The sequence below is a fragment of the Pempheris klunzingeri genome, chromosome 1, assembly GCF_042242105.1.
Source record: "Pempheris klunzingeri isolate RE-2024b chromosome 1, fPemKlu1.hap1, whole genome shotgun sequence".
Classification (NCBI taxonomy): Eukaryota; Metazoa; Chordata; class Actinopteri; order Acropomatiformes; family Pempheridae; genus Pempheris; species Pempheris klunzingeri.
In genome coordinates this window covers 33,706,540-33,984,899 of record NC_092012.1, presented here as the reverse complement: position 1 = coordinate 33,984,899, position 278,360 = coordinate 33,706,540, and the positions used below count along the sequence as shown (strand labels likewise).

At 44.1% G+C, this 278,360-nt stretch overlaps 9 protein-coding genes across 15 annotated transcripts; 4 read left to right on the top strand and 5 right to left on the bottom strand.

Annotated features, from left to right (window-relative positions):
* Positions 1–3,090: 3,090 nt before the first annotated feature.
* On the bottom strand, positions 3,091–8,287 carry lrrc28 (leucine rich repeat containing 28). 2 transcript variants are annotated; one of them, XM_070828947.1, is made up of 10 exons: positions 8,226–8,287; positions 7,479–7,727; positions 7,345–7,385; positions 7,161–7,198; positions 6,572–6,709; positions 4,889–5,095; positions 4,699–4,801; positions 4,369–4,553; positions 4,117–4,276; positions 3,091–3,952 (listed from the first exon to the last, which is right to left on the bottom strand). In XM_070828947.1, the coding sequence occupies exons 2-10, from the start codon at positions 7,644–7,646 to the stop codon at positions 3,883–3,885; spliced, it is 1,110 nt and encodes a 369-aa protein (XP_070685048.1). In that variant the 5' UTR covers positions 7,647–7,727; positions 8,226–8,287; the 3' UTR covers positions 3,091–3,882. The 2 variants fall into 2 exon arrangements, with proteins under 2 accessions (XP_070685048.1, XP_070685040.1); XM_070828939.1 differs by lacking the exon at positions 8,226–8,287 and adding an exon at positions 8,041–8,173.
* Positions 8,288–12,163: 3,876 nt separating this feature from the next.
* On the bottom strand, positions 12,164–56,051 carry LOC139216830 (insulin-like growth factor 1 receptor). Of its 2 annotated transcripts, none has more exons than XM_070849196.1 (22): positions 56,012–56,051; positions 55,238–55,355; positions 47,393–47,959; positions 26,536–26,839; positions 26,037–26,173; positions 25,336–25,480; positions 23,993–24,201; positions 23,685–23,811; positions 23,003–23,238; positions 22,405–22,572; positions 22,106–22,313; positions 20,916–21,220; positions 20,560–20,693; positions 19,492–19,651; positions 19,265–19,364; positions 18,530–18,600; positions 18,209–18,438; positions 18,008–18,115; positions 17,340–17,502; positions 16,229–16,358; positions 15,999–16,133; positions 12,164–14,770 (listed from the first exon to the last, which is right to left on the bottom strand). In XM_070849196.1, exons 2-22 carry the CDS (start codon positions 55,326–55,328, stop codon positions 14,242–14,244), a joined length of 4,257 nt encoding a protein of 1,418 aa, XP_070705297.1. In that variant the 5' UTR covers positions 55,329–55,355; positions 56,012–56,051; the 3' UTR covers positions 12,164–14,241. The 2 variants fall into 2 exon arrangements, with proteins under 2 accessions (XP_070705297.1, XP_070704538.1); XM_070848437.1 differs by lacking the exon at positions 56,012–56,051 and adding an exon at positions 55,515–55,956.
* A 5,400-nt stretch (positions 56,052–61,451) lies between these two features.
* On the top strand, positions 61,452–69,769 carry ap3s2 (adaptor related protein complex 3 subunit sigma 2). The gene is made up of 6 exons (XM_070834306.1): positions 61,452–61,606; positions 62,459–62,550; positions 63,134–63,245; positions 64,639–64,710; positions 67,616–67,723; positions 68,659–69,769. Exons 1-6 carry the CDS (start codon positions 61,538–61,540, stop codon positions 68,782–68,784), a joined length of 579 nt encoding a protein of 192 aa, XP_070690407.1. The 5' UTR covers positions 61,452–61,537; the 3' UTR covers positions 68,785–69,769.
* Positions 69,770–74,962: 5,193 nt separating this feature from the next.
* Positions 74,963–85,859, top strand: LOC139204284 (aminopeptidase N-like). Its single transcript, XM_070834286.1, has 20 exons — positions 74,963–75,694; positions 76,281–76,423; positions 76,719–76,858; positions 77,011–77,137; positions 78,094–78,248; positions 78,591–78,704; positions 78,846–78,989; positions 79,415–79,480; positions 79,766–79,831; positions 79,914–80,089; positions 80,677–80,753; positions 80,870–81,003; positions 81,593–81,648; positions 81,735–81,882; positions 82,572–82,663; positions 82,776–82,886; positions 83,025–83,192; positions 84,313–84,453; positions 84,869–84,950; positions 85,090–85,859. Exons 1-20 carry the CDS (start codon positions 75,090–75,092, stop codon positions 85,240–85,242), a joined length of 2,898 nt encoding a protein of 965 aa, XP_070690387.1. The 5' UTR covers positions 74,963–75,089; the 3' UTR covers positions 85,243–85,859.
* A 2,255-nt stretch (positions 85,860–88,114) lies between these two features.
* Positions 88,115–96,190, top strand: LOC139209636 (aminopeptidase N-like). Its single transcript, XM_070839467.1, has 20 exons — positions 88,115–88,808; positions 89,149–89,291; positions 89,448–89,587; positions 90,164–90,290; positions 90,692–90,846; positions 90,949–91,062; positions 91,757–91,900; positions 92,083–92,148; positions 92,253–92,318; positions 92,614–92,786; positions 92,915–92,991; positions 93,085–93,218; positions 93,305–93,360; positions 93,443–93,590; positions 93,719–93,810; positions 94,494–94,604; positions 94,726–94,893; positions 95,006–95,146; positions 95,717–95,798; positions 95,886–96,190. The coding sequence occupies exons 1-20, from the start codon at positions 88,198–88,200 to the stop codon at positions 96,048–96,050; spliced, it is 2,913 nt and encodes a 970-aa protein (XP_070695568.1). The 5' UTR covers positions 88,115–88,197; the 3' UTR covers positions 96,051–96,190.
* Positions 96,191–97,112: 922 nt separating this feature from the next.
* Positions 97,113–97,997, bottom strand: mespaa (mesoderm posterior aa). Its single transcript, XM_070831699.1, has 2 exons — positions 97,308–97,997; positions 97,113–97,199 (listed from the first exon to the last, which is right to left on the bottom strand). Exons 1-2 carry the CDS (start codon positions 97,995–97,997, stop codon positions 97,113–97,115), a joined length of 777 nt encoding a protein of 258 aa, XP_070687800.1.
* A 3,629-nt stretch (positions 97,998–101,626) lies between these two features.
* Positions 101,627–102,502, bottom strand: LOC139202169 (mesoderm posterior protein 1-like). Its single transcript, XM_070831574.1, has 2 exons — positions 101,792–102,502; positions 101,627–101,680 (listed from the first exon to the last, which is right to left on the bottom strand). The coding sequence occupies exons 1-2, from the start codon at positions 102,500–102,502 to the stop codon at positions 101,627–101,629; spliced, it is 765 nt and encodes a 254-aa protein (XP_070687675.1).
* A 6,963-nt stretch (positions 102,503–109,465) lies between these two features.
* On the bottom strand, positions 109,466–120,406 carry sv2ba (synaptic vesicle glycoprotein 2Ba). The gene is made up of 12 exons (XM_070829903.1): positions 119,929–120,406; positions 115,073–115,253; positions 113,326–113,477; positions 112,880–113,013; positions 112,297–112,386; positions 111,624–111,737; positions 111,425–111,513; positions 111,047–111,211; positions 110,808–110,941; positions 110,499–110,699; positions 110,250–110,409; positions 109,466–109,649 (listed from the first exon to the last, which is right to left on the bottom strand). Exons 1-12 carry the CDS (start codon positions 120,404–120,406, stop codon positions 109,466–109,468), a joined length of 2,082 nt encoding a protein of 693 aa, XP_070686004.1.
* A 13,604-nt stretch (positions 120,407–134,010) lies between these two features.
* On the top strand, positions 134,011–226,413 carry LOC139198562 (A-kinase anchor protein 13). Of its 5 annotated transcripts, none has more exons than XM_070845515.1 (39): positions 134,011–134,111; positions 150,579–150,622; positions 156,698–156,851; positions 159,281–159,435; positions 160,892–161,063; positions 166,336–166,519; positions 167,945–168,137; positions 168,397–170,488; positions 171,789–171,874; positions 184,386–184,440; positions 191,248–191,393; positions 193,977–194,359; positions 195,817–195,864; positions 198,342–198,519; positions 198,940–199,042; positions 201,399–201,441; positions 201,669–201,780; positions 204,792–204,951; positions 206,791–206,858; positions 206,961–207,027; positions 208,446–208,596; positions 208,752–208,864; positions 209,075–209,221; positions 209,746–210,002; positions 210,621–210,746; positions 211,269–211,386; positions 213,575–213,823; positions 213,932–214,008; positions 215,197–215,378; positions 216,375–216,457; positions 216,580–216,768; positions 218,887–219,033; positions 220,542–220,615; positions 221,518–221,562; positions 222,578–222,628; positions 222,752–223,024; positions 223,696–223,875; positions 224,250–224,553; positions 226,190–226,413. In XM_070845515.1, exons 2-39 carry the CDS (start codon positions 150,590–150,592, stop codon positions 226,240–226,242), a joined length of 7,251 nt encoding a protein of 2,416 aa, XP_070701616.1. In that variant the 5' UTR covers positions 134,011–134,111; positions 150,579–150,589; the 3' UTR covers positions 226,243–226,413. The 5 variants fall into 5 exon arrangements, with proteins under 5 accessions (XP_070701616.1, XP_070708917.1, XP_070687257.1 ...); XM_070852816.1 differs by lacking the exon at positions 134,011–134,111 and adding an exon at positions 140,907–141,036 and having other exon boundaries at positions 222,581–222,628; XM_070831156.1 differs by lacking the exon at positions 134,011–134,111 and adding an exon at positions 140,907–141,036.
* Positions 226,414–278,360: the final 51,947 nt, after the last annotated feature.

Below are 278,360 nucleotides of genomic sequence, written 5' to 3'. Positions count from 1 at the left end.
CTGCCCTCTTCTCCTTTACTTCATGCTGCACAAACACTGAACCACAAACACCTCAAAACTGAGAAATAAGAAAGTCTAAAGAACGATGTGCACAGAGGAGTGTGCACTAACTGAAAGGCTCTTTGAGATTCTCCTCTGTGTATGAAGCTGTGTGCCTCTGGAGTTTTTGACTTTACATAATCAAATACATGGTTCATATATACGTGTGTGTGTGTGTGTGTGTGTGTGTATTTCTTTGCGTGGCCACAAGGCCTGAGATGTGAATACTGACTACCACCAAAAACACCCAGTGAAAGGAAGCAGACTAAAACAGGACGACAGGCAGCTCATCACAGCCGACGTCAGTGTGGTGAAGTGAGTGAACCCGTCTGTCATTCTGCTCCTTCACTTTTCATCACGACGTTTTAGAGCCACAGGTGTCTCAGCTGGAATCAGAGTCAGACCTGTGGGGGCTTCACTACGTCCACAGCCTTTTCTTTGGCCAGTTGGCTGGAAACATCAATATTTTAGAGTCTTTCTCGTCTTTTTTTATATTTTCTGTTACGAAACGTTGGCAAGGGCGTTAATTATCTCCGTCCTGGATGATCTTTAGGGTTTCTGGCCTCTAGGTGATTCCTAACATGCAGCCAAATGTGCACATGACAAAAGTTTTTTCTCTTTCTGTGTTTTCTTTTTTCCTGCACTGATGTTGATGTAAAGCACTTAGTGACCTGAGTTATAAATAAAGTTTTACAGTCACAGTAAAAGAAAAGAGATAACTGGATGAAACGGACTGCACTCAGGAGGTCAAAGGTCAGAGAAAACACTGCGCTTCAACAATTATTCCTGTGAATCTGGAAAGATCGTGTCAGCGAGGTCCTTTGAGACGGACACAGGCATGCTGGGTAAAGAAATAAAGGTACCTGCTCCCTCCTCTGCTGTCTGTCCAGCGCTCCTTAAAAACCCCCAGATTTTACAGCAGAACATCCAGTAACGCGCTCAGCTCTGATCAGCAGTGGATCCGACCGTTCCCATGTGTCCGTCAGCCTGATCACACGACTCTCGCTGCACCGCTTCTGGTTGCAGCAGCGATTTCTCTGCTCGGGTGTCGAGTCTAAATTTATGCACAACACAGCACAACAAAAACTCATGAATCTGAGAGCAGCTTCTTTCATGAGTTACACACAGGGAGGCTGCTCCTGTGGCCGAGGTCAGTGATGGAGGAGCTGTGCAAAGGTTCAACAAGACTCCTCTGAATACATTTCAGACCTGGATTTAGCAGCACTGTTGGTGACGACCACACTGCATGTATTATCACACATTAACATGGGAGCAGCAGACACCAGAGGCACCAGAGCGTGGCAGAGTCAGAATACAGACTCTCCCCCTGATGTGTGTGTTCATGGTGGGACATTTCACAGTCCGGCTGATCCACAGCAGGCTGAACAGCACTCAGGTCAGCTGTTACTTTGTCTAGTAATCCCCCCCCCATCCTTCCTCCACACCCTGCCTGACTCACCACAGGATCTTACTGTGGTGTTGCATCACGTATCCAAAAGCCACCGGGCGTCTGGTAACATGGGCTCGTCTCACAGCTCCATACTGCAGGTATTTTAGAAAACAGGACAATCTGGAGAGAAGCTGTTTCAACGACTATTAAACACTTGTAATGGATTAAAAAGCCTAGTGTGTGTATAGTTTGTTATATAAAACAAAAGAACCTGTGGCTCCTTTGTGTTTCCTGCAGGATGGAGTGGCACAACTACTCTGGAAAGAAAAAATAGAAATAGAATTGATTAAAATAGACGTACTGTATATTCTCACAGTAAGCCTGCTGACTGAATGCATTAGAAGTAATTAGCAAGTGAGCAAAGAGATGTCTTAAAGTTAATTAAATGTCAGCCAAACATCATCATTCCCACTAGCATATATTTAAGCGTTACGTACAGTTGTGGAAGAAGAATTCAGATCCTGTACTTAGATAAAAATACTCCATTACAAGTAGAAGTGTTGTATTAATATTCCTAAACGTACAGAAGCGTTATCAGCAAAATGTAACTACAGTATTGGAAGTAAAAGCTCTCGTTCTTTGTGCTTTGTTTGGTTGAACTGCTGAACTCATCTGGGATAATGAGGGGCCACAACAAACAGAGGAAAACAGCCAGGCTGAGCTGTTTCTGATGTAAACTCTTCATGTGAACACCTACTAGTTACCACAGATCTCAGTACGAAGACGCTGAACTGAAAATGTAAAAACTCTTCACCCTCTCTGATGACTCCACGTGTGCAGGAGACTTAACGTGGATCACATCAGCTGTTGGTGTGTGTGTGTGTGTGTGTGTGCTTCTGTAATCTGTCCTGGCAGATTTCACGTGTCTGTGTGCATCATGTGTGTTTTTATATGAACATACATGTGCAGTCAGCAGAGATGTGATAGTCCCGGGGGGAGGGAGGGCGGAGCTGAAGCACCAGCCAGAGGATGGCGGCCTCACGCTCATCTGAGCACGCCATCGATCCTGGTAATGGAGCCGCTGTGCTTCCTGCTCTGGCCCCCCCCCCCACCTCTCCACAACCCTCTATTATCACTTCCAAAGGCACATAAATGTATTGAACAAGAAATCCCAGCTACGGCCGGACATGAGGAGCCTGTGTGCGCCAAGAATCTGACTTTTAATCCAAGTAAAACCTTTTGCTGGTAGTTTAAGTGACATTTAGTTTGACAGCTGCTTTGAAACTTTCAATTAGACTTACAGGAGAACAACAGATGCACCATTCTTCTGTCTTTGGACGACTCATCCTGTGTCTCAGCGCCCGGCTGAAGGTGGACGCAGGTTTCTGGTGGTGGAGTGGACGGACTCAGGAGCTCCGCTGGCGAGCTTGGCTCAGCGCCTTTTGGCACAACACCGTCCTGTTGTCAGGATGTCTGTTATGTCTCTGTCCAGACACGTGCTGCGAGGCCGAAGAGCTTAACTGTCCTGACCTACTGACTCCAAGATCTCCGTGGCACTGAGTGTCTGAATCGCAGACAGTGAACGACGTTAGCTGTAATAAACACATTAGACTGAGAGCATGTTTGGGACAGACAGCGTGACAAAAAAAAAAAGGTACAAATTCACTTGAAAGTCAACATTTACTGCCAAATGCAACACAATTAAAACAAATGATAAATTAGAATTGTACAACATAGTGATGAGCATTAACACTCGAGCGTCACACAGGTTACATCGCCGAGCTCCTACAGAAGAACAGAAACCTCTGAGTGAGTCTGCAGACGTTGGGTGCCTTTAAGTTTATGTGATAATAATAAAAAAAAACAAACATTAGTTTTAATCATGACAGACTCACATTAGACTCAAGCGTCTTGTTCAAAGACACGAGTCTACTGCTGCGGAGTTAAAGTGCCGGGTCTGAACACAACACACATCAAACACATTCTTTTAAATTATAACCCTTCACATTGTAATAAAACAGTACAATGTTACTGTTAATACCTCAAATTTGACTCACAATCAGTCGGATTCTGTGTGAAAAATCACAAAAACAGTGCCTGTTCTGAAAAAGTGCCCACGTTTAGAGTCGTTCCTTCAGCTGTAATACTGTTGGTTTCTACACAGAGCTAGCTGAATGAGCACAAAGGAGTTATTACTTTGACCCTCACACTCACACGCTCTCACACACACACACACACACACACTCTCACACACACGCTCTGGACCATTGTGTGGGTTTGAGTCCTTGACTGAACGAGTCGTGTCTGCTGCTCTGTGGTTCTCAGGACTGTCAGTCGAACACAGAGCTCCTGTGCTGAAGCACGCGGTCCTTCCAGATCCTCACAAATCACAAGATGTCATCCGTCGCCTTCTGGAAACAGCTGCTGAGCGAAGAGGATGACGTCCCGTCCCGTCATCCCTGGAGGTCAAAGGTCCGAAGGCAGTGATTGGAGCAGCAATAGGCCACAAAACTCACAGTCGTCCTTCAGAGGAAACAAGTGAGGAGAAACATCAGCGTACAGGTCAAACAGACGACGACTCATTCATAATCGTTAGAGTAGAGTTAGCAGTTAGTTTCTAACAGTGCAGCACAGAGGAGGGAGGTGTCCGTCACTATACTGTAGCAGCTCGGTGCGTTTGTTCTGACCTGCGGTGCACTCCTGCCAGTGCGGTGTCACGGAGGGGGAAGAGTTTGGGGTAGATGATGGTGAACATGGCCTGGCTGCAGCGGTGGCAGTGTCCCAGGGGGATCCGCAGCAGGTCCAGCAGGCTCTTCGGGAGGGTGATGGGGGGCAGCAGGCTGAGGTCTAAAAACACAGCAGATTATAAAAATGATGCAGCTACCCTCCTAAACAGCTGTCTCACCTTGACTGCCAGCGGGGCGCATGTAGGTCCTCACCTGTCGGCCGGAGGTGGTAGATCCGGTGCAGCGTTCTCATGGCGAGCTCCTCCAGGGGAACCACGTTATCCGTCACTGAGCCCACCACCTTCACTTCAGCCGGAAGCCCGACCAGAGCCTCACTCAGAGCCTCACCCAGCGCCTCCCCCAGGTCGCCCTCCAACACCTGGGCTGACACACCGCACCTGTGTGAGCACAACACACACACACACACACAGTCACTCAATCTGTTCGTTTTTAATGTAACTGCATTTCCTCTGTGGAGTTTACATCATATTTTACTGTCTTTATCCTAAACTGTCTCAGAGTAAAGTGCTTGGTGATCTGTACCCGCTGCAGCCGATGACCTTGTTGTACAGGTAGGAGGGAAGACCTTTCAGGTCCACGTTGTTGTCCACAAACACAAACTGCAGCTCCCGTGATCTGCCCAGATCTGAAACACACACACACACACATTACCCTTTGCTCACTACATCTCCATGGCTGTAGCAACACACAGATAAGGGGACATTATACCGACCGAGCGGTAGAAAGGTCAGCCGGTTGGCGGCCATGGAGAGCTGGTTGAGGCGGTGGAGCCAGCAGAGGTGGCGGGGAACGTGGCTCAGCAGGTTGTGGTCGGCTGTCAGATTCTGCAGAGAAACGCAGCGGTGCAGCCGGTCGGGTAGAGACGTCAGCTGGTTCATGGACACGTCCAGGGTCTCCAGTTCCTGCAGGTCGCCGATCTCTGAGGGTTTCACACAGACAAGACACAGAGAGCCTGAAACTCTTAACTCTTCATTTTCTTGATCGATTGATTAGTTGTTTGGCCCATGACACGTCAGAAAATCGTGAAAAATGTTGATCCGTTTTTCCTAAATCCCAAGATTTTGTCCACAACCCAAACATATTCAGTTTGCTGTCACAGAGCATGAAAGAAACCAGGAGGAGCTGAAAAAAGAGAATTTGAAAAATGACTCAAAACAATTAATCGATTATCAAAATAGTTGGCAATTAATCTATCAGTTGAAAACGAATCAGTTCACTGGCCAGTCGCTGCAGCTGGTGTGGCCTTTTGTTAAACTAAATTGGACTTTAAACAATAAATGAAACAAACAAAGAGAGAATGCTAAAGATCTTCAGTCCCACTGTTTAGATTCAGACATGCAACACAGCTTCAAGTACAGAAGTGACAACATGTGCCTTCGTTTGCGGTTAGACAAACCTCTAAAATATCACCGGTGTTTTCAGATTATTTAATAAGATTCTAGGAGGTTAAAAATCCTAAAATAAGATGAAAATGTTAAACTGAGCTACAGTTCTGTTTATTAATCCTCCAGAACAACACAACAGCTTTGTTTGCTGTATAATAGCAGGTGTCCTACTCTGACAACATAGAGGAAATAATCTCCAGCACAGACGAGCTGTTTTCTGCCTCCTTCATCGGTTCAGAGGAGGAACTCTGTCGCCCTCTGCTGGCAAATACAATCAACTTCACTCATGTTGAGAGGAAAGACGTCACACCTCACTGGGGGAAACATGATCTAATTTAATTCTAATTGTTAATATACTATCTATATGTTTAAATGAATATATACATCTTTGTGCCTTTATCCTCTATTACAGTGGTACTCTATTGGGCCAGTGTCCCCCCCGGTCCATTATTCAGGTCTCTTATCGCCCCCCATCAACAATATTGTAGGCTAATCTTCCCTGAAAGAACATTATCTTTTACCATTAGGGGGGTACATTTCCTATCTGGATTTGACAACCCTAAAATATATGATGGAAATACTTTTATTTATTTATTTTTTTTAAATGGAGGAACTGAAAGTGACTGTTTTTCACAAAGTGAAATCTGGAGTCGTTTTCAGTCAAACATTTCAGCGCTCAGTGTCCACAGAGACCGGAGGACAGCAGCTAAACACATGGAGGTTGGTTGCACAAACCTTTTGTTTCTCGCTCCTGACAAACTGTGAAATAATAAAGATCAACACAACATGCTGCCAACACATTAATGTCTTTCTGTCTGCCTCTTTATTGCAATCAGGCTTAATAAGCCCAAATACTTCAGATGTTTTTGTCTCTATGCTTCTACACAGTGGTCCTAAAGCACCAACAGTTTAGTTCAACTGCTCAGCTGTTTCTTATTAGTTGGAGTGACTAAATAAACTCAAAGAGCACAGTGAGAATAACAACAAGTCAGACGGCGGGTGTGTCTCACCTGGAGGAAGGCATTTCAGCTGGTTGTTTGACAGTCTCAGGTGCCGTAGAGACCTCAGCCGGCCAATCTGCGGACAGAGGAGCTGCAGGGCGTTATTGCTCAGGTCCAGTGACTGCAGCCTGGCCAGGTTTCCAATAGCTGGGGATCAAACCACCGTCCAGTTGCTTCATTATGGTCGCAAGGCAATATTAATTAAACTGTCTAACCAGCAGAGAAAAACGGCCTTCAGGCTGACTCTCCAAAGTTCTGTGTCTGCTACAGATTGATCTCCAGATACGTCACGTCAGCATCAATAAATCAGTGTGTTGTTATGATTTCTACAGTGTGAGCATCTCGACTGTATTTATCATCGTGACTGTTGGTTTATTTGTTTGGCTTCATTAAACCTTGAGTTGTTCTCTCTGTTTCTTGTTCCGTCTCACTTGAATCAACCATTAGCTTAATATTAATTCAATATTCACTTTGAATCTGTGTCTGACCGTTAAGATTCTGTTAAAGGTGGATGACAACGGAAGCAAAAGCTGTTAATAAAAGCTGAGTAACAGAAAAACAAACAAAACAAAATATTATGACAGAAGAGAGGACTCACCTTCAGGAATAATGACGATGTTGTTTGAGTGCAAATACCTTGAATGGAAAAAAAAACAGTGAGTGAAGCCTTTTCTTTTCATATCAGTGAAGTTTTAGAGTCGACTGCTGGACATTAATCCAAGTGTAAAAGTCTGTTACAACCATTTGTACAAAACAAACACACAGCTTGGCTGAATACTCACAGTTCAATGAGATTTGGGAGCTTCTGAGCAAGATTGTCAGGCTGATGGAGAGAAGGCAGAAAAAATCAGCACATCTCACAGGAAATCACCTCCCTGGACATTTATGTTCACACAGGACCACAGTGTCACAGTACCAGAGTAGTCAGCGAGTTCCTCTTCATGTACAGTCTCTCCAGAAACTGCAGGCCTTCATCCTTCAGCAGCTCGACGGGGAAATTATTCAGGTTTCTGTAGTTCAGGAACAGGTTTTTGTGGCGCTCCTGCTTGGCCATGAAGATGGTCTCATGGAGTTCAGTGGCCATCTCTGAGGGAACCTCTCCTCCTCCCCGGTGGAGGAGACTTGGCAGTGCCTCCTTCTTCTTCTTCTATGACATTCCTGTTTCCTGACAGAGAAGCAAATGGACATTAAGAGACAACAGCGTTTTATTTCTGTCGCAGCTGAGATAAACTGTCATGCTATCGGTTTTGCATCGCATAGTATATAAAACATTGAATTATCCGGAGGTTTGAACAGATTAAAAATGCCAAAGAACGACAGTGCAGCCTGTAGCTGGTGTTATATCAGACAGACTGACTTCAGCTAGCTGACATCAAGTTCTCGCTGTCATTATTAGCAACATTAGCATACTAGCTAACTGGCTGCTATTTGCACATTACTAACAAAAATAATACGCCGCAGAGAAAGCAGATATTTACCTCAACTGTTCAGGAACATTTTATTCTGCTTCATTCTCTACATAACGTTACGTTTATGGCGCCAGAAATGCTGAATGTGGGTTTGTGAAAGCTACCTAATGCTAATGCTAAGTAAGGAGTTGTTACCAGCAACGTAAACAACGTAAGACGTCACTGTGCTGTCTCAGGTCAAAGGTCACGCTCACCTTCTTCTTCTCCTCCTGAATTAGCCGCAGACAGACGGGACACCGCTGCTGTGGTGCTGCTGCTGCCACCTGCTGTCACACCGTCAAACTGCATCAAACATAACACCATGCAGGTCTGGAATGTAGTACTTTTACTGCAAGAGGTGTGTTGGTACTACTACTACTAATATTACCACTACTACTACTACTAATATTACCACTACTACTTCTACTACTACTAATATTACTACTGCTACTAATATTACCACTACTACTACTACTAATATTACTACTACTAATATTACCACTACTACTACTACTAATAATAATATTACCACTACTACTACTACTACTAATATTCCTACTACTACTACTTCTACTAATATTACTACTACTATTTCACTTTTCCACATCAAATGTATTTGACAGCTATAGTTGCTGGTCACTTTAAATACATTTATATCTAATGTTTACACACAGGTGTTCATCCTACTGAGCAATGGCAGAAAAGAGCTTTTAATAATTAATGTTTTATTTCTTTTTAACATAATTTCAGTGACTGGGATGCAAGAAATACAATACAAATTTGTTATTTTTTAATAATGTATCCCTAGTTTTGTTGTCTAAGCCTAACCACTGATCTTCACACATCACCAGGCGTTGTGTAAATGTTTGACTTGATATTTATCAAGTATTTTTTTCATTTTGTAGGTTTTATTCTGTAAATGAGTATCTTGTAGCTGCAGTCATAGTGGAGTGTGTGTATAGTGGAGTGTGTGTGTCCAGGACCGGTCCACCATCATTACTGCGTTCTGTTGTGGATCCAGTTCAGATATTTATATTTTGGATGTAGCCGTATGAATCCTGTACTGTGCTGGTAATGTGACAAGACAGATAAAAGATAATTCAGCCCTTTTCAGATGAGAAACACTGCACGGCAGATGAGACCCCCCCCCCCCCCCTCCCCAACAAAGACCAGCAGTGAAACAGTTTGCATACATTTTTATTCATCTTAAATCTCGTGTAGAAAAAAAGAATCAGAGAAACAGACATTCTCTTTTCCTTCAGCCGATAAATTTTCCCAGTACTCAGAATATATTGATAACAGGAAAAATTCTTACAACAGCATGTACAAAAGAAAACAAAAATGAAACCTCAGTCTAACAGATTATTTCATCAATAGAAACGCAAGAGTTGGAAGGCTATGAATAATTTACACACATCAAAATCTTGGTAACAAATTGGCCATCGATGTAACAAATAGGGGGGTGAAAAATAATTTGAAATTTGTTCGTTTAGTGTTTGCTCTGTGAGGTGAACCAGAGGTGAACGTGAGGCCAAAATCAGACCACAAACACTGAAACACCGTCCTGATCTCGTCATGTCGCCACCAGACCGCCACACTGGGCCGAAGCACTCGTGGCCACGTCACTGGCACTCCCAGCCTCAAACTGCACACAAGAGGAGGAAGGATGCTCCTTACTGGGGCTGTGATCACCATGGCAACAGGTCTAGACACACACACACACACACACACACACACACACACACACACACACACACACACAGACAGAGGGAACAGTGCCAAAGTCCCGAAATGGCGGTAAAGTGCCTGAAGAGTACCCCATCAACCAAGAACAAGTAACGTACAAAACATCATTAACCGGCTCCTCAGTTACCACAGGCGTTACCGTAGCAACCGGTACAGATCATTAGCCAGCTCTCTGGTCACACACGCGCCTTTGAACGAGCAGATGTTGTCTACCTGTGGCAGACTTCCCTCTACCTGGCGCTCCGCACGGTTTCACTCATTAATGGCGAGAAACAAACGGCTTCCAGGGTGATTGAATCCACAATTTAACGATTCGTATACAGATTTTTTTTTTAAAAGGCCACATTTTTTCCACCCTTACAGACGCCGCCTGGTAGCCCCAGTTTGTGTCCCCGTCATCAGCTAAACATCTGATCACCTGGATGAAAAAGCATTCTGTCTGCAGCACAAGAAGCAGATGAAAAATAACAATGTTGAGCCATTTCTCAAGCTGCAACTCTTCCTTCCTATTAGAAACAAAGATGGCAGCCAGACTTCTGCCACAGATCTATACTCAGTTTGTACCATGTTTCTGTTTGTCCAAAAAACAGATGCATTGGGATGTGACCAAGGGAAGGAGGTTTAAACACACCACAGCCGCTCACAGCCGAGCATCAGAGAAATAAACCAGACTTTAAAGGGACAGTGCAGATTATCTGCAGTCACCTGAGCTCCTTCTCCACCATCAGTGTATCACCTACAGTAGATGGAGGCCGACGTGTCTCCAGCACACTGTATTTAGAATATTTTCACCTCTTTACATTATCGGCAGTCAGCCTGAAGTGGTTCTTTCTCTTCGCTCACTTCAAAGCCACCAGACCACATTCACAAAAACAGTAATTTTACCTCACAGAACAAGAGAGTTCGCTGCGCTGCTGCGGTCATTATCAACTAACGAACACATTAGTTCAGATTCCAAACTAACCCTGTAAAACAACAAAGTCACACGATAACACAAGCAAACCAACCAGCTGAGACCAAAAGACCAGCTACACCCGAATCCTGTGGGGTAAAAATACTGTTTTTGTGAATGGAATCTGGTTACTTTGGGGCGACGGCTTCAGTTCCCAGTTGGGAAAAGGTGTCTGATGGTGACGTAAAGCAGAGGAAATATTCTAAATACAGCACACAGTTAAAGTGATGTAGATTTTTTCTGGGTGCGCCTTCTCAGGAACCTCAGATAATACGGACTGTCCCTTTAAACAAAAGAAAGTCACTGAGACCCAGCGGTTTGTCCCAGATGTCTCCTGATTGGCCATCATGCCCCCCACCTCCCCCACAGGACAGTTTGGTTTGTGGTTTGAATTTGACCCCAGCGTCTCCCTCAGTAAGATCGTCGGAGATGAGATGCTTTTCTGTACATGTAAATAGATTGAGAAAAAAAAAAGTGAGGTAGATGGACGGTTGAAGGGATAACAAAACCTCGCCCCCAAAAAAGAACATTAAAATATCAGAAGGGAAAAAAAAACATTGTGGGGAATTTGTACAGTGATTTACACTTCACAAAGTAGTAACATAAATAACGATGGAACATCTGGGCTGGGAATCCAAACCTTTTGAGGTGAATGAGCCTTTAACGTCTATCCCATGTGGTCCTCTCTGATCGTACATATTTTAGCGTGATGCGTTTCTTCCGTAAACTTTGACAAAGCAGTGAGTTTAATGCTCAGATGTTGGATAGCGTCTTTAGTGATTTTAATAACAGAACACGTTCAGGGGAAGAACAGAGCAGCACTCGATCCTCTCAGGAGAACATTTAGTGTCTGTGAAAACCCCAAAGCATTCAAAACAATCTCAGTGCTGTAAGATAATTCCACCTGTTTGTCAACCCAAGTTCACTTCAGCAATCGTCTACGAACACGTGAAAAAACAGAAAGTAATGTGGATCACTTCAGCAGCATACAGAAAAAACCAGCCTCCATTCAGGAGAGAAGTTGATTAGCAGAGAGCAGGTTTCCTCACGTGAAGGCTCGCTGCTACATAAAGTCGCCTCTATTTTACTTTGTACCTTAAACCCACTGTTATCACGCAGCGCAAACCGACTGAACGTAAAGAAAAGTCATCAGCAAAAGTCCAAAACAGAACCGAGTGCATCAATAAATGTTACTGTTCGCTGAAGGATTTGAACAGAAAACTATCATTCTGAGTTTTTTTTTCTCAAAAATGGATGAATTTAATGACTTTGTGACTTTTCTCTCGTAAATGAACGACTTTAATCTCATATTTTCATGGACTTTTCTCAGAATATTACCCACGTCTCCCTGCTCCTAACTTATCTTTATGTTTCCATAATAAACTGGACTACAAAGCTTTATGTTAGCATTAGCTAGCTTAGCTTTGTTAGCATTGTCTTGTCGGCTAAAGAGTAGATGACTGAAGTCTTTTATACCAACTGACTGAAGGTAAAAAGTATAAAGATGGAGACTTCCTTTAATGCACCATCTCAATGAACCAACAATATAATTTATTGATGCATTCAGTTATATTTTGACTCGTCTGATCACCTTTTATTACATTTTCAAAATAAGAAAAACCCTCTGGTTGTAGGAAACACGGCTCTCGTGTAATTATCAAAGAAAACGTGATAACAGAGTCAGAGGGACACACACACACACACACACACACACACACACACACACACACACACACACACACACACACACACACACACACACACACACACACACACACACACACGGCTGGATGTCTCAACGTATGACAGCACACACACAACAAAAGAAAGGAAAGGAAGGTAGAAAAGGATTTCACTTTTCTCTTTGACCTGAGATTTAGTTGGGACTCAGCAGTGATGCCCGACCTCTGACCTCTGACCTCTGACCTCGTGCACAGAGGTCGAAGCGTCCCGAGAGAACGCGAGAGCATCGATGGTTATCGGTACCACCTCTGTCCTCCAGTTAGATGGGATGGGGAAGATACCGGTGTTTCAAAACACAAGGCAAATCGTCGTACCTTTACGCGAACACAGAAACGAAACCAGCTCAGATACACTTTACACAATTACAAGCATTAAAAAAATGGACTGTAGTGGAAACGCTCGTAGATCCAACCTGAAGGAGTTTTTTTCTCTTTTTATATATAGATATTAACTATATTACAACCACAAGAGAAATGAGGAATAGCAGCTTCTTTCTGTACATGATGAATGTCTCCAACTGTATAAAAGTTAGAAAAGTGACACAAACAACTGGTGCGTACATAAATGCTCTGTCCACATAGAGATGTTGGAAATGTTGGAGACTAACGGCTAGTCTAAAAAAATACCTGTCTGTATACAACAACAGGGACGCCTCTGAACCCGAGGCAAACCCCCGATTGAGCGACTTTATAGATATAATGTTCATATTATTTTCCTCTGAATGCTCTTCCCTCCGCAGTCCTCCACTTTGTTTTTTTTTTTCTTCTTTGTTGTTTTTTGCTTGTGTGTTGACTGGATTTGGCGTTTAAACCTTAACGGAACAGCACTTTGTGAGAGGATGTGGCTCAATTTCACACCAACTGACGTAGCCGAGGTCCACGGCGTCGAATTGATAGAGAACAGTAGCTTCAGATATCAAACAGCAATAGAGGAGGAGGAGGAGGAGGAGGAGGAGGAGGAGGAGGAGTGGGGCTGTAGGCGGGTGCTAACATCCCTTTGATCACACATTTTAAGGGTGGAGCGGCGGCAGATCAAAGTGCGTCTTTTGTTGCTTCCATTTTCAATCCGGTGTGTTGGAGAATTTCAGGGCGAGACTGCAAACAAGAGAATTTGACTAAAAGTACAATTTTGGCAACAAATTTGGCAGATTTGACCTTTCTCCCTCCGGTGGTTTGTTTCAGCGGATGGGCTGTTGACCCGGCATTACGCTGACACCCAGCCTGCAGAGCAACAAGACTACTGAATGGCCGACGGAGACCCTGACCTCTCTGAAGTGCTTTTTCTTTTTCATTAGATATGCTTAACAGTTTCACCATAATGCCCGCCCAAAAGCGACCAAAACGCCGGTCATTTATAAAGGCCTACACATTTTGTTTTCCCATTTGGAAATACATGTAAAAAAGTAACAAACAACTATTTATAAAATAAGTTCAGCCATAAAGAGGGAGAGAAATCTCCCCCACTTGATTTTTTCTCTCTCTCTCTCTCTTTCTTTTGGTCTTCCCACTCAGCAGCGAGGGCAGTGTCACGTCTGACAGCCAGCTGGTAGGAACCCAAACTAGAATAATGTGAAGAAGGTGTGTGGAGGTACAGCAGAACATGGACTCAGTGACGGGGTTCTCCACCTTCCTGCGAGTCTTTGAGCTGGTGGACATGGTTTTGCTGTATGAGATGTAAAAAGCAAAACAAAAAAAACCACAAAAAACAAAGAGGGATCCCACCCACTGAGACATCGGGCTCTGCAGAGCGGCAGGTGGCAGGTTTGCAGTCCGGTGGGAGTGTCTGTCCAATCAGCAGGCGGAGGACTGCGGGAGAGGCATGGCGCGCTCGTTTTTGCGTCCTCCGTTCATGTGCGCGTACGGCGGCAGCTCGTCCAGAGACGGCCGCCCCGTCACGCCTGAGCCCGTCCCGAGACCGGACCCTGCCGCCGCCAGGCCGGCCCCCGACAGCCCGTTGGCCGCCTGCTGGCCGGAGGGCTGCTTGTCCGCGGCGGTGGTCGACGTGCAGGGGGAGGACGGGGAGCTCGGGGCTAGCGAAGGGCCGGGTGGAGCCTCTGAGCTCGGGGAGGGCGGGGTCTGTTGGGGGACTGGGGTTTGCTGTGGCTGTGCGGATGAAGGGGGGTCCAGAGGAGCGTCGTCCATGCTGTCCATCTTGTCCAGGTGGAGCTGAGAAGCGTCGGGCGGCTTGTTGTCGGCGCTGTAAAAGAAACTAGACTCTCTGAAAGACGGATCCAGCTCGTCCTTTATGCTGCTGATGATCTCCACGAAGGATGGACGCATCTTAGGATTGTACTGCCAACACATTCGCATCAGCTCAAACCTACACACACACACAGAAACAGGTTAGCACAGTCTGCATCAACAGCATGTCCGTCTGTAGGAACGAGTCCATCCAGTAGAACTGCGCCTTCCTACCGACAAGCCAGTGTTTACTTTTGCCAGATGTTTGCTTTCTGTTGCTAAAATGGCTGCACGTCACCCCCCTGCTTCTTGTTTATGAGGCACAGAGCTGACGCTGCTCTCTCCAGCAGCTGGCACAAAGAGCTCTGCAGCAAACCTGGATCGGATGAGGCCGACACACGAGATGGGAAGTGAAAGGGACTCCAACACTTTTAGCCAAGCTTTAGCTAAATGATTCTCAGTTGTGATAAAAGATTACTGTCAAAATGTAGGTTTTAATTGTGGGAGTACAGCAGTACAGTGTTTGTGCTAAGCTAAGCTAACAGGCTGCCTTCATGGCATCAACCTTCTCATCCGACTCTTGGGATCAAAGCAAATGAGTGCATTTCCAAAAATGCCGAACTACCCCTTTAAGGCTGACAGAGTATAAAAGGACTGTGTGTGTGTGTGTGTGTGTGTGTGTGTGTGTGTGTGTGTGTGTGTGTGCCATTAGGCCGGGGACACACAGCTTAACTCACGTCTGCGCGGTGAACTGCTGTCTGCCAGCCGGCCTGTCTCTGCACACTGAGTCTGCCTTTGTCATAAATAATCGAATATTTCCCTTCATTTCATTATAAATGTCACGTAAACAGATAATAATAACAATAAATGAAGGGAGGCTACATGGCTTTTACTTTGAAAGGGAAACACGAATTGTTTAATTTGAATAAATACATTTATCTTTTCCATGTATGTGACTTATTCTACCACGAAACTGTTAAAAAGTTGTAATCTTTTCGAACCACAAGACAATAAAACCAAAAGTGAAAGTGTTTGTATGTAAGTTAGAGACAGCCTTTTAAAATGGCTGCTGTCAGAGAACCCTGCTCCTTCCCATTTGTTCTCCTCATGACTTAAATGACGGTCGGTGGCCAAATTGGTCCGCCAGGCTCACAGCCCCTTTTGATGTGGATTTATGTTCAAACTCGGGGTGTTTCGTATTAAGAACAAAGACATGGTGGAGAACAGCGACGAACAGACGGCCAGTACGGGAATCTGAGCAGGCTGCTTCACTGTTAGTGTGAACAAACAGAAGTCAGTCATGATTTAACTAACAAAGTGGAGGCAGACAGGAGGGCTGTGTGTGTGTGTGTGTGTGTGTGTCTTACAGCATGTCGGGGCAGTTCTGTGGTTTCTCCAGCAGCCCCCCCTCCATGACAAAGCGCAGCACCTGCTCGTTGGACAGACCCTGGTAGGGCTGTTCTGCCAGAGTGGCAATCTCCCACAATACGACCCCGAACGACCTAAACAGCGGGAGAGAGGGAGGCGGTCCTTCATTATCAATAACACACTTTTTGGAAGCAGTTAACAAAAGAAAAGAAAACCGCTGTCTGCTCACCAGACATCAGAGTTGGTGGTGAAGACGCCGTCCTTCAGAGACTCGGGTGACATCCAGCGGACGGGCAGCAAGCCCTTACCACCTTTGCGGTAGTAGTCTGTCTCATAGATGTCTCTGGTCATGCCAAAATCTACCCACACACACACACACACACAAGGGAAGGAGGTGAAGCATTGACAGCGTCTATAAATAACTTTTTAAAGAATGTTTAACAAAGCTGAAGTGTCTTCAGACTTGTTGGCAGATTTCTGGAAAACGCGGGTCAGAAAAACAGTTGGGACAAATTTGAATGAAACGCCGCCAAGGCGAGGACGGCTTACAGGGAGCACGGCTCCACGTCCACACGGCTCCATCCATTTTGGCAGAACGCACTGAACCGTTGCACGCTGGTTTTGACCGGTTCTCTTCTCTGAATATGTGCCGTCTCTCATCTGAGAATGGTATCAGGGCGCATTGCTTGTGTCTAAGTAACCCGAAGAGTCCGACCACACCGAGGCGGGCGGCCATGTTGTCAGAGCAGAAAGCCTTTCAGTGCTGGAAATTCAACAATATTTTCCGTCTGAAACCAGAACAGGACTCTAACGTTACTGTACAGTGTGAAGCGGTGAAAATGCTGTCGACATCGACATCTGACCTGAATGTGGACTTGGTTTGAGGTCAGGGTTACATTTTTCCTTTACTGCAGTCAGCGTCTGTTGTTTCCCTGCTTGTGATGATTTGTTTTGGTGGTTTAAGTCAAGACATTCCAATCTTAATTCAAGTTATATTGAAAAACCTTTTACAAAAGTCTGACAGTGATCAGTGTTGAGCTCTGCTGTGAGGTTTACGCTGCCTGGTTTTTAACTGTTTAGCTTTATCGCCTAGTTAAAAACAATTAAATCTCACAAGTTACTTTCATGAAGCCGTTGGAACAGTTACCGAGAAGATTTCAGAAGAAACCCTCCCAACACTGCTGACAGCACAAACATCTGGAAATAAGAGGCTCCCTGAGGGTCCCCTTTACAGGAAGTGAGGTTACTCTGATGATTTGGTCGCCCAGTGACTCGTTACTTAGACATTTCCTCTTAATGAGCGCCTCCCAGAGACCTCTGAGCCTCTCACAGCTCTTTACCTCCGATCTTAACGGTGAAGTCCTCGGCCACCATGCAGTTCCTGGCAGCCAGATCTCTGTGGACAAACTTGTTGGCGTTGAGGTAGGCCATGCCGTCGGCGATCTGCCCGGCCATCTGAAGCATCTTCTTCAGGGGAGGGAGAGACAGGCTCGACCACTGTTGCTGGAGACAGACAGACGGGAGTCAGCTGAGTCCAGCCGCAGGTAATCAGCTTCCTTTGAGTATATACCACATTTAAAAATTCATTTTCTTGATCACATAATAGATGTTGCTGATCATATGATAGCCGTAAAATAAGAAGCCTCCCAGCATGCACTGGGGCAAGAGATTAATGGAGATTAGGACTGTCACGATAACCAGAATATTGCTATTGACAAGCCAACCACAGGGGATGGCAGCCACTACAACAAGGGCCTGGTGCAGTGAGAGCTTGAGAGCTTGAGGCAGCACGTGGAGGAGAGCCGTGGTCAGGCTGGTGTGTCCATTTAAAACTGTCATCTTTGTCACATGAAAAGCAACGAGACCCCAATAATGGCCTGAAAACTACACTCATTTATGCAATGAAATCAGAATCCACTAAGTCATTTGCAAAAACAAACAAAAAGAAAAGCGATAATACTGCATATATCCATAAATACAGAGATACAGGTAATATGTGCGAACGTACGTCTTTGGGTCGGAGGGAGCGAAGGTAACTCTTCAGGTCTCCTCGCGTCATCAGCTCCATGATGACCAGGGTGGGCTGGCCCTGAGAAACCACTCCCAGGAGACGAACCTGCACCGAACACAGCAGACAACATCACCCCCATGACACCAGGCTGGGCCACTGGCCGTTAATGTGTGAGAGTGTGTGTGCCTGTGTGCGCACCACGTGGTGACAGTTGAACTCCTTCATGACCGAGGCTTCGTTGAGGAACTCTATTCTCTCCCTCATGCTGGCCGACTCGTTGACAGTCTTGATGGCGACGCGGGTCTCTGGCTCATCTTTGACCACGCCCTTTGCCAGGCCCTCGTACACCATGCCGAAGGACCCCTGGCCGAGCTCACGGCTCAGGGAGATCTTCTCCCGCGCCACCTCCCACTCATCTGGTACATACACTGCAGGGAGAAAAACAGATGGTAATAAAGATGTGAAAGATGCATTAATGTTTTCAGTTACTCCGACGACAGCGTTAAAGCCGTCACTCACTCTCTGCAGCGCTGAAGTACTCCGGGTTGACCGAGGCGTACAGGACTCCGTTTCCAAGCCGGTCACTGTTCCTGACCAAAACAAAGACAGATGAGTTTACAGGCACACACACACACACACACACACACCATACAGCATGTACACCTTTGGGATCGTACATATCACAGTTTCAGGCTCCAAAGAATAATGTCAAAATGCAACAGTGAAACATTTAGCCTACTGGGAGCAATTCAAAACATTTAGATTTATGATTAAAAAAATGAGCACTGAACTCATTTTGTTCCTTCAAGAACCATTTCAGCCTGGCAGATCATTTCCTACATAAATCTCTTCTTTCTCATAGATATATGTGTCGATTTAAGTTAAGCTGTTGTGATTATGGTTGTGTTTCCATCAAGGCAAATATTTTGACACAAACTACCTAAATACCACAAGATACATACTCAAATTACAGGGAAAGCCAGTCTCATAACAGAACTACCTTTATTTGCCACTTCGTTTTATCTACTGCAACAATATTTTGTTTTGGTTTGTGTTGGTTTGAGTGGTTTGTGACTGAGAACGACGAAGAAAATGTTGTTCCGTCCTCACCAGGTGTCTTCTATGTGTTTTATTAATATGGTGCCTTTGTTTTCTCCGTCTGTGTTAATGAAAATTTGTACTTGAATAGGGCAAAAGTGCAGAGTTTGAGAACAGCTGCTCCTCACATTCTACCCAGAGTGAACAGAAACACACCTTTTCCTGTTGAGGACCACCAGCATCGCGACCAACAGGCAGATGAAGAGGATGATGGCGATAGGAACAAAGATCATAGCGTAGAGGACGTTCTCATACCCTGTTGGTCAAACACTTTGGTTACTTTGATCAAAACATACCTTCTGCGCTGTTAGAAAACAGGTATAGAGATACAGCTTGTCTGTATGGTGATGCAGTTTGATGGTGCGTGACGGTGTGTGTCTCACGTTCAGCCACGTAGAGATCCAGACCGTGAGTCCAGGAGCCGTTTCCAGCCAGTGACGTGGCTCTCACTCTGACTGAGTAGTTTCCTGGGCTGAGGTTGGACAGCCGAACGCCGTGCTGGCCCTGATACATCTGACCAGACACACATTCGTGCTTCTCGGTCTGGACACACACAAATAAAAAGATCATTACAGGCTGAATATACAGATCCAGGATCCAACCTGCGGTTTTTCTTCTTTATTGCACAATAAATGTTAAGGATTTAGAGCGCAGGACTCACATGATTAATAAATAAATGACTAAGGGTTCATCGGGTCAATTGATTGATCGATATGTACAGTACTGTAACTGTTGCCACTTAACAAAGTGCGGCTCCTTTGTTTTTATGTGTGTGTTTCCGATACTTCACTCCTGTTTTTCATGACCAAAAATGCTGCTTTAAAATGAGCACGTACAATTTCTACATTATATTTAGTGTGGCTTTAGTGAGTGCTCATCAGCACAACAGGCGCAAAGGAAGATGATCGCTGAGCAAGAACACATGCAAAGATGCAAATGAATGGGACTTTGTACCAGGCGAGGTGAAGGATGCCGTTGCGTATTTGTGAGAGTTGAAATGTTTCTAATTTGACCAACATAAGATCTCTCAGTGCCCAATGACGTGTGTCCTCCATTTTCTGACTCCAGTAGGTCTCCGCCCTGCCTTAGTAACTTCTGTTTTCTATTCTCCTAACGTGATGCAGTTACTAGGAGCGCTTTTAATGTTATTACCAACACTGTACTAATGCTGTGCTGACACAAAAAACAAAGCAAACTTTTGATGTTTGACGTTTGGTGAAGGACAGAAATGGCAGAAGAAACGTCTCCTCCTTTGCAGAAGTAAAGGGTGAATATTGCCGGTTTGTGTTGCGCTACTCATGAAAAAATTCTCTTTGCTTTTGGTGTGAACACAGCTTTAAAAGACTTCTGAATAAACATGACTTCCCACTTCATTTTCTGGCTTCCTCGTTCTTGTCAGAAACAGCAGGTCCTCGGTGAGGAGGCGGGGAGATGCACAGATGTTGTCTTACCTCAGCAGCCAGTTTAAACTTGATCTCATACATGAGGATGAGTCCGTTGGGGTGAGGTGGTTCTGGCCAGCGCAGAAACACCCAGTCCTCGTGGCCCTCCCAGGTCACCTGACCCGGTATGTCGTCAGCCTTTTCTGGAGAGCCACAGGGGGAACACGTTACCATGGTGAACACAGAGGTCTGGATGCACAGCAGCTCCGTGTGTCCAGTGAATTTAACAACATCTTTCAACATTGGCCTTTAGCGTTTTGGAGGAAATACGTACACTAGAGGACGACTGTAATTACACTATAGTTTTACTCAAATATGTTCATTAGCAGGTATCTTATTTGTAAATGGATCAGTCCTCCTCTAACCTGCAGGCTTGGTTCTGGAGAAGACGAACTCTGCGGCGCTGCAGCGTTGAACCTGTTGATTGCAGGCGTGTATGTCGATGCGGTAAACTGTGAACGGCTGCAGGCCGGAGATCTGCAGCTCGCGCTCCGTGACCGACTGCTCCATGAACTCGAACTCTCTGTCGGCTGGCTCCAAGTCCGCACTGCTGCTGTTACCAGCGGCTTGGAGAGGAGGGACAGCGCTGCTGTTGGCGTGAAGCCGGTTGCGGCGGGACTGAGTGGAGTTGGCAATACCAAATAGATCTCTGCGGCGACGATCTGGTGGCCTGGGGAGGAGAGAGGACGGTTTCAAGATGAGTATGGGGATGTTAAAATGTACAGAACATTAAAAATACTAAGAGTTACTACAGACTCAACCGAATATTAAAGAGAACAGCATGGGGGTATTGTCTCAGCCTTTTGGGTTCCATATTGATCCCAGAGCTGTTGGAAATCCTTCCTCCTTCAACCCTCAGTCTAAGAGTGATTTGGATCTCGTGCCATTTGGCCTTAATTCAAGCAACTGGGATGAAACTTGGTGGGCAAATCCTACATAGAATAACTGAACAGCTCAGCGGATTTTGTAGCTATTGAACTTTCACAAGTAGTTACATGTGACAAACCACATCTGACCACAGTGAAACCGGAGCTTACTGAGTTCATCCTTGAGCATGTGTATTCAATTTAATGACACTTGGCTGAATGCGAGAGGAGTTACAGTTTTTGACCTCAGTAAAAAAGAATAAACAAATAGAAATACGTGTTTGCCATGTGTACAAGGTTTTGTTCATCTGGAGCCAAACGTGAATGTGTACAAGTCAGACCTTTCATGGGCTTTCCCTTTTATCTTATTTCTCTATATGTGTGAGTGTGTGGAGACAATGGAGAAAATGTGGTGAAGATGTCTGAAGTGAGAGGCAACAGAAACATGATTTAGAAAAGAGGCAACAAAAGCTCTTCGTGTGTACAAACAGAGGAACTACAAGGAGGGAGAAAAACAAAACGATCGTCATCAATCATTGCTCCCTCCATCCCAGGTCACAGCTACGAAATACAACTAAAGACTGTTACTGACTTTAGCTGTAAAATGACCTTCAGATATCGCAGAGAAATTAACAGCAGCAGGAGTATTTTCTGTTGAGATCATCACCATCATCATCACAGTCGCTTACCTTGGTGTAAAAATTGAGTTGTGCAGGAAGTTTTCAAAGACTTTTCTGTAGGAGGCGTCAGCGGCTTCGGCCTCCAGGTCCTCCACTGATTTGGGGCAGGGGCAACAGGGGCCTTTGTCTGCCCCGTCGGGGTCCGGCTTAGTGGGCTTGGTATCCTCTTCCTGGTCTCCCACGCCGATGGCAGCGATCCTGACGGGGATCTTCAGCTCTGGAGGAGGAAGCAGAGGAGGTGTAACATGACATGTACGCAAACTCAACAACTAGCGATCAAGTGGAGGGTATCAGTTGTGCGCGTGCACCTTTAGAGCAGTAGTTGTGCTGGTACAGCTCTCGGTCTTCGGCTTGCTGCTGCCATCTGACCAGGTAGTAAGTCTGGTTTCCATTTGGTGAGACGGGAGGCGACCAGCGCACCACCAGCTGGGTAGATGAGTTGGAGTACGCTCGCACATCCTGCGGCATGGAGGGCGCTGAAAGACAGACAAAAACCAAATTATTCTGATCTCAGAGTCGCTCTGTGGCTGCTTCATTCTTTAGACCTGATTTCTATGAACTAGTAGGAAACGCTTTCCTCCTTCAGGCCGGGATGCACAGGCTGCCAGTGCAGATGTGATTTCCTGACATCACGGTGCTGCTATGACTTTACAGTGCAGCTGGATTTATTTAAAGCGGCCTTCTATTCCATCTAATTATATTATCGTCTTTGCAACTCTCGTCTTTCTCTCCTTTGCTTTGAATTGCAGCTGTGTTTACTAAAACAGTCTTCCTCTCCATCTCCTTACACCATGTTTGGAGGACTTCCAGAAATTCTATCACACTGCCATCATGAAACAATCGCCCATCCATCTGAAAAACAAGCAGCAGCGTGAACAGAACATTTAGACGGACGCAGACAGTTACCTGAAGGACTGGTGCGGATGTAGACCACCTTGCTCTTGGCACTCGCCATATGTTTGTCCACCACCATGAGTGTGATCGCCTTAACGAATACGGCGTACTGGGTCCAGGGCTTCAGGCCGGACAGCAGAACTCCGGGGTCTGAGTCCTTTTCTGGCCTCAGCTCCACATCCACCATATTCCAGCTGTTGGAGCCGCAGCCGTCCTGGCCCTCGAACTCTGTGATGTTCTGGTACGGCCTGGAAAGAAGGCGGTTAACGCCACAGGTTGATAAATCATCAGTAAGTAAGTGAGTAAAGTTTGTTTGGTATAGCACTTTTCACAAAGTGATTTACAGGAGTACAAGCAATTAGAAAGAGTAAATGTAATAAAATCAGGAATAAGATCAGTAACTTCTGGCTAATCACAGTTAAATTCACACATATTATTGAACAGATTAACTACATGATCAAAAGTTTATATACAGAATTGATGTGCACACCAATGTAAAGTGTGCCGTGCTGAATTTGGACGTGAAGTTGGCTGTTAATGAAATAGATTTATTTGATGTTTGGTGCAGCTGTAGTCCTATTAATCAATGTTCATGTTGTTAGTGAGGTTCCGGTAGATAAGCTGAGTGATAAGCTGAGCATTAATGCTACAATCTCGAGTGCTCTGGGGACAGAAGCGGTTGTGAAAAACCTACGCCTCCTTGTAGTAGACGATAAAGCTGATGAGGTCTCTGTAGTCGGGGGGACGGTAGCGCTGCCACGTCAGTTTGATCCTCGTGCTGCTGGTGCTGTTGGACTTGAACTGCAGGATGGTGCTTTCACCTACGGAGATAAAACGTGGCACATTTAGTGTTGCTGCTGTAGTAAATAGTGACTGTTGGTGCAGAGCAACATCGGGCTCTTTTAGTAAACTGTTACTAAACTGGACTAACTCTTGTACATGCACTGAACATGGCAATTTAAATGTTTGTGGTTTTCAGACTGAAGCTCATGTGACTCTCACAGCTGGCTCTGTCGCCGTTGTTTCGGAAATCGCTCTCATCAAAGCGGCCCCGGATGCCCGTCTTCTCCCACATCTTGCGGATCTCGGACATGCAGAGCTTCGGGTTAGCTCTTAAGAACAGCTTTCCTGTCTTGATGGTGAGGTTGTGCTGCTTCCAGTCCCACAGATACTGCAGCTGCTGGTTGTCACATGCTGAGAAGGCATACATGCTGGAGGGCAGAAAGAAGAGAGGGCGCATGAATGATCGTCAACAATGTGCTTCTTAATTCCACACTCATCGTATAATGTTTCTGTGTAGCTTTGTTGTGTGCATTGTGATTCATACCAAGCTCAAGGCCAACTTTCCCATCAAGGACAATAGATTTTTTTGGTGCACAATGGAAATCTGCACACTGACAAGTCAGCGAAAGAGGGAACATAGGAGTGAAAACTCCTATGTACCTGCTAGTCCTGTTCTATGAGGGGAAGCTATGCTGATCGTACACAAGGTAGCAGCAGATTACTTTATTCTTCTCAGCAGAGCTCCACTTTCAGCAAGTGGTTTACTGACCCACTTAGACAGTAGGGGACGGGTTCACACAGAGGGATAAAAATGACCTGGGAAATTAGATTAACCAGGGGCTGTTTTTCATGTTGAGGAGGAGAGGAGAGGAGGTGCAGTTTTTATGAGTAACACCCAGACATCCGGGAAGGACTCTAATGTGGGCCTTGGGACAGTAAGATTCCTGTGAACTCAGAGAGGAACAGACGGAGGAGGGAGTGAAGGCCCCTCAGTGACCCTGAGAGAACCTCTCCTTGGACTGTCAACGTCATGCTGCATTCAAGGTCTTACAAAAAAGGGGACATCTGTATATTTACTTTTTCAGTTATAAAGAGGTGTTGAGGTGTTTTTGTTGGACTTTATCTTATTACAGTTACCAACCCAAAACAAGTTGTCTGTCCTACATAAACTACTTTGCAGTCTGCACCCTCACAGTCAAAACATCCTCTCCTTTTCTCTCCGTTCACCAACATTTCTGCGATGACCTCCAACACTCAGGTTGCACAGTCATCCTGCTTGATTAGTACGACAACTCTCAGAGCAACAGCCAAGTCGCTAGTAAATCATAATAAAAAAAAAAAAAGGGACAAGTGTTTTCTACGAGTAAATACACAGTGAATTATGACTCAGGAGAATCCTTTACAGTAAAGCAGTTTTCAGATATTTCATATGTAAAACGGCACAGAGCTGAGCTCAGACAATGAAGAAATTGTACATGAACATCATGGGGCTAAAATTAGGACTTTAAGAGTGTATGTGCTTGTAGTTAAGTTGGTGTGTGTGTGTGTGTGTGTGCTCGTACTCGTCCAGGAGGACTTCTCCATCGATGTATCTGAGGCTGTGGAGGAAGGCCAGGGAGCTCAGCGTGTGGGAATGGCTGATCCGCACGAAGCCGGTCACCCTCTGGATCAAACCTGTGAAGCTCTCCAGCTCTGCCACCATGTTGTCTAAACACACAGGAGGACACACACACACACACACACGCTGCTGTTATGGCTCGTTTTTCACCTCTCTTATTCATCTATTTGATCTTAAACCTACAGAGAGAGAGTATGAAACATAACCATAACAGGGACAAAAATGTAGTTAGACATCTTTGTTTTTGTCTGTTTTACTGAAGGCCACTTCATTAAATCAGAAATAAACAGCTATTAACCCAAACTGTCTTTTCTCCTTCTCATTTCTTTCCCTTCTACTCACCAACTTCCTTCTGGGCTCCCTTCCTCATCCTACTAGGAGTTTTCATGATTTTTCTTCCCAGACTTGACAGAACTTTTTCTAAACAGTCTAAACTTATCTTCTTTGGTCTGAAGCTGTGAAGAAGCAGTTGACTTTTCCAGACTGGGAAATCTGGGACAAGTGCCTTATGGGGCTGCTGGTGTCATCAGTCCCGGTGTAACAGTATGTAACTAACAGACCTCTGTTTCTGTAGAATGGTGTTAGCAGAGGGAGCGTTGAGTCGTTAGCACTCGTAGTGCTGCTGTGAAGCGCTGCAGTACTTACGGCCTCTGCGGATGTTGATATGCAGGTTGCCTTTGATAACGGTACAGCCTTTGAGAGACTGAGCGGCATCCATGGAGTCGATGGCCTTCCCCTCGCATACTTTATCGCACAGACCATCGCAGGCTGTACAGAACATACTGGAGAGACACAGAGACAGGAGACGGTAAATGTACGGTGTCATTTTACTGGTGTTCATTCATTCTGTAAAGTCTTGTAACTCTCCCCTGATGTTTAATCCATTATTTCTGTAATGAAAGCAGCAGCTGAACGATGTCTCATAGAGATCTTACGGGTTTATAATGTGGCGAAGGATGAATAGATGCCTCTAGACTAACTGCCCTTTATTGTAGCTGTTGTATGATATTCAGGTTATGCCCTGATGAAATTTTAGAGTGGAAGCTAATATCAGGGTGTGGAACTGGTGCCACTGTCAGGACAACAATAAGAGCGAGGCCTCCAGCCAGTGGCTCCATTTCAGCCAACATCAGAGAGGACTCACCTGTTGGTTGCGCCGCGCGTGTACCCAGATGGGCATTCTTGCATGCACTCTCCGCCGTGGATGATGAAGCTGTCGAAGTCGGGGAGGTGGACTTTGGAGCAAAGCTCGGCACTGATGCAGCGCCAGCCTTCGAACTTGTAGGTGCCGGGAGGGCAGTCGGCCACGCAGCGTCCTTGGTGGTAGTAATGCACACATGCGGCACATGCTGTGTCACTACCAGGGACTGTGCAGCTGCCCAGACACTGAGGGTGGCAGCACTCGCCATCCGCTGTGCACGCTCGCCGTGCACACTTCTCTGGGCACTCTGGTGGAGAGAGAGAGAGAAGGGGGGGGGGGGTTATACCAATGCAGATAAACAAAAACAAAAACATTGTTTTTTCCAGGATGTTATGATCGTACTTATCATAATTGACATAAAGGCACATCGGGACACCCATCCACTACTATAATATAATAATACAGTTCTAGTGATATGACGGAGTGCAATGAGCCGATTTAAATAGCCGGTGTACTACAGTGGGTTACATCTAAAGATTTTTGGAACTGGCACAGGCATTGATCAGCTCACAGTGTCACTAACATTACCTTCATGAACGACCCTGTTCTTGTCACTCCGGATCCACATCTAGCAAATATTAAACACACCCGCCCCCTACCACAGTAAAGGGGTGTTTCCCCACAAACGTCCAAACACAACCAGTCAGAATTAGACTCTGGCGTGACGCTATTGGCTACAGTCCTGAACAAATGATTTGTATTTAGTGCAAAATGACTGACAACACACATGCAGGCGCACACATTATCTCTCTGAACCCAGATTACAGCTCGCAAGAGACCAAAAAGCAGGCACCCATGAGGGAAGCAGGACTCCTCAAATCCAACCAACAGGGTTGCACGTGTGTTTCTTTTGTCTGAACATATGTAAAAGCAGCTATTAAAACCATATCCAATAAACAACCCGTCAGAGCTTTTGTCTGGTGCAGTTGTTTTCACGGTGAGCTGGTGTCGAGCCCAGTGGGGCTGCGTGGAGTTCATCCCTGATCCACAGTGACAAAAGCCTCTCCACTCCAGGTTTTCCACTGAGCGGTGCTACAAATAACTCCTCCAGTTGCTGTGGTGTCCCTCTAAATAAGAGGATATTGTAACTGATGACAGGGAAAACTGATTGAGGAGCTCCAGAAGAAAAACACAGGACTGACCTGTGAACAGTGCAGAAACGGAGCCACACCTCATGGTGGCGTTTGACCCTACAGCAGGATGAACTTAAATAAAAGGATGGAAGAAGAGAGGCACCAAACACTAAAGCAGCTCATTTCGCCGGCTGACACACACCTTCACCACCACCATTAAAGGGATAGTTCCAATTATTCAAAGTGTGGCTGGCTATGGAGAAGTACCTCATATAACCCCGTTTAAACACAGCTGCAGGCGATCCTGAGACCAAACAAAGTGAAGTTATGGGAAATTGCGAGTTGTTTACAGGATGCTGAGTGATGAAACACTGAAATGTGTTTCAGCATGTTGCCTCTGTCACAGGCCAGAAGAGATGACTATTGATACTCCTCTTGTTTATACTTGATTTATCCACCATGACTCCAGAACCACTGATTTGGTCAGGATATCTGCAGCCTGTACTTCTTTTATTACTGTGTTAAAAAGAGTGAACGGATGCTGAGTGAGCTGGATGCTGACTTTGAGGCTCTTTGAAGAAATGCCTCCAAAAGCACAGATGTCAAATTGGAATGGGAAGTCATTCCCGAGGCCTGAAACACAACAGAAAGGTTCCAGCCATCTGTTTGATCCTTTACCTCTCCAAATTGGTGCTCGAAGCTTAAGGAAGTGCGTTACTGCTGCAAAAAGCAGAGCTGGTTTGCAACCAAGGGGTTAACGCCTTATTTGTACAGTTTACGAGCCACTCCTGCACACTGAAGAGTGAGATAGGAGATGATGAGGTCTTGGAAGAGCTGCCAATATGCAAATTAGAGAAGAGGGGACCAGTGCAGTTTGACATTTATGCTTAAAATGACCTAGAAAAAGTGATTAATTGTCAAAATAATTGACAGCTAATTAATTTATTAACGAAACTACACAGCTTTTGTGTTCATGAGGATGGTTGTTTGACATTAATATTAATTTATATATGTTTTTTGCTGGTCGCCCTGACAGAAAGACCGAGAGGTTTCTGGTTTAATTTGGTTTGTCTTGCTGAACTACTGAGTTTGTTCATGCTGATAAACTGATAATAATACAATCATACAAAATGCCTCGATCAACCACCTGAAATCCCTACCTGCTGTGACATCTGAATATCCAAAACAAGTCACACTTTTGATGTGCTGGCAGGCGTTTTATGCACCATATGACAAACAAATCATCATCATCATCATCGTCATCAGGCGGTGCCCATGAGATGACCTTCCTGCCCACCTCCTGACGGACACGGGGGCCAATCAGGACCTTCAGACTGTGAGGTCCCACCAACCAACCATTCAGCAGGCTGTTCGTGCTCAGCAGGAGGGAACCAGTGCTGCATTTCTCTGGCACAGAATGTTCTTTCTCTGCTCCGAGCCCCCGCCACCCCCCGACTCCATGTCGCCCTCTGACCTCTGTGATGGGGCGATGGGAGCTGGAAAGGTGTAATTTTGCAGTGAGATAATATACGGCCTGGAGCCTGTAGAGACAGTAAGCTGAGGGAGAGGAAGGAGATAATCTGCACCTGAAGTTTGGCTCAGACTGGAGCCGTTTGCCTCCTAAACACAACTCGGTGACTAACCAGCACAGGGTGGACGGTGGACGGGTACAGTGTACATCAGCATTCCCCAGGACATCTGCAACATAACGGATCCCAGCTTTCAGCCTCCTTATCGTACTTTCAGAGAGCAGCACAAGGGGAGGAGGTGGAGAAGTATGAGGGAGAAGGAGGACGTGTGAAGGATGAATGGGGAAGGGAATGAACTTCAGAAGGGGGAGGTGTGGAAGAAGAGGAGGGCAAGATGGCAGGGAGGAGGAAGGTGGAGACAGGAGGGCTTTTAAGGTGGAGATAAGAGGGTGGTAGAGGAACAGGAAACTAAAAGCGCCATTTAACATATCATGTCTTTTTGTAAGCCACACAAACACACACACACACACACAGTCGGCAGGGCTGCCACCTGGGGGAGCCAGACAACATAAACAAACACAAACAGAACTGAGCTGTGGTGAACAGAAAAGTGTGCCATTTAAAAATGCAAACACACACACACACAATCCCAGTGGACGTCGAGTCAGTCGCAGGCCTTTGCTTTTGTTGTTATGGCGCTGAAGGCAGAGTCAGACAGGTACATGGGGGTAAGTGGGAGAATAACCCTTAGACGTAACACGCCTGGGTGCAGCAAGACGTCCTTTCACTATCCAAAACATTCCAGATCTGTTCTCCTGGAAATACTTCTTTGACCCCGAAAGGGCTTGAAGGTCAGCAAGCTCACCTTCACAGCCAAGGTATTCCACATCGTTGAGGCTGGAAATGTGGAGGTCTATTACCCATGATTCCTTTGATAGGTACTCGCTAACATTGGTAAATTAATTTCCGGATCAGATCAACTTCATGTGCCGGGCAAACTCAGCACGAAAACACTCACACACACACACACAGCGCCAAACTGTTTCATCAGCACTGGAAATTGTTGGAGTTCCCCTTTTGATATTTTCCCAACTCTGTGCTCCAGTTTGTGCACAAAAGCATCAGGAGCGTCTTCGCACTGCTTGACGTTTGATTCTGGGCCCTGAAATCGGCTCGTTTGTCTCATTTGTAAAGAGTTAGTGTGTCTGCTGGGTAAGTCTAATCAGTCCGCTGTTTGCCAAGTTGTGATTGTGATCCTGCAAGAATTCCTTAATTTCTTTGTGCAGTTCAATAAAATGCATAATAAACACGATAAGCACATGATAACCAGCATAACTCTGCGTCTAACAGCCCCGTTTGATGCACCTCATCCTCACACAGCTGAGCAAACAGGCTCTTGTTAGTTGGCAGAGCCTTAATGAAGTTTACAACTTTAAAAACAGTTGCCAGGATGTTACTAAGTTTTTACTGGCCAGTGCCTGGCGCTGTAGCGTGCAGTGGAAAACTGTGCACCCAGGGGCTTTTTACTTCAGTCGGCTGGTAAATCCCCTGTGCCTGCAGCCCGGCGGTGCAGCGTGCAACGAGCTCCTCGAAGAGTGGATTGTTCACAGCCATAAAAAGTGTTGGCCTGTTGTTGTTGTTGTTGTGGCTAGACCGGTAGACATATGACCGTCATGCTTCACATCATCAGTGTGATTATATTCCACGTAAACGATGGGTGCGGACTCGTCTGTTGTCGTTTCACCCAGCTGAATGGCGAAGGGAACATTTCTCGGCTTCTCGTGCGGCGGCTTTTGACGATCTCCAGCAATGATATCACTTCAGCCTTTGACAGTGTTTATCCACCACCTGTGGGCCGCTCAGCCTCTCTACAGTTATCAGGCAGGTAGGTTTGATTAGCTGCTCTCCGATGCTGTGCGGCTTTCTGGTCTTGGCAATTAGTAGGGAACACTCAAATGACACCTCTGTGGCTCTGAGTCAATGACTGCCTGCTGTTTCAGAAGCTTCTCTGATGTCTGTGGATCTGTTTGATAGTGCCAACTGCTTTTTCCTCTAAACACCCTTACCTTTACCAAAAGTCTCCAGGTGTTACGTTTCCCTGGAGCCCTTTCAGTTTGCTTGGCTTCATGCAGTCATTAGCTATCTTTTCGCCACAATTGAGCCATTCTGGCCGAGACCTGTCCTTCCCTTCAATAAAACCGAGGCTTTATTTATGTTTCTGTTTCTCAGACAACAAACAGTGACGCTCTGATTGAGTGCGCAGGTCACAGAGGTGTACGGCTGCAACTGACAAATACTTCTATTATTGATTAGTCTGCCGCTTTGTTTGGCCAACAGTCCAAACCAGATATATAAAATAGAGAAAGGCAGCAAATTCTCACATTTAAGGAGCTGGAATTTGGAATCTCACCTTGAAAAGTAAATCAAATAATCATTCAATCTTCAAAATAGTTGGCAGTTAAAAATCTCTCTTATTAAATAGTTTTATATGAAGAATTTTATATAAATTCTAAAGTGTGATGTTGTGATTTTAGTCAACATGTGCAAATCTACTTTTGACAACCCCCCCTGAGGGAGGCACGGACCTCAGGTTGGGAGCCAACATTAACTCATCACACACTCTACACATGGTGCACATCTAAAAACCCCTAGATAATCTTTCTGGCTGGTTTTGGGGTAAGTCTGATCGGTCCTGTGTCCCTGCTTCAGTCTGAAAGGGGTATTAGAGGATTAAGGGGTGCTTTGTAGAAAGTTACTATGAGGCGTTATGCAGTTGCTGGTGTGCGTGCTGTGAAACAGTTCACCTTTTCCATTCTGTCATCACGCAGCACTGTGGCTGTGGGATAAAGATCTCAGCTGTGGGTCAAAAAGCCGATACAGGGCTCCCAGGGAAACAGAAATACCAGCCCAGCAGGAAGGTAGGTTGGGAAACTCACACCAAACGGCGGGAAAAAATGCCTGGATTGTTGATTCTAAACTAATACGGAACAGCAGTTATGTAGAATCAAACAGGACTTCATGGTTATACAGGATCTAAATATCTTGTTGTCTGTTTAACAATGAGAGCAGCAGGTGGACTGCTGTTTTGTTCCTTTCTCTCCAGCTGATCAACTGAGAATTAAAAGCCTTTCTAATTGTTAATCCTTGTTTTCAGCCCCCATCCTCGGGGTGATAGGAACAGGGTGTCCCACACAGACACACAGTTGCTGTGATGGCGCTCCAGGCTTTAGCAGTGTGTACTACTCAGCAGCACAGCACAACAATAACAGGCAAAGGCAGACGTCTAGACTGGTGACAGCACAGTTGATTCAAAAACACAGATAGAGATCTGCATTGGCTTCGGTTCAAACGGCACTAACCACAAATCCTTTGGTCAGTATTTCAGGAGCGTAGGTGGAGCAGAAGAGTTATGGTGTACAGACAAATGAGTAACTTAACAGTAACCTTTGGTATCTTTTCTTTGTAATCTGATTAGTAACTTCAGTTAAACCCACTACCACAAGTGACCTGCATTTTTGTCCAAATGAAACCCCATCTAAGGTCTCTCTGCGAGCAGTATTTTTTAAACACTTAATTATTTTACATGGTCGATGATTTTAACAGGAAAAAGATTTTTCCTCTCTTGTTTAAGGATCAAAAATCTTCAAGTTCCGACTTGTGGTTTTTGGCTTCATAAAAAAAACTTGCTGAGGACGTTCAATGGAAATCGTCAATAATCGGGATTGTGTTTCTTTTTTCAATCAATTGCGTTGTCCTGGTAAGAAAGACTGCCAGGAACAGGCCTCTCGGGCTCCCTCAACTTCCTGGATGATTTGGTTTTGTAATTACCGCTCCCTGTACAGGCAGGCTGTTCCAATATGTCTAAAATGACAAATACGTTTTTTAATAGTATTATAATTATTTAATTTTTTTTTTTTCCATTATTTAAAAAGAATAAACTCACCAACCACCAAAACAACATGCCTGTCCCTGTTGCTACTGACCAGCAGACATATTGATCTGCACCATTTCATTCCTCCACATTCAGCCTCATACACAGTGTGAAACTCAAATGAGTCTAAAAACTGTTGGCTTTGGCTTTAATTTCTCTTTAATTCCTTTAGGCTTAATCAGGTGGGACTTAAGTTTGAAACATAAGGTAGTTTATTCAACGGGGCACGAACTCGAGTTTGTCCCTTGTACAAAGTTCAGCTTGATATTAACTCAGAGGGTTCACAGACAAAACGGTCTTTTGCTCATATTCCCCACATATGCAATATGCTAATGTTATTAGCTTAAGCCTATGGCATTTTACATTGCATAAATTAGCCTGATGGCTAACATACTTTTCTTCTACTCAAAGCTTAACGCATTACGTGTATTATTCATACTTTTTCTCCCTCACCGCTGGTTTAAGTCGCTGCATCTCTCGACAGAACAGCACGGTTGAATTTCAGCCTGCATGTTTGCTTTATCAGCCAAACAGTGTTGACACTGAGCAACTGATGCTGTTGGACAACCTCACATCTGCTGATTGGTTACTCTGCTCTACCACATGTCACCTACACCTTTCATTTACATTGTTCTGAGTAAAATGGTTACAAACACCTTCTGGCTATGTATAAGGGAAAACTTAAATAGCTAAAGGCAAGTTCTTAGAGACCAAGGGTTTCCTCTTACTACGTCTTAAGGAAATCCTTAGAAAGAATGAGCTCAGAACATTTCCAAAGTGGTTTTTATGTGACTGATGTTAAGATAGTCCTTAAGCTAGGCGGGTATGGCTAATGAATGGACGCACACACACTCCACGCCCTCCCACAGCGCTCCAGTGCATTCTCCTCAGACTGGACAAGAAGTTGATGATGGACAGAAAACACAACAATATTGCTGTGTTTCCAGTCTCACACAAAGCGTGTTCTGTTGCAGCCAGACAGTCTGTCAGTGTGTAGCTTCAGTCAGTGAATCAGTCATTCAGAGAACCAGTCAGTCAGTGGTGTGTGTGTGTTGTCGACAGGCTGGTTTCCGTCAGTAGAACAAGGATCTCCATTGATCCATTGAGTCCATTCACAGCTCTACATGGCTGACCAGTACTGTCCCGTTCACCTCTTGAGCCTCCCAGCAGATACCGAACATCACAACCAGCCGCTCAGTTCAGCTGGTCAAATGCATTTGACAGCCAGAGAGATGAAAACCTGCCGGTCAGTCCAGCCTGACAAACAGGCCGCTCACAAAGTGCTTTGAGCAAAAGAGACAACAACAAAGAGTGAGTGCACCATCAACCCTCAACAGCTATGTTTGTGCTTTCGCTGCCAACATCCACGAACAATCAAAATCTCTATATTCAAACATAATAACAAAGTGAACCAGAGCTACAGGAACTCTTTTAGTTGTGTAATCCTCTCCAGTCCTCCTGAGGATATTCTCACAGAGCTCATTGATTAAAATACACAGCGTTTCACATTGTATTGGGTTGAATTTCTGGACGTTTGCTTAAAACCTGCGCACCATTAGGAGGGAAATAATTACTGGAAACAGGACAGAGGAGGTATAGCTTTCATTGGCTGGTGCAAAGTAATTTCTTTGGATCCCAATTAGATGACGCATAGAGACCGCTTCAGTGGGTCCTGTCCCGATTAAATTAATAAATTAAACATCTACAGAAGGGTTTTCCCATTCCAAAAGGCTTTACTACACTTAAAATAAACTGGATATCTGATTCTGCTTTTAACACCAAGACAGACACCTGAACAAGTACAGGCACTATTCCTGTGAAGCACCAGCTGTCCAGGACAGGTAAAGAGCTGTAGTTTGCAGGGTTGCTGACAGGAATATCAAAAGTAATGCTGGATTTCCTCCTCCTCCTCCTCCTCCTCCTCCTCCTCCTCCTCCTCCCAGTGTGAGGAGATGTCCCACAGGAGATGTGTGGTCTGAAAGTTCCTGTTGATAATTACAGTCTGTTCAAAGGGAAAAACACTAACAGAGGTAAAGCACATCATTCCTGTCGGTGATGAAAAGCTGGACGAGCGTCTCTGTGTGGCTCGCTCTCAGTGACAGGATTCACACAGAGCTGTGGAGTAACTCCTGCCCGCCGCCTCACAACATCAAACCAGGGCGGACTGTAGCGCTGAGACTGTGGATCTCACTGCTGAGGCTACATCCACACTAATCCATTTTCCTTTATCCCCGTACACACAACCGTTGTAGCGCCGTTTCAGGATAATATGCAATTGTGCAGTTTTCAAACACACACGGGTTCAATACGCACCTTTAACATAAGTTTGTGTTTTGGGGGTTCAAAAACGTGGGACTAATGTGGATGCTAGGTGTAAACGTAGCAAAAGTTATGTGTTTTCATACAAAAATGTATTAGCGTGGATGTAGCCTGGGTCATGTGACAGTTGAAACTGTGAGCTAAAAGCAATGTATGAACTGAAATAAATGGCAGCGTCAACAAAAGGGCTCTTGACTTCATCTGACCAGACAAATAACCACCAACGACCAACTAGTACAAATCACTAGTGCAGGAAAGAAAAAGAAAAAGGACCCAATCCCTCACCGGCTTCCCACCGGGAAACACAACCTATTCCTCCCTCTAGTCATTTGTAGTTCTTCCAAGAGAGACTCGCCCACACCTCTGACATTCAGAGCTGTGTCTCACACAGAAGCAGCTGATTAAGCCTGATTGATGAATATGCACCAAAATATTACATAAAGTGAAAAACATTACACTAGCTATGTGACCACACAAGGTTTTCAATTCAAATGAGCTCTTTGACAACAACCGGCAACCTTTCTACATACATCTGTAACAGCCACTTTTCTCCATCTGGTCCATTGAGTGTCTCATCAAAGCTTATCAGCCATTTAACAGCACAGATTACTGTCAGAACTGCTATGCAAATCATATACCTTGTAATTACCTAATAGTCAAAGCACATGAAGCAACATTTGAAGAATAGTGTGTTTCAGGCAGTCTAAGCAGAGCCAACAGTTAACCTTGTGGAACTTGTTGGGACCAAACATCAGCTTCTATCCTGTAGTGTCAGATCAGCTGACACTACAGGATAACTCCAGACAAAAGGAATTCCTGGCATCCCCCTGCTGACTGACCTGGAAAAGACAAGACAAATCAAATGATCCCCTGAGCCACACAATAACAGGGTTTACAGGGAGCTATCACACTGGACGCTTCCAGATTCCTACAGCACCACGATAACTCAACATGAGGACAGACATCTCATTTGGCTACAGCTGCAGAAGGACGAACAGTGGTAGAAATAACAACGGCCACGATGAGAGTATGTCACTTATGAAGGATACGTCTAGGACAAATAACGAGACTGCTGAAATCTTATCAAGGACAAAAGTTTGACCTTATAATTAATAAGTGAGTGTGCTGCCCTGGGCACTGTATGTACTAATGGGGCAAAGCATTATCTGCCCCCCACAAACAAGCACAAGAAAATTAAAATAAAGCTTTAAAACAAAATGAACAAGCTTTTAAAAAGCTCATATGGCTTTCTAAGAATAACATTTACGTGCTTTCAAGGTACCTAAACCAAAAGTTTCCAGACTCTCTCTTTGAATTCAGACAAATTCCTAACCTTAAGACATGAAATTAAGCATTTTCTAAACTTCAAACTCCACCAGACATCATTATCTTGTTTTAAGACTTCAGCTATAAAATGCAGGATTTGCTACAGATGAATAATTTCCCAAACCTACAATCACTGAGTCAATCACCAGAATCAGGGTCAAACACCTACAAGCATACATAAAACTGTTTGCAGAGATTCAAAATCTGTGAAATAAGAATCTGGATGATCCCTGATGTTGTCGACTCTCTCACACACACTCACACACACACACACAGGCTGCATCAGAAGGAGTTGTCTACATTCCTGAGTCTGTGTGTCTACTTGGTGCAGGAGGACAGAAATATCCCTGGAATTTGATGGAATGATGAAGGAGGCAGAACATGAGATAGTTGTTCACCTCGGGGCAGCCTGACCTGGTTGTTGTTGTCTGTACTAATGACCTACAGGACCTCTCTGGCAACCTGTTGTTAATTCTGGTTGTGGTTAGATGTCCATTAAGCTACCTTACTTTGATAAGCAGAGATTTTCAAAGCTATTGTGTCCTGATGCATTGCCATGTTTGAAGGAGGAGACACGTCTGAACCTAACCGCACCCAGCTGTGATCCAGGGTGCGATCAGAGGTGCAACAGACAGCGAAACAATGCTTTTTAAGTTGGTATTGTGATTGCTAATCTGCTGGACTGAATGGAGCCCAGTCACCACCTACTTAATGCCTGTGTTGTCTACGACCAAAACTGGCTGGAGACCGGCAGCAGTGGATGCTCCAGTTGCAAACTGGGAAACGGTTTCCCATCACACTGCTTGAGATGCCAATTTTGGGCATGGTGTGGAACGGTAAGAGCAAAACGTTACTATACGGATTATTCCATGTAGGGTTCTCTGCCATATAACCAGAACAAAACTTGCTAGCCAGTCTGTGCGTGTGTGTGTTCAGTACAGCCTCCCAGCTTATCCTACTTTCCCCCCCCATTCTGCACTGCTCTATGTTGGGTGAGACATGGGAAACAGAGGAGAATCATAAAAATGTAAAAAATGTTTCAACAACTTTGCTCTTTTAGATACTATTTGGAGCTTGTTACATCCCACAGAGACAGACAAGTGGTTAGCCAGTTACACATAAACATAACCCAAAACTCTACTTAGAAACTAGAGGACACAAAACCTCCAACGGGACCAAAGCATTTTGCCTTTTTTTCCTCTCTTTCATTGTACGTCTACTGTGATCACAGCAGAGTGAAATGATGGAAAATGAGCCTTTAGAACAAAACTTGAACTATTCCAACCAGCCTCGAATCCACAGACACGAGACACATCTCAGTCCCTGGTCACAGCTCATCCCAATGTGACGGTGTTAACAGAGGACAATTAAAGGCCACATAATTAGAGTAGGCACTTTGACACAGCCAAACCAGTAATGTTCTCTTCCAGGAATACCAGAGATGGGTGTGACTGTTCACTAAAAGTAGTCATGGATGTGCCTGGTTACACAGCAGCCCCTATAATTACTGGCTCCGACAGCCTCCCGGTTCTGGGTCAGGGTAAGGGGGTGCATGACTAGTTGTGTATCATCCTATGTCCTAGCTCCGACCATCGATACCTGCTCTTAGAATGTCTGCGGTGCGTGAAAACAATAAAGATCACCATATACATAAGTCTATTTACAGTGGCTAATTAATTATGTAATTATGACATTTTAGTGTTTGAATACAAGTGGACTGGGTCTGAACTTAAGACAAACGTCTTCTCCTACTCGGGGGTTGGGTCATTTTCCTTAGTGGTTCAGGAACCTGCAACCCCTCAACGGGCTCCGTCGTAGGACATCTAGGGCATTTTTGGACTATTAAATTCAGAATAATGGTTCGTCAGAACAACGATCAGTTCCCATCACAGGATATTATTACATAAATGACTTAAGTAAGTCACTAAAAGAAAAAAAGGACCATGTATCTCCTTTCGCTTGGTGCTCCATTCAGATGGCATCACTTTGAAACCAACGCCGAAATTTTGAAAAACCTCAAGTAGAACCAGACACAGTCAAGAAACCCATGGGCAAGGCAAGTTTATTTCAATAAAGATAGAACAAAGTTTTGTTCGTACTAGACAGACAATTTCAATTTATTAAAATGGAAAGAAAAAATACTGGAGGCTTAAAAGATCAAAGTTTTAATAAAATCACAATCATTGTTTTGCTCCTTCTACTTAAAACGAGTCAGCAGACAAAAAAAGAGACAATAAATCAAATGATAACTATTTTGGCTGATTACTTGTTTGTTAAACCAACACATCTGGTGAAACCGCCAACACTGTAAAGATATCAGCTGTTTTTATCATAACCCATTCACCTGACCGTACAGACAACATTAACACATTACAGCCTACACCTGTTGCATCTGTAGCCCCGCTGTGGTCTGTCGTTTTAGCAGCTGCAAAACTGGGTGAGAGGCTGTAGTTCAAGATGTGACCATTCAAAAGTCAGTCTCTGACACACCGGCTCACACTTTTAAACACGTATGAGAACTTCATATGAGAAAAAGTAGTTCTGCTCTGTAGCATTATATATGCTCCTGTCTGTTAAATGTATGCACCTTTACCCTTGGCTGCTATGGAAGAGATAATGTGGGTGTTAGGCAGGTATTTGTTCAGTAAATATATGGCACTATAAGACGATCTGCTAAAAGCACAAGCTGATTTAAACATGGGTCCTTAGTGACATCTTTTCAGGGAAGGGAGTGAACTTCTCAACCCCTCACAGAGCAGGGATTCAGACAGGCAACATGTGGTCCCGTGCACGGCTTCATCAATCTGTAGTCTAGTGTGTGCATGAGAGTGGGTGTCTATGCTCAGTACATGATGGTATGGAGCTAATCATAGCAGAGATTAGACAGATATAGGCAGGAACTACCAGCCACTGGGCTTCCTTAAGCCTTAAGCGCTGGGTCACACAAGTCAGACTGTCTGGATGACATGACCTCTGGGGCTGGGCTCCTCTGACTTTGATTTACTCTGGCCATAAGCACCTCCACCCTCTCCCCTGCCGCCTCCCATAATGTGTACACTCCATACAGTCAGTGGTGGAACCTGTGGTCGTTCTGCATGTCTGTCAGTGTGTAGCTAGCGCACTGCTCTGCTGTACGTCACAGGTCCTGTGGTCATCTAGTATTAGGAGCCGGAGCCATGCATTAGTCTTATAGACCAAGTCCTGCACTGCATAAGCCACTTCACTTTAAAAGTGCATTACTTAGCGTCTGTGCCAGGACTCCCGTCTGCTTCTCCAAACTGGGGGGCGTGCAGACCACCATCTACTGTAGGTGATACACTGACTGTGGAGAAGGACCTCAGACAACCACACTGCCTGTTTAAGGACACATACAGAGAAACACACACTGCAAGGTGTTCTCTCACAATTCTCTGTGGTTATGGATGGAAGACAGGATGTCAAACAATATCAAACAATTAAGATATATTTCTTTCTACAGTTGGTTTGCTTTCATATTCAGATTTCAGTGTCATGACATGACAACATTTGCAGCTTATTAGATCATTCTATGAGTCTCTAAACTAACATCCAAAGATTAGCCGCCTCGTCTCATCAGATTAGCTCATGACATTCTCCAGCGTCCCCTGATCGGCTGCTTTGGGCACCTCAGATGTCCAGAGCACTTCTCTCTCCAGCAGTGCAATCAGTTTCATCTGTGGCATCGATGCAACTCAAAGCCTGTTATAGTACGTCTCAAATAAAAATATTCATCATAGTGAATTTAGGCTTATCCTTGTCAATATGGCTGCCTCCTACCCACAATGCAACACTCTCAAAGTGCCAGGCACAGTCTGTATGCTGATGAGCAAAGATGCAGTTCTCTCTGGTGTGGAAGCAGCATATTCATATCTGACCCCCCCCACTAGGTACGTGAGCTAATAAGATGTTAATGATACCAATGCCATCGTCAATTCTGCTTACTGGTGCAATTTTTATTGATTTCCTCATCATTTCCTGATCTTATTTCTGTGTGGAATAAAGTGGACCAACACAGGTTTTTAGCACCAAGGCAACAGAACACAGTGTGCCTGTCATCATCTAAAATAAATTAAATTAGAGAATATTTGTGCAGCATTCATTTTCATTTGGGTTATCTTCATCAAACAAATCAGCCCAGCCTGCCTGCCCGAGTGGCTCTAATGTTATTAGAACATAAGATATTTTACCTCCATAATGGACGTGCTGCCTAGCTGGGACACATACAGCAGCTTTACATTGTTCTTTCTTCCCCTTAACAAACATTGGCTGTTAATCTTTCCCACTGCTCTGCTTGTACTCCCTGTCCCTTTCTCTACTGACTTTTGAAAAGAAGAACTGTACTTGTAGCGGAGTATTTCCCCACTGTGGTAGCCTCACTTGCCATGGACACCTTACACACTTTTATCCACGTCTTTGCTCTAAATCGGCATTTTACAGACGCTCTAACTAGTGCTGTTGTCATCCATGTCCATGAAATGAAGCCATGTTTTGGACCATTTTCTTCCTCTCCGCCATGACTCCTTCTCTCCCAGCAGCGTTGACGCATGACTTTGAAGTCATTGTTTTGCGATGAAACTGCCGGCATCGATAAAAGGAATTGATAAGCTCGGAGGCATATGATTCCGATGGATGAGGCAATTTGGAGCCGGTTCTCTACTGGAACCGGTTCTCTATTCCAATCCCGCCCCCCCGCTATGGCTGAGTCACTCTGACAGAGGAGGACAGAAAAATGATGAGTAAGAATATGCAGCGGCTGACTTCTGGTTGTGATTAAAAAGTGCAGGGAGAGAACACAGTTGAAAGGAGGATCCACGACATGTCTGGTTCTGGAAACGTTACAACCAGTTCATCAATGAGACGATATCTCACTTTATAGCCCAAAGTCAACACCTCAACACCATCCACGTCCATCTCAGCCATTTCCTCTCAAACACGCACAGAGCGAGCAGAGAGCAGAAACTTTCAGGGTCAAGTACGGCAGAAAACCCCCAAATCATCAGTGAGGTAGAAACTGAAAAAAACACTAGTTCATATTAAGAAAATATCTGTTAAAAATGGCCTCAGATTTAGCACCAGAGAAGCACTGGGTAAATAAACACTGAATCTACCACATCCAGAACCAACCAGAAAACAGGAGAGGGAGGGGGCCTGGGGCTGACTCCACAACTCACCCTCTCTCACCCTCTCTCCCCCCCTCTCTCTCTCTCTCTGTTGAACTCTCCTTAGCTCCCTTTCACACACACTGAAGTGTGTTTTCCTGCTAGACAGCTGACAGTGTGTCGCCTGCATGTCAGCTTACACGCACAGTTTCACTGATGCCACAGCAATGTATTCAGCATTTTACTTCAGTTTCTGTAGAGACACAGAGTGCAAATAGACAATGTGACATGCTGACATTTGTTGGAAGACTTTTGTTCCAGATTTACCAAATTAACACACACACACACACACACACACACCAGTTAGTTTCCACTCAATTGTTAGAAAAAGTCTGACAGCACTGATACTGGTAACAAGCACACTGTAACAAACCTGAAGGATGTTGATGATTTTTCAGGAATTGTTTGATATCTGACCACGCAGAGAGAGCGGAGGAAGAGACATATGACTAAACTACTGAAGTCCTCTTTCTGCACTCTGAGTGCATTTTCTATTCTTCTGTTGACAAAGACAACTGATGAGAATGGGCTCACACAAAAGTATTAGTAATCTACATGGGCTAGCAAACTGAAAGATGAGAAATATTAACAACTAATAACACATACAAACTACCCAATCAAGGCAGCGACCAGCAACTCCTGTGTGTTCTGCGAGTCTGGTGTGTGTGCAGAGAGCGATATAACGGCTGTTTGTGGTTAAACCAAAAGGATCCTCCAGGTCTCTCTCTCTGTAGGGATCCTTTCCATATTGCTGTCAGACACTTAGAATAACAACCTGAGCCTGTCAGTGGCTAAAACAAGCTCTTTAAGTGGCCGTGCTTTGATGGGCATGGTTGCCCCACATGATTATGTTGGAGCCATCGAGGCTGAGGATCCACTGGACCAATTCCAAAACTTTTCATACCCCTCCAGTCATTTCCTTGGTTTAAAAATACCAAAGTTATCCTTTAAGCTTGTACACCGGACTGGCAAAACCAGAAACCGACCCAACCCTAATGACTACAAATCTAAATGGACAAACACTGACATGTCAAGTATAGGAAATGAAACTAGTGGCAGGTTGAGGCCAATCCTTCCAGTTTAATGTGTAATCCCTTCAGCCAGGGGTTAACAAAAGACAAAAATTCCTTCCAGTAAATCCCTGAAGACCTACTTTGTACTTTAATGATGTGCTTTCATCTCCTCAGACCATACAAAGCACCGGAAAACATCCCCCATGCTGTTCAATGTGAGAGCGTGTGTGTGGGTTTGTGTGTGTGAGTGAGACAGTGTGTTTGCTTCCCAGCATGCACGGACATGGTTCTTCTTTAGCAGAAGCCTATGAGTTATGAACGAGACAAAACAACCAAACCAGATTCCAAAAAACAAATGAGGGAAGTAAACATGGGAGAATGCAGCCCCCACCACCATCCATAAAAAACACTCCACTTTCCCAGAGAAACAAACAGGCTCTGAGCCCTCTTTTCTCCCCTGTAACAGTTTTATGAATGAGTTCAGGCTGAAAGCATGTCCTTTATATTAACTCCATGAAAACAGAGCTAGCCCTCATCCCTTCCGTCATTTATTGATCTGATGAATGACCGGGTCCAGAAATAAAATGCCCCTGAATACAAAGTTGGCATTCATGCCAGCCCAGCAGAAGGCCTGTGAGCAAGGCACATGCTCAAACAACAGATCCCAGATAAGGTTACTGATACGGGACGCTATCAGAGGAGACAGATGAAAACCATCATAATATGGTCCTCTGTAGTCACAGTGTTTGCTGATACTGGTACAAATAAAGTAATCAGATGTGATTCTAAGTATAGCAGCATCAGGCTGTACTGTTTTTACTGCTACTAGCACACAGGATTGTGCAGCATGTGTACATGTAAACAGCTTCTGATCTGCAAGTACTGGAGTCGCCACAGCTTGGTCAGCCAGCTCAACTACTCCGGCTATCAGGCTTCCTCTCTTTAATGAAGCCTGGCTTTACTGCCACCAGACTTCTCCAATAAACTGCCTAATAAATAGCACAACAATGCAGTCTCTGCTGTGAGAGCACTAGTGCTCATGTTGTTTGAGATCAATTCTGTTTAAAGGCAGCAGCAGCAGCAGCAGCAAATGATGGCCTGTTTGCCCTGGCTGACACACTCCCTCTGGAGCCCGGTGGACTGCTTATGCATCTTCACGGGGTCATTCTCCACTTTCCTCTACATTTAGTCTACTTAAACAGACCCAACAAAACATGCCGAGCTCTCTGGCTTCAAGATACCTTCGAGTGTCCAGTCAGCTTTTGGAGGTATGGCCGAGTGAAAAACTGCAACCGTGGGGCAACATTATCTGGAGCCCCCCCCTGTCTAGTCATTCTCCTGGGAGTCTGGAGTTTTCCCTCCTGCTTCTTGTTGTGTTAATAACAAATACTACGACAGCATATAAGAGTCATTGTAGGCAAAATAAATTAGATAAATAATCACGGAGCTGGCAGAGGGGGGTAATATTCATGGAAACGTTTTTTTTTTTGGAATTTTTAAAGTAGTAAAATCATGAGACAAACAATTTTGAAAATGAACTAAAAGTCATTATGGCACAGTGGTGACTGAGCCTATGGCCCACAGATGACAGCCCTAACATTTACAGTATTCTTTGGTGTTGTCAACTGGATTTGACATTCTCAGGAATGGTCATTCTCAGCGTACTGTTTTTCCTGGTCTCTGCTGGCGTTGCAAGTAAACAGTTACAATAGCTGACCAAACAGAGAAAAGATGGATGACTATAGAGTGTAGAGGAGCAGAGGTCTGAGTGTGTACTTGTGAGTGTTGGACTCTGAAATCATAAAGCTGCAAACAAGAGGAATGTGGCCCCGGCATTAGAACCTGCAGTAGAGTGGTTTTAGTAGCTGGTAGACCAAGTAGCATTAGTAGTAACGGTTGTGGTATTCATGGGAGAAGTAGTACTAGTAGTAGTAGTAGTAGTAGTAGTACTGCGGCGCCTGGTAGTACGTCCGTCAGGAGCAGTAGATTGATGCGGGGCGCTGATATGGAGCCAGGTCTGTGTAAAGATGTGGGCACAAACAGTCTCTGATTTTTTTGTTGTTTTGGTAACATGAGTCCATGTCATCCATCCCACAATGGGACATTAGTTAGAAGCAGCCTTAAGGACAAGCCGTGTTAGCTTAGCTCTGAACCCGGCTCTTTCTCCTCTCGTCCCTCCCGCTGCTGCACTTGGTCATGGTGGACAGAAGATGTTGTGGGCAGCGACGACTCGATGTCTGTTTTAATCCAGACTAATTCAAACATGTTATTCTGCTACAAGTTTTGAGTGTTTCAGGAATAAAAGTGGCCCATAGTTAAAACAACGATGTAGCCAACTTTGAATAAGCTGCGCTGCTCCATCTAGCAGTGGCATGTGGGGGTGTGGGGGTGTGTGTGCATGCAGTAGAGGGTGGGGTGGACTATTTGAATAATCTTTGAATAGTTTGAATAGTTCGCTGTGACTACTGAATAGTGTTTTTGCTTGAAATGCTCATCCCTAGTTGAGGCAGTAGTGACAGCAGCTGTCGTCCCAGCACTGGTAACAGAAGCACTGCTAGCCACAGCATTTTGAATTAGCTGCTGGCTGTTTTAAAAATAATGCCCAAATCCATTTCCCGTCCTTCACAGCCTACACCTTCTGGAGAGCATGTTGTAGTCTCGTCTCAACAAAGTGGAGACAGAGAGACGGCCTTTTATCAGGAGAAACAGTTCTGTTCCTGTTGAGCGCTTCAGTTACACCTGACCTCCTAACCAGCTGGTACATATACTGTAGACAAGATGCCTTAATGCCAACATTTTATAATGATGGCATTGATGACAATGATGAAATGTTGGACTTGAGGCCACAACAGAATAGAAGTGTACAGTTATAGTAAAGTAATGTGACAGTACACTTCTATTCTGTTGTGGTCTCAAGTCCAGGAAATAACAAACCTCAAGCTGCAGTATCAAGATGGCATAATATGAATATTATAATTATCCTCCCAGTGCTACTTCCTTGTACAGTTCACTGTGTAGGAAATGCATCTTATCGGACTGATACAAATAAGACACACATGAACACCCAAACATAATGTCCTACTAAATTGTGGAGTTCTGTGTCAAAGCAGCTGCCGGTTGTTGTTGAGTTGATGGTGCAGCAGGAGGGACGACGGGTGGCCTTCTCGCATGTGAAGACACAACTGCAGATAGGGCTTATGGTGGACTCATTAGGTCACCATTCATGTGATGACTGGTTAAATCATCTGGAGTGAGTCTAATGCCCACTGGCACAAACCGAGGCCAAAGAGGAGAGCTGCAGTCTAGCTTTTTTGTTGTTGTGAATTCTCCATGGTGTTTTCGAGCGGACGAGAGAAATGATAAACAGCACAGAGCTCTGTTCCTCCACCTGAGACCCCCTTCCTTCCATCCATCCATCCATCCATCCACCCACCATGTCTTCCTTCAACATATTCCACCTCCTGGTTTCTTTTCCAGCGTGCACACACTCTGTCATTCCAGCAACACACACATCAGGCAGGACGTATGTGTGTACGTTTGACATATCTGCATCTCTGTAAAAAGTCTGTTTACATTTGTGCGAGCCAGCATCTCTGTCTGCGCTTTAGGTGTGTTTGACGATGGTGACAGAGTGTGCTGTCTCATGTGTGTACGCACATGCATGCACTCCAGGCCAGTTCTGCGACAGTTCCATGTCACAAGACTGAAAACATCAACATGCTGAGTCTGCAGCAAGGCGCCAGTCACCAGGGAAACAATTCAGCCAGACACACACACACTCAGTCAGCCAAAACACATCATCTGAAACGCACCAACAAAACAAGTCATCTAAAACGCTGCAGTCGTAAACACAAAATTAAAGGGAGAGTTCACACTCATCGTGCTTGGAGTAGCTTAATTAAACTCTGGGGCATTTACACCCTTAATTTGGTTCCTTTAGGCAGACGTGAACATTTGAATTGAATTTTCGTGGCAACAAATGAGACACCTGAACATGTGAGCCGCCGCCTCTTTTGAGAGAGATGCAGTAGACTGCATTACTACAGGGCACCACCCTAAAATAAAAAAGGCTTTTTGTGCACAGGTTGACGTTTGACAGCCACGTATTTGCTCACATTCACAGCACCTAGCTCAACTACGACATGGGTTGAGGCAAAATTGCAGTCTTAACGGATACCTCGGTTTAGCTCTTTATTCTGGTTCCCTTAACTTGGATAAATGCCTGAGATATATTACTGCAAAGATCTGCCGACAAGTCAATCATGCATAACAACACCCCCCCCTCCCCCCCTGCCTTCCTCCTTCCTGGCAGCCAACACACAACAGCTAAAGCAGTTAAAGTGACAGGTAGCAGGCCACAGCTGTGGGCACAGAGCTGTTCATCACACTCCCAAAGTCACATCTGCACCAATCAGGCCAAGGCTAGACTGTCTGCATGAACTATCTGCAATTCAAATCCCTGATGAGCTATCATGTGTGACAGTCGGCTTACCTTTCTGGCAGTGATTGGAATTCCAGCAGCGGTAGTTGTAGTTGTTGTTGAACATTGTCTTTCTGCACTGGGGGTTGTTCTCCATGATGCCTGGGCAAACGTCGCTGCACTCCTTGGACTGCTTGTTGCCAGCGATGTAGTTGTAGAACTCAGCGTCCATGATGAGGGACCAGTCCACCGAGTCCAGGTAGCAGAGCTCGGGGTTCTTCTCAATGCGGATGGCGCCGCGGGTAATGTTCCTCAGGTTGTACAGGCCAATGTCCTTCAGGCTGGTCATCTCAAAGATCACCAGGGCGTAGTTGTAGAAGAGGTTTCGTCCGCGTATGACGGTGAGATTAGGAAAGAGCGTGCTCAGGCTGTCCAGGCCGGATACCCTGAATAGCAGCAAGTAGTCCGTGATCATGGTCAGCTTGGGGAAGCTGAGGGAGCGGAAGACCTCCTGATTGATGTTGTTGTTGTTTTTGTCACCAATGAGGAGGATTTGCAAGTAGCCCTCCACCACTGTGCAGTTCTCTAGACGCCTGAATTCACTGATGTCGTTCCCTATGTCGATGCTGGGACCACAGACTGCGGGAGGGGAAACAAAAAGGAGAGGGTGAGGGGTCGTGATTCAATAAATTCAACAGTAACATTTATACTGACCAACACCTCATTTGCTCTTGTGTCTGTCTTTGATGTGACTAGTTTTTGATGCCCTCCATGGGGATCATAACAGTTCCATCATCACATTTAACAATCTCAGCTAAATCAAACAGCCCTGGCAGTTCTTTTAAAGCTAAGCAGGAAAACTATTACACAAGAACACATTCTTAATGATCCGGAAAATTCATGACTTATTGACACATACTTTGCAATGAATAGCTGTTAAATGTAACAATACACAAAACAATGTTCTCTCTATTCCTGAAATAGTGATAACAATAAAGAGACGTCAATCCAATGAATATTTTAAATATTGACATTACACATGAGCCGTGCAGTTGTTGACAGAACATGTTTGCTTTGCAGTTCTCATTGTCAATGCCAACTTAACATGGTGTGACAAAGTAAATACTTGAGCCAGGTCCTGTTCAGGCTTAGGTTAACAGTGCAATAAAGTTTATATTGCTCTGGCCTCAGGCTATTGTTGCTCGCATCCACCTCATATGACTCTGTTTGACTGTCTGCTTTTATCGAGCTTTTTATAACACAATGGCATCAAAGGAACAGAAACTATTTACTATAAAAAGACATCATCCATAAAACCCCCACACACTGTCATTTCACCAAATACTGTATATGTGATAAAACAACTTGTTAAACAAAAGGACAAGATGAATCATGGAGTTTTACTGGTGCTCTGTGGGGCACAGCGGTGCTTTGTGCTAAATGCTAATGTCACCATGCTAAAGTGGTCACAATGACCATGCTAACATCCTGATGTTTAGCCAGTATTATGTTTAACGTGTTTAGTGTCTGACTCTTATCATGCAAACATGTGCTACTTACTACAGAACTAAACCCAAAGAACAGCTGAGATTTTGATCTGATGACAGAGCTCAATGAAACTTTAACAAATGACCAGTTGTTATAATTCATCCATCCTGTGAAGATATTTCACTCCACAAATATCAGCCTCACGGTGGCGCTAGAGGGAAGGTCCCAGGATCAGTCAGTCAGTATGGTACATCATCTGGGAACCATGAATGTCTTTGTAAAAAAAGTCTTGGGAATGTATCCCAGAGCAGCTTAGCTGTGTCAGTCTAAGCCGAAGAGGTGGATCAACCACCAGACGGAGCGACGTTGCCAATCCTACAGCCATGTGGCTAACATGGGTAAAAGCAGCAGTTGTAACTGCAGCACGGCGCCCCCTGTGGGAGAAGCCTCAACCTGTAGCCGTGTGTGCGTACACTATGATCTAGAGAACTGAAGAATCATCTTCGGCAGAAGTGAAAATGTCTGGGTCTTTGATCAAAGGCCAGACAACAAAGGGCAGCTGCTGTCTGCTCTTCCATGAGAACAGATTGTAAAAACGTGAATTTAAGCAGTTCTATGTTCAGTGCAAAACAGATTTGTTTAGATTTGCTTTATTTTTAACCTCTTGAGTAGTACTTCTCTTATTTACCGAGGCAAAAAGTAGACTAATTCTATTTAAACAAAGAGACGCACTGAACCAAAGCGACTACAAAGAAAAGTATAAACAAAGGGAGTTGCTTTGAATCCTCAGAATTATCCAAACCCACGTCAGGAAAAGTTTGGTACGGCACAATGGTTTTGATCGGTGATGAGTGTTTGACTGTCCAACTTTTACTCCCACCTGTGTGCCACGCTTTAAACAATACTTAGCCTGAAGCCCCGGCAGCACCCACAGAAACGTGGAGGCCATTATCGCACATCAATGTGAGGAGGATTTAGACTTCAAAAGCTGGAGGGCAGTGAGTCATGGAAAACTCACACCAACCAGCTAACACATTGTCACACTGCTACTTTAATGCTGGTCTATAAAGTTTTACTGTATTATGAATGTGGCACACAGAGGTTTGAAAAAGAACACACATACCCAGCAAATGGGCTAATTCATCGCTTTCCCAATTACAACTTGGTAAAATTAAACATTTGGGATAGTGTTGCAGGTTTACAGTGATAGTTCAGATTGTTTGGAGTGTGACAGTATGAGGTATTTATCCATAGTCAGAGTACTGCCTACAGTAGGTGGCGGTCTACTGTGGGTCTACACGCCCCCAGATTGGAGAGACAGACAGGATTACCAGCACAGACGCTCAGTAATGTACTAATGTGGACAGGGGCAGCAGGAAAATGGATTTTAGCCTGCTAAAAAAGGCCCATCTAAAATAACCATCAGGTATTTCGAATATTTTCACCACTTTACATTGCCTCTCTCTTCAAAGCCACCAGACTCCACTGACAAACGCAGTAATGTTGATCAATGAACTGGCACATTAATGTGAATCCAAACCGACCATTTGAAACTCCAAAATCACACAATACCACAAGCAAATGAACCAACCGAGGCAGCAGCGGACTAGTAGATTCCATGTTCTGTGCGGTAATATTACTGTTTTTGTCAATGGACTTTGGTGACTTTGAAGCAAGCAAAGAGAAAGGCAGTGAAAATATTCTAAATATACCATACACGTAAACTGATATTGATTTAAGGGGGCTAAAATATGTTTTCTTAGTGTCTGTGCCAGAACTCCTGCCTGCTTCTCCAAACTCGGGGCGTGCCGACCGCCATCTACTGTAGGTAATACACTGACTGTGGATAAGTACAATGGATAACCCAACTTGTAATAATCTGAACTATCCTGTAGGTGTGAATGAATAACTTTCTTTAATAAAGGGAGTGCCTTAAAAGAAAAAAATGTAAGCTCGCACACAATAAGCTCTGCATATTCCCAGTACTGTAGATGTCATGTCGCACTCAGGAAATAAACTATCTTGTAATATGTTTTGTTTTTAATCTGCCTGCCATTCTATAAATTGCACTAAGGCGATTAAATGTGCGTCATGTATACTGATGTTAAATGCGAATATGTGAGACCAGAAAATGTCTCAATGCAGAATATTACGCGATGAGTTACAGGCCGTATCAAAATCTGTGGTTCTCCAAAACATTTGCGGCGAAACCACACTGCTGCCGAGGTGGAACAAAGTTTAACTTCCAAAAGAACACCCTGAACCTCTCTGCTGCCAGCGGAAACTCAAACCTCTCAATGCAGTTTGATGGCGTAGCACAACAAAGCACATCACAATATTGAAAGTGTCTATAACTTACCAGACACACACACACACACACACACACCAATCACAGATTTATTTCCTAAAAAAAAAAAAAAACACAGCATTTTGATTTTAGCTTTAATGATCAGTAGTGATTTACTGGTGGATCGGAGCATTAAAAATTCACTGGAATGTCTTTTTTTTTGTTTACAAATGTCTTACAAAGACTTTTCATCCTCAAATAAACAAGATTGTTAACTGTGACTGACGTTTGTGACCATGAATCATTCACTCATGCAGCTGAATGGTTTACTGATCCACTGGAGTCAGTCACACTCAGAGAGAGTGGCTGCCATGATTGTGTGATACGATCCTACTGAAAGTAAGTGGTAAAACAAAACACATGAGAGCGTGAGAGTAGTTTCCCCTCAATAGTGATCAGTAACTTGTTGATTAGGGATGTAATAATCCTGCAACTAATGGTTTTTCATTTATTGATTAATCCGCTGATAATTTTCTCGATTTTTTTCCATCAACAGTCCAAAACCCAAAGATATTCAATTTCTGATGATAAAAAGCAGAGAAAAGCAGCAGATCCTCACATTTAAGGAGCTGGAACCACAAGCTTTCCAATGTATAAATTAATCTTATTTAACAACAAGGTTTTAAAAAAAAAAAAGGAGCAACAAGTGAATGATCCAGTTCAAAGCCACCTCACATTTCTACGCTTTTGCTGCAACTGGTTCCCTCCGTGGTGCTTTTCAAGAACAGAGAAAGTGGCAACAGACACCAACAAAATGCAATTAAACTTGCGTCTCTCTCCACTGACAAACCCAAATGGAAGCCGAGGCCATTGGTGCAAATTAAGTTAGTAAACAAGCTAAAAACAAGTTTAAGCTTGTCCTATAATTGTTCCCCCCCCCAGAAAAGCATGTTTCACCACAGCAAACGCTACACAACAACAAATATACCCAATGCAAAGACTTTTCCCACGGTTGAACTCTTTCAGCCCCACTTGTGACGCAAGTCCACTGGAGCTGTGGCTCTCAGTGCACCAGTGTCGTGCTAAAATGTGGTGAAGTTGCATCGTCTTTCTGGGCCTCTGGCATTTTAATTGGGGATCATATGTGCGTGTCACATACAGAGGGTTAGGAGCTGTAGGCTTTTCAACCAAAACTGCTGAGAGTTGAAGTCTTCTCTAGAGAGGACGTGGGAGCCTTTAGTGTGCCATTAGAAAATGCCTTTGGTGTGATTTAAGGCAGGCAGCGTGCTACTATGGCGGTTATGTCTTTCTCTGTAATCTACTTGTCAGTGCACACTGTCAGCAGCCCTCAGCGAGCTGCATACCTGTTAATACAATCCCGACACCCGGGCCTGCGAAAAGACACGCTGCCTAGTGACGTTACATCAGCACAGCCTTGACGCTTCACCCCCCGTGGCCTCACTGCAATGCCAGCATGGCCGTGTTTCATGGGAACTGCCCCTGACCACGCTCGTGAAAATACTAAACAAAAGTGTGTGCGTGAAAATACCGATAGCAGGTGTAGCAGCTTAATAACTCCCCCTCCCTCGCCTCTCACACTGACACATTTTAAACAGCTGAGTACACAAGCCTATCTCTGCAGCTTTGATGAGCCTCCAGATCACATATTTACTTTTGATAACCTTTTCCCAGCTGGCTGCAGCACCCAGACGCTCCGCAGACAATCAGAGGAGATCCACTGGAAGCTCCATAGGACAAGAAATAGGAAGCAATACGCCCTCTGAGCTGGTGCTACACACTGTTTACTCCTCATTTCCATCCTGTTAGTGACAGAGTGCCCGGGGGGGGGAACGTATTCATAAATACTTTTCCACATGAGTGGCAAGGTGAGAAGCAACGCGTTGGGAAGCTTCAGCAAAAGATCATTTCTGATTTCAGATAAGACTTGTTTGGTTCACCTGAGAGGCCGTGTCTGCAGCAACGGAGCTGAACCTGGTTAACCCGAGCCCACCAGATGCCCTTTAGTCCCAACTGATAGAGGTAAACCAGCAGGAATGCCCAGAGTTTAGCCACACAAGGCACCTTTAGACAGCTCCGCACCGGAGTGAGAATAAATGTAGGATTTCGATGGGAGAACCTCTCTGCTGCTCCCAGGTTTGTCCTCCGACCACTGGGGCTAACAGTAAACCCCATGACACACAGTTCACAAGCTCCTCACTCTTTCCAATCAACAGAACTTAGTCTGTTTTGCTTGCGAATGTACTTTGGCTTGTTCTATTTTAAAACCCAGACCCTGGTTCAAGCCCCCAGCCTAGCCCTCCCCAACATGTCATGATGAATGGGATGAATCAGGAAGCCTAGTTTACAGTATAGCTGGAGACATGGAAAAATTTCAGATGGCAACACATTAGAAGAAATTCTGAATAAATATAGTGGCTTTAAATTCATTAAATTTGAAGGTTTACAAGCCGACAGAAGCGGTGCGCTTCAGTATGCTGCCATGCAGTAGTTAGTCTCTACAAAGTCCCATCACTTGCACAAAGCCAGCTGTGCAGCTTCTCAAAAGAAGTAAAGTTTAGTTCAATGCCTCATGATTGGACCACAGTGTATGGTGTCAGACCCAGTGTGATGGCCATCATTTGCCTGATCGATGTCGCTGCAGCAGTCTGGTGCTCATGAAAACATTTGCAAGGTCAAGGTTCCCCCATGTTTGTTTAGTTAAGGAGAATTAATGACTGTGTGCTGCAATAGAAAAGCACAGTGAGACCTTTAGACAAACACAGTTCAGCATTGTGGCTCTTAGGTGTTATTAGTTAATGCAGTCGTTTGTAAGGAACACGTGCAAAGAAAATGAAAGAATGCCTGAACAGTCGAGGCGGTGTTATGTCCACTCAGGTTAGGTCTACGTAAAGTTAATCAAACATGACGGAACAGGGCTTTGCTACACAATAGTATTTATACAGTATGTCTTTATGCAGAATCTCTGATGTGCAGCTCCTCTGTTCTGTGAGGTAAAATTACTGTTTTTGTCAATGGAGTCTGGTGCGTTTGTCCCTGAGAGAACAGCGGTTTGTGGTCTAATCTATTATATACTGAGCTGAAAGTACTTTTCCTCACTTCATAATCAAAATAATGTGCCACACTGATGGATGCAGAGTCAGAGAAGTCCAGCTAAACTCAATAACCTTCCCTGTTATGTCCCAAATCCTCTCTCTGTTTGCATTTTCCCTTTTGTTGAGATCACAGATACCTTCCACTTGTTGTTGCTGCTGCTAATTCCCCACACTGTGAGTCACAGTTGACAATGTGGTGTGTGTGTGTGTGTGTGTGTATATATATAGTTTGACGGGCTTTCTCCACTGGCTGACTCATGGCGACATATTTACCAACACACTTAAACTGACTCATGTTTGTTTTTTGTGTGATGTCTTTTAAAACCAAATTACAGTATTACAACTGGAGACTCTATATCACAGCATTCACCAAGGTACTACTGACACGACAACATCACACACAGCCCGTTACATGCTAGGATAACCTGGTATCAAACTGTTTCAACACATCGCATCACTACATTGTGATATTTCTTCTTCTTTGCACAACAATATGCTCATATTTCTGGCAGCAGGAGAGCAGAAATGTAAGGTGTTAAACATGTTGTCTCTGTTGACACAGACCTAAAAACACACAGGTGTTCACACTGCACTAACCTCATGTCCCATATCTGATGTTTTCAATAGTGAAAACTTATCAGTTCAGCATTTCCTTTAACTGTCACTCTCCTTCTCTTTTATTCACATATTTTGCACGTTTGATTGCTCTTGTACTTCCCTTTATTTCACTTTTATCTTCATCACACTCCCTTGTGTTATGCATGCCTGTTTCCTGCCTCTGATTCATCTGATTGCACTTGTTCTAATCTGCCTGTTTGTTTGTTTGTTTGTTTTTAGTGTTTCTCCTGTTTCCTCACTCACTGTGAAGCACTGTGGGCTACAGCACCTGCACGAAAGGTGCTACGCCATGAAGTCCATCACCATCGCCATCATTATTATTATTATAATATGGTAATTATGGTGACATTTGCCCGGTGCAGGAGCCTGGACAGACGCCGTGTGTGTCGGTGTGTCGGCGGCGGTACTTACTCTCTGCAGTGGCGGGCCGGAGGCAGGACGTCAGACCCAGCATCAGACCCCAAAACAAGGTCAAGCGGCTCCTTTCCATTCGAGACCTCATTCCTGGATGAGTAAATCCTGCCAAATCCTGTGTATAAATATGTTGAGGGGAGGAAACGTGGGCAAAACCTGGTCAGAATTATTAAAAAAGGCTTTTAATCTCCAGCCAGCACCTCTTAGCAGTTAGCCGGCTAATGGAGCTAATAGCTAGGCTACTACATTCATGCTAGCAGGGTAGCTTCCTCACGTTTCCTAACGGGAGTCCGACCGTGCTCCCAAAATCACCGATTTGCCCCTCTGGCCAGAAAACAAGTGCTCATAGTTGTCTTTACTCCTGCCAGAAACTACGCCGCGTTGGTGTGTGTGGGGAAAGCGGTGCGGCTAAACTAGCGGAGGGGATTCCTCGGTAATCCGCATCTTCACGCTCCATATCTGGAGGAAAAAACGGTCAACGTCCCGCTGCTGGAGGACCCTCAGGAGGCGGAAAAACGGGCCAACCGCCCCGAAAATTGGCGTGGAAAGAGCCGGTCTAGGGCTCAGAATAACACGGTAAATCGATACACAGCCCCCCTTGTGTGAACGACACGACGTTGGTTTCGAAATATCCAGGATAAAATCTGGTTTCAGACCGCAGCCTCCTTCTCCTCCTCCTCCTCCTCCTCCTCCTCAGCCGCTCATCATGCACACACACACTCACACACTCTCTCTCACACACACCGCGTTGTTGTGGTAGCTGTAATTCACCTTCACGGCGGCGGAAAACGGGGTGTTTTAATTGCTCCGGGTCAGGTCAAGTCCTTGGGTGAGCTAAAGCCCTGCGCCGATGCACAGCGTCGTCAGACAGATTAATGTACAGGTACCTACAGGCTGCAGTCTGCCCCCTGCACTATAAACACGGCGCCGTGCGCACAGATCGTCTCCGCAGAGGACGAGCGCTCACTCCGGCTGCCGCCCCGCCTTCCAGCCTGTGGAGGTGGGCGTCGCTCCCACTGCAGTTTCACCACCACGGGAGCCCGGTTACACGAGGTGGCTGGTCCGGTGCTCGTCACGAGAGGCTCGGTTTTTTTTTTTTTACCTGTGCGAGCCTGCAGCAGCGTCTGCAGAGCAAACCGTGCACGATGTTTATATTTACCCCGCGGAGGGTCGCCTCACTACGCCTGACACCTGTCCCTCTGCAGGTCAGACGGCTACAAGCTGGGCCGCCGCTCATCCAGCAGCGGCCCACAAACAAAAGCACACTTTTACAACACAATGTAATAGCAGGATTTACTTCTGCGGGTCCACAGCCTCCCCAGAGACCGTGTTGTTAGAGCATCTGTGGCTGAGACAGAGTGAGACCTCCGCGCTTCCTCCTCCTCTCTGCAGCGACTCCGTTTACAACGCGGTGTGAAGGAAAACCGGGACGCCGCTCCGGGATCAGGGTTGTTTTGCTTCTCACAAACACGCAGCGGAGGGCTGTCTGTCTGCCTGTCTGCATGCCTGTCTGTGTGTCTGTCTGCGCCACCTGTAATTACACTCTTAATCAATGTGCGCACCCACATGCATGTGCAAAATGTCGCTCGGGCATTTATTTGTCATTGCCAACATTAAGTGTCTGTCTAGTCACTTTATGTCACTAAGACATAACATAATATGTCACCTAGACATAAAATAATATGTGGCCACAGTTGTTTTTAATCACTGAAACACACTGAATAAAAGCCAGTTTACAGATATGGAGCCTACGGATGATTTTTACAGAATAAACATCGAACATTTTGGAGAATCAGCCCCTCAAACACACCTCATCATGTATTCATGTCTTGAGGAGCCTGGTAGCAACTCGTGCAACAACACTGGGTGTCTGTGGAGGACACCGACATGCTGCCACCTAGAGGAGAGCAGCACCAACCGCAGGCTGCTCACATACAGTGGGATACAGTAAAGAAGGGGTGGGGTAACTCTTCAACTATTAATGCCTGCCTTCTAAAGACACGGCTGTCTTTGCACATGTTGTTATCATGGCCGGGTGCAGTGAACGCAGACACAGGAACAATGTTAAGGCTTTATCCGACCTGTGGAGCTGGGGCTCGACTTGCATGAGCTCCAGAAGTGCCCCCAGACTAAGAGGGGAAAATGAGGTCACACTGTTGCCCCATGTGCCGAATATACGGGGAGAATATACAACAGTTCAAGGTTCCTCTGTAACGTGGGGGGATTTTAAAACCCCTCACCTCATCCCACTGGCTTTTACTTTGTTTGAAACACAGACAGGTACAGTTGCGATGATCTCTGGAGGTCTGAGGCCCGGGCTGAGGAAGAGGAGGCCCAGCAGCGTGTGATGCTGTGAGAGAAGCAGACAGTAAACAAAACCGTCCATAGAGGAGCCCCTGACAGTTTTGATTATCCCTGTAATTACAGGCCGCTTTCATCGGAGCACAGAGGCATTATTTGAACGCCACACATTACCTCAGCTCTGGCAAACAGCACTCGGCATCCGTCGCAATCCAACAATTAGCACTGAGAGAAAGAAAATGCACATTAAAAATGAAGTGAATATCAGTGGCCACCCAGGAGTCCCGATACAGTGAGTCACCCTCTAACAAGTGCTCACTGTACCAACATGACCTCCCTGTGCCAGAGAATGTTGTGCCTGTCCACTTGCATTTGTTAAGTTCCCATTAAAGTCCCCATGAAGGCAGCCGGCGGGCCCACCTACCTCGACCGTCCTGGTGGAATCCATTCTCACACTGCACTCATGTGGAAATAAGCCTGTTTACCACCAACGGGTCACACATGCTAATGAGCGTCTGTTTGTTTTCCACTGTGCTCATGCAGGAGGAAGGGAATTTAGAGGGGAAATAATAGATGATATGCAGACAACAGCGCGGGTGGCTTCGCAAGCACTAATGATGAAAAACGTACAACAGAGAATTAATGGATTTGAAATCAGAACAGGAAATGTGCCCTGACATTTTGATGTTGCTCGGTCTCATCACACACAAATGTCGGCTGGCCTGGTTTGGAGGTGGAGGTGAAAAGCTGGAGAACCCCCATCAGGCCAGGTGAGGTGTGATAGTGTGTGAGACACTCATGTGCACAGCCAGACCACCTCGCATCTTCTCCTCTTATTCACATGTACATAAAGAAAATAAATCATCAACATGCAGTTAATGGTTAAATTCTCTTTTAGGAACAACAGCTGAGGCTTATTTGGCAAAGTTCCTCATTACTAGGGTTGGATCTAATGGTTACTTTTGTTACCGATGCTCGGTTTGTCAATAAAATATTCATAAAAAATGTTAATCATAATATCCTAGAGCCAAAACCCCAAACTTTACTAGAATGCCAAACCAAGAAAAGCAGAAAATGTTCAGTTTTGAGAATCTGGACCAAACAAAGTTTTGGATTTTTCTGCTTGACAAAGGACTTAAACAATTAGTGGATCATCAAACTAATGCCAATTAGTTTTCTGTCAATCAGCTAATTAATTAATTAATCGACTATTCAGTGCTCCAAGGTGACCAACCTTCACCTGCTGTGGAGCTGCCCACTGGTCAGAAGATAAGACTCTCTGTACTTTCCCCTGATAAAGAAAGGTAAAAAAAAAAAAAAACAAGTTGCCATATACCAAAGTAGAAGAGCTGTTACTATTGCTCGGTTCAAAGCCACCAGACTGCATTGACAAAAACAGTAATTTTATCTCCCTGGACACAGGAGTTGCTGGTATACACTGCTTCAAACAGTTTGTTGGTGTTATTGTGTGACTTTGGTGTTTTAAATGTTCGCTTGGATCAGAATTAACGTAATGGTTTAATGACTGAGGCAGCTGTGCTCTGCCAGGTAAAATGACTGTTTTTGTCAATGGAGTCTGGTGGCTTTGAAGAGAGTGAAGAGAAAGGCAACGGCTTAAGTTCCTCATTGAAAGGGTTGTCTGACAGCAATGAGAAGTGGGGTTTGGTGTTTTAAAGACTTCGTTTGGATCTAAAGTAACATGTTAAAGGTAAAGCAGGTGACTGGGTGCAGCAGCTCCTGTGTCCTGTGAGCTAAAATCCCTGTTTTAGTGAATGTAGTCTGGTGTGTGTGCTGTTTGTGGTTAAACCAAAAGGATCTTCCAGGTCTCTCTCTGTAGGGATCCTTTCCATGATGCTGTCACACACTTAGAATAACACTCTGAGCCTGTCAGTGGATCAAACAAGCTCTTTTAGTGGACCTACTGTGATCAGTTGTCCCAAAGGATCACGCTGCAGCCGTTGCAGCCCGTTTGGTGGCTGCTGGCTGAGGTGATCTACTGGACCAGTTCCAACACTTTTACTGCCTACCAGTCATTTCGAACTTAATGTATGTTAAAAATGGGGCCCGGGTTTAAAAATACTGAAGTTACCCTGTCAGATCTGCAGCTAAGATCATCATCAGATCATTTAGACCTGTTGTGCCATTTTAAAATGTGACCACTGAAAAAGGCCTATTTCCTTAATTTGCTTGACAACATTTGACTTTGGGTCACACCAGGGTCCAGGAGTTACATGCTGACTGGGTTTTATCCCACACAGACGAGGTGGACTGGAGAATGGAAGAACAGATATGAAGCATTGCGGTTTGCCCGTCCATGTTGGCTCCCTGCCAGCTCCATCATGAACCCCAATGACCCCGATTAAGTATGGAGGGTTCATATGTTCCTATTTTATTCATTGCTGTACCATCAAATGTAATCAATTTTCACAGAATACAGTCAATTTAAACCTGACAGTATGATCTTTTGTGGAAATTCTGCCACAAGAGTGTTGGTCTGGTTACAGCCGTGATTCCTTTTGCCTAATACGAGGTCTTTATGTTTGACTCAGGTTTATTAAGACCTTTTTGTGCTGATCAGATTTTCCAGCTCCCGTAGATCCCGACTAAGAAAGGTACAGCAGGAGCGACGTCACCTCTTTGAGATTTTAAGGCAGCGCGAAGCAGCCGACAAATTTACAAAGGGTCCAGTGACTGTGTGGCGCCTCAGCTGCTGGTGCCTTGGTCACAAAGACTGCACCATTATGTAATGTGGGGGGAAAGTCTCAGAGCTCCTCATGACACGTGGGAAACGGTGTAAACCCTCGTCCACGCTGAAACGGATAAAGACTTTATAGTTATTATGAGCATCACTAAACTGCAGGCAGAGCTGTTTTTCCCTGTTTTTTTTTTTTTTTCAAGGGCATTTTCTCTAATAAATAGTGAATGTTTTCATATTGTGATTAATTATAAAATGACTGGGTGCCTTGAGGCTGAAGCCAGAGGGGTGGTGGTGGCAGCGTAAGCTGTCACTTAGGGCTCCAAAATGTTCAGAGTGATTAACACTGTGGCCTCACAGTAACAAGGTCTGGGTCAAACACACCCCGACTTTTGCTGCTGTCTGCAGTTTCTCGTTGTGTGTGTGTGGGTTTTCTCAGTGAGCTCTGGTGTCACCTCAACCACAGACTGTGGTTTCAACAGTGAAAATGTTTAAAAGTGTCATAACTTCATCAGTCCAGTGCCAGCTCTAATACTCATCCATCTAAAATACAGTATTATAGCTTAAAGTGTCAAACGTCTGATACAATTAAACAAGTTTCCTTTGAACAGTTTACAGTTTCATAATACACGACTGGATTATGACAAATGAAATGTGTCAAATTAATTTTAAGAGTTAACTTCTTTCTTGTAGGACCAAGATTCTGGCACTGGATTACAAGTGTCTTTCACTAGATATATAATTTGAATAAAACAGTTAAAATGACCATGATGCTGCTGTTGGAGATTCTACTGTTCTGTTTTGGTGATAATCACACATTTTCAGATGGTGGATTTGGGAGCAAAATGGAGCCCAAACCTGAGGCCCTCTTTTTACAGCACAGCCCAGCACCTGGAAATGCTGAAAAGGACAAAATATTACACTACAGGTGTTGCTGGAGTTTTTTTTTTTTTTACCTCTTCAGGTCACAAAACAGAAAACAGCTGTAATTAGGAGAATACTCACAGATAATGTTCCAGCAAGAGCATGAACATGATGCTCACATGTCCAACACATAAGCGCTGCACTCCAAAAGCCGAGATCATAATCAGGGTGCTAGTGCGCATGTAAACGCACTCAATGACCTGCCCGGAACTAAAGTTTAGAGCTGTTTGTTACCGGTCGACTGCTCAACATGGAGACACAACCGGAAGTAACAAACTAAGTCATCCAGCAGCTGAGAGGCCGCGAAGCACTCAAGCTAACGTCAGCTAAACAGTCAAAATATTTTAATTATAACTTCTCATTTCCAAAAACTAGACATGATTAAAGCTATCTTGATATTTAACAACCACGGGAAACCGCGGCTGATCAGATTCTATCAGTATTTTGTGAGTATTTATGGAGTGGCTGTTCAAAACATTAGCATTTTGCTATCGCTGTCTCTCGTTTGGCTAAACTAAAGAGTTGGATTAAGCTTCTGCCAGTTTGTGCATAATAATCTTTGTCACCGAGATGTTTACTGGTGTGTGCGGCCTGACATTAAGTTAGCTCTGGTAGCTGGTGCTAGCTCACAGCGGTGTACGGGAGCAAACCACACAGTTAAAAGAGCTAATCTAGCTTCTCTTCAGGGTCATAGTCCTCCTGAAACATCTCTGTTTACAGCAGTGTTACACTTCACACCTGCTGAAGCAGCATTAAACCGATCTAATATGATTTCGTAAAGATAAAACTCATTTAACTTGTATGCTTGCTGCAAATATATTGTAGCTAATGTAAATGACTTTGCTATTATTGTCCAGTTTAGCTTATAATCACAGGTGAAGGTGGTAATGATGATAACTTAGTTGGGTAGTGGTACATCAGATTTGTGATTGTTGTTCAGGTAAATCTTTCAATTAAAGTGTAACATGATGGGCACAAAGCTGGCTCAACAGTGCAGTTGGATTTTTTTTTAATTTTAATTTATTTTAATGCTCTAAATTAAAGGAACAGTCTGAAATGTATTTATAAAACACAAAACTCCAACCTGATCCACCAGTAACCAGGTGTGGTGGTTATCAGGGCTCCTGAATAATATATTTTACCTGTTATGTGGGAGTGAGGGGTTCTGACTGCAGAAAACACTAAAATCAAATGAACAGTGTAAAAAAAAAAACTTTACCCAGGACACAGACTACATTTGGCCGGCACTTAGGAGACTGTTGTGTCACGTGTGTGATGTGTTAAATGTTTTCTTGCAGGCAGAGGACATGCAGCAGCAGATCATTCGGGAGACTTTTCATTTGGTGTCTAAGAGAGACGACAACGTCTGCAACTTCTTGGAGGGTGGGAGGCAAGTGTTGCTGTTTGCTTTGTTTCACACTTTGCCAAGTGACTAACGAAGCATGTGTTTATATGATGTCTAATAAGACTTCCAGGTGTGTTGTGGTGAACGATGCACTACTATCAGGAAAGATGCTACAACTGAACTTGATTAGCTAAAGTTGTGTTTTTTTAAGGATAAGACTGGCTCAGAGTGACAGTTAAACATGAGAGTACATTCATCTGGAGACTTTTAAGTTTGTGTTTTTTATAGATCAGTGTTACAGATCTTTAAAGACTAGCTACTGGAAACCCTGGGCCACTTTTGTGGAGTTTCTCAGTTGCGTCACTGCTCAGCAGAGAAGAGCAGCTGATCAGCAGCTGAGTGCAGATGCAGTAGCATGAATTTAACCATTAGATGGAGGCAAAGCCCCAAAGAAGACCTGGTCCCAGCCACTTTCTTTATTTCTCCCAGCAACTCATTTACATACCCAAACCCAAACTGACCACGCATCTCTTTGTTTGACCAAGTTTAATTCCTTCAGTCGCAGTTACACTCAGTGCAAATCAACACCTGAATTGTCTTGTGAAATAACATTTTCATGCCCTTGCAGTCTTATCGGAGGCTCCGACTACAAGCTGATTTATCGGCACTACGCGACCCTCTACTTTGTCTTCTGTGTGGACTCGTCAGAGAGTGAGCTCGGCATTCTGGACCTGATCCAGGTTAGCTTCTGCTTAATTTAATTGCTATGTAGACATATTTAATGTGCGGTTTCTGAAGTAAAATCACATCTCCCTTTTCCCGCATCGTCCTCTGTTTGCTCACACAATGGTTCAAGCTTTAAACAGTCTGCTGATCCCTTGAGCTACTTTCCGTTTCACTGAGCTGCATTTGATTCAGTTTGGGAAACATGAATCATTTATAACCCTTTGCCTCCTCACTGGTTGCTTTTAATGCTGGTGATGAAATGAAACTTAGTCCTCTGTTGATTTCAGTGGAAATCTTTTTGCATAAGACAGTCATGTGTTAATAAAGGAAACACTGACGTCACAGACACAGGCTGCACAGGCTGTACAGTCAAGCTGGGTCATCATGTCGAGCGCTGATACGCTGCTCAAATCTGGACTCATATCGCTGTTGGTCCTGTGGGGAAACTGTGACTGTATGTAAGAGATGTAACTCATCCACACATCAAACATTTAGCGCTCCTATAAAGTTAAGCAGCCTCGCTCACTCTAATGACTGGAAGTCCACCGGAGGATGTAATAAAAACCAAGTTAGTCATTGACAGACTTTCTGAGCTCGCTCAAACCCTAAACTAGCAATGAGAGGTAACGGACATCATGACGATGAGCTGTCTTACTCATCAGCTGATTCCTTCAGGCTCTGTGATTGTTTCTATAGAAGTGAGTGTTTGACGCATCATTTGACTCTTTGTCTGCACAAAATGGGCCGATTGTGTGCTGCTGATGTCAGTCAAGACCAACGAGTGCCATAATGGAGAGCTGCGAAGCACACGAGAGAGGAATGGTGGCAGGAAAAGTTCATATGTTTATTTTACCACATCCAGAGCTCTGAAACGTTAACTGTGATACAGCAGATGTATACATTCTAGTCAGGAAGTGCTTTCAGGTCTGACTCTGTCCCAGAATGACGGTTACATAGAAATCATTTTGGGAAATAAATGTTACTGATTGAATATTATCTGTGATAAATACCAATAGACTGATCAGTGTTTTAATAACTAGTGAGCTGCTGTCCCAGCGCTGTAAAACAGACCTGGCACGGCACACATAAAAGTTACCAAAGTGATCTGACCAGGTTAAAACTCTGGCTATAGGCTCAACATCCCTCTCTGACCCCAGATCAGTCCTCCCACTGATCACTGACTTCTGATCGTTGTCAACACAATCCCTCATCATTAATAAAGGAGAACTATGGTGCACGGAACAGCATCTTCTGCACATGCATAAGAACTGTATCAGTCAACACAAGGGAGGAGGTCCAGCTTTGTTATGGCTTCAGATAGAATCATCTCAGACAACATTTGAAGGTTCTTCTTCTTGTTTCTTTGAGAAATAACATGTTTAACTGTCTAAATCCTCTTCATTCCAGGTGTTTGTGGAAACGCTGGATAAATGCTTTGAAAACGTCTGTGAACTGGACCTCATATTCCACATGGATAAGGTGAGTGAGGAGTGGGGGAGGGAGGGGTGTCTGCCCTGTCCTGTAGCTTTGGCCTAAGATCAGCAGACAGCGCAGTACGAAATGCTGACTTCTGTCCATTTCCAGTGTCAGAAGAACCCACACAGTCGTGGGATTACAGCTCTTCAGCAGCTCTTACATGTGATGTTAATTTGCTGTTGCTGTTGACTTAGCAAGACTGAGTCACTGGAGGTGACTGAGGCTGTCTGAGGCCAGTAGCTGGTCAATTTCAACATTTTAACATTTTTTCTTGCCACTGTTTCTTTGGAAGAATGTTACCCAAATAATTTGGTTTGGCCAGAATCCATCAACAGCACATTGTTTCACTCTCCTCCACACATGTTGTTCTTTTTTTTAGTGAATGTAAGTGACAAAGATATCAACAACAAACTACAACAAGGTAAAAAAGAAAAAGAGTCGTGACAGCACCTAAATCAAGAATCACAGCGATGAAACAACATTAATAACACACACTACAAGATATATAAGACACTATCAGGCTACCAGCTTTCAGAGAACAAGGAAAAGAAAGAAGATAAATTCATAAAAAAGAGAGGAAAGGAATTTTAATTCAATTCAGTCTGATTTTTATGAGAAGGGACTTGCTCTGAAAGTTAATCCAACCCTCTGTTTTAAGTCTGAAATCTCTTATTGCTAAAACTGTTTGTCGTTGCCCTTTTAAAGTAGCAGTCCTCCTCATACGCTCATATAATTGACACCCAAACACACACACAATGAGTGTGTTCCCAGCATCTGGAACCTGTGCGCTCTGCGTCTGTTATTTTCATCAGGAAGTGACAGAAACAGCTCCCCAGTGTTTACTGCACACGTACCTAGCCTGACATCGCAGTTTGTCTTAAATGTTTATTTTTTCATATTCAATAAAAGGCTCAGATGAGGGGATTTTTGTATTTATGAATGAGCTGCAGACAGACATGACCCCTAGCTCATTTGCAGTGTAGTCGTCTGCTTTTCTCGTTTCCATAACAGCTCGCTGCTTTTCAGGAACAGCTGCGTCGCCTCCGTTTGGTCCAGTTCTTCTGCGTGTGTGGATCCAGCGTTTTACAGTAAATCACGTATGAGTAATTCTGCTGCCCTGAAATTCTTCCTCCTCTTGACATTTTCACCTCAGGAGTGAGAGAGCTGTCAGTGCCTGAGGGCTGCATTTTGTTTCAAAAGGGCTTTTTTGTGTCACGACTGATGAATAAAAACATCAGTCTTCAAGAGTCTCACAGATGATGGATTTTAAAAAGTGGTATTTAGACTCTGTAGTTGAAGCTCTGTGTCGTTGAGGCCACAACAAGGCCTCCTTTTCTCTCCCTGGGGCTGAGCTAGAAGTGTTGCTGGGAACTAATCAGACACATCTACAGCCATCTTGATTGAATTTTCCCAGCAGGAAATTGATGTCATGTGGTGTAGTGGGGTTTGGCCTGAGGAATGTTCCAAGATGAAACTTGGAAATATTTCTACTGGGGAGACAGCCGTTTGCTCTCAGGAGGCTCTCCCAGCGGTAGAACACCGACCTGGCCTGAATGTTACTGTAAAGCGTTTGCACACACTGACAGACATAAATTCACTAGTCAGTCATGAACACGTGCAGATTAATTAACTGCAGATTTAGGCAGATTCACTAGTTTTATTTTCTCTTCATCGTGTCACTTCATGCAGCTATTACAAGTCCAATTATTTAGCAAGGAAATCATACATATGGATACAGGAGACCTCAGTTATTGCAGCAGCACAAGAACACAAATAGTACGGATGAGTATCCTCCTGTGTCTTCATGTAATCCCAGACAGACGTGATGATGTCTGCTGTAAGATGTTAGCCTGGCAGAGACCTTGCTGATGCCGTAGAACCACCTTGTGTCCTGTTTCTGTGCTCAGTCTGAACACGATGACCTGTCTCCACCAAGCTCACCCTGGTGGCAGAGTTTGGCTGCTCCTCCCCCAGTTTTAATCCTCCTGCAGCTGTTCCTGTTTCAGTGTTTCAGCCTTCATATAAAAGTGATGATCATTAGCACCTGTTTGGTGTAACTGGTTAATCACACACCTGACTGTGATCCTACAGAATCCCTGACTGTGTGTGCAAGTGTACCTGGAATAACTGATGCTGTTTTGAAGGCAAATATTGATTTGATTTCGATTTTTCTTCTGTTTCTATTTTGTAAATTGATAAAAAAGAAACAATTAGATTTTATATTTTTGAAAGCATATATGTTTATATAGTACGGTGTGAAGAAATGCTGTAAAGTAAGTGAGAGAGGAATGGTGGCAGGAAAAGTTAAAACAAAGTGCTTTGCAAAACAAAGTAAAACCAGATAAGGCAGATAAAATAAAAGACTAAAACCAAAGGACACAAGCACAGAGGAAGTAAAAACAATAAAAACAATCAAATGAATTGACGTAGGAACAGAAACAGTATAAATCAAAGCATATATCAAACATTACCAAAAGCTCTCACAAAGAGAAAACAGGACAGACAGTCTCATCGTCCCATAAAACATTGTCCGCCCACAGGAACCCTCAGATCTGAACGTGAAGGCAAAATTGAAACGGTCTCCCAGTGAGCGGCGAATGAGAGGACTGAGCTCTCCGACATTAGTCCGTGTTCCTCTCTCCTCTCTTCTGCATCTTTGGGTATAAATAAACACAGATGAGCTGCTAAACAAGATGGGATTGTAAAGTTCCAGCTTCACGCTGCATTAAACAGACACATCTGCAGCAGCCAGTGTGTGATGATGAGTAATCCAGTCAGTATTAATGAATCTCTGTCTGACCGCAGTCTAAAGAGACCCGCCGTATTGCCTTATTTGACATGCACGGTGTGCAGTGTGTGAGCAGGTCCAGGCGCTGTGTGTTAACTGCTGTGTCGTTTCTGTGTGCAGGTCCATTATATCTTACAGGAGGTGGTGATGGGAGGCATGGTGCTGGAGACCAACATGAATGAGATCGTAGCCCAGGTCGAAGTGCAGAACCGCATGGAGAAGTCAGAGGTCAGTCTATTGGCAGAGCTGGAATACAATATCTTTTTCAGTAGTGTGTAATCACCTGAAACTGAGAATGAGCCCCCTCATATCGACACAGGGAGCAGGCCCTCTTCCACAGGGTCCGCCGTGTTTCTACAGTAGCCCAGAATGGACAAACAAGAATGAAGAGGAAGACCATTTTGTGTCGTAACAAATGGAGAATCGGACGTATTATTTGGCAAAAGAAAAATCAAGGGAGCGTTACTCCTCGTCAGCCACCGTAGCTTCTCCTACACACCTGGAAAGAGGGATGTGTGTCGAGGGATAGTCATGGTTGCAATCAGCAGTCTCACTGCTAGATGCCACTAAATCCTACAGACTGCACCTTTAAGTTAACCACTTGGTTAGGGCCTAACAAATTAACCCCCCCCCCCCCTCTTGAATTAAAGGACTAGTACATAGTTTTGGAAAATAGGCTAAAATTCTTTTTTTCCTGACGGTAAGATGAGAGGATTAAAGGGATAGTTCAGTTCCCTTTTTAAGAGTCAGTGTATTACTTACAACAGATGTCGTTCAGCACGGTCTGGAGGACACTAAGCGACGTACTGGTCTGCACGGCGGCAGCAGAAAAAATGATTTTAGCTTCCTGAAAAAAGGTCCACCTGAAAACATTAAAGTGTACACTGTATTTAGAGTATTTTTTAACCACTTTACATCTCCGTCAGACAACCGAAGCCATTCTGTCTTTCTCTTTGCTCGCTCCAAAGACACCAGACTCCATTGACAAAAACAGTAATTTTACCTTGCGGAACACAGGAGATACCGGTATGGTTCCTAAATGCCCACGTTCATAAACTAACCAGGAGTTTCATAGACGTAAATTTTAAAGATGCCTTAATCACGTAAGAATCCCACACACGGCGGCTTTAAACCACTTTTCCATGTCGTCTTGTCTTGTGCAGGGAGGTCTGTCGGCGGCCCCCGCTCGCGCCGTCTCCGCCGTGAAAAACATGAACCTGCCCGAGATTCCCCGCAACATCAACATCGGAGACATCAATATCAAAGTGCCGAGCCTCTCCCCGTTCTGAACAGCCATCCAGCTGGGCTCCGCGGGGCTCGGGGATGTACTAGTGATGCGGCTCCCCTCCGCCCAGCTCTGTTGTTAACACAGAGCAAACTGTTTTCTGTATGTATGTGTATTATGGAACCACGGCAGCTTATCCTCCCACTCCTTCCTTTCACCTAAACGGGAGATAAGTTGCAAGTTACTTTTGAGTCCTGCTGTCTCCAAGTTACAGGTTGCTCCAGTTGAAGGATTTGCACAATAATGTAAAGTTTGATTCTATAAAGCAGTGATATTAATATCTATGTACTTTCTTTTGGTCTTTCTTATTTTTGTTTTTATCTCTAGGTGATTTCCCAATCATTCCAAAACAAAAACAAATGTTTGCTCGTGCATAATTTACTGCAACAATTCTTCTGCATCCCTGACATTAGTATTTGAAAGCCCTCCCTGTTTAGAGCGAGCTCTTGGACTCGGCACAGTCCGCTGTAATCAGATCCTTTGGCTCCTGTATTGGGCTGTAATTACTCCAACACATATTTATGTCCCGTTCCAAGTGTGTGTTCATGCACGCTGGGATTAGACTGCTCTTGCTGGCTCTTGTCACAGTTTATTTTTCCTTTTCTGTAATATATTGTGTGTCTGACATCCGTGTGATTTGTGAATAATGTTATTGTTCTCCTCGGTGCAGATTTTGCCCAGTGAGGCAAATGTAAATGCAGTTTAGTTCTGGCCAAGTTTTATGTGCTGTGTTAGTACCCTGCCAACATCTGTTCAGAGAGACTATCGTAGACCTTTTTTGGATCTTCAAGTGTTTGTGTGAAGTGTGTTTGTGTCTTATTGGCTGTGTTTAGTGGTCACATGGATTCAGACTGTCATTGAAGCCATACTCTGCTGGAGTTTTACCGTGAAGTCCCATCTCGAGCCTCCTCAAGGGAGGCGAATGTGTCCGTGTCACTGAGACACTCCCTGCCAAGGTAAATTAAATAAATGAAAATATGAATCCCTCATTCACAACGACTCAGGTTTTTTTCTCGTGTGTCAGCAGGGAAGCGGAGACACCCGGCTGTGGTCAACCGGCATCAGAGTGGTCAGAACAGTCTGTACCTCTGAGGATCATACGTGCTCAGTTCTTTCTGCTAAACCTCAATGACTTTGCAGTGTTGTTGATACAGCCGCATTCTTTCAGCCCCCCTTCCCTAATTTAGGGATTTTTTTTTTCTTTGAAAATTGAGGGCGTTGTTCTGTCCCTAGGAAAAAGTGGTTGTAGCGCTCAACACCGCCCACCTCCACCCTCACAGATGCAGACTGAGTGTTTCACATCATTCCAGCTCGACTTCTGCGTCTCATGCAGACGTAAATCAGGGCTTGCAGTGGAAATCCAGCTTACACAGAGTTTGGTATGTACTGATTTCACCAAGTTTGACATGTTCATTAGTCCTACTGCCTGCATGCCAAAGTCACTCCTTTTGCACGCTGTGTTTTCCTTCACTGCAAAGGTATTAGCTTTATGGAGTTTGGCACCTGGTGCAATTTTGTGCTGCTTCTTTTACACCAAAGAGTTTCTCAGAATTGGTTTGCAGCGAGAGGGTTCATCCCTGACTGTTAAGGAGCGGTGCATGAATGCAGTATAGACAGAAAATGCCCACTGTGAAATGCTGCTTGTGAAAAGTTACCTCGTAGCAGCCAGCTCAGCCTGTGCTGCTTCTGTTTTTCCCCTCTGTTTTTGGTTTCACTGCTTTTCACATCTACATTTAAGGAGGCCAACAGTGAATAAAGCTTGTGAAATGCTCGCTGCTTTAAGTAGGGAGGGGATTCATCCCGTGCTTAAAGTCTCAGTTTGTGAGGCTGTGCAGCATGTAAACTCTGCAGCTGGATGGAGCTTATCTGTACAGTGTGGAGCTGAGACCACACAGAGCTGACGGAGTGGGTCACGGGTTCACGTGCAGGTAGAATGAGAAGACAAAAGTGGCCGTGCGGTTACTTAAAGGTATTTTATCTTCACGTGCTTGAGATAAGATGAGCTTTATTGATTCCCAGCAGGAAAACGTGTTGTGTGGGACAAGAGGTAAAGGATGCAAACAACATGAGTGTGTATCTATGGAGGATGTTTTTGGTCAGAATTAGAATTAACAGTCCAAATAGAACATTAAAAGATTTACAGTAAGAGGGCAGCAATTGTATTCCCTCCCAGGTGTCGCCACTCATTCAGTCCTATGCAAAAAGCAGAATACTTGTGCTGTTACTAAGCACGACTGTTTTGTTATAGACGTGTGTGTGTGTGTGTGTGTGTGTGTGCACAGGGGGAATACTGCACAGATCATTCAATGATGAGCACTAATCTCATGATAACACACAGATGCTTGCACAGGTTGGATACTCAGTACTTGCAGGAATACCAGGAAACAGAGGCGGTCACGTGGCTCTTTTGTTGTCATGCTTTACTCCCTGAAAGTATGTGATTCTGTGTATCCGATAATAAACATTCCCCCTCTCCAGATTATCCCTCTCTGTGCTGGCGCGGGGAAAGTGCTTGTGATTTGTTTGGATTAAGTTGCTCATTAGTTTGGCCTTAACGTAAATTTAGGACGTTAGATACATTTATCTACTATCAGACTGCTGATTTATTTCCACTACTTTCCTGTTAACCTCTGCTTGTGATTTACCCTGAAAAACATGATAAAGTTTGGACTTTCAGCACAGACGGCACCTGTTTCTGGTCTGTTGTATTAACATTTACATTATAATAAATATGGGTACACATGTCATGATGACCCACACCGTACCTGAAATTAGCTCATGTTTATTTTCTTATTAAAATGTAGTAATATTGATTAAAACACATTTTCTAACAGACAAGATGAACCTACAAAGGGAAACTGAGCTAAAACTGACTTTCTGACGGCTTTATGAGCTATTGACTGTAAATAATCAACTGTTTTGACTGTTGTAAAAAATCTGACAGCACATATTTTGTTAGTCGTGCAGTTTGTGAGGATTAATTGAAGAGTGTCTACATGTTTACTGGTACTGTGTGTGTGGTAGAGTGATTTTTTGGGTATAATATTCATTTTTCAGGCATCAAATGAAGGCATAACAGCCTTTTTATTGGTCTGCCTGAAAATTTAAAAGCCTTTTTCTCTCTACTTCATCGCTTCAGTTCAACAGAACAGAATAATTTAGGATTAGATTTATTTTTTTAAAAGTCACTGGTAAGTGTTTGTTTTTATCTTTCAGGCCCTGCTTTGCAGAGGCACAGCGGGCTCAGAGCGTGTTTCGTATTACACAGAGACGTTGAGAGAGGAGAGCGTTTGTGTGGTCTTGGTCTGCAGAGGGTCTCATCAGATCCAGATCCATCATTTCCAGATGTTCTCTACCTGTTGGGCGTCCAGTTCACACAGCAGTCACTGTGGAGGATAGTTTTTTCCCCCCTGTGTGACTTCTGAAGGACTCATTGAACTTTTCAGCCTTTCATAATGATATGTAGATATATGCAGATTACCCTGATAAAATGTGCCTTATCACTGCTTCACCTTACTCGGGCTATTAACAAGTTGCCAGATTTTGTTATTTGGTCCCATTTATTGCTGCCTCATCTACATAAAATAATAGGCTGAGATACAAGACGGGCTTGAATTAATAGCTTGGAATTCAAATTTCCATAATCAAAATCGTACTTTTTCATAAAAAGCTTTGTGTCTTTATCACAAATTACGTCTGGTACCAGCATAATAACTCAGTGGAGGATTATCAGTCTGTAAATATTGTCTAAGAATAGGCGTCCACATACAAGTCAGTCATCAGGGGTGACTGTGGGCTCCTGTAACAACAGAAATCTTATCCTTTATCTCAATCTGTAGCCTCTCACGGACAGAAACGTGTGACAGCAACTTATTAATATTTACTACTGACTACTGGTTTCACGCATCAAGTTTGCAATTGCAAATGTGACTAGATCACCTTGAAAAGAACGTGAGTTTGCAGGCTATTATCCCTAAATCGTCGGTCATCGTCAAAATAAAAGTTGCTCAGTTGTCATGGTGACGGCTAGGTTGTCGTGGAGATGGATGACCTTTTATAGATACACTGAAAGGATATCCAGATCAAACAAATTTTTTTAAATCTAAAAGTTGTGACAAATAAAATACTTGTGAGGAGGAAATGTGTTTTGCAGGCCGAGCCAACGCACCTGCTGACAGAGCCGCTGACGTCGCCGTGGTTACTGTCAGTTGTGGATGTTTCTCATCAACTCCCTCGTGGGCGGCTTTATGGTTAGCTGCCGACATGGTAGAGGAAACAGCTGTACATGCTATCAGATAGGAAGGAAAGGAGGGAGGGAAACAAATTGCACAATCAGGATTTTGTCCTTGAAATGGCAGGAGTGACAAGGAATGCTCTCTGAGTTTGTGTTATCTTCTACCGTGGATGTCAGTGTGCTCCACACCGGCAGATATTACCACAGTTGATCCCCGAGCAGCTACTGATAACGTACCGTCAGTTTGATGTGCGGCGGGGCAGGAGGAGGCTGCTGATCCCACATCAGCACTACAAGTTTACGTCACTGGTTAACTTTGGTGCAACTATCTGAGGCTCTTTTAACTTGTCATTCTTACATCAGGGTGGAGTTTGTTTCATTGGGAATAAACTCCAGGTGTCCTTGACACAAGCTGCAGGTGCTACAGATGATCTATTATAAGATTAATTTTAATGACTTTCCCCACATTACAAGTGTGAGATAGGACCACATGGTACTGTGAGGCTGGTGGGAAGTGGTGTCCAAGCAAGTTACCGTTATCAGTTGTAAATGCTGTTTATTGCTAATACAATTAACTAGAGTCTGTTTTATAATGTCACAATGTGTTCTAGTCAAGTTGTTCTTGCCTGTGCAGAAGTGATGAATGATGACTGAACAGGTAGATGAATAATCTTTATTGTCTTTATTCTCGGGTACAATAAAAGTCCCATAAATAAAACACCAGCAGTTATAACAGCTAAGTACAACTAAAAGTAATACTACTACTAATCATCATCATTATAATATAATGACACCTACTTAGTTTATACAGCACCTTTAAAAACAGAGCACAAAGAGCAAAGTCAGGAGACAAAACAACTGAAATCCAAACAGAAGCAAAATGAAATGAAGGAAAAGTTAAAGCAAGTTCAAATCTGCAGAGGTTGAATGTTGTAAATATTGATAAATAATATTGGGTTTGTTAATTCTGTGGGAATTGGCCCTGTGTCATCTTCCTGAGGACGAAGAGTCTTTGTTGGGCCTTTTTAACCAAGTGTGAGGTGTTGGAGGTCCAGTCAGCTGTTCGGACACAATGACTCCAAGGAACTTTAGGTTTTCTAGTCTCATAGTTATAACACGAGACACTCTTAGCTGTAAAATGATCCAGATGTTGTCTCGATCCCGCTGGGAGATTCTGCCACCAGGAAATATACTTTAAAACATGTTCTAAGACAGACCACAGGAATAAACAGAAAGAAGTGAATAGGTAGGCTCCAGTTTCAAAACAGCTGAGGAGGCGCATGCAGCAAAATAAGATGCCACATTGTCATAATGGCTTACAAATGTTAGTATTAACATAAACAGATGCTAAGTGTGAGCAGTCTTTCCCTAAAACAGACGTTTATTCCTGCAGTTTCAGTGTAAACCATCCAGACTTTCATAAACCCAGGACTCAGACCAGGGAGCCAGAGCGAACAGCCACTAATGCACTCTAAGCTAACAGGCAGGTTTCCATCTTGAGGTAACGAGCGTCCTTCTCACGAAGCCGGGAGCCCCGTCTATAGTACCAGTGATAATAACCCCGAGCATGAGAAAAGAAAAAAGCAATTACAGAAGAGATTTGAGCTTTTGAATTCAGACTCTAGATCCATGTTGGACCCCCAATAAACTGCAGGTACTAAACAACGTCTATCCTGTTTCGTACGAAGACAGAAAGCACGACCACATTTCCAACGCTGAGAGAGTTCTTCTACTTCTACCTAACGTGATGTGTTCATTATTAATACTGATCAAAGCAGCAGATTGAACTGGTTAAAGCGATAGACGAATAAATTGATACCACACCTGAACAGCTCCAGGTTAGCTGAACTATTCCAGCTTTAACTCACATTGTGCACCGTTGCTGATAGTCATTACAGAGCTGCTGAGCTGCAGACTAAGGTCTCCCCATCTTTCCATTCCTCCTCAGGTGTTATGAAAATGTCTTTTTGCCATGTTAATAGCTCAACCATTAACTGAGGAGGGAAGAGACCTGCTGTGCTGGACGAAAACAGACTGAGACCCCTCAGAGTCCCTTCTGACCTCCTGAACAGGACATGGGGAAAGTCTACTATGTCAGTAAGAACGTGGGCCTGGCGGTGCTCGTGCTGGCGGCCTGTGCTCTAGCTACGATTATAGCTCTGTCCGTCGCCTACCACAAGGAAAGGGCCAAGAATCAAGGCAAGCCTGGAGATGGAGGAACAGACAGCACCAGCGTGCTGACACCTCCCACCACCCCCTCCACCCCGAAGGAGCCCTGGGACCGCTACAGACTCCCAGACTCCCTGGTTCCCGTCTCCTACAATGTGACCCTGTGGCCCCGGCTGAAGCCCAACAAAGAGGGCCTGTACATCTTCTCTGGACTCTCGTCGGTGGTCTTCAGATGTGTGAAGGAAACAGACCTCATCATCATCCACGCCAACAAGCTGAACCTCACCACCTTCAACGGGCACCTTTCCAGGCTAAGAGGCCTGGGTGAAGCCTCAACGCCTGCGATACTGAAGTCTTGGCTTGTTGTGAGGACGGAGTATCTGGTTCTTCAGCTCCGCAGCAGACTGGCTGCTGGGGCGTCGTATGTACTTCACTCTGAGTTTCAGGGGGAGCTGGCAGACGACCTGGAGGGCTTCTACAGGAGTGAATACATTGACGATGGTGTGAAAAAGTAAGCAAATGCATAGTCAGGGTTGGTTTAAGAAGGATTATGTAGTAAATCATACATTTGCACTCAGATTATAGTTACATTGTCAAGGATTATAATTATTATCATGATAACCCAAGTTTATGTTCATGATAGCCAGTGCTATTAACTCATGAAGAGTGTGTCAGGGAGGAAAACTCATGTAGCTGAAAGCACAACAGCTGTCGTAGTAAGGGTCATTTGATGTGACCAGCTGGAAAATCATAAAATGCACAATGCATTTATTTTTTGCACTGTAAATGTTTGGAGATATTTTAAGAGAAAAAGGATATTTGTGGAACCCACATTGTCCATTTGTTACAACAAAGTGCCATATTTTTAATCCAGAAGTATTCATATTAGACTACACTGTTTTTGTAATCCAATAGATTATTTTACCAATTACATTTGATTTGTATTCACTAACTAACTACATTTCAAAGTTGTCTGAGCCAGCCGTGGTCATAGAGGGTGTAATGGGCACAATCATGGTTCCAATGTCCTCTTGGTGGGACATTTTCCATTTGTTGATGTCTATTCTGTGTTAATGTTTAATTGGACCATTTTGCAGAGTTATCGCTACCTCACAGATGCAAGCAACGTACGCCAGGAAAGCCTTCCCTTGCTTCGACGAGCCGGCCATGAAAGCTGTCTTTCACGTCACCATCATCCACGACCGAGGCACTGTGGCCCTGGCTAATGGACGAGAGATCGGTTTGTTGTAGAAATACAAAGTTCGACCCTTTCAAAATGTTCTTGCATCTTAATTCTCAGTGGAAACTCGATCAGATCAGAAGCAAACAGCAAAATCCAGATAGGAAAACACACATTATATAAGTATTCACAATACAGAGAACACAAATGGAGAATACAAACAACGTGTGTCTCATGTGTGAGACTGTTTCGTTGTAAATAATTGAAAACTTTGACATGTTAAAAGAAAATCAGCAACCAGATGCCATTAATGTTAACGAAGTGCCGGAGTCTAACTCTTCCCCTCTCTGAACAGAGACTTCAGACTCGGTCGTTGATGGCGTGCCTGTCAGAGTGACGACATTTGAGCCCACAGAGCGAATGTCAACATATGTGCTGGCATTTATTGTCAGTGACTTTGCGAACATTCAGTCGACCCAGAAGGACAATTTGTTGGTAAGACATGTTTGTTCCCCGTGTCTGTTCACATCACCACATGCATTTGGATCCAAAAGTACAGTAAAAGTGTCCAGTGTTAATGATGACAAAGCTCAATAACAATATCAGAAAAAAAAGAAGGAACTTTTGACCTGTTTTGTTCTTTGCAGGTTCGAATCTGGGCTCGAAAAAAAGCCATAGATGACAGGCAGGGCGAATATGCTCTCAACGTCACAGGGCCGATCCTCCAGTTCTTTGAGCGCTACTACAATGCAACATATCCGCTCTCCAAGTCAGGTAACGATAGGTCAGCTGTGCACCAGCATGCTTAGGGCAAACACTTTCCCGTGAAGACAGAAATATCGATCTCATTTCCTACATCTGGTGGACATTTTTGCCTCTGCTCAGAAGGTCATCCAGTAGGCAGGATAACAAGAGTGTGCAGCCACGTCAGCGGCCTTATGCACTGTGGTGCTTTGAGCTAAATGCTGACATCAACACTGCAACAACAATGTTAACATGCTGAAGTTTAGCGGGCATTAAAGCTTCATGTTCACCGTCTCACTTTAGCATCTGCTAATTAGCACCAAGCACAAAATACAGCAGAGGCTGATGGGAATAGAGCGGCTGCAGGAATGAGTCCTAAAATCTGGAAATGTTTTAGCAATTTTGCACTTCCTGTTCCCTCATCGAGAAGTCTGTGTTTTTTTTTTTTTTTTTAATGAGTTTTGGTGAGATGCCTGAGATAAAGTACAAGCACAAGCTTAAGAGATTTTCACATAATGTAAATGCTACCCTGACCATGTTCGGTTGTGCCAAACTCGATTTAAAATCTTTGGCAACCAGCCAGCATACACCTCGTAGACAGTGACTCAGTGCCTCAACAGGTCAATGTGACCCACTGGTGGTTACTCAATTCATCAGTCACCTCATAATCCAACACACGTCGTGTTTTCAGGAGTAGTTCAACCGCACTTCTCCTCTTTTCCTACTTCTTCTGCTGAAAACACCTCGTGGATGACTGACAACAAACGACAACCACTACAAACTAAAATATTTTACTGAAACAAACACTGATCGGTGGATCAGATATATCCGAAATTCATCAGCGTATTATGTGCAGAATCTCTGGATGATGTCTGATAAGCAGGGAGGCATTAAACTGCTGAGAGGTTGTTATTGCCTGGTGTGACATTCTCTCCATGCAAGAGGAAGTGGTTATGCTCCATTCCCCATGTCCTCGTCCTCCCCAGATCAGGTTGCTCTGCCTGACTTCAACGCCGGTGCCATGGAGAACTGGGGTCTGATCACATACAGGGAGACGGCCCTGCTCTTTGACCCCATCTTGTCCTCCGCTGGAAACAAAGAGAGAGTTACAACTGTGATCTCCCATGAACTGGCACACATGGTAGGCCATAGTTTTTCTATCGCATCGGTTCCACCTTTAGTGGACGGGACAAACCTCAGCCAGGCCTTCCTCCTCTCTTGTGAATAACACAGTAAAGGTGTAAACACACATTTAGCCTGAGCACGCAGCTCGTATACGACACCGTCAGTGATTCTGCTTCTTCAGCTCAGTATTTCTTGGAGTTGACCTTTAGTGGTAATGCTGGTCAAAATCTTAAGTCACTGTCAACATTGTTCATGGAAACATGATTCCCCAAGAATGTATTGAGGTGTTTAATTAACTGAGGTGTTACTGGTGACTTTGGCAGAATCTCTCTCCTCTTTATGTGATGTGTTTTTTCAGTGGTTTGGCAACCTGGTGACACTGCGCTGGTGGAATGACCTTTGGTTGAACGAGGGCTTTGCGTCATACGTGGAGTACCTCGGAGCGGACCACGCTGAGCCCACCTGGAACATTGTAAGAGCCTCTGCACCTTCAAAGACAGCGAGCTTCGACAAGTAGAAAGTCACATCAGACGGACCAGTGGCCTCTCACAGACATACTGTAGCTGGGTGAGTAGGAAGCCTGTCTTACCCTCATCTCTCTGCTTGGCCGCAGAAAGACGACTTCATACTGTCTGAAGTGCACAAGGTGTTCGCTGTGGACGCCCTGGCCTCCTCCCACCCACTGTCCCGCCGAGAGGAGGAGATCAATGACCCGGCTCAGATCAGCGAGATGTTCAACACCATCTCCTACAACAAGGTCCGCTCCTTTCACACAGAAGTTATACAGCATCTGATGCAGGATCTCACACACACACACACACACACGTACAAGAGTAATATAGACGATGTAGCTGCATTTGTTCATTATGTTTTTGTGAGAAGAAGCCTCTTACGCTTGAAAAGACTCAAAAATAAGCCATTGCCACACATAATCTTCTCTTTTTACTTCCATAGAAAAATGCATTCAGCACAAACACCCCATAAAACAGAGACTATTCAGCATGACTCAGTTTTGAGTCTTTTCCTTTCACCCAGCCCTGAATGTTGTCATTCCAGTTTCAGGGGCCACACTGCACCACAAACATCATGCTTTCATATTTCTTTTGGATTGAAAGTGAAATCCTTTGTTGCTCTGAGAAGTTCAAGCCAACCAAACTGTGGTGGTTTCTGTGTTGTTTGCAGGGAGCGGCGGTGCTCAGGATGCTGTCAGAGTTCCTCACTGAGCCTGTTTTTGCCAAAGGGCTCAGTGTGAGTATCGACTCTGTGTGTGTGTGTGTGTGTGTGTGTGTGTGTGTGTGTGTGTTTGTGCCAGCTGTGACAGAGTCTGTGTGTGACTAATCGAACGAGATTCATCTTATTGTCAGTCTAATTTGTTTGTGTGAAGAAACAGCAAGATTGTGAAAGATTGGACGCTTTAGATGTATGAGTCATCGCTTCCCGTGTGATTACAGTATAAACAACGTGTTGACAGCTTCTGGTACTTAATAATTACTGACACTTGGCCCGCTGTTCATAACCATTTTCTCTTCTCAGTCTTACCTGAACACATTCGCCTTTGGTAACACAGTGTACACAGACTTGTGGGACCATCTCCAACAGGTTGGTACAGATACACTGTTTGGCATCATTTCATCTGGCCGTTTGTCCTTTTGACTTCCTGTTCCCCTCTGATTGCTGTCAGGCGGTTGAAAACACACCAGGTATGCATATTCCTCGCACCGTCCACGACATTATGAACCGCTGGACCCTTCAGATGGGCTTCCCGGTGGTCACTATTGACACCCGGACAGGAAGTATCACCCAGAAACACTTCCTGCTGGATCCGGAGTCTGTAGTGGACAGGCCCTCTCAGTTCAAGTAGGAATCAGTTTTACCTTGTCCTGTAAGTTCCATGGGGACGATAAATGATTCCTCAAAGTGAAACTTTATGTTAATGTCAATCAGCGTTGAGTCCATTGAAGCAATAATACTTTAATGTGTGCTATATTGACTGTAAATCCTCTGAGCCGTCATTTGACGTCGGAAGAAGTACGGCCTATATCAGCTTGGGTTTGTAGTCTCTGTATCTGGGTAGCCTGGGGGCATCGGTTTCTTGGCTGACTTGGACATTCATCATTTGTTTGAGCCAGAATATACAGAAAAAGGATTGGACATCCACATAAAAGAGCGTAAAATGTCCCTTTAATGTAACATCCACCATTTGGATAAATGTAGTAAGACCAGCACGACACAGTGCTGCCACTGTTGAAACAATAAATGTGAACCTCTTGGTGGCGCTGGAGGAAAAGTCAGAGGATTGCCAGGTTGAGTAGCATTCGTCCTCTGGGGACCATGAATATCTACCAGTCCATTTAATAGACCGACCTGATGTTGCATCCATACAGCCAGGCCTCTAGCATGGCTAAAAACTAACACTGCTCGTTTTTATCTCTGTTTCTGTCCAGTTACTTGTGGTTTGTCCCCATTAAGTGGATGAAGACAGGTGTGGAGCAGGAACAGTACTGGCTCCTTCAAAAGACGGGTATGGTCACAGAAGCTCCCTCTGATCCTGATCTGATCCGATCAGCATACAACAGAGGAGAATACTGAATGGACTCAGCCACTGGTCACTGGTCTTCCTTTAATGTTTTTCACCAGACGCCCACCGCCCGATGAGAGCATCCGGGGAGGACTGGGTGCTGGTCAACACCAATGTTTCTGGGTACTTTAGGGTGAACTATGACCTGGACAACTGGGATCGTCTGCTCTCCCTGCTCAACACCAACCATCAGGTGAGTCCCACTCACCCGTTCACCTCTCCCCCTTCATGTCCACTTCTAGAAGAATACAGAAAAGGTGTAAGGCGTACATGAAGCATTTTAATGAGACTCACCCTCTCAAGTTCAAGTTTGTTTGTCTCTCCACCTAAAAGCTTGGTTTGGATATGATACCTGAAGGGGTTCACATCCAAACAAGCAGAAATACATTTTGATGCATGATGCTACAGAGGAGAATGACAAATCTGGATGAAAATAAAATTGCTTCATGAAACACATTTGGCTTTAATTCACTTGGAGAATTGTTTTGGCCTCCTTGTTGCTGCGCTCACATTTAGAGTTTGAGAGTTTTTATTAGTTGTGTTTAATCAGAAAATGTGCTGCTTTTGGGAAATGTTCCTCCTCATATTGCATTTTCAGTTGGTTAACTTTAATCCCAAGTTTCCAGAACTAAAAGTGGTTTGTGAAACACCAAGACTGTGTGAGGAAAGAACGAGACACAGCTGTCATGGCTTTTTTGCAGCGGCTGCTCTGTTTACTTGCATGTGAATTTGAACATGTATGTGTGTTGTGTGTGTGTGTGTGTGTGTGTGATTTCTTTCAGGCTTTATCAAATATCAACAGAGCACAGATCATAGATGATGCGTTCAACCTGGCAAGGTAAAGAAGAATGTGTTTTAAAAAGCATTGAATCCTTCACACTTTATGTTTGCAAAGAATACGGAGGATTTGTTCCCTTTGTGTAGAGCCAAAATAATCACTACAACACTGGCCCTGAGAACTACCAAGTACCTGTCCGAGGAAAGAGACTACATCCCCTGGGAGTCGGCTCTGAGAAACCTCCAGTACTACATCCTCATGTTCGACCGCACTGAGGTCTACGGGGCTTTACAGGTTAACGCTGCTCTGCTACTGATACTCATCCTTATAACCTTTATTTAGACTGGGAGCACCAGCGAGCTCTCTACATCGGCCTGATTACACGACACATAAAACCATAAAAGCACACGCTAAAAGTTACTGTGCAACAATTATCTACAATAAAAATATCTGCAACTTTACAACCTTTTGCGAATTGTTCCACCTGTGTGGAGCTTAATATTTAAAGGACATCTTTCCGGTCTCAGTCCTGACGTGATGGTTTTCCAGGACCCAGCAGTTTGATCTATAGTTGAAAAGACACGTGAAATAGCCAGGAAGTGCTTTGTAAATGAATAGTGGTAGAACTGGGGTAAGGATGAAGTAGGATCGTGTGATAATAACTGGATTCCCTTTACTTTCAGGGAACCTTTTATTCATCATTTCAGCAATTTCCAAACAAAACAGAGGATTGATCCTGTTTTTGACTCTGAGTTTCATAATAGTATTGATCAGGAACTGCCATGGTAAATCCGATATCACTGTAATTCAAATAAAAAGAAAATGCTTGATCAGAAAAGTCTTTAAAAGTCCCATTGACACAGATATGTGGTTCAGATCTTTGTGCCACTGATGCATGCTGTTTGGCGGCAGTCACTCTGTGGGTTAAGATGATAACTAAAAGAGCAGCAACACAAACTACTGATGACATATTTCTATTTTAGGCATACCTCAGGAAACAAATCCAACCACTTTTCGAGCACTTCAAGACAATTACAGCTGACTGGACCAAAGTACCCACACGACACACCGACCAGTAAGAGTTCATACACCACAAGATGCATTTTTATAGCGAAAAGGAAGCACAAGCCTCACACATACTGGATGTTGTCATGCTGTATTTCTTTCTCTAACATCTCCCTTCTCAGGTATAATCAGATCAATGCCATTCAAATAGCCAGCAGTATGGGTGTGAGGGAAAGCAGGGAGCTCATCAAAGGCTGGTACAGACAGTGGATGGAAAGCCCACATCACAACCCGTGAGCAATTACAGTAATTTACAGATCAGCAGTGAAACAACAATTCAGTCAGTAACTGCAGCTAGCTAGGAAAGTACACACAGACTTTGTGTGAGCCCGTGTGCTTGGTTTTCATTTTCCAATCTTAATGCCGACCAGGATCCATCCCAACTTGAAAGGCACAGTTTACTGCCATGCCATAGCCTACGGCGGTGTGGAGGAGTGGGACTTTGCCTGGAGCATGTTCAAGAACGCCACTCTGGCGTCTGAAGCTTCCAGGCTCAGGTCGGCCATGGCCTGCACCAAAGCACCCTGGCTGTTGAACAGGTACATGCGGCATCCTTATTCAAGGTGTTTTGTGATTGAGACGCTCGTCTTTGCATCCTCTCTGCCAATGGAGAATCTTTATCTGTCCTGTTCACACCACTTGTTTCGCTTGTTGCTGCACTTTTAAAAGACTGACGCAGGAGCACAGTTTAGCTGTCTGATTGTTTTGGGTTTGGTCGGCGCCCTCCAGATAAGGAGTGATGCTCCGTCGTCAGGGTTACCAAGGTCACAGCTGATAGCCGTGCTGTGCTTCAGACATGGAGAGATAGACTGTCTCCTATTGGAGAGACGTGCTGACGGTGACCTCGACATTCGTGCAACGTGATCCGGGCTAACGGGGGCGGCCATAAAGACTATTCACACATGAGGCATTGCACAAGACATACGTTTTCCTCATAGCATGAGTTCACCATCGCTGTAGCCTTATAGATTAATAAGAACTAAATTCACTTGTTGGATGTCGGTTGGATGAATTTAATCTTAAATTTTGTTCTAAAACATGACAGCCACCATTTGGAGAAAGTTTTACACACAGTTTTCCTGCAGCGTGTTTTAAAGCTGCGCTGTAAGTTTCCATTTTCCACTTTGACCACAAATAACAATTACAAGACACATGACATTAGATTGCGTGTTTTCTCTGTGACATGCTGAAATGGAGAGCAAACACTGGCACGAGAAGAGTGAGAGAGTCATAAAGTCAGAGAACAGCCTCAGTGATGTCAATATGTACTTAACATTTACTAGCATTGGCTAACATAAACCACCATGAGCTGTGATCATGCCAGACCAACGAAGGCTGTAGCACAAAAACCTGTGAGTGTGTTGTATATATAATCAAGCTTTTAGAATTTGCTTTTCAGTTGTGCAAAGTTATTCCCACTAAATCTAAGTGCTGGACTGTTTGTGCAGTGTGTCTGTTCACTGCAGACTTTCTGCACAGACTCATCCTTTAACAAATCACTTGACTTTCCTATTTTTAGGATTGTATAAGAGGTAACACACCTGTCAAGATGTTTAGAATATTTAATGATCTTCATGCTGTTTTTTCCTCTGATATAAATGTATTAACATAGTGTTTTTGGACTGATTTCTGTGTGATAAAATGCTTTGGCTGAACCAGGTATTTGGAGTACACCCTCGACCCGACTAAGATCCGCAAGCAGGATGCCACCTCCACCATCAGCTACATCTCCGGAAACACTGTTGGGATGCCGCTGGCGTGGAACTTCATCAGAGCACGATGGAGCTACATTTTCCAGCAGTGAGAGCTCACTCCTCACGGCGCCTGTTGGGGGAAAAACAGCAAGGATGGAGGAATATTTAATACACAGCATCCACAGCAACTGAGAGCAGGAGTTAAAACTGCTGCTGATTCCCTGGTAGAAATGTTACTGCTCCACATGCATGTGATGCTGTTTTCCCCTCACGTACTCAGCCAGTTTGCTGATTATGCAAGAATTTCTTTCAGGCAGAGTAAGCTTGAAACTAGTCAAGAGTCTTTTGCGGTGAATAAACACATATCAGGTGCTGATTATGTTGCTGTTTTTGAGCCATGTATGTGGTGTTTTCCTAGAAAGATGTTCAGTAAGGTCAGCGGCAGGATCCTTCTGCTGATCACCGTCATCATGCAGCTGCACCTATAAAGTGAACAGCATCTTCGTTGTTCTTTTTTGTAGATATGGAAAAGCATCCTTTTCTTTCGGCGGTCTCATCAGCGGGGTCACGAGGAGATTCTCTACAGAGTTTGAGTTGCAGGAGGTATGCAGCACACACCACAGTGGAGCCACAACCACACTGACCCCCACACTGTGCTCATGTGACAACGACAAATGCAGAGATTCAGTTTTTCTGTCTTTGTTTTTTTTTTGTGTGTGTGTGTGTGTGTGTGTCTCACTAGCTGAAGAAATTCAAAGAAGACAACCTCCATGTTGGTTTTGGCTCAGCCACCTTGGTCCTGGAGCAGGCCATAGAGAAGACCACAGCCAACATCAAATGGGTGACAGAGAACAAAGCCCAAGTGCTGAAGTGGTTCACTGAAGAGTCCACATGAGGACACTCAGACAGCCAAATGACACATGTAGTTTTTGTATTGTAAGGGATGTGTAATCAATGACAGTCACTGTAACCGTGTGGGACAGTGACTGTTATTCTCGGTAACAATTTCGTCACTGACGATCGGGAACAGATGTACGACAAACAGTGGACCACATGATTCACTACGTATCAGTGATGTGGTGGTAAATAATAGACAAGCTGAACCTCTAGTCTGTAATTGTCATGAATAACCATTGTAACAAAAGATACATTTAATCACACAACATTTATTTCATGTACTTCTCATTATCTGCTGCTGCTTACTATGATGGACGCGATGCATTTAGTACCATGAACATGAGGGAACTGAGCCACTCGTAGAAAAACCAGAGCAGCTTGACTGTGGGGTGTTACATCATACCGTCTTCCCCTGCATACATACTGTATGTGTGTATTCCTGCACATGTTTGAGTGTTTCTACACTTCTGACAAATTTCCTGCAGCTTCTTCCATGTTAAGTCATTGTCACACTGGATATCTCTGCTTTGAGATCAGTTCGCCCTGCAGTGGTTGGAGAGGAAGATATTGTAAAAAGTGACCTTACTGAATAAATTAGCTCGATTTGATTTTTAATATTCTTCTCGTTGTTTGTCCCTTTTTTAAAAGAAACTCGATTAGACCTCACATGGTGTAGTAATTGTCTGCCGAGCCCATGCGACAGCCTTGATACACTATCATTGTACAGTGGAGGAGTCGGACCAGCACAGAGGAGGAACGTTTGGAGAGTTCAAGGTAGCAACATGAGCTGATAAGAAGTTTTACTGACTCTTTATGACCTTCATAAAGATGAAAATAATGAAAAGGGCTCTCCGTTGATTGTACACGTCCAAATGAATCCACAAGTCACAGGGACACAGTTGTGTAACGTCTTCTGTGGCTTCTGAGAAAATCTCTGTCTGGGCTTGAAGAATACAAGTTTAAACATGAAGTGCGTGCAGCGTGTGAAAGACAGGCGTCCTCATTAGGGTCCCGTGTTTTGGGAGCTTCACGGAGTTGGTGGCCTTGTTTTTACACTGCACCCTCCCTTCATGATTTTAGTAGTTGCCTGGAGACACTTTACCGTCTTCGCAGGCGACTGTGCAGCTGAATGCAATTATAAGGACGAGCGTAGACTATTTCCACTATTTCAAGTAGTAGAAAATTTTTTTGTTGAATTTTAACATTTTATCCAGCATCATCTCACTTCACTACATGCTAATCTGGAACAGGGGGCACCCAAAGCTAAAGAGCTTTACAGGGAGAAGCTTAAAACACTTTGGTCAGAAGCTTTTCTCACCAGTTGTTCAGATCCAGTTGTTCCAAACACTGTATAATACCAGCTTGCATGGAACACAGTGAACACGGCTAAAACCCATAGAACGAAGATGAATTATATAAAAAAAGAACCCCTGTAATGCTGTCGTCTCTCCATAAATGTCTGTCAGAAGACTGGTGTTAGACCTTTAGCTCATTGTGCAGTACTGCTGGAGCACCGTTGTATTCTGATGCTAAGAAATGTCAGTGCTCAAAAGTGGATTAACCCTCAAGACAAGTCACGACAAGTTCAAGACCAGCTGGCTCTAACTGTAGATTATGTGTTTGAGGATTGGGAAATATCCTGTGTCTTACTCATGCACCATTTAGACGGACTCAACTGCGGAGGTTACAGATTTTGTCTGACCTTGTGTAAGCAGTGGTCACCTTTGGCGACAAGCTGAAGCTCCTCAGGATGCATTTTCAGGCTGAGAGATCTGGTGGGTTTCTTGAGCGCAGTGTGACAAATGACACTGCTTTGAAATCAGACTCCACAACCAACAGGTGGAAAGGCCTCTGAATCCTCTGAGTGCAAAACAAGGTGAGGAAACTTACACCTCAAACTTAAAACTTAAGGGAGAATGGTTTGCTGTCGTAGCATCACACGGTATTTTGGTGTTTGTGTGTCAGACCTGTTGCCTCAGGTACCAGTAAGTCCAGAAAAGCTGATGGATATCAGTTATCAAAATGCTGTTATCAAACACTGTGAGACAGGATTTAACATGTTTTTTTTAGGTAAAGTACCAGGAGTGAGTGCCTGCATGTATGACAGCGTCTGCTCAGGTGTAAAAACAGGGTCAATGTTCATCGTGGCTTCGTGCAGCTTGTAATTTCAGCAGTGTGGGATACACAGATAGAAAATGTCTCAGACTTTGTTAAAACTCACTGTTGAAATATTCCCGCACAAACTGTTGTATGGTGATGTTTGTCTTTACTTCATGTTATTGGGCAAAAGTTGATAAATAGCACTTGCAATCTATGAAATTATTTATATATCTATTTCTTATTCTGTTTACAGACTAAAATCCAAATGTTATGGTGTCAGGAAGACATTTCCTTGCCGGTTATGCTGAGAAAGGCGGCCATGCACGAAATATGTGTTTTCAGTTTAACCACTGGAATATCTCCATTTCTTAAAGCTACAACTGTGTTTGCCAACCAAAGCTAATTTAGAGTTTGCACAACACTTGAGTCTAAATACAAAGAGTTTTATAAACCCCACTTAAGCCCTTTTCATTATACAACTCAGGCTTCTTCGCTATCGGATAGCCAGATCTGTGTACAGCTGACATTTGCAATCTGTATACAAAGAGAGAGACACACACACCAGACACATGCAGGCTCTTACAGTATTTCCACAACCACTCAATTTACAGTACTGACTGAACTTAGACAACACAGGTGGCCTTTTTGCAGGTATAAAGTTCACAGATTAGCCAGAATTCTCTCTTATCTCAGTTCTTTTTTTTTTTTACAATTCATTGTTCTGGACTTTCAGCTGCTTTCCCTGCCCAGTAGGTCAATCATTAGCTTTGGGTCAACTCTAAATCAAATCTCAAGGCAGTGGATATATAGCGACCAGTGTCCCCCTCCTGTCTTCTTCTTCTCTGGTGGAGCCATGGGGAAAGGCGTGTACATGAGCAAAGCGGTGGTAGTAACCTGTGTGGTTGTGGCCATCGGCGCTGTGGCCACTATCATAGCCCTGGCGGTGGTGTACGCTCAGGAGAAGTCAAAGAACGAAGTGACTTTTCCATCCACTGCCGGCCCCAGTACCACCAAGACCACCACCCCCATACCCACCACTCCCTCCACCCCGAAGGAGCCCTGGGACCACTACAGACTCCCAGACTCCTTGGTTCCCATCTCCTACAATGTGACCCTGTGGCCCCGGCTGAAGCCCAACGCAGAGGGCCTGTACATCTTCTCTGGACTCTCCACTGTGGTCTTCAAATGTGTGACGAAGACCAACCTCATCATCATCCACTCCAACAAGCTGAACCTCACCACCTTCGACGGACACCTCGCCAAGCTGACGGGCCTCAGTGGAGCCGCAGCGCCCAGCCTGAACAAGACCTGGCTGGAGGTTCCCACCCAGTACCTGGTGGTCCAGCTCAGCAGCCAACTGCAGGCCGGCAGCACGTACGAGCTCTTCACCGAGTTTGTTGGAGAGCTGGCAGACGACCTGGGAGGATTCTACAGGAGTAAATACATAGAAGATGGGGTGGAAAAGTATGTGTTCTTTTTAGTTTTGCTTCATTTTTTCACATTTTAAACATTTTGGTTTAGTTTCAGGAGTTATGGTCATGGAGAGGAGCTAAATTAAGTGTGAATCTTAATATGTAGAGATTATTGCATTAAAAATACTTAAAAAAAAGGTCTGGTTTTAGCTCCTAAATATTACTCGGCCTTAATAGAAATAATTCAATGCAACCGCAAGACGTGATGGAAAAAACACCTCCTGTCACTTTGACATTTGTTCAAACTAAGATGAAAACAACAAATCCACACATCCGCTCCCATATGAGATTAGATTATAAGGCTTGATCATTTTAATATCTGTTTTTGTCAGAATTGTGGCCACGACTCAAATGCAGCCGACGGATGCCAGGAAAGCTTTCCCCTGCTTCGACGAGCCTGCGATGAAAGCTGTCTTCCACATCACTCTCATCCACCCCCTGGACACCGTGGCTCTGTCCAACGCCATGAACTACGGCAAGTTCTTGTCCAGTGCAACATTTCGTTGTACAGATGCTTATTTTTCATAATTATTGCAGACATGAAATCTTCTCTGCTGTTTTGTGCTGTAGTCATACAATGAACTGATTTTCTCCAGTCTGGATAAATGTGCTGCTGTCTTTCCCCCCACAGACCCTGTAAACATCACTATGGGCGTCGAGACTCTAATCCAGACAAGCTTCGAGCCCACAGAGATTATGTCAACCTACTTGCTGGCTTTTGTTGTGTGTGATTTTACATATAATGGAACAAAACCAGGAGCAGGCGTTCTGGTAATTATATATTAGTCTACATCTCACAGTCAAAGCCATCATATGGAAATATGTGTAAAATATCTACATCATGTACATCTATGGATCTTCTTCTTCTTCTTCTTCTTATTATTATTATTATTATGTGTTTCCCATTTTCTATTCTTTCTTAAATAATCCCTTACCACTGTAGCATTGTGAGCTGCTGAGCTCAAACAGACTCTGACCTTTGACCCTTGAAAAAGAGATTTAATTAAATTTAACAGTAAACAGTGAGTTCTTCCTCCTATCGGTGGATGTTCACGGTCTAACAGGTGGACTGGTTTAATCGTAATCACTGAGAACTTCCTGAAACCGTTTGTGTGATTGATTGGAGTGAATTTGCAGCTATAATTTGTCATCAGTCATTATAAATGCAGTTTTATGAACCACCGCCTCCCTCTGCTACCACTAATACAAGCGCCAGATGTTGGCCTCGCTGTAGTTTGCCGCTCTGCCTTGTTGGTCGGAGCCTTTCGACGCTGCCCTCTGCTGGACTCAAAGCTCAGCTCAGGCCTCTGCTCTGTTTCTTATTTCTGTCTGCTTGTTTGTGCCCAGATCAGGATCTGGGCTCGCAGGAAGGCTATAGAGGAGGGCCAGGGAAACTATGCCCTGGAGAAGACCGGACCCATACTGGCATTCTTTGAGGATTACTACAAGTCTCCTTACCCCCTGGACAAGTCAGGTAGGCCACAGGCTGCATGAGTGCTGCTATCCAAGGTTATTATAGTGAACTAAAAGTAAAAACATTTTAGCCATCTGAAATAAAAATAGTAACTAGACTTTAGAAGAAACAGTATTTTGTCTCTAATATTATCTCTATCTCAAATAAAATAAAGATATACAGGAAATGTGTGAAGTATTCTACAGTGTAAAGTGTCCTTTGGTCCCTTAAAAGTCGCTAGATAAATCCAAGCTATCATTATTAATTATCATTATTAAGTTTGGTCAAATTTGTCAACACAAAACATTTTTAAGCAATAAAAACTGACGTGAGATGAGTTAAACTACACTCTGGAAACGAGCTGAAACTCTAACAGCCAGCTGTTAGAAATGAGCTGTTGTGACCTCTCTAATCGTCCTCAGACCAGATCGCCCTGCCTGACTTCAGTGCCGGAGCCATGGAGAACTGGGGCCTGATCACCTACAGAGAAACTGCCCTCTTGTATAACCCTGACGTGTCCTCCAACGGAGATAAGGAGTGGGTGGCCACAGTCATCGCTCATGAGCTCGCCCATATGGTATCACATTTAATGGCTCATGTCTTATCTTTGACGGTAACTGTGTTCAGCCTTGAGACGTGTTCACAAACCTGCCAGTAAAACGACGCTCTGTCCTCTCAGTGGTTTGGGAACTTGGTGACCACCAGGTGGTGGAACGACCTGTGGCTCAACGAGGGGTTTGCCACCTACGTCTCTTATCTTGGAGCCAACTATGCTGAACCAAAGTGGAATATGGTGAGTGTGTGTCTGCACAAGTACATCCAAGCTGAGAACTTAACCTCTGAATGGATCCATTTTAAGGCAAAACACTACAATGAATGAAGTAAACACTCACTTTTCATTGTTTAAATGTGTAAATAAGGCATTATCTAATTAAACATGCCTCACATTTACATACATTTCCCAGACACAGATGTGAACATTGGATGAAGCCAAAAAAAATCTTGTTTGACTTTGTTTAAATGTCAGAGCCAAAGGTTCCCGAGGATTTTTTTTTATCACTCCATAAATCAGAAAATACTTTGAACAGCAATAAAAAATGATTTCGCCATGTTTTTAGGAATAATATATTCGGCTGTGAATGATATATGAACAAGCACCCCTGTAAAAACCTTCAGAACATTGAGAGCAATAAAACTGGAGGGTTTGGTGTCTGTAAGTGCTTCTGAAGTGGAGAGTTTCTGGCTCAGAGTGAGAAAAAACTCATTTCGAGAAAGCAGACTTTAAATATATGAATTTAGGAGAAATCTACACATGCAAATAGACAAAGTGCAGTAAAATAAACACCTACATGTGTATTTTCTTTAAACTAGTTTGAGAGAAGACAAAAAAAAAAAGTCTCGCCAGCCTGGATGAAGAAATCAATGCAACATGTTCCTCTGTGCATTCGTCAGCTCCAGAAAACATCTCTCGTGTGTGTGTTTTGCAGAAAGATTTGATCGTCCTGAACGAGATCATCGGTGTGATGGCTGTGGACGCCCTGGCCTCCTCTCATCCCCTCTCGTCCAAAGAGGAGGACATCGAGAAGCCGGAGCAAATCAGTGAACTGTTCGACTCCATCACCTACAGCAAGGTGCAGTCCAATAATAAGAGGGAAGCACACGTGTTGCTCTCTTCAAACCTCACTAGACCTCAAACCTCCTTGCGGTCTCTTGACGCTCTCTTTGGGAACAACAGAATGAAATGACTGTTCCTCATTAACACATCAGTGTCATTTGATCCCACTAACGCTGCTGACATCCTCCTCCATCACAGGGGGCTGCAGTCCTCCGCATGCTGTCAGGGTTTATCAGTGAGACCGTCTTTTCCAAAGGACTCCATGTGAGTACGGCTGATTGAACTGATGAGTATGCATGGTCTTTTATTTTCTTCATGCTGTCATATAACCACTTTATTGGCTCACATCCAACTTGTTTTGTTTGCAGACGTACTTAGAGGAGTTCAAGTATAACAACACGGTCTACGTAGACCTCTGGAATCACCTGCAGACGGTGAGATATCACAGGCTCTCCGCTGACAAACACTTACACAGAAAATGCCTTCAAAGCCAAAATAAAGATATTTAATAATTAGCACAATTAGTCTAAACCCATTGGCTGTGAAGCTAAAAACATATAAAACTAAAAACTAAGGACAAATGCTAAAAGTGTATAAACAACCTTTCCCATTATGTAAAACAATCTCATGAATTTAAAGTTAAATTTCCCCCCTACTTAGTTCAGTCGTCCTCTGACATTAGCAAACTTAAAAAAGCTCCTCCTAACATTTGAATGTTCTTGTTTCCAGGCAGTGGATGAAGCCGGCGTAGTGCTGCCCTACTCTGTGGAAGTTATCATGAACCGCTGGATCCTACAGATGGGGTTCCCCGTGGTCACCATCGACACCCAGAGTGGGAAAATCACCCAGAAGCACTTCCTGTTGGACCCAGACTCTACAGTGGACAGACCGTCCCCCTACCAGTAGGAAAACACTTATAATGTGTCACGATGCTGGATGTGCTGCAGTGTATGTGGTGGTTACCAGACACTCACCCGCTCTCTCTGCATACTCTCTGTTTATGTACATGGATGGATGGACGTGGCTCCAGTTATGAGTGGATTGTTCCTATTACGTGGATGAAAAACGATGAAGCTCTGCAGCAGTACTGGCTTTTAAGCAAAGAAGGTAAGATTTATTTCAGATGCCCGTGCACAGCACTGCCAGGAGGATGAACACGGTACACACAGATGCATCATGTTGTCTCCTCCATCCAAACAGCTACAAACACAAACATGTCTCTCGCTGATAACGAGTGGCTGGTGGCCAACATAGACATGACGGGCTTCTTCAGAGTCAATTACGACTCTGCAAACTGGGAGCGTCTCCTCTCCAAGCTGAGCTCCAAACACGAGGTACAGCAGCCCCTGCATTATCACCTCTGCACTGCTTCTAAATGATTATCCACTTCCAATTATTATTATTATTATTTGCTTTCCAGGATATTCCAGTCATCAACCGAGCTCAAATTATCGATGATGCTTTCAACCTCGCACGGTGAGGTCGTATTTTGTCACAAAGTGCTGCTGTCACGTGTTCAAACAGGGAGCTGAGCGGTGTGTGTGTGTGTCATTTCCAGGGCGAAGATGGTGAACACAACTCTGGCCCTGAGGACTACCAAGTTCCTCCATAAAGAAGTGGAATACATGCCCTGGCAGACAGCCAGCCGCAACTTGGACTACTTCTTCGTCATGTTTGACCGCAGTGAGGTGTACGGACCCATGCAGGTTTGTGATCAATGGCCAACAATTGTTATAGTCAGCAAATTTGTTCCAACACTGAAAAAAAAAACCCTCCAAGAGAGGATTCGTGAAGGAATGCAGATTGGTTAATACGCTGCACCTCCGTCCCTCAGGCTTACCTAAAGAAACAGGTCACCCCTCTGTTTGACCACTTCACGACCATCACCGCCAACTGGACCAAGATCCCAGAAAACCACACTGACCAGTAAGTATGCCGTCTGTTTCCAACCGTGTCTGTTTCACTCTTTGAACACATGAGTTCACCTCACACCTCCATCACCTTCATCACCTTCATCACACGAGAGGAGTTTCCTGAAGGCGAGGAACAAGGTTCAGAAAAATCTCCTTTGTTTTTGATTGACAGCTCACGCCACAGCGCGCCGCCTCCCTGTGAATTAATGCGACGTAGATTAGATGAAACTTTAATTATCCCCCTGGGAAAACTAGATAATTCTCAAAGTGTCTTCCCAAACCTGTGCCTCACATAACCTTCTTCACGCAGAGTCCCCGTCTCCTCTGCTGTGTGTTCTCTCCACTCTCCTCTTATCTCCATAGAAATATATCCTTATCTCCTGACTTTATATTTACCTCGTTCTCACTCCTGGGAAAACTTCACTGCAGCTCCACTGCAAAATAACATGTTCATGAGTGGGTTTGACTGGAATCGTTCAGACAGACGAGTATCATGGCCGAGCGAGTGACAAAGAGCAAATACATATTTAAATAGTTTTCATGTCTCTGTACTTAATTTTACTCCCTGCATCCTAACACAAATGATAGATTTTTGATTTTTTATCTGTCATCATTGCGCACCCTCCCAGCATCAAACCCATTCTCATCCCAAATGGATGGGACAGTAACGTCGTATCACGTCGTGTCTCCGTCCAGGTACAACCAGGTGACTGCACTCTCGCTGGGCTGCAGCACTGGAGTGGACGGCTGCACCGAGCTGATCACCGGCTGGTTCAGAGAGTGGATGGAGAACCCAGCTGACAACAAGTAGGTTCACACTCCTTTCATTCTTCCCAGGCTTTTTCATTGGAGTGTTTTCTTCACCTTCCATCGCTCCCTATCATCCTCTTGACCTTTAACTCTTTGTCGTCTGTACCAATCATTCCAGGATTAGTGCCAACCTGAGGTCCACGGTTTACTGCAGTGCGCTTGCAGCTGGGGGCGTGAAGGAGTGGGACTTTGCTTGGTCCATGTACAAGAACGCCACCATCGCTTCAGAGGCTGATAAACTCATGTATGCTCTGTCCTGCACCAAGCAGCCGTGGCTGCTCAACAGGTCAGTGGTGCTGACGTCATCATCATAAGTCACGGTGCTGACTGAGAATGGCTGCTGCTGGTTTTGATGCTCCTCTGTTATCAGACACATTGACACCGTGAGTGTGTTTCAGGTATCTGGAGTATTGTCTGGACCCAGAGAAGATCCGTAAGCAGGACGCCACCTACACCATCGTTTACATTGCGAGTAACCCCATCGGTCAACCTCTGGCGTGGGACTTTATCAGAGCCAAATGGAGCCATATATTCAATGAGTGAGTTGTCCCTGATAAACACACACACATAGATGCCATCACACGGAGCTGTTACAGTAAACTGAGCTGGAGGACGAATGAAGTGTTACAGTTAAACAACACGGCTATGAAAGCAAAGCGTGTCGTGATGCCGTGTACACACAGAGAACCAGGGGTGTCATCACCGTAGCCAGAGGTACATTTGTCAGAAAAGTAAACAGTAAAGTACAGAAACGGCTCTTCAGGTGATAAAAGTGGAGCTTTGTTCAATTTTAAAGGTATGAAATCTTGGTGGACAGCAAAGAAAGATGTGATTTGGAGTTTTGTTGCACTTAGTGATGAGAGAATAGCTCCTAAGGCTTCAGCTTAATGTTTAAAAGCACTGCTGCACTTTGTCGTGTGCTGGAACTTGTTGAGGACAAATCAGTTGTAGCAGAGCAAAACTTGGAAAGTCTGCATGTAAAACACTGATTGTGTTAGAAGATGTATCTAAATACATTTTGGTAATTGTATTAATAGTAATTGTAACCGTGGGGGCCACAGTGGTTTGTGTAATGCTCAAAGCCTCTGTTGTTCTTTCTCCCTCTTCAGCTATGGTGGTGGATCATTTTCCTTTGGAAGACTAATTGATGGAGTGACCGAACGATTCTCCACTGAGTTTGAGTACAAGCAGGTACAGTTTCTCTAATATGTGCTGTTGTTGTCTGTAAGTCTTAATGACCCGGTGCTTCGGCTCACATCGACTATTTGTCCTCGCCAGTTACTGCAGTTCAAAGAAGACAATGCAGGCCAGCTGGGCTCGGCCACCTCGTCTCTTGAGCAGGCACTGGAGCGAACCAAGGCCAACATAAAATGGGTGACCATGAACAAGAAACAGGTGCTTGATTGGTTCACTAGTGAAACAAATTCAGCCTCTAAACCCTAACCCCACTAGGCAGCTTTCAAATGTAGATCTTCCACTGAGTGTCACTCCAGCTGGAACTAAATATATTATTATAAATGTTATTTTTTAAATGTCAAGTTTTGATTAAGCATTTTTATGAATAAAGACTATTTGATACCAGATTCTGGTGTGATATTCTGTTCTCACCACGTCACTGTACGTCATCTGAGGACACCAGTCAGTGAAATAAAAGCCATATTAGATTGTGACATTTTGCACTTCTTTGTTTAAAAAGTACTCCTCTGAGAGGAGAAACAAGAAGACAGAGAAGACAGAGAAGACAGAGAAGACCATCCTGGGAATTTCACAAAGGTTGAGAGCCTGACTGAAAATTAATGTCCACAAAGTTTCAGTTATTGTAAGTAGAGCAGCTGCAGGCATCTGGGCAGCATCACAGGTTACAGTGTTGACATAGCCGACGTATAAAACATTAATTCATCAAGTCTTCCTGCTATCCTCCGTGACTAAGACATAATACACTGACTGTCTCTGCCCATATTAAGTTCAATTCAGCAGCAGTATTGGCCAAGTATGAGAACTCAATCCAGGGCCAGTTATTAAAGCTATTAAAGGTCCCAACCAGGAGCCGTGTTTACACAGGTTTAGAAAAGGTGCCAATTAACTGGTCCCAGTTCAGCTGCCGCTTCTCACAGCGGGGGTCTTTCCTTGAGGACTTTAGAGGGGATGTGCTCCCTGTTTAGCACCTCATTGTCCTGCTGACAGCTGCATTGTTTGTGTTAGGAAGTGGAGGCCAATCAGCACGTCTGTATAATTTCATCTGTTCAGTTTGTAAAAAGATTTCAAACATATAAAACCAACAACAAACCCAAGCGAATTGTGTTATTTTTGATAAATAAGGTTTATTCTGTTCACATTGTGAAAGCTCAATAAATACACAGATCTATGTACAAAAACACGACGGCAAAAAAAAATCACAGGAATATATTTTGTTAAGATAACAAAAATGCAAAGTTTTGTCCATAAGAAGTCTTTAGTGGTCATTGTTGCAATGAAAATAGTTGAGAGGATTGAAGGCCGTGTCTCTCAGCGCTGTCCACAGAAGGCTGTGTGCTGCAGCTGCTGCTGTGGCGTCCAGTACTGCTCGCTGGGGAAGCAAACTCCGCCAGAGACCTGACAACAGAAAACAGACATTCTGGTCATGAACTCATTCAACTGTAACACTCTGGAAAGCCACCAACATGAAAATGAAAGACTTAAAGGGCCATGATGTAAACATACCTGGTATGAGGGCTGCAGGGAGGACAGCTGGACGGTGCTCATGCTGTTACAGTCTGGTTCTTGTGGGCTGTGGCTGGCTGGCGGCTGCCCCAGGAACTGGCTGAGGGTTTGGGGCTGCTCCACAAAGCCTGAGGATCTCTTCTGCTCCAGCACCTCATCGCTGAGGCCCAGCTGGGCCGACAGGTAGGAGATGTAGCGGATGGTGAGGCGCAGAGTCTCTATCTTGGTCAGGGTCTGTCCGGCTGGTGCCACTGAGGGTGGCAGGTATGTCCTGAGGTGATGCATGGCCTTGGTCAGGTCCCTCATCCTCAGCTTCTCCCTCTCGCTGGCTGTCTGCCGCTTCTTCCCTGGATACCTGGACCTGGATTTCTTTATGGTGGAGGTGGCTGCGGAGGATCTGGTGCAGGGCAGAGATTGCGCCTCGTGGGTAAGAAGAGGCGCTGCCGGGCTGTTGAAGATGAAACGGTCCAAAGCGTCTTGTTCGTTTCCAGAAGCCTGGAGGCTGGTAGGGGAGAAGCAGAAGGAGTCCACTGAAGAGGTGGGAGACAGGCTGCTGCCAGCGCTGAAGTAACCGGGGTCCGAGGCTGGATCGTAGGCCAGAGGACCACAAGACTTGTCCAGCAGCGAGTCGCAGTCAAACAGGAAGGCGTTCTCCTGGAGCTGGATGGGAGAGCAGTAGGACACCTCCATGGCTGCTGTTGTAGTCGGTGCTGTGGTTGTAAGCTCTTCCCTGAGCAGTGAGCTGTCAGTGTGGTGCTGGTAAGGCAGGCAGAGGATAGTGAGGAGGACCAGGGAGGCTGCTCCATATATGTGGTGGGAGGTGCGAAGTTGCACCTCCAGCAGCCACCTCTGGTCCTGAGAAGCTCTGGGAGCAGGGCTGACACCTTGGCCAGGGGGTCCCATGGGAAACAGGCCCGCTCGAGGACAAGGTGTGACCTGGCAGCTCGCACTGGCCTTAGACAAATTCACACTACACACTGTCGCAGCCTGGGAACGTGACCCTGCCATGACGGGGGCTGTACCTGGGGCGCAGGTCTGTCTCAGAGCCTGAGAGGGTTTTGTTATGAATCTGGAGTGTCATTGGAGGGTGGAGGGGGAGAGGGCTGATTGGATGGAAGATTGAGTCTTGTGAAGGTTTGAGGTCACAGATTCAGTCAAACACGACATCCCACCTTCTTTGTCCCATCACACATACACAGTAAAAGACGTGTAGTTAATTTGGCAGCTCTACATCTCAGGAGTGCTGCTCTTTCTTTCTTTCTGGCATCTCCTACAAGGTTGGGCTGGAGAAGTGTGCCGGGGCAGCTGTGAGGCGTGAGGAGGCGACACCTCGTCCTGTTTGGACAGCAGTAGGCCTCGCTGGCCTGGGAACCCGGATCCGCTCTCAAAGAATGTGCAGAGCCATTAAATATTAGCACATTTTAGATTTGATGAAGTGGACTGAACTCTTCTGGTAGGTTTAGATAAAGACACAGTTCAGGTCCTGGTCAGGTTCGACTGTAACAAACATTACAAACAGCCCAGTTAATGTCCTGTGATTTAGGAACTGGGATCTTGGAGGAAAGTGAGAAAAGAAATGAGAAACAATGAGTTGGTAGAGAAGTTTTGATACAAGCACATTTTTTATGTAGATGCATCATGTTGTCAGCTTTTTGCTGTAAATTACTCTGAACACTGGTGCATCTAGTTTAGTGCATCTTTTCCCTTTTATACATTTTTTTGGGGTCAAAAAATTACTACTATTCTCTTACCACTGAATTCTTAAATATCTTAAATCTCTTGTTTCTTGTTCACAAAATGCTGCATATAAACAGACACCGTACGTATTCATAGTTTTCATCAACAGATCCTCTCTGATGTTTCTGCAGATTTGATTGCCAGGTGCTGACTGTGGACCCGAGTCCTGAACGGCGTTCCCACAAACCGCCGCGTCAGATTTGACTCCTGCTCTGCAGCGGAGGTGAAACCAATGAGTGGGACCAGAGTGTGAACCAGTCTCGCACGGCTCTCCACCGCCTCAGTCAGGCAAGAAAAACAGACATGTGAGTCGGGAGAAACGTCCAAAGCAAGGATGGGAATCTTCTCAGGACATGAAAACAGCACTGATGTTGCAGAGGCTGGTCGAGCTCCAGAGCTGGAAAGTGTGCGAGGTGACACCAGACTTCACACCAGACAGCTGACCCGGGGACGAGCTCCCACAATGACCTCTGACCACCCACATCATCATGTGACATGACAGTGCTGGACATTTATTAATACTCTAACGCTCTGTAGCACACAGTGTGTGACAATGACTGACGGCAGTTATTACAACTAATTCTAGCACTTAAATCATCGGTCAGTTAAAGTGTGGAGCTTTTATAGATGTGATTCTTTCAGTTTAACAGGAATGTTAATTTTCCTGCACAAACATTTATTGTTTAGTTCACTTTTACTGAAGAACGTCTTTCATTTGATTCATTTCAAATGACAGACAGTTAACTCATTATTATTTTCCATTATGAAGCTTCCTCTGAGGAACTTTCTTCCTCCCTCCCGGGCTGATGACGGAGAGGATCTGTCTTCTTTTAATCCACATTAACTCTGACGGTGTTTACTCACGTGTAATGAGTGAATAATCAGCACAGCAGTGCTAACTCTTTCATCCCAAACCCTTTTAGCCTGGAGAGTTTATTAGCTTTTCTCTGATGAAAGACTTAAGTGAGTGTATTAGGCTTTGTGTTGGGGTTGCTGCTTGCATATCAAATGACCTGCATGTATGTGGCAAACTAAACACACAGGCCTAATTCTCCTGCCTGCTATGCAGCTCCACACTTCTCTATGAATATTAAAGCCCCTCTGTTGGCTCTAGCAGGTAATTAGGGCTGTAGGTGAGAGAGAGGGGGAATGAGAAGGGAGCATCTAATGTCTTAGTCTAGACTTAGCGGTGCCAAGGACCTCTCTGTGTTTGCAGAGCCCCATTAACAAAGATGCACTAAATAAACTAGATAACCTGGCTGATCTCTGATCTGCAAACCTCTGTCTTCTCACAGGCTTCGGACCATGACGGGGAATTAATATAATGTTTCTGGCTGTGGTTGAAGAAGTTCTCAGATATTTTACTTTAACAAAAGTAGAAACACCACAGTATAGAAATACTATTAATTAAGTAGGAGCATGTAAGTATCCCTAAAAGTACTCATGGCCCTTTTCACAGTGTTATATTATTATAGAGTATCATGTCATTATCACTAACAAACACATTTGGGAACATTTTAAGACGTTACTGAAGTAAAAGTAGACATAGGACAAATTATGTAAGTATAAATGTTTTAAAACTCTTTCTATTCAATAAACCAAACATTATATTATCATTATTATTATTATTGTATTCTATATTTCTGCAATTTGTATTTGTTTGAGTACTGTACAGGTACAATATTAAGGTACTTGTACTTTACCTTTACTTCTACTCTTGGAAGCCAAAACTGTCCTTTTTACTCCACTATATTTATTTGATAACTTACTCTGCAGGTTTAGGTCATTAATACAGAATACAATCAACCCATAAGTCCTCATAGATTACTATGAGCTACCCAGTAATTTGCAATATCAAACTGATGAACGCATTAATGCATCGACCATTCAAATCCAGTAATACAATACAAATTATTCTGATAAGATAATAATGAGGAATAATGAGCACTTTTACTTCTGGTCGTATATTTTTAAGTATATTGTGATGCACAGTTTTTCTACTTTTACTTCAGGACTTCAGGAAATTGGCTTGTAAAGAGTGTTTCTACACTACAGCACTGCTACTTTGACATGAGACAAAGATCTGAGTGTTTGTTCCACCACTGCTGAGAACAGATTGGAGACCACTGTGCCTGAATGACCAACAGAGGGCGCTATGTTGTGTCTTTGCCTCAGCAGCAGCTCCATCCTGTCACACATTCACACACTGGGAGACAACCAGGAGCACCACAGGGTAAAGTGCCATGCTCAGGAATAAATGACAAATGACTCTTTATTTAACAGAAACACGTGTTGTGTCGGTTTGGGGATTTGAAACTGAACTGCATCATGGGAAAATAGGCTTTGAATGATAACAAAACATCAGACATTTGAATATTTCATATTTTATTATAAATAGTGGTATAAAAGCATATAAAAATAGCTGTTAGACATATTAATATTTACACGGAACATTTCACAGGACAAAATAAATAAAATGTAAAATAGCATATATATTTCAAATAAATTACTTGTTTCACAGTGAGGCAGTAAAAGCAGAGAAGTAGTTTGTGTCTGTTGTTGGACGAACAGTGTCGGAGTCTTTAACCCCAATACTCTCTGGGAACCAGCGGCATGCAGAAGTCTTTGCCACACATCTGTGTTAAAAAAAAAAAGGAGATTTGATGAGTATTTTGTACGTCTTTAAATCAAGAACATGCACGTGTGTGATTTCTGCATAAAGAGAGACATAAACCATGTTGTCATACCTGGCAGGAGGGCTGTGCTGCTGGGGGGGACTGCAGGATGGTGTCCAAGCTCGCGTCTCTCTGAGGAGCTTCAATGTACTGATCCACTCCAAAACTACAGCTCCCAGAGTGCAGCACGGTGTTCTGGGCCGAGTACAGGCTCTGGTTCAGGCTCTGGCTCTGCAGCTGCAGGGCCTCCTGTCCTCCCACGGCGCCGTGCTGGAAGTAGCTGAAGATGTCGGGCGAGGAGGTGTCGCTGGCCGAGGTGTCTCCCTGTTCCCTCCTCTGAAACAGCACCTCCTCGCTGAGGCCCAGCTGGGCCGACAGGTAGGAGATGTAGCGGATGGTGAGGCGCAGAGTCTCGATCTTGGTCAGAGTCTGTCCGGCGGGGGCCACAGAGGGCGGGAGGTAGGACCGGAGGTGATGCAGAGCCTTGGTCAGATCCCTCATCCTCATCTTTTCCTTCTCGCTGGCGCTCTCCCTCTGCTTGCTGCGGATCCGGGTGGCTCGGACCGTCTTCTGGCCCCGTCCTGATTTGAGGGCCTGGCTGTATCCGGTCTTGGCGGCCTTTGGAGTGGACTGTGGCAGCTGCTGGTAGGATGGAGAGACGCTGGAGTCCATAGAGGGGACGGGGGAGAGGGTTTCTGTGGAGGAGATGCTGGAGAGGTCCGAGTCGGAGAACCACTGGTACTGCAGGCCGTAGTTGAGCAGAGGGACTGAGGAGGTATCCATGTTGTGTGCAGGGACTCGGTGGTCTGACTGAAGAGACTGGGAGGCTGTGAGTGCTGCTCAGCTCTGTCGCACTGGTTTATAAGTCCAGGCCAAGCCACAGAGGTGTGAAGTGACACCTCCGCAGATTCTCACAAACCATCACTGTCTAAGGCAGAGGCCCCTGAACACACACACACACACACACACACACACACACACACACACACACTCACTGGGATCTTGTCTCAGTGCCTCTCCCTCTCCTCTGTGTCTGGGAAAGTTCAGCTACAGGAGTGGAAGTGTGAATTTTGACTCCTCAAAACAATAAACACTTTTTGCTTTTTGGGTTTTTGCCCCTGCAGAAGCCCAGATGCATTTTGCACATGTTTGTTTTTGATCTGATTTCTCTCGCATTCACTTTTCGACGCCAAACCCACCGGTCAGTGAAAGAAACAAGGAAAGTGTGAAGAAGGTGTGCCGGGCCAAAATAAAACGATCTGTCGTATTATACCTGGATAGACACTGAATAAACTCTCTCATAAACTTTATCACATGTTAGGGTCTCCGCAGACGTGTCTCAAATAAAATCCTGCCACCAGCAACGTCAAAATAATCACAAACGATCACAATTAGAATTTAGGATGTTTTATTTGCGATTACCTCACAAATACATGTCAATCTGAAGAAGCACGAAAGCAGAAAAATTCAAGGTTCAAGCACAAAATGTCGGATCTAAGTATGGTGAGGAAGCTTGTACAGTAAAATACAGATCTATTACATTCTTACAGTTATCTGATAGTGATACGTGTTACAAATTCATATTTTTATTCAACCCACTGTGGTGTGTGTCCTTCTGGGAGAGATGAATGATTCTGTGTCACCAACTCTTTCTTCACAGACACGAGCGGTGCTGCATAAAACCGCAGCTTGACTTTTTATGTTACAGCTAATTAAAGGGTTTGTAGGTGGAGTCGTGACGACTGAGTGAGGGAGCTCATTTGAATGTCGGCAGGCGACCTGAAAGTTTACCTTCAGGATTCAGGTTCACTGTCAGTGATTATTTCTGATTCCACTCAGTTCTGGGCGAAACCAAAGTGGAGCCAACAGACAGCGTGAGATCCTCTATTTCTATGAGATGATCCCCGTTGTGGGTCGAGAGTCCCTTCTCTTCGGCTCTTCTCCCCACCTCGCTCCAACCTTGAACCTGACATGAGGGCGCTCTGCCCTCCTCTTGATCTCCTCCACTTTATATCCCATCACTTCTCACCAACGTGATCATTTTATTGTCACAACAAGTCCCGGCGTCTCTGGCCCTTCACATTCCTCATCTTGATCTCAGAGGTGAAGCTTCTTGTGCTGTTGTTTCTTTCATTGGTGCTCCTGGATATAGAGCCAAGTCCTACGCGGCTAAAATGTTAATGTAGTAAATGTAAATACATCTAATGAAGCATAATGACCTGTGTTATCCAGTTGAAACGGAGGTGTGAGGGTTTCACACTGATGAGAACTGATGAGTCCGGAGGCGTCACTTCACACCTCGGCTGTGAGAACCAGGAGCGCCGTCACTGCCAGCCTCCCTTTGTGCTCCTCTCTCCCATTGGGTTCGTCATCTTCTTCCCAACATCTTTTACCGCTGCGTGTAAAACAGCAGAAGAGATTCAGTCAGATCACACAATTTAGGTACAATGTCAAAACCTATTCCTAAATATAGCCACTTTTTCTTAAAGTTCATCCACTGATCATCCACCTTTCTCACTATGTTAAATATCTATGGTGTCTGGGTGAATGCTGATCCAGTGCATCTTTGCTTTACACTGAGCTTTCCCCATCCAGTCCGATAGCAGCAGCCCCTTTCTGGGCCATGAGGCAATTTGTCTGTTCTATTATTTATCAGGTTTTATTTTTCCTGGAGTCTAAGTTCTTTATTAAATCATCTTAACATCAAACCTGTCATACATCCAATCCCTGTTCAACACAGCGGTTGTTTCAGAATTTTTCTCTGCTGGGCTTCCAAGAAACACCAGCGCCGTGTGCTTGGCTCCTCATCAGGGTTTTATGGTCCCTGATGCTGAGCTGGTTTGCAGCACTGAAGATAATGAAAAAAATGACCCCCTGAAACCAGAAGATGAAACACAAAACTGTCTGGTTTGTCTGGTGTTTATGTTCTTCTGCCGGGAGCTCCATTGACCTGAATTCTGAAACCCTGCCAGCTGCAGGGACGCTGAATACCAGAAAACAGGTTGAAAACGAGAGGTGGTGATGCACATAATGTGACTGAATCGACTATAGATAGAATACACGACCCCCTAAACAAAGCTGTGTGCAGTGTCAGGCCGAGGGCAGGGTGAACTGGGGTTGAACCCGCGGTGCGACCCTGCCAGTCCCCCTGACCAAAGTGGGAGCCCGGCTGGGAGTTTGGCACCTCTGGGTGGACACACACACCCACAGCAGGCTCTGAGGCTGGGCTGCCTGCCACCTGTCTGGGTCTCCCGAGTCCACCAACCCCAGCACGACCTCCGGTGTGCTCCGGCTGCTTGGAGTGAGATCACATTAGACACCATCTCAATGATTCATGTGGGGAAATGGTGACAAAGCAGAGAAAAATGTAAGAATTTATGCAGAAAAATGCACGAAGGAATGTAGAAGGTGTGAAATGTTGTCTACGAGGTAAAACATTTAGAGAATATTCAGCGTACGAAAACGACTGAATATGAGCAGAGACTCAGTTTACAGGAGTAGAAGGAAAACTAAAGATCACAGTGGTTGTGATAAATAAATGATCTTCTTTATTTCTGTCTTTGCCTCTTCAGCTCATCTACTGGGAGTCCATTCCAACAGCAGCAGTACCAGAAAACATGTCTGGGAAGCTGTAACAAGCACTGTATTAATGGTTCAGCACAATAAGAGAATTTAATTTTACCAAAACTTAACTCTGAAAATCGCTTCTGAAAGTCCTCCACTGAGAGAGAATGTCTGCTCAGTGTACCTGTAGTTAGTTATTATGGGTTTTTTCATTAGTTTTTATTTGTATTTTGTTTTTAATGTTCAATCTCCAGAGTGGGTTTCCTCCTTTCACTTAATTGTTGAAAAATGTTCAGTTTAGGTTTAGTTTTTATCAGTTTCAGTGTTTTTTATGATAATCTGGGAGGAGGGTGTCTGTCAGGAGCAGATTTAAGAAGTTCAGAACACTTAGTGACTCCCAGTCAGGTAGATGAGCTGAACTGACAAAGACTGACAATAAAGACATTTCCTGTAGAAACATTGGCTCATAACCACAGTACAGAGGAATGCTGCCTCTTCTAATGCTGCAGTCAGACCTCAGGAACACGACACGGCTACATTTATCTACTAATTAAAGAAAAGGAGATGGCTAGAGGAGCGGAGGAACGACAAACGGACACAAGGGTTCACTGCATGATTGGATGCAGATGAAAATGATGCAAATCAAATACTTCGGCCTCCATAGTCACCAGATCCGAACCCGGCTGAGCTTCTGCGACAAGCAACAAGTTAGACAGAAGAAGTTAGACAGAAGAAGTCAGACTCTCCAGCACCATCATCACAACAGGGTCCCAATACAGTGATGTTTTTAAAGAGCACTAATCACAACGCAAACAGAGAACAATGACATGAAGTCATCGGGTACAACCTGATCAAGAAAGTCAAAAAAAGTACTAATGAGAGAAGAAAGCACCTCTGAGATGTGACAAAGAGTTTAACACCTCTGGGGTCGGTAGGACCAGAGTTGAGGCGCTCTGGTGGACGCAGATGTCACAATCTTTTCCCGCTTCAATCACAAATAACGCCACAGTTCAGCTAGGATAAAACTGATAAAGGTAATCAATAAGACTTGTTTAATTGATTTATGGATGTAGGCTAAAAAAAAAAGGGTGCAGAGGGTGGAGCAAGTCAACCTCAGAGGTGGGTAAAAGTTTTACTGTTACCCTGAAACGCTCCACAAGTTTTCAATACAACAAACTTTAGTGGGATTCAGGCATGTTTTACCTCTAGTGTGTGTGTGTGTGTGTGTGTGTGTGTGTGTGTGTGTGTGTGTGTGTGAGTGTGTGTGTGCATGTCAGTGAGTGAGGGGGACACATTCTGCACCCTAGGTGTGAAACATAGCTGGACCTGGAGGGGTCGGCCAGAGGTGGACAGTAAATTTCCTCTAATTGCAGCAGAGTGACATTCGCTGAGCAGAACACGGTTCAACACGACAACCACACAGAACGAAGTGAGCTGAATTCAACAGGAGTCGTGCAGCGGGAGCGGACCGTTGGCTCGGTGGGAATGTTGATGATAGTTTATTAATCCAGACCGCAGTGAGTGTAAAAACCTGCCCATCATCAGCACCAGCTTGATCGGCCGAATCTCAGTCCAGTCGAACTGGATCACATTAAAGAATCCGTGCCAGAGAAAATGTCCAGATAAAGCTGGTGGACAGATCAGCAGAGTGTCTTTCACACCTCAGCCAGAGTAAACACATCCTCCTACCAAGGGCACTTGCTCACACATGTGTGCTGCCATGTTTTTACAAGGCCTCCTCAGCCCCCCCGCCCCCCCGACACACAGCTGCCACTGACATGGGAACAGTTCCCTTCAGCTCCCACTCGCTGCTAACACGCCTGAAATATAACACGCTTCTAGAAAGAAACATGAGGTCAAGATGGTTTCAGAGCGATGATGAATGAGCAAAGGACTCAGATTTGTCCTGACAAAACAAAAGATATCAGATTAAATACAATTACATCTTTTTTCTATATTCACAGAACAAAGCAAATATCTTGATATCAGACAGCACGACACAGTGATGTTCTCTGTCCACTAACTCAACATGTTCTCCACCAGTGTTTTAAACTTTTTCATGGTAAATATTCATGTTTGCGACTGTTAAACTTTCTTTCGGAGGAAATCTTTAATGTTTTTGAATGTCATGTCATGAGAACCGCAGTGAAAAGTCAGAACGTCATCCTCTTTTGAAGTTGTCAGGTCAATGCACTTATTTGTTTTCTGTCTCAGAATAAGATAAGAAGATACCTTGAGTAACAGAGGGGACCAGCTAACATTTTTACACCACGGTTTGGGTTTTTTGGAGTGTGTTCAAGCAGAAAGTGAAGCGTTGGTCGGTGATATTTGCCTGTTGAGAACCACAGACTGGATATTAGAGGTGGACGTACCCACCGTGGCGTCACCTGTTGGTTTGTGGACCGCCGTTTTAAAGCCGTTGGTTTTCTTGGTCTTGGTTTTCTGGAGCCAGAAGTTTTTTCCTCCTGCCTCTGATTGGTTAGATTTAGGCACGAGCCACCCCTGATTGGTTAGTCGCAAGATTAAAACATTTTCAGCTTGCATGCATGCATCAAGTCCCAGTACAGGTTTGTGTCTACGCTGACGTTTCCTTTGATTTTGTATGCAGTCGTCCAGCTTTAAAAAGTCACTTTGCATTCTGTTTGGACAGTCAGATGTGCTGGTGAGTAGACGTTGAGACACGCTAGCTGTTTTTATGCTAAGCTGAGCTTCAGTTCTATATTTAACTCTACAGACATGGGAGTGGTAAAAACCTTCCCAGTGGAGTAAATTGTTATTTCCAAAAGGAAACTCTCTAACATTCAGAGTTTATAAGCTATTCAATCATCCATGTCAATGCACATCTCTGATTAACCAGGAAAAAAGCCCTCAGCTGGATCATAAGCCCTCAACTTTATTCAAGTCATGATGGAGCTACTATGTTACAGCTAATATACACAGGTCTACAGTATGTACAACAACAAACACAGTATCGGTAGTCGGACTATTGTGCTTCAGTAAATTCACAGACATGTGGACAACAACCGCACACACACACACACACACACACACACACTCACACACACACACTCACAGCTCAGTCATGCCAAAAAAGTAACATGCTCCTTAGAAATCTTGACACGTGTTGTCAGAAATGCAGCAGGTTCTGTAAAACTGTTCTTCATCAGAACGTTAAAATGAGAGCATCATATCAAAATATCTAATCTCACAGTTTTGTACCATTCTCTTTTTTAGAAAAAGAAAGACGAAAAAATGAGTCAAAAACAAACAGAACACTTCCTTACACGGTGTAATGGCAAGATGCGACAGACAAGACTCTACGTTATCACCACCTACAGAACACAGTCGAGAACAAGACGACAAACAGGGAGACGATCGGTTGGCTGATCGGGTTGGATCGGGATCAACTGGGAGAAATGAACATCGGTGGATTCAATAGAAAACGAAAACCTACATTTAATAAAACGGTCAATCCAGGTTTACGTCTAGAGCAACAAACCAAGCAACAACACGTGAACTAGGGGGGACGACACACACCACAGGACAGTGCAGAACAAATAAAGACTGGGTGATCGGAAGAGGTGTTCTCTCTGAACAACAACACCAGCAGGGATATTGCTGCTGAGCCTTGGCAGTGAATACAACAGGATTCAAGTCCAGTTCAAGTTATGACTAAAAGTCCTCTCTCTTTCCTTTCTCTCCAACAGGGAATGAACTCAAAGCACAACATGGTAACATGAACTACATCACCTTCAAGTACAGACACATTTTCATCTCATATTAATCTTTCTTTTACACAAACCGCAAACAAAACAAATGATGCTACACCGTGTGTGTGTGTGTGTATGAGTGCATGTGTGTGTGTGTGTGTGTGTGTGTGAATAGAGGGCGGCATTACATGATAAAAAGGGAAATAACACACACTTTTCTCTATATGATGTGACAGAGATGCTGGGCAGCCTGAGGAGCTTACAGAGGGAATAGAAAGCGACCACAGCTTCACGTAGGCAACCAGACGGGTTTTCAACATTTTTAATCATATAACCTCGGCAGACTCATACACACAGCACGGCCTCCCCTCCTCGTCTTTCCTTTTCAGTTTAAGCTGATACTTTTTTTATCAAAAAGCCTTCCCAGTAGCTATACTGTGGTCGGGCCTGGAGGCTGCAGGAGTTTGGCTTTTCAAGAGAGGATTTTCTCACGGGTTTCGGGCAGCTTGAGCGCAACCAGACCTCCGCAGACAAGGGCGGAGAAGGCCAGGAAGATGGGGATGATCTTAGTGATGCCGATGAAGGCTGCGAAGATGAAGCTGGCGATGATGGCCGCAAACTTACAGACACCATTCATGATGCCGAACGCCGTCCCTCTGCAGAGACAAAGAGAAGAGAGAGAGAGAGAGAGAGGAAAGATTAGATGCATGACACTGATAGTTGAAGCCCCTTTATGCTGCAAGAACATATTTATGTATATAAAGATAACTGAAGATGTGTTTTTGCAGTGCTTTGTGTTGCTGGACTCACAACCTGACTCAATGCAAAAAGGGAAAGTTCTATGTGTGCAGATTCATCGTATTAGAGGGCAAAACTGACTTTGACTGACTTTGTCCAAGTTGGCAAAGATTTCACTCTAAATTCTTAGCTGGCACAATTATCCTGTGCCTTTCAGGGCAGGAGTTTAACTGGCGTGTAGGTTTCCACAGGCCTGCTGTGCTTAGTTACTGTTGCTGAGCTATGATTAGACATTTTCGGGGTGGCTGTGGATCAGTGGTAGAGTGGGTCGTCCCTCAAGCCTTGCTGGCTTCAGTGTGTGAATGAGTATGAAAGAACAGTCTCCTCCACATTACACTTCCTCCTGTATGAATGAGGATGTAAAAGTGCTTTGAGTAGTTGAAATAACTAGAAAGGCGCTTCAGTGAACTTTCGGGGAAGGGGTGGAGAAGACCCTTTACCAGTGGGATGGACTGTACCTTTTGGAGGAGGGGTACAGTTCCACGGAAACGACCTGTAGGCCGTTCCAGGCCGCCACGTTGATGCCATAGAAGAGACACTGAAAACATATGACAGCTCCTTGACTGAAACTCAGCAGCAGCAGGAAAGTACAGGCAGCCGACGCCAACAAGGAGCCGCCTAGAGAGAAGAAAAGAGATTTGGCAAAAAACTCCACAAAGAAAAGAGCCATGTGTCCAGAGCTACTGTAGCTGTGCTGCTGCGGTCACCTATTACTTTGATTCGTCCTATCTTGTCCATGAACAGAGCTGCGATGATGTTGCCAGGCAAAACCGCCAGACTGCCCAGGAAGCTGACCATGTAGATGACCACGTCGTTCTCCTCCTGGAAGTTCAGGTGGCAGCCTTTCTTAGGGTGGATGAAGGTGGTGTTCTCCATCCGGCAGTCTTTGAACTTTTCGTGCCACAGGTCTGGAGACAGCAGAGGGACGGGAAGAAGGTGAAACACTTCTAGAGCTTTAGACCTTATGGAGCCAGCAGGGTTATAAACAAACCCTAATTACAATCTTTGCTTGATACCTGTGTTATAGAAGACGGTGTTTTTGATGGTGCAGTTCTCAAAGAAGGTGTTGGTTGACTTGATGTCCTCAAAGTAGCAGTTTTCAAACAGAGAATCCTCAAACTTCACAGACTTAATCTCAATGTTGGCAAACCTAAGTGACAGAAAAGAAATCTCATTAGGCAGGAGCGAAGTGGGACTTTAACAACCACGGCACAGATATGATAGGAATATATCTATATATGCTGAGTGACGTTACTTGTCGTGGATGTACTCTCCCTCGCGGTGGATCTGGTTGACCAGAGAGAAGTTGAAGTGGAACCGTTCGACCCGTTCTCGGTGAAACACTCTCACCTTGGACTCGTACTCCTCATACTGCATGTATTTGATCATATCAGGGAACCACACCCCCAGCCCATGGTAGCTGGTACACACAGAAACACACACACCTGAGCACATACAAGAACAAAGGGATCTAGACGCTGTTTTTTTTTTTAGCTCTGCCTCGGAGAAGTTTTGAAATCCACTTCCAAACTATTCTTAAAATGCACGACTTGAATGCAAATCTATATCAATGTATTCTACTCAGATGTTTTGGCCTCAAGTCTCGATGTGGATCTACAAGCTAAACAGCTACCTGAAGGCCAAGCAGAACCACACAACAACCAGGAGGAGGCCTTGCAGTCGGAGCTCTGGAGCCGATAGTGACATAGCGTTAGCCATCACCTGAAAGACAGACAGTAAAGATAGACGAAGGGATGAAAACGCTTCCCGAGGCGTTCAGTTCAAGGACGACAAAGCTGAGTCTTAGTGCAGTGTGGGAGTGACGTGCAGACCTGCTGCAGCATGGTCATGTGTCTGACGGTCCAGCGCTGGAAGGCCGTCCCAGTGTCACTCTGGATCTCTATGAACTCGTCCTCCTGAGTTTGTGGAGTCTTAATGTTGGTCACCTTCACAGAGAGAGACGAGTTTGGACATTAGAGAACAACTCTGTCTTCATTTTAAGATTTTAAACTGGGTCTTCTTCTTAAATCATACAGCTTATTGTTATTCTGATGTGTGTATCCAGTTCATACAGTATGTGTGTATGCAGGAAAGTATTATTATTTCTTATTATTATTAAATAGTTATTTAAGGTGTTACTAACAACATGAATGGGGGTTTCATTATGTTCGAGTGGCAGTCTGGCAACACGCATTAAGATCAGGACCACAAAACTGAGCCAGCTAAATGGAACCCAGCCATCCTTAATTATTTACACAGGTGCTCGTCTGCTTGTTGAGGTCCACCTGTTAATAAAAGTCCGATGTATTGTGTGAAATCATGTTTTTCACTAACAGCACAGACACATGCCAATGATTGGCGGTGACATTTAATTTAGAATTTGAAAAAAGCTCCAATGCCTCGTATTTTTCCTCTGAATTATTTGTGGCAGACGAGGAGCAGATCTAACAGCCTGCAGGTACATTTATTTTGCCAAAGAACGTCTACATCAGCTAATTGGCTCACAGTGAAGACTCTCTCAGGCTCTCCCTTGGCCTTCCAGTTGGTGTCGTGCATTTGTCGCAGGACCATCCAGGCCTCATCGTGTCGGGCACTCTGGAAAACACACACACACACACACACATGAATCCATGGATGTCTACATAACACATGTGTCAGTGTGCTCCCTCCCACATACACAGCAGCCTGATGCAGTTGTCCCCGTGAGCTCTGCCTCTTATCGGACGGGGATATGTGTGATAATTTGGGGGAGTGTGGTATGACCACGTTGGAGCGGCCCTGCTGTAACATGCAAACACAACACCACGTGTGGTTAAAGGTCTGACAATGTCCAGGGTGAGAAACAGGGGTAGGTGGTGCTCTGGTGGCGCCTTAGCAGCCTTTCGCTACCTTTGCACAGCAGTGGGATGTTGCTGTGGTGGCTGATGACTCGACGTTTTTAACCAATCACAGCCTCATGTTTAATACTGTGCACTGACATAATGAATATAAGGATAGGGGGCGCGTATCACAGTATTTTTGTGGTCCTGTGTTGGCAGAAGAGAACAAAAAAGTGTTGTGTTTCTAATCTGGAAACAGCGGCTCTGACCTCCAGGAGGAATCGAGGGCTCTCCGGCATGAAGACGGCTCCGACCAGTGCGGCCAGCACAGGGAAGAGACACATGAACATGAACAACCTCCAACTGTGGATCTGGACCTCTGTGCCGATGGCGAAGCCCCAGCCTGGAAAACCATCCAGTAAAGAGCATGTAAATATTTCAAGAACCCGGTTTTCTGGTTTATCTTAATGTCCCAATGAATTCATTACTTTGGAGCAACAAAACTCATCTTGATTGTCGTCTTATTTTATGCACCACTGTGTAATTTGCATTTGAAGCACTCCCATATAATTAATTTTCAAGTCCTGATGATGGTGGTGATGGAAAATTATGACTTTTTATAATGTGAATTATTCGGATTTAGGAGGTAATAAGTAAAAAGATGAGACATATTAACAGGCACAAAGAATCACATGTGTGTGTGTGTGTGTGTTACCATAGTGAGGGATGATTCCCCAGGCCATGAAGGAGGCGTACAGGCCTCCCAGCATCCAGAACATGCAGAGCCAGCTCAGATGTTCTCCACGTTTATCCATCTGCAGGAACTCAGAGAAGTAGGTGTACACTACGGGGATGGCGCCGCCAATCCTGGGGGAGGAAACGCAAGACGCCTCACTTTATTTTGTCCGTCAGCCTCTGAGGATTGACTCTGATGGCTTTACTGGAGGCATCTTTTTTAAAAGGTTGGCTCACCCACATTACAAAACCTCTGTTCTCACTTGCCTCTGATGTCTAGCTTTGCAGATTCATTTGTATTTGTCCAGATTTTGAGACATCTGTTTCTGCCTCCACCTCAACATGTTGGAGGTGCATGGAATCTAATATGTGCAGCTTAAAACACATCATATTACGTTTAAATGACTCAACAGCCACGTGTCTTCAGTCACAATGTCCTTATGTGCTGCTGTGAACAAGATTTACTGGAGCTGATGAAATAGTTCCTGTGAGAACTGTTTACTGAGAGGGGTAACATTTGGGTAAATGGCTCCTTAAGAGCAAAGGAGCAGCCGAGCTCAAAGGTTTATGACTGAAATGTAAATGTTAACAGTACAGTTTAATTCTGTGAATGTTCCCTGCTCTTTCAGTGTGGACATAAACAGCTCTATTGTCAGGTTAAGATCTTTACTTTTCAGATGTAACCATGAGTTAATCTCTGAGGCAGCACTCAAAACTTAATTTCATAATACTCTGACTCTGGAGAGACTACACTTAATGCTGAAATGCATTGTGTGAGATACTGAGGATTACTCGGGGCCTCTGAAAACACTGTGTTCGAAATGTTTTCCTCCTATAGACTACATTTAAAGGGTGCAATTTAAAAAGCTTAATGTAATTTCAGTACAATATGTCAAGCATCAAGACAATCAGTGGCATTTCAGAAGGTTTTTCTCTTTTTTATTATGATGAGAAGTCTTCCTTTGTGGGGGTGTGATGTGCGCCTGCTCTTTATGTTCTGTGAAGCCGGGCAAACGGGCGCAGTTCTTCTGCTGATGTGAGTGTTAATGACTAACATGGGGCTCATTATCACAGTGAATCAGCAACAGCAGAACGTTTTTATTTTGGTGACCTTGTATTTTTTGGCTTTGCAAAGAACTCAAACATCAATATTGTAGGTCTGGGTGCACTCAGGCTGCAATCATTATCAAAAGAAATGTGTCTTTGAAAGCTACAAAATCAATCTGTGCACAGCACCGAGGTGCTGACGACAGCAGGAAGTCAGCAATAAAACTCCAATTAAATACAAGAAAAGAGCATTTTTCAATTCTTTTAATTGGAGTAATAAAGAAATGCTCTGCTGAAGTAAATAAACAGAAAGCTTATGGTGAGCAGCATAAAATGCAAATGTGTTATATTAACGAGCAATATCAACTAACAAGTGAGTCGACTGGTGTTTTTGAATCATGTCCTCTCTGCACATCAAGCTCCTCCTGAAGGTTTTAATGAAAGTGCTACTGATGACTCCTCTTACTTAAATGTCAGCTTTCTTATTTTGTAAGAAATAGTTTCAAATACAACAATATGGATGTTCTTCTGTCCCCTAAATGTTACAGACGCTTGCTTCCGCCAAAAGGGATTATTTATGGAAAAGGTCAGTCATTATAAAAAGCCTGTAGAGTTGTGCTTTTGTTCAAGTGAGGCCTGAAAATGCAAATGTGAACATGAACATGACAGTTTTAACTCACCCAAAGCCGGAGCAGAACCTGAAGAAGAGGAAGAAGCCGTAGCTCTGAGCGAAGCAGGACAGGAAGGAGAAGACCAGGTCGATGGCCAGGGCGTAGATCAGACACTTCCTCCTCCCCATCTTATCACACAGACCCCCCCATATAAACGCCCCCACCATCATGGCTACATACACCAGCAGACCTGCACACACACACACACACAAACATAAACCTCATTTGGAGGCATTTGACCTTCACACCTGCAGTCAGGTTACATGTCTTACTCCCTCTAGTAGGAGGCTCCTGTGTCTGCACACACATCCATGCAGACAACCATCATCAGAGGGAATGACTACAGTAGATATAACAATACAGAAGAGGGGGAAAAAAAAACAACATAGATAAGACTTCTGGTGCTTCTGGTGTCCACAAGGGGGCTCCCTGTACCCTTGTAAGAACACAGAGGGAGAAATCATCACTTTCAGCAGTAATTCAGTGTGATGCATCCTTACACCAGACTTAATGACGCTCCCAGAGTGTATACCTGCGCTGATTATAGCACTCCTAGAAAGATGACGGAGAAATAAAGGTCACGGTGATTTTGAGTGCTTCACTTCCACAACATTCACCTTCTATATTTTTAATCTGCCTCCAGCTTTTAGTAACATTTGCTAAGTGCTGCTGTGGTTCTCCTTGCCGTTATCGGAACCTTCCTTCCTGACGGACAAAACTCATTTTCTCACATTTTACCTGCAGCTTCCCACTCTGAGTGGTGGCGGTCTGGAGCCTATCCCAGCACGCACCAGGCAGGAGGTTTACTCTGCCATTTCTTTTGGTTGTCAGGCAACAGCCCTTAACAGTGACCGACTGTGCTGCCCGATTCTGACCATGGAGATAACAATGATTATGTGCTTCCTTTTTATGCCTCTGGGGAGAGTAATATGCTCTCCCCTGCTGCCAGAACTCAAACCCACAACCTCTGCTGTCCTCTTCACCGTGTTGTTTAAACCTTTGGACGCCATACCTCCTGCCTGCTCCGTGTTTTTACTACACACAGCCCTAATTACAGTGGGACTAAGCAGCTTAACGGCACGTGGAGCCATAGTGTGCACCTTCCCTGTGGATTACTAGACTATCCAAATGCTCTGGCGCTCCACACGCCAAGCTGCACATCCCTACCTCATTCAACAAGAGACTGCTCAGGGCAACAGTGGACAAAGAGTCAAGGCTATCATGTCACCTAATATCCTGGCCAAGTTGTTGCTTAAGGCCATGTGTATGCCGTGGATATGTTCATGGACAAGTTGACAGGGTGGCCTTAGAAAGGTGATTAGAAAGTCCGTCCTTCAGGTGGAGGCCCAGGATCAATCCCTGCAGCAGCAAGCTTCTGTCTGCCTGTTAAAGCGTCCTTGAGCACAGTGAGGACATTGTCTCCCTGGAGGGGAGAGAAGATTTTTCCCTTTTTCTTGCAGTATTCAAAGTGAAAGAACTGTAAATGCATTAAACACATCTAGATGAAGTGATGATGAATCCACTCACAAGTGCAGAGCACTCGTTCTCCAAACACACACCTGGTGCAGAGCTAACCCTGAGCGTGTAATCTAAGCAGCCGTGAGGCTTTTCAGTTCGCACAGACGACCAGTCATTGGTGCAACTTCTTTACTTAAACAACAGGATAAGGTTTTAGAGGATGTAACGTATGAGTTTAGTGAATAATGAACAACTGGCACCTAACAATTGTGGTTTGATAACAGTGAGAAGAATAATGTGCTCCGTTTTCCTACAATATGTCCGTTCTGCTGTTCTGTATCTCACACGGACTAAAACAGAACTAAATGAATGTGAATGAAAGCTGCTTTGACTGGTTATGATGTTTACTGAGCAGAAGCTTTATGCACTAGAAACTAGTCCTTTGGCTGATAGTTGTTCTAGCTGTTAATATGTAGCGTCAGGTGTCACTACCTGTAGTTAACTGAGCCACTCGACAAAGATAACACTAGCTTGCTAATATATGACTTGTTTTGTAGAGCAAAGGAGGTAAAGGAGAAGTTTTATGATGATGATGTAAACAGGAAAGATTTAATAACACGCCAGGCTGAATCATTAGATGGCACCAGATACATTAGCATAATCAGATTCAACCCACTCAGTCTAAAGTAAAGAAATACTACTGATTCTGAAACATATTTCAGCATGTATGTACTCACACACAAAGTATATCGCAAGTCCCGCTTTAATTTAAAATCAATTTCAGAGGTTACAGCCTGAGATACTTAGTGCTTTCTGTTAACTCTGTAGATTCCTTTTCATTAGAAAGTGTTACAGATGTTTCATACCCACCGATTTACACAATACTGTCGTCTTTACCAGCTTTTAATGACACAACCCAGTTCAGTACATCACCAGTTTGAAACTCGCTCCCAATGACAAAGAACTCCAGGACAAATGAATAGAAACCAGACCTCAAGTAAACAAGAAGTCACGTGTCAAACATGTCAAACTAGCAGCAGCTCATCTGGAGTCAGAAGAAGAAGAGCAGCCCAGAGGCTGTCATAGTGTAACAGACAGAGGGAACCTCTAGAAAGGGGAAAAGGGAAACATGAGTGAAGTGGACGTCTTGCATGATTAACATGTGTTACAATGTGAAAACACTATGAATGGCAATGAAAGCTACGCAGCGCAGATACTCTACATCGCCCCTTTAATAGCAGCAGGGACGCATCATAAAACCATCTCATACTTTATGCATGACCTCTCTAATTGCTTTTCCAGTTTTGTGCCAGAGACGCATTAGCTGCAAGTTAAGCAATTTCCTCGAGATAGTTGGTTAAAATTCTGCAACCACATAAAGCCTGGAACTTAAAAGCTGCCAGATTTTTCTCTTCTCTTCTCTTCGTCTCCAGCACTGTGACTCCCACCACAAGCCTCTTGTATAGATTCTCTCTATGGATTAAACAATAAAAGCACCGCTGAAGGTAAGTGCACCAACCATCCTCTTCTTTTTAACAAAAGGTTTGAGATTCTATCAGCTATCCAAGACTAGGGTTAAAATTAAATCCTGTAAATCTGGTGAACAGAGCATGACCATGAATCAGACAGGATCATTCTGCAGATCTACTTCATATGCTCAGCCAATGATCAGTGCTTCCCTCCCGTTATGCACAGACGCTGTGATTTCATTTTCGCCAGGCCTTCCTCCTGCTACTGCAGCCTGTCAGAGGCCTGAAGCATATCTGACAGCTCTGCACCGGGCGCTGCAGGCCGCCAGGCTCTCTGACTGCTGCAACATGCTCCATATTAGCCTGGGAACACACACTGAATACAATCACCACTGGGTTCCTCATCAATCTCTCGCAATGCATCATCCCAGGAGCCTGTTGTTAAGATGAAATGAGCGATGTGCAATCTGCCACGCCGCCCGGCTACACACGAGGCCTGGGAAATAAGGTGGGGGGCTTTAATTTGCAGTTTAGTTGTCTGCACAGAAAGAGAGGAACAGACACTTTCAAGGTACATTTCCCAGCAAGTTGGGTCTCTGCTGAATACAAATTTCAGAATCATTTTTTTGACATGTTTACTGCTTTTGCTCAATATTTGGGGACGAGCGAAGCGAGCAGACTGCTGAAATAAAGCAAACACTATCCTTAACACACCATATATTCAACATTCAATGAATATTGAAAGAAGGCGTTTATTCCTCTGTCTGGTATCTAATATAATTACACAGTTATCATGTGGTGTGGCGTCCCTCAAGTAAACTTCCAAACACTTGTAGTGCCAATGCCAAAGCTCACTATCTGGTGGCTCACAATGGACCCACACATTATTTGGACGCACGGTGTCCTAGAGAGATCCTTTCAGCCTAATTTGTCCCAGCGGCTGGGGGATATTTCTGTCTGACGCAGTGGTCCGAGGCCATGTGCCATCAGGAGCCAAATGTATGCAGGATGTTGCTTCAGCCAAGCACAACAGCAGATCGTTTCACTGATGAGTTCCTCGTCTCTGGGTAAAGATCGGACCTCCTCGACAGATGATTGTAATTAGCCGCTCTTCCAAAAAGGCTGTAGAGCTGTTTCGGAGAAATGTGTTTGCTAAATCAGTTTTGAGCCGCGCTAACTGCATCGTCTGAGCGATGGCAATGTCAGTCAGTTCTCCACTTTAGGCCAGACTGGAAAACCTCAGCAACTGAATGAAAGAACAAATGAATGGATTGCTGTAAAATTTGGCTGGACATTCACGGTACAAAGAGGATTAAGTCTTTGTTTATCCCTCAACACTTCCATGAGGTCAAAATGTGTGGCTCTGAGGAAAGTGTCTCCACGTTTTGATGAATTGCAATGAAATTTGGTAGAGACACTGTTGTTCCCCTTGAGATGAATAACTGGTGATCCCCACCCAAAATGTGTCCAATACGTTGGCTTAGAACACAGACTGTATATAAAGATGGATGACTAGTCTCCACTTCCCCCAACAGAACACTTGAACATACACCAGCGAGATGAGAACTACCTAGAATGACAGAAACCATCTTTGGGATAAAAACAGGATGCAGGGTTTAAGGCCCACACTGCAGTCAGCCACCAGGCGGCAATCCAGATGTTCTAGCATCACTTTTGGGGAGCTGCCCTTCATATCGCCGTTCCCATCAGCCTCAGCTGTTCATCGTGTGGTTGGTTTTAATTAGTAAATGTCAACACACTAGAATAAGATGATTAACATCAGAATGTTATCATTGTGAGTATGTTAGCATGACGTTATCACGTTGTGCCTGAGAACCTCACAGAGCTGCTGACACTGCTGTAGACTCTGCTGTGAAGTTAGTTTAGTGTGGGAAACTGAAGCCGACTCTATGTAGGCCTCCCTGTGCTGTCACTTACCCAGCAATCCTTTATCAGAGTTGGATATGCACATGTCCTTCTCAGCGCTGGGCAGGACGAACCCCACCACGAAGCCGTCCACGCCATCGGCCATTAGTGCCATGCCCAGTATGAAGAACAGCATCCACTGGAAGCGTCCATGGCCGCAGTCCTCCATTATGTTTTCATACTGCTCGGGCAGGTTTTCCTCCTCCTCTTCCTGCTGGCCAGCCAGACGGGCTTTCCTCCTGGCCTCCAGACGAGCTGCCCGCCGCGCCTCCTTGATCTCGTCTGGGTGGGGGATGCCCTGGTACTCCCCCTCATACATCTGCGCATCATCATCCGCGCCCTCGGTGGCATCACTAGCAGCGTCCTCCTCCTGTGGAGGGTAGTCCGTCTGGTAAGGGTAGCCGTCCTGACCCCCTCCGTCCTGGGTGTAGGTGTATTGCCCACCTTCTGTCATCTGCTGGTTCACGTTGTTGTGATAGGGGTCATCCATGGTTCTTGACGGTTGTAAGTGGAGCAGGACTGACTTTGTCGTGTAGCCGTCGTACTCTGAGGAAGCTCAAGTTGTCAGCTATAATGGCATAATCCTCCCAAGGAGCCGTGAGTTGCTCTCAGCGTTCCAGGTGTCAAAGGGAAACTGGAAATCGCAGATATTCTGTGGCTCAGTCTTATGAGGAGGCTCGTTCTCAAATGTAAGGCCTCAGCGGCTGAGTTGAAAGACTATTACCGTCCTTGATTTGCACAGTGCTGCATGCTGAACCTGAAACACAAGGCACACAACACATCACGGATAGTCAGTCAGTGGAACGGCAAAGAAGAATGCACTTATGGAGTGGAGACATGGCTATGCCTGCCAAGGCAAGTCACAATTACAGTCACAATCATGCTGTAATAAACAGTGAAGGCACCTTATGACCTTTGACCCTCAACCAAGGACAAAGGTGTAGAAAACCTATTAGTATGGGATCTGTCCACAATATATCAAGTAGTTATAGAAGAGCAAGACGTTTCTTTCTAATTTCATTCCCACAGTTTGTCTCCGCTTTTTCTCACTTTGCTTTAGTTCCCTTTCCTGTCAGTCTAATCAACTTTATGATATTTATTACTCCTTGTAACAGATTTGAAATTGCAAATAAATGCAGGCCATTATTGTGGTCAGAAATGAAAAGTGTCATTAGGCAGGAAAGAGCAGTTCAGGACTCCCAGTCTCCCTCGTAGGCTGCGTGTCCTTCCACACAACCAGATAATCTCATCGTCTCCCTGCTCAAATGCTCTGACGCCATTTTGATCCATCACACAGCACTGCTGCAACGATGACACATCCAGATCTGTCTTGATTTTTATAGCGACCGGAGGCCAGAGGCACCAATAGGAAGACAATAACACAAATGACATTGCATTTGAGGAATTTTGCTGGCTGTCACATGCATTACCAGCATGATTAAAGGACTTGCACAGTGAAGTCAGGCACATATTCTTACTAAATCAAGCAATTGCTAGCCTGAGGCTGGATCCTAACAAATGAAGGCGTGTTGTAGAAATGTTTTGTGACAGACAACCAAGCTGCATAGCCGAATGTCAAATACAGGAATTCATTTCAGAGTCGCAGTGTTACGCTGTCAAATAACACAAACCTTGATTTAACCTTCATATGTCCAATATTGTTTTATTACTTCTCTCTGCTCCTACTGCTTTACATTCCCACTGGGATGTTTCACAGCACAACTACCGTCCCCGGTGCTCCAAAGGCACCCTGACAGTACCACCACTACCAAAGTTAGCCACGGAACTTTTACAGCGGAAATTACAGAATAATGAGAGCTAAATTATGCTAATTATGGACATGGATAGCAATGGTAGAACAAGCAGAGGAGGTCAGTCAGCTGATTCAATATCTATCTAAAAGTTAGACAACATAAACTACTGGTCATAGCGTAGCAAGTAAGGCTGTGGAGGCAAAACCCTCAAATGTTTTTCAGTGACCGAGGAAGCATTTTACAGTCTCACTTTAAGGCCAGGATGTGTCGGCCCACTAGTGACCACCATCATGTGTATATATAACACTTAAACTGTTTTAAACATGTCAAATATTAATCAAAGATGCTTTATCAGTCCATTGTGTTCTGTTTGACATCTAAACCAAACAGGAAACCTTCAGCTTTCAGTCTCACATTGTAGAAAACAAAATCCAACATGCATCATTTTGAGATACCGCTGGTGTGAGCATTTAAATTAAAAGTATGATGTAAACAAACGGGACTGATTTCATCTTCATTTGGTGTAAAATCACTGTTGGAGAAAACATTTTGCCTGTCAAGGACTCAGGTTACTGAATAGTTTTAAAACACTTTATTTGTCATTAGTGCCGACGTGTTTAAGGGTATTTTTTTGAGATCACTATCTTCAGACAGGTATATGTGAGTCAGTCCAGAAACAACTGTACTCTTATCATCCGACAAGTGGACGCTTGGTTTGGGCTATGGTTGGTCTGTTCTGGTTTGGAGCCAGGATGACGAACACTGTAATTTAATCCAGATTAAGACTGCAGATTTTTTTTTTTTTTTTTTTTTTCATTTTGTCCTTGTTGCCTCACATTATTGTTTCATCACGAAAGTCACAGAGGTGGCTGATAGCGGCGATGGATTAAAGAGGCTGGATTGAAGCACCGGGATGTATTTGCTGCTCTTGGATGGATGAGTCGTTTTTGAAATCCCACAGCGTTAAAACGTGAGAGTCGATCGTTGTGTTTCCAGGAGTGGGATTTCAGTACCACCATGTGATGACAAACATCTGAGCATATCATGCAGTTTTGTTTTTTTTAGCTGTTTCCTGCATATTTATATGTATAACACATGAACAGTTTAGGAGAAGCAGTGAGAGGGTGGATGCTCCATCTGGTTGAGGGAAGCGTTGTTGCTTTCATCATCCTGCTGCAGCTCCTGGACTCACACAGCTGGCACTTATGCAACAGTTTGGCCGCCTGTGCTCACTGCTCTTCCCTCTGTCTTCCTCCCTGTCCCTTCTCGTCTCACTTATTGATCTGTGTTTGTGTTTATCAATGTATCAACTCGAACCCCTCTCACACTGGACACACACACACACACACACACCGATTCAGACGTCAACTCGGGCATTTATGCCTGTGTAGGGTTTGAACAGGCCGTGATCTGCCTTCCTCTGAGATTGTCCCCGGTGATGAAAAGTCAAAGAGCCTGTGTGAATCATGAAAATCAATGTGAGTCTGAGGTTTGACAGGAAGCAGAGAGGTCACTGAGTAATTTACAAAAAGCTATCTCAATCTCACAAGTGACCTTTTTACGCTCAGATCGTTTATTAGTCGGACTGAGCCAGACTCTCGTCTTTGCTTCATCCGTTTCTGCAGTCCACACTTATGGAGTTACATACTAATGCTGAGGAAGAATAGCTGTGACACACAGTGGACACAACAGGTGAGCTGATGTGTGGCCAGCAGGTGAAGCTGCCCCGCCCCCTGTAATTCCTCTGGAAGGTTCCCTCCACCTTGCTCAAAGGCACAACATCAGTATTTTCTGAGAGCTGGAAAAGTGTTTATTTACTTCCTTCTAGGATGTTTGTGCACTCAGGGATTTGGATGTAATCTGCATTCATATTCACGAGGTATAGAAATTGAAAAAAAATAAACAAAGAATGAACCTGAACTGTTTATGTGTTCATTTTGCTCTCTCTTCTTTTTTATTTTTTTACACTTTGGATGTTTGGATGAGATGTTTTTATCAAACCCTCGGGCTGACTGCATCACGCCTGCACAGTTTGTACTGTTTGTTTCTCTCTCTCAATCTGCATCTTTTTGCTTGAATGTTAGCAAAAGTATATAAATTGTCATCAGCATAACTGCGTAACCTGATTTCCTCAATACTGGCTGACCTTTTCTACCCATTTGCAGCACCAGCGCTCCGCTCAGCAAGCGAGCCATTTGATTGCTCAGAGGCCAGAGCTGTTCCAAAAACATGCACTGTTTCTTTCGACAAAAGCATCCAGTAGACTGCATCCACGACATGTGTCGTACCCACTGTCAAAGCGGTGATTTCATTTTAATCTCGGCTCCTCTGTGACCTCGGGGCTCAAAAGACAATCCTCTGTGATTTCTGGGGACGGCCTGTCTGCGAACCTGTCAGACTCATCAAAGCAGCTTGTTTTGGAGTAAAATTCTGTCAACTGGTCATTTACTGAGAGCTGCCACTCTCGGCCTCATCAGATATGTTCCCTCCGATATTTTCACGCCAATATCTTTGCTGCCAAAACAGGCTACATTAATTAGATCCTGATGACAAAGACAGTAGATCCCTCCTACATGCCACGGAGGACATTTAAACCAGTATGATAGTGTCCTTATTCCCGCTCATCTCTACATATGCTGAAAAAGAACTGTTGCTCCATTTTGATGATGTTGGAACAGAAGAAACAGATATTTTCTTTCACTCAGCAGTATGTCTCACTCCCCCACTAAACTGTCTGACAAAACGACAGATTAAATAGCGCAAAACAGCAAATATTTAACAAATCAAAACACTGTCTTACCAGAGTTGGCTTCCCAAAAGTTCCCAAAACAAATATAAATAAAATATTGCTAAAGTCCAAGTAGCATTTTCATATGTCCAAAGCCTACATGTCAGTTTAGCCTAAGGCCGTGCTGCAGCCAAGGCTGACGGATTAGGATCCAACCTCACGATCCCCCACCCCACCACCACCACCCCTCCCTCACCGGGGCTCATCCTAACAGGAAACTAACCCCCCCACGTCCTGGACCCAGTGGTACGGTCCTACAAGTGTAGATAGCAACAGGCTCTACTGATAGTGACCGCAAACTGTGGATACACGACAGGATTTTTTGCGATACTCTTGATCTCTATAAATGCTCCTCTGCACAGAGGTCAGAGGTCAGAACAGCAGTCCTGCAGCTGCCACAGAGTCTGTAGTTTTTGACACTTCAAGCAGGATGGGTGCTTGTTGTCACGGAGACTTGAATATGGTCTGCAATCATTGAATCAATCAATCTCCCAAGAAAGTGCAGATTTTGGTTTTAACTACCGGTGTCATCACGGTAGTGGACTGTGGCGGCTCTGTTTAGTTACACCAGCCGGGAGGAGCCCCTCTGTCCCATAAGCAGAAGGCCACGTCTGTGCTATAGCTGTCCGTCCTGTCAAAGCATCCTTGAGTGAGACACTCACTCGCTGCTGTAGCGGCAGAGTCCCTCAGGACAAGCATATCAGCAGAAATGGCTCAGATATTCCTCTCTTCCCTGGAGCAGGGAGGAAGGTCTGGTGGCTCATTTAGTTGGGTGTGGATGAGTGCAGAGGTAGTTATGGATGTGTCTGAGTGGCACCTACAGCTGCAGATGGATAATCATAGCACCACATATCATTCCTGTGGTTAGCATACAGAGAATACACGGAGCGTGTGAGCGGAGAGGACGGACACCACAAAGAGCTGGAGGAGATGGTGGTTTGATGCCCGGCTCCTCTCAGATGATAGTGTATTATATGATATAAAAAGCTTTTAATGTATGGATGTATTGCTTAGGCCTCAAGAGGCCTTCGCCAGTTTCCAACACAACATCCTGCACAGCTTGTTTTTACTGGAGGTCCTCCTGTAGTGTGAACGTGAAAGGCTTCATATGTGCAAGAAGCTGAATCTCCAGGATGTCTGCTGCAGAATACAATAGAATATAGAAATATACGTAATTTGATGTTTCTTCTGGTAATCATCTCTCCCACCCAAGCAGCAGTAACCATCATTAGATCTTACAAACATCTTTCACATATGTTTACCGATATTCCCTTTATACTTCTACGGCTCTCCATCACTGCATGCTGCAAGCTTCACTGGTAAATATTTCCAATACAAGGAATTGCACTGCATGTAGAAGATTATATAGTGCAGCAGCTGTCAACAAGCAGTGTTGCGTGCCGCTTTATGTGCAATCTGTTACAATTACTTGCTACTACATTTGCATTATGAGATCATTTTAGTCCACTATCTAAAGTAAAATATGAAAATGAGTCAACGGACAACACTACAAAATGACTTTGGCCCATTAAACAAATTCTTTTCTCACTACAGCAGCCAGTCTGCCTGTTCATCCACCCCCACCGGGGGACATGGTACGGCCTGCTATGGGACATCATTATAGAGAGTAGATGTCTTGCATAGAGGCAAAGCTCTCTAATCCGAAGGCTAGATAATTCGAGCGCAAAGAGGATTAGCTCCACCCCAGCAGAGCCATTGGCTAAATTTAGCCCCCATACTCTCTGTCTTCACCAGTCTCCATTTAACCCCTCCTCCAAGCCCCGCCCGTGACTCCCTTTGCCCATCCATCCAGGCACGCCGTCCACCAATCACACACTGCAGTTCACCACAGCAGCATTATGACATTTTCAGACCTCTCTGACTGAATAATCTAGTGTGTAGGCCCTGCAGTCCTCTCCTGCGTCCTGCTGTACTGATGATAAAGATGAAATCACAGCACCTCCGTGAGATCATCTCGATGTGAGATATCCTGAGAGGGAAAGTTAGTGTCTGGCTGCTTGTACGCTGTTCTCCCTGATGTCTCTGCCCTTCATCTGCAGAGCTTTGTCCTCTGGCGTACACATTGGGATTACAGTTGATGATGGTGCCTGCTAGGCCTGCCTCAGGAGGAGGGGCCCGGCCCGCTCAATCCCTGCAGTGGCGACCAAGAGGCATCTCATGCAAACATTCAGGAAATGAATAGCTTCCAGGGGGAGGATTCTGGGAAAAAGAGATAAAACCCACTCCCCGTGTCTTACTGGTTAAACTTGAACTTGAAACCGCTGTGTGATGCTTGACATTATTATTTACAATAAAGAGTCCAGGATCACAGGAATGTTTTTTTTTTTTCCTTCGATCCATCCACCCTTGCAATTATCTGCTTGCTGATGGTCAGAGATTTATAGTTTATTCCACAATGAGCAGGTGATTTAAAGTGTGGTATGGGTCGTGATGACTTTGGTTAACAAATTATTGGCTTTCTTGATAAATGCTGATGTTGTTTGCTTTCAGTCACACTCATCTGAAATATTGTTTATGAGCCCCTCAGGGTTTCTGTATCACCTACTCAAGTTTCACGGCTCCCTCAGGTTTTTTTTTTTTTTTTTAAAGTGCCTCATCTCCTGCGTGTGGGCACAAAATAACTTTGAGATAATGAGGCGGAGGAGAGACACAGCAAACAAAACACTGCTGCTACAATTACTGCTCCGTAGCTTTGTGCTATTTTTCCTCCGCTGACTGGGCCTTAATGGAGTCGCTGTCACATTGTTTTTAGGGTGGGTGTCTTCTTAAGCATCATGGGGGATTATTAGGGCTGGGGCAGCACACTTGAAGCGTTGTTGTGGCGCATTTCCCCTCTCCTTGTCTATCTGTTCAATGTGGTAAAGAGTAAAAATGCAAAATAGAAAAATGCAGAATAGGTTTTTTAAAATTTTACAGTGTGTGAATAACTTTAGAGACGGTTATATATAAAATTAATGTTTTTTTCTCGCACGTACTGGATAAATGTTGTTTTATATAGTATATTTAGAACCACTAGACTCATGTCTTTACATATTCAGAGAGATAACATTTTAGATGACGTGTCAGAAACGGTACATCAGGCCCTCCCTGTTTATTCCCCAAACTGTGCTTCTGTTGAATTTTCTGTCTGAAGTCAGCGTGGCTTCCATCCTCCTCTTTCCTCCTAATTAAAGAGAAGATATCTGAGGGAGTTAATCTGCTGAGCTTTAGTGAATGGAAGTGGGATGTGGAGGTGGGTGGGTGGGTGGGTGGGGGGGACGGCGTGGGTCCGACCTCCCCAAATCCCTCTCATTTGGTTGGACACGGCAGCTCGGCTTAAGTCAGCTGACCTGTTCTCTGGCGTGCGTCCGGGACAGCGTGCATGAACACATACATGAATAAAGTTAAGCTAAAGTCAGGTGGCACGAGGCAAAAGGCTTCATTACACTGAGGAGCATTTGAAAAGTCCATTGTGAGGTCTGAACATGTTATTTACTATTCAGGATGACACACAGTGTTTGTGTGTCTGTGATTTGTATTGTGGTGTGTTTAGATGCCAGCGTAAATCCCAGCTGATGGGATCAACTGGATTTACTGACCTACAGCACCACAGACACTGACATCTTGTGGACATGACAGGCACTGAAATTACCCATCAGTGCTGTTAATCAATGTGTAAAACATTACTGATTTATCCCATAAAAATCTGAACTGTGACCTTTCTCTGACAGTGAAAGGTGTTCTCTGTCTCCTGGAAATGTCTTTGCATTATTTTTAAGTATCAATTGTAACTGTCTATATTCTAATAATGTTTGCAGTTGATTAATGTGAAGCAGTTTTCAGCAAATAGCTGGGTAATAAAAGCTTGAAGCTGCACCACGCCTGACCTTGACTCAAACATTAATAACAGCAACATTACAGTCACAGTGACAGTGACTCCAATAGATCCAGTGGCTTATGGCTCATAATCACCATTACATGCCTTTAAGAAGTTCATTCATATGGTAAGTGGATTAGAGATCAGTCATAAGGAAAACTGTTTTTCTTACTGTCGAGAAATTCCCAGAGACAAAAACCAGCATCTCTCCCTACAAATGCTGTAGAACAGCAGCAGATTTATGGTTTAACAGCAGCACAAGCAAAGGCCAAAGTTGGATGTTACCCAGTTCAACCAGCTGAATGACAGCAGCATGACTGGTACTCTGTGCAATCTATGCTATTACACCACACGGTATCAAGGTAATTCTGAGGTGTGTTCAGAATCTCGGAGACATTTCTATACGCTGAGATGGAAAAAGAAAAAGGGGAACTGCAGGAAAATCACAGTCAATTTAGAGCTGGCAGTTACAGAGAATTTGTATGAAACACCCTGAGAGTTGTTGTACCTGCATGTAAAACCCTGTGCTAAAACAAATGGTGGGTGGCAGCTGAGTGAACTGTGCTGCCAAGAAAACAGACAGATTCAACCCAGAGGACGCTTTCAGAGGTCTTTGTGATCTTTACGGTGCCTGAACTTTTTTGTGTTGAACATGTGTCGACTTTATGGTGAGAAAGTTGAAAGCAAAACGTCACGTCATCCTGTGTTGTGATCTTTTCTTTGTAGGCACAAGTCATTATATATTTACATACAGAGAGATTTTTAGATTTGGCCTGGGTACTTTTATCAGCCACATGGTTTCAGCTGACCTAAAGCTGCACTAATCAATATTTCTATCTTCACAATGGATCAAATGACTCTGTCAGAGCACTAGTGGAGCACGTGGAGAGCGCAGACCTCCACTAAGACCAATAGTCCTGCCTGAAACTGAATACTCATGCTAGGCTCAGACGTAGGGGTCAGTGGGTTTTCTGTGTTCGGCACTGAAAACACGAGGAAATAATCATCACCCAACTTTTATTGCAGTTTCCTTCAACATATCGTTTTAGCTTCTTTTAATGAACTTTTTTTTGGTTTTATGACCCACAATTTATATTAGTGTTTTGCTTTTGCTGTTTTGTTTGAGATAAAATATGAGTGGACTCATATTCTCCAGGTGGCCAGACTCTGCGTGTTTGCCATAAAGACCTTAAATTAAATTAATGAATTCAAAATGTTGTGTTTTCATTATATTGTCCCCCCCAAATGTCCAACAAATACTAGAAATAATGAGAAATCAAAGTGTTCCAGTAAAACAAAACGAAAATCTCTCTGCTTTGTCTCCATGAAACAGCAGGGTAGAAGCAGCAGAGGAAGTTCATTGTTCTGTTTGGATTCAGAATGGTGGGAACACCAAAGATAGTTCAACACGGTGATAATGATCAGTTTATTTCACAGTAGCACATTAACTTTGCATATGAAAGGAACGTGACATCTGCTGCTGTTTATGAGTGATTTTATATCTGCTAATGAAAAGTGCCCCAAGATGTCTTATTAGCACTGATTAGCACTGTTTCTTTATTATTGTGGTGAGATTCAAATTCAAAAGCAGCAGCTGACAAAATAATCTCACTTCAAGAAATCTGGCGAAGATCATGTGGTGTGATCAATAATTAAAGCTGAGATTGTCTTGCTGACCAGGGTCACAATTAAACATTGGACTGTCATTGGATTTCAGGAAAAACTGGAAACTGGAATTTATCGACAACTGGCCAACCTCCATCTGTTGATGAAGATCATGTGATATGACTGAAAGCTCCAGAGCCGCTGTCAAGTGGACCAGGAGGAGACACTATTTTGCCAACTAGTTGGCAACTGGTTGTTTTGAATCAAAGCCTGAGCGTGAAATCCAAACTTCAGCAGACTGCAGACTGGCCTGAGCGTTGTGTATTGGCAACTTAGCGTGCAGTTCATTTACAAATGTCATTATATAATGATAGAAATAATAATAATAATGATATATATGTGTGTATTATATAAATCTGGTATCAAAGTTCAAACAGTTTCATCCACTTCTGCCAGTTTGGGCTGCAGAAGTTTTTCCCAGGGCAGCTTTAAGTGGAGAGAAACAACAAACCCTCCCAGGGCAGACTGAGCGAGCAGGAACGTGGACCGTGCTGCTCGCTGGAAGAAGCTTTCAGTGTGTGCGGCCCTCTGAAGGCACTTCAGCCAAATGATATGCCTCTCACTCCTCCTCTCTCTCACTCCCTCCTCCTTCCTCTCGCAACTAGTGTGTTTTTGTCTCTCTATCCAAGTGTTTACTCTGGCTGGGGGTTTTTTCAGAGCTATCTCTTCCATCCAAGTCCTCCAACTTACAAAACCTCCTTTTATCGCCGCCCAAAGGCAGCTATGTACTTCTTTGTGTCATGCTTGTTTCCCCCGTCTCGTTCATGTTCTGGCAGTCTGCAGACTGCCCTGCGTCAACATTCCCCCCACGTCCCTCCGCTCCTCGTCCAGACTGCAATAATGTGTCCAAGTGCGGCTCAGCATGGCGGTGAATGGGGTCTCTTTTCAATACCACCTGCCATTTATCTAACCCTCGGCTGGTTACAGGTGGGGGAGAGACAAAGAGCTCCGAGCTCAGACGCTTATGACGGAGGGGAAGGCCAGGCTGCCTGCTGGGCCTCTGAAACAACCTTTCTGCGTTCCAATTTCACATTTGATGATGAAAACCGTGAACCTGGTGTGTTTGTAACACCACGTACATGTGTTTGATGAGTGTCAGGCACCAGCTTGTTTTGCAGAAAGTTGAGCTTTGAAGAAAGTAATGCAGTTTGCTATTTAGTGCGTCTTTGTAGCTTTAGCTGCGACTGCATGTGAATAAAGGTTTCAGTCAAGATCACAACATCAGTTTCTGAAAAAAAAAGAAAGAAACTTATACTTAAGCATCAGTAGGTTTTTTTTGGTTTAGAGTTGTGTGTATTTTATTAGAAATAAGCTTAGATTATACATGCTGTAGTGTGTGTGGCTTCGATTTATGCAGCATATTTGTCCCTATACAGATACATAAATGAATAAATCAATAAATATAATGAATATTTTTAAAATCTTCAGATATGTGTATGTGTGATTTAGACAAGCCTACGTCGCAGCTTTTATTTTTCTCAGAATCATGAGCACTTTCATTTTTGTGCGATGAAAAATGAAAATGTTGAAGAATTAATTACCACTAGTCTTCAAATATGCAGATTTTTAGTATTAAAAAATGCCTAATACTTGTTTTATGCTCCTCTATCCATCAGGCTTAATGTAAGTCTCTATGTTCTGTCTGCTGCAGCTAAATTTGCATCACGGCAGAACTGTGGGTATTTATTGTTCTTCTCTCTTTCTGGCAACAGGCATTTATTTGGAGAAGCCAGCAGACAGTCGAGTGATTCATCAGTAATTCCTTTGTCTCACTTATGATCCGTAACAGCAGATAAGCTATGCTGAGAGCGGACTGAGACACACTCAGACCCAGATTCTGAAGTGGGAACTAAAACTCAGAGCTACTTGTGTGACTCTGATGGTCGGTCATCTGATGTGGACTCTCTGCTGGCTCACAGAATGATCGAAATACAGCAGCTGAGATATTTCAGGATGTGCAGTCATTAAGAATCACTCTCTGTTTCATGCAAAACTCCCCGTTTCCCGCCCCAGGGGACTCTGGTGTTATTGGCAGTGACTTCATCTGGAGGTGTGGGCTCACATGCAAGCACTTCTTCTCAGCTGAAAACCACTGAATGTTTTTTTTTTCTCTCTCAAGGCCGCATAATAAAATCTCTGTTCAGTCCATGCCACTCAAAAGATGTGAGCAGAGGAGTGATTTTCACTCATACATACTCTAATACGATGTATTATTACCGATGTGTGGACGTCAAACACACAAGGTCTTTTTAAACAATATGTTGTAGGTGGAGGTGAGAAGACATTTCACACTGTTGGGCTGCTGAGCATTTAAATGCCACACAGTCACATCACTGGTGAATATAAGGAAACTAGTGTAGTCAAGTGCACATGCTGCATGAGCAGCTTTGTTGTGAGCTCGAACTGTTTTCTGCTTGAACATACATCTCCAGTGTTTTATGAGTCTGTGTGGTAAATAAGGAGTGTAAACCATAACCTTTGCTTCAGAGGCTCCTTCCATTTAAAGACCCAAGTGCTATTCAACTAAAAATATTTGCCTAATGGTGCCGATCCCTTTACTAGAAACCACATCTCCTGGTCTGCAGTGTGCGTCTGCTCTACATGATCATTGCAGGAGGACCTCTGAGCCAGCAGGGGGCAGCTCAAACCACAAGGGCACTTTACTCCTGTAAGCTGATCCACTGTATACAGTCATGATGAGACAGCAATGAAAAGTTCCCCCGGGGGCATCACTAACACCAGTGGACAGTCACTGTGTCTGTGACTCACACGGCTACGTGATACGTTACTAACCCAAAAAAGACAGAAAGAAAGGAAAGACAGGCAGCTCCTGCAGATGAATATAATGTGCCAGTTATAACCAGTGACCTTCTCCTGCAGCATGCCATGTAATCACTAATTCATATGATGCTCAGACACAGCGTCTGAAGTGGGGCGTGAATTTAGCCACATTACAAGTTAATGCGTTTTAATCCTTACAAAGTAGGCCTGTCTCTATTTTTATTGATTTACTCTTGTATTAGTGAGCCTGTTAGTGTGGGCGACCATTCCTACAGGATATATCTGCTCTTTCAGAACAGTAGTTACTGTGGTGGAGGGAGTAACTGAGAACTGGTGGCTAAATGAGGCTGATCAGCACATCAGTGTGATGCAGATTCAGTAAAAACACAATCAAGAGTTCACATATTCTGCAATCACACAGAATTCATCTTTCTGTCTGACTTATTTATGAAGGGAAATATGGTAAATCTCTGTTAGATGTGCAGCAGTTGGTAGTTACACCTTCTTTGGCTCTGAGCCTCGCCTTCAAAATAAAAGCATAATGAAGTCTTAAGTAGAAGAATCACACACACACACACTATAAGCTCCAGAACTGCATTGAAGTTGCCCACAACAGCCAAAATGTGATCCTTATGATGATTTTGGATTCACTTTGGTACCTCACATGACTATAAATAAGTCAAAAGTCACAAAATCAGCATAAAGTACGTTTGAGAAGTAATTTCTTCTGCTTTTATTCACTCAAGAACATCATTCACTCATTTATGAGACATATAAAACCACAGACATCTGCAGAAAGTCTCTATCTCTGTGTGGGACATCTTTAAAGTTGCTGCTTTTATTGTGAAAAGCACGCACAGGATGATGACCCCCTTCCTGCCGCTGAGGAGCGACCACGACACTTGGAGCTCACCTGGAGGAGACACAGCTGTGAGACCTCACCTCCTGTGCAAGAAAGAAGAAACATGAGTAGATAAAAAGTCCCTTGGACAAAGTTTGTCCCTCCCCCGGACTGTAGCGGCCACTTCCTGGAGTGTGACCCCCCCACAGACACCCAACACGGGCAGGCTCCCAGCAGCCCTCACGGAGGCTCCTCCTCCCGGTTGTCGTCCTGGGAAACACTAACAACTGTACCAAAGTGCACTCACTCCTCCTGCTAGTGTCCTGGGCTGTGTGCTGGGAGGCTCTCACTGTTTTCCTCCGCGCAGGACGAAGTTCCTCAGAGAAAATAGGACGGTTCGGCTCCCAGACCCTGCGGCTCCTTCCACCAGGAGGATTATTATGCGTCCGGAGGCTGCAGCTTCTTCAGCCTGAGCTTCATCTACTTGCGGTGAGTGAGGAGGACTCCTGCACGCCGCTCTGAAAACACCCTGCGTGGGTTTCTGGTGTCTCACATTGAGGGAGAAGTTGTTTTTAATGGCTGCTGGACGCTGCCTGGCTTTGACTTGTTGCTTGGTGGCCATGATCCCCTCAGTCAGAGCCCGCAGGGCCGGTGTGGGAACCTCTCATGTTAGCGAGGAGGAGCTCAGAGGTGCCGCACAAATGTGAAACGGTGCAAGAAATATCTAACTACAGGAGATAAAGAACCTCACAAAGTAGCTGAGATCACCAGATCCCACTGAGGGATGTGGTTCTTTGAGGCGTGATGTATTTAAACATGTTTGATGATTAAGAGCAGAGGAGCTTACTGTTAATACGTCCTCATAGCATGGCACATGGGGAGAACCACTTCAAGTCATGTGGTGATCAGAGATGCATCTAAAGTCACCTGAAGATTGTTTTATCAATTAATTGATTAGGTGACTTCATCAAACTGTGTGACAAAGTGTCCAAAACCCCCAAATATTCCATTTATTATCATGCAAAAGTTTCACATTTGAGAACTTGGAACAAACTTTTTTAGGGGGAATTTAGCTTAAAAATGACTTTAAGTTATCAAAGTATTTGTCTTTTAGTCTTTTAGGCTCATTGATGAATCGACTGTTTGTTGCAGCTCTACTGGTGATGAAGTCAGACTTATCACATGCAGCTGCAGCTTCAGGTTTGATGTGAAAGATCTCATCTCCACAGGGCCTTTTTTTTTTTAACATGGAAGAAGAAGCAGAAGCTGTATTCCTCATGCTAGTGGGAGGATCTGCACACATTTAAAGGAAAACAGGAGCCTACTAATTCATTTACACTCACTTGACCTCACCCACTCGCACACGTTCAAAGGCCCAGGCACATAAACATGGCCGCCCTCTGGTTTCCCATGTTCTAGCACACCCAGAGCGGCACCGCGGCACACATCGTCCTCACTTCCAGGACGACTTGGACCCCGTCCCGCTCGGGCAGAACTCCAGCAGCCAGTGTGGACTGAAAATCTGAAAAGACGGTCGGAGACTCGAGGAAATGTTGAGTTCTGGGTGTAAAAATCCAACGTGTTTCAAAACGATCTTATGCCTCCAAATTGACACTAATCTGACAAGTGATTGCACGCTTAGCGCTGCCTTAATACACCCACAGAACGGTCTGAGAGTGGATTACAAAGACTGGACACAGTTGTTATCTTCCCTCCAACACTATGGCACGACCCCTCGTAATCACCACTTTTAACTCCTCAAACATGATGTGACAAGCGTCTGCGTCTCTCTCAGTCATGGCAGAGACGTCCTACAGCCAGTGTCCACTCTGTATGTCTGACTCTGACTATATATATATGTGTACTTATCAGGCAGCCTCGTCATCTAGCTGCTCTGAGCTGTTCTCTGTGGTGTCGGCCTGTTATTCAGGGTCTCTGCCTTTTCAGTATGGGCCAAGTATCTATCGTGCTTGTATTGTGTCGTGCAGAGGAGGTGACGGTGTCTTAGAAGGAAGTCCTCCTGCTCTGACTCCTTCCTGAAGCTTCCCAAAGGTGTGTCTGGTTTACAGCATCACTTCACGTAAATTTTTAACTTTTACGTCTTTATGGAAACTTACTGGAGGTTCACAGTGGGCGCTGCCCATCGCAACCGCGGTGATTTACTGGCGGCTCGCTCCATTGGAGATTGATCGTGACCGGCTTATTAGCGTGTTGGACAGTTGTAGAGTGTCCACTAAGTCCTTGGATCTTAACCACCACCACCCAGACCACTAATCTCCCTCTACAGTCATTCTAATAAGCATGCGTGTTTGTGTGATTTGACTCTATTCGACAAACATCTCAACAATGTCAACATCTTTCAGGTGTCATGTTGGACTGAACGAAATGGGATCAATATACTATGATGATTATTTAGACCTGTGTTGCTGTTGGCAGTTTATTTTTTCAAAGTTTAAAGTTCCTTATGTTCTGTTTTATGTATTATACATGAGCAATAAGTCATCGTATAGTCTGAGCACCACCACACTGGACACAGTCAACGTGTAAACGCCTCCTTTATGTTGACAAGGCCTGCGTCTTAGGATGAAATGAGATATATGGATATATTTAGCTGCAGTCACAGCAGAACAGTGTTCACTGCAAGCTGTGTTAACATGTAATAAAATCACAGTGAGTGAACTGTTTAATAAGATCTGGATAAAGAACAATAAGCACTGCAGAGCAACAGGCCCGGTGTGAGCGTTAATATCTCCAGTCAGCCACAGTAACAAACCACACAGGCTACAGGGTAGAGATATAAGGAAGCGCAAAGCCCAATGGAAGCCTGTGAACATGTTGATTTAACTTAGAAATAAAATCTCAACTCTCTCCGAACACACCAGAGGCCTGGTGTTAACATCCATTTATACGTTAAAGAAGACTCCCACTGATCTGCAGTCAGTGACACACGGCTCTAAGCCTCGGTGTAAACATGCACAGTGTAAACGTGTGGATTTAAGGACGTCACATCTTCACCGTGAAATGTGGCGCCATTTTGCATCTCGTGCACACATTTCGGTCGGTGATCCCAGTCGGGTGTCAGTCGGTCTACTTGACAAACTGGCAGTCGGGCTTTTAGAAACCATTATACGCAGCCTGAGGGCACGATCACACACGCATGAATGCAGGCGAATGGCCGTCGCCTGCTGAGGCGAACTTTGTATCTTGTCCTGCTGAATGAAGGCAGTGCAGAAATGAGTAACAACCAGGTGGGGTCAAACACACACACACACACACACACACACTTTGTTGAGGCTGTGAATTGGCCAATCAAAGTCCACTGAAGTTGAACTCCACATGAGCACAAAGATGCAAATTTGCGCTGCCACTGAAAGTGAATGTGTTATTCGCCCCTTTGCTCTCATAGAGCACAAGTTAACAGGAAGTGAGTATTCACCAGTGTTGGTTTCGATCATGTGTGACTGTTCCCTGATGCTTGCTGACGTTGTAGCTACGGTAGCTCGGCACGTTTGGCGCAATACCCGACTCTGTCGAGCATCTCCCCGTCTAAACTCACCTCCTGCTCTTCACTGTTTGGCTCTACTGAGGCCATTTTCACATGGCAGCACTGCCCACATCAAAGGTTCAGCTTGTTGTTCAGATGTGTTCCTCACCTCCTCTCACATGCACATGACACATGGAGCATAGGGCAGTGTGCTCTATTACATCTAGACCTGAAACGTATGATATGTCTGAATTCGATGAATCGTTCCGCCCTGCTGTGATTGATGTGTTTTGGCATTTATCAAGTGCAGTTTGACAACATGAATGTGGAGAGAATTCATTTAAATGCAGCTAAATCTACACTTTCAGATTACTCACTGGATGTTTAAGTAAGTTAAATGACAAACTAGATATGCAAAGAAATATGAAAGCAAGCATTTCAGCCCAAAATGAGAAATTAAGTCAATCTGCTGATTATAAGCAGCAGGAAGCAGCTGCAGCTGGTCGAGCTGCAGTTGAGCTCTCAGATTGCCAACAATCCAGAAAACCCACAAACACTCATACGCAATTACATTTTCACAGAGGGCTGTGAGGAGAGGAGCACACAATGCTTCCATTAAACAAAAGCTTATTTGTCTGCGCTCGATGTGTCTCTTCCAGCAAACTTTAGGTTCACTGGCGAGGCCGCCCCAGCCAGAAATATGTATTTAGCTCCAGTACAAGACACAAATGAAAGAGGAGTTGGCCTCCCATTTAGAGTACTGTAAATTACCATGAGGATTCTGCTGGCTCCAAGCTGAACCCAGCCAATTTCTCATCTTCACAAACCCCCTAATTTAATGATGATGGAGGATACGCACAGTGTCAGCCTTGTAATTACACTGTATTTAGTATAGAATGGCAGCATTAGTGGAAGGCTTACAGGTACTAGTTCAAGTTGCAGCACTGTCTCAGGGATGGGTTCTGCATGCCTGGGAGGGCGACTGCTGAATTCCCAGCTGATATTCACAATAAAGCCTTGACTTAGTTTTTGTTAAGACTGGAATCGCTGGAATCCTCTCGGCACGCCAAACAGCAGCCGCACTCGCTGTTCCAAAACAGCAGCCGTCTCTGCAGCTTGTGCAGATTTGGTGCCCCGGAGTAGTGTGTCTTTCCTCCTGGGACTTATCAGGCAGACTTTGTTGTTAATTGTTACTGTGCCTGTGGTGCCACCACATCTTTCTAAAAAAAAAAAAAACCCCCAAAAAACTGGTAATGTTGCCAGACGTAAGTTTGTCTAAAAGTAAGTGTGTCAGCTGCTGATAGATCTCTCATATGAAAATACATGTGCAGCAGGTAGATAGGATCTGTTGGTACTCTAAATGTTGGTTTAAATGTACGTAATGTAAGTACTGGACAGTTTTCGGTGCTGTGTACATTTCGGTTGATACCACATAAGAATCAAAGTATGTCTCTTGTCACAGCAGCAGAGTTGCAACTAATGATTCTTCTCATTATTGATCAGTCTGTCAGTTACTTTCTTGATTAATTAAATAGCAGCAAATCCTTACAATGAAGGAGCTGGAACCAATTTTATTTTTTTGTTGGGCGTTTCTGCTTGAAAAGTAAATCGATTTTCAAAATGGTTGCAGATTAATTTTCCATCAATCAACTAATAAACTAATGAACATTCACTATGACACATTGTTGTTTTCATCTACATTCCGGTTTGGACCTTGTAATAATGCGTAATAATAATAATGATAATGAAAATATCCTCTCAAAGTGATCATTTCTTTACAATAACATCAATGTGTGAAGCCTAGAAAGCTCCGTGTGGACAGATATATACCTTTTGTGTGTGGAAGCAAACTCAAAACCAACAGAGTAGTGGGGGGGGACTCAAATACTCAAATGCAAATAGATACTAGCAAAAACCGGATTGTCGGGATTGATGGGGTGCAAAAAGCGGCTGAGGTATTTACTGCTGGGTTCAAAGCTCTCAGGAGGACGTCTTCTCCTGTGTACATACTGAAATCAGAGTTTAGTATGTATACAGGAGACGTTTCCCACCTGTGGATGTAATCCAGCCACGCGCAATATGGATACAAGGCACGTACCCGGCATGAGGCCGCTCACTCAGAGGTTTCTGTGCCGAGCAGCGAGACGGGCCTGAAGTTTGCTCCTTTTTTGTGGACCATAAACTAGTGCTGCTCATACTGTGTCACTCACTAACACTCAGGATCTGATCTGTCTTATTCAGGGTGCAGATGTGCCAACCTGGCATGGATGGAGGAGGATTTTTATAACCATAGTTTTGAGACTTTTGCATTAAAGATTCAAGATGTATTATCTATTAATGTAGGCAGTAATGAAAACGTGTCCTCCATTAGTGCGTGACTCACGCTGGGATACAGTTCAGAACATAAAGAACATCAAAAGCACACAAAAGACAACAGAGTACAAGTGGTAGCATCTCTTGTAATAAAAAAAGTCAAAATGCTGGTTAAAGTTAAAAGTTAAAATGAAGTTCAGAAGTTGACCAGTTAAAAATGAAACACTAAATGTGTTCCAGCTCAGCTCAGTGAGTCCTACTGAGCTGCTGTCGGGCAGTGGGGATAAAGGATTTTTTTTAAAAACAGGGGAGTGTCAAAAAACGGTACGAAGGGGGTTGGATGTGTCATCGGGGACTCGGTCGGCCATTCTGTTTACTGCCTTTACATCATGTTCTCAGCGCTGGGTCTGTGTGCAGCCTGTGATTTTGGCTGCCTGGTTGACCACTCTGGAGAGTTTGGCTTTGCTGCTCACAGACATGTGAGCAAAGCAGGACACCATGTTGAAGGTTAGTACACTTCAGAGCCCGGCAGACAGCTCAGGATCCCTTCATGACGTTTCAGTCACAGAAATAAACTGTTTTCCTCAAAGACAAATTCAAAGCAAAACAATAATCCAGCAGCTCTTACTTCCATTTGGAGGATATTTTCAGCCTCCCTGAGACTCTCTGTGCTGCTGATAAGGAGGACAGAGGAGTGTCTGGGCCTTTCATGCCTTTTTTTTTAGATGGTGATAGTGGAGGGGAGGAAACCAGGTAGAGAGAGAGAGATGCCACCAAGGTCGCCCTCCAAATTCAAACTGGGAGCATTGCAGTTATTGTCGGCTTCTAAATCCCAAAGTGACAGAGACGCCACGATGCAGTACATTTTTAACCTGCTGGTTTAACCTGTAACGGTTTCTTTGTATTTCATGCACTAGATTTCTATTATATTTTTATATTATATACGTCAAATCATTGCACGTCCACTAAAAGAGCTTGTTTGATCCACTGACAGGCTCAGAGTGTTATTCTAAGTGTGTGACAGCATCATGGAAAGGATCCCTACAGAGAGAGACCTGGAAGATCCTTTTGGTTTAACCAGAAACAGCACACACACCAGACTCCACTGACCAACAGTCGTCTTACGTGGCAGAACACGGTCACTTTTCTTTGTGGGACACATAAGTAAACTTTTCAACCATTGGCTAGTTGGGATCAACATGTTTTCTTTGCATGTTTGGTCCTGTTTCAGAAAAAGATCAGTGTGTGATGTGTGTTCCCCAGGGGTTCTCTGTATATTATCCCGGTGTAACACTTGATTGATAAAGAGATTGGACACGTCCAACACTTTCATCAGTACGGGTGTGTGTGCAGGATAGTTGTAGCTCCACCATTGCACCTGACATGTGGCCCCCAGGCTCCGCCTCTCCCCTCTGACATCAGGGCTTTGATCTGCGTACTGTCTGTGTTAGCACAAAGCTTTATTTAGCTCAGTGTAATCAGTGTGGTGAGAGCTTGCATGCTCGCTGCTGAGGATACCTGCCTAGTATAAACACACCTGCTCTCTCTGAGGGACTCGCAATGAATTTAATGTGCACTTGAAGAACTCTGCTCGCAGCCGTTGCCATCAAACATACGGTGGGTGAGGTTTCTATTGATACCTTCATGTGCTGCTTAGTTAGCTGAGACACACTTTAAAAGTTTCTCTGTAGTTTGAGGTTAGCAGAATAATTAAACAAGCACCTTTTAGGCAGGCTGGTGGTGATGCCAATTAAACAAAAGCAGTATAATGTGTGAAGTTACACCCGGATTCTGAAGGTTTTCTTCCTTGTTTTTGTTTTGATGATATTCCCCAGGGCAAAGTTTGACTGTGATGCACCTCCTGCGCCTGGCAACGTGTGCCTCAGAGATAAAGCTTAATCATTTTGATAACAGCACGCGTGACCGAAGCGTCTACTGTTAATTTAAGTTGTAATTGGGCTGTGCTTATGGGAAATTAGACTATTTTTGTCTTCACACACATTTCATGGAGAGCCAGTCGTTTGTTAAAGCTATAAATGAATGCACACTACTCTACGTAAAACCACTGGTTAGACAATCAGGAAAGACCTGAAATGTCCATGAAAGGATGTATTGTTGAGGCCTCACTCATTTTTAATGTAATAATGTTGGCCGTGATTGTTGAAGACGATAAGCTCTCTGATTTGGACACATTCACTATGATGTTGTGTCTGCTTGTGTCGTTTTGTTCAGTTTCTTGTGTTCCTGTTAACCTTTGGTCAGATGATGTGTGCATGTATTGCATGTGACATCATCGGGGTCATTTTCACAGACGTTCGAAGGACTTAATGCGACCATTTTCACCGGCTGTGTACTTTTCATGATGACCTAACTGATCTGAAATGGGTGTAGTGCCCCTTTAATAGACATGCAGTACACGATTAGGATCTTCTATTTAATATCTTTGTGGTTATGAAAGACTAGGTGTGGACTGCTTCAGTGTAGATCCCAAGTAACGATCCCAGTTGTAAGTCTGTCCATGAATTCATTTCCTACTTGAGAAGCAGAGCGTTCTTGTGGGCTGTCACATAGGCAGCGAATCAGTGGGGGAAGTGAGCCTTCCACTAACAATTCAGTTCTCAAAACCACTGCCTTGGTTTTCAGTTTCTCACTTCTGTGAAAACTGGACATTTTCTACAGAAACAGAGAGCAGCTTGATGTGAGTCATCTGGCTGTAGTGTTAATACTTCGGAAAGACCCAAAGTGTGTCTCGGGGTAAACGCTCACGAGCACGTGGATATTTTTGGGCAATTTAGAGTTTGTGATTGACCAGCTTGCATGTCCCAGCTTCACACAAAAGGAACCAGAGCTGAGATTCAAACCCATGGGAGCTTGTTGCTGTGGTATGACTGTACCAACCACTATCAAAGCTCTGGAGACGTGCGTACTTTTATTGCACGTGTTGCATCATCGCCTCTTGACATGTTTCAAATTTAAGTGGCTCTCTAAATTGAAATGATGTAACCTAGCGATGCACATCAGCCGTTACAGCTGAGGGGGGTAATGTTAATCTGGTCAGGCCTGCCGTGAGCCTGAGGTTTGCGTCGCTCACGATTCTCTGGGCTAAAGCTCGTAGCGGCTACTTTCCTTTTATAAAACTCTGATGCCTCCCCGTCCGTTTCTTCACTCCGCAACGCCAATTTTGTCTTCTCTTTACTGTCAGCTTGTTATTTCATGCGGCACGGTCGAATGAGCAAGTGCAGGTGAAATGCCCCATCGATCATTTTGAGAGATTTTCTAGCGTTGTCTGTAAAATCAGCCTCTGTAAATGCACTGAAATCCACATCACTCACCAAGCCATCGCCCACCAGAGTCCTTTGAGAAATTAGTTTGCCAAATGCAGCTGAATTCAGGTAACAAAACACTTACACAAACGTATAGGCTATAGCATGCACGGCCCTCTGCAGGTTTCTGCACTGTATCACGTGTTTCTGCACAAACACTTCAGGCCTGTTAACGTCCCTCTAAATATTAGCCGAGCCTGAGGTCACCATATTGAAAATGTAGCAGCAGCACTTCTATTTGCTATAAGTTGCTATAAACATATTTTGTAAAATATAGTAAAAAGCTTAGCATAAAGAACAGTTAGCTTGGCTCTGCCCAACGGTAACGAAATCTGCCTACCAGCACTTCTAAAACTCACTAATTAACACGTTAGATCTCGTGCATATGCTGAACTGGTCCTGTAAAAGTGTCTGCAGAGCACCTCATGGCTTCATGGTGTGGAAACAGAGGGGGAGGGGGCGGCATCAAACCTGGGGAGGAGCGCTGATCAAGGCCCGGGCCCTGATTACAGGCCGGCCCCCTGTGTGCCTCACAATAAGATAATGCTATCTGGGCCCACAGGTATTTGGTTTCAGTGGAGAGGGTAATAACTGTCACCAAACACTGAGGAGACCTTTCATCCCCCCAGCCTTGTGTTGTCAGCCAGCGTTTGTGTGCAGTCTCTGCACAGAGGCAGCTTTTGTGTGGCAGGGTGAGGTCACGTCACCACGATGGCCTCATATCTGTCCTTAGAGACAATAGCTAGGTTTGATTAAATCAAACAGCCGTGACTATCTAAATGGTAGTCAACATGGTGTGTCCAAGTCACTGTGGCGGCGTTGTTGAGGAGGTGACGTAGCCCTGACTAATTTAGCCGTGCCCCAGCCGAGCAGAGCTGATAGTGAACCGTAAAAAGAAGCACACAAGAGTTCAACACAGACCAGACGCACTTTACTCTCTCTCTCCCCTCTCCCTCCCTCCCTCCCTCCCTCTCTCCTTTTGGTGGTAAATGGGAGTGCAGTCAGAGTCAGACATGTTGTAGTGGTAGGCCAGTAACTGGTGGTTAACCAGGGGAGAAAGGATGAGAGGTTAAACAAACGTCTGAGTTAAACATCAAACCGGGCTGAGCCACACGGAGCCTTAATCCTCCCTCAGTGTGTCACATTCGAAGGCTTTGATTGCAAATGTTACATTATTAATTTACGAAAGAAGCTGCTGACAAAAATGTAGCTGTGATGTGGTCGTCAGGGGTTTTTAGAAGTCTTGCGTTATGAGTCAGATGTTGTCCATGTTTGGAATGAAACTTTTATTTGACAGAAAACGCAAATTAGCTTTTCGGGCAAAAAAAAAAAAAATGTCTAGCTTCATTTGAACAAATTTTTACAGCAGTTTTGAAAAGTGAAATTCGATTTAGTGTCCATCTCACGCTGCAGCGCTTCAAAATCTAATAAAAAGTGTATGACACGAAAAAGACAGGTTGATAATAAAAGAATAAAAGCAATTTAAAGTGAAGATCAGTGAACTGTTGGACAGTTCATAAGAACTCTGTCTCTCACCAGGCTTTAAATCCGCCGGAAAGCTCTCCCTGGCACTCTCATCTGCCATTTGGTCAGGGTTTTTATTTAAAGCTCCTTACAGCTAAAGCATGACTGACCCAAGTGGGCACTGAACCCCAAACCTGGCAGTGTTTGCCGAAGGATCTCAGTGCCGCTGCTCACAAAATTCGGCGTGGATTTTATCTCAATATGTACGTATCTAAGGTCTAAATGGACCAAAACAGGCAGAGAGAACAAGGTATCCAGGCCAGGCTGTCCTTGTCTAGTTTATACAAGATGGGGTATGTCTGCACAGGTGAGGCCCAAACTCAGTCCTGCCCCTCTCTGAGACCAACGTCCTGTCTGTGTCTTAATCATGGAGTCCTGGTGTTGGATGACAGCTTAGGTCTATATTGGGCTTCGGTCCCTCTTTACAGGTGTCTCCATGTCCTTGACTGCAGCTCTCTATGCGCTGCCAAATTCAAAAAGCTTCATAAAGAAGCAGCCCCAGGTAACTGTTGTCCCCATAACTGCATTGCATTGACATTCTTCAAGTTAATTAATAGCCAATGGGAGGTTTTTGCCCTAGAAAGACTGCAGCATGAAGCTCATAGGCGATAACACACGGATTGAAAGTTGGACATTGCCTTGTGTACATTTAGTTCAAACAATGTGACCTGTTTTATTTCAAGGAAAACAGCTACTAGCTTGCACTTTCTGCTTTGCTGGTGTTTGATGATCCCTGTGCTCTGTTTCAGAAGCAGATGTCAAGATTTACTCCTAAAGAGTTGGTTTGCACAATCACATTGTATCAATGGCAGAGCTAAAGCATTATTCGTTTTTGTTTTTTTCCCTACTTTATCTAGAATTGTGTGGCTTTCACTGGCATTTTGCTCCTCCAGGCTCCAGGCTGTCGACAGGCGTGTTAACTGGGCTGCTTTAAAATGTTCATTGCTCTGTGAAGGACACAAAATCATTGATTTCACACATGCAGCAGGGCGGTTACAAAAAATGGAGAGTTAAGAAGGCAACACATCATATAGATTTTAGGCGAGTTCAGCAAAAACAATAACATGCAGTTGTTTCTATTTCCCAGTATTGATTCCATTGTGTTGATAAGATAAGTGAGGTGTGATAATGACCCTTTAAATGATTGAAAGAGCTGTGTTTTCCAGTAAATAGACACTTGCATCATTTGTGTGGGGTGGAGTTAAGCTAGCACCTTTGGACTGTGCACGAAACCATGTCGCTTTTATTTCCTGAAGCGTTTTGCTTTTCAATTGCTGAGGTTTTCAATGGTCTCCTAGCAACTGAACAACCGTGGCGTGCAGCTAACACATGAGTTTGTTCAAGAAGTCTAAAGAGTTGTGGCCTTTGGACGGGAGGACTCAGACACTCCTACAGGAAGTCTCTGAGGGAGTGGTGCTGATCAACAAAGGATGTGTTGATGCCATCAGGAGCCTCCAGTCACCTCTGATCCACCCACTGTTTACCGGTCTGACAACCTGGATGTTGTAACATGATCGGATCTATCGTGAATTAGCTGTGATCTGGTTCATAGTTACATTAGAAACCGTCATCAGCTCATGACTTCAGAGGATGATGCCAAAAGGTGGGGGTGCATGCAGCCATGCATTGTATGAAAAAGCACCAATATGTTTCCATATATTTAGTTTGCAGTTTGGCCACATCTGTTTTGTTGTGCTAGGTTCTCTGGAGTGTATTTTTTAAGGCCTTGGTTCTCTTGAATAATGCAAACTTTGACTTTGACACAAATCACCATCTTAAAGGAGATGTAGGAGGTGTTTTAAAAGCTGTGCCTTAATTGTACTGGCTGTAATGGCTGCAAAGTAATCCTTTGGGGCAACTGTGCTCGATGAAAGAACGCCCACTAAAAGCGCTTGTTTTAGCCACTGTCGGGCTCAGGTTGTTATTCTAAGTGTCTGACAACATTATATAAAGGATCCCTACAGAGAGAGATCCTTTATGTTAATCAGAAATAGTCCAAATATTTCAAAATACTTGAAAAATCAGTGACTTAGGAAATGCCTTGAAGACAATGGTCAGGTCAGAGAAACACTGAATGTAGATATGACTTTTCACTTTTCACCGCACCTTTAAGTTTTGTCCGTCACAAAGGCAGCTCACGCTCTATGGTCCATCCAGGGACGATTACTGAAGCATGTGTGATGGCAGAGTTTAACCAAGAACATACACAAATGCAACACATTTACAGACAGAAGTGATCAGTACACCGTAGCCACAGACGTGTCGATCCTGTGCATGTGGTTGTGTTGGGGAATCCTCAGCCAATGATTGGGGAGGGTGCAGGATACAGTCTGATTAATGAGTTGTGAAGCTAATCCTATTCATCCTCCCATTCACGCTGCAGTCACATTGCTATTATGGCTTATTCTGATAGCCAGGGGACCCGTGGAAGCCATAACAGACCCATTCACAGCCCCGACTCGGTGTATCACCGCTCCTGTCTCAGCATTGAGGGGCTTTTGTCTCTTGATTTATTGATCCATTTGTGAGGACTGTGCACTTGAATGTGGCTGATGCCCCGCTTCTTTGTGGCCTTCCTGCTGCACAGGAAGAACATTCATTAGTTAGCAGTAGTTCAGAGGCAGTTTCTGCCATAATGGAGACCTAGGGAGCTCAGCTGAAGGCTGGCTGCACCCAGTGTTTTAGGTGGAGTTAATGGATTGTGTAATCTCTATAAGCAGGTGTCGGGTGGCCGTAGGGTTAGCTAAGGGGATGTCATTTCTCAAGGTTCTTCTGTTACCAGAGAAGGAAACTTAGTTTGGTTCGGATACAGGGCATTTTCCTGACTTAAATGGATGATGTGCAGGTGTTATTTGGAAAAAAAGGAAGGGTTTAATTGTTGGATTCTGTGTATTTTCCATCACAAGTAGAAAGCTTGGCTTCAAATGTCTTCAGCTTCTCCAGTTTTACCATTATAGTGGATTTTACCTGAGGTGCACACTGTAACCTGATCTACAAGTCCAGGTATTGTCCGCAGCACCGAGATATCCTGTTGCAGTGCATTGCCTTGAACTTGTGTATGTCTGAGAAAATACTGCAGCCTTTTGTGATGCAGGAAACAGTGTACTAAGTCTTATGATTTCTGTAGTTTCTATAACAGGATTGTAGCTAGAAAGGACCTACTGTACAGATGTAGTTATAAAAGAAGTCCCTGCTGCACTTCCTGAATGATTGTTGCTGCCCACAAGGAACTGTTTGACCAGATGAACTGTTCCACCCACGACAGGCGTTGGGTCAGCAGGAGAAAAGTCTGGTGAACACATATCAAACTTGCGCTAAGGGATATTTTTCACGTTGTCTTGGAATCAAGTGACTCCTTGTCTTGTGAAAGAGTCTCTTGTAGTGATGAACACAGAGACTGAACATCCCTGTTTTAGCTCATCCTTTTAGTTTGGTTTGAGACTATTTGGTTGAATCCCGTCTCTCTCATCAGTCGGCATATAAAACACTACTTTATTAGCCGCTTTGGCTTGATGGGCCTGTGTTTTGGGTCTTTCTGCTCCCTAGTGGCCTAAAAAGTGTAAAAAGATCATAAGCCGTGTGATGCTTCTGTAGGTCTGCATCTTCTAAATTCGAACTTTGCCGTGTTCATTTAGAAAAGGGACATGTGAAATACTTTTGTGCTTCTTTAAAATACTCAGGCTTCACCGTTTCCTCCTCAGCTGGCAGGATACGTTTGCTCTTTTCGACTGGCTAACTAGCTCAGCTTTGACATTCACATTAAAGTGTGATGTAATGTTACGGACCCCTCCCTCTGTGTGAACCTAAAGAAACCATTACATCCCGCGATGATCCAGTGCACTGAATCAGCTTCCTTTTATGTGTAACTTCCATCCCTGCATCATATCAGAGCACGCTCAGAAAGAGAAGTGTCCACAGTAGGAAATCAGGTGGTCAGTCACATGGTGGTCCAGTGGTTAGAACAGCCGGGTGGTTTAAAAGAGTTACTGGTTACTGACCGTAGAAGCAGATGTGTCTGTTGCTGCTTAAAATGTAAAATATGCTCATTGTTTAGGTGATTTAAGACGGCACAGGTAATTGCAAGTTAAAGAATAATTCATCTTCTCTTAAAGGGGAACTTTGCAACAGTTCCTGCACCCACAGCTCCCAAAATCATGTTGCATCATCCTCAGACTTTTCTAACTCTACAGCTGTTGTCAAACTACAGATTGTACTTGAATATTTTCTGTCTGCCTGCAGTGAAAGAACAGTTGTAATAGTTTAATGTTGGAGTCAGACGCTCGGGGCTACTTCTGTTAGGCTGTTGGGCTGCAGCTTTTCTTTTTAATGATATCTTTAATATTTAAGTTAAACAGCAGTGAAATGTTCACTCACAAGTTGTTTTCATATCAATAATCGTTTTAATGGAACCATACAAAACTATAACAAAAGCTTTTTCTGAAGGCAAAACATTTTAAGTCTCAAGATGGTTTCAGCTGCCGGTGCAAAATATTCCCTGAATGCAGTTGTTAACTCTCAGATTCTCCCTGCCAGTGAAGTGGCCGTTACAGTGGCAGACTGAGCTGTTGAACTGCCAGGTGTGAATGTGTGGAGAATGAAAAGCAGGAGGGGGCTGATAAAGGGCACGGAAACCTTCCTTGGAAGAATAAATGTTATCAACCCTGTCTTCAACAGTGAAAACTGTGAATGTAGCAACGTAACTACTTCTTACCAAATATTTTCTTACTGTGCAATGGATTAGGCCAGCGAGCGGTCAATAAGGTGTCATGTGAATGAAATGTCACAGACTCAACACCCGTAACAGTCAACAACGATGTTGACCTGGCCTGTTGAAGCACCCTTGAGTCTGACATCAACCCACACCTGCTCAGGCACTGTGGAGTCAGAAAGAGATGAGGAATGTCCAAAAAATGTGCAAGACCCAGTGAGCCTGTTGGGGACATTTTGTGAGTCTTATCAGCCACAGTCGTGCATGTGGTGAAGGAGCTGGTCCCAGGCCCAGTGCACTTAAGGCAAGAGGATTAGACTCCAGAGTATTATTAGAGCTGCTGATTATCCCCTTACCTGATCTGCCTAATTCTAGCTCCAGCCTATTTATTTAGCAGAAAAGAGGAGAAATGTTTGGATTGGGCTGCAGAAAGCGAATTGGCCTCTCCGTGCTTCAGCGCTCAGTCGAGTCCATCAGTGACTCTTTTGGTGTTTTCTGCTGAACTCATTAGGTCCTGGCCTTTTGTCGCCGCCTCCCCCGCTGTGGGGTTCATGTGATTAATGCACTGCTGACCACTGAGGCCAGCAGCAAGAACTTGTTTTAGTGCCAGGGAACAGCAAACAAAGGAAAATTGTCTCTCCAAATAACTGAGGAGAACACAGGCTCTTAAAGCCGAACGGCCCCTTGACTCATTGATGAATGCGAGCAGGCCAATATCTCTTCAAGAAAGTTCAACAAAGCGGCTTCCAATCCGTTCGTCCTCGAGCCTATAGCTGTAGTTTGTTTGGATGTAATTACACACCCACTGCCTCTGACCTTGTGCCCAGAAAACAGCTTTGAGGCCTGCGTCCCAGACTGGGAGCGAGGAATCAAACATGAACATGAGCCGGTAAATCCTGCTAACTGATCTTACTGACCATGTAGAAGGAGCAAAGTAATGTGTTTCAGTGTTGAAGCTACTTTTTTTTTTTCCTTCATTTGCTTGGTGAGGAACCAATTTGCGATCGGTGGAGGCTGCAGCACACAAAACCTTTGTCATCATCGCTGCAGCTGTCTTTGAATGGACAAGCACAAATAGAGAGTTGGCAGTTTTAGTTGGATGATGAGTGTGTGTTCCTGCGTGTTATTCAGGGTGTGTCTGTTCTGTGCCCATGCTCTATTAACCTCCCACTGAGTGTTGGGACGACTGCCAGGGTCAAGCTTAACTGTCACCCTGTCAGCAACAATGTTCTGATGCCGCTGCATGAATGTGGTAAAAAATAAAACAAAACCCTGATGTCCAGTCTTGTGATCTCTAGAGCAACTTGTTTTCAGGGTTTTATTCTCCAGTAAAACAGCAGAACAACACCAGTGCTGCACTGTAATGTGAGGAGACACTCGAAGCGACGGACCCACATAAGAGATTTAATGTTGCACCTTGTCTGTTGCTAAGGAGGCAGCTAACACATTAGCCATATCCACTTCATTATTATACCTTAATGTTGTGTTACAGCTTGTTGCACTTCCCCAAGCCATCATTAGTACTGCTTTAACACAGCATCTCATTTTGTATCACCAAATTCACAGCACAGGCCATAACCTCTGATTTGTTCTTCTCTTCACAGTGTCCACGGACATGAAACTCAATCCCCAGCTTGCTCCATTATATGTGAGTATCAGTGCTCGTACTAGAGGAAGCTCTCTCTCTCTCTGTCTTTCTTTCTGCAGGGCTCACAGTTTGTCTTTTAACGCCTCTGTAAGGCGTTGGTCGGCCCACACGGGTGTCTGCCCGGTTACGCCTCCTCTCAGGACTCTGCAGTCGTGTGCCTGGAGGTTCAGGTTTGCTGCACCTGTTAGGGCGGGACAGCCTACACCTTTACCAACCTTGTTAGTGCTGAGTTATATGAGCTCATGTCTTGTTCCTGGAATAGCTTGACCTGACTTCAACCTGAGAAGACGTCTAATTAACTGGACTAACTGAAAACAATTGCGTGGGTTTAATGTTTGCTGGACTTATAACAGTTTGCATCCTCTCTGTGTTTTACATATTCATAGTCTATGGAGATATGGATGGGTTTGTCTCAGTATTATTTGTGTGAACAGATCAACAATCTTTGTGTAAATGTGTAATCTGTAAATATAAAATGCCTTCCACAGATGCAAAAGAAGATTCTCTAAAAAAAACAAAAACTTTTGCAATATAAAATTGCAAATAAAGGCGGTTTATATTTACAGATTACACATTTACACACTGATTGTCAATCTGTTCACACAAATAATACTGAGACAAATCTATCTTCATGCCAGTTGAATGAGAAGAACCACTCGATGAGCCGGTGACATTACGAGAGCAGAGCCAGATAATTTATCAGGAAATGAACAACATGAGATAAAGACATGACGACTGCTATGACGATGAAATGATATGAAATTGTTCTTCATGAAACATCTCCCTTCTTTCTATCCAAAAGCAGAATTGTTGGTACAGTGGTTCCCGCCGGGATAAAACCCCCAACCAGGAACGTGTCTTGCTCCACCCGTTTGTGTAATTTCCTCCCCATCAAATACAGAGAATATCTGTCTTTTCAAAGCCACACTGGCCTCGTCTCTGCTCAGGTTTTTGGTGGAGGGAGCGAATAGCAACCCTCACAGTTAGAAACAGAGAACAGCTCCTGATCCACTTGGAACTTCTAGAATTATTTAGGAAAAAGGACAAATAGAGGCCTAGTTTACCTGGACATGTGCCATTTGTTCAAATCAATAGCTGAGCAGGTAATTACAGCAAAGAACTTGGTGCCTTGTGTGAAGAGGACATGTGAGCACTTGATTGCTGGACGTTCTTGTTAAGCGTGAGTGGAAATGTTTTGATTATGCCGACTGTGTGTGTACGTGTGTGTGTGTGTGTAAAAGAACATGCTGTACTGAAAGTTGCTTTTGCTTCTATAACTGAGCAGCAAGACAAACTTTTGGGACGTGGAACTTTCAGCCTATTTTCCAAGCTAAATTTTAAAAGTTTCCGAGTCATCATGTGACCTGGGATGCCAACATGTGGCCTCAGCCAGGGAGGCACCTGCGTGGTCTGCTCCCCAGTGGAGCCAGCTGAGGTGGTTCAGGTGGAGCAGGTGAAGCTTGTTGCTGAGGTCCTATCAGCCACACTGCGGAGGTTATCTCAGCAGCTTGAAATCTCCTATTTGTTACGATGAGTGAGGGCCACCTTCCAGACTGAAAGCTTTGCTTTGTGGCTCATGTTCCTGGTTGTCTTCTCAGGTCATCATGCAGCTGTCTGTGCCCCGTGCCCCCAACAAGTGGTCAATCTCATGATCCCTTTAACCCCATGGTGCTTGATGAGCAGCCTTGGGCTCAGCCAATTTACTGTTTAATTTCTAACTCTTAATTACTGTTAGATTACAAACAGGCTGGTGTTGTCAACCTCGTTTTTTGAGGTTTGCTCTTAAATACAGCTGCGGGTGGCGTTAAAGTGATCTTCACTCTGCCATCAGTGTGTGTGTGTGAGAGAGAGAGAGTGGTCCAAGACTTGTGTGTGTGTTTGTGTGTGTGTGCCTGTACAGAGTAGCTGACCCATGAACCACCCAGACAGCCTCATCTGTGATTTAGTCAGTCTCTGCAGTAGTTCCCTTTTAAAAAGCATATTGAGGCATCTCTGCCACCCAGAGTGACTGAAAATGAGTTTGTAAGTCTAAATTTCTGGATCACCAACTTAGAGTGAGTTTGCTTCAGAGGGCATAGAAAGGGTTAAACTTCTTTCAATAACAGAGAGGGACTCTGCTGTTCTGCCTGCAAGTAAACATGCTATTTACATTCTTGGCATTTAGCAGACAATGTTTTCCAGAGTGGCTCACAATTAAATGAGCAGGTAGGGGTGCAGTGTCACATGACCGTGGGCACAGGAGCCGCTGTGATGATGGAAACTGGGACCTCTCTGCTCGGTAACCGTCTGCAGCCGCACTGTGTGTCGGTCAGAGGGGGTGTGTAGTTTAGTAGTAAATGCTCTGGTTACTTTACATGTCAACTGTGTTAACAGGCCAACAAGCTTGTAAGATTTCCATAAATTGTTAGCGGAAGAAAAAGGGCCAAAATTTCTGTTTAAACCACAGAACTAGTTAAAATATACCGCCTCCAAGAAAACCCTCAGAAGTGAAGTTGGCTTCCCTTGTTAGTAAGATCTCCAGAATGCCAGCAGGGATGAATCACCCCGTCAAGGAAGTGTATCCATAAACCTTTAACAGTTTTATCACGCCAGCTCTTCACGGAACATGAAGTTTGGCTTGTTGTCCATAGTCTGTTTTTTATTGTCATTGTGGCCGTCGCCATGCACCATGTAAGGAATAAGGTACAGTGAGCCGCTCATTACTGTAAAGTGACCCCAAACAGGGTGCTGCAGGACCCTGGTATATAGCTGTAATTGACCAATCAGAGTGGGGCATTCAACAAAGTGAAAGGTAGAAAGCTAGGTCTCCTACATTTACAGTGATTAATGAAGAGGAGAAAAACCTCAGAGGTCCCATGGGGTGCTTTGGAAATTAGTTTGGGTGCTGAAGTAGAGCAAACTTCCACATTGTGCTGCCTGTAGTCAGAAATCCAGCCAGGGGGATAAATATTCATTAAAACTGCAAAGTGAATTTGAAACTCATCATTAAAAGCTGATCTGTAGAGAATTCCCAACAGTGTGAGTGAAGGTCTGAAATCAACCAGCGCCTCACCTGGACAGTTACAGGATGTGTGGAGCAGGACACACTCACACATGCATATTTAAAAGAGGGGGCTGGGTTCATGGCCTCCAGCTGTTCTTTTGATGTTGCCTGTTACCCGCTGAAGCTCCATGATTAGCAGGTCAATACCCCAGCAGGTCACTTTGTTAAGTACTTATTACCAGCAGAGAGCACAGTCACACGGTGTGGCCGACACACATCCACCGGTGCTGCTTTTAAACCGCTCGTTTGCTTCTCTGAATTAAACAGGACACGTGAGCATCACTTAGGATTTTATCATTTGGTATTTTAATCATTTCTATTATTAGTCTCATTGTCAGTAGCGTTAGTGTGTGTGTGTGTGTGTGTGTGTGTGTGTGTGTGTGCGCTTGTTTTCATGTTTTGAGAAGGGCGCTGTGTGCAGCTGTGTTTCCTGCCGTCTCCAGCAGATGTTTCACATCTCTGTTTCCCCACCTCTGCCCCCTGCCAACACATTTCCCTCCAAAAGGACTGACAATGGCCTTATTCAGATGATGTTCTCTTCTACTCTTAAGTCTCTCTCTCTTTTCAAACAGTTCACATCAGTTTCAGCTCACTGATCACAGTTTACTTACAAGCGACAGGAAGAGAGCAGAAAACACGAAGATGTGATTTTGTGACTATTTTCTCTCCTCAGTTAATTTCCTGGTCAGTTTAGAAATCAGTAGTTCACTACGGTATTTATTTTGATAAAACGTCAGAAATCATTTGAGCAGCTAATGTGGCAGCTGCAGCAGGCTGATGTTGGGACTGAGGCGATTTGCCCGCGGCCTTCAGCAGCAGAGAGGAAAAAAAAAAGATTTCTCCTTTTGCTTTTCTTTTGTTCGTCGTGAGGATGTGGAAGTCATTTCCCACTAATATGTTTTCATTTTCTCGTGGAGTGCAAACTCATAAATCCACTGAGGTGCCAATCCATTCGCTATCACCAAACCCTAATTTCCAATGTGGGCTCTGGATTAAAGATGAGTTTTTAATGGAGAGAATGTCATGCCTGCTGGCTTCCTCCCATCTACAACTCATTTACTCCAGTGCCTCTGCTCTGCTTGTTAAAGCTCAGACTCTCCGTGCATAGCAAAGCCCGCTCCCTTCATGCTGCAAGTCAGTGTGCTTCGTCCCGGCTCTCAGAAGGTTACTGCGGGCTGTTCCTCTTCCTGTGGCCTCTGGGCTATGTGGTTGCCTTTGAACACACCACCCCCCCTTTACATTGCTCAGCAGCAGCAGCAGTTGCTTTGCCAAACAGAGACTTGCCAATCCTCAGGCTGCTGGTTAGTCTCGCTGCTGTCAACCTGCTGATTCCTCCCTTCCCTCGAATGGAACAAAGCCCCGAGGCGGCCACTTTATAAGAGCAGGAGGAAGCACCTTTAACCCTGACTGTTAAGCTCACCTCGACGACAGCCTTCACCGGCCGTCGCGTCAGGCTGCTCATGTCGGACCAAGCTGGTGAAAAGATTGCAACACTGGTCAGATTAAGTGGGATGAAATGTCCCATTATCCCTCCTCGGTGTCAACAAGCTGCAGTCCCCCAGTGGAAAACAGCTAATTTGGAACAATATCCCTATTTTTGTTGCTTCTCCTCCTCCTCAGTCTGTCCCCAGATGACACCACATCATCCCCCCCAACGCTCCAGCCACAACACAGCCATCTGTCACTGTAGGAAAAGAGCAGACTGCACAATAAACTATGCAGAGTTGTGTATTCACACTGGAATATTATCTAATAAGCACAATATAGCTGAGAAAACTTGTCTACCCAGATTGATTGGAAGTTGACTTTTGTTCCTGTATGTTTTGTTTTCTGTTCTCATTGGGCACAAATACAGTTTACTGATGGCAAATGTACTTCTCCAAATGTGTGTCCTTGATTGTACAATCAGTCTGGTTTTCACATTACATTACAGGGGATTAGCCTCGGTGTATTGGTGCATAATCAAGAATAAAGAATAAAGAATGTAAACATGTAAGATATTTATAATACAGGACAGGAGAAAACACACACACACACACACACACACACTGTTTCAGACGGGTGGACACGAGCAGCTTCTCCTCTCTAGCTGGCTACCATCAAATTAGCTGGCTGTGATGACAACTGTGGCTTACTTTGTAATGTTTTCAAGAAGTGTTGCTCTTAATCACGTTGCTTCCTTTTGTGAAACTGTTTCCTCTTCCTCTTCCTCCTCCTCCTCCTCCTCTGCGGTCTGAACCTGACGGAGCTCGCTCACTGAGCTGGCAGAACGTCAAGCTGCTCCTCCGTGTTTCAGCTCTGTCTGGTGCCTCCCTGTTTGTTTGTTAATGATGTGATGTGTGGAATTTTAACATCAATAATTCATCATTAGCATATTAACTCTGAGCCGTTAGTGTAATTGTTGTGGCGCTGAGAGGACTGGCAGCCTCCACACTTTACACTGTGGAATCCAGGCTGCCAACCTGTAGCTGGGTCCCATTGTGAAGCATTTTTAAATGCACATAAAATCCTGATGTATTTCGACTGTATTGATGAGAGACTAATAGATGTGCACACTAGCACTCAGCCAGAGGATGGCTGCTGTTTTCCATAGTTTTGGACTTCAAAACCTTAATTGTAAGAGTTGTTTGGGGTTTGTTGTGCTGCACACACACACACGATCAAGGTGTGTGTGTGTGCATCCCTGACTAGTTCCAAATGTGGCTTGATAACTGTAATCAAAATACATAATTTTTTTATGATTTTTTTTTTGGTGTTGCCTTTATTTGATAGTTATAGTAAAGAGGCGGGGGGGCAGACATACAACAGGAAGGAGGAAGTGTGTCTTAGACTTGATAGAAAATAAGCTTCTTTTCATATAATGTTTTACTCAGAACCTATTCAGTACTGCATCTGGTCAGATCAGTAAAGACAGAGGTATCAGATCTATCTGCTAGGGTGAAACACACAGATTTACTACAGTCAGTCATTTCCTCCACTGTTTCCTGATGGAATTGATGCTCACTGTCTCCCCTCCGTCCCTCCCCCTGCAGGGGCAGTGTGTTGTCACAGTGCAGCTCGCTGATGAAGAGCTGGCTGCGGATGAGGAGGGTGTGGACTACTTCCTGCTGTTTGCTGGCAGCACACAGAGACACCTGACCAGCACCCTAAGGAGCAGTCATGACACCTTGCAGGCGCTGTGTCCCGGTAAGCCACCCCACCCACAATGCCTTGCAGCGTCCGTGTTACCTCCAGCCGACCTGTGTGAAGGCAGCTCCACCTGCATGCTAATACAAGTTCAGTCTGCTTTCAATTGTGCCATCATGTGTGTCCTTGATGCAGAAACCTTTTAGGTTAGTGCTGCTTAATAAAAACAAACTACAAGCATCATGGCAGACGTTCATCATGGCCGCTGACCGTACAGTCCGTCTTCTATAGCCATGCTTGCTGCTGCCCAAAGCATGCAACAGTGCCGCACTGTGACATTCATTTGGAAGGGGATGGTGTTGTTCTGTCCTCACGTCACACAGAAAGCATGGGGCAGTCAGGAGTGATTACGGCAGTGGAAGAAAGCTGAAGTCATAAATGATTAATCATCCACCACCACTGTCCTCGTTTTTTTTTAAATGAATGTTGTGATTTGGAGAGAGAGAAATCACCTCATTTTACATTTTCCAGAGCTTGGCTCATTCATCACTCCTCTTGGAGCACATTGCACTAATTCGACCTGCAAGATCGAACATATGTAGCCAGTGCTAAAGTCAGAGAGGGATGCGACAGGCAGCACGGAACTCAGGGGTCAAAGGTGCGTGTGATCCTGTAGTAAAGATGGATGGGAAGATGTTAGATATGAGCTGAAGGGACAAATGTAAAGGATATCGTTGGCCTCATCAAGTGTCTGCGTCCCAGACAGAGAAAAAGAAGGTGGAACATGTTAAACTGTGTTATCTTGTTAAGAGCTCTGCTGAATTACAGCAGTCTGGGGGGGTCGGAGGAGGTGTTGCTGTCTACTGACAGATTAGCTCCGCCTCGCTGCTCCCTCCATCAGCACACACAGAGCTCAGAGGGACCGGTCCTGTGACCAAGCAGAAGGTCGCCTGATGGAGATACACTCCATCAGTACTGTGGCTCGGGTTGAGGTGCCCTTCAGCAAGGCATTTAAAGCCAAAACATTGAACTAAGTGACCGTTTGTCGCTCCGAACGACACGGACGCAGAGTAAAAGACAGAAGGTGCGCTGAAGAAATGCGTCTGATGTGGTCAGAGGCTCGTTCCGGATGCAGAGGACGTTAATAAGGTTAAAATGAAAAGGAGCCGTGCTGCCACAGAGGAGGACTCTGCTTTTTGGGGAGGAGCACGTTCATGCAAAGGCCCGTGTCATGCCCTGGAAATTAGAAGCAGGCATTTATCAGGCAGCCATGCAGAGCGTTTCTATACTGTGACACAGGCCACGCAGACGACAACAGCTGATATCACAGCTCAAAACTCATTTGCATTAATTGTTACTGCATTTTTTGGTAGGTCAGGTTTGATTTGTGACTGCTAAATAGGGATTAGTGGGATGAATTTAAACACTTTTATTAAGTCACACGTACATTTCATTCATTAATATTCAGATTTATTGGTATTTATTAGATGTGGCTTAAGTCAGTGGTGGGAGTTTGCACTATACTGTAGCTGATTGTTGTTATTGATTAGTTTTTATTTCACAGTTTTGTCAAAAAAACAGGAATTGTGGTTGTTAATCTTAAATCTGTTTTTGTGTCATTGGTGTGAGATTATTTCGGTCCCTCTTAAACCCCATAAAGAGTTTATTTGAAAGAACTTCTCAGATTTTTAATTCCTCATACACTTCTTACATGCGACTGTCGCAGATCAGTCTCCATCACTGATGTAAGTGGGACTTACAACATGTAGTTACTTCACAATACAATTGACTTAAATGAAGGAACCAACTGACGGCACTTTTAGAAGTAGAATATAAGCTTGGCCATCTTCCCCTGAGCTGGACAGACTGCACTAATGAGCTATTGGCCTTTTTGACATTTTGGCTTAATCATAGTAGGAAAGCCCAGACGTTAATGATGGCTCTTGTCTGTTCAAGGTTGTGTCTGAAATCACTCACCGCTCTGTGCTCTGTGTAGAGGACTACATCCTGAGCTCGTCCACAAAATGAAAAAACACTTTTGCGCACTACTCGGGTCATTGTCTCTGCGCTGCTAATTATATCTGTCTTTGTTCAGCGCTATGCATGATGGTATTTATATCATGTAGCACTTTATAACGTGCTTGGTTAGTGAGCAGCAGTGATACTTTACTTGTCATGAAGCATTGTGGGATACTTTGAGTCCACTTAATAGGGTATAATAAATCTCACTCTACATTCTGACTACAAAACAGTGAACTCACCACATAGTGAACCAGGACCAGCACCAGGACCCTGAAACTGAAGCAGCCAGTTAAGAGTTAAATCAGTTTTCATTGTGGAAATCCTCTTTCATCAGGGGAAAAGTGTTTCTGATTCTCATTTGGGATGGACAGATTGATAATTTAGAATATGAACCTGTATATTAAACTTATTCTGTCTCCTCTCCTCCCTCCTTTTCTGTCTGTGTCCCTCCTTGTATCGTCTTGTAGCCCACAACTGTTGCGAGGTGGTGCAGGTCACCTTGTGCTCGGTCAGCCGAGGTGTCCCCGAGGACTTGAAGCCCTGTCCGGGTCGCGTGGCTCCGTTGGCCGAGCATCAATTCAGCTTTGTCCAGGATTTGGCTTTTGACATGGCCCAGTTCCTGGTGAGCAACAACGCCACTCATGTCCACCTCTTGTTTTCAATGTAATTCTATTGAAAGACAGATGCAAGTCACACAGTGTACAGAGATATTTTCCTTCACTTTTCTCATCTTCAACAAACATAACTCCCCTCCTCCCACCCATCCCCTCCTGGCCTTGGCTTGGAGATCTAACAAGACAAGCACAAGTACAACACAAAATGGCTTAAAGATCCATGTGAGAAAAGGAATAGAAAATGTTTTTTTAAGAATAGATGCATACACAGAAGTTAAATGACAGTGTTGGTAATAATAATACTTATTGGAAATAAGGACCGAGGGGATACAGAAGAAAAAGAAGCAGAAGAAGAAGATAAAAAATCTAAATACAGACGTCATATTCTGCAAGATAACAGCTGACAGGCAACAAAATGTACAATGTGTTTTAATACACGTTGGATTAGATGATAAAATCTTGCATGTTTTACTTTCAAGTGCCATGTGGTGCCACTCTAAGCTCGAGCCTTATCACAGGTAGCCGTCCATTTATCAGACAGGGGTTGCCATGTTCTCAGGAGGATATTATCTGTGTTAGTAAATGTATAGCCAAGAGTCTCCATGTGAAGCACATTCCCCCCGAGCTCTGAGCCACTGCTGGACAGAATAACATGGGTCGCCCTTCATATTTATTAATGGACGGATTAAGCACCACGGATCCTAAGATGGCAAGCAGGGGATGTTGTGCAATAGATTTATTAAAAGCCATGGATATATCGTCGGGGCTTTGAATGATGGAGTCTGTAAACTGCTTTGAATTGCACAAAGGTATGTCTGGCATTTATAGAACTGCGGTGGATGTTATCAAGAGTTGCCTCCCATCCTTCCTCAGAGATTTCAGTGCAGCGTTCCTGCTTCCCAAACATCTTTTCAGTTTGCCACTGGCCCAAACTGCATGAGTCTGTGAGCGGTAGAGTAACCACAAAACCTGAGGCTCGTCTCAGAACAGGAGGGAAGTGGTTACCATTGGTTACGAGTGCAACAGCTATGTGGGCAAAGTGACAGTGAGACAAAAGATGGCCATGTTTTCGTCTCTTCCCTGACAAGCCTTGATGTGTCACAGTCCTTGGTATTCAATTAATGAATTCTTTCAGCACAGTTTATCATCCCATTAAGATTTAACATAGAATTTGCTTCGCCAAGGAGGAGGACAAGATAATATAAGCGTCTTGAGCATCCAAACTTAAAGCTTCTAATGGAACATTTTGAATGTGATTTGTTTTCCTCAACAGAGCACAGCCCCAAATTGAGCTTAGTACTGACAGATGCATGTGGAAGTGTCTTTCTACATTTACATCTTACCTTGTAGGCTTTTGGTTAATGCTCTTAGGCTGAGCGTCTTAAAGCGAGTGCTTCCAGTAGACTAAGCCTCGGCTCCTCCTCTGTAAAACTTGAGTCATCTTTGTAATCGTCCTCCAAACAGGTGAGCGCGGCGGGCCGGGCTGACGGCCTCGATGCGGCGCTGATGCTGGATGACTGTCAGATTCCCCTGCAGGAGTGTGAACGTCTGGATGAGAACCTGGCGCTGGCCCTCCACCACCTGACGCTGCCTCCGGGATGGAGCCTCCTGGGGAACAGACTAACCAACAGCACCGGTGAGAAGGGGTGGCGGTGGACGTTCTGTAGCGTCTGGTCACAGTAAAATGTCCAAGAGTCAGACAGAATATCTCTGCAGCGATGCAGAAACACACTGACAAACATAATGACACACATGCGTGGCTCCTCTGTTAGCGTCACACACGCAGTATGTTTCACAGCGTCGACCAGATATCAGTGAAACGAGGAAGATTGATCACTCTCAGCTGATTCATGCGATGAGCTCTGAGGCACTGACGCCCCTGCTGCTCCACTGTGATAAGAAATCAGAAACACGTCATTGTGTAGAAGTGGAATTTCTGCCAGCTAATGAAGCACCGTGCTAGTAAGAGATATGCAGGGTGGTGGCTCATCCTCTGACCACACCACGCTGATTGATTGGTCTTAAACAGTTCCTGCTCGGCCCTTTGTCAGCACGTCACTCAAAATGTGATTGAAATATGAGGATTTAATGGAGAATTTTTTTTTCTTTCTCTCAGATAACAGCACAGCTATTAGCAGACATCTAGCCATTTGTTAAAAACTGGACTAAATTTCATCAAAATAAAGGTTAGAAACTGCAAAATTTTCTTTATTTTCAACACATAACCATTAATACAAGATCTCCTGGACAGATTTAGACAACGGGAATCTACCGGTTGTGTCGGCACACCTAAGGTATGTGAGTATTCAGGGCATACAGGCTTCAGCTGTGCTTATTTTCTACAATTATTTAATGACCAGTCTGATGATTCATTCACAGATAAATCATATAGTTGTGACAAGCAGCCAAAGATACATTCCTGACTTCAGAGGAGCTCACAGTTGTGTTTCTGAGGTTGCAGCGTAGCCGGAGAGCTCATGCATGTAGCTGTTGTAGCTGACACGCTTCTCCTCAGAAATGTAACCACAAGTGAAGGCTGCAGCCCTGCAGGAGAACACGTCTCTATATGGACTTTCATCTGACTCTGGTATCGGTGGGATCAAACAGAGCAGAGTATCTCCGCGCCGCAGCAGTTTGGCTCGTGAGAAATGGCTATGTCAGTGCAAACAAACCTACATTTTTTATTAAAATTAAAGTGCCAATTTTCTCCAGCCATTGACTCCGAAGACTTTAATCAGTTAAAGGAAGCCAAAATGAGCTGATGTGGATGATAAACTCCACATCGAGGTAATTGCTCTCTGTGAAGCAGCATAAACAAGACTTTTGGGAGTAGTCAGAGCGCGGCCTCTGCCTGCGGCTATTGTTAAGATAATAGCTTGTGGTTTAACTTAGATTTGGATATTAGACCCAACCAGCCGAACCGGCAGGATTTCTGACAACAATGAAGACTCAGTAAGTGTTTAGCGAAGATTGTTAGTCCACACACCCGTTTTCAAACGTTGTGTTGGTTATTGGTGTGGAGCCTGAAAAGAAAAGTCATCAAATCAAATTTTCAGTAATGGCCTCCCTGCCGATTAGATAAGGTCTGCTTGTTACTGTTGTGAAAAGTGTTACGGCTGGAAACACATACACACACACACACACACACACACACACACACAGGCTCCTTTGTATTGAACTCAGTTGTCATGTTGTTGATGTTTAAGGAGGCTTCCTGCTGCAGTGAGTGATGTGTGCTCTAATAGGCTCTGCTATACAATATGTCACCGCTTCAATACAAGATGCTCTGCTGCGGTGAACTGCGGGGAGGGGAGGGAGGGAGGGAGGGAGGAGAGGTGCAACGCTGCTCTCCATTTATCAGATCTGTCAGATGATGGATAGCAACAGACTACAGGTGGAGGTGACGGTGCTTTATCTCAGTCATCCTTCACACTGTGGACACGCAGCAGTCACTGATCTCACAATAGACAGCCATTAATTGTCCTCAGGGAAATTCTCATCACCTGGAAGAACTGTGCATGTCAGTGGAAATGGTGAACACCCAACTAATTTACTGGTCTTAGCAACAGTAACTGTCAGCTTGTATTTAGCCTTTGCTTTGTAAATCCATACCATAATACAAAGGGGAACATCACCTCAACCTCACCTCACGTTCACGTTTTTAAGACACGATAGAAAACAGTCTCTTAACCGTGGAAGCAGTGGTTGGTGGAGTGTGTGACACCATCTCGGTTCACCACAGACGTGCCCAAAGAGCGAGCCATAGGATCACACAGCCGGGCTGAGTCCTGGACGTCCCCGGACCAATTTAGTACTCCGGTGCAAGAACAGAATAATCCCTTTATTTATATGATTATCACACAGCAGCGGGGACAATAGGTGCGTCTCCACATTCTGAACGGGCACTTTTACTCTCAGCAGTGGTGACTTCATTCAATAATTAGTGAAGTCAATAATCCTGTCGGTGCGACAGGTGCAGTCAGGATCTGATGACAGTCTGTCCTTTTCTACACATCAGACAGATAAACTCTATCACAGAGATTATGAATCTTTTGGAATAATGCAGCAGAGTCCTGAGCTCCATCATGTCTGGAGGGACTTTATATTTTACTGTAAGTGAAAGTCCAAACTTAGTGTGAAACATTACTAATATTACTAATATTATCAGCTCTGCAAGCGTGCACACAGTCAGGCTGAGCCCTGCACAGACCGGGGTGGTTTTGATATTAAGGTATTGGGGGGAAAAAAAAGGTGTGAGAACGCCGTTCTGAATCATTTATCCGAATCTCCACTTCAAGCCCTGGTTACTTGTCATTTATCATTCATCAACCAGACTAAGAGTCTACAGCCACACCAGCAGTGCTGTTCTGTTGGAGCCATTTTGAACTGAATGTCTGCGGGTGCACTGTTGGTTGGACACAAGTCATAAAGCTTAATAAAACTAAATTCATTAATCTAAAAAAATCAGTTAGAAGTGTGAAGAAGTACGAGAAAGACTGTAACTATTCCAAAGCTGGAGAAGCTAACCAGTAGCCAGCTCGGAGCACTGAGGTTGTTTTGGCGGCTCGTGGTGACTCAACATGCTGTTGGTGCACTGCAACAAATATCTGTATCAACATGTACATCCCAGCTGACCCTCCCTGCTGTACAGCATTTCCTGCTGCTTTTTGGCACCTCGCACTCCAGCCCGGTCCAAGTTGGCCAACTGGAGCATTACATTTTTCCATTTAGCTCGAGATTCATCAGGGCAGGCCGGTTTAGGCTGGCTCGCGATAAATGGAGTGAAACCTGTGATCAGCAGACACAACCAGCAGTATAAATGTTGCCTAATAGTTATTGTGGTGCTGATAAGGGAAAGTAAAATGTGGTGTCTGCATCATGCACTGATCCGATCTGTTGCAGTTTTTTTTTCCGACTGTTTTTGTTTTCCAACTGATTTCATCTCAGTGTTGAAATCTGCACAGGGCAAAGTTAGAACGTCCAAGAGGAAATCACAGAGAAGTTTTCTGCTTTTTCTTCTTTGCTCAAATACATTTTTCAAAGAAAGTTTTGTGCATGGACACTGGAGGAATCCTCTATTCACCGGCAGTGACAAATGAAAGCTTACGAGTAAAACACAATCTTTCCAATAGCAGGGAAGAAACACTGTGTCCAGAGAAATCTGGACTCAGCAACAGTGCCGGGGACATGTTTTCTCCTTCCTGTAGTTTCTGGTGTTATTAATAACCACAGAGCAGGTGGCTTGATAAACCTGAGCAGTCTGTGTGCAGCGTACTGACTCTGCATTAGCAGACATCTGGGTGCTGAAGTGGAGATTTTTCAAACACCACATCATTTTGAACCCCTAACAAACATCCGTCTAGTGTTTTATCTTATTACGGGTTTTATTTTCTCTCCAATGATCTGTTGTTTCCACCTTTTAATTGTGAAGTTACCATTTATTGAACTGCAGGACTCACGTTCTTAAGCTCACCTCTTATCTCAACATGCCCTTTCAAACTGACATTGAATAGCCAGAACGTGGACAGTGAAATATATTAATACTAACTAAAAGATCGGGCACCTCCTGTAGACCTGGCATTGTCTTCATAATCTTCCCCAGGGAATGCAGAGAGAGATTTAATTACACAGATTCAACTTGAGATGAGATGATCTCTTGAACAACCAACAGCCATTCATCCTGGCTGTAGTGCTGCAGGGAGCCTTTCTGAGTACCTGTTGTGTGTGTGTGTGTGTGTGTGTGCCCATGAATCTCCATTAATGTCTGTGCGTATGTGTTAAGGAGAGGGTCTCCGTGTCTGATGGTGTTATTAGGAGTTCTGTTGATATATGGGGCCAGTAATGGACTTTAATTAAAACTGGGGGTCTGAGTGTTGCTCACGTCTGCTAAAATGAAATGGTGGAGTTTGATTTAGTCACATGCATCATTGTTATTGTTGTTGCTGTGATAGTTTTACTGTTATATTATAATATATAATATTCGATGCTGCTTCAGAGGACTGAAACACAAACACTTATTCACATATTCTCTTATTTTATGCATAAAAGCTGATGGATAAGGATGTAAATTCCTGTATGTACACAGCCCGGCCTGCCGAACAGATACATTATCAACTGATTAAAATGTCAGGATGGGACATCGGTGCTCCCCAGGTGAGGACCCGTTCCCTCCCTCCCTCCCTCCTGGAGCGCTGTATGGGCGCATGGTGATGAGTTAGTTTGAGGTAGGCATCAGCTGTGTGGCCAAACAAAGAATAGATATGCTCTTCATTTTTGTTTTATATTGCTATTGATGTGCTTTAGTAGTGATATCATAGCCGTGCAATATCAGCAGCGTCTTATTGCCCAGCGAACTTTCCCCACTGAGGGATCAATAAAAAGTTTTACCTGATCTTTATCTTATTGCTGAAGCAATTATGCTTTTATGGAGAAGTTATATGAGATGAAAGTGGACGCGAGAGGCAGCCAGAGGAAGTGCATCAGCTGGATGTCAGTCAGAGGGTTGGTGAGAGTTGGTTGGTTAATATGTGAAGAGAAGTTGCTGAGGTGCTCTTCACTTCTATCATGAGTTAGCTGTGAAGAGCATCGGTCATGGCTTTGTTTTACACACATACATTCTCACATCCCTCCACCAGTGTCAGTCACTCTGTCTGACTTTTTATGGAGCCTGGCCCCGTCCCCTCTAACATTCTCTGCATGTCCCTGTTCACTGGGTCACTGTGGACCCTGGACTGATTTAATTAGCCGGCACCGTGTGTTGCCGAGCTGCAGCGAGTGATGGTATGTCGGTGACTGCACTACAAATCGACTCACTTAACTTCTGTCTTTTCTTTTTTGTCTGTTTGTTTGAACCTTTCTGTACTCGTCGTATTTATTTCTGTATCTCTCGTCCTCTGTGTCTCGCTCAGACCCGAACCCGCAGGAGACTCTGCTGCATTTCTCAGCACGATGTGGCCTTTTTCGGGTTACGCACTTCCTGCTGCAGCAGAGTGGGGCGAGAACGGCCCTGCGACTGTCCAACAGACAAGGCCACACCCCGTCCACCGTCGCGGCCCTGCGAGGACACGAACGCCTGCACGAGCTCCTCACCAAGTAAGCGCTTCAGCACGTCTTGTAACGACAATTAAAGGCTGTTTTATATCAAACATAATGGACGTTTTTCAATGCAGTGCTCCACAGTATAAAAACAACAGTCCACACAGTGTGAGAGTCTCAGTGACCATCACCCTCCTCTCCGAACACACAGTCGCATTCAGTATATCAGAGGGCAGATGGCGTGGTTCCTCCAGGCCCTTTAGCACAACTTTGTTTGTCTATTGTCTCCACAGAACAATAGAAGTATCCAAAGAACATCACCACAGAGCCCACTGCAGCCAAGCAGAGCGCTTTCAAATGGCAGCCGGATAGTTGAGAGCAAATAGAAAAGTTGTGGGCTGCCAATTGTTCTGAGACAGTGCAGAGAGATGGGAAAGTATTTGTAACACAGAAGCTGTGATTACGACTTCTACGTCTGCTGACCCGTCGCGGTGCCCCTCCACCCTCCACAACATGTCACTATGTGCAACTGTACTTTAGTCCATCTTGTGGTTGAGTGGAAACAGTGTTAGTAAGTGTTTTGTGTGCAGATATTATTCCTATAATGCCCGAGTGACTAATAAGGTCAAACTCTTCTCATCCCTTTATAGTGAAACACAGCAGCTTTTGGGTTAAATGGACTGAGACACGGCTTAACGTGGAAATGGAGCCTTTATGTGTCTTTCAAGCACTCCACTTATCTACTGCAGAATAGTTTTCACTTAACTCAAAATGAAGATGCCACAAGCTGAAAGACACCTACTATTTAGCGAGCTTGCTCGTTACCAAGCACTGAAGTTGCTTTACAACTTCCCGCTCCCTCTTTATGTGTTGGTGATTACACTTCCCCCATGAAAAGTGAAGTCACTTGCAGCCTGGCTGGTGACCTCAGCTGCCTGGCCTCGCAGCTAAAGCAATCCACCCAGGATTACGCAAACAGATCTGCACAACTGGGAGGCGTCTCGCCTTAACGGCACTATCTTTATGAACAGAAACACAGTACATACTTTTACCTTCAGCACTGAGAGTGCAGCAGGGGGAGTGAAGTTTCCCTGGAAAGCTTATCGACTAGGAGTGGTCTTCAAGTGGACTACTACAGGGTGTATTTTACTAGTGGGAAGGAAATAACATTTTTGGTTGACTGGCCACAGCGTCTAGAACGTTTTAACATTTACTAGCTCCTTTATGTCTTTCAGCATCTCTATAGATTGCTTGATTACCTGTTGAACTGCTGGAATAGACTAACATAACAGCCTCAGCATCTGACTGATGGCCTTTCCCACTCAGTGGGGGAAAAAAAACAGCACTAGATGTAGATTAAGGAAAGAAAAGGGGGAGCGTGAATCAGCTGACATCATTGTTTAAACTGAAGCAGTTCTCTTCTATCTTGGCCAATCACACTACAGAACCCTTGTGATGATCTAAGTGTTGATTTCACGGCAGGGCTGAGACGGACACAGAGACGGACAGAGGGACTGAGACGGTCCAGCTGGGCTCCACCGACGCCCGGGTAGTTTGCCACCCCAGGCTGAACACGCACACTTTGACGCTGAGCATCGAGCCTGGCCACCACCCGCCGACCCTTCAGAGGAGCGTCGAGCAGCTTCTGCACTTGACTTGCCATCTCCACGCCAAGGTGAGTCATGCCACCTTTAGCACGCTATCTCTGCCCACGTTGGCTTCGTCCAGGACCTGTGCTGCTGCTGCACATTGTTGGATTGTTTGTCTTTTCACTGCCCTCATTTTTTTAACCTTCAAGCTTAGTTTGTATAACCGGCGGAACACCTTATGCAATCACAGAGCTGGTGATTGATAAGAACTACAGAGCAACTCTGTAGGTTTCTCTGAGGGAAAAAGAGCTAATGTTTATTCTCTTCTTTTTCTACATTCTGCAGGGAGTTTCTGTACTGGAGCTGCAGTTTGGTTCTCTGCCCACCGCTGCTGAGTGTTGTGATGGTGTAGAAACAGAGATAACCTGTCTGGAGCAACTACAGCAGTCTGCTAGAACAACAGAGTGCCTCAATACAGCAACGGGAGGGTGCGGGGGAGAAAACTGCTCTGTGGAAAGCACCAGTAGTGTTGATTGTGGACATGGTGAGACTGGCAATGCAGAGAGAGACTGCAGTTTGTCTGTGAGTACTCCAAAGTCAGAAGTACGTACCCAGCAGCATGGCCTTGGCCCCCCAGAGGACTGGGTGTGTCTTAGTTCAAACACTTGGAGAGATTACTGCCAAACTGAGAAGGAGGGACGGGAGACGCCTGCTGTTTCCACCCAGAGTTTGAGTTTGTGTGGCTGGAGTGAAGGGGCACGGAGAGCGGCAGGAGGAGAGAGCCTCTCTGTGGGAATCCCACCACCAGCAGGCCGCGGTAAACAGGCAGAGGAAACTGATAGAGGAGAGGCTGTGATCCGGGAAGGACAGGAGGCCACGAAGGGAGAGGAAAGATCAGAGCAGGAAGCAGAGGACAGCACCGCTAGAAGGAGGGAGGAGGAGACCAACTCAACAGATCTCATAACGCCCAGCGGAGAGAGGAAAGCTGCAGGCATGGGCCAGTCCCCATCAGCAGAGGGCTCCGAGGTCTCTGACGCCTCTGACTCCGAAATGAAGGAGTGCGCTCAGGAAGGAGAAGACGTCGGGAAAGAAGGGATGAAACTTAGCCAGGAGCTCTGCGATGGACTCTCTTTAGATGAGGAGAAGGCAGAGAGTGAAGGGTTAACAGGCCCTGTATCAGCCCCAGGGGACCTCCCCAACCCATCACTGATAGGCCGCGGTGATGTAATCGAGGAGCATGAATCTGCTGTTCCGCGTCTCTTGATAGAAGGCCTCCACGAGGGGGAACCTCCGCCAGACATAAACAGCCTGGAACAAAACCAGGAAACAGCTGGTAGGGATTACGCTGCAGAGCAGCAGTGGGGCTTGGCTTCAGAAACTGGTCGTCATTCTGGGAACTGTACTGGAACAGCGAGTGGTCAAGAGCTCGCTGGTGAAGACGTAGCTGAACCTTGTGGAGACAGCGCTGAAAGTGCCAGTCTGCATAGTTTGGACGAACCTGACAATATTACTGACTGTCGGACTGCCGATAACTCCATGGACGACATGCGGTCCGATCTGTCACCTGACGCGATGCCCCGCCCCAGTGACAGACAGGCCGATCTTGATTCAGGGATGACCCACGGCCTCTCCAGTGACGACGATGGCAGTTTTCAGTCGGTCGGAAGCTCCACAACAGACATATTTCACCCCTCTCAGGACGATGCCGGTGTGGAGGATCAGGACTTGCTTCAAACCAAGATAGCAGAACTGTCCTCAACAGAGGAGCCAAATGATTCGAAACCCGGTGAAGCCAAGGAACAGTCACCAACCGTGGACTCAGGGCTCCCCTCGGAGCCGGGCACAGTCTGTGCACTGACAGTGACAGACTGCAGCCAGACTGGCACTGAGCCTGGATCACAACTGTCACACAGCCTCCAGACAATGGAGGCTTTGAATCCTGAGAGGACAGGAGAGGAACTTGGCCCAGAACTTTCCAAAGAGGATCTGTCGTTAGATCCAGCCTTGTCAGAGAGCGGGGAGGCTCACACTGTGAAGGTCGATGGAAGTGAAACTGGAGAGGCCGATGACTCTGAACTGAACGCGGGGATTAAACATTTGGCATCAGAGGCCACCAGCGGGATTTTATTTGAACCCAGTCCATCTGCTGCGGAAGAAAGTGAACAGCAACCCAAACAGGATGATTCAGAGATGACAGCAGATGAGAGGTCATCTGATGAGGGATTAAGGCACTCAGAGGACCAGATCAATGCATCTCCATCACAGGGTGCCACTCCACTTTCAGATAGTGCCGCTGTCGATGCCGCGGAGGCGGAACCACCTTCGACAAACAACGAAGCATCCAGTGAGCCTCATGTTGAGACCGAGATGACTGAAAATCCAAAGAGTCTTGACACAGTGGTTGGAGACTCGCAGAGCCACAACGGTGCTGCTCAAGGTGGGCAAACACTGATTTATCTCAGTCCCAGTTCAGGTTTATTCTAATTCCACACGCTCGCATACATCACAGAGCAATATGTTTATCAAAGTCTTATTCCTAAACAAATATGCTAAATCAGATTCAGTCCGTCTCTGGTGATTTATGGCAACAGCTCCATAAAGCTAAGTGCAGTGTATCTCACCATGATTGTGCTCACAGAGGTTTTTGGTTGTTCTGTGACATCCTGCTTCGCTTAGTCTTTCTGCTTCTTCGGTGCCAAAGGTCTTTTTCTTTTAAACATCATGTATTATAATCTACAAAAGGGGTTATTTCAAAACACAAACATTAACACAATCGTTTTCATGCAGGGACACTTGGACACAGAGTGACATGTTACATAACAGGAAATACTGAGCCGGTTTGAATCTTCAATACCTTAGGCTATGTTTAGTCTCACAACACTTCCCTTCACATTCATATGTTCTGCGTTAGCCTCCGTCTCATGCACACATGCACACTCTGGCTGCAGTGTACGGTATGTCAGCAGGCAGTACCAGTGCATGTGACTGCAGCGAGAAGACTGGGTTCTCCAAAACACACACACACACACACACACACACATCAGCTGATGTGAGCATGTAGCAGGAAGTGAGTCTCTCCTCTCTTAGTGAGCTTCCAGCACTCCTCTGTCGGTAATTTTCACTCATCAGGAATAATTGTACTGGACCCAAGTCCAATAAGGAGAGGTCAAGGGCAAGGTTGGCGCTGTGCGTCACACGGAGAGTGGGGTGTCATTATGAACGAGGGGATATATTTACAGCCTGACAGTGGCCTAGCATCAGGTAACATCATTGGCCATCAGAGACAAGCTTACTGTTGTTTCATGCTTTCAAAATAAAGACGTGATAATCAGTCTGGATTCTAGTGGATGCTTCAGAGCACAAGAAAGTCAGAAGTTGTTGTCTTTCATGGAGAATTATGGAGATTTTTCCAAGATAGATTCCCCTAATCCCTCTCAGATAATTATACAGCATCATCAGTAGACTATTCGGTGTCTGTTTTTATAATCAAAGAATGGTAAATTAGTTCACATTCAAATGGTTATTTTCCCGAAGGGAAATGTTCCTCTCAGGAAAGTACTTAAAAACTATAGACACAAGCTGCTACATCACTTTTGTACACTGTAAAAGTCCCCAGTGTATCTGCAGGGAGGACAGACGAGGCCCAGCTCCTTCCACTCTAAACACTTGTTATTTAGTTCTATATTTGGAGGATTTGTCATTGAACTGATTGCATTGTGTTGTGTGCATTTCTCCAGAGGTGGCCTTCATCGTGTCTGAAGAAACTGTAATTGGTGCGGGGGAGGAAGAAAATGGTCCAACAGAGGAAACCGACTTCTCCACGGTAAACTCAAAGTCTCAACTGTAGTTGTCAGCTGTCAAACTCCTTTTTTAGACGCCAGTTTAATCAACACGAGTGACAGATGAGTCATTGTTTGCCAAACCTTTGAAACACCCAAAGTAACCTTTGGCTTAAAGACGTTGTGGATAAACAGGTAACCAAGCTCCTGTACGACCAGGGGGGAAACTGTGGCAGGGATATGTGGTTGAGTTGATCTTTTCACAGCAGATACTTTGACTTGCCAAACGCTGGTGTAACTAATAACATCACTAACTGCTGCATTACAATGTTATTAGCTCCACCTGAGCTTTTCCTGCTGTGAGTCAAGTTAAATCGCTGCTGTGAAAAAGCTCTGGGAATCTGATTAATGTGGGAACTCCAGGAAGGCTCTGATGTTGCTGTTCTGTTCTGGTGTATTACTTTGTTCATTTGAAGCTTTGAAAATATGTTGGAGAGTCTTGCAAAACCCTTTTTTATTAGATTTCAACCTTTCAAAGCTTCTTTTTTCGGTCTGTGGATGCTCATCAAACAGAAATTTTAAAACAGAAAAACAGAAAGTTTAAAAAAAAAAAAAAAGTTAATATCTATTATTATGTAACATCTTATTATCTCAAGCTACTGTCGATATAGTGGGAACACCTCGTCTTTCGTTCGAAAAATTGTGGCAGCTGAGGTGCAGCTAAACCTTTTTAAAACATGTATTTATATCAAGAGATCCACTGCAACAGAAGCGCTTCCTTGGAGTGTTTTTAACTTTTGAACACACAGTATGTACGTCCATGTTTCAAGAACTACTTGAACCAATGAAACAAGAAATGGTGGTGAAACTGTTTCACCAGCAAATGATCAAAGATTAGATAAAAGAAAGAGTCTCAATGCCTGCAGTAGACTGTGCTGTGAATGATAGTAATTATGAGCTTATTGAGGGTTTTATCGGACAGGTATGTGGAGAACACAGCTCGACGGGCTCACAGTCACTGTCTGTTGTTAATGTGGTCCAGGGATGTGCGTCATTGTGTAAGAGCAGTTCACAGCACACAGAGTCTGGATCTGACTCATTGATAACTTGCGGTGTTGGACATTCGCTCAATCCAGCGCCCAAATGATGAAGGTGTGACTGATTTCCATTGTTAACAGTTTAATTATTCTACATCCTGTTGGCGTGGCCGGCGTGCATCACCGTTTTTGACAGTCATGCTACTGTAAGGTAAAGCCAAACTGTTCATCTGTACATCAGAATTAGATGAGAAATGAGCACAAAAAACAACATGCAGTTTATGTTCAATAAAAGTCATGCGGCCTCCTTTTGGTGCCAGAATTGTTACTGTATGTTTTAGTCTGTAGACTTAACTTTATTCTGTTAGGAGCTTTCCTCAGTGTCAAATGACTCATTATGGTAAATGTACCGGGAGTATTTTCAGGTAATTACTGCCAAAGAATTGTGAAGTTTTGCTGTCAAAAAGATTTTGAGGGAGCAGGAACAGCAGGATGTGCTTATGAGCCGCTTGATTTGCCAACAAGAGATCTGCAGAGTTCAGGAGCATTTTTCTCTTCAATATGAGACTTGCAGCTTTGTCTGTTTGTGTATTTATGGCCAGTGAAGTAATTCAACAAGAAATATGTGCATCACCTGTGGAAGTGCCCTTAATTATGACCATTGCATTTACTTTACTGTAAAAAAAAACAGGATGTCCCTGCCTCGTCCTGCCGGAGTCATGTTATGCACTTCATTTACTGTCTCCGCTCAGCCACATGGATGCGATCTTCAGCAGACGAGGCTTCAGTCTGAAATGTTGCTGACTGACAGATTCCTCAGCAGCCATAGACTGGAGTGGCTCTGCTTATTCCTGGGTTGCGGTCTAGGTCGGTGGCTTGTTCTGAATGCCAGATGTTTGACTGCAGGATGTGCACACAGTCTGCAGGAGGCCGGGGTCGCCAGCAGAGGGCGACGTAACCTCAGTGGCATCACTGGAGTTTTTTCTCTTGACCAGAGGGAGAATTTAATGACCTGCCATTTGATCCTGTTGAAATTTCCTGTAATTTCTGTGATGAGTCGGCAATTTGGAGGCAGGCTGGTGTTGAACAAACGGTGGGACGCATGCCGGATCCTCACGACTCATCTTTAGCATTTTAGTTGACACCGTCTCGTCCGTGGTAATGTTCAGATGTGAAGACTGTGAAACATATTTCTAGACTAATCACAATCATCATGATTGGTATCACGCTGATATCATATGTCAAAGAAACCCGGTTTGTTGGAGCTGGAGTGTTCTAGTCCTGATTGGATAACAGAATCTAGATGTCAGCAAAACAACAACCAGCTGTATGAAATGAGATGTAAGGTTAATGAGGTAATTAAAGCTGAAATAGTTCTCAAGATGGAAGCTATTTAGACGGCAGACCATTTAGTCCTGGTTGATCCAGCATGCGCGGCATCTGCATCTCATCTTCTGCACCATACAGAATATAGTGGCAACACTTTGGTCTTATAACAAGGTTTTTCAGCAGCTGGTCTGAGTCCTCAAGTCAAGAGCAAGAGAGAAGCGTAGAGAAATTAGACTAAGATTATTCCTCCCTGAATGGGAGTCATAGAAATATGAAGTCACATCAGCATCAGGTGCATGAGAGGGAAGTAACAGTGGTTTTAATGCTGCTGTCGAGGCCTGTTCAGCGAACACATTTGGCCACTGATGCTGCTGTTATTTTCATGTGGGGAGGCCGCTGCATTCACAGCTTTGTTCTGTAAAAAGGTTGTGAGTGCAGCTGTAGCTTTGCCGTCGTACCTGCCGCGTTACATTTGACAAGGTAAACAGCGCGACAATTGAGTGGACTTCACAGCCAAAGACAAGTGACGACAGCCCTAAAACAGAACAGAGCAGATACTATAATGTCGCCCAGTGTTTGAATTATCTGCTGTACAGACAGAAGCACAAGTATCATTTGTTCTGTTTATACAGAAGTGAAAAACCGAAATACAATAAAGTATTTTTTATATGAAATGTCACAGTGGCTCTAGAGTAATAAAATGCATCTCATTTCTCATTTTGGTCCTTTCCTCACTGGCGCTGCGTCGTCCCGTGGCTCCTCCCAGTGAAAACAGATGAGGTGTGAAGACGGAGAATTAATGGCAAACATACTTTGTCAGAGGACATCGTTCCTGGTCAAGCACACATCCAGTCTCATTACATCAGCGGAGTGTGAAAAACATTTAGTGTACTGTTGGGTCAGCGGTTTAGTCCATGTGAAAGAGTAGCTCTGGACTGTTAACGTGAGTCTTCATGTGTGTGTGTGTCTCTTCATAATGTGGAAAGATGGAGTAACACAAGCTGTGAGTTTGTTTGGGGAGTTAATGGGCTCCACTTAACTTTTTTGGCTGTACATTGCGAACTATAGCAGAAAAATATGGAGTGCCAGCTTTCAGCAGTTTATATTCAAAGTTTAGGTTTTCTGTGCAAACACTGTGGTTCGCCTGGTTCAGCGGACTGATTGCAGCGTCTCCCCGAACCTCGAAACACCTGGCGCTCCGTGAAGGTCAGCGTTCGGATTAGGGGACAGTCTGATTTGCTTGTGGCTGCCGGGATTCACGCCTCAGTGCTACTGGCTCGCCAAGTGCAGGACCGGAGGTCGTGTGAGGGACAGCCGGCAGACTGCAGGGACCGCCACGTGTTTACATGAATCTAAATATCATCCTGAAGGTGTTCAAGTATAGTGCTTGAACAGGCTGCCTCTCAACCTCGACATGCATTTATCGCATTTGTGAAACCAGAATGGCTGCTTTTCTATATATTGTATAGGAGCATAAAGGACACGCCAACACAAGAGATTTGATGGATGAGAGCAGCCTCGCAGCCTCCAGCCCCTCAAACAAAGGGCAAAATATTCACAGATGAATTCGTAAGCTCTTGTCCAGCTGCTGCCCTCGAGAGTGGAGGAGAGGCAGCACATTGGTGCTCTCTGAGTTCTTTCCTTCCTCCAACGGCAGGGAAAGCTGCCTGCTCACAGCCACATTATGAGGTTCTTTCATTTCTTTCCCCTCTTAAGCCCAAATGATACTTTTCACATCTGTGTAGCTGTGAGGGCCATTTCACTATCTGCACATGTGGAAGTCAGACTGTGCCGTCTGCGGGCCATCTTGCTGTTTTCTTGGAGTAAATCAGAACCCTTGGTGCTCCCTGTATGGATGTGGAAAAAATATTGCTGTCAGTTTGATTTGAGTTGTTTGGGGAATTGATACTTCAGACAAACAACTTGTATATTCAGCAGAACTGATATGATGATATCATCTTATCATCCTCCTGATATGGCCACTCAGAGAATGGTCTTCTTTGGTCGTCAGCAATATTCGACTGGACGGACGGTTCTCCAGACACCTCAACACATCTGAGGTAGAGAGGCCGCCTTTTTGGAGCGAGGTCCAGATCCCCTAAACGTTAATATATATAATATATGTAATAGATGAAGGGCTGTTGACAAAGACTCAGAACAGACAGACTCCTTCATTCATAGTTGAATGTGTCAATTGTGATATATTGACATGCTTTTTTTAAAGAACTATGATTGTGATATTGATTTCAACCATATCACCCATAATAAAGTGTGATCTGTGCTGTGAGTACCTGAGCAGGTCTTTCTTGCTCTGCCCCTTGGGGATGAATATACAACTGAGACCATTTTTGTGCTGCTTACAGCACTGCCTGAACATCACTCCCAGCTTTTTTTTTTTTTTACCAACACTGCCGCGGGCCATATCCATCACCTGAGAAAGGTACAATCACTCCCAGAAGGCACCTCACAGGTGGCCTCGAGTCCGTCCTCGTCCAGCAGGGGGTGTTGAATCCCAACACTTTAAATTGTGATGATGGAATCACATTAACTGAAGTAATAATGGCCTCCTGTCATCTGTCACACTGTAACAATGCACTACTTTGGCTCACTGATTTACAGCAGAGAGACAATGAAGAGAGAGAGAGAGAGAGCAAAGGCAGGCAGAGTGAGGAGAGAAGGTGAGAGGCGACAGAGGAGAAGAAGAGGGAGGGAGGGAGGGAGGGAGGGAAGACGAGAAGTAGGGAGGGAAGAGGAAAAAGAAGGAGGGAGTAGAGCTGGAGTCTGGTAGAGGGCTGCCTCTGTGGCCAGATGTGGAGCTTAGCAGACAGCCTCAGCTCTCCTCAGCAGTGTTTGTGCTGGATCTGAACCTTCTGCTCACTAAATCTGCTCTGGATATTTAAGGGAAAATGTACGAACGACACAAGCGGAGGTACAGTCTCTGTGCCAAAGGAGAGAGGGCTGTAGACGTGGTTTTGATAAAGGTAGGCTACCTATCCGCACTTTTAAACAAAGTTGCTTGGAATGATAGTTCTTGTGCTGCTACAGTAATAACAGCCATTTGAACAGACGCTTTGAAAACGTAGTTAACTGCTTCAAACAGATAAAAAGAATAATGGCAAAAGCAATAAAACTAAGGTAAGAAATATAAAAGCGGGACTGTAATCATAAAAGCAAACCATAAAAGGGAGGTCAAAGATAATTAATGACATTATTACATATAATTAAGTCCATTAAAGGGATTTGAAGTGATTTAGCAGCTTAAGCTCCTCAGGCAGATTGTTTTTTAAGGCCTGATCGCTCACACTTACTCTTAAAAGCTGTCCAGAACGAGTGATTTCTTAAGTAAAACATAACCATAACTGTCACAAAAGTGCTTCAGCATGTTTGGACGAACCTGTAGCCGCCTGCCAGGGATGTTGTGTTGGCTTTTGCTGTGTTGCGCCCTGGGAGATGATTGCATGGTTGTCGATGGTGGCCCTCCAGACACAGAGTGCTGATTATTTTGGGGTGGAGTGTGGTTTCTGGATGTACGCTGCATGGCTATGCCGTATGTGACACCAAGACAGATGGCTGCACTCTATCAGTCCCTGTGGAATACGTGTGCATGAAACTTAATGAGGCTCAGACGGTTTAAAGTCCTTCTTGGATTATTTAGTCAGGATGGTTGGTACTTAAACTATAAAGCTAAAACCGGCCGCTGATGTTCTTAAAATGTCTTGTCACACTGCAAAGTTGGGACATTTCTTCCCGCTCAAAGGTCCTGTTACTGTACCATAAAGGTCCTCTGTCAAACCACTTAAACTGGCCGTTCTGTGGACTCTTTCTTTATGGCACTCAAAAGTGCTATTAAAAGCCTAAATGGCACTACACACATATATAGAAGCCTTTTATGCCATTTCCCTCAGCGCCTTGGATTTTCCTTCCTGCTGCAAGAGGGCAGTTAGTCCTATTGATTGTGGGTAAAAGTGTTGTCCAGCAGACGGTGATGAACCTGCTCCAAGGTTTATTCTTATGCAGGTCGTTAAGTTCTTCAGCATAGTGGGTCAGATGTTTTTTACAGAAATATCAATACCTTTGCTACCCTCACAGTTATGTTTGAGTGGAGACAGATTTTCTTCTTTCTTTCTGATTTTCTGACTTAGAATAGAATAGAATAGAATAGAATAGAATAGAATAGAATAGCCTTTATTGTCATTGGCACCGAGCTGGAGAGCAAAAAGCCGCTGCACTCATGTGCGCCGCCATCTTGCAGAACTATCTTACTTGAGTATCAGATTACTAGCCTAAGCTTTTGTAGCTATGCTAGCATCGTCTAGCAGCCTGTTTGTCGGTTCACCTCTTTGGTCCAGACTGAAATATCAAGAATATTTTCATGGATTACTTCTAAGTTTGGTAGAGACATTCATGCCCCTTTAGGATTAACTTCAAGTCATAACTTTAGTGATTTACTCACTAATGATAATAATAATAATGATAATAATACACTTTATCAGCCTGAAAACATGAATGTAACATAATATAACAAAATATATGCACAAAATAAGATCAGATTAAAAGTGAAAATGAAATGTATAGGATGCATAACAAGAGTGAAGATAAGAGCCCACTGAATAATACTACTAATAAAAACAGTCAAAAAGTAGAATTAATAAAATGCAGTCTTTTAAAAGATGATCAGCCTCAGCTGTTCTTTGTGTTAGTTCATAATGACCATCGTAGCTTAGCATGTTAGCATGCTAATACTTGACACATGACACATCCAAGAGGGCGATCACACTTGATTAATTGGAGGAAGAAAAAGTCGTAACAAGGTTTCTGTATGTGAACGTGCTGAAGGATCAGTACTGGTCAGCACTGCATCCTCACAGAGGTGCTAGCATGTGGAAACACAGTGAAGTACAGCTGTGACCTGAACAGGAGCCGAGGACTTTCTACTGGACAGTAATAAGATTAGTAAAATAAACCACTGTACCGTCTCCATACAGGTGAGACAACCTGTCTCTAACGTTCTCATCCTGATTGTCCAAACGGTCCTTTTGCTGTGTTGGTCTATTCTGCACACATGACATCTATTGCATATCTGTCTGCTGTAGAAAAGCTCCTCCACAGGTTTACTCTGTCTTTGTACCTTGTCAGGATATGTTTCAGGGAGTTTTTCCCTTATCTGAATCAAGGGCCTAGATAGATGGTGTCATATGCTGTGCAGACTGTAAAGCTCCTTAAGGCACATTTGTGCTTCATGATATTAGACCATATAATTAAAGTTGGCTTGACTTGACCAACTATAAAGAATAAACTTAACTAATAGTAGCAACAAGACTGATTTAACTCAAACTAAGCCAATGACTGATGATACTGGTCGATTTCACTTGATGAGTATTAACTATAATCTAAACTAATAACAGTGTGTCACATGGACCGTCATGCTGTCTGCTGGTTGTGACATCCAGAAGCAGAGCAGAGCAGAGCAGAGAGGGAGGGAGGTACGGAGAGGAAAGTGTGTGTGCAGTGGATTGCTCTGGTGTATGTAACACCTTTCTCTGGTCTATTGTCACTTTCTAAACTTGTTCCTGATGTCAGCTCCTCTTTTCACCCAAAGGGTGAAATAGCAAGGGTGTGTGTGTGTGTGTGTGTGTGTGAAAGAGAGAGCGGAAGAGGGAAAGAGAGTGAGAGAGATACGATGGTGTGGGAAAAAGGCAGCGCCAGGCTAACGGTTTCCTCTGGCCTCAAATGGAAACAGGCATTTGGCCAAATGACTTCATTCCAACCAGCGTTTCACATCCCAGCATCTCTCCTGGCCTGGAGTCACAAAACACATCATCAGTCCACTTACCAAGTACAGTAACTGTGAATAAGCCTTTATACTAACTAACATAGTGCTATAGTATATACAAGCACACGCAATACGCCTGGAAAGAGCAAATCTCCCAGTCTTCTCTTCCTTTTTTGGGCACTTATTCCTGTAGCCGTCTTATGGTCACAGCGGTAGTTGTTCCATAGTTCTGCAACCTCTAACTCTTCATCCCTCTGCGTGGAATATTGGCGATCTACTATTTGAAGGTTTTCCTACTGCTGATCTCAATCTCAAACAAAGTCCTTCTGAATAATAATAACAGTCCGGTAAGTGTTTGGGTGGCTCTGTCCTCTCTGTCCCTGTTTCTCTGTCTGGCCGTGACCTCTGTGTGACAGGAAGTTACAGAAATGGATTTCAGCAAAGGAGGCGCTTCACAATTGGTCTTAAAACATAAAATAAAATCCCAAACTAATCCTGTAGCAGATGGGTCATTGTCTGACAGGTTTTGCTGCTTTTATCCTTTTTAAGTGCTAAATTGAATTCAGTGCACCTCCAAGGTGCAGCAGAGAGCGGCCTTGCCCTCAGGTCTGCTGCCAGCCGCCCTCAGGGATTGAATTGTGTATACATACCTGGCTGGAAACAGTCGCTCAGTCAGCCATGGCATCCTTCAATGCTGCGGAACCTCTCTGGCCGTCTGCCTGTTTAGAAACGAGGCAGCGGTCCAAGTCCTGCCTGCCCCGGCATACAAACACCAGCCCGCCTTTTTATTTTTAAACCAGATGTGTTTTTACTGGGTACAGTTTAGATTCCCCCGACGCTACAAATATGCACTGGGCTGTTCAGACTCCGGGCTGCCAGCGTTCAGAGGGGGGATCAGTTCTTGTGGGCCTGCAAACTGGCTAGAACACTTGTTTGATGGATGTATGGCTGGATGACTGGTTACATGGCTGGCTGCCCGACTGGCTGTCCCCTCACGCCATCATACCCGTACATCGATGATGTTTCTTTCAGGAAAAATTAGCTTATTTTAGCCTATTTTTATATATGTTCACGGATTTTTTACCTCCTTAGTTGTTTCTGATAATGTTCACACTTCTCCTGGATGAAAGTCACAAAATAAGTGTAAATATTCCTTTTGTCCATCTTTTTCCAAGACGTTGACAGGTTATTGTTCTTACACACAGGTTCAACTGTCCTTAAGAAAATGGTGGACTTTAGTGGTGGCTTCAGGGTTGCTATGCAACTGGAATCACTGAACTGAATGAGGAGACATGAGTTGAAAGGAGAAGCTGATGCTGTGATTGAAATAGGAAAAGCTATATATTGTCGAAACTGAGCTGTATTCTTTCATTTTTCAGTCAGCGGTCACTATTTTACCAAATAACATGAAGTGCAACACACTGCTGAAACAAAGGAAAGGTAGATGTATAACTTCCACATATGTCGACTCCATCAGAGACGTGTCCACTTTATGCACCACTGTGAGCTCCGTTCATGGAGTTATGCCAAAACACAGCGCAGGCGTTCAGGTTCACGGTGTGTAAACAGTCTATTAAACACTTAAAGCTGCTGTTTCCTTTAATTTAATCTGTTTTTTTGCTCAGGAACCTTTGTTTCTGTTTGAAGTTGTGCTGTCACTGCTCTGCTGTAAGGTCAAACCACGTAGCCTTTTATAATTTGTTGCAACACTGGCGATCATTTCACTTCTGAGCAGAACCTGTGTGTGTGTGTCTGTCTGTCTGTGTGTGTGTGTGTGTGTGTGTGTGTGTGTGTGTGTGCTGGCGCCCTCTGTGACCAGCTAATCTTTCCTCGTCAGCGTGTTTGTTCTCTCTCAGCGGGCTCTGTTTGATATCTGAACACAGCTGTGAGAAAAGAAAAAGCCTGTGTGTGCTGTCTGTGCATGCATCTGTGTGTGTGGGACTGTTGTTGTCTGTATGAGAGACTTGATGACTGAAAAAAACAAAAAAAAAAAGAAACACAAATGTAAAAAAACAGCGTTGCTTCACTGTGTGTTCATGCATGCCACCCTGTTGGCTGATGTAGGTGCATGTACACGGTGCCAGTTGGTATGTTGGTATGCCCGTGCCCATCACTGTGTTTGTAGGAATGCAAAAGAGTGTGGTGACAGTGGGGACTTTGTCACACACACACACACACACACACACACACACACACACACACACACACACACACACACACACTCTCTTGCCACTCCCAGGCTTGGACAACAGGCTCAGTGTTTGCTCTGGTTCTCAGCAGGCTTGTCAGTAATGTGCTCTGGGACAGTTGAGGGTTAGTTGTTTAGAAACTGAGCTCAGGCCTCTCACCCCCCAAAGCATTCTGGGAGAGTCGACCTTGCTGGTTGGTTGGGACTGACTTATCCTCTTCTGTCTTTTGTCTTTGATTTGCTTTTGACCTCCTGACTTGCCTCTTTTTTTGTTTCTGTCTCTGTTCTCCATTTTCTCAACAACCACAGTGCTTGTGTTCCAGCTTGGGTCGGACTTGTTTTTCTGCTTTTTATTTGTAGCCGTCTCTGTTTTTGTGACATTGTTTTATAGAGCATAAGTCGGCAATTCTGAATTCAACACGGGAATGGCGGACTCTGCCACCTACGAATACCCCTAAAGCTGTTATATAGAGAGGTAATCACAGGATATACACTCATCCAAAGGCTGTTACTGAAGAAGTGCTGACAGATAATGAAATTATTAAGTATTTAAAAGTTTTAAAATGATTCGTTGTGCAGAAGAGCAGTGCACAGAAACTTTTGATGGTTCCAGCCTCTCAAATGTGAGGATTAGCTGGAAAAAAAAAAAAAAACCAACTGATGTGAAAACTGGGAAAGTGTACTGGGCATTTTTGCAATTTTTTACTTAGGCTATCCAATTAATTAATTTGTTATTGGAAAAAATAAGTGCTGGAGCCTCTCCTGGTTGCCTAGCAACCTTATGATTACAACAAGACTGAATCACTGCCAAGAAGTGGCGCAGCACTTCCTGTAAAACTGGACTTTTGGTATGAGTAAAACACCGGATTCATCATGAATGAGCTTTAGAGGCACTTGTAATGGACACAGCTGTTTCCAGCCCTTATGCTAAGCTAAGCTAATCAGCTGCTGGCTCCAGCTTCATGTTTAATGGACACACGTGAGAGCGGCGTTGATTTTCTTTCTTGTGTTGCAGCCATGTTGTTACGCTCTAATCCTTTCTCACCTCCGGTCTCATTTGGTCAGAAGACTAAATATCCACTTACACCTCAGTCAAACACTTCTCTGCCGCTGATCCTGTAAAAGCTGAAGGATCCATAAAGTGGCTGGAAGGAGAGCACACAGAGTTGTTTTGGTGGAACAGCATCTTTCTTTTGTTCCGCTGATTCCTCTTGCACATTAAAGGTTGTGGCCTTTAGATCGGGGATCTGTTTATGCAGCGTCTGAGGACTTTTTGGTGATTATTACACAGCCAAGTTTAAAGAGCCACGCTGAAGCCTGTTGATCTGAGCCAGGCTTAACCTGCGCTGACTGGGGTCGAGAGTTAAATGGGAAGAATTAAGCGGGGCAGGAAACGAGCTACAGTGTGAAGAGATGAAGAAACGAGCCATTGAGGGAGACGGGAGACGGACCATAAACATCTTTACTCCATTATTGTGGCTTCAGCTCAGCCTAAAAAAGCTTCAACCACTAAAAGTGTTTTAATGATTGCTGTAGAACTCGGTGTCTTTATTAATAGATTATTAATCTGTTTGTAGTTTACTCTTTCTACGTTCCAAATCAAAGCTCATCATCTTTATCTACATGGTGTCGATGGAGTTCATTAAAACACAATGAGCCTCTCTGACTGTGTGAGCTTCACATTCAGAGCTGTCAGTCAAATCTGCATAGCTTCGGCCAAACTGTTGAAGCCTTTGTGTTGCCTGCGAAGAGGGGGGTGTCTGTGGCTTTTGTAGCTAAAACCAGCCCTCTCACACACACACACACACACACGCACACACAGCTGTTGTATAGACATTCAGACCACAGAGGAAGCAGAGCCCCAGCGTTGTGTGTTTACAGCCAACCGCAGATCTCTGACAGGCTGTGTGTGTGTGTGTGTGTGTGTGTGTGTGTGTCAGTCAGTGTGTTTGAGTTGGTGTCAGCATGACTGTGAGTTCTGAAGGCTCAAAACAGACCAAAGTTAGATCTTTCCAAACAGTTCCTCTAGGAGATGGAGCTGGACCGTAGCTACTAAATCCGATGAATACTCTTAATTCTGCTGTTGTGAAGAGTGTCTTATCGTTGCCTCCCACTCTGTGTGCCGAGCCACGCTTCCTAGCTGCCACGCCGGTCCGCATCATTATTTCTTTGTGGCTGACGATCACATGTCGCTGAGGCTTATTCAGTGTCTTCCTGTTTCTCTGTAGATCCACCGAGACAGAGAGGCGTCGTTCCATCAGCCCTGCAACACTCAGCACTCAGGTAAGAGTTTCTCTTAGCCACTGATAATCTGGCCTTAGAAAGATCTCTGTTTCTGTGATATGTATAGGAGTATTTATGCATAAAGCCATAAGCCACAAGTGTGTAGAAGTGGGTCATTTCTGCATCACTGTTTATGCTGGAAGACGCTGTATTATTTGTCCTATGAAGCCCGTTTGTTTGAGTGAAAGTAAATTGGTGTTTGGTCTGGTGACTTCAAACAGACTAGTTCCAGTGTCACCGTCACAAAGTAAAGGCGTCGTTTGAGCCAACAGCTTTTCCCTGTTAAATTCAATACTGTGAAAACAGCTTAACAGCGTCTGACTGCATTTTTTTTCTACTCAAAAGAGGAAATTGAGACCATCAGACGTCATTTAGAAGTTATTAATATTTAATGAATACACCAATATGAGGTGCTGCTATTTTTGGAGTGAAGCCTCTGATGGTATTTTTATCGATATTTAATATCGCTGATTATTTATCCAGTTTCTTGCCAAAGAATTTAGATTATTCAACATCTCACTCTGCATCCAAATATATTGTACAAATAATATGGATGGTAATGTTAAAACAAACACAAAGGTAAGAACTCTTCCGTCCTCTATAACTTTCAGGCCTTTTTATGAACCAACATGGCTCTAGGGGCTCGGCTGTGGGGTTTGTAATGGCAATCAAAAGCTGACTGAACATTTTCACGTGATGTGATGACACTCGGACAACTTTAGCTATGGCTTTTGTGTAAGAGGACAGAAAAACAGCAGGCCAAATCATAATAAGCAACTTTGTAGTGTATGGATAAATGTGTAGGGCAGTATTTGGATTTGTGGGACCCAGTTTGTATCCGGGGCTCAAACAGCATACACACAAGGACACATGTCCTTATCCTGGGGGTGGAGCATGGAGACGACGTGATGCATGTGTCAGACACGTGGATAAGGTGGGAACAGTCGCAGTATTCCAGTTTACCCTTTTAATAATTCCAGTTGACCTCGTACATGTGGCTGAGCGGACTGACGTTAGTGTGAGTGGTGTCTCAGAGAAACAGCAGGATGCACTTTAGCTTAGCAGCGGGGGGGGAGCGGTAGTTTCCGCTAAATTTGGCTTGTTATGTATGTTTTAGAAGCATCTTGTCTTCACCCCAGAAGTTGATTTGTTGGTTTAATCAGTGGTGAACAAGATTTAGCATCCGAAGACGCAGCTCTTTAAGGCTGTACAGTGATGCCTACATGCTTACAGTGATAACAGACTGCTGACTTGCTGGCTACCACAGTAGTTTAGTTTGTTTCCACCTATTAGCAAAACATGAAGCGGAGGCTGATGATCTGTTCATAAACCAAATGATTGGACAAATGAAAGCGTTGACCTGCTGGTAGAGCTAGGTCAGCAGTGAGGAGATCACCAAAGTCATTATGGTTTACCCTCTTGTATGTTTCAGGAGAATCCATCCAATAGTTGTCTAGATGTTTTTTTAGCCTGGACCGACTGACCCATCAGTCTGTTATCTCATCATAGCAGCAGGTGGTTTATTGTTGCCGTCGGAGCTGTGAATACATTCATGTCAGCATATGGAGAAGGACTATCAGGGAGATCTTAATCTGAAACATTGCAGATGTTGTGTGGGCAACAGCCACAGCAAGTTAAGAAAAAAATATTTCTTTGACCTCCATGAGATGAGTCTGTCTGCAGAGAGACTGGTCTCAATAAAAAAGACCAACAGATCGATGAGCCGGACCAGGCTGAGAACAAACCGCCTTTTATCTGCGCTGGAAAACCGCAGTCTGTCAGACACAGAGGGAGAGAGGAAAGGTTTGAATGGATGAGGTGAAGACGTACTAAGGGAAAGAAAGGGAACACAGTGTGTCACATGGAAGGAAAATGGAAGGGCGGGATTTCCTCTGGAGCACTTTGGACAAGTCAACATCACTTCCTCTTTGGTGGGAACATCTGTCTCTCTCCCTGACGAAACCATCCCGATCCTTCAGCCTCTCCTCTCCCTCTCTAGATTTCCTTCTCCAGATAGCACCCTCTTCGATGTAGGCGGGCTTCTTAGCTGAGCATGCAACTGCTGTGACACAAACACATAAACAATGCAGATGTTATCCTTCCTGTCTTCTTCCCCTGATGAACTGTAGCCTACACTGTGCAGTTACTGCACCCCTTCACCGCCACCCTTTCCCTTTGCTCCACTTGCCTTCACCATCACTCTCTGTCGCTCCACCACACACTCGCTGTGCACACACCTTTTGCCCTGCCCTACTCCTCAAAGGAGCTGCTCTCATGACAGAGGATATCAGAGGAATGGTGCTCTTGATATGTAACACTACATTTCAGGCCAAGTCAGTTTTATTTATGTAGCTCAAAATGGTAAATCACAGTTTTCCTCAGGGGGCTTTATAACCTGTCTTTAGAGCCTCGTTGTGTGTGTCTGAAATCACTTCCTGATTTACTTCATTTACTTTCCATCATTACATTGAATGTCTGGTTTGTAATTAAAGTATAAAATGTAATTAAACATTAGTATCCAGTGCCCTAAAAAATCCTGCAAGAGAGAAAAAAGGTGGTGTCCACCACATGTACATGTTGAGCATCCTGTTACCTTCGTCGCCGTGCTAGTGGCCTTCCTGACATGGCTCACATGCAACATTACGTGATATTTAGAACAAAGTTTGTGTTTCCAAAGCTCAGAGGGGACAAAAGAACATAAGAGCACTTGGAGAAACCTGCTAAACGTCAGTGCAGCAACCGAAAACATAATTTCACTTGACAAGCTCACAGAAAAACAAGCGAAGCATCCACACGTGCTGTGTATTGTCTGTGGTGTATGACGGACCTGGATCAGCATCCCATAATGTAGCTGGTTAATGTGTTTTTAGGAGGCCACAGCTTGGTAACTTGCCTGGCTGCCTGTGGTTTGCTGGCCTATGTTGAGAGTCACGCTGCTGCCTCAGAGTGTTGTTTGTAATGTTGCATGATATAACATTCATCATGGGTGAAGCCGTGGCCTGGCGAGCTCAACTGGATTCGGTAACCCTTATTTATATCGGAGGAGAGACGCTGGGTGTGCCGCGGCAAAAATAATACAGTGAAAAGAGAAAACAAAGAGTAAATGGTGGTTATTACATGAATTAAAGTGAAGGTTTAAATTACACTGCGCGCTCTCTAAAGCACATGCAAGGAAGACGGCGTTTTTCAGCAGCATCTCCATGAAATTATGAGGACTTTTCTACGTGCATTCGGAGAAGGTGAACATGTTTTGTCTGCCGTTTAAGGCTGTGTGTTGCTCAGATAGGACGCTGAATGGTAGATGGTAGAGTGACAGCTGATTATGAGCTGATTCAGTTAAAGTAGTTACAACAACAGAAAGACTCAACAAGCTGCTCCACTTTGATGCTTCAACAGAAAAAGAAGTTGGTGCTGCACACTTTGTGCCCTTTACACCTCAGAGTGTATGCAGTGCGGTCAGCACCCCCCCCCCCCTCCAGTGGTTTCTCACCTTTATACTATAAGGTGACTGCCTGACTGTTATCATGCACAAATCTTTAATCTGCAAAAATTAAACCCATGCACAAATTTAACATGTCATGTGCTTAGAAAATACAGGCAAGGGAAATATATTTATCTGTAAGAGCTGATAAAATCTGCACTTAAGGATAACACTTAAGGTAGCCTCAGTGGTGTCTTATCTCGCCTAACGGTATGAACATGTGCAGAGTTATGTGTTAGGAGACAAGGAGGCCCCATGGATGCTTTTATCTAGCCGGCTATTTTTCACCACGTTCATCGCTTCAGACTGGATGATTTGTTTGGATTATATCAGCTTTGCAATTTTTCTTCTTCCGTATTCATCCAGCAGCACACGTTTCTCCCCCTGAGTTCAGCCTGATGTTCTTTGACTGGTTTTATCTGCTTTGAAAACCCAGCAACAATACCTGTTTGCATGGGAAGCAATATTCGATTGACCTGAGCAGAGACAGCATTAGCATGGCGGCTTCTACCGAGCTATGAGACGAGCCCATGTGCTTTGACACGACAGTTTAATGATATATTACTACTTCACGTGTTGTGACGTGTCTTCTCACCTTGTTACCGGTGCTTTCTTGCACTTTTGGTATCTGAGAAACTGAAGCTTTTTCCTGCGTTGATCCCATTAGTCTCTAAACGAAAGTCAAATGAATGATTAAAAAAAGTTGCGCATTAGTTAATGTGATGTCTACAGGTGTGTGAGCTTCCAACAACCTCAACCACCCACTGACTCATCAGAGGGCTCTACACCTGTTCCTGTGTGTGTGTGTGTGTGTGTGTGTGTGTGTGTGTGTGTGTGTGTGTGTGTGTGTGTTTGAAAGAGAGGGAGGAAGACAGCTGTCAAAGCTCACAGTCCCCTGCTAGTTTTGGTGGACAGGTGTGAGGGGGTGGAGTTCGAGAAAAACTCCCAGCATCCACGTCTGTTACCACCACTTACCACTCCCCCCCCCAAACACAGACACACACATTTCACATTTACGTTCTGGGATTCTCCATTCATCGTGGGCTTGTGACCTCAGAAACATGAAGAACGAAGGGTAAAATGCGCATGCATCAACTTCCAAAACCTCCCTGGTCAAGGTTTAGCTCTGCTGCAGCACCGGGGGTCAAAGGTCGGTGTAGTTTTCCTGTTTGTAGTGTCGTCCACCGCGTTGTGAAAGAAACCTGCTTTAGAGATTTCTACTACTGTAGTTTCAGCAATCAAACTGGTGACTCTTGTACTGCAGAGAAACAGAAGTAATCTTCTGCCCTGCAGGATCGGATGCAAATATGGAGCCATTAGTTACCTAAATAAGATTGAAAGTGCTGACGCCTCTTATTACAAAATTGTGACTCAGAATTGAATGTTCATTAGTTTCTTAGGTCTTTCAGGCCGTGTTATTAGACAGTATTGATACTCTATAGCTGCAGCTCTCTGGTCTGATCTGTGAAACGCTGCCAAGAAGCAAGTTTTCATTTCAGTTAAATGATTGCTGATTAGTTCGTCCTCTTGAGTTAAGAATGTGTTAATTAGTGAATTCAACTGCTCAGTATCTGAAAAAATGTATGGACGTTTACAGAATTGGCTGCAGAACATGCAGAGGATAGATACTTCAGAGCTGCTGATTTAGACAGTGTAATCACATCATTCTACTTTAATTGACTGTGTAATGTACGTGTGTGTGTGTGTGTGTGTAGCCGTCTGTCAGCTCAACTACACTTTCATGCAAGTACACGTGTGTGTGTAGGTGGTCAGTGGTGAGCATGTCATCAGTTGCAGGAAGTCTATGACTGTGCCCCCAATTTGCTTGTTTGCTATAGCAGAGTAACAGATTCCTGCTAAAGTGAAGGGCTGTGTCCCATCTCCCGACCCCCTGATGGCCTCTTCCTCTGAGCAGCTGACTGCAGCTCAGCGCTCAGCCTCAGGATTCCTGTTGTGCCCACTTGCCACCACCACCAGAGATCAACTGCAGTGTGTGTATGCCATTAGTGCAAACCTTTATTCTGCAACACCGTTAATGGTTGATCATAGACATTCTCAGATCCAGGTCCTTTGGACATAAGAGCACTTGCGCACACACATATATGAACTTCCTCTTGCTGACAAGAACACAGGACAAATGTTCCTGAGGGATCAAGAATAACTTCCGCTTTTTCAGGCAGAAATAGACATCAGGGATGATGCACAGTAACAAAGTCAGTGAATGATCTCATCCACTTGTTGTTGGCATCTGGCTAAAGTAAGCCTGCTGTTATCCATCTGTAGTTGGGTGCAAACGTCCCCTTTTAGTTTGGCCTGGGATAATATCTCTACATGTCCTTACATGTCCAAGAAACTGCAGCGCCACAGAGCTGTTGCATAAGAAATGTACTATATGCAGACTTTAGGGTGGATGACTTGTTATTCAATGAGGGGGCCTGGAAAAGCATCAGAAATAGTGTTTTAACCCAAAACTCACGGTGGGTTGCTGTCGACGTTTCTGCTGTGGTTTAAGGTCAAAGAGCAGCAGGACTTGATGAGAAGTACTGAACTGGGATGTTCAGTGACGGCAATAATTCTAAGTTGTTTTCATGTCTTGAAGATATTTCATGTGATTCATTGCTGACTAAGAATCGGGTGAGGATGTACACACACATCAGTGTGGCTGATGTTTGTAGACAGCGGGCATGAAATTGTCTGCCAATATGTCTCCTACTGACCAAACAGCAGTTAACTGAGGTGAAAATAACTTTGAACTTTGAAGCTAATACAGAACAGGGTAGAAAGTCTTTCTAAGTCTGTTGTCCCGGGGTGACTAATGGCGTATGTGACGCTGCTCTGCCATGAAAGCTATTTTGTACATCAATAGCATTTTCAGTTGTCATTTTTTCTGACAGTGAGATTTTAACTTCAGTTCTGCCCTCAGACCTTTTAAGCACACAAACACCAGTTGTTTGCCTTTGCAGTTCAACACAGACGGCTTTAGTCAGGACAGTCGGCCATTGATCCGCCAGGCTTTTCACACCTTCTCAGATTCCCAGAAGTCTTTTCACTGATGTCTAACAGGCCTGCTCGTGTTTTAGAGAGGAGAATGAAAACATATTATTTTGGAAACATGGTGCTTTTCCCTTCAACAACTTACAAGTTGCACACAATCTTGCTTTAATCACATTGTGCCAGAATGTTTTCCTGATTAAAATGTCAGAATTTCTCATGGCCCCTTTTTTTATTTGCGATAGCTCAAATGAAACTGTTTTCTACTTAACTTTGCTCTGTTTCTCTGTGTCGTCCCCCTGCTTTATGAACGTGTTTCATGTTGTGTCTTCCAGGGTCCTCACAGTCTCCAGCGTCTCCCAGTTTGCCCAGTAGAGCCAGCAGTGCCACCAGCTGTCCCTCTGCAGCTCTCAGAGACTCTGGCAGTGACATAGAAAGCTTCCTGAACACAGAGCCGGGATATGACAGCGTCTTCAGAAAGGTCAGACTCTCTGCTGTGTCTTTGCAGCCGGGGTTCAGTGGGAAAGTTTCACCTGTGGCACAGACAAACTGGACTTCTGACTGGAAGTTTGCACATGCTGAAGTGTTCATGCACTCAAAACAATGCCCTGAAATTATAACAGTGTTTATATGAGAGGAGCAGGAGTGGTGGTGCAAATCCCTAACAACTAGAACAAAAAAAAAAACAACCCAAAACAATCTAAAATGAAACCAATAATAATAATAATAATAAAAATGTATCTGTTATTTGTCACTCTGTGTTTCTATATGCATGTTAACCAGCCTGTTAAAGAAACAAAACCTGCAAAATGATTAATAAATAAATGTAGAAATAATACAAAATGTATTAATTTTGATTCAGCAGTGAATTCAAGGTTCAACAACTTTCACCAAATCCTCTTTTGGCAGCAGTCCAAACATCCAGTTCACTCACGCCGAACACCAAGGATATATTTTGTGTTTGCCCCTGCAGCTAGTCCTACAGGGATTATACAGTATATATGAAGTAGCTATTTTGTCAGTCTGTGCTTTGCTTTTTATTTATCAGCACCCCAAGGCTGAGATGCCAAACATCCACTAAGCATCTTTTAAAGCCGGCAGCTCTACACTGCTGCTGGGGAAGTGCAAGCTGTGGTCCCTGCTGTCACTCTGCTGATGCTGAAATCTGTTTGAAGCCAGCGCCCTTTGGTTAAAGTTGAAATACTTGTATCTCTCAGTTTCTGCAGCGTTGAGCACTTGAAACATGCTCATGGTAATGTGAACCGAATGTCCTTTTTGTTGTAAACAACAATGGAAAAAGTCAGCGCAGTGAAAATCTGCTGCCTGGGAGTATACAGTATGATGGGTTAGGACACTGTGGACAGACAGGGACGGCTAAAATGTGCCATGGCGCCAACAGGCTTTGATTCCACACAAAGACCATGGCAGCTAAATTCAGCTTCAGTAAGAGAGGATTAATGTCTTCACTGCTCTCTGACGGGAAATTGTCTTTCTTTTGCAAGATATGATTTTGTAAATGTTCTACAAGTTGTCGTTGTTATAATGGGTGGAGGAACAGTTGAATGACTCTAAGGGCACGGCACTGATCCCAGGAACATGTCAGCTGAGCATTTGTCATGGATGTGTGTCCTTGAGCAAGACAATGCAGCTTTAGATGCTAACTAATTGTAGTGTGTAAGAATATGAGCTTCATCCAACAGCCTAAAATCTAGTTTAAACTCTGAATCCCTCTCCGAGTGTTAAAGCTCGAGTCACGTGACTTACAAACAGACACTGCACATGCACTCTGAACATAAAGACACACACACACACACACACACTCACACGCCCTCTCATTTCTCCCAGAGGAAGTTGTGTCAGCAGCATAAAGCAGATCTTTCATTCCCGGCTCCCCAACAGAGGCAGCTCTATGCTCGGCTCTCACACTGCAGCTGGCTGCACAATAGGCCCAGTTAAAGCTCACACCTACAAATTAGCTCTAAATGGACTATCCCATACCTGTGTGCGTGTGTGTGTGTTTGTCTGGGGGCATGCAGGAGCTCTTTCCCATCAGACCCAGGGCGAAGAGTATTTACCAATACTTTTTGTTTTCTCTGAGTGATTCATTGCTCACATTACAGAGCTGTCGGACCTGGCCAAGGACAAAACAAGGAGTCCCAGCGATGTTCGACACTTTTTGGCCTTCTCCACCAAACATTTAGTGTTTTTTCTGACTTGCAAAGATGCACATTGGTTGTATATATAGTGTGCATCAGCCAACTGCTAACCAACAACTGCCTTGGCTTTGAATCCCCGAGGCAGACCAGTAACAATGACGAATAATCCTTGAAAAGGCTGTGTATAACTTAGAAACATTTTCCTGGGAAAGGTTTGTTTTCACGAGGTTGCCATCATTTATTAGTGTTTGTTTTAATGTCAGTGTTGCTATAAAGTGGCTCTGGCTCATTATCCCTAAGCCTTGCCATTTGGTCCTCATTATATCCCATTCCTGTGGGTTAAATAGCTCTCCAGCATTCTCTTAATTCGTTGCATACTTCAGTAAAAAAATGTTGACGGATATACGACGTGATGGACTTGGTAATTAACCATAATTTGAAGGACATCAATTCTCTTCTGTTTTCTTCTATTCTGTTCTGTTCCATCAGGGTGGCTGATAAAACAGTGAGATTGGCTTATAGATTCGAAGTGTTCCCCTGCTGCTGTGGCCAGATGAACAGAAAGTTATTTTCAGTTTCAGGGTTAAAGGTTCAGCTTCCTGTGTGGCTCTGTGAGCGGTGCAAGGCACTGACACTGAGCTGTAGTTCACTCTCCAGTGGAGTTCTTCTTGATTAGATGTGGGATCAAAGTAAATACATTACAGACGTGAAGAAAAAGGCCACTTTTACACACATCTGGACCCTGAAATAATTAATCATTCCAAATTTCATTTTTGAATTAATGCAGCCGTTCTTGTGGATCACCATTAGGTGCTTTGACTTTACTTTGGCATTTTCCCACGGGCACAAGATGCCCGTTGGAAAGATGTTAAATAACAACAAAAAATGTATTTCTTGGATGTCTGCAGAACGATGAACCAGTGACAGGAGGAGACAGTGCCAGCGAGGTTTCCGTCTCCTGCTCCTCCACAGACGACACCACCAGCGTTTGTCCGTCCAGCTCCAGTCCCGAAGGCAGCCAGGGCCTGGAATGCAGCTGGAGCCCAGAAGAGGGCATCCGGACTGGGGCTACTATCACTGCGGTTCTGGACAGTGGTGGCGGAGGAGGAGGAGGAGGAGGAGGAGCCGCAGCAGCAGGAGAGGCTGAAGAAGAGGCCAAAGACCGAGTGACGGAGGTGCCGCGGCGCTCCTGTCTCCTCCGGAACAGCATCCGCTCCTTGTCGCCTCTCCGGCGCCATAGCTGGGGTCCTGGAAAGAACAACGGAGGAGACGCAGAGATGAACCAGAGGAGGTGAGACTGGGAGGGGGACGAGATCATATTCGGTTCTTTAAGATGAAGAACTTCTAACGAGGAGTTGAGTTGAGTTGATCGTGAGCCGGTGTTAGTCAGTGGATGTCAGCAGACCTGATGTGTGCAGATGTCAGGATTATTAGAGCTTATTGATGTCACTCCCTCTGTGTCGTGTTGAGTGTTTCCTCCTCCTGCTGCGAGCAGCTGTGTAGCCATTTGTCTGGTGTTGGTAGGGAGCTACCAACATTGTGCTCACACACTCACAGAGACTCAGAGACACACACCTCACTTCAACAGTAACAGTAACTCACGTACAGACACGCAGACGTTCATACTCACAGCCACATGTACAGTAGTCACCAGTTAACATGTACTACTACTTCACACTGACATGCTAACAACACGAATGCACATTAAGAACAAGGCCTTGACACCTGTTTTGTTCCCTGTGCCAGAACAGCGGCCGCTCACAGGACTGTCTGCAGAGTAGTTGCCAGGCAGTACAAGCCGTGATGTCTGGAAACAAAAACGACTCCATTAGATTTTTATCAGATGCTATTTTCTGATATCCAGGTTTGGCAGAAATTGCCATAACCACAAGCTTTCTATACAGTATAACTATGATATTTTTTAACAATAGTAGTCCTTTATCGATAAACACGTGGAACCTGGAGCACATAAAAGGCAAGCAAATGAACGAACACTTAGAGAAAGGTGCTAAAGTGCCTGCTGTGTGAAGCAGAAAGACTGAAATTTCTGCAACTACAGTATTTTGTACATGTGAAAAGACAGGAAAATGAATGGAATAAGAGTCAATTGGTGACAAAAACACAATCATCAGTGCTTTCTGCCTGATTTGAAGAGACATGAGGAAACGGTGTCTGCACAATGAAAATGAGGCTACAGACAGCAGGTTGTAAACAGGTGCAAACAACTAACCAGCAGATCCTTCCTGGCCAAGAAGTAGTTTGGCATGTAACACCCCATTTTTACACAGTGTAAAAGTGTTAGGTGTCATTTTTCCACATTATTTTTATGTATTAGTGACCTTTAGACAGTCCAGTCTTTGTACTAAGCTAAGCTAACCGTCTGCTGGCTCCAGCTTCCTCTTTCATTGCCAGATACGGGAGTGGTAACAATATTCTCATCTAACTCTTGGCAAGAAAGCAAGTGATCATTTCACGACACGTCCAATTATTAACTTTGAAGTAATTATTCTGAACAAATGCCATTGTTATCACTCCTCCAGCATGGTGACGTGCCCCTCAGAGCCTCGAGCAGACACTATAGTGCCCATAACTATCCAGCCTGCTAAGAACATTGTCCTTCCGGAAGCAAATACAGTAGTTTGTTTATTCATTAATTGATTCACTATGTTCTTATTGACCATCCCATCATATCCCAACTCATCTGACCCATCATCCATCTCTCCCTGTCTGCTCCTCCATCACCTGCAGTTCCATCCGTAGCCCTGGTGGGGGGAAGCCGACCTTTCAGAGGAGAAGGTACTAATAAATCATATTCATTAGCTCATGCAATGTTAACACTGACTTGTTGCTAGGTGATGTGCAATGGCAAAAATCACGTGGGCGTAGCCTGTGTGTGGATCTCCTACTTTTTAATGTATGCTTGCTGAACTACTGCTGTGTTGTGTTCCATCCCTGGAGGCAACTGTGCTGAAAACTGTTGCTCTCTTTTCACCCGCCGGAATGTGCAAGAAATACTGTGGCAAACAGATGACTGAGACGCACGGGTGTTTTGTATTGCAGTGGTAATAACAAGCTGCCACACGGAAAGAGGGGAGTTTAGCTCTGGAGGCTCAGAGGACTGTATTTGCGAAAGATTGAGAAGAGAGGATTTTTTTTTTTTTTGTGCAATAAGTTCCTATAGGGAATTTTTCAAGACTGGAAAGGCATCAGAGGAGGTTTGAAGTCAGTCCTGGAAAAGACACAGCCACAGCAGTAAAAACAAAAAAAAAGAGGATGGAAGTTGTGCATGTGTTGTACAGAATTGTTCTCTGCGAGAAGAATGGCTTTGTGTGCATTGACCCAGAAGAACCAGGAAGGAGGGAGGGGGAGAGAAGAGCCACGCACCGTTCACCATTAGCTGGCCTGAGGGTAGTTGTTTCAGGTCTGTAGGCTGAGCCAAACCCGCATGCTTCTTCTGTCTCGGTGTAAGCATCCACACCCAGGTGGGCTCGTTCTGTGAGGGCGATAGCAGTCAGGTGTGGGGCAGTGTGATGCACCTGTGGGGATGAGAAACAAGCAGCGTGTCATTTTCAGGTTTCAGCCTTCTGGCATGACTTTGAAGTCCTTGGAAGGATCCTGATCGAGACCAGAATAACGCGAAGGAGAGGAGTTTGTTGCTATAGTGCATACGGCAGTAATCTCTCTTTTGTCTATGCCAGAGGATTCCATTGATTTTGGATTGAGCCAATAGGAGGGAGTAGGACAGCAGATATTTATTATTAGAGCAAAGACATCATTTAGTGATTTGTTAAGTATTTTTCCTGTTTTTGGGACGACTAAATGACCTAAAACATGCTGTATCTTTAATATTCTCACTCACATCCCATATCAGGTGACATATATATATATATGGACACAGCTGTGATTAGCTAATAGATGGTATCAGCTGGTCTTTGTCTCTGCCTCGGTCTAGTAAGATACAGCTCTAATGGTCAGTAGTAGTCAATAGTCCCTGGGCTGTTGGGGGTTCAAGTCTATTTCCCGTCTTATCTCGATATTACCACGATAATGCAGTGGGAAATAAACTTGAATCCATTTACTGGGTTATTGTCTGACCATGTGAAATGGTCTGCAGTGGCCCACTTACGCTGGAACATTGTCACTCTCTCCACATCCCTGTAGCTCTGCCACACTTATTTCCCATCACCTCTCTTTATCTCCATTTCCATTGTTCCCCTGACTAACCCCCCCACCTCACACTCTGTTAACATCAGCTGGTGCCATCCTGATGCTCCCCACAGCCGCGGTGTGGAAGTAGATAGTTCCCTCAGGTACACTGTGATTGGGTGTGTGTGTGTGTGTGTGGTGTTTTTTTGTTTTCATGACCTACTTTGAATAGGTTGCATTTACATGCTGCTTGATTTGCATTTGCCGTTTTTGAGGGCATATGCCTGTGTGCATGTGTTTTTTATGAGTGTATGAACGCCCTGCCCAGTCAGTGAGTCAGTCAGTGGCGTCCTGCAGCACCGAGCTACAACAGCTGCTGGTGTTTTTCATGTTTCAGTACCGAGGACCTTGTGGCTCTGTAGGATAGTATGCAATAATACTGGCGGGATGACAGATATAGTCATCTACATTCACAGCCCTGAGGATAGGTGAGTGCTGCTCTTCACTGGTCACTGATAATCACCAGGTCATGATTCTTTTGGTCCAGTTTGGGTTAGTGATGTTTGAATGTGTTGGGCTGATGATTTGCTGGATAATGGAGTGCCATAGAAAGCCAAGGGTTAGAGATAAGAGAGATTTACTGCGGGAGCTTTAACTATCCAGAAGCGGATAGAGCTGCAGCCGAGTAGCATAGCTCATCCTGATATGTAGCTGTGGTTTTCCCCTCCATAATCATTGTATTGGATTTTTCAAGGCCTCTTATTTCCAGTCATAGATCGATGTAATTGGGTTTGTAAATCACAGCTGCAGAGCTCTCTATGCTGATGCTGATGGTGGAAGTCATTTGCCGCTGCTTCAGCTGTAAATCTCTTCCAGAGCCCAGTGATAACTCAGCTGGCTAAACACTGTGCAGGACCAGCTGTGTGTGTGTGTGTGTGTGTGTGTGTGTGTGTGTGTGTGTCAACAGGTGCATGTGTGCAGGTCTGTGTGTGTTTGATGCAGTAGGAGCTGCGTGTATCCAGAAAGCTGTGATGAATAGTCCCGAGAGACTAGTGAAAGGTGTGTGCACAGTATAGTCGTTCCTCCTCCTTCTTCAGGTCACCTCTACCTTCTGTTTGTCCGTGCAGCTACAGCCTGGAGGGGCTCAGTGGGGGCCAGGAAGAGCTGAGGAGCCCCAGCACCCAGGGGCCCCGAATCGTGGAGCCTTCAAGGATGCCCCGGCACGACAGCGATGACAGGGGCTCCCTGGTTTCTCTGACAGAGGAGCAGGAGGAGCTGGGCGACCATGACAGGCTACATGACCCGGTCAGCACACACACACACAAACACACACACACACTTTAGCTGTCATATCTGCCACACAGTCAGCCCCAAGTGATCCCCCAAAACATCCCCAGCCTAATAGACAGGAGATGAGAAATGGATTTGCTTGTACATAAACAAGACTTATAAACAGTCAGGGGAACTTTGAGACTTGTCAGTTTGGGGATTAGTGAGAATTAACAAACATCACTTTCCACAGGCAGCTTTCCTCCGCTCTCATTGAATTCAGAGCAAATATGAACACCATAAATCATGTGTCTAGTTTCCCTTTTTTGTTTATCGTTCCTTTTTCCAGTTTATTGACTGGTGATGTTTTGTTCCACCTTATCTCCTTTACTGTCCTTTTCTACATTGTCAATCACTGCGGCCTAATCTCACCCAACCTTGTGTCCCTCGCTCTAGAAATCGAGGCGCTATCGGCCTCTGCGAAACAGCTGTCCTCCCATGCCCCTGCCCCTCACCAAGTCTGTATCCATGCTCGCCATCAGCCAGAGAGACATTGATGGTGAGTGACAAGTTGTGAGGCTGCTACTCTGTTGCCGTCAGTGATCCCATTACCATTCCTGATCCAGATCACAGCCGTTTCTCATAACACCGAGCCTCTCTGACCTCTTTATCAACAGATTTCCTTTCTTTTTTCTGACTTTAAAGTCATCATTTATCAAATTTACATGCTGACTTGTCAATAAAGTGGTAAATGTCTACTTCTAAGTGTCTGTCACAGAAGGAGCACGACCATTTCAGGCTGTACAGAAAACTGCAACTTAATATGAAGAGTAAAACAAAATGTGGATTTCATTAGGTATATTAGGAATATTATCCAGGTAGGTCAGGTGAGGAAATTAAAATTCAGGTAGTTAAATACAGAGGGACCCATTCTCCCCCACACACCCATGACCTCTGTGTGAGTGTGTTCAGACCCTCTGATTCATTTTGTTGCTCCTGTAGGTGTAAGAGGTGTTAAAGTTTCCCTTTATCTCAGCGTCTCCACCTCATTTGTCCCACCCTCACTGTTATTATTAACTTTGAGAAGTGATCAGTTCCTGCTGTGGTTCTTTCCTTCCTGCCCCGCCATCAGTGGGATGCCTGAGACGTAAGAGGCGAATTTCCTTCTCTTTCAACCTCTCCCCCATCCTCACCAAATCTAAGTCTGAGTTCGTTTATGGGGACTCTTCATCTAGCGATGATGAGGACAACTTGAGTAAGTCATGTACTGTAAACTTAGCTGCAGTAGAATCAGATTCAGTGGCTGTTCCTGTTAGATTGAGCCCCATCCCCCACCCCCACCCACCCTTCCCCAAAGGACAGTAACCTGTAGTCAAATGTGCCATTACTATTCGCTCTGTGAATGTGAAAGTAGTGATGGCTCATCCGGCTGAAAAGGTTCCAATACGATATGCACTGCAGCCTGAACATAACTAGACGCTGAAGGGCATTAAAATCCAAAAGTTCGGCTGCAACAAACTTGTCATAAGGAACCCACTAATTACTGCTGATATTAAGCTGCTTGCATTATAAATATGCAATTAGAATGAGCTTGTAGCAAAATTACTGGTGTAGAAAACCACCTTTCACCTAGGCAGCAGACTTTGTGTTAATAATTCCTGTTGACGACATTAAATAAGCCCTTGGCTTCTCCTGTCCCGTACCCAGCCCAGTACTTAGCTGACCTTTACTAAGATTAGTCTTTGTTTTGTCTTTTTGCAAAAATGAAACACAATCACCAGAGAGAGAGGAAAAAGAATAACGATAAACACTGCAGGTGAACTGAGGAAGCCCTTTCTTCCCTCCAGATAAATGTGAGACTGTCACCTTTAGTTACAGACACTGAGCCTTCCCTTTTCTTATCTCGGAGATATTTCCATTAGTGTTCTGTATCTCCTTGACTGTGCTGCAAACAACACAGTCAGGCCAAAACTTTGCCCTCATTATCCTGTTTTGGGTTTGACTTTCTGATGCAGAGCAGGCAGACAGCGCTTTGCATATTTGCGTGTGCGTCAGAATATTGAGCAGAGAAGATTGTTTAGGAGGAGGCAGAGTTGCTCCCCGGAAAAAGGTGCATGCCTACATTCAACCGCTCCTAAATAAGAAGAGTCTCTGTGGCGATTATTTGGCAAAGACTGCAGTGTAGGCATGTTTTAATCATTATTTCTTATTTATATAATGTGCAATCAGATTAAACATACAAGTAGGTCAGAGATTAATTGAAAAATACCAGCGTTATGGCAGTTACTGGAGCCAGGAAACCCAGATTTGAATAATAGAGGAGCCTGGGTAGAGCTTACTGCAAGCTAGCAGCAGCCATCACAGCTTTGTGCGAATAGCCAAGATCCAGAATAAATGAAATGTGATTAGGTATTGAGACCATAATGTCTGGCGGGGGGAAAAAAAAAGTGATTTGAGATTTCCTATTTCATGAGGTTGGATGTCTATGCAGCCAGAGATTTTTTTTGGAGCTTGTATCTCGCAGCCATTATTGGCACTGGATCCAAAGGCAGTGCTTCAGCTTCTGGCCTCAGTGCCGACCGACCTGATCAGTGCCAGAGTCATTTTAGTTTTGGCCTCTGCACACCTTTCATGAGAGCAACTAAATGTTAAATGCCTTGCTCAAGGACATTTGGGGTAGCTGTTGAAAGACAGGAGGGTTATTTGAGTCTGGAACTAACAACCTTCTGACCAATAAACGCTTCTCTACTTTGTGTCGACCGGGGGGGTCAGCAGAGCAGCAGCATCAGTCTGTGTGTACACAGGATGTGTTCAGGGACAGTAATGAGTGTAGGACACCTATTATAATAGTAATAATGTCCTGTCTTTACCAACTCCTGAGTCTTTGCCCTTCTGCTCGCCTCCTTTCTCTGCAGGTATGAGGTCGTTTTCCAGCGCCTCTGGGTCACTAGCATACAGGTCAGTCCAACTCTGCACACACACACACACATTACCAGAAATATACTTTTACTGCAGCTGGGACCTTTATAGTCCCATAAAAAACTTTGTGGAGATGTTCTTGTAAACAGTCAAACGGTTCTCAGTGGAACCTTTAAAGTGCTGTAAAGAGCCATCTTTAGAACGTGTGAACAGGTAAGCCTCGTGACTGCAGCTGGCGATAAAGTGTGTGTGTGTGTGTGCACCAGTATTTCAGAGGAGGAGCCTGGCCCTCTGCGGAGTGACACTGAGGGAAAGGGTGTGACGAAAGTCAGCCGGACCTTCAGCTACCTCAAGAACAAGATGTACAAAAAGACCAGGGTAAGGGAACACTGTCATTATCCTTATTTTCAGGTTCATACTTTTCATTCTGGGTCCTACTTGAATATTTTTACATGCTGCTATGTTTTTAAAAACACTGGAGCCTCCCAAAAAGTCCAGTCTGCTCTGATTGGTCAGCTCCCACAGGCCTGAGCAGGCACAGCCAACCATGTTTCAGGATCAGCTTTAAAAAAAAAAAAAAAAGAAACATATGAGCCGTGCAGACGCCAAGTTCAACAGACTAACCTGCCAAAGAAACAGCAAAACAACACAAAACACAACAACAACCAGCCGCTACTGATCCATCGCAGAGCTTTGTACCCTCGTTAAGAAAGTAAAATAACGTCACACACACATTTTGCAGTCGTTGTGAGGAGGTTTCAACATCATCTTAACATTTCCAACAATAAGAACAATTTGCATACTTGCAATAAGACATTTTGCTTCATATGTCCCCTTTAACACAACTGTGGCAAGAGTTTAAACACGTTTACTGTCTGTGACTCTGGAGTATTCACCCCACCATATCTCAGAGCATCGCTCCACATTCACATGTTTCCACACAGTCACACTGGGAGCTGCCCTGTGCATCCCCTCCTGTAGGCCTCTGAGCAGCTCCAGTCAAACAGTTGGGGATTACATGTCTTGCTTTAGAGCAAGTCAGTGCCCCCGTTCAGAGTTCCCCAGTAGGTTTGGTGTTCAAAGTCACTTTCCTCTTCGTAGTGATCAGATAACAGTCATACTACTGCAGTTTAGAAATCACAAAACTCTGCATCACTAATAATATAATTTGCAAATAAAGTTAAAATGAACCGATAACTATAAGGGAATAAAATGAGCTGTATGTGGTTAGTTAAACCTTTTGTTTGCTGTGTGTAAAAGTGCAGCCTTTGCAAAGAGACACAGGGGTGAACAGGAAGTAAAACAGGAAGATGGAGTTGGCTTTAGTTTTCTAATCTCATCTCTAACCTCAGTCATCGCTTTGTTTTTAAAGCGACAGGATCCTGAAGGCGCTCACCACAGCTGTGGCTGTCAGAGGTCAGAATTACTGATCATGTCTTTGCAGATTCCAAGACAATTATTTAAGCTTTCATGTACACATTAGCACAGTGTTATCAGGTTACATCCATTATACACTTATATGGTCAGTGACAACCAAAATGTCCACCTGTGGAACCATAGACTTGTGGCACACACACCACATTAAAACTCCCAATTTCTTCTCTGAATTCAACTGGATGAGACTGTAAAAATTAAAAACAAAGATCCCCCTCACATTTTTCCTTCCTACCAACTAATTAATGTTAAAAGTAGACAACTGCTGTTGTTTTGTGACTACTGCTGGTTGATCTGCTTTAGGATGTTTGCACAGTTCATGCACAAGATCTAAAGTCTGAATGTGCAGGGAGGGGATCTAGTTTGTGCACTTTTGACATAGCGTCTGCTGCACACCGAAGGGCCGTTGCAGCAATAACACCTCCTATAGCGAGTCAGTCACTTCCTCTTTGCTGCTTTCCTGATGGAGCCTCGGTACTGGTTGTAGCGTCAGCCGCTGTGCCGCAGCCAGAGATGCTGTACAGGAGATTCACAGGGAGCCATGGCTTCTCACTGAGATGGAAAGGTTGGTCAGAGGTAGGCTAACAGAGTGCTCCGCTTTCCCAAGTCACATTGTAGTGAAAGAGACGGTCACATTATCGTGTTAACAGTGACCAGTGTTTCCCAGTGAAGTCACTGGCTGTTACGGTGTCTTTCACTAGGACGTCTTTCTGTTTAAATCTCTGCTGCAGGTGCCACAAGTGATTACTTCTCCTGTTCTGAGCGCTTGTAGCCAAAAGAAATGTGCTGAGAAATGTCTTTGCTTCCTGTTTTCTTCCAAAAGGTTGAACTGTTCTTATATTTTAACAAGCATCACATCTAGAACTGACTCCTAGGAAGGTAGCTGTGGTGAAGGATACTTTCTCAGATCTCTAGTTTGTACAAATCTGTCGATGCGTTTCGCTCTTGGTTCTTTAGCTGTTGTTGCAGGAAGTGAGAATAAATGCTAAGTGTTGTAATGGCTGTGAAACATGCAGGCTTGCTGTGGTCCAGTCAGCCTTATGGCATCTCGAAGGAACTGAAGAAAATGTGCTGTAGTATGTCAGAGCTTTGTGGTCCCCTCAAACCAAGAGGCCCAGGGCCGGCCATTAAAACGAGCTGGAAACTCCATCTTCCCATTTCCTCTGGGTTTGGGTGGAGGCTCTGTGATGTAAATCCAAGAGAATAAGAGCTCTGTTCTTCTCCACATCACTTTATGGGATTGTGATTCAGCTCAGTGTACAGAGATGACCAACAGGCGAGGATGACCTCGTCCATTAATGCAGAGGCAGCAGAAAGACCGCCCTGTTATGGAAAGGTCAAAGATTTGATTCCCAGACAGTGCGTCTCCCTCAGTAGTCACGCACCCTACGGAAGTGTGTTTCAGCTCATTCATCGTGAGATGGTTTGAATAAGAGCCTTACAGTAGCTGAGAAATACCAGTGTGTGATATTTTCCTTTGGTGGAAACGCTCAGTGTAACTGGCGTCCACAGCTGCTAAGTGCTGTCGGCATTCTGAACGTCGCCCAGTGATCCTGTGAAATAATACCACTTTATCTGAGTTTAATAAAGAAATGTGTCTATAAAAAGAGTGTTTGAAGCAGAGATGCACTACATTTAAAATAGTCTTTTAATGAGACAATTTGTTGTCAGCATAAATAATGCATCACTTAATAAGCAAAGCCCCCTGCTGTGTCGAACATCAGAGTAATAATGTTGCTCTGCTGGATTCAGATTGGAATTTAACATCAGCAACTGTCCAGATGCTGAGACGCTTTCTGTGGCGTCTGCTCCGTTCGTTGTTCTGCTCCACAGGTTACTCCACGCCGGCTTTCTTCTTTACTTTACGTTTTCAAGTAATTATTGAGGGGAAAGTTACCTTCCTTCCCTCCGTGGTTTGTTTTGTGATCCTAACTATGATAATTCCACCTGTGCAGGAGAAGGAGCGAGAGAAAAGGGAGAAGGAGAAGGAGGGCAAGGAGAAGGACAAGAAGGCGATTAACGGCCACCTGTTCACGCCAGTCAGCTCGGGCCAGGCTGCCCAGTGCTACCAGTGCAATAAGCCTTTCAACAGCAAGGAGGCTTTCTACTGCACACGTAAGTGTCCTTGTCTGGTTTCTCTCACTGTTTGTAACTGATGATGACACCCCCGTTAAGTCTAATTAAACCCATTAAGTGTTGCGATTCATTATTAAAAGACTTTATCTTATTTTAAATTCATTTCTAATTTACTGCACGCTAAGCTCTCGGCACTGCTAGGAACACACAACACTGAGGTATAGTGTGAGGGGGGTGGGGGGAGGAGGAAGCTGTAGTTGTGCTCTTCAGGGCATTCGGTTTCGTCAACTTACTGTAAAAGCTCACTCAGTACTTATTATTTATAGATTTATCCACGTAAGTATTGAAAGAGTTTGATTTCGTTTATTCGTCAGCAGAACGTAATCCAAAAAGCATCGGAAAGGTTTACAAGCATCAGGAAACATAAAAAAAAGTATGTTTTTAGTGTTTAGCTTGTGTGCTGTAACAACAAAAAGGAGGTTAAGTGGAGCAGAATCGCTCATGATTGGCTGAAGCAGCATGATTTGTTTGAAGTAATGAAACTCACTAGAGGGCTACTTCTAATGTAACCCAGTCAGACTTTGAGTTCAGACGACAAAACTGTTTTTGCATTGTTTTCCACTGAAGCAGCAGCAGCAGCAGCAGCAGCAGCAGCAGCAGCCCTAAAGAGGATGTAGTTTATTGCACAATCCTTTGGCGCAACCCCCAAAAAAGCCTAAAAAGGAGAAACCGGCTCTGCGATGGATCACAGCAGTCGTCTCGACGGTCACAATCTGCCTCAACTTCTCCAGACTGGCAAAAACAGCTCTTGTTGTGCTCAGTTGGTCTGGTTTGGATTGTTGGAGCCACAGACGGTTCTGAGGGTGTTTTTTAGGGGGGTTGTAGTCGCAGATGTCTGGCTGGTGTCCATTCAACAGACAAATACAGTGATCCTTTGTCTGAGATTAGCTGGAATTAGTTGGACGTCCACAAAGAGCAGTAAAATACCTAATAAAACCATTTAAGAGGAGAAAAACACGGCAGGAGTTAAAGCTGGTTTTACTGCGTAGGTCATAATTAAACATATCAGGAAAATCTACCAGGCAAATACTTTTCCTCCAATCTTTTCGACACAAGTGTGTTCACTTCTGAGCTGATGGGTGGAAGTGAAAATGGAAGCCGTAACCCTGAAAGTGTTGCTGCTGCTGCTCTGTTCTTGATGAGTTAAAGTGGATTGATGTAATCCTCACAGCGGAAATGTTGCATACATGTTCGCTCGGGTGACGAGGTCTGATAGTCACTCTGTGGGTTTCTCTTGTGCAACACGTCTGTCTTTAAACACTTGTGTCTACTGGAAGCGTGCCCCTATGAATGTTAGTGGAAACTGTCCGATGGCTGCTCCTCACTCGCACTTCTCGATCCTTCAGCTGTTTCTCTTTTGACACGTTTGTACGATAAACATGACAAGTTTCTGCTTCAGCTCTTGTGAAATGGTTCGACAGTATGAAATGATGGTGCAGAGGAATGAAAGTCTTTGACTCAGCAGGAGCAGATCACAGAGGAGATCTTATTTTAGCTATCTCGAACGATGACCCTTGCTCCGAAATGTTTATATAATTGAAATTTTCCCATGCAATTCAGTGTTTATGTGTGTGTCATTCCGCAGCCTAGTGCTCTTTTTTTCCCCCCTTCGTCCACGAGGAGTATTACCCCTCGATTGCATCACATGCTCTGCTCCAGTCTGGCTTTCATTAGCGGGCTGGTGGAGTTTCCTGGCCGGCTATGAAAACCAGTCAGAATTTCTAGCCCCCACCTTTCCGCGCACACCCTCCACCCCTCCACCCCCTCCACCGTCATGCTCATAATATTCACTGAGCGTTCTCGTGCTTTTCTTTCCAGACTGTAATGCTTCCGTCCACAAGGGCTGCAGGGACAGCCTGCCAGTTTGTGCCAAGGTGAAGATGAAGGTAAGAGTTCCCTCAGTGTAACTCCGTAGTATTCTGTTGTCCTGCAGCCAATATTGATTTGAACCCCTCATTTCTGTTTTTATTCTCTGTTTCTCTGGCCAGTTGCCCAAGCAGCAGTTTGCAGTACCAGATTCAAGCTCTTTTCCTACAGTCACGATGAGGAACAAATGTGAGTGTCAAAACAAACTTGGAATTCTTGCAAATCATCTTCGTTACCAATTTTCATCTGCAGATTTGCTGCCAAAGCACAGTGAGGCCGTTATAACACTGACTGCTGGAGTTTTTCTACCTCTTGGACTCTCACACCAAGCTTCAAGGCTGTTGTAAGATCAAGGGAGTCACTGAAAATTAAGGTTGTCTCACTAGAAAAGGAAATACAAAGGATGTGATGCTGCTGGCTCTTCTGCCGCGATCCAAACAGAACAGGAAAGAGATCCGTGCAGAGAAACCATGGGCCTCATCCAAGGAACATTCGCACCAACACTTTGTTCTTAAGAACGAGTCAATCAAGACAATTTGTGGCGTTCACCTGTTTTCTGGTATTTAGGATTTTCTCCAAGGTGTAAACAAAACAGCGTGAGCGGTCCAGACCCGTCGCACGAGTCCTGTTCAGATAGCCTGCCTCTCTACACAGGGAGAGATGTCACCTGAGCTCATAAATAAATCAGTATGGAGTTTAAACACAACACTGTAAGCAACTAGAATAAAATCCAGGAGTCTGGAAATTGATATTCTGTTCACCACATCATCATCGTGACCTGCCAGTTTACTGAGAGGCTTTTTAGATTTTTAGATGACTTTTCTGGTATCAGTGACTTTCAGTTTTAGAAGCTGTCACCTGGTCAGCTGCCTCAGGGTCTTTATGCAGGTTCAGTCCAGTGTCATCCTCTGTTGCTCCTGACAGTGCAGCATCACCTGCTGCAGGCTTTAGTAATCTCTGGTGTAAAATCTCCCCCTGTCGCCCCCCCCTCCCTGACATCCCTCACATCAATCAGGCACCACTTTCCTATAGAAAGACGTTTTTAGCATCTATGTTTATGTCAACCTGCTCGTCATTTGTCTCCGTAAAGCCGGCACTGCTCTGATGACACGTGGCTGACAGCGGTACCATTAATATTTGAATAGTTTCAGGTCATCTAGTGTGACTGCTGACGCTGCCGCAGTGCATCTGTTGTCTTTCTGCTTCTCCTTCAGCATGGAGTGGAACAGGCAGCCTCATACAGCGATTTTAGTGGGTGTTAATTATGCTGATTTATAATTCTCATCAACCTGCGCTCAATTACACACAGGTGCCACTTATCACATTTAAGCAGATAATTTAGTCAGCGATCTGAAGTTCGGACAGTGAGATTAGACATTCAAGTTTTTAAGAGGGTTAGTTTTAAGAGTTAAACAGTTCTGGGATCTGCTCTGGTGAGCCGCGGGTTTACTTTGAGAAGAGAAGTGATAAACTGAGGCGGCTTTTGCAGGAGACATTCATAAATAAAAGTGATGAAAATGTGGTTCTTTCCTTGTTGCTCGTGAGGATCAGCCTGATATTTCATATATTCACGCTTCTCTCCTGTTATTTATCTGTCCGTGGTCCAGCTGGTGGGACTAGGGAACGTCCCTGGTCGGCCATCTTGTCCCCCGAAGACCATTCTTCCCTGATGATCCCATCTTCACGCAGACACACCAGCCTCATGACCTTCCATGGGAACAACCTCTCCAAGAGTCTGTCCATAAGCAACATCGCTGGGTGAGTTGCTGATTTGTCCAGTATTTTGACTTTTTATTCGGCCACTGCTCCTTCAGTGTGTTCAAACAGCTTCGTGCGTGTGTGTAGTTGTAACCAAATGGTGAGAAAAAAGCAATGAATGAATATTTTATTTGTATTTTTATCTCTGCATTTAGTCCGGTGTTTGACGAGATGCCCATTAAAGGCCTGCGGTATCTCTCCCAGTCTACTGACTCTCTCAACAGAACCAACCAGGTCACAGAGTCCATGGAATCACTCACAGACGAAGGTCAGCACACACACACACACACACACACACACACACACACACACACACACACACACACACACACACAAACACACCTGATCTGACGAATTGTTCAATAAAAAAAGAAATGTGATATTATTTAAAACATAATCCAAAGTTGTGTAACACACATGAAAAGATGCTGAAAATAAAAGCCTCAGATTGAAAGAGCGAGCTGTGCCGTTGGTGCAGGGACGGAGATGATGGACGGGCAGCTGATGGGGGAGTTTGAGGCGGAGGCCAGGGAGCTGGAGGCCGACTCGTGGAGTTTAGGTGTGGAGCAGCAGTACCTGCAGCATCTGGACAAAGAGCTGCTGAAGAGACAGGACGTCATCTACGGTACATCTGATTAGATCTCGATGAATGTTAAAGGAGTAAAAGGAAAATGTTTTGGAGTTAAAAAGTTCTGTTGTTCAGCATTTCTCCAGTTTCTCCAGACAAACTCTGGGTTTAGGTAACTTGAAGTAGAGAAGTGGAAAAGAAGAATTGGGTCTCTAAGTTTATAATTGCGGTGTAATTTTGTTTTTGTTTGGTAGACCCACTTTCCGTGAGCTTGAGCCTTGATGGCTTTCACTTCTGTTTGTTTCAGTTGCATCTGCAAGTCTCAGTGGTCTATTGAGGCTGCAGATTTATCTCATTTGAATATGCACTGAGAAACATCCTGTTTGTTTAGAAAGTCCTTGAGATGTCTACTTGTGGCAAATACATTTGATTGAAATGATACTAAAAAGCCCATCTCTATAAATACACAAGGCATGCAGTGACGTACAAATGTAAGTCATGAATTCTATGAAACTCTGCAGGTTTGAGAAGTGCGGCTCGTGTCGTTGTCTGACTGTTTCACTTCCTGATTCGTCCTTCAGAGCTGATGCAGACGGAGATGCATCACATTCGCACGTTGCGCATCATGTCAGAAGTCTACAGCAAAGGTCTGCAGAAGGAGGTGCAGCTGGAGCTGCAGACGTTGGAGAAGCTGTTCCCCGCACTAGATGATCTCCTGGAGCTCCATACGCAGCACCTCCTCCGCCTCCTGGAGAGGAAGAGGGAGAGCCAGCTGGAGGGGGCGAGCTTTGAGGGAGGCTTCATCATCAACAGGATAGGAGACATCCTGCTCAACCAGGTTAGAGGAGGGAGGATGAGTGTGATGAGGATGCAGGTCCTGAAATTGTAATACCACACGATGAATTACATTTTTTCTCTTCAGAGGTAATTCTGCCTGTGATGTTCGGGGTAGGACGCCTGGAGGCTGCAAATGCTCACTATTTTATTTGAAAAGAGCAAAAAAAAAAGCAAGATGTGAGCGTTGGAAACTCTTTCAATGAACATGTCAGAAATGTCGGGAGGCAGGTTCACCCCTTTGGTCCAGACTGAAATATCTCAACAACTACTAACGCGTACACTCACATCCCCAGAGGATGGATTCACATCACTTCTCCTCGGGTCAACGTTTCAGTTTGCAGGCTACTTTGGTTACAGCTGCTTAACATCGACACGTTAGCATTGTTATTTCATGCATTTAGCTCAAAGCACTGCTGTGTGTGTGCAGCTTAGAGATGAAACATTGTTTTAGTGCCCACTATTACCCACTAACTCCCAGCTCACTGTTGACGTTTTTGAACAGTTGAGTTCAAATTAGAAATAGAGATTTGGGCCCTCCTGCATACACTGTTTGCTTTCTAACGAATTGCTGCACGAATGTAAGTTTCTGCATAACCACGTCTGGGAACTTGTGCTCTAGTTTTCCGGATCCAACGGCGAATCCATGAAGAGGGTTTACGGAAGATTCTGCAGCCGCCACAACGAAGCCGTAAACTTCTACAAGGACCTCCTGACCAAAGACAAACGCTTCAAGGCCTTTATCAAAGTAAGATTTAGATTCCGGTCCTCAGTGTGTTTATCAGAGTTGCTGTTCAGGCTCTTGTCTCGTCTTTTGCCTTTTTTACTGCTTTTGTGCAGAAAACGTATTTCACCTGAAGATATCTGGTTTTCCAGACTGTTGAACAGAGTAGAGTGCTGCTCGATGTGTCAACCACCTTCTTCTGTCTTGTTTTCTTTAGGTTTTTAGTTTCTTGCACGCAGGCATTTGTCAGATTTGTATATAAAACCCATATTACCTAAAAGACTGATCGACTTTTGTTTGTTGGTTTGTTCTTAAACATCAGTGCTTCTATCGTCTTCTGCGTATTGTCTTCATTGTCTGTGTAACTTTCATATCTGTAATCACAGCAAACACCACACACGCAGTGATAATTACTGTATTGTTCTACAGCAAATGAGTTTGAAGGTTCCCCGCTGGTTATTTGAGACCTCGTGTTATTCAGAGCCACCTGTTGAGTGGGTGCTTTTTTTTTTTTTTTTACTACAGCACTTGTCGTTTGTTTTCCAGAAAAAAATGAGTAGCAGCATCGTGCGGAGGCTTGGTATCCCAGAATGCATCTTGCTGGTGACCCAGAGGATAACGAAGTACCCAGTGCTGATTCAGAGGATGCTGCAGCACACTAAAGGTTAGCTTCGTGTCGACTGCTTTTAATGTGCGTCCATAATGGCATGAATTAGGCAAACTGGTGGGAAGTTTGCTTTAATTGGGGCAAACTGTGGAGTGTAGCACCGGGCTAACAAAGCAGCTAAAGGTTAAGTAAGTAGATGAGTGAAAATACACTGTATTACCTTATTAGCATTAGCATTACATATTCACATGCATTATTCAAGGCATATGTAGGGAGATTACTATTATTATGATTACTCTATTATTTTTCTCTAGTTCATAGTCTCTACTTGTGTCATTCAGGTTTCGAATCAGTCTCTATCTGTGCTTTTCACACTGTTATCACCTATTACCACTTATTTCTAACCCTCAGCGAGAGCAAGAGAGTGATTTTAAGGTCACAGAGTTGAAGGCAGTAAAGGAGAATCTCATAATCAGTCACAACTTCAACTTGAATCTCTCTGCCAGTGGGTGGCGTTAGTTATACTTAGATCTAAAGGATTTTCCCCAGAAACAAATGACAGAGAATCAGACAGAATAAGGCCAGTAACCACATTAGTATCAAGAAAATGTTGCAGGCTCATAGATCTTTAGGCAGTCAAGTTGATTGGCTGTTCAAACCACATCTAAACATTTTAGTAGGACGCTTCTCTTTTAAGAAAGTTTTAAGACCTGTTGAGATGCATACTTTTGGTTGTCAAACCCAGAAAAAGTGTGAATGTCAGCTTCATTTGAAGCATTGTCCCCTTAAATCACCCGTTTATTTGAAACAATCAAACAACTTTCAAATACAGCATCAATTACAGTGTCCACATTCAAACAATTAATTTTTTCAGGACAACAACACATATTTCTGAGCTACGTCCTTTGAATAAACTCATGTATCTTAAGCATGCCAACAAATACAACAAATCAGTGTGATTAAATTTCACTTCTTCCTATAGTTCAGCCTGCTTCAGTCGCAACACTGCGAAGGATCCTGTTTTAGGAAACATATACACTGAGAGAAGCGAAACATATGTTGAATGTTTTTAGGATAATAGATCAAGCATGCTTTGAGGAGCTGAAATATTTCACACCATATTTATATCTGATTTCGAGCAGCTCTCGTCAGCTGGCCTCCCACTGTGTACATTCTCTCTAATCCATCCCCAAAGCCTGTTTATAGTTCTATGTGGGATTGGGGAGCTCTGACTTAATCCCCAAGGTGCTTTAAGAAGACTCTCTCCTGCCAACTCCGATATAGTGGAAATAACACAGCGCGCTCACAAGTTACAGTAAAGATAGGATTCTGGTGCTCAGGAGAATATGCCACTTTGGGCAAAAATATTATTTTCATTATTTCACATTTTCAGTCCAAAACCCAAATGCTAAACACACACGAGATGTATATCAGAGACGTGCTGACTCGGGGGCTTTTCTCAGTGCACTGGGATTTTATTCCCTGCATTTCACTCTAAATGAATTCATGTCACTTCATCCAGGACCTTTAGCCTCCTCGTTATTACTCTTGTATTCACGCCGGTATTTTCTTATAAATAAATGTTCATTTTGAATAGCTTGAGTCAACCTCTACCCAGTTAATAAAAGCTTTTAAATGTTCAGTTTATTTTGGAGCCACACATTCATCATGAGGACTGTCAGTGGTTCATCAAACTACACTGACAACAAAAGTAAAGGAAAAGGTCTTATTCAAAGAAGAATACTCTCATTTCATAGAGTTAAATATGAATCAAAGCAGAGGTGACCTTCATTCCACATAGACCCTTGAGTCTGACTGGTTATGTTTCGGCATGTTTAGGTTAGCCAAAGGTACCCGTGCCCTAAAGTCTAACCTGCTTTATGGTCTGGTTTTCTCTAAATGGGACCATATTTTACTGAATGAACATCATGCTGTATTGCACCCTCTGCTGCACATAAACACCTCCTCAGCTGTGCCGCTCAACCCATCTGGTTCAATTTGTGTTAGTTTGATGCCATTCAAGTACCAAATGGACCAGCAGTGAGGACTAACAGTCATGACTTCCGCCTGCATTTGTGCTTCTGGTGGTTTGGCAAATGCGTTCAAAACTTTCCAATCTCAACTTTTCACCTAAAACAAGTGAAACAAATTGATAAGGAGCTTTCATTTCTCCCCCGCTGTTAACCAGGCTTCATTGATGGAGACTTTTGTTAAGGTTGCCTGTCTTGTCACCTGTCAAACACAGAAAGCGAGGAAGACTATGACGACCTGACGGAGGCCGTGCGGCTCGTGAAGGAGGTGATCGCGTCGGTTGACAGCAAAGTGAACGAGCACGAGAAGAGACGGCGTCTGAAGGAATTCCACGGCCGCATGGACAGCAAGTCCATCATGATGATGAAGAGCGGTCAGATTTTCGCCAGGGAGGATATGCTGAGGAGGAGGCTGATCCACGACGGGGTGCTGCAGCTGAAGAACAGCCAGGGAAGACTAAAGGGTGAGGAGACGCTTGAACTCTCTCTCTCTGGTAAATTTAGCTGTGAAAATAAATGAATGTGTTTTAACTTGTCCGACCACTACTGCTTTTGTCTTGGCTGCTCTCCAGATGTCCATGCTCTACTGCTATCCGACGTTTTCGTCTTCCTGCAAGAGAAAGACCAGAAATATGTCTTCGCCATGCTGGTAGGATCCTGCTGTCATCTCTCTCTCCATCTGTCTCTTTATGTCTCTTCCCTCCCTCCCTCCCTCCTTCCTTCTGCTCCTCCCTCTATTTTCCCTCCATCCCTCCAGTAATAAAGATCTCATGAGCGCTGCCAGAGATGTTGTTGTCATACTTTCCTATCCCACTGTTGTTCCTGTTAGCATTAGCTGGCCCGCTTAGCTTTCCCATTGTGTAACACTGCCTGCCTCTAGCTGACTAGCTAGCTGCACCTAATAAAGCTGTTCTGGCCCTGGGCATCTAACCCAACTGTGATAAATCATATAGGTTAGAGTCATTTTTTCCATGTTTTCAGGACTTAGTTTTATGGCATGGTTCACACACACACACACACACACACACACAGTAGGGGGAATGAAAACAGAGGCAGGCCTGTGGCATAATAATCACATCCATCATTAAAAAAATGCTCGGCATGTTTGAATTGAGGCTTTTGACACGGAAAAGAGGAATAACATTGGGGGGGAATAAGCTTCAGTCATGAGGATCACCAACAGGACAAGCAGCCATTAGCCACGAATGGAACACAGTACAAAGAGGATTCCACAGAACGTGGGCTGTGGATTTCAATAGAAAGACAGTCAGTAAAAAACCTAAACCTTTTCTTTAAATGTCAGACAAGAGGGAAAATGTCAGGATGTGGCTTCAGTGTCACATTTTTACTGGATGAAGCAGGAATGAAATCTTTACAGTGTTTACAGGCTTAAAGATGCCATAACTGATAGAAGGCAGCTGACTCCCATGTGGATGATAACATTAACCAGAAAACCAGTTAGACTTCTTCTGTCCCCTTTATTCTGTCCCACATCTTTTCCTTTCTTCCCTGTCCATCACCCGACTGCTCACTCCTATAATCCTCCTTTTTTATAACTTCCTTCTCTCTCCTCCTCTGTCTTCACTGCACTGGCTGCTGTCCGGCTTTTATTCCCCTGCCTTCCTTTTCCATTCATCCCTCCTCTCATAATTATCCTCCTCCTCTCCCTTTCTCTCCCTCCTGCTCCCACCCACCCTTCTTTCTGCCTCTCCCATCCTCAACATTTGTCTTCCCTCCTCCCCCCTCTCCTCCTCGACCCTACCACTGTCATCCTTTTTTTTTTTTAATCGCCTCCATCATTTCCTCTCCTCCTTTCCCACCCTCCCTCTGCCTGCAGGACCAGCGCTCCACGGTCATCTCCCTCCAGAAGCTGATTGTGAGAGAGGTGGCTAACGAAGAGCGCGGCCTCTTCCTCATCACGGCGGGCATCGAGAAGCCAGAGATGATGGAGGTCCTGGCCAGCTCCAAGGACGAACGCAACACCTGGATGCAGCTCATCCAGGAAGCCATGCAGTCCATGTAAGTGGGATTCATTCATGCCTTCTTTTGTGGTTTCTTTTTAAACTTACAAACATTAAGAGCAGTTTATTGATGCTTTTCGTAGCTTTACTCAAAGTTACACCTCAGCATTTAAACCCAAACTGAGCCCCTGACCTAAGCGGCCTCTTTCACCTTGACCCATAACCTCTGCTTCAGAATAAACTGCCCTCAACATGCTTCACATTCAGCTTATTCCACCACATGTTCAGTGAACCCTAAGAGCAAAACCCTCTTAGGGTCCACCCATGGTACTGTGTTGTAACCCAGGAGTTAGACCCAGCCCAGTTCTCTGGATAGTAATAAACGGTAAGCTGCGACAGAGCACTTTGCTGTCAGGAGGATTAGCACTACTCTACCTGGGGATGGGATGTACTCAGGGACAGTCTAATGCTGGATTGGCTTCAAGGGCAGCTCACTATAAGCGGAGGATTATTCGACTACAGCCAGCGGGAAGGAGAGAGATTTAGTACTCCGTCTATCTCGCTCCCTGTCTGACTTCTGTCAAAATACAAAATTGAGATCAGGCTATTGGCTGGAAGAGAGGAGATAAAAACAAAAACAGCTTTCTGCTCATGCTTTGTTCGCCTTCTGCACCAAAATCACCATTTACATCAAATTTGCAGCACTTGACAGGTGTCTAATCCCTGCACAGTGGACGTGTCGTGCCGCGGTGTTGCTGTAGTGCCGACTGAAGATCACGATCATCTTCAGTAATACTGATTTAAGTAATTGTTTAGTCTGTAAAATGTCAGAAAAGAAAGAGATTGGTGGCATTTGGAGTTTGTCAATTATCAAAATCTGTGGCCTTTAACTTCTTTCAATCTAATAGATTAAGTTGTTTAATTGTCGTACCAACAGCGGTAGATTGTAAGTGAGGTAGGTTTTGAAATGTTGTGAATGACGGTTTGTGGATGTTTAGTCCTGTATAATTTACTAGATGTAATACATCAGTTTGTTGTTTCCTCGGTTGGACAGGGAGAAGGATGAGGATGAAGGGATTCCCAGTGAGACGGAAGATGACAAGAGACAGCTGGAGAGTAAAGCCAAGGAGATGAGAGGTGAGCGAAATGTGTTTTTGGGTGTTGTGAGACAGAAAAGTGGGATGAGTTTACTCCAAATACCACAGAATGTTTCGTTCACCGTCTGTCTCTCCCTCTCCCCGTCCGTCGCTGCTGGTCAGACCTGTTGAGGCAGAAGGACACAGAAATCATGTCTCTGCTGGAGGAGAAGGTGCGGCTCTTCAAGGGGATGTGGGAGGGCTTGAACCCAGGCGAGGAGGCCTGCCGGCAGGTCGAGCCTCTTTTCAGGTCATCCTGCAGCCTGGAGCCCCCCAGGGGGGCGTCGGTGATGAAGGACGCTCTCCAGGAAGGTAAGACAGAGAAGGAGGGCTTGTGTTTGTGCTGTAGACGCAGAATGCTCGTAGCATTCTTCAAAATCAAGCCGAATAAAGTGACCTGAATAGAGAGAGAAAAGCAGGCGGTGCCTTATCTCAGCAACCATCCACTTCTTCATGGTACATTATCACAACTGAGACGCCCTCATAGTCACATGCTATTGGCTACAATTTGAGACCTGTTTTTTTTAGCCTGTGCTTGTTTACATTCTGGCAAATTGGCACCTTAAATAGTTCGACGAATTAGCTCTTAGCACTTCCTGTTTGCAGTGCACCCATGGATGTACAGTTTTAATGAAAAAAAAAAAAAAAAAAAGTGATGATTCTCAGGCAAGATCTTGAGTTGTAAGCAGCATTTTGTTCAGTGTTTTCTCAAAGCATTTATTGGAGTTTATTCACCATGAATGATTGGAGATAATGATGTTTTTTGTAAGTCACACAATGAATCTCAAAATATGTGGATCGTGTCTGTGTTCAGATTTGACTCAGTGCCATCTGTTGGGTGGGAAATTCATCTATGGTTACCGCTGATAGCATAGCTGTATTCTGTTTATAGTGTGTATAGCAATTTTCATAACATGCTTGTTATGAAGAATCACGTCCATAATTCATTACATTGGTTTGGCAGTTGAGAGCTCGGGAGCAGAACTTTGAGGGGGAGAGTGTTTGTGTTTTGGGATGGTTTAAAGACAGCGAATGAGAGACATTAAAGGAGTCAGAGTGTGTTTTAGGATTTTATTCCAGCTCTGTTTGGTGCTGTGGCGGCCCTGTTCATCAAATGTGTATGAGAAGAAAGCAGCATGAAGTGAGAGGGGAACTGAGAGAGATGCTGCATATCACGGCAAAGAGAGACTGAAATGTGGAAGACAGAGAAGTACACCCCATTCACTGCACATTAGGATGACTTTACACTGAAACGAGCAGTTCTGGAAATTTTTGCTAGACTGTAAATAAATCTGCTGCATTAATAGTATGTAACACGTATTTCAAGCCTGAGTGTGTGTTCAGTATTCCTCTTGGTAAGTGTTCTTAAGCCATTTAATCTTGTTGGATCACGCTCGTCTCCAGGTCAGTTTGATTTGTTTCAGCATATTTTCTTTCAAATTATGGAAGATTTGAACAATTTACTTGACTAAGAATAAGATTTTTAGTCAGAACAGTGACTTTTTTTCTTCCTCATCGTTGCCCGGTCTTTAGCATCATAATTCATTGTTATTTGCAGTGCACTGTTGTGTAATTATAGAGCACTGTGTCTTGGTATATTTGATGTATGGTTAGGGCCGTGTGCTCTGTATATTTGCGTTGTAAATAATACACACTCACTGAATCCAAACAAATTGGTGCTGCCGCCTGAGAGCTGAGCGAGTGTGGTGGTCAGAGCTGAGAGCTACTGAGAAACAGATGCTGCTGGTTCTTACTGACTTCTGAGTGCTGCTGCAGGCAAAGACTGTTCCACAAAAAGGAGTACTTGGTCACAGTTTACAGGTTGTGCAACGAACATTCATCTAAGAATTGTTGGCAGCGCTAATGCAGGCAAAAATGTAAGAAGGAGCACTTCTGTGGTGTTTTCCACCTTTAAAAGCAGCAGGAAAGGTTTAGCTACACTGTTAGGCTACAGAATGTGTTTTCACCTCCTCCCCCTAAAGCCTGGAGCAATAATTGTCCCTATTTGATATGTGAATTGGCAGAAATAATGCAATTTCTTCTGCTTGGTTATCATGTTTTACTGTGACTTCACTTCCACCAGCGACGGCTTTGTTTCTGCTTGTTTTCACTGGAAAGGTCACAGTGCTGCAAGGTCTATACACATATGTGGATAGCAATACTGCAGATGCCTCACCAGAGTATACGTAATTTCAAATGGTAAAGATGTATAAAACTTTTAGTAAAAGAGCTCTGCGGCTCAAACAGGTTGTCAATAGTTGCTTAGCAACAGGAGCCAATATCAGGCTGAAAGCAGAAGTGCCTGGTTGGATTCATGAGTGCATAGCTGTAACGCAGTTAGCCAGGATAATTCACTTACTGACCTGCACGTCGATGTTTGCCTCTGTGTGTGTGTGTGTGTGTGTGTGTGTGTGTGTGTGTGTGTGACAGTGGAGACGTTACAGGCTCTGGTGAACGGCAGCCTGGGCGGGGCGATGGCCAGCGTCCAGGAGGGGGGAGGCGCGGGGTCGGTGTGTTTGCCCCGTCGGGCAGAGACCTTCGGAGGCTTCGACAGTCACCAGATGCACAGCAATAAGAGTAAGTCTGCTGTTTTATGGAGAGGCTGTGCGGGTCGGCCAAGTGGTCGGCCGCTGCATGCCGACCTGCTGGTGCCCGTAACTGCATCCACTCAGTGACTGAACTGCAAATGTGCGGTGACACGCTTGAAAGCCCAGCCCAGGTTTGAATAGTAAAATATTTCACTTTTCATCCTAAAACCGATTTTTAGTGGTCACATAACAACAGGCACCGCACCCAACACTTCCCACAATGCCCCTGTTCAGGGCAGTTAGATAAAACATTGTAGACAGGGACTTGGACAGCAGAGCTGAGGTTTCCTGAGGGAGACGTGGCCGGGGGCGATACCTCTGAACTGCTGGCTTGCAAGAGTGGGACTCTACTGAGTGTGGCAGATAGTGAGCCACAAGAGGTCCGGACGTCGACATCAATAGCTCTACCTGGAGAACTGATGTGGAAAAAACGGCCCTGCGGAGTGTTTTTGTCAGTGTGGTGGTTTTAAAACTATATTTTATCCTTTATTTTGTTCAAAAAGCAGACGCAGATATTCACATTATGTCAAAGCGTCAAGGTATTTTATAAACTATTATTTGAGATGTTTGGAGTGGACTGAACCACATACTGTAAATCTTTTAGACTGGGTTAAAAGTGAAGTCATTTATGTGAGCGGAGGACAACGTAAGAAGGCATCATGAATAAACGAATACAAAAGCAGGATACACATGATAATCTCCACAGGAGACTTTAATGCTCATCTTAAAATCAGTAAGTACTTTCAGCATGCAGGTTTCTATTCCAACAGCTGCTGCAGCACCGGTTCAGCCAATCAGACTCTTGGTGAGTTCGACACCAGCTGATGGACGCAGCGTCGTAGTTTAATGAGATGGACACAATTTTTATAGATGAAACAATGAATCAATAAATCAAGGAAATAATCTGCAGAATAATGGGTGGATATAACCGTTTAATCATAAAAGTCATAAAAATCAAGATCACTTTAACCTGCGGTGTGAGTTTTACTTATTTAGCTCGGTACAAATGCCAAAAAACAAAAACACATTTTCTCACTAATTTTCCTCAAAATCTGGTTTTGTTTTTTTGTTCTTGTGGTTGTTTATTGGTGATGACCATGGTCCAGTTCTACTGGAGGCTTCAGTTCCTGCAGTGCTTTATGGGTCATTATGTGACTGATCTAAACTCTAAATAAGTCATTTATTTCCTGCCTCTCATATTCCTTCAGCCACTGACATGGAGCCTGTTTTATCACTTGTAATACCAATATAATAACCATGTAATAACAGTATAAGTGTTCATTCTGCACACTGTTTTGGACACCTTGGACACGTGTTGACAGACTGGAGAAGTACTCCTCCAAACCGTCATCCCCGTGCACTAAACTGTAAACGCTTCTTTTAAAGGCACATTTCCAACATATTAAGAGATGATAAATGCTCCGTCGTTGTGCTCCTGTTCTCATCTCCTCCTGAATGTCCAGTCTGTGCCTCATCCTTTCTCTTGTGGTGTTTCAGGTGGAGACCGAGATGAGAGCGAGGATGCAGCTGGTGACCTGCGCCGGACGGAGTCCGACGGTGTTTTAAAGAAGGTCAGCAGCCAAATGTTCTTGACTCTGAAGCCGCTACACCCCCACACCTCAACGATCAACCTGAGGCCATGTGTGGGGGTGCGTTTGTCCTCCAACATCGACAATACCATTAAGATGAATTTAGCCGCTTCTCTCCCTCCAGTGAATTAGCCTCTTGACTCTTCCTGCCAGGTCCCGTTGCTAATGGCGACCATCAGTTGTATAAGAATTCGATAGTGGCTGAAATGAATGGGCCGGCTGTAAGTGCGGCTGCTGTAGCTTTGCACTGGATTGTAGCCTTTGCAGTCATTTATCCTGCACGTATGCATCATTGTTTCTTTAACATTTTAGCGAAGCCAAGTTGCTGTTCAACAGAAGCATTATTTTAGTCCCTGAACCGACTTGACACCCGGCCGTTCCTTGTTAGTTGTACTATTTCAACAAAAGAGCAGTACTTGATTTTTATTAACATTTTATCCTGGGCATGAAGCCAGCGTTCAGAGGGGGTTCAGCTGTGTTTACAGAAGTCAGAATGATCATTAAAGATACAATGCAGAGTTAATTCAAGCATTCCGTTTTCTGTTCGCATTAGTTTATGTTTTTCTTTTTAAGTGGAACACAAATTTCCAGAGATGTTTAACTCGTCGTTGGTTAAAACACAGCTGCAGGCCTGCTGTGGTCCTGTATCAGCTGTACATACAGATACAATTACATTCCTGCAGCACACCCACGTATGCAGCTATAATCACATTAATGCAGCCATACACACTGTACACTATGCATGCCCAGGTACACACACTGCACACACACACAACGACACCATGAGACATGCTAGAAGATGTGTGTGTGTGTGTGTGTGTGTGTGAGTGCATTACTGTGTTCTGGCTGCACAGTCCTCAGTGTGTGTTCTCGTTTGTGTGCAGGGAGGAAACGCCAACCTGCTGCTGCTGCTGAAGAGGAACAGTGAGGTAACGCTGACTTCCTGTCCCTAACTCTATCAGAACTGCTGCTTACATGGAAACTGTCAAACCTCTCTGTTACCATGACAGTGTCAGTAAGTTAGCTGATCCTGTAGCGGTGGTGTTGTGGGGTTAAGTGTTGTTTAAAACGCTCATGTTGACCTCAAACTCATGTGGCAAGCAAAGAAAAGCGTAAAAGGAAGAAGTAATTTCAAAAAGCATGTTCATAAGAGCAAACTTTAAGAAGAATTTTGAATGAAAAATGAGATGAAATGAATTATGCATGAGAATAGAGCAAGCAGCACAGACAGCAAGAGAAGAAGATAGAAAAATCAAGTTTAAAACCCACATTAATGCCACAGAATTGTCTTAAAGGCCATCTATAACCCCCAGTGAACAGTTAAAACTGTTACCAGCCATGCTAGCAGCTCTGTGAGGCTGCACCAGGCACAGCAGCGCTAACTGAAGCTCACAGTGACACTAACATTTTGGTGTTGAGCAGGTGTAATGTTTCTATACTAACCAGCTTAGTTTAGAGTGTTAGCGTGGATTAAAAGACTGTAAAACGGTCCAATCTGGTTGGTTACCCCCCACCACCCCATTATGGACACCATGCTGTATTTATGTGTGATGCAACACTTTCTGCAGATGTTCTGTGTCGTTAATGCCGTTCTGCACTTCCCAGTGAACATTAATTGGAGCATTTTGTGTCCTCGTAAACATCGGCGGCAGCTGAAAGCTCAGCGTCTGCGTCTCTTTGTCAGTGTTTAAATGGAGAAAAGGTCACGTCAGTGTAAACTCGAGTCCACTGGTAAATTCAATCTACGTGCAATCCATAGCTAGTGCTTATTAAAAGGAAAAGTCAACATTTAAAATGAAGCGTGGCTACTCACGCTGCATTTTAATAAGGAAAGTGCAGCAATAAGCAAGACAACATCAATCAGATTTCTTGATGCAACAGGAAAGGACAGAAGAGGACATTTTTAAGTTTATAAAACACTCAGTAATGTGTCTTTTTTAACAGCAGGTTCTCCACAGTGTCTCCAATCTGCATCTCCTCCTCAGCACTCTGCAGGTAAGATGGTGCTCTTGTTAAGGGGGAAAATTAGATTTGAGAAACGTTCAGGTACAACGTTAACGTAGACATGCAAAGACAGTACCCGCAGTGATGCTCCTGACCTAATCTTGTCTGTCCCAGGTGGTGGTGGTTCAGCAGGACAGTTACATCGAGGACCAGCGGCAGGCCCTGAGCGAGCGCTCCTCCTCCTGCACGTCTTTGTCGCGTCCATCCTCGCGGCCCAGCTCGCTGATTGAACAGGAGAAGCAGCGCAGCCTGGAGAAGCAGCGGCAGGAGCTGGCGTCCCTGCAGAGACAGCAGGCCGCTCATGCCGAGGAGAGGAGGAGGAGGGAGAAGGAGTGGGAGCTGAAGGAGCAGCAGCTGAATGACAGAGAGGCGCTGGTGCACATCCAGGTATTTGGATGGTTTTATACTGTAGAAATATACTATATACAGTATTTCACCATTAACTACAATGCAGTACTGCATTGTGCTAAACATTTAGGATTTGCTGCAGTGAGTTTAGTTTCACTGAGATTAAAGCTGCAGGGTCCAACTAAAACTGAAGAGGATGCAAAACATTGCAGTCCTGGTAAAAAGGTTTAGCTTAATGGCTAAATATTAGCTTATAGCTTGCATAGTAACACGGGTGCCAGAACATCCTGATGAATTAATAATAGCTAAACAACAAGAGGTCTCCGCGGCTGCACCCTCACAGTTTAAACATTGTTTCCTTACTAGCCACGGTCATATATTATAAGCATGTTGTCGTGTTTTACAACTGCTTTGGCTCAGTTTCCTCAGGTTTCAAATTGAGTTTCAGTTTGCTAACCTGCTACACTGCCACACCTTTAAATGTGAAATGCTGCAGCACTAGAAGCAGTAAGAAGAAAATTAGAAAGAAAAGCAATTTATTTTCTTTCATCTATGAAAATGTTGACAGGAATAAAAGTGTGTTATTACAGGTTTTCACACCTTCAGTCTCTAGTGACACACAACAATGATGTAACTTCCAGTAAATGTTCTGTATCTCTGTACTGTAACATTACAATAAATCCCATCAATGCACCTCCCAACCACTGCAGGAGGAGGAGGTCCTGCAGCTGCAAAAGGATCTGGAGGGGGAGAAGTGGGAGCTGCAGAGTAGGAAGGAGGAGTACCAGAGAGACCTGGAGAGGCTGAGAGACGCCCAGAGGAAGCTGGAGAGGGACAGGGAGGCTGTGCAGCGGCAGCTCGAAAAGATGGAGGAGCTCCGTCTGGTTGAGGTGAGCAGGGACACTTTAACATAACTAAATTAAATTAATGAAACTTGATCAGTTGCTCCTCGGTGGGCTGGGGAGCATTCAGCGCTGTGCTCAGTGACACTTCAGCAGGGTTGGTGTTTATGGGTCCTCTTGAAAGTGAATTCAAAAACACTGTTGGCAACGTGTTGTCTAGCAAACAGTTGTATTTCCAGGCCTTCATGCCAAAATCTGTGTATGTACATAAACACTCTGCACCTTTAAACTCTTTTCTGGAAACATTTGTGCTCATCTTTTATTCACCACAAGCTTGCAAAACCATTAAAATATGCACATATTCACTTACAGATGTAGATAACAGCTGTACATCTTTACTTACTTTCATCCTTTGCTTCCAGAGGACTCCCTCTACAACGTCGGATGAATCCCAGTTCCCCGGCAGCTCCCAGTCTCTGGAGCTGGACCCGCTGGAGCTCTCCTCCTCCTCCTCCTCCTCCCTGCCGAGGATGCAGCCCCAGCGGTCTAAGCCCAAAGGAAAAAGCCTCAATCCCTTTACCTCATCCTCCGCTAACCCCAACGTCAAGGGCAGCGAAGCCAACAACCAGATCTCAAAGAGCCTGCTGCAGCTGGCCAAGAACAGGGGCAAAGACGGGAAGGAGAAGAAAAAGAAGAAAGGAAAAGGAGGGAGTGCACAGACAGCAGGTAGAGGATGGGGAGCAGGAGGGAGTGGATGGGTGTACGTGGAGTGTCATTTTTCAGTGTCAGCAGGTTGGAGTTGAGTGTTTTTGTCAAGGACACTTCAGATTAGACACGTGACATTTGGTTATCAGAGAGGGAGAAGTGATGCGAGGACATCAGTGGACAGACAAGTGGGTGAGATAGATGTTGTTTGCAGAAGGCAGACAACATGCAAAGGTCTCCCATTGTGTTTTACGTTGTAGTGCATGCTGGGTAGACTAAATCAATGTAGATGTAGGATCAGAGATACATATTTAGGGGGAATCAGTGTCTACTGGGGGGGTACCCAGTGGAAATGATCCAAATAACCAGCCTAAAAATGGGAGGCCCAAGGTGGTATGAAGATATTGTCTGTAAAAGCTGTGAACATGTAGTTTTCTCCCATTTTCTTTTCAGGAGTAGCAGATAATACTGAATCTATTCAATCATGTTAGAAACTAGCATACGCACCGACTAATAAATTCACATGATAATTCAAATCAATATTGCGAACACAGCGAGCCTCATTTACATAGATCTACAGTTCTGAGCACAGATCCCTGCAACTGTGGGCCAGAACAGATATTTATTTCGGCTCAGCTGCAAGTGACAAAACCCATAAAATCAGTGTGACATTTTCAATCAGGCATCTGCATTAAATCGGAGGCGCAGTGGTAGTTTGTGAAACGTACAGACATTTGTTACAGAATGAGACTGACCCTCATCACAGCCTGCTGAGCTCGTGGTCGTACTGTCTGGGGATGCTTTTTTTTTTTTAAAGAAACGGTCCTTTTAAGTTCCAGCTTGCATCATGCGGTGTCCTTATCTTCTTCGCCTCCTTCATCTTGTAGTGAACGCAGCCACAGTCCACTGTGCAGCCGCCACCGTCATGTCTTCATGTCCTCCGGTCTATTGCTGTGTCCCAAATCCATACTAAGAGTGTGTGCTACAATATACATATGTATGTATAGTATGTACTATTATCTTTATAGTGTACTCTTTTTGTATTTCCCAGCAAGCAGTCGACACTCCAAGCTGCGACTTTGTGTCTGATTGAGCGTCACTGAGTAAAGTTAACAGGCAGCAAAAAATGCCTCTGTTTTTTCAGCTTGCTGAGGACTGAGTGTGTGTGTGTGTGTGTGTGCTCACTTTGAAGACACCACAAACTCAAAAGCTCTTTAGTAATTAGTATGTATTTGGGACACAGCTTAGATTTTTTTTTTTTCTCTTGGCATTATTAAATTAGTCAGAAAAGGAAACTGTTCAGCTGTCGTGGACTTGAGGCGGAGCTCAGGCACACTAAAGTTTAGAGACGTTTGGCTCAGACTTCACCTGTGTGTAAGAAAACTATTGTCTAGTTATGGACTCTATTTGAAGCATGATATGAGCAGCGAGCAGCACAATAAGCTGCTCACCGAGGCAGCTTTTGTCAGATCCAGAGTGGCTCTCCGTGCCTGCAGGGTGCGCTGTGCTGAGGTTTGATCACGCTGAAGCAGGGCGATGCTGCTCACTAACTCTCCCTGCGGAATAAAAGTTACAACAAATCTACAAGCGAAATCCTCTTCTAGGAAGGATCCTGTCTTGTGTCGTGACACTGACTCATCTCTCCTCCTCCCCGCAGACCCCCAGCACCTCCCAGAGCCTCCTCTGGATGGAGAGATCTTCTTCTGCTGAGAGAAGTGGCTCTCCTCCTCCTCCTCCTCCACCTCCTCCTCCTCATCATCATCATCATCATCATCAACAACCCATCACAGCTATTCTGACATCCACAGGAATGTGTTACTGCCAAGTAGTAATACATCCACCTGCATGTGTGATACTGCAGTGAACTCCCAGACTCTGGCACCTTTAAAGCCTCCTTTTAGTGAAGTAAAGACTGGTAACGTGGAGCGATTTAACATTACACGCAAGAATTTTCTTGTATTTTTAAGTCAAATACCACTGCTTGTAGTTTCTGGACAGTGGGATATTGTAGGGATTCAAGTAGGCAGACATACTTGCAGTACATAAAAATAGGCAACGTGGAGTAGCAGTACATTTCTGTGCATTCTGTCTCCAAAACCCCTTTTTCCTTTTCCAAAGATTAATTTCTTCATTCTGAAGAATCCTAAATTTGCGATATAGAATAAAATTGAAAGCATTTCACAGTAGATTGCCTCACAAGCTCTGCCAAGTACGTCACAGGCTGCTCTGCCTTTCTGGTTCTGTGTTTGTCATGGCCCCCACTAGCCCCCTTCTCATCACCCCCTCTTGGCATCAAGTTTCACACCAACAGGCTGTTAGGTTAATTTACGGAAGCCTTTTTCGTTCGACTGAACCCACGTACAAGGACACAAGACATATCCAAACTCCACTTGGAAACAGATACGAACGTCAACGAGCTCCACGTGGCACCGGAAGCTCCTCACTGCTCCTCGTCTTCGCTGACAGTCAGCGGAAGACTGACAGCCACAGAGGAGAAGTGTCCTCGCAACACGTGTGCATCAGAAAAGTCCAACCAGTGTTTGGTCCAGTGTTTCATACTGTAAAGATCCACGGTGAAAGAAAAACAGTAGCCTGACATTCCTTCACTCGCTACTTGAAAGGCAGATGTCATCCTGTCCAATAATTTGGCCTCCAGTTTGTCAGCAAAATGAAAATGGCGCATAATAACTTCAGTAATCCTCCATAATGATTTTATGGCGTCAATCATGTTCCCTGTTTAGCTTTTAATTTATTTGAAGGATGGATATCTCCATTTTGGAGTGAAGCTCTTCAGATGTGTGTGTCTATTTTTCCAGACTCAACAGTAATGAAAGGATTGAGACATATCTCCCTGTGTCTAATGGCTCAATTCATATCCTTTAGTGTGTTTTAGAGCCTTGGATGGATATTAGCTTGATCCCCGCTTTATCTGCCTGTCAGTGGGCTTTTATGCAGCCCTCATCTTTCATCTGAGCACTGACTTGCAGGGCTTTCCTTCGTTTTTTTTTAATTGCATGTAAGTCTGAAGGCGGCATACTAATGACTCCTGTCCGTTAAAGAGTTCAACTTTCTCTTTCAACCTCCCCCTTTCAGCTCTGATAACAGGCACACACGACTGATGGTTTCAGGAAATGGAGGCTGTTAATTTAGGGACAAAGCAGCTAGTTAGAGAATATGAGAAAGGACATTAATTAAACACACCGAATGATGTTATGTGTCCCTGTTTGGATGTTTAATGACTAAACGCCTGAGTCTCCCTTCATTTCAAATTAATCAACACCTATCAGTGTTGTTAAGCACTTTGGTCCTAATACGTTGATGCATTTTTTTTTTTTTTTTTTGTTATCGGTGTGAGATATCAATCAAGGAGATCTTTGTGTTCTGTGGAACTTTTTAATGGAGGGCACTGACGCTCGTGATAAGCAACAACGATCCAAAGCGAGATAATGAGCGAAAGTACATAAAAGACGCTGCGGTTCCATTTTGTTAGTGCTTAGAATTAAAACAAGGAGCAAGTAGCTTTTATGTAATGTTTCCAAGGTGACCTGTCTTAATTTTTAAGCCTGTGTTTTAGCCCCCCCCCCCCCCGAGCTGTGATCGTGGGCCACACAACTACTGTACCTGCAGGACAGGTAGGAAGTAAAAGCTGAAGGAGTTAACAAAGGACCCTTTCCCAGTGAATCACAGAGCAGCGCCACTGAACTGCTTTCTTGCTGCCTCTTTTTGTCTCGTCTTTAAGTGCTTGTTTGTGAACTTGCCGTCTGTGTTGAGGATTTGACTTCATGTCCAGGCTGGTTTATTATAGTGTGTCTTCTAAGAGGCTTACAGGCCGGCCAATTAGTTGCTTCATGTCTTTTGTTTATGGCTTTGGTGTAATCCTGTCAGAGAAACAGAGAGGAATGGGCTTTTTTTTTTCTCCTCTGTCGCTTTTTGTGTGTTTTGACCACTAGGGAGCACTGCACCTATGGCTAAATTAGTTCCTTCTGTCACACAACAACAACAACCACCACCACAAAGTATGAAACTATTTTTATTAATTTCTTTTGTTTTGAATATTTTCCTCCTGCTGTGAGAAACTGACATATTTTTCTCAGCAGGTCATTGCCGTGCAGAGATAATGTGATGAGCGTGGGCTCTCACACTCTGTGACATTTTCCCCACGGCATTTGTAATTGACTGCAGAAACAAATAAGTTGTCAGAGATTGTAATTGGTTATTCGGTGAAACCAGTCAGCAGCAGCTTTAATATGAAAAAAGAAGGTCTAACGGCTGGAGGGAGCGACCGGGCAGAACCACAAACCTCTCTCTGTAAGGGACAATCAGCAGACACAAGTCAGGAAAATGAACTCCCTCCCCGGTGATGATAGGCCTGTCCATGAGACGAGCGCGTCCATCAGGTGAACCCTGCGTAGCCTTAAATCTTAATGATAAAATGCACTAGAGTAGAACCCAGCATCTTCTCAGGAGAGAGAGGAGAGCTTTTATACCTCTGCTTTGAAACGAAGGAAATGTTTGTACACGTGGTACAGAATTGTTTCATTCCCAACAATGTAAAAAAGGGCAAAGACAAATGTGTAAATATGATTTATGTATAAAACAAATCAAATGTAAAAAATTGTTTCGTTGGTGGCAACATTTTGTATGAATGTTTTATTTATGTTTTATTGTCACCCCCGTGGTGATGTAAAGTCATATTTCTCTCATAATAAAAACAAAAATCATAATGGACACTACAAGTGTTGGCCGTTTAATTGCTGTTATCATTTGTCTCAACATTAACAACTAGGGCAGCTCAGTACTCAACAAATCCTTTTTTCTTTTTACATGATTACATGAGGTACATGATCCTTGGTCTGCTGATTTACTTGCCCTTGTATATATTCAATCATATATATATATATATTTAATCAGTACTGTAAAAATCCTCACCAGGTAAATACAGGGTGAATGCTGGCTGGGGCACCACAGCAGAGTTTCTTACTGTAATTTAAATATAATTTTTAAAGAGCAAATCTCAGTCAGAAAGTCAGGTTACATGATGAATTCCATATTTCTACTGTTCCTACCTCTGACCCAGAGTTGACTTGAGATGTGGCAGAACACTTAGTGGCCAGTAGAAATGTTCAGTGGCAGGTATAATGTTGTGACTTCTGGACCAGCCTTATTATAGCAGAGAAGATCTGGTTACTAAAACCCATCTCACACGTTGCACATGTCCTCTGCAGCACTGGACAAGGGTTGTTGGAAACAATGACTGTTTTAAACATGTTGATTAGTGCCTGGGACCCCTGTACCGTCCCCTCCCTGTGCATTATTTGCAGTATTTCTATAGTGAAGTACTTCATGCTTCATGCTTGCTGTGTGGTCATTTAAGCCAACACAGACTACAGTATGAAAAATATTCACCCTCATCACGTTTCAAAAGGATTCATCGAGAATGGAAATAACTAGTTTCAGCCCTGCAGTTCATGTTTTATGTCTCATAATGAGCTTTGATACTGTCCTGCTAAAATTAGAATAAATACATTGGCCCCTGAGGGTCTTGGGCTCTCAGGCACTTTGTCCATTTGGTAATGTGCCTTCTTAGTTTGGCTTCCTCCTCTTCTCTCTGTTCTGACAGTGAAACATTTATTTTTTATCACAATCAAAACAATTATTCTCATTAATCCTCTTTTTTGTTTCAGAGGCAATTAAACAGCTGACATGAAATTCTGCTAATGGTTTGATTTCCTGTTTGCATTAGTTGTGGTGCTGCTGTTTGAGCACCACCGCCAGAGGAAAAAGCTGACAAGGATCTTGATGGATTGACAGCAGCGCAGGCACACAGCAGCGTTCCTGCCTCCTGATAAATAAAGAACCAGCTGCTTTAATCTCTCCGTGCGCTGCAGACAGCACTTCTGCCTGCTCTACACTGCAGTGTTTTGCCTCTGGAAACCTCCTCTGTGAGGGATTCTCAACATTTTTTTCCTTAACTGTACGATCTTGTACGTCACGCCAGGTTCATCACTATCCCGTCTCCCCCCATTTCACTCCAGCTCTCACTTATCAGGTGAATTTCTTTACAGCCCCTTTCTAACTGTTTCTCCATCCTGCTCATTCAACATATCAACCCCAGAGACAAAACTTCAGCTGATAAGACCAAACACAAAGTCAGCACCTTGATGTGTTAAATTTTGTTTACTGGAGCAAAGCACTGCAGAGTTATCCTCTCTGAGTTTAGATTATTCCCACCAAATCAAAGTTGTGTAGCAGCAAGTTTTGCTGGTGAGATGCGATGGCAGAGGGCTCGATAGCCTCATCCTCGCTTCTGGTTGTCATGGTGATGGGGATAGCGAGGCACATGGGACCGCGGTAACAAAATGAGAAATGAAAGGCTGAGAGAAAGAGAGGGAGAAGGGAAATAAAATCATGACTATATAATTATTCTAAATTAAAAATTCCATCACATCCTCGAAGGAAAAAAATGGTTGCAAATAAGTCTGTAAAGCTTGACTGAATAATAACAACCAGTTAAGAATTCATTCTTCCACAGATTGATTAATTATCTGCCATAGATAAGATTCGTTTGACATTGTTGAACTAATTATTGTCATATCATGATTGACTAAATCTCCCTAATTGATCATTTTAAAGCAGCTTTGAACTGAGCTGAGATGGGAACAGACAGTGAGTGACACGATCCTAAAGCAGTGAACTTAATCCCAGCATTAGCACTGATTTATCGCAGCAAATGCTGCAGTTTTCCTCAGAGGTGGCCTCTCTGCAGACCAGTCCGCTCTCAGGGCCAGAGCTCACTCAAAGGTCAGGGACACTCAGAAGAAATGAAGGCTATTAGGGCCATCACCAGTTCATATCACTCTCCTGAACATAAAAGCAGCACTGGAGATGTCAGATCCATTACTTGAGTGAAGGCACAAATAGCACAATTATATTTCCAGCATTTAAAGAGTTTAAGACCACTTTTTGACCACTTGGGGGCAATAGAAACTATCTGTTGCCATTTGGCTCAGATCACCTGATTTAAATTAATAATCCATTCTCCTTTTAGCTTTGTTTAAGGCCCAACCAACCCCTAAGGGTGATATCTGGCCCTTTAGCTGCTAAATGGTCAAGCTAGTAGATAACTTTGTGTGTACAGGGCTAGCAGCTAACTTAGCTAACTTTGTGTATACAGACCTAGCAGCTAACTTTGCTAGTTTTGTTTATACAGGGCAGGCAGCTAACTTTGTGTGTACTAAGCTAGCAGCTAACTGTGTGTACAGACCTAGCAGCTAACTTTGCTAACTTTGTTTATACAGGGCTAGCAGCTAACTTTGTGTGTACTAAGCTAGCAGCTAACTTTGTGTGTACAGACCTAGCAGCTAACTTTGTGTGTACAGGGCTAGCAGCTAACTTTGCTAACTTTGTTTATACAGACCTAGCAGCTAACTAGCTTTGTGTATACAGAGCTAGCAGCTAACTGTGTGTACAGAGCAGGTATTTATTAATGTTTTATTTATTATATTGTATGTTTTATTTGTATTCTGTACAGCGACCTTGTGAGCTCTGAAAGGCGCCCTAAAAATAAAATGTATTATTATTATTATTATTATTATTATTATTATAATTTTCACCACGTGACCTAGTGCGTAATGACGCACTCTTTACGGCGTACGATGGTTAGCAGGCGCTACTCACCAGCTAAAGCTCACCTGAGCTGCAGGTGATCACTTACTCTCCTTACTCTCCTGGCCTGCACGGAAAAAAACGCCAAGTGGAAGGAAACCATTAGTTCAGATCTGACTGCGCTGATGAGTTTGGTTTTATTTTGCCAGACATGTTTATCTAAAGCTGTCACTTCTCTCTCCGGTGAGTGAACATCCATTTATTTTTGTCCATGTGTAAGTCTTATTGTTGTAAGATAACAGATACAAATATTTTAATTTGTGTAGCACTTTTCATCCTGCAAATGCAGCAAAGCCTAATTAAAAAGAGCAAACAGATGAAATGAGAGAACAGAAACAGTGGGAAGGTAGTAGACTACTGCTAAAACAGTGGCAAACTAGAATGAATGAATGAAGAAATTAAGTTTACAAATGAAAGCAGATAATATTGTTTGGGCAGCAGGAGGAGGAGATGTGTGTGTGTGTGTGTGTGTGTGTGTGTGTGTGTGTGTGTGTGTGTGTGTGTGCCGCTGGCTGCTGTGTTGTCATACTCTTACCACCATGTCTGCAGAATCCACAGTGTTAAACTGTTGGTTTGGACTTATTTTGTTTTTAGTATTTATTCTTGTGTAAAGAATAATATTAATAATAATTAATAATCCCAGGCCTAAATTATACTGTCACCACCACTACCATTGCTGCTTAAACCCCAGTTTTGGCCCTTGACTTGTTATTTCTGACATAATTTGACCCCTGGGGAGAACTAATTGGAGAACCCAAGGTTCCCTCTGTTCTGTATCCAGTGTATTGACCTACTCCTGCAATCTCTCTAATGTCCAGCAGGGGGCGACTCCATGGGCTCAAACAGAAGTCTGATTGGATGGAAGTCTATGAGAGTTTATGTGAGTTTACAGTCTTCTTCAACACAGCAGGGTGTTCATTTAGTAAATTATGGTCCCATTTGGAGGAAAATAGAGCAGGAAGCAGGACATGCGTTATGGTGGGGCCGCCTTGTGACCAACCAATCAGAGGCGGGTCACGTCTAAACCTTCACTGAAAGCTCTGCAGAATGTGGGTGGGAATAAAAAAAGCATTACTTCAGACTCCAAGAAACCAAGACGCTGATGACCAAAATGGCAAACTTGAGTCTTCAAAAGATCTTATGCAAACCAATGAGTGATGTCACAGTGGCCACGTGCACCTCTTCTATGCCGTCAGTGGTTGTTTGTCATCTGGTGCTGGATAAGAAGGGTACACTGGGACGCCTGCTGCGTCTGGAAATCAGGTTGCACTTTAAAGTATGACATGTATTTCCCTCTGAAATGTAGTAGAGATTAAATACCACAAATAGATGTACAAAATGTCCCTTCGGTACAGCACTTCAGTGTAATTCCTTACCATCAGTGAGCTGGACTGAGGACAGGTCTGTGTTGTTCCCTCTGGGCCTTGGGCTCCAGTAAGCAGTTTTCCTTTTTCGAAGCATCCCGTGGCAAGGTATTGTTGTCTTGTTGAAAACTTTGGTGACCAGGGTCCTTTTTTATTCAACTGAGCACTAATAAGAACCTGACCGTTATTTTCATGGTCTGACATTGTGTGACTACACTGTTCTGCCCCGGCTCCTGTTTGGGACCACATGCACCACAATGGTAGTTGTTCCTTGCTTTAAAAAAAAAAGACTATTGTTCTGTATTGGTGTAGCAAGTGAAAGAAGTGGTAGAGGAATGGTGTAAAGAGTATGTTTTACTGTTACTGGCATAGGACAGTGCAAATAAATATCTATTTTTTTCCACATGAAAGTGAAGAAACTTTCTGAGTTATTCTATTTGACTATATCCTCATTAAAAAGCAGCTTTGAATACAAATACACTCCTTGTTTTCTGTCATGTGTGGACATCAGGTGCATGTGGCTCCAGCCTCTTCATGACCCTGAATAGGAAAAGTACAGAACATGAATAATGAATAATTGTAGCTGAGTAGGCTCCTCCACCTCACGCACTGCTGCCTTTTTTTAGGAGTCATGAGACGAAAAGTTCAAGAACAAAGAGCAGTAGTTGAGGATCAGCAGCCGGGGCCGTATAAAGTAACAGCCGCAGCGAACTGGAGTACATTCTCCCAGTGGATATTTACAGAATGCTGAGTAGATATTATTCCAGTCCTCCCGGAGGTTTGAGGGAAATCACGGCTGTGAGCAGTATCTGTACCACAGAGGGGAGAGCGCTTATGGCTGCAGAGGGGATGGGGGGGCGGGGAGAGACGGTGCCAGGTCCTCCATCTTGCTCAGAGATGTGAGGATGATTTAGGAGGCCTGTCTGTGCCAGGGTGTCGAGAGAGGGAGCGGGGCCGAGCAATCCTATTACTCCTCAATGACCCTGCCTTAATGCACACACAAATACACACACACACACACTTTCTCAGGGCCTGGAAGGCAGTGTTCAGGAAGCCACTATCACAGTTACAGACCACACTGTAGTGGAAAACCAGCTGGTGAAGTCCTCTAACAAAGCAGAAGACATGGACGCTTCAATACTGTACAAGTATATGAATGACTTGTTGAAGGAACTCACTTGCACGGCTTTGTGACATTAATAAAAGTGATCACTATCGTGTTTTAATGAATTAAACTGATATTTTTAGTGGCATGACTTCATGCCCCCATTGTGTCACCCCCCCTCCCCGTTACAAATGAACGAATCACCTACCATCCTCACACACTTTCACTTCCTCCGTTTCTTTCCCATCAGCCTCAGCCGTCCTTTTTTCTGAAGAGCTAATGCTAACAGATGTCAGAGGGCTAACACACTAAACTAAGATTGTATGTGTGTTAGCATTGTTATTGTTATTGTGTGTGTGTGTGTGTGTGTGCTGAACTAGTTCGGCTGTGGACTCTCGAGGCCCATTTTGACAGAATTGATATTACAAGGGGAGGTGGGTAATAAAATACTTCCCCTACTCCCACATAATAACAGTGGGCAGTTTAGCCTCTGGTCCTGCAACATTCAACAATAGAAACACGTGACCTTCACCACTGGGCTTATCATTTTTAATATTTGTGTTATTTACCCGTATTTGCAGTAATTTAATCCTGAACACAGGGAGTTGCACTCTGCTTACATCACTTGAAACCTGCCCGTTTGAAGAACCTGCAGGGCCTTGCTCTTGTAATGACTTGACTGACGTTAATGAGTTGGGCAGCGCAACTATTTCAGCCACAAGACGAACTGCTTAACATAGAACATGGAAAGCACTGTGACAAAGTGCCACAGAAATGCGTTATGAAGGGACATTTAAATACAATAAAGAGCTGAGACAATGGGAGATGATAACACGGTAAAATAGAAAAAGAATACAATATATGTGTGTATAAAATTACAAGAATAAAAGTTACAGTGCAGGAAATGAATAAATTATGTGATTTAATGAAAGGCAGGAGCAAACAGAAGTGCTCTGCCTCGATTTAAAGGAGCTGAGAGCTGCAGCAGACCTGCAGTTTTGTGGTGCATAAAAACTGAACGCCTCCTGTCCATGTTTACTTTGGACTCTGGGGGCAGAGAGCAGACCTGTCCCAGACCATCTGAGAGGTCTGGATGGTTCAGAGCAAAGCAGCAGACGTAGAATATATTTTGGCCCCAAACCCTGCAGTGCTTTATAAACCAACAGTGCTATTTTGAATGCTCTCAACTCTCTCTTACAGACTGGAAGGCCGTGTTGAGATCTGAGAACTGGAGGGAAGTGATCTCAGCGAGGAGTCGAGCAGAATTAACTGCAGCTTTCTGATGAACTTTGTAGGGAGACCTTTTAAAGACAACCGTCAGTTTAGCAAATTCCTTTTGTGCGTCCTCAGTTGTCACTTCAGAAACAGGAGAGGCCGCTCGATGTGTACAAACTCAGAGGTACCTTCTAATTTGAAGTGTGTCTAATTATGGGAAGGACAGCAAGTTTAGTCAAAACTGAAGGGCTGTAATTATTAATGCAGTGAGAGAGAAAAATCACAGACGTTTGCCTTCATAATCGCTGACCGTTTTTCATGAGATGAGAAAGATGGAGATCAAAAGAAGAAGTTGACAGTGTGGAAAGTGCAAACAGAAATTAGTAAGAGTTCACTTTACAAGGAAATCACATCATTAAGGCTCATCCACAAAGTGGATGGTGGGTAATATGTTCCGTTTTTTTTAATACAGAAAATTACAGACATGGCAGATACATCTGAAAAATACAGTCGCTGCTAATTTCCACATTTGTTATCAATCCCTTTACGAGTCCGTGCATCATTAGTCTTGTGTACTTTCTACTTTATAATAAATAGGCAAAAATCAGCTCCCCATGGTTCAGCAGTTGGAGGTCTAAAATGGTAAAGTGGAGCACTGTCACAGACTCGTGGGGGCCACCCTCCCATAAAGTAGGCTGAACTAAAGCGGAAACACAAAGTCTCACAGCGCCGCATATTAACAGAAAAATGTGCAGACACACAAATGTGCGTACACGTTGAGATTGTCTGGGGATGTCCTGTTGGCTCGTAGGCGTAGCCTGTTGCCGGGGTAACGGTCAGTCAGCCTGTCTCGTTTAAAGTCGGTCCTGATGAGCTCAGCGCTGCTTATTGAGCTGTGATCAACATGTTTACCTGTGTCCCCTCGACGCTCTGCAGGTTCCTGCACACATAAAGGTAAGAGGTGGAGGCAGGAAATAAAACACCCACGGCTCTTTTTTACCATCAGTGCAGACATGGAAAACACTGTATGGTGCAAATAACGGCCATAAAAATGTGAATTTGAATGCTGAACACCAAAGTGTCACTTTTCAATACTGACTGAAGATATAACACGTAGATATTTTACCTCTATATAAGAAAAAAGTGGTCTGAATTTGCAGCAATCAACACCAAATTGTACAATTTCAAATTCCAGGATATTTATTCTTTTAGGGTTCATAAATTCAGGCAGAAAATTCTGGTGTTCAGGTATTCTAATTCAATAAGATCGATTCAGATATAAAACATCTGAGTCAATTAAAAAAAAAAAAAGCTTATTCCCTGATTTGGCTGGGGGAGTTTCAGACAGGGAAAAGTGTGAAGCTGTGCTGTGGAGCCAGGTGGTTTCTTGCCTTGCTCAAGGACACACCAGCAGAAGTTGCCACAGGAGGAGCGAGATAAAGGAAGGTGGTTTGAACTCTAGTCTAGACGTAGTAGATCCTTCCACTGCCTAAAAGGCCTTCTGGACAAAAGAGCTGTAATAGAAGAGTTTAGAGATAAAGAGCTTTTTGGCCCCTATAAAGTTCACACACACACTTTGCGAAGACAAACTGCCTGATAAAACTTTTAAAAAAGCATCTGGTTGGTGGGCTGCATCCTTCAAACTAAGACTGACTAAAGTGCAGAAGCCTCCACCCCCAAGACATTTATGCTGATCTGATTGGCAAGATGGAGGAAATGTCAGCCAGCCGCTCAAAGGGCAGCGAGGAGTTCTCTTCCTTAGATCATCATTATATTCTCAGCCATCTCCAACTTTGTCTCCCCTTTAATAGTAGGAGTGGATAGTGTTATCTGTGTAGAGCGAAGGGTCTTGAACTACTGTTACTGTTACTACTGTATGAACTCATATTGTTTCTTCCCTTTTAGGAACAAGAACACACACCACTCTGCACAAAGTGTTGTTACAAGGCAAAATGATAAATATTGTCTTAAAGATAACTCTGGTATTTTTAAACATGTATAATAGCTGTTATGTTGTTCTCCTCAAAGTCACCAGACTCCATTGATAAAAACAGTCATTTAACCACACAGAACACGCAGTGCTGCTGGTGTTTGTTGTTGTGTTTTACGCAAATATTTTGTAGGATCTGAAATGACCCTTTAAAACACAATAACATATAGTGAACCGGCTGATCGAGGCAGCGGCAGACCAGCAGCTCCCATGTTCTGTGAGGTAAAATTACGATTTTTGAGAGTCTGGTGGCTTTGAAGTGAACAACGGAGCAGCTGTTCCTGGTTAAACAAGAAGGACTTAACAGGTCTGCCTCTGCAGGGATGCTTTCCGTAATGTTGCCAGACACGTTGAGAAATATTGTGCGCCTGTCAGTGGCAAACACGACTATTTTTAGTGGATGCACTTTAATGATTTGAGTCGCCCTAAAGGATTTCATTACATCCACCAGCCTGTTCGCAGCTGCTGATTGAAGTGATCTGCTGGAACAATTCTAAAACCTTTTGTACCCATCTGTCATTTCAAACCCAAAATATGCAGAAATAGGGCCCAGGTTTAAAAAGGTGGCAGTCTGTGCCTGTGATACATGCATCTCTTGCCACGCTGGTGCACCTTTTACACATTTATATTGGTTCAAATATGTCCAGCTTTTCGGTGCCAGAACCTTTCAGGTAGACTGAATTATTTTGCCGTCAACATCTTTGCACTGTATGATCACACCCTGCTGAAACTGTATTAATAGATGGATCTATGTAACTTGAGAAAGAGGCAAGTCTTCCTCTAATTTATTTAAGTTTGTATTAGTTAATTATTGAACCGTAGCTGCTGATCAATAAAATGCACATTGTCTCACTTTAAGCTTTACAAATAAGTGTTTGCAAAGGGAATGTTTGCTGTCTTCCTGTCCATAATGAGAATAGTTTTATAGTTTGCTGATTTCTTCAGTATCATAATCTCATTCAAATGTCTAGTAAACTAGTAACGTATTCAAGCTATTGATAAAGAGGGTCAGAGGCCATTTAGACAGTCCAAGGCAGAAACGCCACTCATAATCAGGGGTAACACAAGCACAAGTGATTCCAGATGCAACCATGTTTTGAATGCCACAGCTTTATTTACATAAAGACGCTGTAGCTGTGGTTCTATGACTGCCAAGACAAACTGGCTCCCCGCGCTAACAAATGTACCAATGTGTAGCCTTCCCAAGACTGTGTCCCTTCAGTAATTAGTGTGATATCTTTTTACATCCACCACCTAATACAACAGTGCAGCCAGGACTCACAGCTCCCAGTACCAGTGCAGGACTTAGAAGTTGGCTCATTTTGCCATTAAATGGTGCTAACAAGGTCCGCTGGGATCAAGCCGGCACAGCAATTGATGTCAGTTTAGAATAGTTAAGGAGGCCTGATAATCCTCGCAGGAATGTCCCAGTGGCCCAGTGCTCTTGTTTTTTTCCACGCTGGAGCTGATGGAAGCAAAGCTGGACTCCACAGACCCTTGAGCATTCTCTACGTCTCTTTAAAGAAAATGGCTTTTAATGGACTTGTGTCCTAAAATCATTACCACTTCATCTGCTAATAGATTCTCTTTGAAGCCTGCTTCCCACTTTACAAGGAGGCATTCCATTGGTGCACGTTATTGTCTTGGTAATCGGTATGCACGCCGAGTGTCCGACTTATCTGACTGCTGAACAAACCAGCAGTGATTAGTGTAGTTTTGACTCAAGTCACTGCGTAGTAGCATATCATAGAAAAACAGGTCAGATGTTAATCCTTAACGTCTCTTTTCCTTCTCACTGTATCCTCGAGCTTGTTTCATAGTAAGACATTTGCATGTGATTATGCTTACCTCAGCGTTTTGATCTTGGAGTGTTCCTTGAAGCCACAACCCTCTGGGCACATGCAGATATGAACTTGCATTTGTCAGAGACTTCCCGAGCTCACAGCACGGGAAATGGGTCAGTAGCTGAGTTTAATTGAGTCCACTGCATGGAAGGTGGTGCAGCCTGGCAGGAGGTGGTGGGCACATAGAATAAAACATTTTCTTTTTTTAAAAAACACCCTTTGACACATCTCGGTGTCTGTCACAGCTCAGTGCTCAAGTGATCCTGGTCTTGAGTTAACATACTGTACCATCTGTGGGCAGAATGAGCAGTGGTTCCCCCACAGCCTTCAGTGCCCCTTCAGCAACACATGGATGTTACTCAGAGCTATTAATGGTATAAAAGTGGGTGTTGTTTCAGTTCACCTTTTTTTTTTTCCCTCTACAATTTAGCCGTCAATGTTGGGTTCAGCTTGGATTCGTAAAACTACTGCTTAGAGAAGTTACACATTTCAATCATTCATCCATTACTTCAACTCGTGTAAATATATTTTGAAAATGTATTTTCGTCCTCCACAATCTTAGAGGTGGAGATCTGCAGTACCCACTGGGGTACAGGTGCTCCTGGCTGGGAGTCACTAATCCAGATATTAGAAAAGGAAGTTTGTGACTAGTTAACTGCTGAGAATCCCAAATATTTTGGAGAGTGAACGCTCCCACTGCCTCCCCTCACCAATTATCCCCACTCCTGAGCAAGGCACCTACCGGCCCGTTTCTCCAGTGAGGCCGCTCTGTGGCTGACAGCAGCAGCCTGGGGTTTGTACTGGGCATCTACCGGCATGAGTGTGTGGAAGTGAAGCAGGGCAGTGGTGAAAAAACAGCACAGAGCTCAGCTGACTCTCCCTGAATAATCACAGTCCGCTCCAGAAAAGAATCAGAGAGCGAGGCTGCTGCAGTGGCTTATCTGTGTCTCTCTGTGTCGCCTCTACTCCTAAGTGCACCATCTGTTTTTGCACTGAGTCTGGCTGAACTGTGACACTGAGACTGAATAAACTTGTGCGCTTGTGCTCCCACTCAGCAGGTCACACTGCTGCTAGCAGATGTCTTTTTTTCAGCCTTTGGTATGTCGCTCTGCATTGTAGCGACTCTCGTGGTTTTAAACCCATACAGAGCGTTATTGTCTTTCTAAAATATTAATATTCATTGCTGCTTGTTATTGCCGTGAGACCTATTAAACTTCAGTTACATATCATTTAAAACCCTGTGGGAGCCCGTGTGGCTGTTTTTTAACAAAACGAATCACTTCCTAATTAGATTACATTGAGAAAAATCTTTGTTTTGTCACCGGGTGAAGTTAATTGCTGGATTGTAAAGGAAATGGCAACAGATTACTGCGGAGCCCTTCTGTTCCCCTGCAGACTGCAGGGAAGTTGGATGGCGTCCACGTGAACCTGCTGACTGGAACGAGCACACAGAGGAGAAGGAGCGCTCCTCTTTCAGCAGTGGAGGAGGAGGTGTTAGATCCTGGTAGCTTTGGTGGTTTCACAGGAACAAGTACTGTTGTCAGGAAACAACAAGAGCCATTTTGCAGTACAATGTGCAAAGAAATAGAAAGAAAGAATCCCCCTCGAAATTATTTTACAGACATTATTCCAGTTTGGCTTGAGCATTTTGGTTTTACTTACTGTGAGAAGGTTAATGGTCAGGACCCAAAGACCCTAAAGCTTCCTAATTAAACAAGTAGACCTAGACCTGTGAGATCCTTTTCGCTCGGTTCAAAGCCACCAGATTCGATGGAGAAACTAGAGTCGCCGGTCTGTTTGCTGTGACTTTGGTGTTTAAACACGTTAGTACGGATCCAAAGTAAATCCTGTGTTCTGCAGGGTAAAATGAAATTAAAATTTTTGTCAATGTAATTTCACTGGATGCACTTTGATGTGTTCAGTTGTCCCAAAGTATTACATTACAGCCATTGTAGTGAGTTTGTGGCTGCTGGCAAAGTGGATCTACTGAAGCATTTCTTTTTAGTGCCCATGGTTCACCTCTTAAGCTCCAATTTAAATGGTTTAATTATTCACCTTCAAAATAGAAGCTTTTCTTGTTGCTCTGGTTCATCAAAGGTGTCTTTAACATCTGGAGTTCCCCAAGGTTCACCACTTGTGCTTTTACTGTTTTCTATGCACTGCTACATTATAAGCATGGCTCGACACTGATCTTCATTGTTATGTAGACTAGACAGATATCTTTTTAGCTCAAACTGATTCAAAGGTGTATATCTAAATTATATAAAAAGTGAGTGTCACATAATGTTTTGAACCTGAATACATCGTTCATGGTCTGAACACTTTTGGAGAGTTGATCGCAACATACCTCAGATTACTGTCTTCAAATGTATTTAAGTATTAACAACAGACACTCAAATTACACAAAACATGTCACAGCAGTTATAGAAATAATCCTTTTATACATGATTAAATCATTATAATGATCTAAGAATCAAAGTTTTTTTGAAAAGAGATGACTGGTTGCCTGATATTGTCAAACAGAGATCAGAAATATGTGAGGTGCTCACTGAAAACGGTGAATAAAAGAAAAAGAAAGAAAACGACCTTCTCCAAATATAGAAATGAAACAAAGTGGAAGGAAATAATAAAAAGTCTTTTATTGCAGAGGCTAAATCATTTAAAAAGCCACATATTTTGAGCACTTCACCCATCTTATAGTAGCAACAGCCAATGGGAGACACGTGAAATGAAATGAGAGGAGATCACACAGAAAAAGCAGAGCCCACCCAGAGAAGAATGAAGTGAAGTCTATATGCTCATTGAGAGCAGGATAATGCAACACACCCCTGTGTTTGTCTGTTTTGGAAACCCTGTCGAAGACCTTCAGTGGTTCATACAGTGGTACAGTGGTTAGCCACTACAATACAGGCATTGATTATTTTTACTTTTTCATATTTGGAGTGTTTGGATCGTCTTCGTATTTGTAGCATCAAATATGTGTGTGTACTGTACACCCACCTGTAGGCTACTATATAACATATACCACCCATCACACCAGTTTTACCTTTCACAGGCTACTCATGTGTTTTAGTATTGATTCTACTGCTAAGGCATGCTGGGACCTGTGCATGTAATATGTGTGTACATAACTACCACACTACATGTGCAGTAATTATAGATTTTCTTTTCATTGTCAAACCACTGCTGCTGAACAAAACATGGCTGTGATAAACCAAAGACACACACACACACACAGAGACAGACACAGAGACAGACACAGAGCTGAAGTCAAGGCAGACTGCACCTGATGGAGTAAGTAACCACAGAGTTATATGTCTCCATCAGATGTGACTTTAAGGAAATGAGTGATGATAAAAAGTTTATTGGGTGAAGGAGAAACAGGGATGAAGTACTGTGTATCTCTGATTGCCATAAAGCGAGAAGGACGACATCTTAAGCATGTTTGTGTTATTGATTGGGTTTTTCTTTAAAAGAAGTTCATTATTGTGACTTTATTAGATTGTCACTATCTCCAGCATATACTGTGTACACACACACACACACATCCACATTCACTAGACGCAAAGAAAAAAAAAAAAAGGCCAGTTTATTTGTACAGTACGTTTCAACAACAAGGCAACTCAAAGTGCTCCAAGTCCTCTGACATGACAAAGAGGATACATCAGAGGCTGCCATGCACATTTCTTTTTTCTTTCTTGCTTTACATGTCCTGCAGTACACCTGGGCGGATGGAAGAGATCGATACGAATCAATATGATCCACGTCATAGCAGCTCCTGTGAGGATTCTTCTAACCTTCTGTAGCAGTGAATACAAATATTACATGCAATTTGATCTTGAGTATATCTTACACACTGTAGTATACATTTTACAGAACAGGGGCAGTAGTCTGGGCCTGAAAATAACTAAAATCAAATCCCATACATTTTCATACTGTGTGTATGAAAATCTCACTGCATGTTATTACATTATGTAATATAGTTTACATTATTACTTCGTTACCCTTCTTCCATCTTCTGTGCCAAGTGCTGCTACAACATCCTAATGACCTCTGGTGGCTCACTGACATCAACCTTTGCCACATCACCTCTCTCTCTCTCTCTCTCTCTCTCTCTCTCTCTCTCTCTCTCTCTCTCTCTCTCTCTTTCTGTCTCTCTCTCTCTCTCAAAATTATCAAGCTGCTTAAGCCTAATTTCCTCGGCTCTTTTATAACTGATAAAAGACATCTTGCATGTGCATAAAGTTGTCAATGCGGAAGAAAAGAAAGTCCATCACGGGCCTGGCTTTTCCTGAGTGGTGAGGACATTAATGGATTCGAGACAACTCTCTAATTTACCCAATTTATTATATAGCTAATATACTGTAACTACAACTTCCCAACATGTCCTCGCAGGGTTATAAATGCTCTTAGTCATCAGTGGAGAACAGATGGGTAATATGAGCCCATCCCTCATGAGTGGACGCTTTCCAGAGATTGCTCTTTAACTCTACCTTTTAAAGATCAATGTATCCTGTAGATTTTAAAGGCGTTTCAAAGTATGTTCCCCACCGGCCGGCTGTATATTTAGATCACAGGAGATGTTGTCAGCAGAATAAAACAGCATTGCAGTAACACCAGCTATTCTCGTGAGTAATATAGGATGTGCACAATAGACTGCTCATGATTTTTATTCCATGTTACGTTTTTATGTGCAGTGTAATTCACAGTGGGCTGTGAGATTCTGCAGCATTCACAAAGGGTGTTAACTGAATGCTTGGGGGTTGCTTGAAAGAAGCAAGGAGCAGACTCTTTGCCCGGGGATGTTGGCCTGGGTCTGTCATGTTTGTGGAGATAGACTCGGGCAAGAATACTGGGGACATATGCTGTGCCCAGTTCAACCATATGCCCATTCTGCTGCCGCTGATTCCCAACAAACTGCATCGCTTTAGCACAACAAGTCTGTCTCTGGCATGGCTGCTTCGAGTAGTATTAATGTGGACAGCCCCTATATTTGTAACAGAGCCCGGGAGCCAGAGGTTACAGGAAGAAATCACTTTGAATCTGAATTAGCATTATATTCTAATGATTTTAAACTGTTGAGTCATGATCCGCTTGCATAGACAATATCCTCGCGGGATCACAGCATATTCTGTAATTGACGCAATTGCTCCCAACGGACTTGTTGCCTCGACAAGTTCTTGTTTGAGACATCCAATCCAACTGTGTTTTGTATGACAGCAGCTTCCAGCTGTGAATCACAGAATGTCCTGATACCCCCGTAAAATCTCACAGCCGCTAACACACAGTGTCCTCGCAGTTGTTCCATTATTCAGTATCTATGGATCAGCTTCGGCATTACTCTCCAGACGACCTACTAGCAGAGTGTGTCTCTCTGCTGCTCGGCAAAAGGACAGAAAAAAACACAACAGATAATGTAAATCCTGTTTAAGGGTGAATTTTGTCACTAAACACATAATAATCCAGAAAATAAGAGCTCAGTTTTGCTCAGGCTGTGATATAGCACCGGCAGAAAACCCTCTATTTAAATATGGAGATTCAGTTTTGTGGACAACTGGAAAACACTTGCACAATTCATATACCCATGTAAGTCCGTGTTTTGTAAACCCCTGAACCTTTGTGGTGCAGACGTGGATACACTCTCACTCTATTTCTGAAGCATCCCCAGGCAGCCTACAAATGCTTTACATGGGTGGCTGAATATTTTCCATCTCAATGGTACACATTCACATCCCACTATCATGTAAAGCTGTTTTCTATCAAATGCAACCCTGAAATTGAGTATGCATGAGCACTGCACGGACTGCCAAACACTTGGCAGAAAATCCTTTTCATATTCTGAAGGGATGCTATTCTCTGAGTGTCCCATGGCTGTGTGCACAAATGCCCAACCCTTGGCTTTTTGCTGTTGGATGAAGTGCCAAGGGTAATGCTCTTTCAGGGTGCCGATGCTGTCTTAGCCAGTAGGGGGCACTGTGACTATGTGACAGCCCCGCGCCTGTTGATTTCCCCCTGCAGTGGCTGAGTGGAGTAGCCTCAGCTACATTATATCTGTCTTCTCTCAGGAGCTTTCACGGCTGTGAGAAAATCACTGTGTTTGCTGATGATAATGCAATTAATTAAAGAGCCAATCATTTTAGCCTGGCACGTCTAAATTTGAATGGAAGTTGTGACATATTGCTGTTTGTTGTACATGCTGACACCGGGCTGTGTCTCTGCTCATCACCAACAAACTTATTTTTTTTTCGGTGACTGACCGCCGTAATGCAAATCATGTTTTCTTATTAATTTTGATATTCAAGGTGGTGCATGCGAAGACAGGAGGAGAAACAAACAAAGGCGCAAACAAACCCTCCCTATTGTCTTTCTGTGAGCTGCTTTTAAATTGAATTCTATTTCCCCTCCTCTTTGAGTGTATTGGTGAGGCTTAATGTATGTCTCTGTGTGGATTGTAGCCGGGGGCAGCTCTGGAGATGAGATCCTGTTCCCCCTGCCAGATAAAGGCCGGCTGCCATTAGTGTTGCAGCGGAGTTAGGAGGTTGCTCACATAATGCACTGGCTTGCCAGAAAGGGGACATAGACGATGAGGAAAAAGATGATGAGGAGGAGGAAGACATGCAGAGAGGAGGCTGGGGCTCTAACCAGCGTCCACGGCTTCATCTGAGGGAATGAGTGGAGACAGTTTGGTCCCAGATCTCCTGTACAGCCCCCTCTACTGCACTCTGTGTGCTCCTGTATAAGATGGATGGCATGACAACGCTGGGGTAAAGAGGAGGCGGTGTAGAGCATGTGTACATATCACAAGGAGTGCGAGTGTGTGAGTGTGTGAGTGTGTGAGTGTGTGTGTGGACAAGTGATGTGGGCACTGGCATGAGATCCAGTCAGTGAACATTATCACATGGCTTTCTGGTGAAGCTGCAACGCTTCTCTGATGTCAGGAGAGACAGAGAAGTGGAGACACGGAAAGAGAGGAAGAGAGTGAGAGATAATCAGACAGCCTGAGAGAGAGAGAGAGAGAGAGAGAGAGAGAGAGAGAGAGAGAGAGAGCAGGGGGGAGTACTAATACCGTCAGCAGCAAATGCTGCTGGGGTTTTTCTATTTTTCTTGCCTTTCGGCTAGCAGAAAGGGAAAAAAAATCATGTAAGGTTCTCTTGCACAGCCTAAAATATGAACTTGGTGTGTGCGTGATTTTTCTTTCGCTCTGTGTGCAGGGATCTGATTCGCTCTCCACTGAAGCAAAGTGCAAGCTGTTTGTAAACCATGCACACTCAAATCTCCCGGCGGACGGTGCTGCAGTGTAAAACTATGTACTTGTGATTCACTGATTATCTACGAGCTAAAAATACACACTGTTGCTCACTGTACTCACTCTGAGAAATTACCATTTGCTCCAAGAACAACATGCAATTTGAATGCTCGGGTGTGCTGCAGCTGTAGGCAGATTAATGGTGGAGCGTGGATTCATTGTGGATGCATATGCACCATCGTCTTCTTCCTGATGTTTGGGTTGCGATTGTGGTTCCTCAATCACGGACCGTGGTGCTTGTTGTCCTGGCAACTCCACCGTCAGCTCATTTGTACCAAGTCTGTGAGAGGCATTTCTGAGAGGCACTTTCCATCAGCTGTGAATATTGACAGCTTGAACAAAAATAGGCTTTGAGAAAGAACCTCTAGGTCCCTGTTGCAAAAGAAAGAAAGAAAGAGAGAATGAATGCTGTCTTGTCACAGACATCAGGCTGATGAAACAGAAAGGCCACCTGGGACAATCTTGCTAACCTCTGCCCTCAGTTACTGTTGCTCCTTCGAGCTTTTGTCACACAACATATATACATTTTACAGTGATAACGGAGCAGATTTACCCCTGAATCCTTACTAACGTTTGAAACAATACTTCAGACAAAAGCGGCTTCTTACTTCCAGCTGACGAACAACAATTTGAAATCTCTAGCAGACTTTATCAGATATAATGCTTAATACCTGCCATAGACATGCAAGACAGTATCTTTTAATGTCCCAAGAGAAAGGATTTTTTGGGTGAGAGCTAACCAATGTTTGGTGAATACGATGCTGTGTCAGATGACTGCTCAGCTGGAGTGTAACGGTCCCCAAACCGAATAAAAAGCAGAACTGCTACAGTTAACTTAAACTCTGATAAAGTAGATTGTGAATGTAGCCGCTATGACGTCAAGTCTTTGTTGTGTAGACGACCATTCTGAAGCCTCTAATTTGCTATTTTGGTCATCACTGTCTTGGTTTTTGGGAGACAGAAATGACCGAGCCCCCAGAAAGTCCACCAGGGTTTGAAGCCAAACCGTCATGTGATGACATACGCCCCCAAAGTCTTGTTTTTTCGTTAGACTTGTATTATGAAATAAAAGTCTGTAAATCAGCAGAAATATTTGTTTTAGTGACCCCCCCCCCCACAAAATGACTTGCTTCAACATTAGAATGTGATCCATTTAGTGTGATAACAATCGGATTAAATCATTTTATCCTCATTCATGTTAGCTCGGCCGGCCCGAGATGCTAGTGTGCCATGCTCTATGGGCCCAACAATGTGGAAGATATGATTATTGGCCGGGAAGTCAGACTTTTATGGCTTCATGCGCCACTGAGCAACTTCTATAGGAATGAACGGGGCGCCGTCTGCAACGCTGTGCCTCTATAAACATCCATGGAAATAAAGCTTGTTGTCAGCCATAGGATTGACCCACTTCTGTTTGGTTGGTCACAAGGTTGCCCCACCCTAAAGCTTGTTTTATCGTCTATTTCCCTCCAAACGGGACCACGGTACTTGAAACTAGCGACTGAGGCCTTTAGAGTCATTCGTTTATTGACTTCCATCCAAACAGACTTCTGTTTGGAGCCAGTGGGGTCAAGAATGCAGGTTTTAAGGCTCTTCAGCATCAGCTTCACTTTTCAGATCCAGAAGCTACGTCCACTTCTTTTATATGTTCTAATGGGACCAGCTTAGACACAGTGGGGAAACCTGTAATGTCAGAGTATGAAATGCTCCTCGTCCTTGGAACTAGCACATATTTAGCTCGTTACAGTTACCGTAATCTAGTTAGCTAGATATGCCAGTAATGGATAAGCTGACCAGCACTTTAATTAATCCATTCTGTGCTCTTTCTTTTTGGTGACTGAAAGGCTTAAAAAAGACCACTTTTCTTTTGCTCTTGCAGGAAATTTAAGCTCCAGTTTCACGTCTGTCTCAGTTGTGATCTGTACACCGTAGCGTCGGCCTAAAACCATTTTTTCTTTGGGTAATTTATCATGATAAGAGCAACATATGTTTATATTACAGTTGTTTTTGTTTCAGAGGAAAATCAGGCAGACTTGTATGTTTATATTCATCTCTCATTTCCTCTGGCAGTGTTGATAACTTGCTCGGATGAATTCAAAGAAAAGCACTGAAATGTGCTGATGATTATGGCAGAAGAAGCTAATGGGAAGTTTCAAGGGTCTATATGTGCATCACTGTCTACACTAATAAATACATGCACCAACAAAAGTGTGTGAACAAAACTGCAATTTGCCTTCATTCTCAAGAGAAATGGGCTGGAAAAAAAGTCTTTCGCTGTGTTTTCTCAGCTCAGCTTGCTTATGAGTACGAATGCGCTGTGTAAAATTCAAGAAATAACTGTAAGAATTGCCCGGAACAAACACCCAGGCTTAAAAGGGGGACGACCGTGGAGATAGCACCATAATAACCACAGAATGAATCTGTGAAGAGATGGGGTGAAAAAAGCAGTCACGCAACCATTTCCACAGCTGAATCAAGCTGAGCAGTAAACATGATCGTAGCACCCTCGCATGTAGTGGCACGTCTTTTGACTCAGATTGAAGAGATGTGTTCTGATGTGGAAATTTCATCTGTGAAGCCTAAAATACCTTCAGTGCTCCACTAGAATGGCAAAGTGGTGCAGTATGTGAGAAAAGTGTACGGCGGTAATGTTTCTATGAGTAAGTTAATGAAAAAAAAAAAGCCACTGTGGTGTTGTTTAATGTAGTGACAAAGTTTGCAACAACACAATACCCCGTGCATGATGGCATGTTGGTGTCGTAGTGGAGCCATGCAGCACGATAGGCTTTATTAAGGAACACAGTCTGAACTGACCAGCTGTGTTGACAGAGCCATTATTGTAGCTGTGGTAACGAGGGAGTTGTTTGGTGTAGTTTCTTGCCTTTGTTCCTCTCAGTTTCACAGAGACTAAATATTCTTTTTTTTTTTTGCTTCCCGACTGATGTGAAATTCATCAGATTTGTTCAAAACCTCCTCGTTCTGTGTGGAGACTCCAGTGAATAAACATGTGGAAAACGATGCTTGGAGTTTGTCTGCATTCATCACTTGCGTCAGCACTAAGCTCTCAAATGGTTAACGCAGCAAGAATCCACAAATTTGTGCTTTGCTCTTGATTAAATAGCACTCGTTTACTCGTTTGTTTACATTTTTCTGTAGCTCAAACAGGAAGAGCTCTGCTCTGAGATCTTTTACCATTTTAACAGCTTACATAAATGACTTTTCAGCAAAGAGAAAATACTGTCCAATGATTCTGTCACACAGAACAGAGTAACAGTTCTTTGACCAGCTTTAGTTACTGTGTATCTGGACAGGGAGCTGTGCTCGTCCCCTACTACATCCTCAAACTAGGCAACACAGTTCAGTTTGGTGTTGGTGTGGAAATTAAACACGTAATGTACAATTAATTGCACAATTATTCAAGAGACCCTTGAGTAATTATTTGACATCAGAGCATAACTTCTGCTTTAGGAAGTCTTTAAGGGTTCGGACTGTCCCATTCACCGCACTAAAAACAGTCCTGATTGGGTTCTACGTTAAAGTCAAGGGAAGCCACTGAGCACTGCTCTCTATTGGAGAAGATGAGACCATGTGCCAGTTAGTCTTCCCTCTTATACACCCTCCCACTTGTCTGAAAACATTTCCAATAAAGCATAAATCTCCCAAGTGTATCACTTGTCCATGATGTAACTTTTCTACTGTGGTGCCCAGAGTGTACTGAGCTCACTGCTGCCCCCTGAGGCTGGAGGGTGGGAAACACTGACACTCCACAGTTGTCACGACCACGCAGTAGGTGTTTCTTCCTCCCTGCAGCCGCAAAGGGGCAACTAAGAGCCCGTTCCACACTTGAAAACAATCTAAAACAAGACACACAGATTTGTGAGATTTGTGCTTTATCATAAGTACCAAGTGGGGCTGAGCTAGTTTGTCACATGTGTCATCTGAATGTGTCTAAAAGCAAAAGTGTACACACGACTGCAAATAGCTACACTCAGAAGTGGGGCAAAAAAAGTCTGCTGCCACAGCCTCCCCCTGGCTCCCACTGCCAGACTGCAAAGACACTGTGGCCAAGATCCACTCAGATAAAGACCCGACAGTTTGTCTGCAAACGTGCGGCTGTAATACACTTACAATCCTCCTGAAAATCTCGGCAGAATTCACTAACTTAGTGTGAGTGCAGTTCCTTTTCTTTTCCACACCACAGAAATTGCTGTTGAAATGGCCAACTTGGCAGCTGCAGCTTGTATCCTTTACCTCTGAAAAGCCGGTGGCAGAAATGGCATGTAATTTTCCCTTTGATGACAGCCGGAGTGACTTTGAGTCTCTTTTGGACAAAACAATTTTCTATAATGAAGAAAACTGGGTACCACGCTAATCTAGTGCTTCTCCATAGAGAGTGTGCTGGTAGGTGTGATGCCTTGTGCAGACCCCTCCAAATGACTTAAGAAGTGGCTCCATTATAGATCTATATGTCAATGCAACCCCAGCTCAGCCTTTGACAAACACAAATTGGCAAGCCATTTGGCGGCCCCCTTTTCCCTCATTACATATGTATTTATTTCAGCAGCTTCTCTTTTCATGCTGTCTGCTCCTGTCAGAGGCTGTGCATTGGTGTGCATCAGTAACAGGAACATTTCTGACTTGGTGCTGATGGAACTACAGCATCCAGAGGGAGACAGACAGACAGAGAGAGAGAGAGAGAGAGAGAGACGGGGACAGAGGAAGGAACCGGGGGAGAGTCGAGATGGACTGAGAGAGGCTGACACTGACACAGACGGAGGGACACCAGGAGCAGTTATGATAATGCCATCGATTAGTTTTCTTAAAACAATTCTCAGCAGTTCTGAACTCTCTCTGGAGAGAAATCCAGCACATTTAGCTTGCTGTGGGGAAAAGTCTGGACTGGCTGGTATCCTAGCTATCTCGCGCACAACGCAGCCAACTCTGCACTGCTCCTCGGTCTCATTGTCTACTACACACATCACGCCTGTCTGAGAAAGCCGTGCCAATGTTTACCCGTGTTTCTGAATGGATTAGCATGTTTGCCTGCGCTGTAGCCATGCCCATGTTGTAATCATTGAAGGGGTTTACACAGGAACACACAATACTTTCTTATATTATACAAGTATGAGCGAAGAAATCTTGTCTTGGTAGTTGGTCTCATTGGATGCATACTGTATGTCCCAGTGAGGAAGCAGTTGGTAAGGAGATGGATCTGTTTTACTAGTCAGCTACGGGCTGCGAGCGACGGCGCTATCAAAGTTACAAATGGCCACGATCAGCCAAAGGACAAAGAGAAAGTTTGATTTATAGGGTTGCAGGTATTTGCACGTTAACGCTCGAGAACAGCAAGACTGTCTGCATCACTGATTTCATTTCTCTGGCTAACTGAACAAGAAGCAGCTCTAAAAACAGCCCACGACAGCTGATTGGTACACTGAAGCGGAGCGTGCGTGTAAAGACTGATATTTAAATCAGCCGGAACAATGTTTGGTAACATTTGGGTTTTCCATGTCTAATTAAATGAGTGGCATTTATGTGACCAGCCCAAACATATTAGCTGCACACAGCACACTGCGTCTGGCTGTCAGCTAAATACCTGAAATGTGATAGTAAGATGTGTTTAGTCTGCAGCGGGTGTCGATATTTTAAGCTTTAAGGAAAATCTGCAACTTCACCCCCACTTGTTACGGTAGAACTGCCTTGTATTCTGTCCTGCCGTTGACACATGATGCCCAGTTATGCAGAGGAGAAAGCACAGGCTGATGCAGGGTTGGTGTGGGAACTAAATTTGGTGCCTGGCAACTTTCATCTGGACTGGCCCCAATTTTCCCCAACATACTGTATGCACCACCGAATCAGGCTTTCCTAACATGGAGGCTAAAATTAGATGTCAAGCTGGCAGTGGAGAGGATCTTAAAGTTACTATTAAACTGGGCCCACAGCCACGAGGGGTCTTAGCGGAAATACAGGTGTCTGTTGGTTAGCTGTTGTTTCAGCGCTCTTTGCTGGGCCACCACAGCTGTTTAGCGTGACATTGGCTTCGGTAACATTGTTTTTGAATTATGATATATTTGATTTGTTGTAAACGTTTTGCTGCACCTTTCCTCTTTTTGGGGCCGTTTTCATTTTCATTAGTTTTTTTCCGATTCACACGCCACTCTGTCTGTCTTGGTTTGATTACTTCCTGCTCGCCTCCTGGGTTTACACGGGGAGATGTGACCGTGAGAAGTGACGTTGCTAAGCACTCCCTGCACCTGCCTCACATTAGAGGTAGCCAGTTTGGGATGGTGCATCCCCCACCTCAGATGGCCTGTTCCAACATTACGTGGATGGCGGCTGGCAAGTCATTTTTTTTCTACAATTTTATTTTCCCACATTGTTTCTTGGCCTTGTGGGCCACTAGGTGGGTCGGCCCATCTGGTGTTTGCCAGAGTTGCCAGACTGCCAGTCTGAGCCTGGGCTGATGCCAGATGGGTATAACAACATTTCACTTAAAATCCAAACAATTCCCTTAAATATAGTCCCATGTAATAGAAAAATGTAGTATTAAGTACATGATTCTAATTCATCTGCTGCATCCTGTTTTTTTTGTTTGTTTCTGTTGTCGTTCTTTTGATTTTCCATCGTGGTTGTAATCATACTACACACTGGCTGTCTTCCCAGAGAAGTGAGTCGATGCCAAACTACCCAAAGCAATAAACTTTTTAATGTTTTTTTTTGTTTTGGTTGTTCCTGTTGAATACTATGAAACAGGCAGTATAGTTACTCACTTATTTAAGAAAGAAATGCTAATATGTTGTACTGAAAGGAGGCACTTTTATTTACTGTATTGACAATCTGTCGTGAGACAAGAGGGATTCCAGTGGATCTTCTGCAAATATTTTTAGAAAATGATCGCATTGTGATCATTCTAATAAAATATGATGACAGACTGACAGCTGTGAGCTTTCTGCCCAGACGTACCACCAGTCGTGTATTAAGGCTGCAGAAAGCTGCGGCAGGTCTCACTGTGTGATGAAGTGTGACTGAAATGTGTTTACATTCTGAATAAATTCACGATGCCAACTAAATGATGTCTTTGGTTTGTGGTGAGTGTAGCTGAGTTTTCCTCGGTGCCAGGGCAGTGGTCACTGTAACTAAACCAATCTTGGCTTGGGGTTTGTGTGCTTTTGACCGACGTCCACCCTTTTCTTTACAGCTCTCTGAGAATACGGTGGCTTTCAGCCACATATCAAAGAAAAAGCTTCTCTTTAAGTAATCACTTGCAAGACAAATGGTTGGCATTGAGACATCTTACATCCCTGTCTAATTAATGGCTTCCTTCTTTCCCCCCTGTAATAATTCAGGATGAAGGACAATAACTAAATGGAGCTGCCGTGGTGCAGGTTTTTGTCTGGAGGAGGAAGGATTCAATTAAAGGTAAGGCTTTGAGCCCATATTTACCCAAAGTTCTTACATCTACTTTAACTACATTGTTTCTTAAAGTCACGTGATTGTTTTCAGACAATAAAGTTCCGGCTGTACTGTAACAAAAAAGGTTGTCTTCTTATATTGAAAGAGAAACTCTAGCCATAGATTGGTTGTCTGCTTTTCCTGAAGACAAAACCCTTTAAGAAGATGTTAATAAATGCAAACTTGTCAGTTAGATAGAAAACCCTGAGAGGTTGATAAACCTCCCCAGAATGAAATAAAAATGAAGCAGGCAAACAGACAAATGGGGAAAAAGACATTTAAAGTCGACACAAAGGAGAGCTGCACAAAAACGAAATCTGGATGCGGAACAAGGAAGGAAAATTAAATTAATGAAGCGAGTGTAAGTGGGCGTTATGTTTACTCTCAAAGTTTGTGTGTGTGGGGGTTTTGTTTGCAGAAAGAAAGAAAAGGTTGAAGAGTGGCAGGTCATGTTCGCAAACTGAAAAAGCCTGAAAGTCTGAAAAGAATCATCATGCTGATACTCAATGAATATCAATGAAATGTGATTTAATCTGAGACACAAAAGCAGAGAAGAAAAAGTAGACGGAGCAGCCTGCTGCCTGCCATGCACAATTTCTCACAATCTCATCATCCACTACATTATAATCTCCATTATTGTGGCGAGTGCCTTTCTGTAGGTTAGTACAGTAAGCCTGTAACCAGACACTGGAGGTGCAGGAGGCAAGTGACGCTGAAATATCTGCAGAGGCCTAATGAATGAAGAGAGGGAACTGCAAGGAAAAACTAAATTTCATTAAATGTGACCTCTCGTATTCACAGACGAAGCGTCCTACCGCCAGCGCACCCTCTGAGCTGATGAGGAATGTCGCCGGCTATTTTCTTTCTCGCCGTGTTCAAAGTGCTTTCTCAACCTCACCTCTCACCTTCTCAGAAGCTTCAGCCAATTAGGATGGAAAACAAGGTTAATATTTCATATTTCATTCCCTGAGAGGAATCCTAACCATGTCCGAACGCTCGGCGATGTGCTTCTCTTGGATTCCTTCGCAGCCACGTGCCACCTTTAGGTGATGACATTCATGGGGGGAGCGGGGGGGTTTAAATACATGTGGGCTATTTGTGTGGTTTCTTAAACTCAGCTGCAGGAGCCAATACGACAACAGTAATACAAGCTTTAAATGTAGGGCAGCACGATGAGATCCAGTTCAGTTTACAATGGCTGCTTTGTTTTCTGTCTGAACGAGCCTGACAACATTACAGCCTCGACAGCCTCGTCCCCTTCACACCGGTGAGAGAAGTGAGCAACAGTCAGAAATCTCTGATGTGAAATAACCAAAAACTATTTTCTAACTTTGGCAGGAAATAGTGTTCATGTAGAATCAAATCATTCATTAGAAAACTGGGAGAATAAGTCTTCGCCTCTGGTAAGATAAACATAGAGGTCCATCAGAAAAACATTAGAAACAGGAGAAAAGGTTTGTAAGGCACAAATACGGCAGCACACAGTAAACTGTTTGTTCCTGTTTATCTAGAACAGCTATTATCACCTCCTATCATATTCCATTAAAGCTTTGGTATCTCCACACCAACAACCAAGACACAAATCACAGCAGACCATCTGTTTGTCATCATCCTGTAGCCCGAGGCTGTCGCTGTCGCTGTGTCCTCCCGTTAAAAGCCACCTTCCCAAAGCAAATATTTCCAATAGTAAAACACAGGGGAGCTTCTCTAAAAGCCTGTGGAACACATCCAACAGCACTGTCCCTCTGTCGGTGTGTCTGAACGATATGAACTGAGGAGTTAGCTGAATCCATTTTGATGCTTTCGTGCTGCCAGTTTTCGAGTGAAGCGGCGGCCAGAGCCATAAGCATCGTGTGGCTGTAGGGGAGCTGAATTAAACAAAACACTAAGCACCAAGAGGGACTTTCAATGTAATTTTCTGTTAGATTTTAATCATTTTGAAACTGAATGCCTGGTACTCTGCACTAGATCCCTGTTGTTCTACGTTTCTCTTTCATCCATATGGAGGCTGCGCAGCTGCTTTGTAGCCACCCTGCCTATTCATGGGCATCCTCCGGAGTACTGCCTGCGTACACACATAACAAGATGACTAGCTTGTGACAAATGACAACGCCGATAATGCGAGACTTGTGTAAACGTGCCCATAATACATAAACAAGCTGGTGACATGTTTAACCAGCTTTTATGGTCTGAGTGGGGAAAAATACGAAGTGGAAGTAGTCTCAGTAACGTGACCGTGACCAGCCTGTAGGAAGACATCAGAAAATTAAAGAATAGACACAGTCCCAGTGCCAAATGCTGTGAAGTTACCTTTGGCAAGTTCTCAGTTACGTCTAAATAAAATCCAGTATCAACTCAGATGCCCTTGACTCAGCTAATTTAAAGGGTAACTTGGGTATTTTTAAAAATCTCTTTAAACCTCCACCTGACAAAAACAGTAATTTTACCTTGTAGAACACAAGAGTTGCTGTTAGTTTGTTTGTGTTATTGTGTGTTGCACAAATACCGTTTTTGCTCTGAACTAACCCTTTAAAACACTTGAGTCAAACTAAGTGTTTTGTATATCGACCTGTGGGTTAACTGCACTGCCTGCAGATATAACTGTGAAACGCGCATCGCTCGTACTTGCGTGACTGTGAAGTCACATCTTGCTGTCTAAATAATGAAGCCCTTTAAATAGCAGAAACATTCTGCCATTTAAAGGCTGCATCAGACTCTCAGACTCTCTCTGAACTGATGCTCATGTTGTTACACGAGGTGTAAACACGACTGACGACTGACAATAAGCTGCATTATGAATATATCAAAGTGAATTATGTACTCGGATGTGGTGGCTGAAGTGGTACAGTATGTTTAGCTCCTGGTTACAGTGACATATGTTCAGAGAAATATTGTTGAAACAGGAATATCACAGTGTTATTATACATCTTAAAATGACGACGGATGATAATCTGAACTGTTCTAATGGTTCAGTAGACATATGGCAGTTTGCACATCGTGTTTACAGGCAGTATTATCCAGTGCACAGACAAACAGTGTGTTTCTAAAAAGCTGAATTTATTGTATTAGCTTTAATGTTTGGATTTCTTTTCACATGTAACTGCCAGTGATGGCTTGAAGCCATTTTGTGGACACTCTTGTATCTCTACTGCAGAAACGCCGAGCTCTCACAATGTTGTTGAAAAGTTGTTTCCCACTCAGCTCTCTGTAATTATGGTCTGTACAACATGACTTATGCGCCGCAGGACATGTAGCCATTAGCTGTAAAACAGCGTATCTTTGGAGGAGACAACTTTTGTTCTATTATGTACCGTGCAGGTCTCTTATTCATTGGTTTGTGCTCCCTTTATGCCATTTGATTCACTTCTCCTCTGTATGCATTTATTTCCATTGATGTGTTTCCTTGATATTCACCAATTCTGTTTTTATTGCGTGAACCTACGCCAGTCATCTCTGCACAATCCATATCTCAGTTCCTCAAGGTTTATCCCACTCTCTTTAGACTGTCTAGTCTCCTTCATCTCCATCTCTCCTTCATGACTGAAGTGGATTTAACAGGTAAATCAATCAGGGATCAGAGCTTTCACCTGGATTCACCTGAGCAGGCTGATTGATGGAGACGCTCGCCGCTCCTGATATCCTCATATTTTGTCCACTCCGTAGATTCGCCCTGCTGGGCCCTCACCGCCGCTCTCGGTGCTGAGTGTATTTGGGCTGAGGGGTGATGGATGTCAGAGGCTTTTAAATGGAAGAAGAAAGGAGATGAGGACGGATGAGCAAGGGAGGAGGAGGAGGAGATTAGGAGGGAAGGAACAAAGCAGGTACAGAGGGAAGGAGAACATGAGAATGCTGAAGTGGCTGTTTTCACACATGTAGCTGTGTTTGTGTGTGTGTGTGTGTGTGTAATGAAATGTTGGCCAGCATCCGGCTGCAGCTAGAACCTCCCCATCCCAACACCACCGCTGCCACAACCACCACCCTCCGCCTCCCCCATCAGGCTGATTAATAGTGAGAAGAGCCAGCTGCATTCCTCTCCCCACAGAGAGGTCGGGCATATGGCAGAGTGGAGAGCTGAGCTGCAGAATTATCATATCAAACCTGGTTTCCCTCGAACACTTGAGGGAGCGAGTGTCGTTGCCACTGATTCTGAAAAAAATGGCTAGTATTATGAAGATCAAGGTGCTCAAGCTGTCTCTGACAGCCACTGTTAGCTTTGAGATTATACATTTTAAATTTTTCTCTTTTTTTCTTTTTTTGGAGCCAGGCTATGTGAGAGCTGCCCGACCTTTTCATCTTCCTCACTATATCTGTCCTCACACTGGTCGTGATGTAAATTATGCATGGAGCAGCAAGGCCAATTTCCCAAATGTGTAAGCCTGTAACCTCCGAGGCATTGTCCTGACCTCCGTCATACACGGAAACTCAGCAGTTGGTGGCTGAAGATCTGCAAGACTGGGAAGTCTTGTGCCAACGTGGCAGCACGAATGCCTGGAGGTTGGAGAAATCAGCACAAGGAATGTCACCCGTTTGATCGTTGTCTTGTCGGAGGTGTGCTGATTTTTATTCTGCTTGAGTCCTTCTACTAAAAGCACCTAACAGTTTTGCTTGTCAGTGGCAGTGCCAAAACCAGCCAACGGCTGCTCCACAAACAATTTCTATCATTTTTTGCTGGACAATTGGTTAAGTTTAGGCAAGTAAAACACCTTCATCTCTGTTAGCGGCACTAATCTATTTTCAATACAAAACAATGAATGAAAACAGCATGTTCAGTGTGAAGTTTAGTGATCACACTCCGCTGAACGCTACCAGCACCAAACAGCAGACAGACAAAGTTTGAACATTTAGCTGCTAAAGAGCCAGATGTTGTTCTCAGGAGTTGGAGGAGACCAAAACGGAGCCAAACAGTGAATGACACAAGTTCAAATGAATGCTGATGTTGCTTCATATCTGCAGGATGTGTGAATAGGTCTTATCATCTTCATACAGTGATGATATACGCTGATGAGTTTTCCCTAATACATTCTTTCGGCAGAGTATTAGTGCCAGGCACAAGGGGAATAACATGAGAGGACGTAGATTTTATTTTATTTTTATAATTTTAGAATAAAATTGAATGGTGAGAATAAAGTCAACTCCTCTGATCTTCCTCCTCTGATTTATTTCTGGCACTAACACTTCAGGCGCGACTGAATTCTTGATATTTCCGCTTTATTCAGGAAATTAATTATCAGGCTGGTTCCAAAGCAGATCAGTACTATTTCCCTATAATGGGAAAATGACCTGATCTTTACCAAATGGACTTAAATTAAGCCGATCACCTAACTGTCGGTGAACTCGTCATTTATCATCGCTGCTTTTTGTTCACATGGGTGTTTTGGCTGCCGAAGAGCTTGCAGGTCAAATGAAGTTGGAAAGAGTGATGGACACGCTCTCCTTTCCCTTTGTTTGAAGTGTACAGACCATCACATGAAAGGGTGAAATACTCAGACATTCCTGATGAGCTCTGAAGTTTAATTTAACTGCTGCTCTCGCCGGCGAATCTCACCACATTATTAATGAAGTTTCCACATACATCTGAAGAGTGACTGCAGTTTTGTACGACTGCAAATATCACAGTTTGGTTCTACAGATTATATATCCTTTCTCTACATAGGATGATGCAGCTGGTGCTCTCGCCTTGTTAGTTTATTCTGTCTTTGAAGGTCCTGTGCGTTGTAGAGGCCCACCTCACTCTCATTAGTACACCTCATTCAAATTGCATGTTGTCCAGAATCCCTTGTGATTAGCAGAGCAAAGATACTTAGCAAAGTTCTGCATAAATTCTAACAAGTAACTTTTGGACATCATTAATAAATGCATTACAACGGCTACTTTCCGCTTTAATATGTAAGCCGTTTTTGGGGCTAAAAATGTACACATAATTAGAAACAGGATCCTGCAATTTGTAGCAGCTAATTACACCTTTTAGCCCGTGTTGGGATGTTAGAGCTCCTTGTGTGTTCACTGTCTCTGACGGTATGGACCACAGGATGACCGGCAGCTGAGCGCAGAGTCTGCTGCAGCTGCCGGACCTCCGGACTCAACGGCGCCTCAGAAAAAAACGAAGTGGGTTACAGGCTGACAAAAATGTACCAAAAGCATTTCCAGGACAAGATGAGAGAGAAACGAGGTGGAGACGAGGCAGTCCAATCGCAGCAGCACTTTAGGGGGGATCTTCCTCGTTGCTCGTTGAAACACACTTAATGTTTCAGTTTGTTTGGTCATGTTATTCCCTGGAGGTCTAATTTAGAACGAAGCGATCTGATTAGCCCTGCTCCCCGGGAGCCTCTCTCATGGGAGCCGCTGCCGAGGGCATCACTTGAATCGGAATCAGAAGATGCAGAGACAAATTATGCTTCCTACAAAAAAAAAGAGATGTTTTTCTAATCTTTTTGCTTCGAACCCAGATCAGTGGCGAACCCTCCTCTCTGGCCCGTCGCTGTTAAAGGGGGCACTTCCTCTGAACTAATGCTTCCTGCCTCCATTAATATGTTATAATTACCACAGTAACAGTTGGAGCCAACACAATGTCCGCACCGTAGACATTCTATTTTTGATAACGTGAACAGACAGTAGCCTAAAGCAGACATCCAAATGAATGCCCTGTGTGTGTTTTCTACTGCTGTGAAGTGAAAATATACACGTGGAATCTATTTTTGTCTGCTCACGTAACCTTTGTGAGACCTGCCAGTGTTCACGTCTCTGCACATACATGCTGAATGGTATCATTTCAACGTTTTCATACAACACGTTTGGCTGTAATTAGATGCGCTATATTATTTGTAAAACCTTCATACAGAATATATGCATATTCAAAACTATGTTCAAATGGCATACACATTTTTCATCTTAGTAAGTCCTCTCTTAACTCCTCCGTATTTTTATTTGCATGTGTTTACACAGATATTCCAGTCGTCTATTGCTTTTTTTTGTATTAATATTTAATCTTTCTACCTCTTCCTGCGGTTTGCTGCTCCACCGGTTTGTAAAAACAAAAGACCAATCTAAGTTTTTACACCCTGTTTGCAGTGTTTGAAATGGGAATGATTTTCTAACCTTTGCGGTAAAATAGTTTTAAACCTATGTATAAACACGGTCATTATCTCCAACCTACACTGAGCATTCCTGCCTCCCAGCAGGGCCCCCAGCTTTCACAGGTATTACAGCTGAAGAGTCGAGTCAATGCAAATATGTTTTCATGTTCTGCCTCGTGGGAGTGCTTGTGTGTTGTTGTCAAGTGATCTTAGTGTCACCGTGCCTGCCTGAAGAGACTTTTTTTTTTGAACAGCGCCGCTCACCGAGCCCCACCAAGAACTGACGTCTATTTATGAGCAACGAGCTGACAAGGATGTGACGGCGCACGCTGCGTGTCTGCATAGGCGATATTGTACACAAAGGCTGCATTAAAGATAGAATAGCTGAAGGTGAGGTAGGATATACTGTGAGCACACGCACTGCAGTGTGTGTGTGTGTGTGTGTGTATACCATGCAGTGCATGATAGAGATGTCGACTAGGAGAGTGGCTATCAATCAAGAGCCATGATTAATATGATCATGTTATTCTTTGGAGCTAAACGGCCTGTGGGACAGCGTTAATCTACCTGTCAGTTTCTGTTGGGTTTTCTCCCAGCTACGATACCGACTGTCAGTTTGATATTTGTTTCATTTTTCTGTTTATCCTGTTACTGCTGAATCATTTAACCGAATAACAACTGTATCGCAGCCGTGAATCGTTGTTCTGGGCTCAGTGTGGTTAGTTATGCTCTCATGCGTTCTTCCCCTCGCCTCTCCCTCAGTCACACACACACACACACACACACACACTCATCACTGTGCACACAAACCCCTCCACGTTTCCACCTGGTATGGGAATATAAATGATCAATTTCCCAAGCTGAAGTAGAAATGCTCATGGAGGAAAATTAAATCCCATGCCTGGGGCTGATGGGATATTCATCTCTCCCATTTTATCTACTGCTTTCTTACTTCAGCAGTTGGCACATTTTCCATCAGTGGCATTCTCCTTCAATCAGTTGCACTGTGTGTGTACACCACAACACAGTGCTCCCCTCTCATAGCAAGTCCCTTTTTTTTTATCTAACAGATGCACCTCAGGACCCCGGTGAATTTAAGGAGAGGCACAGCGCTGCCATCACACCGCTCACTCCACACTGCGGCGCAAAGACAAAGACAAATCAAGATGTTTTCTTGAATTCCTCAAAAAGAGGTGACAACTCAGTCCTAATTGGTTGAGTCAGTTCAAGGCTCGTAAACAGTTGCTCATCTTGTTAAGCGATGTACTCCTCTGCTGTTAGTCTGCTCGCGATTGGTGGTGATCAATTCCCGATTCGATCACCGTCATTGCCTAATCACCTGAGAGTAATTACACCCGGGGCTAATGTGTGATGTCTTCGTGAACTGTCGTCTGTTGTTGTCAGCACAGACTGTTATTATTTATTTTTTTGTTCTTCTGATTTTATCTTTGAAGACGCTGACAGCTGTCATTACCTGCAGGTAGTTAAGGTGATGAGAACCCATTCCTCTCCCTTCAGTGCCCTATCGATAGAACGCGGTATTGACTGGTGCGCCGATGTGAAGGGAATTGAACAGCAGAAGGCTGGTGGAGTCAGTGGATGTCCAGGGCCCTCTGGATTCATCAGCCCGCCTGACTGTCAGAAGCCCGGTGAGTCCGCTGGCAATCAATGAGCCTTTTAAGTAATGCATGGTTCCAGATGACATGTGTAAGACTGGGTCACAACTGGGTTTCTAATGAGAGCCGTGGATGGCTCCCATAGGCCTCGAAACCACTTAGTGACACCTGGGATATGGAGGAAAAGGTGATGTCTCACATAATGGAAGCATTTGTAAGACATCACATATTTCATTAGTTTCCTGCCAGTAGGAGGGAGAAATCAATCACTGCTCTCATGTACCACACACCCGCTTCAGTTGAGAGTTGATTTAATCTTGCATTTTTAAATCATTATCATTCCTCCTGGAGTGAAATTTTAACGAGGACCGTATTTATACACACAACTAGAGGCCGTCCAGTGACACATCCACCTGTTGGCCAGTGTGCAGTCCCTTAAAGATCGCCCGTCTCAAATGATGGACACGGTGAGAAGCTGTCATCATGTAACATTCGATAATGAGACCACGATGAGAGAAGACAGCATTGATTGGCTCTGAGTTTGAAATAGGTTCCTCTCTCACACACTTCGACTTTTGGGATTTGTTTATCTGTCTTGGACGTTTCCATCATTAGCTTAGCTACGGTGTGAGCTCGCCGGCAGCCGTAGGGGGGAGAGAATGAAGATGGCAATCTGCTTCAGCACAATTCAAAGTTGTATTGACGACATCGGCAGTGAGCTGGGAGGAACTTTGGGGACATGGAGCGTTGTATTAAGGCAGAGGTCCACTCACACAGATCATGACATCCTGGGGATGCACTGGCCTTTAATCCATGTTGTTTACACCACACACACTTGGCCAGTCATTGCTAAGCTATTAAAAAACATTAAAATCACTTATTTACATTTGCTCCAAAGTACCTAAATACAGTAGATCCCTCATTATATACTCCTTCTTAATTTAATGTCTCTCTTTCTAAAAAACAGCTGTCTTACTTTCCACTTGACCAAAGTCACCAAACAAACCTTGTATTTGTTGGTAATACACACCACTTATTTATTTACTTAGTTTCCTGATCCAGGTCAACTCATAGTTTAATATATATAACCTTTATCTTGCGCTCATAGACTGAAATCTGTATACAGTGTGTATATTTAAGTTTTTCCCATGTTTGTATTTTGAACTTAGAATAAAAGAGCAACAACCTTATTGTCACATGTTGTTTCATGCATCTAAAGTTCATAATGATGGAAACTTACCTCTATGAAAACTATTGTGTATATATATATATATATATATATTGCATGGCTTATTTACTTAGTATACATGAAGTCATACATCCATTGTCCTGGACAATAACGTGATGTTCTTGTCTACGCTGCATCTCTGTCCTTATAACAGAAGCTCTTTCTATGTCATATACACTACTCACAAAAAGTTAGGGATATTCGACTTTCAGGTGAAATATATGGAAAATGTAAAAAGTGAATGCTACAGTGATATTATATCATGAAAGTAGGGCATTTAAGTAGAAGCATGCAATGGTAGTTTTATTCATCTTAAACAATTTATTTGAAGAAAATCTACCAACAGTGGTAGGTAAACCACAACAAAACATGTTCAGTGTCTCAATAAATTGGGATGTGGCCAAAGGACGTCCACTCCTCTCCTTTCTGTGACTCTTCCAGTCTCTGTATCACTGTTCCAACCTCCTGATGACACTCTGTGACCCTCTAAGCTCAGTGAACACCTCCGTCTGAGGACTTCCTGTTTGAAGCCTCCAGTGTTGAGGTGCTGCTGATCAACTGTTAGGTGTCGTCTTGGTCTCATGATGTCAGAATGTGAACAGCAGGATGAGGAGGACTGTTTAAATACCAATTCTAACTGAAGCAGGAAATGTATTGGTGGATTCTTGGATCAAACCTGTTGTGAATGTTGCTGTTAAGCTTCTTGTTAGAGAACAGCAGCTGGTGCAGAAAGTACTGAAACACTGAACAGTTGGACATGTGCATTCAAAAGTTTAGAGAAGGTCACATTAAGTTCACCTGGAAAGGTTAGAATGCATTTTAGGTTCATCCTGAAATTTTACCTGAAAGCTGAATATCCCTAACTTTTTGTGAGTAGTGTATGTTGTTGTGCTTGTTTTATACCTGGTATTACTAGCAATATGTTGCCGGGCTCTTCTTAGACACTGGCCCTGAATTCTCCACTAACTTTTTTATTTTTTGAACATACAGACCAACAACAAACGGCACGTCGTCCTGCCCACTCGACTGTCTGTGAGAGATGAGTAAATGATGAAATAAATGCTGATTGAATAATTACTGAATGGCACAAAACCAAGAAAACAAATAAACTCTGATGGAGATATTGACAGTGTGATATCTCACACACACACACACACACACACACACACACACACCACCCCATCTAATATATTTAAATCCCATGAAGACATGCCATCAACATGCAATTACTCTATTCACTCAATGAGGTGATGCTTACATTCAAGAACAAACTGATACCAATTCCCAACCTCATTTATATGCAAATTCTGTTTAGAGGTCCCTTGCCATGCTCAGACTCAGACTTTGGTGAAGATATGTTTTCTGACTGCGGTGTATGGAAGCCTGCAGGGATTCACCTGAGGGTGTGTGTTTGGTTTTATGTTCCTGATGATAGATGCCGCAGCTCACTCCTCCTAGCCCTGTGTGTCTGATATAGTCTCACCAAGAACTCATCAAATCAAACACATTGTGTCTTGTGTTACCATTGCTTGTTGGCTTTGCTGTTTTAGAGCTGAAGAGCAAACCACTTTAAAGTCTGTGCATCATTTACCCAAACCTGAAAAGCTGAAATTAATGACTGCTTTAGTTTCATGTCCTGACCTCTGCCTTGTAATGGCGCCCCTCAGCTTTGTCTCCTCACTGTCGGGTCAGCTGGGGAACTTGTTCAAACAACTCTGCGTCTCTCAGACTTCCACAACTTTTTCCACATCAAAGTCAATGAGTGCAAGCAAGGTGAACGGAGCGTGGCCGCTGCAGTACGAGACGCTGTGCTGTGTCTGACTGCTCTGTAGGCAGAGCAGAGAGAAGAGTTCAGCTTAGAGGAGAGCACATGAGCTGGACTAACAGAGAGAAATAAGCAGAGGGAAAGCGATTTGATGCTATAACACGTAATAATTAACCTAATGCACGGGCTGAGTACTGATTTGAATAGAGCGCTATACCACAAAGAAACATTACATTCAATCCAGGAGTGAAAGCAATTCAGCATGCCAAATTGGACTCAGAGGATTCATACAATTTGCATTTGCTTTATCAAGAGCAACAAATTGAAAAGTGTGGGCCCGTAAGATATCTGTCTGTACTTTCTAAGAAAGCAGACATGGTGCTAATAGATGGTAGCCTGCTCAAAAAATGGGATCACATTCAAACTCCAACAACCTACAAATAAACCACATAGATATACAGGGGCTGGGCACCTTTTGTAATTTAGTGCAATCCTGTGTTAAACCTTCCTCACATTGTGGTATTGGAATGTAAACTTATTATTAAAGCTGCTCAGCTGGCTAACTTAGCTCAGCAAATTCCTGCCTTCCAACCATTAAAACATCATCCGATCTGAGAACTACTAATGATAGCTTATTCTTTCTACCTGCAGTATAACTGGGTATCTAATGTGATGGGGGAGAGCTGGGAGTACGGTTGAAACAAGGACCTTTAATCTTGTAATACGGAAGTCGGGAACACAAAAAGTTCAGAAGTGCACAGCTGAAAATCAGCCCAGAAGTGTGACAGTAGTGTTTTCTGATTGAAGACTGTAAATATATAGCATCTGTTTGACTTATCCATAAGCAAAGTAAGTGACGGTTTAATTTATCAGGTCTATGTCTGAGATGAAAGTAGCATGGTGTTGCTTTAGGTAAGGATTTGTGATAGTGTAAACATCTTCAGAGAATAATGTTATTATCCTCTAAGGTGGTTTGACAGACTGGGTCTGTTTCGTATTACTGCGCCATTTCACATGATAAATGTATTTCACAATCATTTGATGGACGACTAACTGAAGCATTAATGATATTATGTTACCTTCATCCTGACAGAGAGGGACAAAGCACAACATCAATTTTCAGTTTTAGATTTGATTAGATCCAACTAATTTGTCCAAAATTTAAAAAAAAAAAGGTGTTAAGAATGAAGAAATTAAGTCACTTAAAGTTTGACAGTTTGGAAAATATACTTATTCACTCAGCATAAAGACTGGAAACAGCTGCCCTGCTTCTGTTCAGAGGTAACACAATGTGCCCACCAGTGCTTCCAAAGCTCACTGCAAATTGCATGTTTTTTCCATAATTCTTAATTCAAGTGTTAATCAACAAATTGCTGATTATGTGCTGGACTGTTTCTCAGCTGGGAGCAGGTCCTGTTACCGTAGGCTGATTTTGTAGCTTTGGATGGAGCCTTGTGAGTTTCTGTTTCTCTGTGCTGAGCTACAGTCAGTCAGCTGCTTCTGCTGCTGCAGGTCGCTTCGTATTTACCATACAGGCATGACAGTGGCATCAATCTTCTCATCTAACTCTTGGCAAGACACCAAATAAGTGTATTACCCAAAATATCCAACTCAGTCATGCATGACCATCATGTGTTTCTGAAGACCTCAGATCTTATGGTGAAAACATATATACAGTAATTTAAAAGGAAACAAAATTACTGCCTGGCTTGTGTTTTCACCGCCAGAGGGTTTTCTTCCCCATGACATCTTCGTCTGTGTTACTTTGTATTAAAAAGAGAATAAAGCGCCCACCCCCTCCGCTCTTATTCCAATGTCCAGAGTTCATTTTTCTTGTAGAAATTTTTACTAATTTAATAAAGGAAATTGGGACGGTTTTGAAAAACAAGTTCAAAGATTTTCCTCAGACTGAAAGCCTGAGGAAGCAACCAATTCCCAGCTGTGATGTGCTGTTGAGGTCTGTCTCTCCTTCTCATTTTCTCCCTCTCATTAAAGTTCTTTTTAACCTTTGTTTGCTCTGTCATCTCATCTCTCTCTGTCTCTCTCTTACTCATTCTTTCTCCCACACTGTCTATCTCTTATTCATTGTGTGTCACCTTGGATAATAGTGTCAGATCAATGCCCAAACTGTGAATGTCTTTCTCTTTTCCACCGCTATACATTCCCCCTCATAACGGTGCATTAGTGCTGGCCGTCTGGACCGAGTCTGCCTCTTATTAACCGCACACAGCAGGATCTCTGTGTCCAATCTCTTCTGCAATTGAATTCTATTAATATCCTTTTTGGCAGCTGTCTGTGAAGTGATAATATTGTTCATTTTCCCATTTTTTTTTTGGAGGGTGGGTGAGGTTTCGTGGGGATAGAGGAGAGGGGCAGTTGTGGTTAGGTTCAGCTGCTGGAGAGACTTGACTGATGCAGCCGTTTGTATGGCTGTAGGGTCGACTGTCTCTCAGGGATTCGGCTGTTTGCATCACGGCTCCTCTGGCGTAATGTCATGTTACATTTTTTTTCCCAATGGGGATTTTGTCACAGTTATTCACAGGCAGCTTTATGGCAGCAATATGAAAAAAAACATGCAACAATGCTGTGAGGACGGCAGGGGGAAAGTCCAAATGTAGTTAAGCGCATCTGGCTGCAGTCGCACAGAACAACTGGGAGAAAGCTTTCATGCGAGTGGAGATGGTGACCTTGAGCTGAGCTGTGGAAGAAATGGCCCAGCCGAGCCCCCAGAGCGCTGAGGTGAATATGGAGTCCTGTCAACATGAGGAATGTGGTCGTGCTGTTGTCTGGTAATAAAAGAAGCCATCATTCTCCGCAGAACATCAAAAACAATGCCGCCGCTGAGCCTGCACCCCAACAACCTGGAGAAATGAACCACCTGGAGATGTATGCATTTCACAGCTGTAGTCTGGTGGTGGCTTTCTGACATTTATTAAAACAATGCCAATGAAAGGACCGAAATACAGTTCATCACGAGACAACAGAGCTTTTTATTATAGTTGAACTATTAATGGTCGATTTGGCATTTGCTGTAGCTCTAAACTACCTCCAGGCAGTGCAGCTGTTTATTAGCGGTGGGGGCTGGGTAAGAACCAAATATAATGGCGTTTAATTTAACTGCATATGCATTTCACGCTAGTAAAATATCACAATTTACAGTTATGGTTCTTTTTCATATGCTGAAACTGCTGTGGTAAACCTCAGTGTTGTGAAAGCAACGGCTTGAAAATGTGGTAAAAAAAAAATCAGTGCGCTGTTATAATCAGCATCATCCTAGATACTGAGGCGGGTTTATTCTCTTATTCAGGTGGTGGCAGCAAGTAATAACAGACTGGCAATGACATTGTTCCAAATAATCTGCTGCAGTGATGGTGAGAAAGGTGAAACGTGTAGCACACACACACACACACACACACACAGAAAATCACACTTATCGTCAATATGACAAGTCAGCAGTCTATATTCTTTGTACGTCTGTCTCTCAGTGCAAGCAGAGATGTGACAGCAGATGAATTTCCATGAATGAGCTTCATGAATTCAGTAGTGGCCGTACTTACAGATCTGGGGTATGTCCCGCTATTTATCTGAATTGCCGAATCATAGAGTATCCACAGTGACAGCATCCACAGTGACAGTGCGGGGGCGGCACAGCAAACACACAGCAGGTCACACTGAGCTGTGGCGTCGGCCATGAGAGACACAATGGTACAAAGCCGAGAGGGGTTAAACAGCATTGAAATGTTTGGAGCCCTTCCTCACCGTCCAAGCCTGTGACATTGACTTATGGTGACACCCTCCAGCCTGTTTTGCTTAGACAGTTAAATGACAAATGGTCCTGCCTGTCAGCCAACATCTGTTATTCATCTGCAGCCCGGACTGACACTGCCAGGCCAGCACCATGCAGAGTGCTGTCCTGGCAGCCAACTTTAAAGCCGGCCTCCCACCGCTCAGTCACGCAATTATAGCCAATCAGCAGCAAAACGCAACTATCTGAGCTCCTTCAATCGCAATCACACCCAAACTTTAATGTGTTTGCGTTGCTGCAACCTGTTTTCAAAGACGTATTCGTCATCAGTTGTTTAATTTGAATCAGTCGGACTGAAAGACAAGTGCATAAAAGCACAAGTGGATAATATGAATAGTTATTAGCCTTCCAAGTATGATTAAAACAGAAGTGAGAATAGAGCAGCTGTAATAATGCAAACCCGTCACAATTTCATCAGTAGAAGCCGTGCTTCCTGTGGTTTTGACACAACATCACAAGCGTCAGCCTAACTTATAAAGTAAAGCACTCCATCTGGCCTCTGAGACCTCGTAGATTTGCCCTAATTATTCAAATGCTCAAATGAGCTGCAGAATGCAGCTTTAGCCAGAATGTAAATGCATGAGAAATGATTGCACCATTATGTTGGTGTTAAAAATACCAGCAGTGCAACTTAATGAGAAGGAGAAAATGCAAAATCTGGAATGAGAAAGTATACAAATAATCATACAAATTGTATGATGAAGAATAAATTACAGTCCTTGTAATTAGTGAAACAAGTTCGCAAATTAGAAATGAGAGCAGAATATGTACATATGAGATTGAACTAAACAATGGCAGCATGGGTTCGATGTGACGTTCAGGTTCCTCCTCAGGAAATGACTCACGTCAAACAGTAGAACAGATTCCACGTTGTGCTTCCCTCACCGCTGGATGACTCCGCTAACATCTATCCTCTGTAGCTGGAATTAGATGTTGAGTCAAGGTTAAATGACCAATTGTTTTGCGCTGCATTGTGTTTGGACGCTGTGTAATGCACCATTTCTTCAATGATTATAGATAGTAGGAGAGCAGCAGCAGTGTTTAGGGACGGTTATCTGCAGCCTCTTTTCATTTACGATGGCTTCATAAAGCTCTCTCCTTCATGGATCACACTCTCACAGGCACCGCACATTGCTGCATACTTTATTTTATTCAACAACAGAGGTTAAACACACAGCACACACTGCAGTCTTTGAAGAGCCTACGTACGCAGCGGTATATTGTAGCTCCACACAGAAAATGGAAAATGGAAATGAAAATGTTATTCAGCTTGAAGCTGCATTAGGCACAACTGAGTCTGTGCCAAAGACGGATGTTTTACCTTTTCAAGACAGTAGGTTCACCTCCTGAGGGCTTCCCTTTACCATGAAGTTAACTTTGCACATAAAAGCTTTCTGCAATTGTTGTCAGTAGACAAAGAGCCAAAACATCCTTCTCCCCATCCCCACCCACGCTCTCCAGCTCCTCCTGAGCTTTTCAACATAGACTGGATGTGTAAATCCTCCAGCTTGTTCTGCCTCTAACGCAGGGCCTTGTCCTGCCTGAAGTATCCTCACCAGGAGACGTCTGGGAGGCACAGTCCCCAGACCTTTCCCTGACAACATCCCTTTCCCTGTCGTCAGTGTATCCATCACCCAAAGACACCTAATTCTGCTGTGACCTCAGACTGCGAGAGGACAGTGCTCCCATAAATCAGTGCGTCATGCTAGTCTACTCTTGCTGGTTTGACCAGCTCATAAATAGTTTATTTAAAGAAATTTGATTTATACTGCAAAACTTTAAACATTAGATAGTATTCACCGCCAAAATAAACTTTTAAGGGGGAGCACTCAAAAAAAAAAAAAACCTTGCATGGCTACGAAGGGTCGGTGACATTTTTGACTCTTCAGGTTTGGCCTGAGATGCTGGTTTCATGTCAATTCCCCTCATTTCCTGTAATTTCTCTAATCTCTGCTGTCAAATAAAGGCTCAAAATCCCTCGAAAAAGTACTTCAAAAAGAATTTCATATTTAATTATAATCCTCTCTGCATAAAAAATAAAATTACAGCCATTTATTCAGTAAATGAGCACCTCTCTACTGGCGTGTTTGGCTAAAAGCTTTTCTTGTGGTGGTGATGAAACCTTGACATGGAGAACATGCAGCATAGTGGTTTGTGTGCTGTTAGCGTAGCCCATGTCTGTGATTTAAGGGAGTTTTTAAAACATGCCACTTAGGCTACTTAAACATTTAACACAAGTAATTAAAGGCGCACTAAGAAAGATTTGAATGGCACAGTGAACACAACGATGACTGAAGCTCTTGGCAAGTGATTGTCACCATCTCACCTGCTCACTGCTGGCAAGAAAGAGATGAAGTGATATAAAAAAAAAACAGACAGCTCTTGGCGAGTAAAAAGACGAGGCTTGATACTCAACTTGCAGTGTGTCTCGTAAGTAAACGCCTCCACCTCCTTAAAACATTCATCACGATATGCAGTCCTGTCCGGTCTGCCCAGCAAAGCCCCGGCACCCCCATCCTCCCAGTCAAGTCCCACATTTCTTACCATGTCCTCCCTCTCACCTGTGAATCCCTCCAGCCCCACAGCACCTTTCAGACATCCTGCACACTCGTACCCCGTCCTGGAAGCTGTAACCCTCGGATATTTGGGGGTGCAGTGTGGCGACCCCCATCCGTTTAAACTCTCTTCTGGCAGAGATGTGCAATGCCACATCCACTGACTCCTTCAAAAGACTCAACTCAAAACCTTTGCTTCACTATATGATCATGAATAACTGATGTTCTGTTACTTAATGTTATTATTATTATTAATGTTTTGCTGTTTGGCAGCACGGATGTTCAGTGCAGCTAACGACAGCACCAACCGTAGTGGAACACGTTCCTTATAGCTGTGGAGGTGAAATGCTGCTCGATATTTGTTTGTGCTTCAGATGATTCTGCAGCTGCAAAGTAGAAGGAATTCTAAAGAGCGACACGCCTGTCTTCTCCGCTTGAGCCATAATGAAGAGTTCTGGCTTTCTGCTATTTGCCCAAGTGAAACTTTGATATCGGGTACGGACACTGGTAGTTTTTGAGGCGCTGCACTAGAGGCAAAAGGTTATTGAAAAAGGTTATTGAAAAAATGGAGGGAAAACAAGCAAGACCCTCTTGATGCTTTCAAAGTGTCACAGAGATGGTGGAGGTGTAATAGTCACAAAGGTTTTAAAATAGAGGAGCACGGAAAAAAGTTAAAGGAGAAAGTCAAGGGCCAAGTGGAAAGCAGCAGAATATCTCTCTTTCTTCAGCGCATGTCTCGGCCTGTCTGAGGCTACTGCATTTTTTCGCCTCGTTGGCTCGTTAATGATGTGGTAAAGACACGTATGAAACCAGCTAGATGAACTCTGTGAGGCAGAAACACGGCATCATCTGCAGCGGAGAAACATTAGTATCATGTTTTGCATGTTACGAAGCAGGACAGGAGGCTGACGCTAATCTTTTTTGCCGCATGACTGAAACATTATTTTCTCGTCTGTTAAAACGCAGCTGCAATTGGTTTTCTCTTCCCACAATGCTGACAGAAGGAGACAAAGAGGGACAGAGGAGTGATCTGTACACCTAATGTCTATTTGTTTATCTGTCCGTTCCTCTCCACATCTCAGAGGCAACTCGTCTAAATCTTCACGTAACTTGCGTTGAAGATTGTCAGCGTCTCGTGTTTATTCCCTCACGTCGTTCTGAGTGTTTGTCGCTGACACACAATGTCAGTCAATCAATGCCTCTAACTATTGTTGTTCAGCCATTGTCAAAATTAACTGATTTTGCTGTTTAAGTTTCTGTCCACTGAACACAAAAGAGGATTCAATACGAGCTGGTTTGTACAGTTTTCCCTCTGAACAAATGTGTGTACAGATCATCACGGGGGGGGTGAGGAGCAATAAATCCTAAAAAAATTCAGGCAATGGTGCACATTTATAGACAGTCGTCTCTGAAAGGAATTCGTGGAGTTGCATTTGCATAAACACACACACAGTGATATTTGTATAGTAGTAAGGAAAAAGAAGAACTAGAGGAAAGTTTCAACCTTGCCTGCATCCACGCCTCCGAACACCTGGCCGATCGCTGCAGAAGGTGGAGGAATGTGGGATTGTTAGTTTCATCGTTAGTTACATGAAGCTGATGCACACACTTGGACACCAACGGATGTTCTGGCTACATTTCCCTTTCTTTCTAACTCTGTTTGCTAATCAGTTGCTATCTCAAATTATTTCTTTAAAAAGTGAGTGCTGCCGCATTCACACGGATTCAAGCAGATAGCAGACAGCAACCCAGATATTGTTTTAGTGGACAAAAGCAGGATGATAAAACTAAGTGAGGCCAGCAGAGAATACCGTGAGAATTCAGAACCACACTTATTTCACTTTAACTGTTACTTGGCGCAGAATCTTTTGCCCATAACTAACATACAAACCGTCTTCTTTTCCCAAACTTAACCATGTAGCTTTGGTGCCTAAACCTAATGAATCGCCTCTCAGCAAGCTGTATTTTGAAAGTGTAACCAGAACCAGTAGCAGCAGTGGAGACAGTGGTGGTGAGTAGTGTGATCAGTAGAGGAGTAGCAGATGTACAAGACACAAATATTGAAAAAACTGCATCAAAACTGGGACAGAAATAGTTTGGAACATACTATGAATTATATTCTTCACTCTCTGAGTAACAGAGGCACGAATAAATGGTAGAAAAGCACCGTGAGAGGCCACGTCTAAATTTAGGTAAAATAAAGGTGCTACTGTCTTTGTCTGTTTTCTGTTTTACCACTTTATAGGCCTGACAGCAGTGAGCGATGACTGCGTCTGGTCCACAAATGAGATTTTTCTGTGTGTGTGTATGCGTGTGGATGAAACTTTCACTGATTGACTTGTTTTTGTATCTTGTTTCTTTCAGTGTCTCTACTTGTTTTCATTTATGTGTTTGGTGTATCTCTTATCCTTTATTCTTATTATTCTAATCTTTTGATACTTGACATCATTGTAAATGAGGGCCGGCCCTCGTTTTGTTGTTTTTGAGTTGAAACAAAGGTGATAATGAAAAACCTCCATTTCTGACTCTACTGACGTTTCTGGCCTTGTGTGTGTGTGTGTGTGTGTGTGTTGGTGTGTATGTTGTTTTGTTTTGCTTTGCTTTTCTCTTTTAACCATTTCACCCACTAGTGAGTTATTTGGATGCTTCACTCTCTCACACACACACACACACACACACAATAGATCCAGGATAAATCTGAGCTCCAATCATAGAGACCTTGAGACTCTCCCCCCTCTCTGACTCCCCACAGGTATAAAAGACCTTCTCAGCCTTGTGAACGGACTCCTTCAATCTCCACTGAGTCTCCACAACCTCTCCTCCCATCTTAACTTAAAAACCAGACTGCAAACAGATTCCTATCAGGACAATAATTGAAGTGGATATTGGATATCTATGTCACCCATCCCCAATATGATGGAAATTCCATCTTTTATTTGACCAAGAAAGCAAAACTCTGATTTGAGGATATTTATATATCACAGCTCATTCCAGTATGGTGTGGGCGACTTATAGTAAACAGCTTTAGAGACGCCTAAAACCAACAACCGAGCCATTTTCAGTCTACTGGAAGTAGCTGCTAACCCACCGTACTCACCCACAGACAGTTTAAGTTTCTCATGCTGTCTAAAATAGACATTTTGGCCATGTCAATATTACTTAACCTCTTAAGACCTGAGCTCTTGTTTGATATGCATTTTTTATTTCTCCTTGCTATTTGGGCTTATTGGACCCTGATAAGTATAAAACCTAAGCATCATCTTTGTACATGGTGTAGTTTTAGAGAAACATTGGAAAAATCGGTCTTAATTTCCAGAAAACACAATAAAGTCACCTTTGTGCAAAACTCTTTATTTCCACCCTGAACATAGCAGTTTTTTCTTCCTGACTGCTTTTGCATGTATTTATAACACATACAAAACATATTTTGAAAATCACGCTGCAAAAAACAATATGAAATATCAACAATTTTGCCCACATACATGTCCATACGGCCCCAGCTAAGCAGAATTAACTACTATGGTAATATAAATATTAAAAAAAACACTGGATACATACAGTCTTTTGGGGGACAAAATTGAATCCACACAATACCAAATTCTGCTTCTGGAAAACGCAACTTCTCATTTAAACGTCTTCAAAAGCGCCTCATGTGTCTTTTTGCACCTTCACATCACATCATACTTCTGCCAGATCTTTAACATAGTCAGAGAGCACAGAAGCTACGTTCCCGCGGCACACTGGTCCCATGGCATACATACAGTCCAATTTAATGATCATTTTATGAGATAGTGATCTCAGCTCTGTGGCTCTGTTGGTGACCAGCTGCCTGTATGTACTCAGCTTTGCAAGATGAAGGAGAACCAAGAAATTTCTTCTTCAGTCATCATCAGATTCATTTGCATGTGAGGAGGATGGGCGTTGAATGGAAATGTCTTATATCTACTATTACTTTTCCTACCACTGCTGATAATCTTTAGTCATACAGCCCTTTTCTGAACAGTGTCACAAGGTGAAAGCAATGGACATTAGAAAAAGTGAATATGAGTAAAGACATCCAAGCGGCAATTAAATCACACAGTAGGAATACATATATCAAGAGACATTAATATCCACTAAAGCACAAAGAAAGATCCAGCTAACATGAGACAGGCAGGTTATTCTAATCTGACCCTTGGCGCTTTTAATAAAGGTAAGAGCGGGTACATACGGGGTGGAAAGGTCACTAATACTGTGCAAACAAGCAAGAGTATGAAATAATTTACAAGTTAACAATAACGTGCTAAAATCAAATGTAACTGGGAGCCAATGGAGCAGCAAAAACAGAAGTAAACTGTCCAAACTTGCTGTTGAGTTTCTGCTGTAAATGATGCATGCTCCAGTCACTGACACTGGAATGTATTGCGCTGCCGTTATCTAGATGAGACGAGACCAGGTAATTTACTACTTTTGCCAGGTAACCTTGAGAAAATAATGATCTTATTTTTGAAATATTCCTTAGCCGAAGAAAGCAACATTTTATAATCGCTTTCATTTGTCCACCGAGAGTCAAGTCAACAGCACAGCCAATTTATTTTTTTGCTCAAGTCTTACCGTAAGCTGATAGGCTTCCAAGTTTATCCTGGAGGAGCAGTTTGTCTTTGGGAGGACCAAGTAAAATAAAACACTGTAAGTGTGTGCGTGTGTGTGTGTGTGTGTGTGTGTGTTTTCATTCAGGATTCGGGCCTGTTTACAGTCGGCCCGTCTCGTACAGGAGTTTGATCAGAATGGGATGTGAAGGTGTTGAGCATGACACACACTTTTCTCCTGTGTTTTGCTGAAGCCTTGTCTGCTTGAATCCAAGTCTGACGCCCCTTCTGACAAAGATTATTTAACAGTCCTTCATTTTCAGTGCCTTGGGCTTTCTGTCTCAACTCCTCCTGTTAAGCAAAGCTTCGGTGTCGGGGGAGTTAGACTGAGATTCACTTTGCAGCAGGGATATGTAGAGGAGGATAAACCCAGTTTACTCACCTTTTGATTTGCAGAACAGGGCTCTCCAGCTTTTTAGTCTGACATAAGTCTTATATTAAACACTCATTGTATCAAATCAATGCAAGTATTTATTTTAATCTGCTACATATCCAGAGAAGAGCTGACGGCTTTCATGTACAACCATAAGCACAACCACGGACACCTTGCTCAGGTGCACTTCAGCAGTACTGGTTGATGAAGTTTCCACCAACTTAAAAGTCAAACTAATGTTTCAGCTCTCCTCACTTCCTCACCTCTTATAGGAGAGTTTTGCATGCACTATTTGGGACATGTTGATGGGACGTGATGTAAATTAGCCTGACTAGTGTACTCACAAAGTAGAGGCTAGTTAGCAAAACCTGCTAACGACAGCACAGAGTCCCACTCATTTTATTTCAATCCAACCCGCCCGACGATAATGAAGTGTGGACCAGGACCTGCACACGTCTGAGTTCTTGCAGGGTTTGGCTGAGGGTTGGGGCAGACTTGTGAAGACCTCTAGTATCTAGTGTTAAATAAATAACTGAAACTCACAGCAACGGGTGGTCCTGTGATCTCAGCACTCTGCACATTACTCAAATCAGCAACAAACATGCATGGAAAATGTGGAAAACCAAAAGATGCACACAAGTTGGGCAGCGCGGTGGTGCGGTGGTTCCTCACAGCGAGAAGGTTTCAGGTTTGTGGTTTGAACCTTGAATCTTTCTGTGTGCAGGTTCTTCCCTGGTTTGTGTGGGTTCTCTCCGGGTTCCTCCCACGGTCCAAAGACATGCAGGTTAATTGGTGACTCTAAACTGCTCGTAGGTGTGAATGTGAATGGTGGAAGTGGCTCCAG

Coding starts and splice junctions, on each gene's coding strand:
- lrrc28 (XM_070828947.1), bottom strand. CDS start 7,646: ATGGCCACTGAACTCCATGAGACCATCTTCATGGCCAAGCAGGAGCGC. Junction 4,802..4,888: donor GCTGACCTTTCTACCGCTCG/GTCGGTATAATG, acceptor TGTGTGTTTCAG/ATCTGGGCAGATCACGGGAG. Junction 3,953..4,116: donor CTGGCAGGAGTGCACCGCAG/GTCAGAACAAAC, acceptor TTTCCTCTGAAG/GACGACTGTGAGTTTTGTGG.
- mespaa (XM_070831699.1), bottom strand. CDS start 97,997: ATGGAGGTGTCCTACTGCTCTCCCATCCAGCTCCAGGAGAACGCCTTC. Junction 97,200..97,307: donor CCCTGCAGCCCTCATACCAG/GTATGTTTACAT, acceptor TTCTGTTGTCAG/GTCTCTGGCGGAGTTTGCTT.
- sv2ba (XM_070829903.1), bottom strand. CDS start 120,406: ATGGATGACCCCTATCACAACAACGTGAACCAGCAGATGACAGAAGGT. Junction 111,212..111,424: donor TGGTTCTGCTTGGCCTTCAG/GTAGCTGTTTAG, acceptor TGTGTGTACCAG/CTACCATGGGCTGGGGGTGT. Junction 110,410..110,498: donor AGGACGAATCAAAGTAATAG/GTGACCGCAGCA, acceptor TCTTCTCTCTAG/GCGGCTCCTTGTTGGCGTCG.
- LOC139204284 (XM_070834286.1), top strand. CDS start 75,090: ATGGGGAAAGTCTACTATGTCAGTAAGAACGTGGGCCTGGCGGTGCTC. Junction 76,424..76,718: donor GGCTAATGGACGAGAGATCG/GTTTGTTGTAGA, acceptor CTCTCTGAACAG/AGACTTCAGACTCGGTCGTT. Junction 79,481..79,765: donor TTTTTGCCAAAGGGCTCAGT/GTGAGTATCGAC, acceptor TTCTCTTCTCAG/TCTTACCTGAACACATTCGC.
- LOC139209636 (XM_070839467.1), top strand. CDS start 88,198: ATGGGGAAAGGCGTGTACATGAGCAAAGCGGTGGTAGTAACCTGTGTG. Junction 88,809..89,148: donor ATAGAAGATGGGGTGGAAAA/GTATGTGTTCTT, acceptor TGTTTTTGTCAG/AATTGTGGCCACGACTCAAA. Junction 91,063..91,756: donor CTGAACCAAAGTGGAATATG/GTGAGTGTGTGT, acceptor TGTGTTTTGCAG/AAAGATTTGATCGTCCTGAA.
- LOC139216830 (XM_070849196.1), bottom strand. CDS start 55,328: ATGAGGTCTCGAATGGAAAGGAGCCGCTTGACCTTGTTTTGGGGTCTG. Junction 47,960..55,237: donor CCGGCCCGCCACTGCAGAGA/GTAAGTACCGCC, acceptor CCCCTCCCGCAG/TCTGTGGTCCCAGCATCGAC. Junction 18,601..19,264: donor GTGGTCCTCAACAGGAAAAG/GTGTGTTTCTGT, acceptor TGTTTTGGTCAG/GAACAGTGACCGGCTTGGAA.
- LOC139198562 (XM_070845515.1), top strand. CDS start 150,590: ATGAAACTCAATCCCCAGCTTGCTCCATTATAT. Junction 216,769..218,886: donor GAAGGACGCTCTCCAGGAAG/GTAAGACAGAGA, acceptor TGTGTGTGACAG/TGGAGACGTTACAGGCTCTG. Junction 222,629..222,751: donor TCCTCCTCAGCACTCTGCAG/GTAAGATGGTGC, acceptor TGTCTGTCCCAG/GTGGTGGTGGTTCAGCAGGA.
- LOC139202169 (XM_070831574.1), bottom strand. CDS start 102,502: ATGGATACCTCCTCAGTCCCTCTGCTCAACTACGGCCTGCAGTACCAG. Junction 101,681..101,791: donor CAGCACAGCCCTCCTGCCAG/GTATGACAACAT, acceptor TTTTTAACACAG/ATGTGTGGCAAAGACTTCTG.
- ap3s2 (XM_070834306.1), top strand. CDS start 61,538: ATGATTAAAGCTATCTTGATATTTAACAACCACGGGAAACCGCGGCTG. Junction 62,551..63,133: donor AACTTCTTGGAGGGTGGGAG/GCAAGTGTTGCT, acceptor ATGCCCTTGCAG/TCTTATCGGAGGCTCCGACT. Junction 67,724..68,658: donor ACCGCATGGAGAAGTCAGAG/GTCAGTCTATTG, acceptor TGTCTTGTGCAG/GGAGGTCTGTCGGCGGCCCC.